This window comes from Phalacrocorax aristotelis, chromosome 5, assembly GCF_949628215.1.
Source record: "Phalacrocorax aristotelis chromosome 5, bGulAri2.1, whole genome shotgun sequence".
In the NCBI taxonomy this organism is placed as follows: domain Eukaryota; kingdom Metazoa; phylum Chordata; class Aves; order Suliformes; family Phalacrocoracidae; genus Phalacrocorax; species Phalacrocorax aristotelis.
In genome coordinates, this window is record NC_134280.1 from 69,040,785 (window position 1) to 69,320,466 (window position 279,682).

The following is a 279,682-nucleotide window of genomic DNA, read 5'->3' on the forward strand; positions in this document are numbered from 1 at the left end:
CTTACCTCACTTGCCACAATCTGTCCAGTAAGTACTTTCAAAGCTTCATGAACTGAGCTGAAGTCTAGCTGTTTTCCTTCAAAACATGCTGGAAGTACTTGCACTTTTATAGTATCTTCATGACCAGAGCACTAGTCTCCAGCAACCAGAGAAGCTTAGGCTGCTCCCTCTTTTATCAGAGGTGATTGAAAACCTGTCCTGACAGGAGTACCACCTTTCTTGCCTGTTGAAACCATTCTACTCGCATGTCCAAATTAAAGGTTCACCAGGCCACAGACAGAGAGGACTTTATACTCAAATCTTGCAGCTATGGCCAAAATGGGAGATGGAAGCATTCTTGCTACCAGGACTGTCTGCGTGGTTTTATCCAAGGGACAAAATTCAGCATTGTGAAACTTGAGTTAGGAAGATGGAATGGCTGTAGAGGATTTTTGAAGCTTCATTGTCTTCAGTGTTTTCTCTTGCCTAGCTTAGGCAGCTCCCCACTTGTCCAGCTTTCTCTGTACATATGAAGAGCCTAGCCTGGGGGATTGGAGCTCCTTATGGAGCTGAGATGTTAAATAGCTCTCCTGACAGCATAAGAAGGCTTCTGGCCCTTTGTGGCTTAGGGTCAACACTCCTAGGTCAGAGGGGACTTTTGGCAGTGCCACTGAAGTTCCATCCTAGAGCTGATTGCCTGTTGAACTTAAGTCCTTACAGAACAGCTCTTGATTTCATCAGACACACTCACCTTCCTACCTATAAAGTAATGCAACTTCCAGAACTCAGGGGTAGATCTTTCTTCCTTTCCTCCTCATTCTGGAGGAAGAACTGGTATAGGGGTTTGCTTTGGTAGGATTAATACTGGTTACTTGTTTCTACTGCATACTTCACACAAGCTGATCCCCTTCCTCTGAAACACAAGTGCTGAGGTTTATGACAGTTCTCTCTCTGCAGCTGTGGACAGGCATTTGTTCCACGTTTTAGAGGGTGCAGACTCTTGCGCAGATGTATTTTACTCTGATGACAACAATAATTGGTAAGATAAGGAATTTTATTATTAGACTTTCCTCCATCAACAGTTCTAATAGTAAGAGGGAAAGAAACAGAGCAGGAAAAAAGAAGGTAAAAAGAGTAACTAAGGCCCATTTTCTTTATGGTCTTTATCAACAGGTATCAATAATCTAATTATTATTTTATTATTTCCATTACAATTTAGTTCTGTACTTAACAACACTCTTGGCCTGGGAAGATGCATTTCTTCCATTCCCTCACAAGCCGTCCTCTTTTCGGATGTTGATCAGAAAAAGCACCACATCTTCCTCAAAATCAACCCATCCCTTCTGGAAACTAAGCCACCTGTCACCGAGGTAACAGGGTGATGGAGCCACCTTCATTAGTGCTATAACCTGGTTTGGCATCTGTAATGTTGGTGTAGTAAATGAAAAGACACCCAGAAATGCAGTAAGGCTAATTCACATTCCAATAAATCACATAGCACATGCCCTCTTGGAGTGTGCTTTGAAGGCACATCATCCAATAAAGACCAGCAATATATTAGCTGATGTGTGCCCGTGGGTACGCAGCCTGCTGACTTCTGCCAACTGAAAAGTTAAACGCATTTGAACAGTACTCCAACCCGTAACACTTTTACAACCTCACTAAATTTGTCTGCGGCTCAGACAGGAACACCTCGTGCTCCACGGGCCAGAAGTCCGGAGTTCTCTCCGCTTAACAAATCACTCATCAGTTCAGAGGTTCAAAAAAGAGCGAAGCTTCAGGTGACCACGGACCCACAGACCAATTACCCTTTTGCTTTCTCAGTCATCCTTGCAGGGATCCCAAGTATGGACACGCCATATTTCTGTCTCTTCTGACTTTGGGTAACGGGTTCAATAACACTCAGAAACCACTTGCAGAGGCTCCACGGGAGGTTACAAATGGGCAAATAACCCAGAGGCCTTCACGACAGAAGAGATGTGGAGGGCAGCATTGCCACAGAATATGTCACGCCAAGCTCTCACACCTACATGCCTGGGGAATAATCTCTGCTTTCCTGTTTCTCTACCTCAGTTAGGGCTCTAATTAGATCTTTTTCCTCATGCTTACCCCTACAGAACTGCTCCCTGCACCTGCTCCGCCTCACCTGCATACATACAAGTTGGTTTGGGCTCTCGTGTGCTGCCCACTGCCCCTTGGTTTGGGCACTTCTATTGCCAATGTTAATTACATAGAGGTATTTGAAAATACTGTACCTACACAATTCGTTATCGCTTCCACATTGCACTAACTCCAGTGTTCTTTGATTTCATACTGTCTCAACTTTCTTACTACCTCCATAATGAGAGCCAGCTCACAAAGCCTATGTTAGGTAAGAGACTTCCCTCCTATATACTCAGCAAATGAAGTATCAGCAGACAGAAAAGAATCTGTTCCCAGCCCCAAAGCTGCCTTGGTGGAACATAACCTCCTCCATTCAGCCTTTCCCCATAACTCAGCACCAGAGAAGAGGAATGAAAAGAAGCACAAGAAGAATTAAGAAAACATCTTTTAAAAAAAATAATATTAATCACATTCATCGACGGAATTAAGCTGCGCCACCTCCCCTCCTCTGGCTTAGCCAGCTGTCTCTCCCCTGTGCAGTATCTTCATGGTGACCACCACAGGAGGCAACAAGGGCGGGAAATTCCTCTGTAGGATCCACTGCTGCTTATTTATGTAGAAAGGCATCAAGCCAGAGCTCCCCTGAATCTTTCAAAGAGCTGCCAAGAAAGAACAACATTTCATTACAAACGAGGTAATGAAATACAGCGTCCAGGGAACAGCCTTGTGGGAAGAATTCCCATCTACAGGTTAAGCAAAGGAGATCATAGAAGGGGTTGGGTTGGAAGGGACCTTTACAGGTCATCTAGTCCAACCCCTCTGCAATGAGCAGGGACATCTTCAACTCCATCAGGTTGCCCAGAGATCTTCAGAGGCAAGGCAATGCAGACTACAGCTCCTTGGAAAGATGAAGAACCAAACCACTGGGGCTATATCAGACAAAGACTGGAAGAAGGCTAAAGCAAACACCTTAATTAAAATGAAAACAAAAGGAGCAAGCATGGCAGAAGAGCCACATGACTTTTCAATGGAATATGAAATATCTGGGAGGCAAGGAGGGGAAGAAAGGAAGAAAAAAAGAAAGAATGAATGACAGTTCTAACTCATCTTTATGAAAACACCTCTTTCCCTGGAGCGTACTCGGGGACAGAGGTGCCAGACCTGGCACCCTACTGACCTCTGACTCTTCAGAGCTGAAGAAAAGGAGCTCTGCAGGAGGTCATTCCTACTGACACCTTCTGTCTGCTGCTACTGAAACCAGCACCATGGCTGAAGTTTTCCAACCCCTTTCATAGTCATCTATACTATCTACAGCTATTCACAGAACTCCTGTGATCCAAGCTGGCTGCCTCTCCCCTTCCCACCATCCCTCACTTATTCACACTGTAATATGGGAAAACCCTTCGCTTAGGGAATGCAGCGGGTTGATACATACTGCACTATGTCCGCAAAGGCGGTGAGCAATGGCTTGCACTGATACTCAATACCGTGTTTGGCACACAGGGACTTCACCAAAGGGGCCACCTTCCAGTAGTTGTGTCGAGGCATTGTAGGAAAAAGGCTGTGGAAAAAGAATATGGTGATTCAATGGCATCCATCATCACCCCACAGAATTCCTGCCCCTCTTCTGTGCCTAAGCCTGGGAGTGCCTCAACCTCCCCTTGTGCCCTTCAGAGCCACCAGTGCTCCGTATGGTCACTCCCACGTCACTTCAGTCAGTATCTGTACTAACCAGGAGACAGGGAATTCCCACTCCTGTGCCACGCTACTCATCTGAAGTGCTCACCGGTGCTCCAAAAAGTTTCTTGGAGTTCCCATTCCATCCCCATATAAAGAGCACAAAATTTACCCACATTACCTTTTGTTCTTGTACTAGCTGATAGAGACACAGGGACCTTGTAGGGCTCTTCTAGACCTAGTGTGACTAACACTGCTTGGAATTCCCCCACATCCCCAACCCATGCTTCAACTCACTGGTGCTCAATTTGGAAGTTCAGATGTCCACTAAACCAGTCATTGAATAAGGACTGATGAACGTTACAGGTTGCCTGGAGCTGAGAGGAAAAATGGTAACATTTAAGTGTTGTTTTAGGAATGCCCCCCCCCGCCCTTACATGTGCCAAACACAACAGTCAGCAGGTACAAGTTCCTTATCATCACAGCTGCTGAGTACAGCAACTCCAGGAGCTACTTCCAGACAACACGAGATGGCCGTGCTGTGGTATACGATCACTAGGAGAATAAACTGACAGTGAGATAGGCCATAACAACCATGGCTTTCACCACCCTCACTTAAAAAACTTTGTAATGGCTTCAGAACTAAAATAAGACAGAGCACGCAAGAGAGATCTGCATCCCCCATGCACAGAAAGCTCTCTGTCTGAAAAGCACTGTAACATCTCTAATTATTTTCCCTGAGGCATCTGTGCTCAGCATTTGAAGCCTCTATTCCACTTCTGCACCTTCTTCCTTTGCACTTATCACTCACTTCACACAGCGAGGACAAGCCGCTTACGTTCTCAGTTCCCATCACTTCTGTGATCGTCTCTCTTGGGCATTGCACACCCACAACTATAAACGTCTCACCTTCTAAGTCACAGCTCTCTGGAAAGAAGGTCATACCTGGGTAGAGAACCAGTCCACATTCTTATCATAATCGATGTGCATCGGGATGTGATTCATTTGTGTAATCCAGACAAACCAGTTACTCTCTATAAACCTGCACATAAAAACACATGCAAAACCATTACTGATCTCACGCCTGTGCCATAACAAGTCTGCAGACCAGACCTACACACACCTTCTACCTTCCACACAGACACTTTCTACCTTCTAAAGACACTTGCCTGACAGACAACAACCTCTGTCTTGCTGAAAGGCATAAGGAGACAGAATAGGGAGCCAATGAGAAAGATAACCAGGAGGCTGAAGAGAAGCTGACATGAAGGATCGGTAGGAACTGGGTAAAGAAAATGGAGGAATTAGAAGTTGGATGATACCTGACTAACAGATGAAGACCCAGGATACCCTTCACCCCCAGTAAGGGCAAGTAGGTGAGAAAGAATCGGATGTAGAAGGTCAGCATCCAGGCCAGGTCCTGTAGGATAGGGAACAGATAAAACTTCATTAAGAGGAAAAAATACTGGCTTCTGAGTTTACCAGCCACTCTATGTGGCACTCCCTTTAAAACCTCCCATAGCATCTCCTACTGACAGATTTTTCCTCCCCGGCCCCATCACAAAGCAATCTGACATGGAGCCACTCCTGTGCTTGGGAATTAGCCTGGTCTTACAAGCCCAGCACAGAGGAAACACCAGAGGACATGCGCCAAAGCATCACATTTTCCTCTGGTTCTAAAGAGAAAGCAAACAGTGAGAAAACAAAAAACGTGGCCAATTAAAAGAATAAAGAGCTCTGGTTTAGCTCCACCTCATCCTTTTTTGTTCCTCTTCACATGTCTTGCAATCCGTTATTTCCCTCATGTTCATTTTCTCCTGACTGTCCCACCTCCCAGGCAAGAAAAAGCAGCAAGATGCCTTGTCTCTAACCCCCACATCTCAGAGAAGAAGCCTCTTTTTTTCTGCATTGTTTTCTAAAGTCTGTAAAAGCCATGCTGTTCCTCAAAGTACCAGATTTTCCCCAATGAACTGTCTTCCTAACAGCTCTGAAATTCTACTACACACCCCTATTTCACTTCACACTGAACTGCCAGGATTCAGTTTTAGGCTACCTGAAAGCGACTTGATTTTTAATGTCATTTTGCAAAATGGAGGCGCACGGAGTCCTCCTCCTCCAAACCCCCCTGCTTTCTGCTACTTTCTCCCTTTTTTCTGTGCCTATTAAGTTTTTATTGTATTGGTTTGGGAAAACAAAAAAGAGTGGTCAGAATGACCGCTTCCTACCTTAAACTAGGCTCTCAAGCTACCTGACAGACAAGTTCTGTATGAACACCGACTCTGCAGAAGAAGGAATGCTTCCAGACACTCACACACCCCGGACCGAGCCGGAACATCAGAGAACGTCTTTCGTTATCCAACCCTGAATGGACCTTTTACAGAGGAGAAGGGCTGTGTGGAAGGTACCCTCTTTCCCCCAGCAAGCATTATTTCCCAGATCGTATACCCACAACCCTTGCCACAGAGATGAACCGCTCAGACTTCCTCCCAGTAACTTCTTGCACTGAAATGTATCCGTAAAACAAGGAGAAGCCACCATTGGCAAAGCGGAGCTGACTTACCACCCACTGTTTCCGCTGTACCACAAAGTAGAATATGTACCACTGGAAGTAAAGAGGCACCAGAGCTGGGGGACCGACTAGAGTGGAGAAATAGATTGCAGAGACATTAACTCTGCCCTTTTATCCCAGTGAGATGGACTGGAAAAGGAAGGGGTTGAGTGGATGCTGTCCATACAACTGCAAAGGGTAGGGTTACTCACTGATGAAGAAGTACTTGTGCTGGTGGTTATAAGGCATGAATTTCTTCTTCTGTACACCAAGCTGTTAAAATAAGCAAATTACTCAGGCCGTGAAGACAGGTAAAGACACGTGTGCATACACTCCTGCCTATGCTTTCAAAGAAATGCATACTTAGATAACTCCTAACCTTTGAAAGAGATGTCCTATCAAACCACGCCAGCATCCACCGTGCCATTGGCTTCATCATCCCCTGCAACTTCAGTCTATAACGACTATTTTCATCCCTGCCTTCGGAGAGCAAGAGGCTGGGTAGTCCCTTGCACCACAGCCAGCAGTGCACTGGCAGCTCTTTCCCTACAGAGGGCACAGTTGCCTAACAACACTTAAACCAAAAACCGCATGAGGGACTGAGAAGGGTTTGTTGCCAATATAGAGCTTCATGGGAAAAAAAGAAAAACCTATGATGCTATTAACAAAGGTGACAGTGTGTAGAACTCCCACCTACTTGCAATTAGTCTCCAAAGCAGAGAAATGAGCATCTAGACATTAAACTGTGTCCACAGGAACAGGGGTGAATAGATTATCCTCCCTCCGAGACCGCTAATTTTTCAGTTTTCACTGTATAAACATAACAAATCACATCACTGACTTCCCTGAGGAACTCCATTACATCCCTGTACATGTACAAACCGACTCTGAATACCAGCCCTCCCTTCATTTCAGTGTAAATCAGAGCATTTAAGCCAGGTGACACTATGCATTTATGTAACTTTTTTTTTAAAGGACCAGCAAATGCTAAAGCCATTCAATTAATTTCAGAGTTGTACCAGAAATAAAGCTGGACTCCAGATGGGACCAGGTCTGACACCCACTGTCAGACTGAGACCACTGAAACAGCTCCTTTGACCAATAATTGTAAAACTTCCTTGCTTGTCATCTGCTGCTTCATTTTCCAAAACCCTACAATTAGTCGAAACTGATCTTGGTAAAGAGAACAACTTGCAATCTTCTCTTCATACAACTGCAAGTCTCTCATTAGAGAAATATAGGCTTGTAATTTTGACAAATATTTCATTCTTATTTTAAAACGTAGCAAAAATAACCTTAAGAAAAAATCTAAGAATATAAAAATCTCAGAAGTACTGAAGTATTACTAAGGAATATTAGGGACCAGTGGAAGGCAAAGTAGCATTGTATAAAATAGCAGGTCAACTCAAACCATCTTCTGGATGCACTTCTCATTTTACAGAAGCATTTTTGGGATTTTTTTTTTAAATATTCAGAATAAATTTGGAAAATTTCAACCCACAGCAAGATTGTATTAGGGAAAAAAAAACAAAAAAAACCCAGTTGCAACATTAAGTATTCGGAAGCTAGTGATGCATCAGGATCTTTTTTCTTCTTGTTTTTCAAAGGCCATTAATGCCAAGCCGTGCCTTCTCCAAACTTCTGAAATACTGAGACAGCTCACTGACCAAACCAACTGGCCACTGGTCTCCAAGCCCTGCGCAGCTTTCCAGATTTGAATCCTAATACTGTAACCTCCCAGCCTTCACCAGGTCTCACCTCTACAGAGAGTGTTTTTCCCAAAGCAAAAAATAAGGGGTGCATATTAACGTCAGGGTCCTTTCGGAAGCAGTTGGGTTTAGCGTGGTGTTGGAAGTGGAGGTGATTCCACCAGCTGGCTGGGGCTCCCTGTGGGAAGGGATGAGAAGAGAGTGCCGTAAAGAGGTTGTATCTTCTGCCCTTAGTCCTCCCACCCCAGCACTTCCTTGCATTTGCTTTCTTCTTATACCGAGATTGGTTTCGACTGCAGAGCACCCCGGCCAAGGCTCTAGCAGTCCCTCTCAGCACTGAATGCCCACCTTCAGATGGCCGATCACAAACTTGTGCACCCAGTGGTTCCACCTGGACTTGCTAAAGACTGAAAGGTGTCCAAAATCGTGCTGGAGCCAGCCAGCCTGGGCCTGGAATTAAAAAAAAAAAAGAAAAACCACTAAAAAAAACCCCAACCAACCAACAGTACTGCTGGGGAAAAAAAAGAGTCAGGCGTCTCTGCGTCAGAAAAGGGCTTTCTCTTCTCCCAGTCTCACGCTCCTTACAACATACCCCTGGATAGCAAGAGAATTTCCACTACTAAGACCCAATCCAAACACTTCGCTTTTACTATATACCAGTGCAGTCCAGACTTTGCCTAATGAGTTTTAGTCCCAGATAGTTGTTTTCATGAGGAAGGAAAAAAAATAATGGAAAAAAAAAAGTCACGGAGCTCAGAAACAGCTTTTATTCTCTTACAAAACTGCACTGAAATCGGCAACAAAGTCTCCTTTAAGGAACAGCTTGCTGCTGCCTCCTCCGAGTACTTGTAATTCCAAGGGGATCAGCTGGCCACAGGAGGAATAGCTGGGGCTTTGAGAGCTGCTCTGCCCTCTCCTCTAACTCCCTGCAAGTTCCCATGGGAACACGGTGGCTTGGCCCTGCACAGCGCCTCGCAGTTCTGGCACAAGGGACCTCAGAAGTGCAGCGTGGCCTTCATTGTGTGAAGAAGGCTGGGAATAAGGAGCGCTTTGACGGACTATGGGAAGGGAAAAGCAGGGCAAAGCCTGCTCTACCAAAGCAGCATGTCGCAGCACTGTAATTTTGCCCCTTCGGTGGAACCCAGGGAGAAGCAGGAACTTGGGATGTCCATGAAGACAAGATTCCGCCTGTGCTTATGGCAGTGAGAGCCTAAGACTCAAAAGGGTTGGCTTTTGGTGTTTCTGGGGCTTCTTTTTGCCTAGCTGCTTACCTGGACAGTGCCTAGAAGCACTGCAGAGCAGAGGAAAGGCACTGTGGATGCTCCAAAATACCAGATGGTGAGCCACGCTGCGACATCCAACACCAAGATGTGACAGAGATACAGGAGGAAAAAGGCGCAGCTGGGTTTCAGAAGCCCCATCTTCTCAACGGCTGCACGGAGTTCACGGAAATCTTCTACCAGCTTTTTCTGTGGGGAGAGCCAAGAGTGTCTGCTGGCGTGAAAATGCCTTGGGAACTCAAAGAAGAGCTCAGTTTCCCCTCTCAAGGAGCTACTGTGGCAATGGGGAAAAGCTGAGGGTCACCTGGAGACAAGTCTTCACTAAGACTACTAAGACTTGACATGAAGTCAAGGGGAAGTTTCAGACCAACACAGTGATTCCAGGAGATACTATCATTTTACGTACAGGGAATGCTGGCTGCCCGCAAGAGATGTTAAATAGCACTATTTCAACCCAAATACCAAGTTTTTAAGATACTTACGTTCTTGCTGGGCTCAAAGCTGGGTTGATCCGGTGCCAGTTCCCCAATTAAGAGTGGGCTCATGTACTTTCTCACTAGTGCCTTGTCAAGATGAAAAGCTATGAAAGGATCCTGAAATACAGATACAGGAGCAGGATGAGAAAAACAACCTTTCAGGTGGCAGTAGCAGAAATGCATTTCATGACATCCTGGACTCAGCAGAAAGCACCCAACTAACAGAGCTGGCTGAACTAGATTTTACTGCCTCAAATCTTACTGCTTTCTTCGCAGCATAAATGATCATTTGAAGCTGAATCCTCTGTATCATTTTCTATCTGGACGCTGTTAAGTGCAGGTAGCCAAGAAATACAGGCTTACTCCTCTCTTACTTCTGAATCTGAAAATTTCATACCCTGTTGAACCTCGAGACTCTCCTCTGTCTCTGTTTTGTCTTTAGCTTCCATCTTATTTCTCCTCAGGCCCCACATCCAGAAATGAAAGTCTGACTAGGGAGAAGGGCAAGATGTCAGCACAAAAACTGAATCAGCTAACTGGACTGGGAAAAGGGATGCGACAAGCAGGACACAGACAGGTGATGGCAACTTCTGGTGACCCACAGCAATCTTTCAAAAGCCCCACGTTGTTCCAAACGTGCTTCCTTGGCAATCTCCAGTGCCCACCCTGCCATGTCTTCCTAGAAAAGTTTTGTTTTCTTGCTACCTGCCTCCTGTTCCTCTTCTGGTTCCCCTCCACATTTCCAGAGTCCCACAAAAAGGGTTTTCTTTTCCTCCTTACCATTCAAAAAGATCCCTATTAGGGAAACCAGTTACTTTTATCATTTAAATGTAGTGTCTATCTCCATGACAACCAGGCAGCCAGGTGAAAAAAAATCACTAGTGATTATCATCACTATAGATTCTACCGCTATATTTAGGTGACTAAATCCCCTGAGCCCACATGGCATTTTGACATTTATTTCCTACTGAAGATCTCCTATTTACCTCCTTTTTGCATATTTCTCTCCCTGTGTCCAAATTAGCATATACTTTACAATCTCCCTCAGCCTAGGGCTGCTTTTTCTTTCCTGAGACAATATTTGCCCACTGAGCATCAGTTTGGAAGCTTCCTGCACCATGCACTCTTCAGCACTATAATTACTAGCTCATCATTGCACACTTTTAAAATAGAGTATCCTTTTAAAAGATCTCTAGTCAAGAAAGGGGTTAAAAAAACCAGCTGATTTTGCCAGCTCTGGGTCAACCCTGTTGTACTTAAGCCTGAGCAGAGAGGATGCTACATCTGATGTGAATAAAGGAAGGAAAGAGGAGAGGGGAACATACATTTGCATTTTCTCATTGGAAGAGGAAAAAAGTGGGGAGGAGTATGTGGGCAGATCAGAGGAGGATGGTACCACACAGTTTAGACCAATCCTTGCCATGGAGGCTGTAAAACCTGGCAGTGCAACCCTAAGAGGAGGTTAAGGGACTGCTGATTGCACCTTCTAGAAATCAGAACACTCTAGAGGCATTCAGCAAACTAAAAGTGTTACTTTTTCGCTTTCCTCTTTTTTTTTTTTTTTTTTCCTGTTTTCGAGGAGCCCGATTCTTTTCATTTCCAGGACAAAACCATCAGAAAAAATGGAATTTACTTGGCTCGAGTTCCTGAGCCGTCAGCAGTTCTGTTGCACCCAGCAGTGGCACAGATGATAACGCCTAAAGAATGCGGCTGGCTGCAATCAGACCATCTAGCTGCGTTCAGCCCCATGTGCTGGCCACTGTGACCGACCCATTTCTGATCGCACAATGCCAACGGGGCTCCGAAAAACACGTGTGCGCACCCTGACCTCATGAATTATGTGCAAATTCACATATTATCTTCAGCTTTCCATTATATGCATATGACGAAGTGAAGAAAAGCACTAGTTTTCAAGTTCCATCCTTTCTGGTGAGGGACAAAACCGGACTGAAACATAGTCCGTCAAAAACACTCCACAGGCAGCTTCAACAGCCCATACCTGCCCTTGGGTCTAAATACTTAAATTTGGAGAAATGCATTATCTCCATATAAATGGAGATATTTTATTTATAGAGATAAAAGTCTTCGACATATGCTGACGAAGGAAGGAAATACACCGAGAAAATTCCCCACACCCTGCTGCCAATTCGAACAAAGTTTATTCTCCTTTGTGATAGTCATTGGCATTCAGACAGTATTTTTTCTTTTAAAGACTGAAACACGACTTTCAGTGATATTTTGCACTAGTGGCACTCTTGGAAACATGGGGCTGGGTTTTTAAAGTTAGCGGAGGCTGAATGCATTCACATATATGCAATAAATAAGCCTATCTGTGCACGCACCGGTGTCACTATCAATACCTTGGGTGTTTCTGTTCGGTTCTGACGTGTAGAACAGGAGTATTCTTATTTACTGCATGGGTGCTAAAATTCCTGGGGTTTCCCCCCAGATTTATGGCTGGTTGCGGACACCCTATTTGCGCAAATTTTAATGATTCCTTCAAAAATGTCACTTTGTGACAAGAGTCATCCAGGACCCCGAAACAGCTTGCGTTCAGGCTGTGTCTCTGCACACAGGGGCTAACGCCGCCTATGTGCATCAGGCAGCCGAGCAGCTGGTTCTTCATCCAGCAGCGCCCTCCTCGCTCGCCCCCGCCCCGCCGCCGTGTTTCTGCCCCGAGTGACCCTCCTCCACGCGTGTCACCCCTCGGCAGCCGCCTGCAGCGCGGGGGGAGCCCCCGCCCCGGGCATCCCCCCGCTCCAGCCCTCCCCGGGGTGCCCGGCGAGAGCCGGGGACGGCCACGCCGCCGCTCACCGTGGCGTCCTGCCCGGCGTAGTGGCTGATGACCCGGGAGCCTCCCGGGTGCCTCCGGTGGAAGTGGCTGATGTCGTACACCTTCCTCTCGATCACCAGCCAGCGCTCCTGGGGCGGCGGCCCCCGCCCGCTCCGCTGCCCGATCTCCTCCCAGGTGAAGCGCCGCAGCGGCCGCCCCGCCTCGGAACCCTCCATGCTTAGGCTCGGGCTCGGCTCCGTTAGGCTCGGTTCGGCTCGGCTCGACCCGCTGCTCCGCCTCCCATTGGCTCCCGGCGCCCTCAAGCCCCGCCTCCCCTGGATTCCCCCACACCCATTGGGCCCCGCCCGCCTTGCGCCCGCCCCCTCGCGGGGAGCGCTGGCAGCCGGGGCGGCGGGCGAGGGTCTGGGGGTGCGAGTCACGGGGGAGGCGGGAGCTGCGGCCCCGCGACAGGCCGCGGCCTGGCAGCCTCGGCTGTTGTGAGCTGTAACATCCCGCTGGTGCAGCCGTAGGCGCGGGACGAAATTATTTTGAACGTGTTTCAAAACAGGTGCTGGAGCGTGTCCAGAGAAGGGCAGCGGGGCTGGAGCAGGGTCTGGGGCACAAGTGTGCTGGGGGGCGGCTGAGGGGGCTGGGGGGGTTTAGCCTGGAGAAGAGGGGGCTGAGGGGAGCCCTTCTCGCTCTCTGCAGCTGCCTGAGAGGGGCCGGAGTGAGGGGGGGGTCGGTCTCTGCTCCCAAGTCACCAGTGACAGGACGAGAGGGAACGGCCTCAAGCTGCGTCAGGGGAGGGTTAGGTTGGAGATGAGGGAAAATGTCTTTATTGCAAGAGCGGTCAGGCCCTGGCACAGGCTGCCCAGAGAGGTGGGGGAGTCACCGTCCCTGGGGGTGTTCAAAAAACATGTAGACGTGCCACTTGGGGCCATGGTTTAGGAGGCCTGGGGGTGTTCGGTTGGTGGTTGGACTTGATGGTCTTAGAGGTCTTTTCCAACCTTAATGATTCTGTGATTCTATATTTGAGGGCACCCTATAGTCATCATCTTGGCTTGCCAAAAAAATAGCTGGTTACAAGATGCATTCCTAAAGGTGTCGATACTGGTGCCAGAGCCTTTTAAAAACCTTCACTTCCAACAAGGGAAATCTTATCAAATTGGGGGGAACAGCTGATACACTGGAGGGCAAGAAGGATGAGCAGGCTGACATGAACATCATGTAGTTCAGCATGAGCAAATGACAAGTCCTGCACTGAGAATGTTAAGAAACGTGGGAAAGGGATCAACACCCCAAGTGGCTGGTCCTAGGTGTCCTGCTAGTTGGAAAGGACAGAGCCTTGGGGGTCAGTGGTATGTGCCAGGTGATGACACAGCCTGGAAAATTATATCATGGACCATCATCAAGCAGGACTTGGGGAAAGCAGAAAAGGCCAAGGACTCACGCCATCCACAGAGGAACGATGCGCAGGCTCTGCAGTGCAATTCGCACCCACGTTGCTTCTTTTTAGACCACTTTTACAACCTGTCTGTCCTCACTTCTGGGCTGAGGATGCCTCATCTTCCCTGCCCTTGTTTTCGATTCCCCTTTTCAGCAAATCTCTCCCGCTCGTCTGTCTGTCCTGCCTCTCCCTTCCAGCTGCCACGGCCTCTTCTCTTCCTTCGGCCGCGCTTGGCTGCTGCTGCCTGGATACACAGCCGAGGGAGGAAAGGTGTTGCCGCGGGTGTAGCACAGAATATGCCTGCTTGGTGGTGGTCTGTGGGTGATTCTCCATACAATAGACTGCTGAATAATGATAGAAGAGCGAATGATGCTAAAATGGACAGATCCATCTGCATGGGACTTCATACATAGGCATTACAAATGTACATTAAAATGCCTGGTTCCACATCCAGCTCCCTTCTTGCTATCCCTAGCAGCATCAGTCTTCTCTGAGCTCTCCTTACCAATTCCGAATTTCTTTGTTTTCATTCACACCTTCCAATCTGACCTAGTTACAGCAATTCCAGTTGAATGTAACCATAGAAACAAAGACCCACCAGACTGCGTCCCTTCTTGTTCTGAACATCACCTGATTGCTACATCACGTCTTTGTAGCTGGGAATTCTATGCCCGCAAAACACTGGAGCGAACATCTTTTATTTCTCTCCCTGTAGTGATGCCACGGCTAATGCATCGAGTAAGGCACCCCTGCCTCTACATGTTTGTACTGTTGTCCATGAAAGAAAAGGTTCTCTCCTCATCTCAGCAAAAATTAAGTTGCTTTGTATGTTGACTGCTGACCATCTCACAAACATGACCATAAAAGGTGTTAATAAATGTTTAGCATCTTTTAAAATTTAACCATTACATTCAGAATGGTGCAGTGATTATCTCAATTTCTATTTTTTCTGATTATCTATGGCACAAAAGAATAATTGTCCTAAATTTAATTGGTATGTTCAGTTTGACTTTTCATAATGAACATGGAGGGGGCACTGGTTAGTTTTCTTTTTCCTATACACCACATTTTTAAAAAAAGTCTATCTTCCTACACAAGTTAAGCCTCTGGAAACTTGTTTTAAGGGATCTTAACAACAGCCAAAAAGCACCACAGAGCTTGATAAATGATCAGAGGCCTGGGAAGCTGCCATACGAGGCTAGGCTGGGAGAGCTGGGTTTGTTCAGCCTTGAGAAAAGGAGGCTCAGAGGGGATCTCATCCCCACGTACCAGTACTTAAGGGGTGGCTGCAAAGAAGACGGAGACCCCCTTTTTACAAGGAGTCCCATGGAGAGGACAAGGGGGAACGGACACAAGTTGCTCTTTGGGGAGATTCTGATGGGACACGAGAGGGAAACTTTTCACAGTGAGGACAGTCACCACTGGAATAATCTCCCCAGGGAAGGGGTTGACTCGGCCACGTTGGGCACCTTCAAGATTTGGCTGGACAGGGTGCTGGGCCATCTTGTCTAGACTGTGCCCTGCCTAGAAAGGTTGGGCTAGATGGTCCCTGAGGTCCCTTCCAACCTGGGATTCTGGGATTCTGTGATAAACTCCAGTCTTGTTCCCCTCATATGCCTCCTCTGATTTCAGCAGGACCAGAAGCTGTAAGGGGTGTTAACACCTTACCAACAGATTTTCCCAGACAAATTATACAACAGTCCTTGGAAATACCTTCAAAGCTTCTTCTGACAAAAAATCTGTGGCTGTTTCTTTTCCCCTCAGAAGGTGATTCAGCCCAAGATAAGACATCATGGAGGCTATGTGAATCACCCAACTCTCAGCAGTGAAGGTTTTCGTGTCCTGCTACAAGCTGCCAGTTGTCAACAGTGGTTGGTTCTCCTGCATTTGGTGTACTCAGGGTCTCAGTGGGGCTCACAGAGGCAAGAATGAGATCTTTGTAATAAGGGCTGCAAGGGAAAATCGGCTGCCGTTATACACTCTCTAGCATCCTGCCTCCAGCTGCGACTGTTGGCATTAACAGAGTCAATCTTTGCTGGAAGACAATTAACTAGGTAAAAGCAGGCCTGGCCGCTCTGCTCTTCCAACAGCATTTCTTCTTTTCAGTGTTCTGACTCCTTGTTTCACTACTCCCATCTCCATTTCTCCTTACTGTCTAGCTGTGGCCCAGATTCCCAGGTTATCAAGGGTCACTGAAAATCCAAGGGGAGATAAGAGATGCTCTTTGATTCGGTGTTCTGATCCGGCTGCAATTCATTCTTAACAGCCTAGGTGACTGGAGATCACCAAAAGTCAGAGAAAATATATTAAAAGTCCTTATGTCACTACCATGATTTGGCTGTAACATGCTTTCAAATACCTAAGTGACCTGGGTGATGAAGGACTACTACGTGCCCGGGCAGCTGCTGACCAAGCCGGTAATATAGCTAAGTAGAGGAAACGGACGGAAAGGATGGCAGCCTTTATAGCCTCACCTTGAAGCAGGGGAAAATGAGTTAGTGGATGGTGGGGTCTGAACCCACAGAAGAGAGGAGATTTTAAAGGAAAAATAACAAATGCTGAAAACCAGTTTAAAATAGTAAAGTCTAAAAGAAGAATCGGTTCTTGGCTTTTGTTCAGCCTAAGAAAAGCATAAGATGCAGAGTACATGGGAACTGTGGTGTGCAGGTTCACAAGATGCAGGCTGTTACCAGTGCAATTAAAACTGCTAGGCTGATGAGGAAGCGCAGGAGGAAACCACCAATTTTAGCATCATAATCCTCGCGGGGAAGAGCTTGAAGCTCACTGTAACACCACTCCCACACCAGACTTAGGATCCACAGGTGAGCTGGAAGGATTAGTGTAACACCAGCAGAAGGGGTAGATAGTAGAAATATTCCTTTTGTTCTTGTCAACTGATGCATTATTGGGAACAAGCTGTAATAGTTGAATAATTTGGGCTAACTAAGTTTGTATTGTACCCGGAACTATTTGTTTGGATTGCTAAAGCTTTATACTATTGATAAATCCTTGGTTTTGCATATAAACGGTGTTTCTTCAGCCCATATTATCTGCATGGAGTACTTGCTGTGGTACTCTGCCCTAACAACTGACTCTTGAAATTTAGATGCAAAAATTATACATGACAGGGAATATATATACATGACAGGGAACGAATATATTATAGTGGGGAATACTGGAGGAAGACTGTGATTTGGGAGTTTGCATCTTGCCAGAAAAAGCAACGAGGAATGCCTAGACATAAGGGATGGCGTGGTCGAGATAAAAATCAGTGTATTTTTTGGCCTCCAGAAGTTGTAAATTAAGAATAGTAACTGAGGGAGTAGGCCATAATTGTTTAGAGTTTTTCACATTTGAAAGGAAAGTCTGAGTCAAGAGAAAAGGAAAGAATCTGATGATAACAGGAGGACATCAGTAGGATGGACTTTTCATTGCAAAATATTAAAAATGAGATTAAACTGACAAGGCAGGGTTAAGAACAGAGCCTTTCCCTCCTTGTTCTTGTCCTAATGGGTACTTGCAACATCTGTTGCTTTCTCCACTAAACAAGTGCAATTATGTGCTCTGCTTCCTTGGCATCCAGACCAGTTTGTGCCCTGACCCTGGTAATCCCACACGGCCAACCCAAGATCCACTGCAGAATGTGAAATTCATGCCATCAATGGCAGTACAATGGGAGTTTCTGTTGCTTTGTTGGTTGTTTGCCTTGTAAAGCTAGACAGCTCTCAGCCACTGCCCCATGACTAGAAGAAGTGTCGCCAACTCAAGATGCTAGAATATGTCGGAGGAAAATAATATCAAACACATCTTTGATAACGTTTTGTCTTCATTTTAAATATATCAACTTAATTAGCCAGCTCTAGCAGCACATGATTACGAGCTATGTTAGAGAGCAGAGGAGGCAAAATGACCAATACTATACAGCATAACTGAACAAAATTATATTGAAAACTACGTTTTCCAAAGACATTTTTCTGATTAAAATAACACTCAAATGCAATGGAAATATAAAGAAGATTTAACAGGCTCACTAAGACATTCACGTTTCTTTTCATGGATTTTTAAAGGTCAGGGGGCTTTTAATGGTCTCTTGTTCTATATGACAAGGAACAGGAAAGAATTTATTTACCATAGTAAGCAGCATTTGATTAAAACATATGCTTCAGAAAAGCATGTAGCCTTTAAGATAATGCATTATTATTCTTAGCATATATTCTGCTTAACTATTCACATTTTGAGCCTTAAAAGTTTAATTTGCCTGGGTTTGACTTAGAAAATATTTATTGGCTTTTGTTTTACGGGTCCCTCCTAGACTAGAAACGAAGTGGTTCTGGTATTTCCTCTCTACAGGGGCACTTCCACTCCATGAGCAAGTAATTTCCTGATTTTTATTTCTTCTTTTTGTATCTTAAAAAAATTGCAGATAGACTCAGAACATGTTAATCAACAGTGGAAACCTTCCTGAGGGCTTCCTTGTACTTTTATGCACCGTTGCATATTCTATACCCATGTTTCATCCCGAAACTCCCACATCCCCGGTCCTCATGCAACTGTAACTGAACATGCAAGTTAACAAAAACATTTATCAAACAACGTTTTGTCCAGTAAGGAGCCTCAAGGACCCGGGTGGCAATAAAATGACTTTACCAGCACTGATGTGGAAGCACAGCAGGACTCCAAAGGTGGTAAGAGACTGTTAGGTTTGGTATGAAACTACCGCTCTCCTTTGTAATTGTTATTTATTCATTTCATATTTTAATGCCTAAAAGCCTTGGTCACAGCCCCATTTTATGAAGTGCTGTATAAGTATCTGCTCTTAAAAAACTTTCTTGGTGGCTGGCAGAAGAACAAAAGGCAATGAGGAGATGATAGCAGATGTATTAGTAAGGGACATTTAAACTCTGAAGTGGGAACACTGTCACTCAGAAACAACAATATTAACAAGCCAACCTTCCTGAGGGCTTCATATTGACCTAAGAACAACACAGTTTAAGATGCCTAAATGGTTTTGAAAATGGAAGCACTATTCCCAAGCTACTTTCCAGACAGAAAGGAGGTTGAGAGATTTTATTGTAGCCTGGGATCCCATGTTTAAATATTAACATGAGGGAAAAGGTCTTTCCCTTCTCTTGAAAAAGGCAAATGGTGTTTTCCTTGTGGGTACACGTAAGTTTTGAGATGCTCAAATAAGGTGAAGTTTCTTCTTCTTTTGAAGAGCCATGATATCCTCATGGAACTGATTATTACTTTTCTTTCTTCAGGGGAAGAAAACTCCATCCTGAAAGCCCAAGCCAAGGAGCCAGTCTTCATCCAGTGAAATATACAGTAGTTATTGCTTACCTTTGGATAAATTACTGCTCATTACTTCGGCAGCTTGCGTGTCTTTCTGCTTGAATCAGCTTCCTTTGGTGCAGAATCCTGTGTCTTGATATGCAGGTCCACATCATGCTTCATGCACCCGCCTGTTTTGTACAGTGGTGGACAAGGACGTTTCCTCCCCAGAGCCATTAGCTGATTGCTTCTCAAGCACCAGAAATTAGTTTCGGGGAAGAGACAGAAAGAAGGAAGAGTTTGCGTCTGCCCTCAAGGGATGGAGAACTTTGCTTTTGTTGTTGAAGCGATGCTGCAATGCCATCCCTACCTAACCGCTGGGTTCCCTCGGCTCAGGCTCCCTGCTCCGACACCGCTTTCCCCAGCCCAGTCAGGATGTCATTTAGTTGTTTCCCACTATGTTTGAATTTATTATTCACCCGTCTCACCCCAGGTTCAGAGCGCCTCAGCCTTTTCTTCTAGCGGAAGGGAGGGAACGCCTGGGGTCTTTTCTCTCCTTACAGGTATTTTTCCTTGGCAGGGTAACTAAAGGTAGCTAAAAGCCTAAAGATGCAGCTAAATCTGATCTTCACTCTATTTTTCTCCCACTATCCTCAGCTGCCGGTTTCTGCCTTGGCCTATCCCCTTTTTCCCCTTCACCTCCCTGCTCCCTGTCCCTCCCGTGTGCCCCTTGCTCACTGCTCTCTCCTGCTGCCTCCTTTTCCCACCACTTGCCACGGAGCCGTCCGGCCTTACCAAATGGCCAGTGATGGATCCCCTGCTTTTTAAACTGGGGAAAAAGGAGGATTTTCCCCGTGTCCAGGACTACTGCGCAGCTGCAGGGCATTTCCATGTGCTGGTGCCAGGCTGGGTGCTGCTGTCAAAGTCATCCTCCAGGTGTTAAGGGAGTCCCTAATCCTTTCTAAAAGGCAGAATGAAAGAATCTTATCTGATCTTGCCAACTTCTACATAATACACAATAAAGGGATGAGACGACAAACACAAAATTTGTGATTTCTACTATATTTTATAACGCTTTCCTCCAAGTCTCTGTTTCTTCTACATTAACAGATCAATGCGTGACGCAGTGCAAAGGTAACTGGACTACCAATTTGCCCTGCTTTTTCTCCCCATTCCAGACTAATCCAGCAAGATGTCCGTCACTTACTCTCTGGCCTACATATTTCTACATCACCCTGAAGAGCAGACATGCCCCTTCTGTGTGTGCCACCTGCAAAAACACTTCTGCCTTGCACTTCTCTATATCCCCTTTTCCATGCTTTTCTGTCGTGTTTTTCACCTTTTTTTCCCTACCGATTAAACTCAGGGCTTTCACGTCCCTTACACAAGCTCTTTGTGCCATTAAAGCTACACCGTGCAACAAATGCAGCCTTTCACCTACTTGGCCACAGAAGAGAGTCTGTTCTGCTCTCGTTGCCGTGGCTGGTTTGTGCCCTGGGAGCCAAACGAAACCTAGAACAAGTGCCGCATCAAGCCTTGGACAGCATTACAGGCTGTGCTGCGAGATGATAGGCACCTTTCAGTGACCTGTCATTAAGTTATTACACAATTATCGATGTGAAATATCTATGTGAGGAGTTCTGTGAGCAGACTTGGTGTCTGTGTCTGGATAACAGGTACAAGAGCCGATTCCAAACCGTACCCACCTCCTTTCCAGTTCATTTCACAGGAGGGAGGGCATGCTCAGGCAAATACACCTTTCAAGCCCAGCGTTTGCATACGTGGCCAGCCCTGTGTAGATTATCCACTGCTTGAAGTTGTCAGCTCTGAAGTGTGGACTTCCATGGACTAAGGGGTAAAGCTTTTTGTGTGCAAAATAACCACCAATTTCAATAACACTGATCCGTTCCTTTTGTGGAGCAGCCACTTGATGGACTACGACCATCAGATAATACTGTGAGTTACCAAAAATATGTATCTCCATCTCTCCAAGTCAAAAGAAGTCATGGCTTTGAATCACATTTTGGACACAGAGGACACGAGCGTCAGTTAGGACACTGAAAAGGCAAAAATATTTCATGAACTTACAAATTAAATTCCTTGCAAAAAAATATCTGGCTTTGTGGTGGATCCCTCCTACTTTCTAACAGTAAAATATCATTAGCGAAGCTTGAAGAAATACACCCTAAAATAATCAATTGTATGTTCTCTTATTCCTTTCTCTGAGTTGCCCAGTGGCCTTCTCCATCTTCTGAGACGTCTCTACGTTCTGCAGCATTGCAATCTTCTTCTATAGAATTATAAAGTAAAACAGTTCGCAAAGAACCTCTGGAGGGCTACGGTACAACCCCCAGACTCGAAGCGGAGCTAGTGTCCCTCTGAGCACAGTCACTGAATCTAGAGAACCAGATCTTCAGCTGCTATTAAGAGGAAAACCATCAGGATTCACCAATTCACAGTTGTACACGGTTTTACTCTGCAAAAGCAACAGAGCAAGAGGCGCTGCTGGGTCTTTGTTCTGAACTGCTACCAGAAGTGGAAATGTTGAAGTAACTCACATAATCCAACAGATACGCTATAAATTACAGCTGAAAAGCAATAATAGATCGTTATATGCAACGATTTTCAAACTGAGGTCTGCAGACTGCCTGTCTGACTGACGTGAGCCAAGGTCTGGTGTGGGGACAGTACTACAGCATTTCTTAACAAATAAAAGCTTAGAAGAGCCTGACTTTCATAGTCCGAGCCCTTGCTTCAGATCTGTAGCCTGAAAATTCAAACAATGCATAGCGAAATGACGCTACTGAGACACAGGAAAGCAGAGTATCAACAGACACATCATGCAACAGGATCAAAGAGAAAATAAATTAGATGTGTCTCAGAACTGCACCTAAATTAAACATATCCTGACATGTTATCCAACCTACCTCCTTCTGGTCACCTTCTTTGATTGTGCTTTCTTATAAAAATATCTACAGAATGCCAAAGGTGGAGAAGCGATGATCTGAAAAGAAAAAACCAGGGATGTATGTTCAATACAAGGGTCCGTGACTTTCGCTGCCGCTAAGAGTTCATGTTTCTTCAGCTGTAATTTCTCACTTCATTGCATTTGGAGTTCTTTAAGTACAACTTTACCACTAAATTCCTGTATCCTCTTTCTATCAGGAGCTCTTACATACGCTTCCCTTTCGGGATGCCGTAATTGGTACAGAAGCTGTTACTGCACCGCTCACTCAGTGAGGCTGCTCAACATTTCACATCACCAAGCCCCAAACCCTCCAGACCGAACAGATAAATGATCTGCTGCCAAGGTTGCTTCCTGTAAACCAGCATGGATTCATTTTGCTCACAGGATGATTTTGCAAAGGATGGTGCACAAAGAAAGCTGAGACAGGCTTATACGCACATATTTCTCTTTTTAGCTGAATCCACAATTTATTGCATACATAAAAGCTATTTTGGGGGGGGGGAAACAACCAAAAACCAAACCAAAAAAACCCAAACAAATAAAACCAAACCAAACCACGCACAATCAAAACAAGGAGAGAAAGAAAGAATAAAAGAGAGAAGGAAAACCATCTTCCTGATGACCAGCCCAGGAACAGAAACAATGGGGTCTTCCAGATAACTGTCCTCTTCTGGACGTCCTCTTCAGTGGAGCAGGGAGTCCACGGAGCAGTTTTCCAACAGGAACAATAGAGTTTTCATCAAAACCCGCTTAAACTCATTACTGGTTGCTCCTGCCTGAGATGATTTAGCACTGACCGGAGCACACGTGCTGAGGTGCAGGAATTGCTCCTTCATGCACGTGTAATGTACAAGTGATATTTATTGGAGACGTAAATAATTTATCTACTGTATTATCCAGTAGGCTCTGAAGTTGTAAACCAAACGCTACAAGGCAAAGGGTAAAAAAAAAAAAATAGGGTAAGAAAGGATGATTCACTTACCCATGGTTATCAATTTTTAGGAGAAACCAGCCGTAACAGACAGGAAAACTCATCAGAATGTATCTGTACGAGGCCCTGAGGATAAGGGCGCTTGGATACCACAGCAAAAGCACCGCGACAGCAGCCTCCAGGTGTGTGGTTACAAGGGAAAGGCAGGCTACAGAGGGAACACCCTTAGCGTTACAAAGGTTAAAGCAGCCAACGTGCTGTACAGCCACCCTACAGGATTAAAATCCTGAAATTCAAGGAACTCCACACAGAAAGTGCCACGGTAAACTTTTCCTACATCACAAGCAATGAGCTTCAGGCCCTCCTTAATGTAGTGCCTTGCTGACATCTATTATTATCCTTGTCAGAGGTCTATTTTGAACCGAACTAATGAAAATAGCAAGTCTTAGGAAAACATTCCTTTCATTTCTGACTTTCATCACCCCCACACCACAGGAAAAGACTGTTTAATAGGCTGAAGTCCTTGCGCAGCAATAAGACCAGGCAGAAACAGAGGAAACCTGTAGCACACCTTGGCACAAAGTGCTTCTCACTGGTAGAGAAGTGACGCACGTTCTTTCACCTCAGTCTCCGGTTCTGCTGCCTATGAGGGGAGCACGGCTGGAGGAAAGGAGAGGAGCAAGAGTTTTTGAGGTGTTCACTGTTGTCAGCTCCTTTGGGCTAACAGCAGCAGGCAAAACCAGAGCACCCTTGGCTGAGCCTGCTCCGAACGGTGGCTGGGGCTGGACAGAAGCACAACAGCACCAGGATGGGAGGGACGTCTTATGTTCACCGAAGGAGGTGGTCTCTTAGCCTGTGCTAGCCTTCAGCAACAAGATACGATAGTTGCCGAGAGAGCAAATACGAATTATGAATTAAAAAATGTAATGGTTAACCATGTGGGTGGCTTCCCCTGCCTTTCCAGGCCAGGTCAGAACACAGTGCTATTGAAAGATGAGATAAATAAAGGTCTGAGCTACTGGAAGCTGATGTTGCTCCAATCCTAAGATTTGATCATGCAACGGAATGCTGTAACTTAGGGAGCGCAATCCGTACCCTAAGGCATTTGTATATGAAATCTGCTTAGAATCAGCCGGTGCCACTACAGAAAGGATTAGCAAGCCTTCCATTTATTAATGCAAAATGGTCGCAAGAAAAGATATCTGTCACCGGGAGGGCTGTGGATCACAACTGCCTTGCCTTGGAGAGCGGCCAGACACCTTCAGACGTGAGAAAGACAGCCGTGAAAATGCTCTTCCATTGTTTTTCCCCTTGCACCGCAACACCTTGCACAACCTAGTGACGGGGATTATTTTATTATAAGGTGCCCCGCAGCGAAGAAAAGATGGCACAGCCCCTCCTGTTCATAAAAACGTCGCCCCAAGCAGGAGGTGGCTGGCTGAGCCGGCTGTCAAACAGCTCTCCTCCTGACAAAAGGAAACTGTTAAGTCTGACAAGCTGTTGAGTCGGTAATTCAGCATGACAAAATAGAGCAAAACAGTGCTAATTTCAGGCAGAGTACCAAAAGCGCCTTTCTAAGGCCGCCACAAGAAGTAAGGTCAAAATTCGGGGAAAAAAAAAGGGGGGGGGGGGGAAGGGGGAGGAAGGAAAAAAGGAAAAACAAGAAAAAAGGGGGGAAAGAAAGGGGAGGAGGAAAGAAAAAGGGGGGAGTGGGAAAATGGGGGAGGGAAAAAAGGGAGGGAAAAAGGGGGGAAAACGGGAGAGGAAGGAAAACAGGAAAAGGAGAAAAGAAGGGGGAGAAAAAAGGGAAGAAAAAAGGGAGGAGGAAGAAAAAAGTAAAAAGGAGGAGATGAAAAAGTAAAAAGGGAGGAGATGAAAGGAGGGGAGGAAAAAGAGAAGGAAAAAGGGGAAAGGGGGGTGGAAGAAAAAAGGAAAAAGGGGGAAAGAAGGAGGGGAAGGGAGAGAAAAAAAGGGCAAAAAACGGGGAAGAAAAAAGGGAAAAGGGGAAGGAAAAAAGGGAGGGGAAAAGGGAGAAAAAAGGGGGGAGGAAGGAAAAAGGAAAAAACAGGGGGAGGGGAAGGGGGAAGAAAAAAAAAAGAAAGGGGGGCGGGAGTTTTTTAAAGCAGGAGCCAAGATCCCGAGGAAAGGAAAATAAGGAGCCGGCGGAGGGGAGGGGGACGCCGGCACCTCCCGCCCCACGGCCCCGCGCGTCCGCGCCGGGCTCGGCCTTCGAAAGATCGGGCAGGGCCAATGGCGGGGAGCAGCTCGGCGGCGGGAGAGCCGGGATTGGAGCAGGAGCTCTGCTGATCCCTGTGGCAACCTCACCGGGACCGAATGGAGGAGGATGCGGGGGGGGGGAGGGATGCTGGGGGCGGGGGCGGGAGGGATGCTGGGGGGTGCGGGGGGGGTGCGGGGGGTGGAAGGGGCCGAGCTTCCCACAGAACAGGGCTGTGTGCGAGGGAAAAGTGCATCAGTGCGGGGAAAACCAGCCTAGGGGGCACTTCCGAGCAAGCGAGGGAGCGGAGAGCTTGCGAGGGCCAGGCAGGGAGAGACAAAGAGAGGGGAGGACATGAGCCAAGGGAAAGGCAGACAACAGGGGATCAGCTGAGTTAAATCACGCAAGAAAAGCTCTTCCCCTCCGACACATCCCTAAGAAGCGCAGGGACAGGTTACCCCCCCCCCCCTTTTTCTTTTTTTTTTTTTTTGGCAAGAAGACAAAGCAGCAAGTGGCCCCATGGGGAAAGGGGGCGAGAAAGGAGGGGAGTCGGGGAGCCGGAGGCGCAGATCCGCTTCTACACCTGGGAGGAGATCCAGAAGCACAATCTGAAGACGGACAAGTGGCTGGTGATAGAACGAAAGGTTTATAATGTCACCAAGTGGGCAAACAGACACCCGGGGGGTCAACGAGTGATCAGCCACTGCGCCGGCGAAGATGCCACGGTAAGGACCCACGCACGGACAGACAGACGGCTGCCTCCCAGCTGCCATCAGCAACCTACCTCTGACAGGTCGTTGCCTTCCTGGTGGTGACTGAGAAGTGAGCCAGCTTTTGTGCAGCCCAGCTGTCTGCCTCCCCCCCCCACCCCCTTTTCTCTCTAACACCTGCTGTACACCCAGCTCATCTCTTTCGCCGCTTTCAGAAGCGAAAAGGTTGGGCCAAATTGGTGCAGCTCCTTGGCAATCAACTCCGTTGAGCATGGCAAATCGCAGCATCTGGAAGATCGGTTGGTAGAAATTGCTGGGCTCTGCTTAAGTCCTGCTGTTTTGTCTTTGTCTCTTGTCTGTGCTGTGCCTGGAGGTCTGAATCCGTGAGCAAAGTGTCCCCCAAGTGTCCCCCATGTAGCTTAATGACATGCAGGGTCACAGCACCAAGCACAAGAAAGGGTTAATGAGAGGCCAGTCTGTGTTTCCAAAGTTGCTTCTGTGAGGAAGGTGAGCTTGAGGCTTTAAAACAAGGAGCTTTTTAGCTTTTTCCCCAGGAGAGAATTCTCTAGGGAATTTAGTTACAGGTTTCTACAGAAGGGGGGGGGGGGGGAGGAAGAAAGAAAACCATTTGCTGCTGCTACAGCTGCTCCTGCACTTCAGAGCTGGTTTCAGCTACCTCTGTGTTTCAGCAACTTAAAAAAAAACCCTAAAAAACAACAAAACAAAACAAAACAAAAACCTGACCAAAAATACGAACCAAAAAAAAAAAACCTGAAAAAGGAACAAATTGCCTCAGAGACTGTTGTCTGCAGTTTCCCTCAAAGCCACCTTCTTCAGAAGTGCATCCAGAGAGCCTGTTCTCTCCTCGGGGGCATTAGCCCATAGTTAATAAAATTTAAACTGCCTCAGAGCTTTTCCGAATATTTGCATGGTAAGCGGCAGAGAGACCAAGCTGGAACATTAACTGTTCGTCTCCCACGGCTCTTTAACACCTTAGCGAGAAGGCGGCTCTGTGTCTGGCAGGATTAACCGGCAAGAATTGCTAACACTTTCCTTTCCGTCGCTCTCCATTTGCCTGCGGTCTGTGGTTATTTTCCATTCTTTTCCGTAAAGCACCGAGATGTGCTTTGGTGTCCCCTGTCCCCTTCCAGTAAATCCTCTGAATGAATAATGTTCTAGTCAAAAAGATGGGCCAGGTTTTACTTTCAGCTGCTTAAACACAGGCCTGCTAAAACCAGAGGAGTTTGACTCGTATCCCCAAGAATTTAACTGCAGTGTCTCCACTAGAAACAAAAAGCATCTGCTATTGCAATTGCCTCGAATCTTTGCAGGGGAGACTGAAACCCAGGTTTGGGATTCCGCTACTGCTGGTCCTCCTCCCACCTCCCCAGGGTACGTTGCGTCCCACTACACTCACAGCACGCTCCATGAAGGCATGGTCTTAAGAATGCTCTGAAATTGTTCATCACTGCTCTGAGCACTAAATCGGAATTGGCATCTGATTTCCAGCTTCCCTGTGGTGAATAACGGTTTACTGCCAAAAAATCTCTCATTCAGGGGGAAAAGGCCTTGGCCTTGACCCTGACGAGGCTTACCTAACAAGTTTCAGTCTGTGTTGCAAGATATCACAACTGGAAGAGTTCAGGAGGAAAAAGCAATGATAAGGATTCAGTGTAACATTCTTATGTTCCTAACTCTTATGTGGCTTCCACCTTTCTCAGGTTCCCCATAGCACCACGTGTAGTTAGGACCTGCAGCCCCGCAAGCGTGCACCAAAGGCACCTCAGCATCTTGTCCATTTATCTTGGACCAATCCTCTAGAGGAGCCCATGTATCCATCTGCCCGCTGACAGACTCGCTGAATCCCACGTCTCTGCTGGTGATGTGTGACCTAATTCATCTCAGGATGCTCACAAGGCAGCTAACTGAGAAGCTTCCATGACATTCATATGCTCAGCTCATGCCAGCCAGGTTAGGAGTGCCCAGGGTAGCTTACGCACGAATTTCCCCTACAGGTACTAACAACTCTGAGCGTTCATTCATTTTAGGCCATACTTTAACATGCTGAGGCAGCGTACTAGTCTGGGACAACCTGTTCTGGTATCACATCGTGCACAGCTGCCTTCAGAAAATGAAGGCAAGAGTATGCAAGGGCACCTTGCAGTCTCTGTTTCAGAGATGTTCAAGGATGTGAAAGAACATCCTCATTGTGACTGCACTAACCGCTTCAAATGCTCAGGTACAGTCCAAACCTCAATAATATGAAGCGCTTTTTCACCAAAAGAACACTTTGTAGCAGTAGACCACAAAGTTGGGAGGTCGGGTATAAATATCCCATGGCACTTCCCAGAGACTCTTTTGCCTTTTGCTTTTTATCTCCTCTAGTACAGAACTGAGGACAACTCCAAAATTCAGGTAGTATCTTACATTTGGGACCTATTAGTAAAGGAGATGCATGAGATCTAGCTAATAAAAAATCAGTCCTTCCATCACTGTAGCTTTCCGTCTGCTGATACGAGATGTTATTCTCTCTCCTGCTTGGAGGCTATACTGGAAAAGCCCATTCCTACATATGCCAGTGGCATACAGGTGTATTATATGTGTATTATTTCTCAGTAAGGGTAAAACATTCCTGCTGCCTTCATGTATTTCCTTCATGGCATAGGGTTGCGATAGCGAAGTGGAAGGTAGGTAGTGTAGTTTTGAGTAACGCCTGTGTTTTGACATGCATGATTGCATTCCTCACCAGTTCCAGTTTTCATCCCATCCAGAAAGAAGTGAGTCTATTGAGTGCAGAGGCAGGGGAGAACTCCCCCTGGGAAAATCATGGCAGAGCATTAGAAGGACTTTTAGAAAACAGATAGGCTACTGGCAGGGAAGCCCCAGGTAGACAAAAATACCTTCTAGGTGGTCCAGCAGAAGCTGCTGTTCGGAGCCACCCCCCAATTCATACAACACAGATTGGCGAGAGCTCCAGCACGGCGATCAGGCGGTGCCCGGTCAGACCTCCAAAGACATTTTCCCCCATTAATTTAAATAATATTGAGTCATCATTCTTTAATGCTTCTTATGTGCTCACCCTCTCTATCTCTTTCCCCTTCTTCCCCGTTTTTCACCCAAAATTGCAAAACCTTGCAGCAGGTACAGCCAGCTCTCCACTTCCCCACTCATTCTGCTCTTCCCTCCTCTTTCACATCATCTGCTGACTGTACCAGGGAAGGAAGCTAGCAACCACACTGAACATTTCAGTGACACACTTACGGGTCCAAGAACTGAATATGCTACAACTGAAGCACTACTGAAAAAGGCTTAAGCCTGGTCTGCCACCAGTTGTAACCCTGGGCAAGTCAGTCCTCCAGTGTATCATCCCCTCTGCAGGAGGGAAAGGACGGTGTTTCTTAACCTCAGATGGGCTGTGAGGATAACCCAGAGAGGGTGAAGTATGCCTAAATGATGGTAAAGCAAATTAAATTCCTTAAAGTAGAGAAGGAAGCTGATGACTCAGGAAAAGGATTTCTTTGCATGGGAAACTCCAAACTGTCTGCAGTACAGGGTGGTACGAAAAGCTTCTCTGGTCCTAGAATTTTACCTTCATTTTGGCACAAATAAAGCAACACCAGCGGTTAACCCATTGCAGTCAAAAAGGCACTGGTCTCACTCGTGCTGGGATAAGTTTTGCCAGCGATGCAGTCTTCATGAGTGGACCTGGACAAGTTGATCCCAGCTTCTTCCCTGTGGTAACAGGGATCACTTTGTCCCTGAAATTGGTTACAACAGAGGATAGTTCGGGCACTTTGGTGCTGGCGTGAGAGCTGAGCTGAGAGTAACCAGGGAGTTCTGTTGCTTTACAGAAGTGCACCTCAGTTTCATTTCTGGCATTTTGGTTTGCCTCCCCCATTGAAATGACTTTTTTTCCCCCTCCTCCTTACTTCTTCCCCCATAGTCTCTGGCATTTTATGGCTTTTATAGTCTTTAAATTATTCCAGAGTTGTATTTCTCTCCTGCACCTCTAGCTAGCTTGTCTCTCCTCCCCGCCCCCCCCCCCAAGTGCTGCATCTCTAACTTCTCGTATGTCATTTCTTTAACTTCAAGTTAAATGGCTCAGGTCAGCTTTCACTCTCCTTTCTTCTATGCCTCCCAGAGCAAAACTTCTACAGTCAGAGTGTTATTCTGAGGGTCAGTGCAAAGTCTTGGAATGAGATGAAAGTTTCTGTTGATTTTGGTGGACTTTGGAACCACGGCTGCTGGCTGATAATTTTGAACACCAGAGCTAGACTTTTGATGGAGGTCAGCTCCCAGTAGGGTCAGCTGGATGCAGGGAGCTCTTTCCAGTCTGCCCTTTCTGTTTAGAGCCAGAAGTGAAATCTTCAGTTTCTCCCTACTCTCACTAGGCAATGGGACAAAGGTGGAAAGGCTGGTACTCCTGACTTCACTTTTTGACTGTTTTTTCTGTACCGGTCTTAGCACTTCAAGTAATTACATCTTTACAGCTCTCCTACGTGATTTTCTAGACTTAACTCCAGTTCTGTGCAGTAAGAAAAGGGCAAGGACAGAGTAAGAGTTTCTGACCTTCATCAACTTTCTGTCCCTACCACTGTCTTTAGGGTTGAAAGTCAAGCCATGCCATGTGAAAGGAAGGGTGTGCTAGATCTCACTAGTAGCAGCAGATGCATCAAATATATGCTCCCATCAGGCATCTGTAGGACACAGGTAGACAAAAACATGCGGAAGGGGGAAGGAGTACAGAAAAAGAAGAGCCAGGCAAACTCAAGAATGCCAGGATCAGAAAGGCTGTACAAACAAGGCATTGTATTTCCATATTAGAAGTCTTGAAAATATGTAAGAAAAATATTATTCCAGCTGGATTTCCTGCTTTCCCAGCCTCAGGAGTATATGGGATAGGATTTATTTCACAAGTTTCATCCCTCACTTAGATTCTGCTGCTGAAACTTCACAAGCTATTTAGGTCTATTATCACATGTTTGAGAAACTTCAGTAAAATGCACCCAACGTTCAAAGCACGTACTGAATAGAAAATATGCAAGCAGTCTGGCAAAAGGTTAATGGGCCTCTTATAGGGACAAGCAGCTGTATATCACAGCACAGTAGAAATGACAAGAAGTCTGATCACAGGTATTGATAACCAGCAGCTCTTCAAGACTGTTAAACTCCTTAGCATGTATCAGAGTAATCAATAAAATTGCTTTTTGGTGTAAGTGCTTTTTTCAACGGGGTCCTAGCCACTGCAGAGTTTGGTAGCAGGCACTTTAAAGCAATTGCTTCAAGCTCTGGTATACAACGAAGGTTTCAGTTTGGCTCCTTTCTAAGACATTTTACTTAGACTTTCACGGAGATAGAATTGCCTATATATCTAGAATATGGTTCTTGAATAAGGAAGAGTTAAGGTAGCATTCAGTCACTCATCTTAAAGAAGAAAAAGGGAAAGGCAGTCTCCGTAATGAAGAGTCACCACTTTTTACTCAGCTGTGTTAGTGCTGGGATCTACAGGTCAGTCCAAAACGTCCAGTTTTCTACCTGCGGCCCTGCCCAGGTTCAGTCACCACAGTCGCCTCCTCTCCTGAATTGCCTCTAGGCAGCAGACGTTCAAAGGGTATTTATATCCTAGTGGGGATTTGCACAAATTCCTCTCTGCCTACCTTCCAAGGGAATTAACAGGATTTAGGTATTTAGTTGCTTAGAAAAAATTTCTTGAGGTGCCTTTCACCATATGTCTAGGTAGCATCCCAGAGCTCTCCATTCACTTCCTACTAGATAAGCAAATTCATCAGCTTCTATTAGAAGTACTGCACTGAACAGCAATCACAGAGATGGAAGTCAGTCTGGCACCCCTCTTTCGCAGTAGCATGGGGGAAAAACTGCAGAGAAAGATGGGAGTGCCACCATGAGTAGAAAGCAACAGCTTACTCCTGAATCTCACACAGTGACTTGTATTTCCACTCCAGGATGCGTTCCAGGCCTTCCATATCAACCCCACCTTGGTGCAAAAGTTTCTCAAGCCATTACTTATTGGAGAGCTTTCTCCAGGTGAACCGAGCCAGGACCGAGGTAAAAACGTGAGTATTTGTTTCTGAACTGGGGTTTATGCTGATTATGTTCCACCATTTTTTGCCTCTCGGGATGTCCTCCAGGTCAGAGGCAGGCAGGTTATAAAGGTCTCTTCAATACAGGCATCTTCAGAGAGGGAGGAAGGTGCTCAGCGACTGAACATCTCCGTGTAGCAATGTGCGCATCCCAGTATAGACTAAAATGTGTTGGGAGGGAGGCGACACATTCAGGCTGGCTGTACAAGCCTTTCCTCTCCCACAGAGCCACCAACAGCTGATTTCTAGCAGCCCATTCCAGGTGCCCAGGCTGGATTGATCCCATACTGAAGGGAAATGGGAACTGAGACACGTGGACTGGGAAATGGGCACCAGCTCCTGTGACTGGTGTCCCTTCTGCTGCTCCTTCTCCAAGTTCTAAAACATGTCACCACTTGCCTGTAATGGAGGAAGGAGAGGAGTAGGCAAAGAAGTCCGAAAAGACTTCCAAAGAAGCTGCTCACCTCCTCAACAAGACTTGAATCTCTTTCACTGTTTGCTCTGCAGCTCCCATTGACAGGTTACCTTCCAGGGAAATACCTCTTTGAGACTCAGACTGGCTTATCCTGCTGAGCCCAGTACCAGCAAAGCCATATCTGTGCCATGCATGGCACGAGCAGGAGGCACCTATGGGTGAGGGGAACCCGATGCCTCACTTCGGTGGCTGTGCTTAAGGAGTAGCGACCCGGCAAGTACCTTTTCCACCCACTCCGCCTCCTCAGGGCAGCTCTGTGTCCCTCCCAGACAGTCCGGTCATGCATTATTCAGGCACAGCGCATGGCATGACTAGCTCTTGCCACGAAACTCAATCCTGTCCTGTTGTTTGTGGCTGGCCATGATTATGATATATCTGTATCACAATAGAAGAGACGACGCTAACCCGCAGTAACCCGGGAATGCTCTTCATGAATGATTGCACGGTAGCTGACCCACATATTAAATAGACGACGGGTGTTCTGATATTGGGTGCTCAACATCAGAGCTCTGGAATTATGCATAAGTAATAGGACTGAGTTATCTCCTTCTCCAGCTGCCTCTTTAACGCTTGTAAAGCTCATTCAGATGAGAGTCATCAGCTGATGTAACTCTCATCAGAAGCAGGTAGTGCCGCTGATTCACAGCAGCAGGCTTGAATTACTCTCCTAGCTCAGGGTGCAGAAGGTCAGGACGTGGGCTCGGACCAGCCAGGATGTTTATTCATAGGCCAGTGCTGTGAAAAGCTAGAATACAGGGTGAATGTGGAAGCAGGTCCTTCCTTACTTCTGGAGTAGCCAACCAATGCAAGAAACAGCCAGGGTCCTTACTATGGAGCTTAGCCTTCCTTCCTTAGGCTCATTCAGACTGACTTACACGCTTCATACTCTCTTGCATGTCTGTTTTGCAGTCCCAGCTGGTGGAGGATTTCCGGACCCTGAGGAAGACAGCAGAGGAGATGAACTTGTTCAGGGCAAATCCTTTGTTCTTCTCTCTCTACTTGGCCCATATTATTGCAATGGAAGTTTTGGCTTGGTTAATGGTTTCATACTTCGGCACTGGCTGGATCACAACTCTCATCCTCACCTGCATCCTTACAACTTCCCAGGTGAGAAGTAGTAGGCACAGAGTATACTGGCTACTCAGATCACTCAGGAGAAGGCCAGTGTGAGCTGAACTTTTCATATTAGATTAATTACCAGTGCAAAACGTTCACGCCAGTGAAAAATATTCACAGCTTACCTGCCACTGTGGTGCCTTCTGGCCACCCCTACCACTGCTGATTGTGGCTCACATATTTTTCTCACCTCTCTGGTCTTTCCTTCCACATGTTGGTGGACTTGGTAGTGTTAGGTTTACAGCTGGACTTGATGATCTTAAGGGTTTTTTCCAACCTCAGTGATTCCCCTGCAGAATGAAAACAGAGATCTTCACCTTCTCATCTAAATGAATTCCCTCTCTTCCTCACACTCACAACTTTCCTGCTTTCTCCATTTCCTTTTGGCCTTAACTCTGATTTCAAACAGCCTCCTAATTACTTTATTTGCCTTCATCCCAGGCCCAGGCAGGGTGGCTGCAACATGATTTTGGACACCTGTCCGTCTTTAAGAAGTCTTCCTGGAACCACATCATCCACAAGTTTGTCATTGGACACCTGAAGGTAAAGGACATTCCAGACCCAGGGCACTGTGGAAACAGCTGCAGCCACTTTGGCTATGTCGAAGTAGGGAACTGCAGCTCTAAGCCTTTCCACAGCGAGCAGATGCACAGAGAAGGTAGTGACCATTGCACATGGAGCTGTTGTGCAAAACAGATAAGAGAGCACAACCATAGCTGTTAGAGAACACAGTAGCTCCCCAAGCTTCACTGCAGCTGCACCAATTTATTGCAGCTGAGGACAAAGCTTATTAAATTGCATAAAACCCTATTTTAACATCATATTTTTGCCACGCCTTCCACCTCCTTCACACTAAAGAATAGTGTTTTTCAAAAGTCCCATCCTGCTACATCCAATCCAGTCAAGACGCCTTCAGAACTTCTACCCTGGGCAAGGTCCAGTGCAACCCAGGCATTTCAGCATCCACCTGCAGTAGTCACTTATAGGGGGTGGGGCACAGCTTTGCCCGTTCCCCCAGACCCACTTTGGCTTGTCCGGTTCCTCACAGGCACAGGCAGTAGAGGGAGAGCAGTATAACAACCAGTAAGGTATCAAGGGGGTTTAGTGATGGACTTGGTAGCGTTAGGTTAGTGGTTGGACTCGATAAATGATGCTATGATTCAGCTGCTAAGAACAACTTCACATGTGGGAAGACATGATGACATGCGACGCGCTCAAAGTATATTTATTCCCTGTTCTTTCAGTATGGATGGTCCTCAGTGAGGGCAAACCAGGCCTCCGAAACCAGCAGTCTCAGGGCAGCTGGCAGCGTAGCCACTTCACTGCTTATTGCTATTTCAAAAGCAAATAACAGTTTGTCCATAATCAGGGTTGCACTGTTCTAGTTTATATAAATGAATGGGTAATCCTACCATTAGAGGAGCTGTACTTTTCCATGGATTAACTCCTTATTCGTGTATCTGCCCAGGGTGCCTCTGCAAACTGGTGGAACCATCGTCACTTCCAACACCATGCCAAGCCCAACATATTCAAGAAGGACCCAGATGTGAACATGCTGCATATTTTTGTCCTTGGAGATACACAGCCTGTTGAGGTAAGGCAAAGTGGGTAGAATGTGGAAAACCATTGTCCTAAAGGCCTTCAGAGAATCCTTGTGCAAAACCGAGAGTTGGCTAGGATTGGTAGGCATGACTTACACAGTCAAGACTTCCACGAGTGCTAAAAAAGGAAACGCTTCATCCAGAGATTTCATCTGTCTGTGTTGTCTGACAGGAGTTTGGCCATCACACCCTCCCAAACCTTGGGCTGAAAGGCAAGACTGAGGGTATAATTCCCTCTCTGTTTCCTATATTGACCACAGGAAAAAGTGCTTTGGGGTAGCTTGGGAAAAGCAATCAAGATAGGACTTGGAAAAAAAGTAGGAAGTCATTAAAGAAAATGTCATCCTGCTGGCTTGAAATATCAACGTGGGGGAAGAATCTGGTGTTCCTCAGTACTCCATCAAGAACGTTTCAAAACTGATCTTCACTTTCCACAGAAAATATCTTCCAATATTAGCCCAGCTGTGCTCCAGACAACCTGTACAAGGTCCTCTCCACTGGAGCCTTTTCCCATGCAGTTGAGGGGATATCGCTTGGATAAGCAACACTTGCTTACCTTAACTATGTGCTGTTACGCTGCACATGAAATAACAGGCTATGTTAAGGTATTTTAATTCAACCTGTCCTTCATGAGCCAAAATATTTACTGTCTCTTGTACAGAAACCTACACAAAAGACATAAACCATGTACCATCCGTGGTCTTTTTTACAATGGAACAAGGATTTCTATTTTTAAAAACAGAAAACAAACCAAAGAAAACAAATACCTGCAGCAAGTCCAACACAGGGGAATATAACATTAAGACATTAATAGTTTCTCAGCCAGCTTTTATACTACTGAGAAAGTAACTCCAGACGCATGTAGGGGACATACATGCTGGTATATGGGCATGTAGAGAGAATGTCTTGCACACACACAATTTTCATGAGGCAGAAGGGCTCTTATATACGACTAAAATGAAAGCCTTCTCCTGCAGTATAAAAAAGCCAGTATCTAGAAGATGTAAATCAGTATCACGCTCTTAAATGTGTGGGTACCACCCATTGGAAAATCTTGTGCCCAGTAACTGGGTTTAAAAGCAGACCATGGTTCTTCCACTTAAAGGGAAAAGCGAGAACGTAAGCATTTATGACAACAAGGAAAACTGGATCTCCATCCTACAATATATCTGAAATGTTAGGCCAGCATCAGTCTATCCCAATAGTCTTTTGCACTTGTATATAATCCTCTTCCAGGTGATGCTAAGCACACCGCCTTTCAGAGCTCAGACCAGAGTGAATGATGTGGCCTGATTTATTGGTGCTACAGGACTTACCTTCACCGGGAAGTTGCTATGCTGAAAGCAAAAAATCCAAGTTCACAGCAATCCAGATTCTCCATGCAATAACTCCTTGTGTGAACACCCCTGGAGCTCAAAAACAACACTTCTGCATAGCTCCAGATACTTCACTAGGAGATGAGGTTAGGAGACCAGGTGCTCTTGGCTTCTTCTTTTCACTGAAAAGAAATGGGCACCTGCAAAAATGCAACAACCCAAAGTCTGAACCTGTGTTTGGAGAAACTTCTCAGCATCTGCTCTTTGTAGGTGGACCGTAGTAACACAGGAATCAGTGCAGAATAGCTCTCAATGACAGCACTCTATCTCCTGTCACATGTCCAACTAGTGCCACGACATTATAGATGTAAGCACACCTGTGTGACTTGCTGTAGCAACAGCTGAGGACCGTGCTAGTTTTCCCACTGTTGGCAAAGTAAACTCTTACAAAACCTGGCTAATGGCAGGAGTTCGTGGGGGCTGATGGCTGCAGAAGTCAAAAAGGACCAATGGTTGCGATATCTTGCATGGAAGACTACCCAAGGATCATTGTCTTGCACTGGCATCCTGTGCAGTGACTTACCCAAAGTCAGACCGTACGCCTATCACATTTGTATTGGTAACGATGGAGATGACAGCAGCTCTTAGCACAGCCACAGGCATGGCAGAAGGTGGAGAAATACACTGAAATGCCATCAGGCTCTCAGGTAAAAAGACATTATCTGAATACCAAGCCAGAAGACTTTAAACAGGGCTGTATGCCTAGCACAATTTAACCCTCCCTAAACACTTTTTAACTTTACTGGTGTGGGAATTTGGTCAAAACTCCCCAGTCAATGCATAAAGAAGTATTGCAGAGCATCTCCTCCTACATGAGTGTCATAATCCAAGCCTGAGCTCTCTCCTCTGTGTCCTGCAGTATGGCAAGAAGAAGCTGAAGTACCTGCCTTACAACCACCAGCACGAGTACTTCTTCCTCAGTGAGTATCTGCCCTGCACTCTTCCTTTTTCCCTGAATGCCCGTTGACCTTTCCAGCCCCTACTGTGTTAGCAGAGCAACCCCTTAGGTCTCAACTCATCCTTCCCTTCCTCAGGACCACCATCCCCTGTGCAGGTCCCAAAATCAGTTCAGTATATTCTCAGTGGTATCTAATCATCTTGAACATTGCCAGCATGGTTGTGTAAAGCAAGGCAAACGACTGAGACTGGGAAATAACTTCTGTGTGAGAGGCTCCATGGAAAAAATGCATGTTGCCAGTCAATGCTTTTTGATAAGTCAAGCTGAATGGCCCTGAAGCAGAGCCTATTTTCTTCACAGAAAGGCAACCACCCCCCATCACCAGCACCTCACCCCTCTCACCAGTGCTAGGCAAACTTTCCCTAAAACCAGTCCTAAATCACTGGCTCGCTCTCATGTCACACGCCTTTCCACCCCTCTGATGGCCAAAACATTTCCCTTTGCTTTGCAGTCTTCCCGCCTCTGCTCATCCCTGTGTATTTCCAAATCCAAATCATCTCGACCATGATCAGGCGCAGGTTCTGGGCGGTGAGTGAAACGTTCCCTCAGTCTTTATGGGGTCCAGCTGGCTTGTAAGAAATCACACTTAGGTAGGGAGGGAGGCCAGTGGGCAGGCACTTTGCTGTATTAATTACCCAGCGTCCCTAACATAACCAGCAAGGACACGTTATATGAGAAAGGCAAAGTGATGCCTAATGTCTCCTCTCTTCCCCTAGGACCTAGCCTGGGCCATCAGCTACTACATGCGCTACTTCATCACATACATCCCATTCTATGGCGTTCTGGGATCCCTGTCTCTCCTCACTTTTGTCAGGTAGGAGATAAAGGGTCTCCCTGCTGCTCTCCCCTCCCACCAGTGCCAGATGAACCAAGTCTCAGCTCTGCTGTGCCCCACAGGTCTTCACTATTTAGGTTCTCTGCAGTCATTGACCTCACCGTGTGTTATCTTCGGTATTCCCACTGCTTCACTTACCCTTTATCGTCTCCCAGTCCTACCTGCCCTCAGCAGAGGTGGTTCTGGTGCTCAGCATCTTCCCCTGCCCTTGTGACGGTCCAGCCAGGACGCTCCTTCCTTGCCTCCTTCCCCGCTCTCACATGCTGCTGATCCCAACACATTTATGCATTTTTTCCACTTTGTTCACTCACTTCCAGAGCACCTCAGGCTATCCTCTTCCCAGCTTACTGGCAAGGTAATTCATGAGCCCTCCTGAGCACTGTACGTGCTTCCCCTGTAGGTGAAATGCTCACCGCTTCTCCCAGCGTGGAAGACGCATGGCCGGTACACTACGTGCATGTGTCATTCCTTCTACATAGCGGTTTGGACCTCAGAAAGCTGTTTCGCACCATAAATCAATGTGTTCCTACCCCTACCCTCCACCCTGACCCTTCCAAAGCCACCTCCTTCAGTCTATGGAGAAGTGCTTCTTGTGCCTCTTGATTTTGACTGGTCTTCTGGCCCCTTATCATTACCAGGCTCCATGATTTGCTGCTCCTAGTACAGAAACAGTGTTCGTCAGCCAACTGCTGTTTGACTGACGCAGGGAGCATTTAGTGAGAGACCTAAAAATATGAACTACAAGCATGGGCTGCCCGAATGAATCAGGCCTGTCGAGGCTTGAGATGCTTACGCACTGAATTACAATGCTGGTTGTGGTATTCCAGATGGCAGCACTAAATTTTTTTTTATTTGTTTATGGGGAATTTCTATCCATGATAGAAATTTGTGAATTTCTATCCTGCAGGCAACAGCTGCAACAATTCTGGCTAATACCAAAGGGTGGCATTTAGTCCCACAGTCAGCATTAGCTTTAGGAACACATTTCACCACGGTGAAAAAAAAACATTTTCGAAAAAAACTTCATTTTTTTAGTAAAAAGAAATGGCAACAGGTGTACAAAGACCTTAATGACTTAAATTTTCATAGTTTCAAAACACTACGAACCAAAGGAAAACAGGAGATTCAAAAGACATACATTTGTGTGTCTAACCAACCATTTCGGTCTGAAATCAAGCTGAAAAACTTATGACCGACTGATGTATTATTTCCAACTATTTCATCTTTTGATTAAGCTAAAAGTGCAAGAAGAAAGGCAAAATTGCAAATTCAGATCATTTGCTCTTTCAGAAAACAGGCCTAAAGCCTAGAACAAAGATGCTTTTGGGTATCTACCTTAACATACATCTAACTCTCAGCATAGAGAAACTACTTTGGGTAAACAGAGAGAAGAAAGTGCACTTCTGTATTGTACAGGTGCTAAAAATGTGGTTATATAAATGCAATTAAAAAGCCCCTCTAAAGCAATACCCAGCGCAGAGCTGAGAATGACAGTAAAGGTACTGAGCGAGCGCAAAGGGAAGCTGGGCCCTCCAGTGACACCCAGACAGCTAACGCCAACGGGCAGGTGGGTTTTGAAAGTGATATAAATCCAGCAAGCAGTGGGAAAGCTGAGACCAGTTCTGCGAATTTCTAAATGGAGGCTTGGTTTTTTTTCAGGGAGTTGGATCATCTTCATTTACCGAAAGGCAAGAGTAGCACGAGAGATCAGTCCAGTTCTAAGGAAGAAGGAGAGGGACAGCCCAGTAGGATATCCTCCTTGTATTTAATCATAATTGCCTTAGTCCCAGCGCTATAAAGAGGGGGCAGGGAATTCATCACAGAAGTGATTCTCTCTGGTGTCCATACAAAGAGAGGTGTTTCTTTCCATACCTCGGCGAAACACTCTCTTTGCACGTTGTGTCTCCTGCTGCTCCCTCTACAGCCCGCTCTATTTTCCTCATATCCTGTTCCGCAATATAAATTGTCGTGCTTTTTGCCTGTTTGTTTTTGAAGGTTTCTGGAGAGTCATTGGTTTGTGTGGGTCACCCAGATGAATCACATTCCAATGGAAATTGATTGTGAGAAGCACAGAGACTGGCTTAGCTCGCAGGTAACCGGGCGGGGAAAGAATACTCCTACTCACCCCAAAGCAGATCAGAAACTTAGTCAAAGAGCGGATGGGTTACCATTAGCCCCAGGTACTAGTATACTGTCTGTGTCCATGATTTCTCCCATAAAGATGTTCTCCCCGGAGCCAGTAGTGCTGAGTCAATTCACGGAAGTCCAAACTTCTGTAATTAACTTGACAATCAATAGGTTAAATTGTCTTCTTTTAGATCTGAGGCAGTATCAGGTTCAAGAAGCATGATTTGGCTTTCCTGTGTGCTGTATGCTGGCATACGCATATCAGCAAACAGAAGACACCCAATGAAAATCAAAGCTCAATATATTTCTAAAGTTTGTATTTCAGCAACAAGGACTGAAAACGAGATGCTTTCTACAGCTTTTCAATGCCTGGTTGGGCAAATCCACCCTGCTGAAAGGCTACCTCTTATTTACAGCGGTCCACGTCCTCTTCAGCCCTAGAGGATGATGAGGGCAACTTCGACACTGGGGATATGAATTTGGTATAACTGAGCTGAGAGAAGAAATTGTCTCATGTTAATTAGTGTAATTAGTATTTGTAGTTGTTAATGGGGCCTTGAAGGTGAGCTTTCAAAGCCTGACAGTCGATTTCTCTCCCTTGTGCTAAAAACAGTAAAGCACTAAAAAAAAAATGCTAAAAGCGCTATTCAGGAAAGCACCTAAGCATTTGTTTTAAATTAAGCACGTGAATAGACTCACTGAAGTCACAGGAGTATTCAGATGTTCACCTTACGCTTTTGCTTAAGCACTTCATGCAACTGGACTTTGTAGATGGAGAGAAAGGTGGTGAGAGTGAAGAGATTTGGGGAGGGCGATAAGAGGGAGAGAGATGGAGGTGAGAGAGAGAAAATGTGCGTACAGTAGAGGGAGATAAGCCTCTCTGACACCATCTTGGGGGGTGAGGAGACCATGTCTCCTATGGTTACTACATAGAAATCGCAGCGCAGCCAGTTCAGAGTGTAACAGGATTTTACAAAAGACTACCTAATTTTACAGTCATTAATACCAAGAGCAGCTAAGAAATATTTCCAGAACATTCAGATCCTGCACGTAAGGCAAACTGGGCAATAACTACACGGGATGGGGAAAGCAGGCTTTCTGCGTCCATGCATTTTTCTTCCCGTTTTCCACCTTGGTCCTGTTGTTAGTCATCTGCTCTTCAGTGGGAAAGGCTGCGATTTAGGAGTCTATACTTGGACTGCTATGTGCCTCGTCACCAAACATCCACAAACTGCCTCCTTATAGTGCCCCCTTTACCGCTGGTCAAACCCACAGAGACACAGTCAGCGCAACGGTAAGCCCTGAAGGAGGATGAAAGCTCCCCTTGCTGCAACCAGCTATCTCAGCTCAGCAGCCTTCGGCACTCTGACAGCTCAGTAGTGCTGTAAGACACGTACCAGTCCCTGCCACGGGCAAGAGGAGTTTTGGTCTGATTTTAGGGTGAGACTTCACTAATCTTCACGGGTCCTTCCTTGTCTTCACAGGTGGCAGCCACCTGCAATATTGAGCAGTCCTTTTTCAACGACTGGTTCACCGGACACCTGAATTTTCAAATCGAGCACCAGTGAGTATAGGCACAGACTCGTTTGGCCATTACCGGGGTGTCCCAACACTGGACTTGAGGCGAGGGAAAGTCTGCTAAAGGCGCTTGTGGGATGGGACAGGATCTTTGGAGCACTACCAGGAAAGAGAGTCCCAGACCACTGGGGTTCATAGTCTGCTTCTACTACAGGCATGGCATCTTTCTTGCTACCAAATACGTCAGCTTTCACTCTCACAATTTTAATCTGGGGTTTAATTAGGAGTCAGTGGTACAAATCTAGCTGTTACAATGCCTATGGACTCATATCCTAAGCTGACTACTTGAACTTGAGCATCTGTTTCAGAAATTTCCTCTCCCTGACCAAAAGCACTTCAGTGGTCTATAGCACGGGACAGCTGTCCGGGACTGTATGTGCTGCTGGGTACCAGATTCCAGGAAAGATATTAAAACCAAGGCCATATAGACAGCCTGTTGTCAGGGACAACACAAAATGTAAGAGAGACGGCATTTAGGGTAAGGCTGAACCGTTTGGAAGTCAGCTTAGGAAATCTCCACTGAACAGCACAGGGCAAGGTGTTCCCGAGTTCCTCTTTACCTGCTTCTCTGTTCCATGAGCTTCCAGAGATGGCAAATCAATGCATTCAGCTTTCACAAGCTGCCCTGAGACAGAGGATGCAAAGCATAGATACCTCTCTGTGCCTCTCTTTCTTCCCCCTGCTCGTACAGCTTGAGGAGAAGGCGTTGCTAATTAGCCCCAGCGAGGAGGCAGGCAGAGATGCCCATCCCTCGGGGTTAGCCTCTAGAGTTTTCTCAGGTTTGTTTTCTCTTTCTCTATTCAAGCCTGTTTCCAACAATGCCACGGCACAATTTCTGGAAGGTGAAACCTTTGGTGAAGTCATTATGTGCTAAGTATGGGGTCCAATATGAAGAGAAACCTCTTGGAAAAGCATTTGTAGACATCGTTGGGTAAGATCCTTCTAGTATCACCTGCACCTTGCAATTCATGGTTACATGAACACCCTAAACATTCTAGTACAGAGAATTTGGGACGCTATAGACCTGTCAGAAATACCGTGTCGATATGTTGTAATCTGGTGTCGCTAGGTTAATAATCTTCATATCGCAGTCCAAGGAACACCTGCAGCAATGTTGACCCACAGCAGAAATGACACAGCTCCACTGAACTAGTGGACTAACACCAGATGGGAAGCTGCTTCGCTGCATCATGGGGGAAGAAGCAACTGACCCCCAGAGCAGCTTCTGCAACCAGAGCGCTGCCACCAAAGTACTGAATACTTAGCATTTAGATGGCTGCTAACCTGAACTAAGAGGCACCTTTTTTTGTGATACCTTTTAAAATGTTATTCTGGCAGCTGATGATTCTTGCTTTCGGGAGTTGGCAGCGTATCTTCAGGCTGCAAACTGAGATGAATCAAAGGGGAATGAGTCAGGTTACAGCCCGTGCTGTTTCCCGTTTGTGCCTTGCCAGCAGCCAGTGGCTATCCCCTATAGGCGTAGCTGCAGAGTGGTCTAATAGCCCTTACCCGGCAGGCTGTTAGTGTTTCTGTCTCAGTTACTCCAAGGGGAATAATTCATGACGGGGAACATGAGAAAGTATTCTGCAGTCCAGGGATCTCCACTCTCAAAGCATTCTAAGCAAATGCAAATTAAAACAGATTGTCCCCAACATGCAGAAGGGCTGAAAAGTGGTTCAACACCTCCTTTGGTTCTCTCATCCAGTTAGCACAGGGAAACGCACTCAGCACTGAGACCCGGCGGGGTTACGCCCAGCATCCCACCACGTAGCACCCATGTCTCTAGACGAGTTATCAGAAACCATCTCAGCAATTACTTGCCCTCTCGATAGAAGGATCATCTCCCGTAAACCCTATAAAACCACATTTCCAGCCTCCAGCCCACATTGTTGGAGGACATTTGGGCCCAAACCAGCTCAGAGCTATCACATAATATTTGCAGAGCTGATGCAGATGGGAAATTATATGTGAGAATTCCTGGGGGGAAGCAGGGAGACCCAGGCCAGAGGGACTACAGATAACACAGTGGGCATCAGGTGAAATTCTTGCTCACTGAGTCTCAAACTGGTCACTTTGGGGGTCTAAAGAGCAAAATACATAGCTCTTGTTGCTATATCTGCTCTACTGGGGAAAGACATTTGGTGTCCTGAGGATTCATGTTCACATTCAGTAACAGGCATTCTTGTAGGCTACAAAACGACAGAGGGAAGATTCACAGGACAAACAAACTTCTTTTCATTTTCTTTCCACAGGTCCCTAAAGAAATCTGGAGATCTGTGGCTGGATGCTTACCTCCATAAATGAACATGACTCTTAATGGGGAGGTGTGAGTGACAGGGAGGGATGGGGGGGTTTGCACGGGGGAGGGGAATCACACATGTGTCTTTTACTCTCAGATTTCAGTCTATACCTGCATACACAGTTGGAGGGGAGTTTCCTGTCTTGTGAACTGGCACGGGCTCAGGCACCCTGTTTAATCCAGACAGATTTAAGATGTGTTTCAGAGGATGAAAAGCAATACCAGTATGGCACAAAACAGAAGGTTGGGAGAGGATGGAGAGGAGTAGTGTTTAAAACAGGGGCATTAATATCTGACCTTGACCTTCTCTTCACAAGACTAATACTCGTTCTACCTAAACCACAAAGCCCCTGATTCACAGATACATAAGACTTGTTAGACGTCAGCGAGTATTTACAATCCAGGGACACCCCAGTCAGCTTATGCCTCTTTCCCATGTTTGCATAAATGAGGAACTTAGCACAGCGTTTCATTTTGTTCTCAAGCACAAAAGTACCGCCGCCTCTGATGCCCATCCCAACAGGGAGCTCAGGTGGGCTGCGATGCCCAGCAGCTCTGCCTGCGGGAATCACACCCCACGGGGACCAGCAGCTGCCGTACCATGACGGAGCTTTCAGCCCTGGCTGTATCGGGGCTCTCCCCTTTCCCTCCGTTCTTTCTCTAATCATAGCATCACCTCAGTAAAAGCTGACCCTGCACAACTAATGTCTAACCACCTCTCAGCAGGGTTAAAATAGCTGTATTTTTATGACCAGCCCCTATTTCCAGGGGTTCGTGAAAAATCTTTGGGCTTAAACAGCAAAATGCCTCCTTTAGGAGAGGGTCTATTTTCTCTTTAACAAGCAACAGGTCTGGCATAGCGTTATGGCTGTCAGTAAATTACACAAAAGACCAAAATAAGTCACATAAGCAAAACGTACTAATTGCTCGCGAGTGCTCCAGTGTAACCACGAACGGCCTTTTCAGCAGCGCAGTTAGGCAGTGTGCTGCAAAACCACGCGGTTCCGCCTGTCTGCACACGCCTGGCAGAAACCAAGCCTCCTCCCGCTTGTCACAGGCAGGAGCAATGGCACTGTTTACCCTTCTCTTGGGTACAAACAGCAAAGAAAACGAGCTCTCCCTGCAAAAGCAGGAGCTGCCCAACCATTCGGCTCTGCTCCCAGTTCCTTCAGGGAGGCAGCTGCCCACAGAACTACTAGGCTGTGCTGGGGGTAAGAAACCTCCTGTAGAACCCTCTCACAAGTTGTCTAAAACTCTATTTTCCACCCAACACCTAATTCCCCAAATCCACGACTGGCTTACCGGGAGGTACGGTTGAATAGCTTCCAGGTGCTTCTCTAACAGGCAGCCTGACCCAAAACAAATCAAGGGCTTAAAGTCAGTTGTAACACAACAGAAGAGACGTACTCTTTAGTTTATGATAAAGGGCCGTGGTTTCAAAAGCAGCCTCCAGTTCCAAGGGCTGTGTGGTTGCTCACTCAAAACCCCCAGTACTCTAGTTATTAGGCAATGACTTCGCACGCCTCATTACTTTGCTCAGCTCTGAAACTGGATCCTCTCTATCAAATCCTTGAATGCTAACACAGTCCCACAAAATCAGCAAAGTTCTTTGTGAACAAAGACAACGCCAGGACTGTGGCCAGCCACTTAAAAAAAAAAAAAAAAAGTATTCCCACCCCCCTCTGGAGAATAAAATGAGATTATTTCTTTGCTTACGGACAAGAAATTCATAGGCAGGACTGCAGCTTAACCTAGCTAGTAATACTTAAGGTTTTTACGGGCTTATTTTGGTGTTCTTGCCCACCCCTAAGCTGGCAGTACCTGAATAGCGCTATGAATGGTTAGGATGAAAACCTGCTGTCTCCGGGTTGTCTGACGCTCAAACTGACTTTGAGTAATTTTCACAGCTGATTTCTAATCACACAAACAATAAAGTCCTCCTGGATGCTGTGATTTCCCAGACAGGTAGTAAAAGGCTAGCCCGGGATCGTGGCTATCATTGTAGGTTGCCTTCGTATGTGCATCTCCTTCTGACTCCTTGAATGTACCTCACTGTCTCTGCGCCAGCAAGGATGACCGCAAGCCCACAGTAGCATCAGCGATGCGATCTTTTAAAAACTCAGCTCATTTTTCTGACAGTTCATATTTTTTCACCCCTCCAGTTCTTATTTCCAGAGCAAATGGTTTCTCAATACAAACACCTCTTCCTCCCTAGCACCGTCCCCTTTTCTCTCTCCTACCTTTCTTCTTTGGAAACTGCTTTCTAACACCGAGAGAAAACACAGAAAACTGGTAGCTCGGCCTCAGTAAATAGTTCTGCTTTAGCAGCTTGGTTTCCTTCTTGCCACTGACCAGTCTAGGAAGGACTGTTTTTCTGCTAAAAACCCAAAGTCCTGCCAACAACAGCCTGGCCTGACAGCACCTAGGAGACAGCAGCTACTGCTGATGGTTGAAAGAACTCGAAACGTTCGAGGAGCGCGACGACGCTGCAACGATCTGCAGAAGGAGAGACCAGCTCTTAGGCAAATGGGCAGGTTTTTTGCCCAAGACCTTAGCACAACATAGCAAAGGGAAGAAAGGAGGGGACAGGAAAGGTCTTGATATTAACTCTTCCCCAGCTACTTGCTTCTTTCAGACTCTCGAAAAATTCCCTTTCCATGAAAAATATTCAGTTGCTGAAATCCAGAAATAAAAAAACTGTGCAATGTTACAGTCAGAACTGATTTCCAAGCATCATGCATCGTCCTTGGTATGGCAAGAGCAAAAGGTCTGTTCTGCAAGGCACTGGTCACCAGCCCTTTGTAACTAGCTGCGTATCTTCCTTATTCATCGAACCTAGACCTGCAAAAAGTTTGTCTGCTGAAAATGTAAAATGCTGGTTACTTTTTCAGGCAAAGCCTCTCTGGCTTGTACAGTTTCTTCCCCTCCCTCCAAAAAAATCCCAGCCCTCTATTTTGGAATACAAGCTCATATGTGCCTTGATGTATAAGCTCTCCATCCTTTAACTGGAGCAGGTCAAACAGATCCCTGACAAAGAGCCCTGCAAGTCTGGAGCAATCTGCTTCGCTATAATTTTAAATAGCACCAAACTGTAATCAGGTTTACAGGAGGTGTTCTAGAAGTTTCAGTAAGACTGCGAACTTAGGTGGAAATAAAGTTCACCTGACCTTGCTTGGCTTTGCCTCCAACCTGGGCAAAATGCAGCAATCGATGACAGATGAGCCTCCCTTCGCAGGTTACAATTAGCCACCAAAATGGTTCAAACACAGAAATTTAAGTACAGTTTTGTCTGGCTTTGTGAGGACTGTAACTAACTAGTTTCTCTGAAAATAATGAGGTGAAACCTTGTACACTTTCTCTTTTAGTAAAGGTCATTCAGTTGCACTGTAATGAGACAAACACACACAAAAAAAATCTGTAAAACACGCTGGGAGCCTGCCAGGGTTTATTTAACCCAGCTAAACCCCATCATTGGCTACACGAGCACTTGGCAACGGAGAGAGGCCGTGAGCTGGAAACACAGAGTTTGTTTCAGGGCAGATAATAAAACAATAGGCAGGAAAGGACTGGCTTTGATTCTCTCCAGTCACTTGTTAGCAGGGACTGGAGGACCGGGATGGTCAAAGGCAGTTGGCAGAGAAAGGCATTAACTGAAGCAAGTGCAGCAAGAGAAGCCTCTGGGCAGGAGAGAGATGAGCATGTGTTTTGGGAGAAGTACAGAGCTCGGAGAAATGTGGGATGGGAACTGGCTGCGGAGGGTTATATGACAGAGAGAAAAAATACCGAGGGGGTGGAGAGAGAAGAAAAGGCAACTTGAAATCAGGTGCCCCATATTCTCCCATTCATCGCTGGTACCTGCCTGGACAAGAGCTTATGCTGGAGACAGGAGGCAAGAGAGGGCAGTACAGGGGTAGCACACACAGTGCCCTTCAATAGTGTGTGTTGGTCCCCCAAGAGGTACATCCTTCTCCTGCACTCTCGCTAAAATAGGTTAAAGCCGTAGCTTAGACCTTCAGCCCCAAAAATTAACTCCACTGAAGGCCACGGGTCTGTGCCAGCCGTGTGAACTCACATGAAGCCTAGTCCCAGGTTTCCAGGCAGAGGCACAATGGGAATTAGGGGATTTGCACTGAGATTTTTTTCCTTTAAGCATGGATTTGAGGAGTCTAAGATCCCAGCTGACTCTGATACAGGGCTTGGGAGGCTCAAAGCACCAGCACAACCTCATCAGGACATATCTCCAGTCACCATCACTCCTTGTGACAGGGGCTGATCACACTGGCTGGATTTTAGTGTTCATTAGGGCAAAGACATCCCTTTCTTTCTGTAACAAGCTGCCATGTCCCAGCCATGGCCTCTTCTAAATAGATGCTTTCCTAAGAAAGCCTTCCTAACAGAGCCCTAACATTTCAAGTGTTTTCTAGGCATTTTTAAACATCAAAACCACATTCCTTACAAGACAGTTCCTGATTATTTCATTCTTAAAAAAAACATTTCGGTAACTCAGAACAATTTTTTTCTTGTGTATTCTACCGCTCAATAAAATCATAACTATTTGTTGACCATAAAATGCTTTACGTGGTTTGTTTTGTTTTGGGTTTTTTTTTTCAGTCACATCCAGAGCCACTGCAGTGCTCAAAGGATCTGCTTCCTCTCGGAGCACCTTCCCCAACACCAACCCGCTAGCAGGAAGCATGGAAAAGCCAGCTAAGCTAGCTAGGCCATTCCTAGGGCCTGAATGTCTCCATCCAGGTCCAGCACTGGGATCAAGAACATATGTTCCAATTCAAAAGTCTTAAAGGGTCAGGGTAGGGTTTGGCATAAAGGGTGATTCAAGTTTGAATTTCAGCTTTAGTCTTGCAGTTGCTGGTCTTACCAGTTCAAAATGAGATCCCAGACCAAGAACTAGAAGAACACTGTGGAAACAAACTCTAGAAGAAGATTTGGGATCAGATTTGCTGATTATGGCTTCCCTTGTTTTTCCTATATTTTTTTAATAGAGTGATTAGCTAGTGATTGTGAAAGGTCCTTTTTCCAGTCCACAGGGTGAAATTAGTGAAATTACTTTCATAGCATTCAATTTTTATAGTATAGATAGACGGATTTCTTATCGGCCTTCACAAAGCCCAGGAACAGTGGCACTGCTTACCCTCATCTTAGCAACAAACACCAAAGCAAAGGTGCAAAAAGATTTGCCCAGCCATTCGGGAGGCATCTGACAACAAAACTGATGTGAAAACTTCCACAAAAGTGTCTTACAATTTGTCTAGACCTCAATTTTTTGCCCGTTCATGGCTTATCCAAAGGTGTGGTAAGCAGCTTACAGCAGTCTCTAACCAATAACTTGATCCAGCGCATCGGAGGGCTTTAGGTCAACACCATCAGCGGGCTTTAGGTCAGCCCAGAGGCCTTAACAGAACCGTGACACTGTTAGTTCTTGCAGATACTGTTAGTTCTTGCAAAATACATTTGAAGCGTATCTCCGGGTAGAGGAGCACACAACAACGACGGGCAGTAAGAAGCGCATAGGCTGTCCTAGGCAAGGTGACAAAATGATAGTCAGGGAAGGCCGGTCTATGCTTATCTGTTACCTTAAATCAATACTAGAGTTTTCCAGAGTACACGTTAATTGCTTCATAGGTAAACTCATTCTGCACAAAGTACTCTGAGAAGTCACAGAATTCAAAACAGAAAATGAACCTACCTTGCCCCATTATTAGGGCTTTTGTTTGATCCTAGAGTAAACACATTCCCCTAATACAAACACAGGGAGCTCTTACACAAAAATAAACTATTACAAATTGATGTATCGCCTGGCTTTCTTCCCTGGGAGTACAACTCTTCCCAGAACCTCCGAGCATCCCAACGCAACGTGGCTCAAACCTCTGAGCATCCCAATGCAACATGGCTTGAAGGAGAACAAGGACCTGATAGTTCTGAGTTGACGTTCTGGATTAAGATGCCTACGCTCCAGCCACATCTCTCAGCCATACCTAAACACCCTCTGGTTTTTACACAGGGCTTGTACCTCTCCTGGGAATCCACAGGCGTTAGTTGAAATGTGGCAAGCTAGCCAGTTTTTCAAGTCTTATCTTCCACAAGCTTAGGCTTATCTTAGCTAAAGTTCAGCTCAACCCTCAGTTGGGAACTTGGGAAACATACTGGCCCTGTGAACCCAGTAGTACACGTGGCTGGGGTGTCTTTTTGTTTTTTAATTTATCTGACTTTAGGTGCCAGTAAATTGTGACAGACTAAACTTTGCATGGGCTGGTTGAAATTAAGCCTTTTCAATTCCCTCCCTCCCTTGAAATTAGCACAGGGATGGTGAGGAATCTAAGGCATGAAATCAACAAAGACAGTGCCTGATAGTCTTATGTTAAATACTCTCATGCCAGCCATCAGGCTCATCAGTTCCAATTCTATTTTAAGCTACTTAATGGCCTAAAAGAAATAGAGATTTATGATTTGCAAGGTCTGTAAAGAAGCCTTAACCCACAAGCAATATTGTTTTTTTTAAAAAAAACTCTTTTACTTACTCTGCAATAGCCCAATTCCAGACCTCTCGGGAAACTGTATGTTTCACAACATACCAAGTATGTGGCATCAACACGACAAGGAAGGTGTTCGTGGTGCTCATACGTGCAGTTTTTGCCCAGATAGGGCAAGAAGGTACGTTGTCACACAGCTCCCTCCTTGCAACAGGTTTTTTTAAATTCTGTTCAGAAAAGTCAATTACAAGTTCAGCCTCTGAAGGAACTCAATTTTTAGTTCAGCATTTGTGCTGAGCTTATATCATATTATCATATATTTTATTGGCAGCTTGAAAAATCTGTCTGAATTCATCAAACATAATACAGAAACAGTTCCATAGCGTGTCCTGCTTATACTGGCCCTCTCTCCTGGCTGTTCTGCAGTTTCTACAGAATAGGATATAGGTGAAGTTTCTAGCCCCTTGTAAGGCAAATATCCCATTCACATTTCCAGACAGAGAATCATGATTTGTTTGAAAACCATGTTATAAATAGTATTAAGGGAATAATACAGAATTCAAAAAGCAAGGTGAATCACTGCCCCATGGCAACCCTAACGCTGTCCTGGGACGGATCTATTTCACACAACATGATTTTGCTTTCCATAGCACGGAGCGCAACACTCCCAGCATCCCAGAGGTTTCACCATTCAGGCATACTAAGGTGTGAATCAAGATGTCATTCCTCCTCTTCAGGAGGAGGTTAAGGTCCTCCAAGATCCCCAGGCACGTCGGTTATTTAACAGTTTGAAGTCGCTTTCTACCGTGTGTGTTTTTAGAAGCACCGCGATCCCCAGCCACCGCAGGAATCCAGTGATTCAGCTGGAGGGAGTCACCACGTGAGCCAGGAGCTGAGCCAGGAAGGTCAGGGAAGACACACGAGGAACATTTTGCAGAATTCTGGCTGGACAGAGACGACAAGAGTGTCCTTTCAGAAAGGTGGTAAGAAGCCTTTCGGAGAGGACGAAGTTTATGATGCTGCTCAGCCTCTTGCTGATGGATGAGACAGGGAGGAAGAGTTAATTATAAAAAGGTCTCACTTGTTTACAGAAGTTATTATTTTCACATTTTGCATGTTGACAGAATTAGGATGGGTGTGGACTTTGTTTCCTAAACACTGACCAGAAAACATGAAAACAATTACTCCGGTAAGAGCTGCAGGATAAGCTCATTTATCTCCCATTTCAGAGTCAGAAATCTACTGGGTCTGAATGCTGCTACTGAGGCTGCAGGGTAGGTGACTTCGCTTTCCTACATGGATTACGGACTGGTCCATGAGTTGTCCAAATTCGCCTTGTTCTGTTGAGCACCAGCAGTGTCCTCAAGCTGAGAGCCTGAGTCATATAAAAGGCTTAATTTAACAACAGTCTTCCATAGTCCTAAATAAAGATATGTAGCAGAAAACCACTTTGATGTGGGTTTATAGGAAAATAGAGTGATAGTAGCCCAAAAGTTCACAGGTCCAGAAGAACAGCTTCGATGTATTTATCATCTATTTCTCTTTTCCCTATAAATATAATGCAAAATGACCAAAGTGTCAGTGCAATCATATCTTTAGCACCAGTTACATGAACACTCAGATCTGAACAGTGCATTATCAAACAGCGCCTTTTTTGAGAGGATTTTTTTCTATAAAGTCATTCCAGTTCCTCAGAGAAGAACATTCAGTCCTGTGCTAAGAACGGGTGTTAGAAATATTGGTGCTGAACAGTAAAATTAACTCCTGGAAATGGGAACAGAGGCGGAAATCCTGTTGGCAAGGGAAAAAAATACTAAAACGCGTTCCAGCAAAAACAAACCACAAACACCCACCTGTAACCAGCAAGACGAAATGCAGAGACGTCCTCGTATCTGGGATCCTGTTCCATGATATGCAGGCCAACTCATGATGTATATGGAAAGTTAAGGTTGTTTCCTGAAATATCGTGGTGCAAGTTTGATGATTATGGGTTGTGGATTATGGATTACTGATGATAAGTTGACTTCCATGGTAATGAGTGCTGCGCGTTGACAGATACGCAAAATTGAACCATAAAATTAAGATGTTCCAACTTGTTACCTTCAGTCAATGTTTTTTCTAGACTCGGTGAGAGAATGGGCTCCCTGTCAATCAGGCATTAGATTCAAAGCCGCCTCTAGTTGCTGAACAAGTCCTGGATTACGGCTTTTCTCCGCACTGAAATGCCTTTCCTAGCACCCCAGGGAGACAAACCGTCCATCAGCCTGCTGCAGAATTAGCATGTGTGTCCAGTGCCAGACGCCTGGTGAGAAGCCCAGTTTTGCTGGAGAAATACTTGCAGGAGCTTTGCTGCATTTCTTGATCAGAATTAGCCAGTCAGTTTGGGGGACGGGTTTTTAGCCTGGGGTTAATTGTGAGCTACCAAAAGATAAGGGCATCCAGTACTCAAGACGCCAACACAAATGACAATATTCTGCTACAACTGTGCATGGTACTGAACCTGAGACAAAGATATTATTCTTAGGCTACACCTACACTTGGGGACCTCACCCAAGTCAGCAAGCTGCGTAACAACAAAGGTGCTATCTAACCCCTGCGGAGGGTGCTTGGCTGCAAATACAAGGAGCTCCACTGGTCTGAACGATGAAGGTCATCTTAAATACCCTAGGTTTCTTTAACAGAGCTCTACCACCCTCCCCAAACAACTGTTTGAATCTCAGGCACAGACTACTCAGGTCAAGGCAGAGAAAGCTCAGCAGAAATCCAAGACTGGCAGGGAACAAGCGGGAAAGAGGTCAATGAGAAGGATCCTCACCACCCTTGCCCGAAGCCTCGTTCTTAGCGCAATTAGACAACTATGCAACTAATTGGCCAGGTGCTGGATTTGTATACAACAATGAGAAGATTAATCACAGTAATTGCTTGTGATTGCACACCTCCTAGTTGAAATGGGTGCGGCTGGTTTACTTGTCTGATTCGTTTAATTGACTTCAATTCCCTTGCACTCAGATCTGCACCCTTTCATTAAGCAGTGACTGGGTTTATGTAAAACATAGGAACCATGTTGCACTTTCTCTTCTGTGGTTTTTTTCCCCTTATTTTTGTAGTGACCAGCACAAAGCCAGAGCCCGCGTGCATGGGTCTAATTACAAAGAATGCCCGACAGTCTTTGGGACCAGCACAAATCAACCTATTTCACTAGGAGTCTTCATGGGTTTCATGTCAGCCCTGTCTGTGCCATTCCACCACCCTTCTACCAGAAATCTATACAGCAGCCTCAGAAATTGTTTCAGGTCCTGTCTGTGCCAAACAACATCCCGGCTCAGGAAAGCACCACTGGTGAAGAGATCTGCAGGTGATTTCGGGAATCACTGCTTATGGGGATGTGAAAGTGTCAACTGAGAGAAGAACATGCTTAGCAGAGTAATTAGGTTGATATTACCATTCGAATTAGTCCAGAAAAACTGTATTTAAAAAAATAATCCTTGCTTATATATGCCTGATAAAGCCTTAAAATTTGGCTTCTGAATCTGCAGCAGATGCCGTTGGTTTCTCAGCTGGATCCAGTTCCTTCTTCTGCCTGGTCCTGTCTCCAGATAAATCACTCTGAGTTGAAATTATCGCCTTTTGCAAGTCAGCAGACCTTTAGGCCATACTCGTGACCCCAAAGGGACCTAAGCAGCAAAGCCTGCTCTTCACCATCACCCGGGGTGGAAATGAAGTGTGAACGTAAAGGAAAGTGCTGCTGCCAATACCAATTTCAATCCCTTGCTCATTCTTGTCTCCCGATCATGCTGAAGCTCACAAAACGCTAAAATTAAACATCTGATCTGGTAAAGGTATGTAACTGAAATGCAATCCAACATCACTAGGCAAGGCATCATCTGGATGAGTTTAAAACTACAGTGTTCATCGCAGCATTCCAGTATCATGACTCCTTTCACGTCCCTGGAAAAAAAAAAAAAATTCAACAATTTGCCTCATAACCAGATGTCTGGGCTTGAATGTTGCAGCATGAGATTCTGCCTCTCGCCTTGGAAAAGTCAGGAACTAGATGATCTTTCAAGGTCCCTTCCAACCCAAACCATTCTATGACTCTGAACGCTTCTGCCTGCACTACTGAAAACCCATAAATGAAAAGCAAAGCGATGTTGCATCAGTCTGATCTGTGATGCGCAAATGAATCACACACAAAACAGGGGATAGAGATTAAGAAGCAATTTCCTTTCCGCAAAGTCTCTGCAACCACCTCTACACAGAAAGGGACAATTTTCAAGGTCTCTATTGAAATATTTTGTAAATGTACCTGAGTTGGAGAAAGGCTCTCACAGATGTGGTGTCGTTAAGGCAATGACAAGTCACAGTGCGCTAGCACACATGCTGCAGTAAGAGGGTTTAAGATATTTGTGCATTTTGAATGCGTAAAGCCAAGCTGTTAAAATCAGCGTAATGGAGAGAAGCTGGTGACGCTACTGCTGACAACAGCAAAATTACTTCCGAGTTTTCATAACGCAGTTGGATAAGGCACTGACAGGCCTGAGCTAACTCAGACATAACCCAGCTACGAGCAGGGATTAGGACTAAATTACCTCCAGAGTTTTCTTCCCTCTGTGCAAATATCCTGTGAAATGAAAGAACCGTCTGCTGCAAAGGGGGTGAGTTTTATCCCGTCGCTCAGTCATGGACCCAGTAACACCAGCTCAAGCCAAAACAACTGGAGGACTATAAACCACAGGGAAACTCTCAAACCTTCACAGAACCACTGAGGATTTTAAAAAGCTTGTTGTAGTGTCTGATGTGTCTAAATTAGTTGTCACACCAGGAGCCCCTTTGCAAACCAGGAGCGAAGTATCACTAAACCCATGGATGCGCAACGGTCTGGTCAGAAGAATGGGGGGCTGCAAAGCCAACCTAAACTGGTGGTTGAACATGAGGTCTTCTCTTGGGCACATGCGTATCATTTCAGTGCTAGATGAACAAGATTTGGTCCTCCTGTTCCCACTGTTAGTGTTCCTAGTGTAGAACTAGAAGACTCTTTAGGCTTAATGCAAGCCAGAGCTGTCAGGCTTTTTGGGTGGTCCCAACACTTCACCTGCCCAAAAACACTCTTGTCACCCACTCAGTCATTAGCCACTGTTGCAATTCCCACCGAAACGTTATTTGTCAAGCCCACAGCACTGCAGTCAGTGTGACCGAAAGTTGGCTTAGTGCTTCATTCCTCATCATTTTTGCCAGCTGGCATTCAGCAGGTGGCCTGGCAAAGGGGAAGGTCACCAAAGGCAGTGGACAAGACACCTCTTCCAGCCCCAGCTGCAATTCTGATGCAGAAAGAGCAAAGGTGTTTTTCAACTGTGACTGACATACCTGTCCATTGGCATGAGGCATCTTCAATTGACTCTAAGGTGATTAACAGAGCAGAATTAGCACAATGAGCCAGGGGAACTAAGGGCAAAGAGCTGTACTCAAGCCAATACCATGCCTACATCTGCCAGAGGAAAACCTGCAGTCCCAGAACTCAATTGGGAGCATACATAGGAAACATTGACAAAGTCTCTGGTATTTATTGTACGTTGAGTTAAAAAGCTCACGAGGTTCTGCGTGCCCACATGAATGTCACTGAAAGCTCTCTAAGTAGCACAGGAATGAGTGCTAGAGTTTTCACTGCAAAGCTTCCTAGGGACCACCTCTACCTTCTCTTTCAGCTTCCTTTTCACAGCTTCCCTCTCTGAGGCAGTCTCATGGGGAGCTGTTTTGGGGCTTACTACTGCTCCTGCACAAATTGCTGTGAACTGCGTTGCTGTCACTGAAGTTACTTGTAAGTAACCAGACATGTACCAATGGCTCAACTTCTGTTCAGCTAACCCTGTCTGACATCTTCTCCTACAAGGGGAATCATTTCAAGTTCAACCTGGCCAAAACAAAGCTAAGAATTACCTTTTCCTTTGCAAACTCCCTGCTGTCTCTCTGCTCCAACATACTAGCAAGTACTATCATATCTCCTGAGCCAAGGCATCACTGTCAACCCAGATTTGCCCTTCTTCCCCTCACATCCAGCCCACAACTAGACCCAGCCTCATTTCTCTACATTCCCTTTCTCTTCTAATTGGCCTCCAAATGAGCTCCTTCACTTCTCTCTTCTTCAGGCTGTCCACTGCATACCTGCCATCCCAACAGTGAAATCGTACCGAGCTATGAGTTCTCCCACCACCTCCCATCACAACAGCAATTGAGCACAAGTTCCCCTCCAAGGGTATGTACCTCTTGGCCTCGCTTCTCCTCTCTGATTTCATCTCCTTTCACGTTCCCTCTCTTACCTCCTGACACTCCCCACTAAACACCCTACTTAAAGCTCTTCCTGTTCTCCACCTCAACGCCTTCCGCCACACTGTGTGTCCAGATCCCCTGCGATGGAAGGACCCACAGAATTACTTCATGAGTAGGGAGGGGTTGGTCTCTTTGGACACTTGCTGTGAAGGGGATGCTGAAGATCCTCGGTTGCTTAGCCAAGCTCCATGGTGCACAGGCTTTGCAGCCGCTTCACCGCAGTTCCCTGTGGCACGCATCAGCCCTCAGAGAAGGAACCTCACTGCCTGCTGCGCTCTGTCCACTTGACCTCAGCATAAAAGTATATAACAGCACTCTTTAGCCTTCTGCTCAACCTAGTCCCCAGCAACAGGCGTGCAACTGCAGCATTTCACTGGCCACCAAAATCTGTATCATTGCAGACACAGAGTAAGCAGGGCTAGAAGGCACCTTGCTGTCTGTCCAACTCATCTCTTGCAAATGGGAATTGCCCACCTGGGGTCTGTTCTGGCTTCTGACCATCCTGCGAACGTTACGTAAACCACCACAAAGTCCATCTGCCTTAACAGGCTGGCTAAAGTCAACCTTTCAGCTCAGCTCAATAACCCTCGTGCAAACATGGAAATATTGACATGATAAATAGCAAAACCAACCTCTTGGCTTCCAGCGGTGGTGGCACCACAGGGACTGCTCCTATAAGGAGCATGTTGCCTTGGCAGAGCTGACCAGCCCCAGCCCTCAGTGCCACGTGTGCACCTAGATTCGTGCCAGGACATTGACTTCTTCCTGGCAGGGCCACACTCCCTAGGTTTCTGAAATGACTGGAATTTTCCCACGGCTGGTATAGTGTTGTCTCTTCTGCAGTAATCCTCACTCGTTAAATACATGTCATGAAAGAAGGTTATTAGTCATTACTAAAGCTTTGAAATAGCTGACTTTGAGGCCACCTGCTTACCTCCTCGCTTCTTGTCTGCACCTGAAGTAAACAAACAAAAAAATCTTTCATTTGTTGGTTCCTGGAAACATGCATCTCTCTGTGCGTGTCAGGACAGCCTGATCAGCCGTACAAAGCCAGCCTGATCTACAGCCCTGTGCAAACGTTGAGTAACTTTGAAGGCAGGGTAAAGGACAGGACCAGCAGACCCAGGGAATTGCCAAGAGCAACCAAATCTCTAGGTCCCTTTCTTGCTTCCTCTCTTCTTGCCATTCAAAGCCTGCACTTAAACACGTATTAACATATAAGTACCTAAAAGCACCACACTGTGCACAAAACTAACATCCATCAGAGAGGTAAGATATTCCTGTTCTGTCCCAGACCCAAGCTCCTTTGCAGCCCAGGTTAAGATCCCTCATTCTGGACCTGCAGATCCTTACCCCTCCCAACCATGAACAGGTTGACAAATGCTCAGAGCCCCACATACCAGTAGACCAAATATATCACACCTATCACCTCATCACTCCTACTAGAGCTCTAGACAGAAGCTGTGCCCCAAATATCCACCTCATGGTGGAAACTAATCATCTCTCAGTTTGGCAGATGGGGAAAGTGAAGCTCCAAGGCAGGTGGCTGAACTGATAATCTACACTAGAACTGGTGTAGGCAGAAACCACGGGAAGATCTTTGGTCCCTTTTGCTATAACTGCCAGACTGTGTTTCGGTGCCACGCCAAAACGTCTCACGTCCTGGCATCTGCAAGTCAAATAGATCTACAAAGGCAGATGTTTGAACTACCATCCCTTTGAAGCTCTCTTTTGGCCCAGGACAGGCTAGCAAGCCCTATGTTGTGGAGCAAATGGGCGCAAGGAGAAATGCTATTCATAGAGCAGCATGTACAAGAGGACCCAGAGGCCCTGTTCAAAGGACACGGAGAGGGTCTGGCAACTGCACCGTGGTTTATTTCTGAGAGGGAAAACGGCAGGAAAGCTCTGGTGGAAGAGGTGGGCAGATGGGGATAAGGGACAGGGCTGATGTCTTCTCACACCACAGAAGCTTTGGAGCCAACCTCATGGCTCAGCTCCCAGTCACAGAGGTTTCTGAAGCAATGCCTACTGGCTGTAGCGAGGTCATTACACCTGAAGACCCAGACAGAGCAAAACATTCACAGCGTCTCGCCTGGCCATCCTCATCGCTTTGCAACTCTCCTCAGGCTTAACCGAGAATCCCTGTAAAAAAATCCAAATCCTTTCCTTTGCGCATCACGGACTTTCCCTCCAGCCTAAGGAGAGCGGGACCCATCTAACACCGATTCCCACGGCCAGGAGCGGAGGAAGGCTGCAGAAAACAGGTCAGCCAGGTGTGATGCCTTCACAGAGGCAGGAGCAGAAGCGAGGTAGGACCTTGGAGATGCCCCGACCTCGCAGGGTGGACAGCAAAGGACAGTCCCTGCCTGGTCTGCCTGTGCCCTCTTGTGGCTGCCTGACTATGCTGCACCGGGTAGGACCAAACCTCCGGGGAGAGAGAGGAGAGGCTACTTTCCCTTGCAAAGAACGAAGAGCCTCGTATTACTTTTTCATACAGACCCTGCAGGATCCTTAAAAAAAAAAAACAACAACCACAAGAAGAAACCCAAAAAAACCAAAAACACAAAATAAACAAAAAAAACATCACCAGACAAAAAAAGTTGATATCCCACTCTGCAGGCAGCTCTTAATTCAAAATTTAGCTGCTTAACACAGGACAGCTGAGGAGCTGAAAAGCACAAAGCAACTTTACAGTCATCTAAGCGCAGACAACAGCCAGCACCAGACCCACCAGGGAGGGAATACGCAGACACGGCTTTGGGTTTGGCAGGAGGAGAGCCCTTCTCATTACTCCATCGTACCTGCTGTTGGCCCTGGTGCCTGCCTGCCATCTCCTCCTTGAAGTCCTCATCCATCCAGGGGAGTTTGTCCTGGCTCTCGTGGCGGCTCCCCTCTTCTCACATCCCTGCTCTACTCCCGCACTGGCGCTGACGGCGCAAGCAGGACAGAAAGACACCGCCAGCCCTGCTCCTGCTTTGCGATAGCCTGTTGGTTTCCTTCTCCACGTCCAGATGACTTGTCCTATAAAATAGTAACGCCATTTGAAAAATGGTAACATCGTTTTAGGAAAAGGCATAGGACCTTTGGGTAAGCGTCGCTGCTGTCTGTTGGGGCTCTCCACATCCCAGAGGGGGCAGCCCCTTCCTCTGGGCACTTGTTAAAACTGAGCTGCCTCCGGTGCCCTTCCCTCCCTCCCACGACGTCGGATGCCAACGAGCACGAATCCAGACGGGGAGAAAAATGACCTTACGCACCCTCACCGACCTGAACAGACCAGGGAAATCTCAGAGCAGCAGCGAGGGACCGCTCAGCCCATCAGAGGGTGGTAATTTACACAGGAATGGAAAGGGAAAAGGATGGCAGGGAGATTTAGGGGCCTGGCTAAGAGTGGCTCTGGGTAGGGAGGACACGGGAACACAGCTCCTGGCTTTAAACACAGCGTGGAGAAGGTCGTGGTGATGTTTCTGTCGCAGTGTCGTAGCAAGCACCAGTAGTGGGTCTCAGGGTTGCACCCAAACAGGAAAAATGGCGAAGGGCCGACCACCCTTGCACTGAGCACATGCCCAGAGGAAGCCCGGGGGGGTTCAGTGGTTCGTTGCCCCATGCTGGGGAGAACCTCAGCACCGCACACAGCCCCTGCCTCACCCAGAGGCACAACGTTCCCTGGGGCCAGTCCTTCTCTTATTCATCCTCACGCAAGTTCACTTTCACTGTAGGAACAGCCCCAGGATACAGAACCCCTCCTACCACAAGGTCTAAAGCTGTTCTCTGCTCTGGCTGTACCTGTTTCATTTCCCAAAGGCCTTTAATGTTTTGCTTTTTCCTTCCACTGCCATCACCGAGAGAGGATGACAAGATCTTCCACGTTAATGTCCACAGCTAAACGCAGGAGGAAAGCGGATGATTTGAGTGTAGCCAAACTGATGCAACTTCCCAACCTGGAGTCTGAGAGCTGCTGCTGCAGGGCAGGCGCCCGCAACCAGTTGGCATCTCTCGCTTGTGCTTGCCTCTGCTGCGGCGTGGAGAGCTGCCCACGGGCTGGGACCAGGGGAACCCAGCCACAGCCCCCCTTCTCCTTCTATAGGGGAGAAGAAAGGGGCTGCAGGAGCTGGATCTACCTTTCAAATCAAGTTGCAGCGAAAAGCAGGGTGAATTACCTGAACGGCAGGAGCAAGTTCAGCCCCCGAGTGCTGCTACAACTCACGCTTGCCAGCTCCTGCCTTTGCGTCCAAAGCCCCAGGCCCCCGTGCAGCCACTGGAAGACCCATCAAAGAAGAGTCCGTGATCCAAAAAGATGAGAAACATTTACTCTATAGCATTAAGGGACCATCAGTAATGGCACCTTCTGAGATTCCCACCACAGTTCTGCCTCCACCTGCTGACAGGAGGAGACTGCTCAGCCCTGCAAGGACAGAACGAGGAAGATCCTTGCATTAACCAGCCTTTCCAAGCACCAGCATATCCCCTGCGACGCTTCAAGCCAGTAACTGACCCAGACCTCAGCCTTGCTCATGAGGAACCACCCAGGCCTGCTTTATCACAAGACATACCTGTGATAGAGCTCTGTTTGCTACCAAAACACCGTCACTTGGTGAAGTCAGGGAGCAGCCAGCTACAGGAGGGGCAGACTGATGAGGAAAAGCATTAAACCCCCAGTCCCTCAGGACAGGCAGCGACAAGAGAAGGACAGAGCACAACACCCGCCAAACTCGATCGTTCTCTTGGCTTCCGAGCACGCATGCCCCAACCAACCCAACCCTAGAACTGCAGGCAGACCTTTAAAGAGGTTAATAACAAATGTTTATTCTTTATTAAAGAGCAGGGTGCAACCATCCCGCTGTTAACGGAGTGACCTCATATTAATTTACAGATTGTTCTCTCTGCTTTGTTTTAAATGTAAGACAACCTTATACAATGCGTTTCTCTAATTCCTTTCGTCTCAAAGTGCTTTACAAAGTGACACTGAGGGGGGAAAAAAGGAATCCCACAAACCAAAATGTCTCCTACAGAGAGATCATCTCATTCCCAGTGCTGCAAAGCAGCCACAACTGTTGTGCAACGTAGCAGCTAATGGCACAGGATGACAGGTAGAGATCAAAGGGTCAGGGGGAACAAATACAAGGAGAAACTGCCAGGGAGAGAATTTATCTGCAGCTGGGAAGACATTTCTATTTTCTCCTCTAGAAAAGCTGATGTCAGATTGCCACAAGTCTGCAGACACCACCAAGAGAGATGCGGGTTTATCACTAGCTCAAGACCCAGCCAGACTCTTACCCAAAGATGTATTCTTCCAGGCTTTTACTCCACATTTGAAACATATTCCTTTGGTGAAGAGTAGCCGATGTAGGCACTCAGCTAGCTAGGGCGAGCAGCACGAGTTGGGGCACTCAGCTGTGGGAGGCAAAAGCAGAACTGGGGTGTCAACAACTCAGACTCGGAGGTCAGCCCTTTCTGAGCTGAAGGAGGTGGATTCAAAGCTCGTACGTACTGTCAGGAATGTGTCCTCCCAGCTCTGGGGATGACAACTCAGGTTTCACACTGCTACTAAACCTTGGCAAACGATACCATATGCCAGTATAGCTAAAAGGGAAGGAGTCCCCTGAGGAGCAACTCCGCAGCATACTGTGAGTGTGCTCTGTGACAGGAAAGCTTGTGCTCATAGAGGGTCTTCTACTGGAAGGTTTTCTCAGACCTGCTGTGAAGTGGTCCTTTTATTAGGTTCCAAACCAAAACTTTTGCCTTCCCTGTCTATTCCTCCCTCCCCTGGACAAAACCACAGCAGCTCAGGTTTTTTTTCCACTGAAGATAGAGTATTCCTACTGTAGCATCTCTCAGGAGTGGCTGAAACTTAACAGAGCTGAGGATGGTGATCCCGTTCTGGGCACCAACTTGCTAAGATGGGAGTTATGATGGTGGCAGAGGGACGGGGTGGTGTGTCAGTCGAGTGCAGAAATGCCATGTGAGAGGAACGCCCCCAGGGTGGGTGGTGGCTGAGCTGATTCCAGTCACTGAAAAAAAAAGCTATAGGCCTTCTAAAATGCTTTTAAAAGCTAAATTGGCTACAAAACACTGTCATGGATTTAACACAGTTCTGTACAGGCAAACCTGGGCATGAGCTCAAGCTCTAGAGAGCCTCCCCTTTACAATAGCTTTAGTGATTTCTTTCCCAGCACATTTGAGGCATACAGGAACGGCACGACATCCCTCATGTGCACATAAAGATGTCTCAAATCTCCTCACCGGGGAATGAGGGCCCAGAAGCAGCTGGGTTTCCCAGTGGCCATCCATCTCTAGGTCTGATGCAATACTGGGGAGGAAATGGCAGGGCCTCAAGCCTGTACCCAGCCTAAGCATGCTGTTTCTGGAGACAAACAACCCAGCCTGGGACCACGGTTTCTATCTAAACAGTGGGGCCAATACTGCCCAAAGCTACCCTGAGAGCAGGAACAGCTCAAAGGCATCTGTCTGGGGGTAAGGTTTGTATCTAAGAGCACCACGGCAGACTTCTGCACTGAGGACTGTCACAAGGCACCACCCATCAAGGTCTGCATCTGCTTGTGACAACTGCAGCAGACTCTCTAGACCAGGAGAAAACATCCTGCAGATTGCAGCCAAGCTGCAGCCAGCTGCGAGTTACGCAGTTTCCCTGCTTGCTTTCTTCTGCCGAAGGCCCCAGGTGCACAGCTCCGGCCTCTAGTCCAGCTATTCCCCCAGCCTGGATTACCTAGTGCCAAATCGCAAGCACAAACACAAATCCCTCTTTGTGACTCAGTTGGCAGAAAGCTTCTCTTGCAGGCTCCTTTAAAAGGAGCAAGGAAGTACTTGGAAACAGGCTGTTCATGGCTCTCCGTAAGGTTATTGTGTGCTGCTGGCATTTACAGGGCCATCAGGGGAGTAAGTGGTCAGCAGGACCTAGGTGTACGGCTGGACACAGCACCCTCCACCCCAAAGAATGAGTGGAACAGATGGACAGACAGCCAGCATCTGTCCTGAGAGAGTTGCTTACGAAGAAGGTCCAGAACTCCTGCCTTGCACAGGGCTGGCCTCAGACTATGCCAAAGCAGACTGCATATAAAAACAGAATTAAAAAAAAATGGATATACACTGCATATAGGAGACTCCAAAGAGGACAGTCTGTAGACGGCCACCCCACAGCAGCCGGGGCCAGCCCAGCTCTGTGGGGGTAGCTTGGCAGCCGCATTCCAGTCACAGTTGGAGAAGTGGGATAGCTGAAGGTGGAACTTGTGCTTCTTGCTCCTTGATCAGCTTCAGGCAGAGGGAAGGTGAGGAGGGAGTAAGGCCTGCTGCAGGAGAGGCACTGCGTTCATCTGTTTGGCAGGCTACATTTGACAAGCCGTTCATACGTGAGCATTTTCCTTCCACGCTCAGGCCTCTGCTTACATCTCGCTGGGATAAAACCCCAGTTTGGCCAGAGACATCTCCCTCCGGAGCCGCATGACCTCCCAGTACATCAGCTCCACTGCAAAGCAAAATGGGTTTGGGGAAGAGAAGAAAAAAGAAAAACCACCAAAAATCAGTAAGCAAGGCACAGATGGACAGCACCATGCCGTGCTCTCAGTGCAGCCCAGCCAGGCTCACCCCAAAGGGAGGGAAGCAGACATGCTGGAGAGTCCAGCAGGTCACCCCTTACCAGCTCCACCCCAGGGCAAAGCTCCCAACAGGCTGATGAGCAAGGAGTAGGCGCATCTATTCCTCCCGCTCACGCCTTTTTTCATTTAGCTGTTTCTCAAAGACACGGGGAGTTCAGGATGCCCCAAGCTGGCCCCATTCCTGCCACGCTGAGTAGGACCTCTTAATTCCTCCCAATGGCCCACGGAAGGCACCCCCACCACAGCCAGCTATTACCCCCTCTTACCATCCTGTCTCACCAAGCCCTGCTGGATATAGCGAATGTATGTGAAAAAGTTGCACACCGCTGTGATCTGAGGGAGAGAGGGGGGGGAAAGAAAAAAAGTCAGCTACAGAACTGCTTTGCCTGTCAAGAGGCTTGCACAGCACCTAGCAGGAGAGCTCTTAGTCTTCAGCACCTGAGAAATAGTATGACATACCACCAGATGGAAAGAGATAGAAAGAAAATTGGTTAAAAAAAAGGAATATATCAAAGTTCTGGGCATCTGCAATCCCATCCCAGGGTATTACACTATCCATGAGACACGCTGTGGAAAAACTCCAATCTACTGCAGATATGAGACATAAGTACTACTTAACATGGCAGCAAAGTCCATGATCTTCCTTCAAAAAGCACTGTTTTCTGACTGAATGAAAATCGTTGGAGTTAAAGCTTTGTGCAGAAAGCACGTGTGTGCAGGGAGGTAATGGTGTTGTTCATGGCACGTTAGAGTATTTCGGTGCAAGTGACAAAAATCAGTCAACCTAAGTCCATGCACAAAACCATCTTTTTGCCTCAGAAACAGTCACATATTGCAGGATCAGCTCTTCTGATATGCAACTCCGGAAAAAATAAACTTCTAAAATGCTCTATTGAATCATAGCCCCAAAAGCAACATTAATAAATCGTTCACCTTCTCCCTTCCCTCCAAAGAAAGGACAGCTTGTTCTCATACCCGTTTGAGTCACTGATCTGTACTGGAACTGTGACAAGAGCCAGCATTTGAAGAGCAGAAAATTACTGTGTTTTACGAAGGAGGATTTAAAAATAATAATAAAGCAAAACAATCAAAGCCCTGTATTAAATCAAACCATGGAAAACAAACACACTGAAGACAGGTTGTCTGCAGGAATATAAGGCAGACCACCAGAGCATGAGGCAGGGCTGGAAACCTGCACCCTAGTCATCGACCAAAAACCACCAAGAACAAACTCGAGCCCTGCAGGTCTCTGTCAGTTTGAGGGCTGCCCCAAAAGCTCCTCCATCTCTGGGCCTAGAACAATTTTGGAGGGTCAAGGCACCCTGGGAAGGTGGAATGCTCACCCTGGCCCTGCAGGACGGTGAAATGTAGTAGTAATTCCCAGAATCCCCCAGCATGATGCGGTGCTTGCAGGTCCTGGGGAGGCCACTCAGAGCACATTTCCTGCAGACAAAGGAAAAACACTTCAGTCTTCAGCCGTCTAGTGGCACGGCAGAGCACAGCAATTCAACAACCTCAGGACTATTCCCAAGAGATGAAAGTGGGAGCTCAGAAGCCAGATGCTGTGTCAGTTCAGCATGAAGAAGAAAAAAAAGCCTTGGCGGATATGAGCCTTTTGCTCCTTGAAAGATTCCATAAACAGCAAGTTTAGGAGACCTTAGGCTAAATATCTGGAACCATGAATTATTCCATGCCCAAGCAAACCAAGGCTGTACCCTTTCCCTGGCAGACAGCCCAAGACAACACCACAGGAAATATTAAAGAGGTGGAGGCTGGAGCAGAGTCATCTGGTGTCAGCACATGTCCTCCGTGTTCCAGGCAAGCCTTTTACTGAAGGAGTTCTGCTCAGGTGTATCAGCTTTCCCACTGAGCTGCAAGCATGCTGGCTGGGGACCAAACCCGGTCTCAAAAGAGGTAAATCCAGCATTTGAGCAGAATTTGCTCACGCTGAGAACTCAGAACAAGCCACACCACAACCTTTACGCTAGGCTCCTATTAATTTGGGCCTGATTCAAAGCTACTCTAGTTGAAGCCACATGGTTTGTACTGACTTTGCAGTACAAAGGCTTGCAGTTCCTGAGAACAAGCCAATCCCTTCTTGTGCAGACAGGGAAGATGCTTGGCTTCACAATTTTAAGGAGATTTCAGACTGAGTGAAGAAAACAGTCTTTTCAAGACAGCTCAGCTCCCACCACTTTTTGGGGAGACCCCAAAAAACGTCATCAGCATGGGTGCAGCATGCCTCTCTTCTTGCCATTTCCGCCCACTATTTGCAAGATGAATGGTTCCAGCACCAGCCAGTTGCCCTTTCTTCATCACCACTTAAAGCAGTAAAGCAGAATTTTCTGCTGCATAGTCATCACCACGTTTCCTGGAAACTTACTGCCTGCATGGTGGGAAGGGGGACATCAGTCCCTGGCTGCAAAAAATTGCTCTGTGGGCCATGGAAGATGACAACACATGGGAGCAGATGTTTCAGAGAGCTTCTGAGCGTGTCTCTGTGCTTGCTTTCCACCACTATCAAGGCAAATATTAGCTAAGAGTGGCAGCATGGGCTGTAGGTGCTCAGATGCAATGAGAAGTAATCATTGCCCAAATATTAACACAACTTATGGGCATCAAATCCTCAGAAGGTGCAGGATGACTGATACCTTTGTAAATGAGATACCTTTAAGAGGACCTAAATCTGAGCAGTGGAAAAAGAAGAGACTCCTACTGGTCTCTCTTGGCTTCGTTGATACCACTTGGTGTAACCTCAGCTGTCACAACTGTAGCTAGAAGTAACCTAAAGCACAGCGGTTGGACACGTGCCCTTCAGCACTCCGCACACCCCAGGGCACTTTGCTGGGCATGCCACCGCGAAAGCCAGTTGTCCTCAGCACCTCCTCGCCAGCATTTTGCTCTGATGCTATACAGGGGATGTCGCATAGTGGCCAACTCAGTCCCTGCCTGTCCAGACTCCTCAAACTGTTGCACTGAGGTCTGTCCATTAGGGTACAGACAAGTAGGTCTGGTAGGTCCCAGCTTGGGCAGGCACCCCAGCTTTCTCCTTTCCAGTCCACAGCATGCCCAAAGTTGCCATAAAAACCAGCGGTTTGCATCTGGGAAATAAAGGGGAATAAATTCCTTTTGGGTCCTTTATTGCCAATGGCAAGATTCCTTACCATCCTGTCTGGGTGGAAATTAAACAGGGTTAAAAAGTTAGCTTAGTTCAGCTCTAGCCTCAAAGCTGCTAAATTGCAGTAAGTTAGTAACTTGTTAATGGATTAGAGATCTTTGATCACTGACTAAAAAAATAAACACTTCACTTACGTTACAATTTGTGACCGGAACCCACTGTGAAGACACACACACAAAAATAAAGGAAAAAAAAAAAAAAAGAGGAAACCGGTAAGGATAAACACAGGATGGGTTGTTCTTGGAACAGGCTTGACATACTCATGGAACAATTTGTTTAGAGATAACAGAAAACACAGAAGAGAGTGGCAGGAAACCTGCATGCAAGCAGCATTCCCTGTTAGTGGAACACCTTCACTTAGAAGGTGCCCTGCTTGAAGGTAAAGGAGGGAAGAACAAACAGAGAGCCCTGACTGAAATTAAGTTCAATAGCGGAATAAAATGTCCTATGTTTGTCTGGAATGTCATGTCACTCCTGCTAGTGCTCCCCTTCTCTGAGAGAATCTCGAGTTGCCTCTCACATCAGATACAGTCACACAAGCTCTGGGGCAGCCATAGCCCCAGTTCTCATGGCAAGGTGACTGCATCAGGTGGGGAAGATGATATGCAGCAAGAGGAGATCTCTCCTGAGCTAGGCTCAAACCTACCTGGCGCACCAGCAAGGTCAGGAGTGCAAGGTGAGCTCAAACCTCACAAGATGCAAGAACATGAGATAAAGCAGCTCTGGCTTAATCCTTTCACGCTAGGTTATGCACAAACACAGCTTCAGAGAACATTAAACAAGTTGCTACCTTAAGGAGGGGGGCAGGGAAACCCTCTCCCAAGCCAAGGGCACTAACACATCACTAGGTTATCCCCCAAAACAGTCAACTACAGTACATGAGCTGAGCCAAGGTAATTCCCCTTCTCACGTGAAGAGCTGAGCTGAACCACCACTGCTCATAGGCTGGGAGAACGCTCAGCTGAGCCCTTTGAACTGTTCAACTCGACTGACTGAGCAAGGCCTGGCCAAACTCCACTAGGTAGTACAAAAAGACCAGTAGCAAGGAGAGGACAAGAGAGCATAAGCACGGTTCCTTACTTTGGCCCACCGCACTCTTCCGCTGACACCTTCACCACAGGCAGTGTCTGGGAAGCAACCGGCTCAATGGTGAGTGTATTCTGCTCCACAGCCACTCGCACCAGCTCCGACAGCTGCGGCAAAGAGGAAGGAGTTCAGATACGAACGTTGCAAAGGTCACCTCCAGAAAGGCGCTGCCAGACTGCACCGTTTTTGTCCTCCTTTTCCAGCACTCACCTCCTGCTTAGTGAAGTCCAGACAAGGTCCTACATCTTCTCGGTAAATTCTGTCCAGGAAGGAGCAGGATTTATCCAAAGTTGGAGATTCCTTCCAGGCCTGGAACTCAGCAAATAAGATGGAGTCGACCTGCAGCAAGTGTCCAAGAAGAGCAGGAAAAGGGAAGGGGGGGTGGAAGGAGAAATACCATATCAGAAGGTATCTGTTTCTATGCAGGTAACCTAACTACGGAACATATGCTTTGGCATCTAGAAACGCTCAGACATCACAGAAATGTCTGGGTGAAGCTGGCTTGCGCCAAGGATCTTTCATCTCCCACTCATCAGCAGTTCTGTGCCAGACTGACACAGCCATACTGGGCTTATTCTGCCAGAAACCTCCAGGCACCTCTATCCCATCCTCCCCCAGGACAGGGCAGCACCTCTGCTGCAGGAAAGCCACCACACAACCACTGAACAGACCAAGTGTCCGCTCAGCCCATGGCAGGAATGATGAGAGCAGCTGAATGGCAAAGCACGGTGGTAACGGCACTCAGGACACAGGAGGTAGAACCCTTCCATAAGGAAAGGACTGCTACAGAAAAGGATGGATTGGAAAAAAGCCATTAATAAACAGCCATCAGCAGGATTACATTGAGTGAGCCCAATTTTGAGCTCACAGGGAATGCCAGCCCTTTAAAGACCACTCCAAGCCCAAAAACTCCAGTGTTTGGGGAGTCACAGAAGTAATGGGAACACTGAGCAGCCACACAGGCTTGCAGGGGGAAGCTGATTGTAGGGAAGGAGGTCTCAAAAGGAACTCAAAGAGTAGGAACAGTTTTCCCCATTCTAATGTCTGCTCATTGCCTTTTACAGGTGAGCCTGCAACGTGATCACTGCTCAGCAGAAAGGCACCCAGGACAGAGCTTGCTCCTGTCCCCTGAGCCAGCAGCAAGGTTGCTCCCTCCATGCCTGTCTGGCTGTAAATAGTTCCAACCCGGAGACTCTCTGGGATCTGACATTTAAACATTATCATTAGCAGAACCACCAACCTGACTGATAGGGCATCCCCTTAAAAGGCCAGCAAATCCTGTTAAAGCTACTGAAAGGGAAAACAAAACTAAAGAAAGCCTGCTGAGCAGCACAAAGAACAAAAGTGAACAAAGCTGGAAAAGGTCTGGGTTCTAGCACGCTCGCTCAATGCTGTGGAGACCGCTCACCTGGTACCAGGAGACGGCTTCAGAGCCACAAGATGGAAAAACAAATTGAGAAAGACACACACACACACACAAAAAAACACCCAACCCAAAACAACAAAAAAATGGAGGTTAGCATAAAAGGAAGCTAGAACTGAAAGGCTAGAAGTGTGAGAGGCAGACAGGTCCCACCCCTCCCCAGGGCTGTCCGGAAAGGTTACCTGCTGCAAAGATGAGGACGCATCTGCCCCCAAGGTTTGCCAGCCTGGTTCATAGGTGATGTGGATAGCCTTCCCAGGGATGATACAAAGGAGCAGAGAGAGGAGAGCGGGTAACCCAGACTTTGAGGGCAGAGGAAGAGACAGACAGTGAAGGAAAAGGTTTAGAGAGACAAGCAAGAAAGGGAGGTAAAAAACATGAGACAAAACAGAAGATACAAAGAAAGGCTCAAGTCCTCCCTTCTAGGGAACTAAGAGTGCTGCTCAAGACTTCGCAGGGCCACAAGCCACACCTTTTGGCTTCAGCTTGAGGTGCAAAAAGGGAACAGAAATTCTGTAATTTTTAGGCTCAGTTTAAGATGGGGCATGTTTTTTCCATGGAGCACCAAGCACCCACTCTCTGAATGCCAGGTTCCCTTTCATCACCCCTCACATATGCCACTAAGGAATGTAAGAGACAGAACTTAATAAGTTAACAAAAAACCACCCCACCCTTGATATATGAAATTAATAGTCACTTTGGAAGCTGCAGCCCTGGGATTTTAAGCCCCAGGACATTTGTACCGTGTGGAAGTTCCCTACATATCGAAATGACAGGTCCAGATCTTTAACAGGCAAGTCACAAGAGAGAGCGTTTCTCTAAAGATCATCAACACGAGCTTGGCTGAGACTGGGCCAAGGACAGTAAAATGAACTACCCAGTAGGCAACAGTTATCTCTGTTTATTGTAGGCAGAAGACAAATTCTACAGGGTAGTCAGTGGTTCACCAAACTGGGCTCTCATTTTAGAGCTCCTCTGTTCTGACTGGAGGAATGGTTAGCACAGGGAGAGGTCACAGGACATTAAAAAAATTAAAACCTTTTTCTTCCTGACCCTCAAAGCAGCTTCTGGCTGACTGCATTTGACTCCAGCTTCCAGCATATCTGGACTGTTCCCCGCTTGACCAAGGGAAACCAGCTCATCAGGCCTTCACAGCTACTCAAGTGAAGTTTAACTTTGGCTTTCTTTCTGACACAGCCGTTGTTCCTCTCTGCCTGTGAGCAGAGTTAAAGATCTTCACCTCTTATATTGCTGTCTGGGGACAATAGCTATAGCCAACTCTAGCAACAAGAGCACTGCAGAGAAGCTGACAAGGCACATTCATTGAAACCACTGCCAAAAGCAGACGTTACCAGTGTCGCCAGCACGGTCCTGTTTGGTGAGACTATTAATTTCACAAGCGGCCCTTCTGTATACATTCTCACACAAGCCAAGTGACCAGGTGCCTTCGTGTTCCCTCAACAATTCTTTGTGACAGAGGCCGCAGCTCTCAAGAAATCACTAGGGGGACTATATTTCCCTCACCACATTCTCACTCATTTTCATTCTTCCTGACCAAGTGCCATAAGCTGCCTCCTTTTTGCTCCCCAGGACAGCTGTGTACACATCTGGCTAGTAGAAAGGCTCCCAGATGGAAAAGTCCTGCTAGCAGGAAGAAGCGTTACAACAGGTAATGCTGTAACGCTGGTCACAGCGGGTGGAGGACTATCAAAGGATCACCAAAAGGAATTAAACAGGGTTTGTTTGAAAGATATTCAGAAATGCTTTGTATGCTTCTCTGCCCAGTTCCTTCCAGAGAGGAAGGAATTAAATATAATTAATTAAATAAATGCTCTGCAAAGAAGAGGAAGAACAGTGCCATGCCCAAGAATGCAGAACGAGTGACAGAGTACAAGTTGATGGACGCATCCTGGTGTCCAAGCCAAACCAGGTATGGAGAAACAACGGCAAATCATGCCAGAACAGGCAGTGGACTCAACTGCCAAGATGCAGCAAACAACTGGCTTCTGCTCAGCGACTCCTGACATAGCCACTCTCAGCACCGGTACCTCCTGGATCCATGCATGCCCTCCAGATATCCCTCAGCTGCTTCCTCTAGCAGTTCTCCTCACGCAGCCTTCAACACGCTTCCCAGAAGAGGAAACCTCCGCAAATGGAAACCCTCCAGAGCCTGCCTCAGCATAAATTTAGGGAACAAGCCACGTTACTGCACAAACAGCTTCTCCCAACACTGAAGTCAGAGGTCTCCAGGAAGCCAAAGTCAGAAGCCTCACAAGCTCACGAGCATAGTGACAACAGCGGCTCCGAGGCCGATGCAGTGAATGGCCCTCACTCACCTCTTTGCACTCATGACTGACTGGTTCTGGAGTCACATTCTGGCTGGCAGCTGAGACCATTGCACTGCTGGTGCTTTTGTTTCGCCCATGGCCCTTCCTGAAAACAGCTTTAGAAGGGCTCTGGAGCTGAGGGTGCAGCTCCCGGTTTGGAGAGGAAGGTGTGGATGTAATCACTAGTGTCTTCAGAGCTGTTACCTCTGCCTGCAGCATGTCGATCTGAGGAGACAAGGCAAGAGTCAACAGCACCTTCAGCACCCCCGAGCTCGAGCTTGCTGCACCCCACCAAACACTAAAGTCACAGGGAACCAGCTGCAAGCCCAGTCATGAAGCCTCCTTCCTATTCTCCCAAATGCCCACCACCCCCCAGAATTTCAAACAGGGCTACACAGCAGCTATTTGGGAATCCATCCCTCAGCTCCTCAGTCAGAGCACATTTTGCCCCAGGCTCTTTTTAAACCCAATAACCCAGATGAAATTTCTCTCTCCTCAAGAAGGAACCAGTTGAACAGCCTTGTGATGCAGCCTTGTCAGGAAATTCCAACTCCCCAGCTCCCTGCTCTATCCATCCCCACAGCTGTGCAAATTAAACAGCGTATCACTTCTCTGTGGTTCCCCTGGCATCCACTTCTCAAAGGGGAGCTGGATCAGCAGACTGCGAGAATGCCTTTTTCCCCTCACTCAGTGTCTGCTGGAGAGGGAACAGAGCAAATGCAGCACCTCAGAAAGACCGAGCTGCAGGCACTTTACTCTCTTCCAGCCAACAAACAGCACCATGGCTGGGCTGAGCAGGGATGGCACCAACTTAGCACAGAGACCAAGTCACAGAGAGAGGAGTTCTTACCTTGCCCCGTGCCTCCCTCAGCTGTTTCTCTGACGCCGCCTGTTTAGTGTTTGCTTCTCTCACCATCTTGTGTGCTTCCTGGACCAGAGAGAGTTTTAGTCTGCCTGTTGCAGCCCCAACTCATAAAGCCACCAGGGCGGGCCAAAGCTCTGCCATACCAGACGCTCTGGGCAAGCAAACAGGGGGACAGGCATCACTGCCACATCCAAGGGTTTTACTCTGTAAGCTGTGAAAAGCCTTCCCCCAGAATTTCCCAGAGAAGGCACTCAGTGCCAGAGCCTGGAGTGCATCCCCCTTCTAGGAGTGTAGTTGGCTACATTAAAGAGTTTAGCTGGCTGAGTGCAAGGTCATCTCTTTCACCGATATGTGCTGCTGTGAAAAAAGCTAGAAGCAAGGGCCTGCCCCTCCTTGCCCTTGGAACTGGCTTTAAAGCCGAGGCTTTAACATTAGCACCCACCTGTGCTACACCACAGCTGTGTCTGTGCCCAGTCCAACATCTGTGTGGCTGACCTTGACGCAGACTCACTAGCCTGGCTTCCTGACTTGACCTCAGGCCTGCATTGTCACTGCAGACTTGCTGGTTGATCACCAGGCTGTTTTCTAACCCTGATTGTTGTCAGTAGCGCAGATCCTGATCCAGACTTGCTACTCCATGGGTTGGCTCCTCACTGGTGAGGTCCCTGCTCTTGCCTGACTTGTTATTGCACTTTGCTCCCACTTCCCTTGCGGAGCAGCCAGCCCTCACTGCTCTGGACATGGCTGCACACAGCAGGAGCTGGAGCTCAGGTTGGGGCCAAATGGTAGAGGCCAGCTTTAAAGCATCTCCCACAGGAAGAGGGGAGCAGCATGAGTCCCTGCTGGAGCCTTCCCACAGCACTGTCTGGAAGCAGTCTGTCCAGGGCCACCAAAGGAAGGGGACAGCTCTCAGCTATGCTATCTCAAAGCTCACTCTGAGCCCAGGCAGCCAAATCTCCAGGAGAGGGATGCTCTCTTGGCCCTCACACTCAGCACCAGCCTGTGTTTCAAAGGTACCAATGAGCTCTGGCTTTCCTCACCGCCCAGTCAGATCCAGATATTAGAGCTGGTGGTAAATGGGATTTTGGCAGGATAGAGCTTGGCAAGAATCGTGTTAAAAAAAAACCAAAACAACAAACCCAAACCAACGAACAGGCCTTCTGAACATTCACTGGAGCAGAGTATATGAGGACATCCAGCCTGTTCCCACTCCAAGCAAGGGCTGACACAAGCCAGGGAATCATCTCTAATACACAGCAGCTGCTGTCCGGATTACAGAGCAGGCATGGGAGAGGGACCAAGAGCTACGCTTCGCTCCAGCTACAGGCATCCCCACGTCTGTTTTTCTACCAGATGTGCAGACCCATAACTACTGTGCTCTTTATGCCACCCCACAGCTGCTGAAAGGGGAAAGGAATGCATGCAAATGCTCTCCAGGAGCAAGTACAAGCAGGGGCTCTGAGGCTCTGCCTGCAGTGCTGCCCAGCTCTGCTTCTCCAAGTGGGAAAGAACAAAGCAGGAAGGAGGAAACTGTGGGAGGAGATGGCTGGAAGTTCAGGGAAAGCCTGTGCTAAAGGAGTTGGATGTAAGCTTAACTTTAGAAATTATGAAAAAGGAAGAGGGTGGTACCTCAAATAGGCTAGCTGTTAACTCCTCTAGTTCCTGCTCCAGCTGTTCTCTGACTTTTGACAATCTCTCACATTCTTTGTCCTTCAGCTTCAGCTCCTGTTGCGCAAAGAGAGAGGGACGTGTGAGCTCACAGCAGGTGCCAGTAGCGTTGATGCCTACCTGCCCCCACCTGTCAATCACACCCTTCCTCCCCACCACACTATGGATCCCCAGCCCAAGACTCCTGTCACTAAACTCTGTACCACGCTCCGTGTCACCAAAGGCATCCCTCCACAAGCTGCGGCAGGCTTTTCAGGCTGGAATTGCTCCCTTGGCATGAGCAAGGAGGCTCCATAACAAGCACTGCCTGCCTCAAGCTGCTTTCTGCAGAAGGTTTCCAGGACTAATTTGGATGTTGGCATGGAGTCTTTGGGTCAACCTAGCAACTGATGTCCTGCTGCAAAGCACCTTATGGCCACCCCAGCAAAATCTCTCTCCTCTTCTGCCTGCTCCAGACTGCAGCACAACCCCATTCAGACCCTGCTCCCCTCAGCATCACCTCTAGGAAAACCCTCACCGCTCAAATCCGTGCCGCCATGCTCAGGTGTTCTCACAAACTCTGGGCCTTACCTTTTGTGCTTTGTGCAACTCTTCCTTCAGGAATTCAGACCCCTTTTCACGGATCTCCACTGAAGAGCTGCGGAGACGTGACACGTTGAGCTGCTCTGTGGACTGGGTCTCATCCACACCTCCGGCATCCTGGCACCCAGTCTCTGGCTCCTCCTTGCTGCCTTTGGATGGCATTAGTGGCTTCCAGTGTCCCACAGCTGGTTGCTTCTGGCTGTCTTCCTCAAAACTGGCCTGGCTGTGGGGTACCAGCACAGTGAAATTTTATATGGGAGCGATTCACAGCCTTCCTCTAACACCCTCAACACATCCACCTCCAGCCTCTGGCAGGCAGTGAAGTGAGGCCGGGAGGGTGATGGTATACGAAGAGGGCAGGATTGGCTTAGAGGACCTGCTTTGTGCCCAGCAGCACCAGTTCATTTACCCTGCAGGCAGTGCCCCCCCATTGAAGGGCTTCACCCTTTTGGCACTGATTGCTTCCAGACCAGCAACAGAAAGGGAGATGACAGTCTAAAATAAAGAATTTTGGGGAAATCTCCACTCTTATCCGGGGATCTTTAAGAATCACACCAAGTCTGGTTTAAGAGTGCAGCTTGCATTCCTTTTAAGAAGGGTTGGTTACTCAACAGTGAGTATTCCCTCAGTTAGCCAATTCTGGCCACACAAAACTCAGTAGGCAAAGCAAAGCCATTAGTAACTCCTGGTTGTGCCCTTCTCAACCAGCATGTCCCAGATACCATTAACTCAAGATAAAGCAGGAGAACTAAAGACTTGACCTGCTCCAGGAATCCCATTCTCACCTGCCTTCAGAGATAAACAAACTGCAACTGGCATGTTCAGGACTCCAGTAAACCTAAGTGCAGAGACACTGCTTCCGCAACCGAAGGGAAATAGCAAATAGCAAGAAAAAGACAGTAAAGCACTCTCCTTCCCTAGCAATATACAGGCCCTAATCCCCTCCACTGCCAACCCAGCTTTCCTCTCCCCCCAACCCCTGTTCAGAGGGGAAAACTCCACTTTTAACCTACCGGTTTCCCACCAAAGCCCAGAGACAGAGCTGTCTAAAACACTGTATCCCCACTGAGTTGAGACAAAGCCCTATTTCTTAGTTTTGATGGCTGTCAAGTAAAGGTGTAACAGATGAAACCAGAAGAGTCACCCAGGACACTGTTCCCCAGTGCTCAGAACTTTATCAACTGTGAACAGCCTAACACAGACCCTGGAAGAGGCTGATTAATTTAGTAGGCTTTGCAGCTGCTGGCACCTTGCGAGAGGAAAACACGGGCTTGAGTGCCTGTGCAAGAGGGCATTGCAACCATAGCGTTGCCTAGAGCATGTGCATCATCCCTTCTTCATGCGCTGAGCTGTCCTCACGCGGTCGCTTGCCATTTGAAGTGATCAGGAGCACGATCAAGCCTTGCACACATGGGAGGTTTCTATCACGTCCAGCCACTCAGCAGGACACACACACACACTACGCTACAGGTTAACCTGCTGCCTGTTATCTCTGGGTCACAAGCCTTAGCTGAGCTGTGGCACTATCCTCTTCCATGCACAGCACCAACCCCTCCTCCCACGTGCTCCTTCTGGCTGCTGCTTCTTGCCCACCACCTTCTCCTGCAAAGAAGCTGTCACCTCCTCTTGGTTAGGTTCACTTTCTCTCCTTCCTTTTCTCTGTGTTTTCCTCTGCTGAATTTGCCCTATGTCCCATATTCCAGCCAGGTCACACTCTTACTCCAGCCCCCTACCACATGACAGAGCACAGACTGGGCTTATCTCCAGGTGCAGCTCAAACGAGCCTTGTTCTCTCCCATCACTCCCAAACACAAAAGGCCGTCAAACAATGAGGCCCCCAACTACTGCCTCCCACAAAGCCATCCATGAGCAACAGCTGTCCACAGCCATCTTCCAAAGAGGGAAAGTAGCAGCAGCTACCAGCTAATTCAGCTCAGGTACCACAGGAAGGCATGTGGAAAAGCACATGCGGAAAACTCTCTGAACCCTTGGAAGACGAAGAGCACAGGATCCTCCCGGCTGCCATGCCGTGCCATTCAGGAGGTATCATAGATTTTGCTGACCACTCTGTTGAGGAAGAACAAGGGAAAGCACCAGGATGGTCAAACAGCAGTGCTAAGGTAGGAAAGGATAGAAACTAACAAGCACCCCAATGACTTCACCTGGTTTTACTGAACATTCACTGGGAAGATCTAGAAAAGGAGGCTCATCCTGGTGATACTACTAAATTTGGAAGCACGGAAAATAAAATAAAAATGTGCCTGGGGAAAAGGGCAAGAAAACAAAACTAGTTTTGGCCAGAGTAAAAAGGGCAGACAGTGCCTCCAAGCAAAGATAATTCATCTTGAGCTATTCAGCATGCTGAGACTGCCTGATAAAAAGCGATATGCACAAACACGGAGGGCTATGCCTGACTGAGCGAGCGACGTCCAAGGGGAACTCCCAGACTGGGCAGGCGTCTATAGTTTGAGGTGCAAGAGAGCTCACAAGCGTGAACTGCAGGGTGTCCAGAGCATGCATTGCCTGCTCCAGCCAGATAGGCTGCTCTGTTAGCACATTTGGTTCATCAGAGGAAAGGCAGAACTGCACAGAAGAAATAAAATGGTTCAGAAAGGTCAAGATTAGCTAGTGTGGGTCACTTACCTAAACAGGGACATCGCTAATGGAATGAGGAGGTCTCTAAAGAAGGGGAGGGATTGAGCAAGAGAATGACCCAAAGGAAGGAATTACATCCATTACAGGAGGGTGGGGATGTAATGAGACCAATTCACCCCAGAGATCAGGTTCTCTGCAATGGATTTGCCACAGAGCAGGGGAAGCATGCCAAACAGAGAGGTCTGTTCAACAGTGAAACCATTTCTCAGGTGACATAGTAGAAGCCCTCTCTACTAGGGACTTTTGAGGTTAGACAGGGTAAGTTGCAGAGAACACATCTCTACAGGTTTTCCTGCATTAGAGATGAAACACACCAGAAGGGCTGCAGCCAGTCCAGGCACCTCCAGCTTCTGTGATCAGACATTTAAAAAAACCACCAGAGCACAGAGCAACAGCTAGATCCAAAACCAAGCAGCTAGCAAAAAAAAAAGATAAAGAAGCAGCAAGGAAAAGGGACATTTCAACAGTCCACTAAACTACTAAGACAGCCAAATCTAACCCATACATAACAGGATGAAGAAAAAAAAGGAGTTGTTTCTTTATGACTCTCAAGTTCTCAGATCAAAGTTGTTTGTCTTGGGAGACAGGTATTCCAGTGTATTTCCACGCGCTATGGAAGAAAACTGGAGGACACGGAGGAATGGAACAGTCCCACCCACACTCCGTAATGCCAAGGAACCTAAAAACCTATCCTGAAAAAAAATCACCCCATCCTCTGTGACAGAAGAGCGCGTCCTCTGCACCGCGCACACAGAATGCCCGCAAAAGCCTTGGCTGTGCTCGCTTCTGCCCAGCCGAGCCCCAGCCTCCAGCTGGGGCTTTGAAATACAGCCCCCCAGAGACCAAAGGACCACCGCGTACAGCCGCGCTCCCGTCCTACTGCTGGTCTGACTGGCGGCTATCTTTCTTGGAAAGATGTATTGTATCCTGAAGGTCTGGCATGGATAGAAGAAATGCAAACTTACACAAAAAAAAAAACCACAAAGGCAACCAAACACCCCACAACATTCTAAAGTTGGATTCTGTAGAAAAAGCAAAAAAAATGTGCAGGATCCGCACTTTTTCCAACGGGCCCCACATGTTTCCGGCAATGCTGATCCGACAGAGTTATTTCCCATACGCCACAGCATGTGGGTCTCTCCAGGTTAAACTCTTGCCCTCAGCCTTCGAAGAGGACCTGACTTTCCCATCCCGGTCCATCCAAACGCCCGGCCGGTGCCGTTCTGCGCCGCCATGAAGCAGCATCGGCGCCCGCAGCCCGCTCGCCGCCCCAGCTCGGTAACGCGCCCCTCGACGGCTTTTGGCAAAGCAGATGGGAGTGTTTTATTCTAGCGTAACAGGCAATTCGTATTTCTTGTATTTGCCTGGGCGGACAGCAACGGCCCATCGTGCCCTTACGGCCACAGGTCGCTGGTGGACACGGTATCTCCTCGTTCTGCCTCTTTGCTCGGCTGCCACACGACCGCATGCACAGACACACGCCTGCTGGGCTGCGAGAGCGGCCCGAGCCGCGAGGCTTTCGGCTGCAAGGGCAAAACAAGCAAACCCAGTGGAAGCCCAAGGGGAAACTCAGCCCGGCTTCTCCCGCCGAGACTCCCCCACCGCAGCCCGCGCCGGCGGGGAGCCCCGGGGGCGGCCCGACCCCGGGTGGGGGGGGAGCCGCCGGTTCCCACCCCTGCCCGCTCCGGGGGGGGGGGGGCCCGGCCGCCTCCTCCCAGCCGTTCAACGGTTTCCCCTCCGTTTGAGGCCGTGTTCGCGGACCTACCCCCGCCACATAGCTGGGACCCGCTGCCGCCCTGCTGTCTCCTCACGGCGGAGGCGGAGGAGCGCTCGCCGCCGACCCCATCCCCGCGGCCGTGCCGGGCGCCGCGGCACCGCCTGAAGGACGCGCTCCCGCCGGGGGCACCACGTGACCCCGCCGCCGCGGGAGGCGGGGCGAGGGGGCGTGAACACACGGGGACGCGCCTGCGCGCTGCCGCCCCGCCCGCTCCCGCTCTGAGGGGAGGCTCTGCCACGCGAGTACCCCAGCCGCCGCCGCGTCCCGGGGCGGGGAGCAGAGCCAAGCCCGGCCCCGATGGCGGCCCTGCGGACCGGCGCTGCGCCGGGGCCGGCGTCCCGTCCCCCTCAGCGCGTCGCCAGGTGTACTTGTTTTATCAACTTCGCGGTGTTTTTGTGTTTTCCTCAGAGCTGCGGTTGCCCGAGCTGGAAATCGCACCACCGCACCCCTCAGCGATAAAGCCTGGCGCGTCTCCAAGCCTGTGATTCCGTGGAAGAGTTTGCACGCCCTGTGAAAGTCCTGGGGATAGACATCAGAAACGCAAACCTCAGAATTACTATCAGAATCCCAGGCTGGCGGGGGTTGGCAGGGCCCTCTGGAGCTCACCCCGTCCCACCCCCTGCGTGAGCAGGCACCCCCAGAGCAGGGGCACAGGGCCGCGTCCAGGTGGGGGGTGAATGTCTCCAGGGAAGGGACCCCACAGCCTCTCTGGGCAGCCTGTGCCCCTGCTCTGGCACCCGCACAGGGAAGGGGTTTGTCCTCATGTTCAGGTGGAACTTCCCGTGTTCCAGCTTGTGCCCGTGGCCCCTTGGCCTGGCGTTGGGCACCACTGAAAAGAGCCCAGCCCCATCCCCCTGACACCCACCCTTCAGATATTTATAAGCATTAACAAGATCCCCCTCAGCCTTCTCCAGGCTGAACAGACCCAGGTCTCTCAACCTTTCCTCACAAGGGAGATGCTCCAGGCCCCTGAGCACCTTCTAGCTCTCTGCTGGACTATCTCTAGTAGTTCCCTGTCCTTGACCTGGGGGGCCCAGAACTGGCTGCAGCCCTGCAGGTGTGGCCTCACTGGGGCAGAGCAGAGGGGGAGGAGAACCTCCCTCTCCCTGCTGGCCACGCTCCTTTTCATGCACCCCAGGATACTGTTGGCTTCTTGGCCCCAAGGGCCTGGTGCTGGCTCATGATTTCCAGCTCCTGACTCACGATGCCTGAGATGTGCGCTGCTGGGAAGAGTAAAAAGCCTTCCTATGAAGCTGAAGTTGTGGATAGACAACCCCTGCCGTGATGTTGGTAGAGGGGAAGCAGTTTTATGCAAGGAGATGTCACTACGATTTACAGCCTGAACAGCTGTGGGGGCCCTGGGAGGTGTGAGCTCAGCCAGGGCTTCAAACTGGTACCAGCAACTTTGAAAACACCCTTATGCTGTCTGTTAACACGTCATCCCTCCCTGGCATGGAGCATGCCCTCAGACTCCTGCTGAAACAGCTCCGTGGGAAGCCTGGGATGTAAAGAAGTGATATCATACAGGAAAGTGAAAGGATGAGGGAAATCTGCCTGGTGGGAGAAATAACTATGCTTGTTAGTGGTGGGCAACAGTGGGACCAGACCAGGATTTTAAACTCAGCATTCAGGGAAGGCACTGGGCTTTCCGTACCCTTACATGAATGAGACAAGTCAGTCTTGTTGTGACTGAGCTTTGGACTTTGGATCCGTGACTCCGATTTTTAGCTAGCTCATCCGTGCCCTCGCTGTCTCCAGGAGGCTGAGGGAGCAGGGCGGCTCTCAGGGCAGTCATGTGGCCGCACTCATTTACATCCTCTCTGCAAAGCAGCAGGAGCACACTATCCTCTGTCCACCCATTCTCCTCCCCCCTGCATCACCACCCATGCATGGAGGAGCCCCTTTGCCCAGGGCATACTCATCCTGAAAGCTTTTTCCTCTCTTGCTCTGCTCTGCTAGCACAGAGCAGCAAAAAGGTCCAGCCCCAGATGGTTCCTGGGGCATTTGGAAATGACCGATCCACTCCACAGCCTGCCACTGAAATCAAGAGGAGCTATGGTTCTGGGGAGTTCATCCTCTCGCTGGGGTGTTACAGGCAGAGAGAAAACTGCCACTCACAGCACTGTGGGGTTCCCACCTCCCCAGAAAGTGCTCCAGGGAATGCACAGACCCTTTTCCCTGTCCCTGTGGCATGTCCACCACTGGGACAAAAAGAGGAAAGCACTCCTGCTGTTACCCCAGTCCCACGGCGGATCCCACAACCACCTCTGGACTGACAGCACTGCAGTTTTGGCGACAGTGCCTCCATTGGACCAAAAACTGCTCCTGCCCTCGCAGGCTGCCCTCAGAGTACGTTTCCCAGATCAGTCCTTCCCTCGTGTTTCCCACCGGGCCTTACCTTGCCATTGCCCTGGGCTTTCCTCCAGGTGGTGGTATCCCCGCAGAGCCTTCGCACACAGGGGCAGCTGCCCCCCGGGTCTCAGCTTCCCCATCCTCTGCCTCGCTGCCAGACACAACACCAAAGGCAGGCAAGTTAGACATGGTGATCCTTGTATCCATCGCAGAGCGCCGCTATAGGTACTATGCAGGGAGCAATTCCCTGTCCCAGCTTCTCCTGGGTGTCCATGTCATCTACAGCCCTGCCCTGCCTCATGGCCGGGACGCATGGTGGCACCAGAGGCCAACCCCATGCTCTGAAGTCTCAGAGAGAACTGTCCGAGAGGTTTGTGTCGATGGCTGTAACCTTTGCTATCTTCAGGGAACTTTTGGGAGGAGGGGAAAGATCTTAGCTTTGCAAGGAAGCACCAGAAGTAATTAGTCTTTGTAATTATTAACTCCCAAGGCCTGGCTGGAATGGACGGAGGGTCCTCAGATTAGAAAGGTAGAAGTGCTTCCAGCATCCAACAAAGGCAGGAAGAACGAGAACTGATAGTGCAGACAGGAAGCATTAAGAGGGGATGTGCTAGAGATACTGAATCCCAACCACTTGCAAAAATAACTTGTCACAAGGTGAGAGTGGCATGTGCTCTCCCTCGCTCCCAGCCCCAAAGGACAGGCAGAGCTCTCGAGGAAGCCTGGACAGACCCTGAGATCTCTCCATAATCAGCTGAATGGGCTGGCCCAGCAGAGGAAAACTCAGCATGTATCACTCCCAAGCCAAAGGTTATCACGCAAGCTGCCCTGAGGCAGGAAAAGCTGCTGCCTTCTGCACGGCCTCTGCACAAGGCTAGCTGTCCCCCTCAGGCCCAAAAGTGTCCAACCCAGCAGCTGGTGAGACACAGACTCAGCTCCCACCTCTGGTTTAAAGAGGAGCCAACAAATCACCAGACAACCTTAAAGCCTCAGTGCAGCTGGAAGCTCTAGCCCAGCACCCTCGTCTCACACCGTGGAAGTACCTTGCTCTCTCCCATGTTATTTCCCATTTACATTTCACGGAAATCACCGACTGCTGGGATTGAAGTGTCATAAAATTCACTTTGCCTCCTGCAAATCTCCCAGCAAGGCACATAATGTGTTGTGAAGGCCCTGACATGGTACCTCCCCACCCTTTTTTTCCCCTCATATCTTCTCCGCTTCCGCTGCCATTGCTCCCTCACTTGTATCCACTTGCCCCAATTCCTCTTGCATCCCTCCTGCAGATCCACCTTGCCAAGCTACTGACCTTCCTGACTCTTCATCTTAGGTTTCTCATCCTCCCACCTCCGCCAGGCAAAGAAACATCTTGCTAATGCTTTCTGTGTCTTCTTGAGAGTGAGGTCCAGTCAGGTCCCTTGCCCCCCACAGCTCTTTCTCAAAGGAAAGGACCCCCTCAGTCCTTCCTCTGCATTTCTTGGATGCACAGATACACTTGTGGCACCCCATTGGGCCCCTACAGAAGGAATCCTCTGACCCAGCTCTGCATCTCCAGTCTGAACACCTCCTCCAGCACCCCAAGCAGACCCCTGTCACTTCTGGAACCCCTCCACACCATTCCCCAGTGATCTCCCCTCAGCCCAGGCGATGCAGAATATGCAGATCCTTCATATTCCCTCCCAGAGTGCCCACATCTTCCTCTGAATGGGTCATAAATGAAGAGCAGGACTCAAAATCCCAAGTTTGGTTCAAAGAAAGTGCAAGACCGACCTCCAGAGCAAAAGCAGCTCTCATGGGAGAGGGCTTAAGCCTCCTCCGGGTTGCCTTGTCCGCTCATGGATTCAGATCCTCCTACAATTTAAAAAAAAAAAAAAAAGAAAAAAAGAAAAAAACAGACACAGGCTGGGAAGGGAAGGAGAAACGGAGATTATCGTAGAGCTTGGAAAGCAGGACTACACCCCTGACCCAGCAAACCCAGACCAGATGTTATTGCCATGAAAATGAGAATGAAAACAAATGGCCTAAAACTCCAGGCTTCATCCACCCACTCGCTCCCCTCCCTCTCGCCTCTCTCGGCCAGCTGTGCAGCATGTTTGCACAACTGGCTGGAAGGGCTTCAGCAAGGGTCCGCTGGGATCTCTGGGTCTAAGATCTCCAGTTTCATGGAGGGGATCTGCCTTGATCACCCAACAAAGTGCAGCCCCTGTTCCAGGGCAACAGGGTGAAAAGAAAAGACTGAAAAAGCGAAGAGCGTAATGCTTGGCTCCTGCCTGAGAGCCAGAAGGGCGCAGCGGGGGCTAGCCTGGGGCAGCAGTGCTGTATTGCTCAGACAGATGCTGCTAAGAGCAGTCACACCATGGCAATGAGCAGAGACCCACCAGAGACACTGCTCTTCCTGCTGGTTCACAGCTGCAGACAGCTGAGAGAGAGCAACCTCACGCTCAGCAGCATCCTTTGAAGGAAGGGGAAGAGGCACCAGACGGAAAACGAAGAAGAGCAGCTGGGAAACTCGGAGCAAAAGGAGGACCGTCCCTCAGCTTTTTAGGAAGGTCTTCCTTTCTCTTGGCTGATTTGGTCACTGTTTATCCAACCAGAAACTCCTCAGTCCTGCATCCTTCCTGCAACATCTGCAAGGAGGTAGCAGGCAGACCCTAGAAGTGATGTCCAGGACCGACACATTTGGTCCTCTGGAAGCTAATCCCTACCATGGTGGCTAAGGCAAGAAAAGGGGGACCTCGCTAAAGACTCTTCCCTCCTTTTCATGTCTGTACAAGCTGAACTTGTACAGAGGAAGAGGGAGAGATTTGTCACCCTCCAGGCACTTGAAAAATGCAGAGGGTCAGACAGAGATTGGCACTCAGATTTGTAGGGAGATACAGAGCTTGGCACTGAAACCTCAAAGCAATAGAGAGCTGTTGTGCTCATATACTGATCTCTCCTGGGCAAAGTCATATCTAGATGTGTCAGGGAGTGATGGCAAAAAAAATAAAAAGGCTATGAGGTACAGTCAGTCTGTCTGTGTACTGAGCTGTTTGTCCAGGATTCCCAGGCATCCTGCAGCTCGGTCCGTGCCATCCCAAATGGCTGCTTATACACACACACGCCAACTCCACCTCACAGAAGCAGGGAGCCTAGTGCTACCAGATGGTTCTTGATTTGCCACAGAGCTGGGAAAAAATACAAAGACACTTGTAAAAAGCAGTAGAGCTGGCAGGGACATGGCTTCTTCCACTTGAGCAGCAAGTTACCCCCTCCCTAAGTCAGAACAGCACATAGTCCACGAGAAGGAAATCACCACTCTGAGCCGAGTGCTACGCGGGGGGCAGGCAGCACCCTTAGCGTGCCCCCAGCTCTCAGGGCCTCCCCGGCACGGTGCAGAATAAGTGATGAAGTCTGCACCGTAAGGGGAAGAAGTCTGGGGGTCCTCAGAAAAGCGCTGAGGGTCACTGCTATCTCCTCAAACATTCATGGCCAGCTCAAACCTCAGAGTAAATCCTGTCTGTGCAAAACAGCACCTCCTCTCATACTTTCCACTTTTTTTGATTTTTTTCTTTTAATTACATCAGATTCCAGGGAAGAATGTCAGTTTGAGAGGCACGCCTGATGCCAGCTGCCTCTGTGTCTATCTCAGCAGTGTAACTGGAGAAGGGAAAGGGATTTCACCGAGCTCTAAGACCCACAACATCCTTCTGAGAAAAGCGCTTGTTATTCTCTGGGAGACAGCAAGGAGGGCACCGAGCCTTTCCCAGACAGCTGGAGCTAACTCAGCACAGAGAGTGGGTGGCCCTTTGGGGTTCCAGAAGCGGGGATTCACTTCCTGTCACAATAACTCAATCTCTCCATCTGTAAAATGGAGAAAATGAGAATGATTCCAGGGCTGTGAGGCTAAGGATGGATGTCAGTACCTCCTTGCTTCCTCCTCTGCTCCCAAGCAAGGCAGGCTTTCAGACTGGTATCTTCCTCAAGGCCTGCAAGGACCGAGGCCACAGGGGACGTGAAACGAGATCCAAGCAGCGCCGCCACGCTGGTAGCCCCAGAGTTATTTACTTTCATATTAAATTCCACAGATACTTCACGCTGTCCTAACAGCAGCTCTGAACCACAGGAGCAGTCAGCTGAGCTACTCCCGGAGGAGGGCAGCAGAGTTCCCCAGATGCCAGCACATCCCTCCACAAAGAGCGGAGCACTTGAGGTCTTGCTGTTTCCTGTTAGTCCCCAGGGGCACCTGAACAGCTCCAGCAAATGTCTCACTCGAACCATTTTTGTCCCCCTACCACATATGAGTATGAGGGCTTAGAACCTGAGACCCTCAAGAACTGTCTCAGCCTGCCTGTCTACTAATTCCTTCTCTCCGGATACCTCCCCCAAAGGGGAGGACCAAGGAGCAGGGCCCTCGTGTGGACCACCTCGGCATCAGAAGAGGTCCATCCCTGTGCTCTCCCAGCTCTTACGCCCGTTCAAAGAGCTCTTTGGTGTTTCAAGACGTTGTCGTGGTCCTGAGCTACACGGAGACCCTGTCCCAACGCTGTGATCCTGGCATAAAAGGGCCCTTTGGGAGAAGCTGCAACCTAAGAGCAAAGTTTCCAGGACCTCATAGCAAGCCCAGCCCCAGAACAGAGCAGATCACACAGTAAGTACACCTCTGAGGGACGAGACTGTCCCAGGACCTCAGCAAAACCAGGGACCCCAGCTCCTGCCCTAGACAGATGCTACCCAGACAGGGGTAGCCACATCAGGGTCTGAAACAGCACCCATGCCTCGCTGCTCGCCCAGAGCAAGGCTTCAGAAAGGGAGGACAGCTGGGGTGTTTTGGTGCTGGTGGATCCTTCTCTTCCTCTTCGAGCTGGCAGGTGCTGCTTGTGAGAGTAGGTGCAAAGCTCCGCGCTCCTTCAGTCAGCATATGAGTTTGCTGTGGTTAGGCCAGTGAGGCAACTCTGTATTCACTAGTCTCTGGCCACTGATAAAAGCCCTTATCTAGTTCCACACCTTAATTGTGAGGCTCTCCCAGTGGCCCTCCATGTGCCCCTGCTTCTCCTGCAACGTCTGTATCTCACACTGCAGAAGCATCATGCTGCCTTTTCTCTCCTGCACTGCCCTACCCAGAACAAGTCATCCCTGGCAGGGGCAGGCTCCACGGAGCTCCAGGGAGCTCCAGCCCACCCAGGGATGCAGAGTGTTCATGCGGGAAGGATCCTGGTAAGGCCAAGTGCTCCAGGTCCCACCCTTCCCCCTGCAATTATACACGTTCTCCTAACGCACAATGTGGCAGCCCCCCAGTCACATGGCCAGATGTGGTAACTTACTCCCACCAGATGTGTGCCCATGTCTGTTATCATGCAATCCAATATGGAGCAGCTTCCACCCAGAGACTAACAGAAGTCATGAGACCTCCGTGGTTTTGGTGCCAGGTGGAAGAAGCAAGCACGGTTCCCTCCATTTTTGTTGAAAAGGAATCAGGACCAGAGGTAATCCAACACAGTACAGCCCACACCAGAATTAAAACCTCAGATGCTGGTACCAAGTCCCATGCTTTAAACTGCCATCTCCCCACCATTGGCAGCAATTCCCAGGGCTGCACCAGAAACCCCGCGTTAGACAAACGCCACGCAGCAGCTGCTTCAGAGAGGCAGTGACACAATACCCTCCCCTTATCTAGGCTCAGCCACACAGAAAGGAGAAACCTACAGTTTGGACAAATTAATCCCCACTGATGATGCTAAACAAATACCAAAGGCACAGGCACATAGACCAGCACAAGAGAAATTTGGTTATTACCAGAACTAGCTCTTAATTTGATTTCACTGAAGACTTTGCTGCCTCCTCACTTGGAAAGACCAGCGAAAAACCACATGTGGCAATGCTACAGATCGTCAGCAGGGAGCCTGGGTCTCCAGCTGCTCTTACCTGCAGGGATCAGGTAGATCCTGATCCTGATCCTCTTCCACAGACACCCAGAGCTGGCTAAATGATGGAGGCCAGGAGGGTCAGAGCACACTTATGAAGTTGGGCCCAGGTGAGACAGGGCCATGGCTTGGCTTAAGGCTCAGAGCAGCTCCTTGTCCCCAGGACACTGAGTGTAGTAGCGGCTCGGCAAAAGCTGACTGGAGGAAATATTGGTGTCCAGGGGACAGATGCTGTTACCTTGGACAACAGAAAGAACTTTCCAAAGGAGTGAGCAGAAAGGGGATGGAAAGACAGGGAGGTCTTGTGAAAAGCTATCCAAAGTCCTGTGCCTATGGGCACAGGGTTGCAGCCCAGGAGCCTGCTGACAGTGGAGGGTGCATGCCACACCAAGCTGATTTGGTAAGAAAGGATCTTGATTCAGAGGCTCTTGGAAGGGGAATGTCTTAAAGACTTAACAGGAGAGATTGCAGGAGATGGTGGAAGAAAAGGATGGACACAATCGTGAGGGACAGCTTGGGAGCAGAAAAGGGACTGAAGACCCTGGAGAGACAGAGGCAAGTTCTCCGGCTTGGTGGAGGCTTGAGGATCAAGGCAAGGAGCTGTGTTTCCCAGGGTGGCATGCAAGAAAGAGCAGTGGCAGCCCCCAAGTGCTGCTGGAGAAGCAAGTGGAAAAGAAGGTGGACACATGGAAAGAGTCTTGGGAAGCTAGCGGCAGGGTGGAAGCCCCAGCATCAAAACCACAGCTGGAGACAGCAAACCCATCCAGGGACAGCAGAGACAGTGAAGTGAAACATCCTCCAAGATCCAGGCAGAGCATGGGCCAGGTGTTTGACCGACCTAAGGAGCTAGGAGTTCCCCAAGGAAGAGGGGGCTGCGCAGCCCCAAGGGTGACACGTTTCATAGCCTTTGTGGAAAATTCCAGCCCTACTTAATCTCCTGGGGCTCCTGTAAGATTGTGACACAGAGAAAGGGACCAAACAGGAAAGAATTAGAGGAAAAATGCCTCTCTTCTGGCAGCCACCATGGCTGTGCCAGGAGTTAGCAGCAGCAGCTGTGGAGCAGCCAGCCCTGCCTCCCCCTCCTCCGGCTGCCTCTATAAACACGCAGGGCTTACTCAGAAGATTAGAAAGAAACAGGGCAAAAGACAACAGAGTCTCTTTTGTAATGAGGAAGGATTATGGCATCAAGTGACCGGCTGCAGCTCCCAACTGGGTTTCAGGCTCCTTAGCACACCGTGTCTGTCAGGTTCAATCCCCCCCATGAGCCAAGAGGCGCGAGGAGGCGGGCCGTGGTGTGGGCCACAAAGGACCCAGCAAGGACACGTGCGGGACCAAACCTCCACAGCCTCCAGCACAGCTCAGGAGTCCATGACTGTAAGTATCTCATCCTCCCAAGAGCAGATAGATTCCTTCAAAGATCTCTCTTCCTTCCTGCCTATCTGAGACCTCCTCTCACTCCATCTGCCCACTCTGTCTGCTTGTTCTGTCTCTGCAATAGCTGGTCGTGTCTGTCTGCCATCTCACACGGTGGGTAACGCACCTGACGGAGGCTTGCTGTGGCGGGATCTTGGTCGCTGTCGACTCCTACAGTCTGATTAGTGTCAGTCAACCTGCAGGTGGACTAACCTCCATGGTTAGTCCGGACAGATCAGGCAGGCAGATGCAGGCAGCGGCAGGCAGTGGCTCCCTGGGGAGTGGGCTGTGCGGGCGCCGCACAGGGGGTGGCTCTTCCTCCGCATACTCACTCCGGTGTCCCAGTGCCGGTGTTGTGGTGAGTCACCTTCCGCCACGTACCTCAACTCCAAATGGTACTTTCAGTGTGCCAGCTGCTGAGTGGCACCCCAGGGCCACCCCAGGGCAGTCCCGCGCAGGCTGGCAGGCGGGCAGGGAAGTGCCTTAACCATTCAGGGCTGGAGGAAAAAGCACTGGGAAAAGCCCCATTATCCGTGCTGCAGCAGAACTGCATAGAGGTGAGTGACATCCATTATTTACATGGACAAGAGCTGAAGTTTTCCATGTTTGGTAAAAAAGTGAATCTGTGTTTGAATTACGCAACAAATAGTCTCCCTGAGCACTTTCGAGACCCAAAGCGTAGAGAAAGCAGCCAGCTTTCTGTAAGCAGCCCCCAACAAATTTGTGGGTGTTTACATACATTTCTCATTGTATAGCCCACGTGTGTGCAGTCCCTAGGGCAGTTAAAAAAAACCACTCTTCTAATCCTGTGCACCGGCCAGAAATACATATGGAAACGGCAGGAATGTACACGAGGCTCTAGCGAAAGGTGCAGCTGGGGAGCCCTTGGCAGGGCAGGTGCCAGCTCTGTTCCTCCGATATAACCCATGAGAGAGGACTCAGGGAGAGTTAGAACAGGGAAACCCAAAGGAAGAGCAGCACCAAAAAGCCAAAGCCAGGACCAAGATGCTATTTGGTTGAGGTAGCCCACAAACCAGACTTCGCTGTTTTTCTTCACAGCACCAGCTCCCTGGGAGCTGAGTTGTCCCCACACTGAGATGCTTAAATGAGGAGCATGGTCACAGTTACCTGCCTTCAGCTGCTACAGAGCAGGAAGGTCTGAATTGTCCCCTGACGTGCTTCTTTGTCTCCATCATTCAGGGAAGAGCCCAAGGCCCCATAACTATTAATGCCTCTGTTAGATAGCAACGTCTGTGTAACATCCTGGTAACATGTTTTGATACAGAAATACCAATAGTTTCATGTTGGATAACTATTTGTAAACCAAGAGATCACTCACCTGTCTGGCTGGCATAGCTTACACTGGTCTGGTTTGCTGGCTCTTTTTTTTTACAAATTCAGGTTTATATGAATGTGAGTCTGATTATTAATTGGTGATAAAGAATTATTTATCTAGGGTTAGATTAGAAGAAGTGCAATGGGGATGCTGCATAATTGGGAAGCATTTCATGAGCCCAAATGCCTTTTTTTATCCAGGATGATTTATTGTGCAACGTATGGTTGAAGGAGAGGGGAGGTGGAGCTGCTGGAATTTGTGCTCTGTGAGCCTGGCCAAACTCCATCCCTCAGTTCCCTAACAGGGAGGGCTGTTCTGCCTGCGAGACTAGGACCAGCATAGTCCAGATATGGCCCTCAGCCCAAATTTAAAGACAGCTATACTTGTTGGGCAAGTGCTACCCTAACTGTCAAATCTCCAGGGGTACCTTCATCTGGAGCAGTATCAAGAAATGTCTCCTTTCTGGCATTTTTGCTTTCCTTTAGGGTTTTTTTTTTCATCAGTATTCCAGGAAGACACTTCATGGAATTTACAGAAGCAACATATTTGAAGCAAACACTACCCAAAAAAAAAAGGGGGGGGGGGGGGAGGGGGACTAAGCAACTTTGGAGTTTGTGACCCTGAGAATTAATCTTAAAAAATTGTTTTGTGGGAGGGAGTGGCACGTGGGCTCCGACCTCTCCGACCAACCAGCCCCACTTGAATGCTGACAATCAACCACTAGAAACCAGGGGCTCCACCAGAAATTAAATTCTCTGTCATTGTATTCAGCTCATATGCAGCTCAAAGACAGGAAAAGATGACAAGCTCATCGAATTAATTGCCTATCATAAACTTCTTCCTGGTTCTCTATGTCAGTGGCTTCATCCTACCTGTCTTTTGGTCTCAGTGCATTGTTTCTTTCTCACTTCCTTCCTTCCATCTTGCTTGCTTGCTAGGGCACTTGTGGTGTCCCTGTCTCCTCCCTCTGCACAAGTTTGCTGGCAGCTTCAACATCTGCTCATTTTGTGTCTCCACTAGGATCTGTGATGACAGTGACATACACCAACCGTGTGGCTGACGCCCGCCTAGGCACCTTCTCACAGCTCCTGCTCCAATGGAAAGGAAGTATCTACAAACTTCTCTACTCCGAGTTCCTTATTTTCATCTTTCTCTACTTCACCATCAGTCTTGTCTACAGGTAAGCATCCTTATACCCCGACACTAACACAGCCCCTCACTTTCAGCCTGGAGCTGTCAGGACAGCTGAGCAACACAGGACTGGGACAGTGATCCATGTGAAGAAGCACTGGCCAGTCACTCACCAGCCTCTCTTCACAGGAGGAAAGGAACGGTCCTTCCTCACTGCTCCAATATGGCTTAGCGGCTGACAAATCTCCTTTTTCTGTCCTGAGAAGTAACACAGTTTCTCTTCCCTGGGATGAACGGTTGCATCTGATGATTACCTACAGAATAGTGTGTAGGTCAGTGGAGATCAAGGCTGAACTAGCACTGGAGACATCCCACCGCGAGAAGCTTTAGGAGAGTTTCCCTTGTTACACAACAGGCGATACCCTGGGTACGTTTCTGAGAGCAGACATCAGCTCTGGGACCACAGATCTTTGATTAGGCAACAGTGCTCTGTGCCTGGTCTGGTTTTGGTGAGGAAAGACGGGGAGCTCCCCAAGCTGGTTCAATCACAGATGCAGCACGGAGGTAGGAAAGCAGCTCTACGGAAGAGGCAGGAACTCAGATAAGAGCAGAGCTTGGACTGACATTTTGCAGGATATTAAGTGAACTGTGGTGCACATCCAAGCTCTGTGGCAAACCCTTGATACGACACAGCACTCTCTTGAGGGAGAAAAATAGGGGTGGTTGCTGACATCGCATTGCATCACTTACCACACACTCTCTGTCAGGGACCACTTCTGACACCTTTGGACTGGTCAGCAGGGTATTTTGGGGAGGTGGGCTGATGTCCCCAGCTCACGACGGCTGTTCACTCACACCATACCCAGACCCACAGCGTGGCCCTGTCTTGACCCATCCTTGGCTTCCCTTGCCAGACTCCTATCCCAGCAGGCCCGACAAGGCACAGACTCTTCTTTGAGACTGATGCCTCTGTTTCTCCCTTTTAGGCTGATCCTGAGTGAGAGCCAAAGGCTGATGTTTGAGAAGCTGGCGCTCTACTGCAACAGCTATGCTGAGCTAATCCCTGTGTCCTTTGTGCTGGGTAAGGAGCTCTGTCTGGGAACACACAGGGAGGGGAAAGGGAGAGCATTTCTTCTCCCTGGTTTGATATAGCTCTGAAGGCAGGCAAGATTCACTGAGCAGATCCCTCCTTCTGCCTTTGTGTCACTCCTCAAGCAGAATACGTCACTCCACGTTGCAGCTGTGAGGTAAGCCCCCAGCACACAGCTTGCACTGGCCAGATGTACTAGCATGTTCTGGGTTCTGCCAGGAGGGCAGGCACCAAATAAACTGTGAAACCCAGACTCTAGCATGGAGATCAGAATTGTCCTCCAGGCATGACTGCGCCCATACCCGTATGAGGAGTTCCAGCCTTCCTACGCATGAGCATTTACCTTTCCAACTCCTTTAGGATGGCTAATTTGCTCAGCTCACCTCTAGGTTTCTACGTGGCTCTGGTGGTGTCCCGCTGGTGGGCTCAGTACGAGAGCATCCCATGGCCTGACCGGATCATGAACTTGGTCTCCTGCAACGTGGATGGGGAGGACGAGTATGGGCGGCTCCTGCGTCGCACCCTCATGCGCTACAGCAACCTGTGCAGCGTGCTGATCTTGCGCTCGGTCAGCACTGCTGTCTACAAGCGCTTCCCCAGCATGGAGCATGTCGTGAGGGCAGGTCAGTACTGGTACTGCCTTCTGCACAGCTCTGGCACCAAGCAGAGAGCAGCATCTTGCTGCTGTTTTTGGGGCAAAGAGCACTGGAAATGGCCACATGACTTCCAGACTGGAGATGAGATAGTGCTGCCATGTGCTCAGCTGACATCTGCAGCGGGTGCTAAGCATCTGCTCATGCCCTAGCTCTGCTCTTCTGAAATAATCAACCCTTTATGTTTTCCTATCACACAGCATGCTTGGTCCTGCTAGTGGCTGGAAGGCTTGTTTGAAAGATGAAGGGTCTCTGCCCAAATTTTTAATGTTAGGAGAGTGTTGACATCTGGTTTGTGAATGCAGATATGCTGCAGGTCACAGGGCAGCCCTGGCTGATCAGATCAGGGTAACTGTGGTGCAGCGACTTCGCTGGGAGCTGCTCGCCCTGCACTGAAAGTGTGCATGGGAAGAGAAGAGCTCTCTGTAGTAAATGACCCTGTGCACGTATCTACGGCAGAGCACAAGCAGACCCCTGCCAAGTGGTATGTTTGTCCTCCCTCAGGGCACCAGTTTTCCACTGGGCAGGTGGGAATTGGAGCCTCAGACCTCCGACCTTAACCGCTGGGCTCCCTGAATCCTCTCTGAAGATGCTCCTCAAGGTACACCATTTCCCAGTCTGCCCAAAGGAGATGACTGCACCTGCCCTAGTCAACTGGGTTCCCTTTGCAATCCAGAGAAAGAAACAGGCACTTCTAGGACACAAGTTATCCTGTTCTCAACAAACGTCTAAGTACTCCAGGCAACTGCACCCTCAGCAGTAATTTATCTCCCTGCTGGCTGCGATCTGCTCAGATATGCTGCAGATGTCCAAAGTGAAATGAGATAAAGCCTGCCTCTCACACTTCTGTAACTCAATGTTTTAACGAGAAGACTTGCCCTCCTTCTATGTGTCTTTCAAAGGCTGAGTGCCTGAGTCTTTCCTGTGATTTTTAAGGAGAGCTAAGGTGACCACCTGAGATTTAGATGGTTTCATTTCAGACCAGCTCAATTTCTTTCTGCGCTCTATGGCCATCCCTCTCCCACCTACTCTTTTCCACCTAGGCCTCATGACACCAGAAGAGCACAAGAAGTTTGAAAGCTTGAATTCCCCCCACAACAAGTTTTGGATCCCATGTGTGTGGTTCTCCAATCTGGCTGTGAAGGCAAGGAATGAGGGGAGGATCCGGGACAGCGTGCTGCTCCAAGGCATCCTGAATGTGAGTGACAGAGGCAATAGGCAACTGTTTGAGATCCTTGTCCAGTCCTCTGCGTGGAACTACAGGGGTTTCCAGAGGTCAGGCACAGAATAGGAATGGTGACGTAGGACAGTGAGCCAAGCCTGTCTCTGGGGATATTACATTCACTTTGATGGGAAATACCCCTGCTGCCACTCTCCAGCTTGTGACAGAACAGAGCTTTTCATGTCCTGCTGATGTGGTAGCAATGTCACATGTATTAGAGGCGAGGGGAAAGTGACATTTTTCTCAAATTTGGGATTGGGAGGAACCATGGAACTCACATCTAGGTGTGGTAACGGGAGACCCCTGTGTAGCAGGTCCTTGATCAGCCTTCCTCTAGCCTTCATGCACTCAAGAGCAGCCAACAACAGTGGCCAGCGGAGGTCCCTAGGATACTTATCAAGAGCCGCAAGGGAGCACAAGGAAGCATGTTTCTGGAAGAGACCAGGAGAGGCCAAAAGCCTCCCCAACAACCAAGGTCCCTGTAGAAAACTTCACTGTTGAAAACTCTTAGACAGCCCAGGGAATCAGGCCATGCTCCACAGGCAAGACCTGGCAACGATCCCTGCGCAGCTGCAGAGAAAAAAGGTCCAGAGCAGCTCATCCTTCCTGGTGTTCATGTGCAGAGAAAGTCACATTGTTTCTGTTGCCTGGAGTGAGACTCATCTGCCCAGAGAGACAGATTCTCCCTCTGGGCTATTTATCTAGACTCACTATATAGGCAGGAGACAGAAATGGATGCTCCTGAGACATTCTTTACCTAACCTGTTGGCTGCTCATTTCTGCGAGGAGAAAAACTCTGCTATGAAGTGAGCTAGGAAGGGATTGTGGGCTCAGATGGAGACACCCAGGCAGCAAGGAGTTCCTCCAGGGCAAGCGTGAGACCCTGCTGGTGGTCTGCTGGGGTGAGGCTGGGCACCAAGGGAGCAGGAGTCCTGGCTGAGCCCTGTCTTCCAGAGGAGATGAGAGCAGGAATGGACCGGAGCAATGAAGGGCAACAGGGCCAGAGAGGCTCGGTGTCCCCAGAAAGGAGATGCAAAATTATGCTGACAAGCCATTCCTTTTCCCCACTGCAGGAGCTCAACACCTTGCGCAGCCAGTGCGGGCGACTCTATGGGTATGACTGGATCAGCATCCCCCTGGTCTACACTCAGGTGAGAAGGGATCCCCCACACCTACTGCTCCGCTGCCTGCCAGCGCAAGCTGCCCCACGCTACAAGGGGCACCCCTATTTACACCCACACATTGATCACGCTGACGCGAGATACGTTGGGAACCCTCATCCCCACCTATACACGTCGGCTCTCTCACATACGTAGCTCAGCAGCGCAGGCCCAGCCCAGCCTTATTTCCATAACTCAGGCACAGCCACCTCTACGGAAGGTAGACACAGATAACTAACCGTGGTGTGGGCCACAGGGGTACACGAAAAACACAGATAGACATGGACCCACTCCCTGTGCTGCCTTGCATGGATCATATCCCTGAAGCAGATCTCAGCAGAGCTGACATCTGTTTTCCAGCAGAGCTGCTCCAGCAGGCAGGGCAGCCCTGATGGAGCTGCGCCATGTGTGTGAAAAAGCACTGTGTGCGTGTACTCAGCTATTCTCTTGCTGCAAACCCAGACAGATGCTTCGGCACCAACTTCCTCCTTTGTCTCATACAATCCAGCTGCTCAGATAACAGTAACGCACGCCGCCGTGAAACGGGAACTGCCTCTGTTCATGCAGTGCTGAAGGTTAATGGGGAACATTTTGGGAGACTATATTCCCACAGAGACCAGCGCCCTGCACAGTCGGAGCAAAAGCAATATCACAGCATGTCTTTGCCCACCCTGCAGTACACCATCCATTTTTTTATAGGTGCCCATCCACAATGCTAAGTCTGTCATTCCAGGCACTCTGTATCCTGCCCATCGTGAAACAGCCCGGCGCTGTTCACTGGAAGGAACTGCATGGTTAGCTCAAAAGTCTTGTGATGCTGGGTGTTTGTTTTTGAACCCCTTGCTTGTTGCATCAAAAGACCACACAAAAGTCTCAGCTGCTTTTAATTTTGGGAAGGGGAAGTTTCCTGTCCCATGATTACAGAGAAAAGCACAAAGCTCACTGTAGCCAGAAATCTGAGCAAGGAAGCAGACCAATATAAAAAAGGCCCAGCATGAGGACCAGGAAGGAAGGAGCTAGCAGCACTGCCATGGTTCCCCTCCCTGACTTGGAAGCGGCCTGCCAGTGTGGACTGAGCCACGAGGGGCTCGAGACAGCTTTCAGGAGAGGCAAGGGCAGGAATGAAAAGAGCCCACAGCACCCCTTACTTCAGCAGCAGAACAACCATGCAGCCATGTGTCAGTTGTTTAAGCTCTTTCCATCCAGGATGCCACATGCTTTCTTCCACCCCTATCTTTCTGTGACACCTACACACATGTCATTCCAGGGACAGCATGGAATGAAATACAGGGTACGTAACAGCTAATGGGCAAAGGGCACATTTAAAGCTTTCTGCAGTGGACATGCATCTACCTGCAAAAAGCAGGAACTGAATCCAAGGCTTGCAAAAGGCTACAGAGCCAGCAGCTCTGCAGCAGCTCACCACTCTTTGGAGTTGTGTGGGATGGAACTGAAGAGAGATGCTGGGAAAGCAAGCTGGGAACTCAAGCTCCTCTGGTGTGTTCCCTGGCATCTTTCCCAGGTGGTGACCGTGGCTGTTTACAGCTTCTTCCTGGCCTGTCTGATCGGGCGGCAGTTCCTGGATCCAGAAAAAGCATATCCTGGCCATGAACTAGATCTCTTCGTACCTGTCTTTACGTTTTTGCAGTTCTTCTTCTATGCTGGCTGGTTAAAGGTAAGTCCAAGAAAATATGTCTGGAGCTGGAATCTGACCCAGCCAAGGGTTTTTTCCCAGTCTGTGCTCACCAGGGACCCAACCATCTTCTTTGCTCGATGGGCAACACGCCAGGTGTTGGTAGACAAATGGGAAGCCAACAGGGGCTGAGGGTATTGCCAAAACCACCTTAGTTTCCAAAGATCAGCTCCACCTTTCCTACGCTTTGGTCCTGACTAGTTTGGGGAAATAGAGAGGCAGTAGGCTACACTACCTGCAGTGATAATCTGCAGCTGCAGGAGGGCTGTGTGAGCCAGGGGCTCACAGTTATCTGTGTGTACCAGTGTTGCCCAGCCACTGGCAAGCCTCCATTTTTATCCCACTCCTTTCTGGGAGGACAGCATTGCTCCAAATTCAAGGGATGTCACGCTTGACCCTGCCTCACAGGCCTTCTCCCTGCAGGGAAAGGGGCAGGTATGACCATGATGACCTTTGCTATATGCTCTCCACATGCAGGTGGCCGAGCAACTCATCAATCCTTTTGGGGAGGACGATGACGACTTTGAAACCAACTGGCTCATCGACAGGAACCTACAGGTAAAGTGGAGGCAGGATCCTCCAGATAAGCCTGACCTGCAGAAGAAAACTGAGGCAGGATTCCTCTGGAGGGCTTAGCAAGCCCTGTCAGTGCAGTGATGAAGTTATCCTGCGACACCTCTGCCACCCCCTGCCTGTGCCTGCAACGGGGCAGAGAAGCAGTCCCTGTTACCCTTGCGCCTTCCTGCGGTGTCGGTGGCTGCATGTTAAGAGGCAGCCCAGGATCTCCAGAGACAGATGGCTAGGAGAGCCGGAGGAGAGCACAAGGCTTCCCAACAAATCTGAAGGTGGCCAGCTCAAGCATTCCCCCTCAGCAGCCAAGGAGAGATCCCAGGCTCCAGGAAGAGTGTGGGGCAAGACCTGTGCCAGGAAGAATCCCCCACTCCAGGGAAGACAGGGCTTTTGGCGTATCTTTGTACACAGAGACTGACGGCAGCTTTAGTCCATGCTCTGGCACATGTGATGGATCCAGACCGTTCATTTCACACCCTCGCTACCTTTGAATGACAGATCATTCCTGCCTCTCCCTAGTTTTTTCACCCGGTGTACCTAAAACTGCCTCGTCTGCTTTCTTCCATGAGATAACTCTCCACCTTCAGCCCTTTCTAAAACTGAGCCCTTCTGTCCTAGCGAGCATATTGCTTTGCTGTCTCCTTCAGCACCACTTTCCTTCCAATTAATCTAATCTCTCTGTGTGAGAAACAACCCAAGTGACAGGAAACCATACAGCAAACGCAGCCACTTGCCACTCTTCCACGCTACATTGCTTCCTCACGCCCTGCATTTCTTTGTCCACCAATAATAGGCACACGCAATGCTCCTCAGCCCATATGGCATTTCTGCTGTCCCCTGCAGGTCTCCCTTATGGCGGTGGATGAGATGCATCAGGATTTACCCATTCTGGAGAAGGATCTATACTGGAACGAGCCTGATCCCCAGCCACCCTACACCGCAGCCACTGCTGAGTACAAGCGCCCATCGTTCCTTGGCTCAACTTTTGATATCAGGTGAGTGCAACCACAGGGTGTCGGAACAGTCCACATTCCCACCTTGGATCGGGTGTTGTACAGGGTATTATACTTGAGGAAGAGCAAGCAGTAGTATCTTTCTCCATAGTCTGTGATATCTTGCTCTACAATACTTCTAGGCTCATCCAAAGACAATAACCAACATCCTCCGCAGGAAAGGATGCCTCTGGCTCCTTCCCCTGCTCCCCTCTATTATAAGCATCCCTATAGTGGAGGTCATAACACGTATCTAATGGCAATACAGAAAGAGAGGCTTGCCACTGGCAGCCTCCCCAGAAACCACCTTCTTTTGTGACCCTGTAACAGCCCATTCTGCCTTTCCCCAGCATGCAGAAAGAAGAGATGGAGTTCCAGCCCCTGGAGCAAATTAAAGAGAACGAGGAGGCAAACCACTCCACACCATTACTGGGACACCTGGGCCGCCTCCTCAGCGTCCAGTCACCAAGCTTCTCCAGGTCCTCTTCCCGAATGAACCTGCTCCGCAGGCGAGGAGACCCTGCATCCCCCTTCCCCCATTATACATACCAAGACACGGGCAAGTGTGGAAGCCCTTGCAGCATCAATCAGCCAAGGGGAGACTCCATCTCACAGGAGCAGTGGGACAGTGAAGATGGAAAACTAAGGGAGTTTGATGCCTTCACGTCAACTCCATTTTATGAGAGACCTGGTTTCTACAGTGCTCCACAGACACCAATCAGCTCTATCCCCATGATTTTCCCTTCTAGACGCCAAGGCCGCAAGAAGCCTCCCGCACTCTCCAGTATCACTGCATGCTCGACTTTTCTTAGGGATGACACTGTCAACTCCTCACCTTCCAGAGTCAGTGATATGTATAAGAGCCAGAGCTCCCTTGGCTCAGGTGCAAAGGAAACATTTATTTGGCCAACAGATCGGAGCAGAGGTCCTGACTCGCTGGTTCTAACAGTAGAAGAGAAGGGCAACTCTATCAGTAAAAGCAGAGGAGATGCTACCACAGGAAGCCCAGGAGCTCAGTCCACAGCATCAGAGAGCCCTAAATTCCCCTTCTTAGCAGAGTCCCCAGACCACGAGAAGCAAGGTAGCTTTAAGAGTCTGAAGAGCTTGAAAGGTTCCCACCCACCCTGGCTAACCTTGGAGAACACAGCATCCACCACTCCCAATTCTGAACATTCAGGTGCCTTTCACACCCCCAGTAACAAAACCCCTGCGGGCAGTGCCTCCCTCTGCTTCTCCTTCACTCCTGTAACATCTCCAGTGCTGGAGAGATCCTCCCTGGGAAACACGGGCCCTGATGCTCGCAGCCTAAGTTTAGAAGATACAGCCAGCACTCCTGACCAGCATTCAGCAGAGGTTTCCAGGACCACGAGAGATACTGGAAATGGAAACACTAATACTCCCCCTACAAAAGAGCCAAGACGAGCAGAGAGTCCATCCCCCAATGACTCTGGCATCTCTCTAGCCGAAGGTGACTACGTTGGGCTGATGGAGGTGATCATGGAGACCAGTGAAAGTACATGTGAAGAGCAGATAGGTCAGTACAGCTAGGGGAGACCGAGAGGCACACAGTTCTGTTGAGATGCCTGCTGTATTAGTGATATTGCAGTATCTTTACACACTGGCACTCATCCAAACAGAAGGGCAGCGCAGCCAAACCACCTACTGCTGGAAGATGCAGCTAATGCCCAGCCTAGGCTAAAGCCAGCACTAATGACACACTGCTACTGGCCTCAGGTACAGTAGCAGGCACAACTTCAGTGTTGCAACAATAAAAAAAAAAAAACAAAAAACAAAAAACCAGAAAATCCTCTACATTGGTAGCCAAAGGATAAGTAAAACTGAGTGTTAGGTATTGCAGGTACCCAACAGCAGAGCAATAGCTCAGCAGGTACCAGCCTGAAGAACCTGGAGTGCAGGTACCTAGCCCAAACTAGAAGAGGAATACAGTTAATAAGCATACCTCCCCCCTCCTCATCACAGCAAGAATTGGAACTCGAGTTTTCTGTTAACATTTATCACAATACCCATTGCAAGTCTCAGGCAGGACTTGTGCTTCTGACAAGGTCCCCCAGGGAAATGAAGGGACTGAAGCAAGTCACATCATTTGTGATGCAGACCCGTGGTGCTTCACAAAGTCATGGCCAGCTGGTGTTTTCCAGTAATGGACAAGTAACAGAATAAGACAGGGCAAGTCTCTACTGGAGGAGGTGGCTGCAGTCAATGCTATTTGCCCAGCACATTGCTTTAAGTTCCACATCACGTGGGCCACTGACAGGACAGTGCTCAGAACTCATCTGGATGGTAGCAGACTCCATACAGCAATGAGTTTTTACTGTCTTCTCTAAGAAAATAAAAGCAAGGCTGAAGTCCAGGACCATCTGCTTCATTTCCTCATTTTAGTTTCCACCCAATGATAGGAATTTAGGGAAACCACAGTAGTTCTCCTGTTCTAAGGAAACAGCTGCAAATCTCTCACATCACAGGGGGCATGTGACAAGTTTACTCCCACATCCTTTCCAACGCTTTCACAACAGCTGCCTACCCTCTCTGCCTTCCAAGGTCAGCTGCCAGACCCAGGCAGGTGTCACCACAACCTGCTACAACTCCCAAAACATCGCCATTGAGGCCATTCCTACAGTGCTGCTGTTTCAGTCTAGCCTGATCACAGCACACAGCTCTGAGGTCTTGATTCACACTATGTTTTCTCTCTACACAAGTGCAGTACCATTTGTTAAGAGAGGTGTGATGCCTAGCGAGGCACTAAGCACACCCCCACCTTCAGTTGCTTCATATAAATTCACACAGACCAGTTCAGGAAGCCCAGATATCAAGCCTTCCCTTCCTTGAGCATTCATTATAGCAACAGCTTTGGTGGCAAAGGCATTTAAAACACAACTTTAGTCACTGAGCAACTCCTGCAATGGATTCCACTGGATTAGAAGAAAGTCATTTTTATAAAAAAGCACCAAGTAAAATCTGATCCCTCTAACATAACCTTCATCGTGCCCAATGTAAGATGGCTGTCACAGCAGAGGCTCTGGAGCACAATCCTGTAAGTACAGGCCTCTTGCTCCTGAGAGAAACAGAAAAAGCCAACTTGAACCAAGTCACTTTATTAGATGGAGGGCAATACGCAAAACACAAGAGAAAAGAGGGATGATATTTGGTACAGAGTATGAGAACTGTTTATCTAGATAGCCAAAGATGCATGCATGGCTGGACAGTAGAGTAGGAGTCCCACTGAAACCCACAGGGTGGCTCTTGGCAAGACTTCAGCTCTCATTGTCACTGTCCCCTAGGGTGTGCTTGTCAAAGAGGTACTCTGCCATGCCATATTTTGGTGCCCCCATCTTCCGCAGGTTGGTCACATGGTCACCCAGCTCTTTGATGGATTTCACCTGTTCATCCAGGTAGTGAGTCTCAATGAAGTCACACAACTGAAAGGGAGACAAAAGAGTTTAAATGTAGGCCTGAACAGAGCTTATCCTGCTAAAGCAGCATCTGAAATTCTACCAGTCCTCTCTAGGGAAAAGGAGAAGATGCAGAATGACAATTTTGAAGCAGAAGATACCCAAGATGGAGAAGCCTTTAGTTTTGCCTCAGCAATGCTAGAACAAGACCAGAGTGAGGCAGGCTTATGGAGGCACGCTTGCTCCAGAACTACAGTACAGTGTCAGCTCACAACATCCCCTCTCTTCTGCATTACAAGAAGAGACAGGCAAGTTTCTGAACATATTTAGAAGCCCCCACTGCACAGCACTTGAGTTCCATGAGGATTTACACCTGTAGAATGGTCCAGCTATGTTGTTTCTTTTAAAAAAAGTCCCTCTAACTTAGGCATGACACTCCCAAGAGTACTTTGATTCAGACACAGGCTAATTTCTTCCTGTTGCTAAGAAGCCTCAATCCAGCCTTGCCAATAACTTCCATCTGTGATGAAACCTGTGTTTTCAGACACTGTTCTGAAGTGTCAGGGCTTTTAACATTTGGAAGAAGCAGCTCCAAAATTTTACGACAAAAAGCCTTACAGGCATCCATCGCTTTAAAGGAAGAACTCATCCCCCACAGAAACAAGCCTTCTCCATAGAGCTTAATACACTCCTTCTCTTCAAAATGCTGTTCCCGAGAGCAACAGAAGGGTTTGAACAAAGCATCACACCTGCTGTTCTGGAAGGCAGGCCTCAGCCACCCTAACATGCTGCGTGACAACCCTACTGAACAGCTAGGGTACAGGCTGAGACCTGGGCCCTTCCCTTTGGAAGGGCTGTACCTCAGGGACACACGACTCACCCCCAAACCCACAATTAGGCACATACAAGTCCCCCCATCGCACAGCCGCATTCTCGGCTTCGGCATGTACTTACGTGTGGGTCATTCTTTTCAGTTGCCAGTTTGTGCAGTTCTAACAGTGACTGGTTCACATTCTTCTCCAGGTGCAGGGCACACTCCATTGCAGTCAGTCCATTCTCCCAGTCATCCCGATCTGGCTTCTAGAAGGGGAAGACACATGACCATATTTTCTGTAAGTATGCACACACCATTAGTGAGCAAAGTCTTTTTAGATCGATCTCAAAAGCCTGTTTAGACCAAGTTCAGGCATTTTGGTATCTTCAGAAGTTTGGTGGACACCCTGAACAGAAGTGAATACGTGCTCTAAGTCCCAGACCTGTCCTGTTCCCTAGATTCTCCTCATATTATAGTCTCCAAGCTCTTGTAGGCAAGACAGCTAACAGAGCTATCACCTTCCTCCCCCCATTATAATCTAATGGCTTAAACAAAGAAGGTAATGGGCACATTCTCAGAAATGAAGCAGTTAAGACACCGGTACAGGCAGATCCAGCCTTCAGCTCAGAACTGCTTAGTACAGTCTGGTGTTTACAAGAACTCAGACTTGCTAGTAAGCAAGGGAAGTCTTCTCCAGTGCCCATCACTTACTTTGTTAGCTATTTTCCCCATGAAGAGTTTCTTGCATTAAACTGGCCATATGACATTGCTTGTTATGGCTCACTGCAAGACTTCATAGCACTGTTTTCTTGAAGTCACTTCAGTTAGGTTATTTGGAAGAGCAGAAAGTAAGCAATCAGAAACTTTAGATTTCACATTTCCATGGCAAACAAGTCAACAGTTCTCTATGAAACAGTGTAGAGAACAGAGCAGGCTCTTGACATTAAGTTTAAGGCAGATGTACCAGTCATGTTCTAGTTAATCCTAAACCACAGGAAAGCACCTAAGGCTAGGCCTCCTCTTCTTACGCAGGAAGAACCTGTTATTACTACACATCTCTAGATTTTGGGCTGAGTGCCACGCACTGATTGCGGCAATGCAGCATGCTGATCTACTGTCAGCTGCTGCTCCTTCTGGGAAAGGACCCAGACTTCCAGCCTTTTTGCTGGAAAACATCAATGGTTCAGCCTGGGACCATTTCTGGCAAATTCCTCCCATTCCAGCCTGGAGACAGACCACAAGACTAGTTCTGCATTAGAGAGAACAACCCACAGCTCCACTCCTCACCTTGATGTCCTGCAAGAAGATGCGTCCACCCCTCTGATTTTGTAGCTTCATCAGTTTCTCAGCATGCTCACGTTCCTCATGGGACTGATGCAGGAAGTACTTGGCAAAGTTTTTCAGAGCCACATCATCCCGGTCAAAATAGTAGGACTGAAAAATAAGAATTCATACGCTCAGAACCACAGGCGTCACTCCAGCAGCCACACAAAGCCAAGTCCATGCTGTGACTTCAGATATGTCCTCTATCAGCCCTACTTTAAGATGGCTGGAGTCCAAGCTAAGGGTAGCAGTAGCACTGATGACAGCAAGGCAGCGTGGCAAAACTCTTCCCTTAGTAGCAAGTTATATTTTCCTGACTAGGATTAATTTTTAACCTGTGTCCCTACTGTGGACACCAGGGACACAAGTAAGTGGTATTTGTAGTTCAGTTGTGAGGATACAAATAAACCCCACAACCCACAAAGATACCTGTTCTTTGGAGCAGCATTCAAATGCCTTAAACACAGCAGACTTGAAAAGCCTTTTTCAAGAAGAAGAAATCTTCCCTGTTCCATTTGTTTGCCTGAGTTTGTTTACCAGTGATCACAAGTCACGGTTCTGACTTGCAATACCAGTTAAGGGCGGCCAAGAACTTCAAGTACTTTTGCAGTAAAGCTCCCATGCTTCACTGGGCTTACCAGGGATTAGGCTAGGAAGCACACTTTCTACTTCTGGTGAAAAAAAATTTAAGTCACATTTAAAAGACAAAAGATAAATTGAATAAAATACATATTCAACTGCAAACACAAGACCATCTTTCTTGAAAGCCCAAAAAACTGTAAGAGCAGTTAGAAGCCATCACACAGTTTGTTTGTTCTTTGGTCAGAGCCATTAGACAGGGTTCAATGGAAAGCTTTGTATCAACTGCCAGTTATTTACTAAACTACTACAGAATTCTCTGACCAGTAGCCTGGAGGTTCAAGGCAAGATGCTGGTGCCCGTGTACCACTGTCATCCACCAACATAATTACATTTAGCTTGTAGCTGAGGTTCAGACCTTCATAACACCACCGAAGCAAGCTGTACACCTACACGCCACAACATACTACAGTGTTGTTATGAAGTCTCAGGTTACCTGCGTGTCTAAAGCACCAAGATCGCTGCACAGAGGTCAGAGTTGCTGCTTGGACCAAAGTTATTCATCTCATCTATGGCTAAAATAGGAGCCACATGCCAAGCGAGACATGTAAGCACAGCGCCAAGGAAACCACGGATTCCTACACATTCACTCCAAAAACTACCAAGGAAAAACCTTGCCTCAGAGACAAGAACGCCTGTGGGAAAGGTGCCAATCGCTTCGTTAGTGAAACTCCTGCTATCCAGCCCAGCCCCGAGGGCAGAGCCGCTCGGAGGCTGCTGAGCTGTGCTGATAACGAGCCCGCCAAGGGCGACGGGCCGAGAGCGGTTAACGTGTAACTTCAGTCCGCCACCCAGATAAAGGTCTCACCTACAGAAAACAAGCGGCCGCCCCACCCCCCGGGGAAGGCTGAGAACGCCCCAGAGGAGGAGGAGGAGACGGCGCCTGCAGTTACCGCCCAGCACCCAGGAACCCCCCCCCGCAAGCCGGTGAGGAAGCCGAGCCACCCTGACTGGACCCTCGTCCAGAGCTCGTACCGGAGAGCGAGCAGGGCCAGCAACCGCCGCCGCCCCGCCCCAGCCAGCACCCCCAGCGCCTCTATCCCTTGCAAAGGCCTTCCCTCGTACCGCTATAACACACCCCCAGCCCCCGTGCCTTCCCTCCCCCTCCCCCAGGCCGCCTCACACACAAGCTACGACCCTTCCTCTTCCCCCCACCGCAGCAGCGCCCAGCTCCCTCCCAGGGGAGAGGTAGGTCCGCCCAAACCCCCTAGGCCGGCCTAACTGCCCCCTTAGCCGCCCGCCGCCCCCCCAACCCTGGCATTCCTGTGTAGGCCCGAAGCGCCTCTCCTCCCCACCCCGGAGGAGCCCCCCGCCAGGCCGCTCACCATGCTGAGGTACACGTAGGAGGCGTAGAGCTCCAGGTTGATCTGGCGGTTGATGGCGGCTTCGCAGTCCTGGTGGTAGTTCTGGCGCACCTGGGAAAGGGGCGCTGCCATGGCGGATGCCTGAAGGGATGAGCCGGTGGGTGAATCAGGTGGGTACAACGGTGGCGGGTGGTGGTGGTGGTGGGCCCGAGCGCGGCCGGTTCCGTCCAAGCACTGTTGACGCAGGAACCCGCTTCGCTCCGCCTCACCGACACGCTCTGCCCGGCGCCTGCCCCGCGCCCGCCTTTTTATAGTGCCGCAGCGTCACCGTGCCCCGCCCCCGCCGCGCGCGCCGAGGGGCGGTACCTCCTCCACCCCTTCCCCGCCCTTCTGCTTAGACCAGCGTGACTCAGCACCTCCTCCGCCGGCGCGTGCCTCGGGCCCCGCCCCTCTGTGGGCAGGCTCCGCGCGCGCGCGCCTGTTTCTTAAGGGCGGCGGACTCCATCATGGCCGCCCAGCCGCCCTCGTGGTACCGGCCGGCGGGCCCGGCTCTCCTCAGCCTTCCACCCCGCCACCCTCCCGCCTCCCGCCACAGCCTAAACCCGCCAAGCCGGGGGCGTCCCTCGGCCGGAGCGCGGGGCTCCCCACCCCACAGGGAGCGAGCGGGCCTGGGGCAAAGGCCCAGCCAGCACCGAGGCAGAAACGCGCTTGTTCGCCGATGACAAACAACGTAGAGCCTTTAAACCTTACGAGTAAACGCTCAAGCTGCTCAATTAATACAGTGTTGAGAAGTGAGAAATTTGTGGCGTGGTGGATGGGGTTCTTTCACCTTTTATATATTATGAAAGCGCTAACTGGGATGCGAAACCAGTATAAAAACCCAGCTGGGTGTTAGCGGCAGCTGCCGGCTCCGGCTTGCCACCCCAGCAAAACAGCTGGTAACTCTGTGGCGAGACCTGGTGCGTGTTCAGACTTCCTCCTTTCAGTGACCAGACTCTCCTTTGGATCCTGCTCAAAAATGCTTCTAAGAAGTGTGAGAAACAATTAAATAAAGGTGAAAATCCTCGGTTAGCCTGGTGAGCCAACCAAGCAAGAACGAACACGTGCAGCTACCATCACTCTTCAACGTTTTTCCAAGTTATTAACAGGCACCTGCAGCTCTTGCTGTTTGCTGATGACCTGGGGAAGAAAGCACGCCGGACGTTAGCACCAGTGATGACTAAAAGCACCGCACACCAGAAAGCTGGTGAGAAACTAACATTTCTTGCCCTCAGATGTTCGATTTGCTTGATGGTGAGATTTAGGATAGGAGCCTACAGTCAGTTCAAACATAATGCTGCATAACAAAGAGGTAATTCAGAAATCAAAGGTCAAACAGAAAAAACAGCCTTCTGATAACGAGATCGTTATTTCAGCTGCTTTTAGTACTACCATAGGCATTCAGTTTGTGTGGTCATTTATTTTCAATAAACATTGGATTCTTTTACTTTCTAGTTTCTGAGATTTTAAGCAGATTACAATTTCAACCTTGAGGGCTAGAAACGTCCTACTTAAACTGAGATCATCCCGTAGCACCGGGCTCCCAAAATCTCGGCTTTTACTAAGACAATGTTAATGTTGAAATGCATCAGAAATATTAGAAGTTATTGAGCCCGCAAACTCAGATTAAATCAATTTTCCTCTAACCAGTTCTTTCTACAAAGTTTTATTCAGTCTTTCAGCCTTCCTGGTAATGTGTGATTTCCCATGCGTGACACATAGGTGTGTGTCTGTCTGCGTGTAAAGGGCAGCGCAAGGCTCGTGTCAGCACAACGGCACGTTTAGAGGCGCTCTGAACACCTGAAGGAAATGGGCAGCCTATGGCTTCCTTTGTTTTACTGTTTTCTGTTGCTTCTGTCGGTTAACCATCAGAAGTAATTAAGATCTGTAAGTTAACGTGGGTCATACCCACTTCAGCAGCCTGCCAGGTACATTTGAAATCCCGTGTTCCCCTCCCACACAAATGCTTATGTAAGGAGAAAAAAAAAGTTGTAACTGCTGGGTGGACTTGCATTGCTGTTCTCACACTGCAGTGTTTTCACCAGCATTTGGCTGAAGAGGCTTGCCAAAAGTTGGGAGCTGTCCTCCTGAAGTCCAGACTCACGCATAACTTGACACTCTACACTGGCAGTTTGTTGCCGAGCGTGTTTCAGTATTCCACAAAGACTAACCTTGAGCCTACAAAACACTAAACCGCTTCTTTCACGTTATGTTTGCTGTTCATGCTCTTTCCACCTCACCTTTTTGCCTGTGACTGACAAAGGCGCACTCGGAACCATGAGAAGAAAGTTGCCCAGCGGCTTACAGATTGCAAGCTATAACTGTTTTGTTTTTTCCAGTCTCATCCTGACCAAACCTGCACAAATCCTCGTTGCATTGCTTCGTGCAGCAGCACAGTTTGCAAGCAACTGAGCACAGAGTCCGTTAAGAATAGGAATATTTCCTCTGGAGTTGGACAGTCTGTGTCACCCACGATTAAATGTCATTAAGACAAGGGAAATCCTACGTTTTGCTTTCTGGATCAATTGCAAGTTGCACAAACATACTCATTATCTTTGATGACGGCAGATTTACGTGGCCAGAATAGGATACACTGGGTCGTACAGCCTTGTGTCACGATATCATGGTGACTAAGTGTTTAGCACTCTGGTCTTACGGGAGTTTAGGTTTAGCTATACCCAGACCTCTTCTGCTGATTGTGCAATTGCCTCTCAAACTACTGTCACATTATCGTTTAATTTTGACTTCATACTGATTTTAATTTCATACTCTTATCTTGTGCCTTTCTTCCTGAAGAATGCATTCACAAGCATTCCTGGGAAGAAGCCTGCTAACACATGACCATCCTCAGGCTGGACTTCCTATCAAATGACATTCACATTCAGTAACAATAAGCTCATTTTTTGCATCTGATGATGTTTCACACACTCCTTTCCATCATATTATTTTCAGTAGCTAATAGTTAATTGCACGCCTGACTATTATTCATTAAACTGTTCAGATTAGAGGGGAGGCCCTGGCCTTTCTCATTCAAATCCAGTGGATCAAAGATGCCGGTGTATGCAGGAAAAAGAGCCTGGTAATCCAAATTACTTCTTTCAGTACGCTTTTACACACAGACATCACAGCTGCCCAGGGACTGATCCATCCTCTCAGCAGAGCGCATGCGCAGCATTACTTTGAATTCACGTCGGCTCTCAGCTGCTTCGTTGGCCTGAAGGAGAGGCATGCTTCATGCTGCCCACAGGCAAAAGTCAATGTATTGTCTGCCTGCAAAAGCTTCAAATTGTTGAAGACAATCTCTGTTTTCCCTTGGACAAGATCCCATCAGAAACAATGGAGCAATCTCTCTTGTTTACAGCTTAGCTATTACACACAGACCACAGGCCCGAACACCAGCCAGTTTAGGGACAGTAACGCTCAGCTTCCTCACGTGACAGCTAGAGAGGACAATTTAAGTGTGCAAAAAATAACCTAAGCTTTTTTGATGGACGTTTCCGCATATATACAGGAGATGATTCAGTCAGGGAACTGGCGGACCTAGATGTACAAAAAATCCACCAAGCCTCTGTCTGCACACACCTCAGCGCAGAGTATCGCAGCACGGCGGCACCCATCGCCTGTGTGCGTCTGTGCGCACGCATGCCTGCGTCTGTCTGTCTGTCTGCCTGCCTGAGGCAGTCCCAGCCTGGGCCGAGGGTACGTAGTCGTTAGTTTGGGAACCCAGAGGAGGGTTTTAAGAGGGTATGACACATGGTATGCTACTGAAAAAAGGGAAAGTTTCTGTAACTCTTACACCCACTGTAATCATACTGACTCTACCTGTGCCCTTCTTGAGCATGATCTTCCCAAATGATGGCAGTGATCTTACTGTGGGCTGATTTGACTGTTTAACTGTTTAAAACACAACTTTTAAACAGATACTGGACAATATTTGCACAAAGGAAATTCTGACCTTGTCAAAAAAGAAGCCAAGTCTTTGCTGATATAGTCCCTGAGCAAAAACTTAGCATGTGGCTTAGGCATCCAGGTGGCCCTTTGACGAGAGGGCTCCCTTAACGTGAGCACAGGGCTCACTGTGGCTGAACAAGCCAGAACGTTCAGGAATACACAATTCCAACAATACAAATTCATTTATCACGTGTAAAAATGGTTCCTCTCTAGATTTAAAATGCTCGCTTTTTGCCATGCTACTTCAATGGCTAGAAGATCTGAGTTAAAAAGCAACAACTGTTCCAAATCCAGTAAGAGAGAGAGAGCTGAATATGCCTCAAGTATTACATCAACAAAAATAGAGTAACCTTTTTTCAAAGCACAAAGTCCTGTAACTAAGATAAACTGTGCATCCAGTTAAATATTTGTTGTGGAGAACTTCCACCCACAAGCTTCAGTGTAATTCAGCTCACAGGCTTTATGTAAACACAAAAGCAATCCTAAACTTGGCTCCAAGGTTGATCATGTGTCTGGAAATCTGACACCGGTCTCAACCATGAGTTTTGAAAGCCATTTACTAAAAACATCTGGGCTCCACTTGTTCTGTAAGAGATCCCAAAAATGGAATCGCCATTAACTGCAAACTCCTCCTCTAGCTCCTTGGGCAAAACACTGTGCTTTTTCAGTCATTTCTTTCAGGTGCCCAAATTTCTACGTGTGGGAAACCCGGGTTTTAGGCAATGGGTTTTCACTGAATACTTAAGACACAGAATGCAAATGACTGGGTTACACGGAACAGCTAGTTCCTGGAAACACAGTCCTAAGACAGAAAGACATAGCATATTTGAAGTTACTCTGGGAAATTTGCTTAGGAGATGACTGAACGCTAAGCTGTTCTGTAGGAGAAAAGTCCCAAAGACAAAATTATCTGTAACAGCCTGTAACTACAGAATTTTGTAGACAAGTAATATAAAACCTGTTTTAGACAAACATTTTCTAAGTTGTGTTACCGTTTTTTTTTTTTCCTCTGGAACATTTTTGCGCACAGTCAGTCAAAATGAAATGCCCCAAGAGAATACAGTTCTCTGATTTCTTCAGAATACCCTTTTCATCTACTTTTTCTTCTTTGACATGCCTCTAAAAATGTGCTTTGAGGCAAGAGAGTGAGGAAGAACAATGTTAATAATACAATAATTCTGCCTACCCGGCATGGCCAGCAGCAGAATGTGGTGAATTTACTAGCATGTATCAGCCCCACTTAACCTAACTTCAAGGGTGACTCCACTACCTGTGGCTGATAATTTCTAGGTCTCATCCCAACGGCAGCCTGTGCACTGGGCGGACATACCGTAGCTTTCACAAGACACATTCGCCAAGCTGCCAAAGCCACGATTAGTTTAATGTTGGCATTCCACCACAGGCCACAATCCGCAGCATTTGCTATACTGTCATCATCCTCCTGTAGTGTGATCCACTGTTTTCCTCTCTCAGATTTACAAAGTCTTAAAGACAAGGGAGTGGGTATCGTTGTTCCCTCTTTCTGTTGTTCTTAGCTTTTTCCTCAAACGCTGAAAGGCTGGGAAAAAAACACGCTTGCAAATAGAACCACCCAGCTAAAGTCAACAACTGTGGGGAAGTTTCTCACCACACCAAAAATCACCTCCTTCCTACTGTGAATTCCCCTGCAAAACACTGCTAAGCATTCAAGCCTTCATGAATGATCGGGCAGCTTTTGTTCCGAGCAGGATACACAGGCGAAACATTGTTTTTTAAAGATGAGGTTTCATTTGGTGATCTGTCAAAGAGACAAACTTTAAACAGATGTCTCTCCCCTCCTCTATCCCTCAGGCTGTCAGCTGAGGCCATCGATTAATTTTGTGAGGATGCACAACAGTACGTCTTAGGCACACGCGCTGGAGTTGGCACACAAACAGCCCTGCGCCTGGCCCCACATGCGGCACAGGGAGCCCACATGCTCCCAGCACAGTGCCATGGCGCCTTGTAGGGTTCTCAAGCCAAAATAAGTGGTGGCACTGTACTTGGTCAGCGGGAGACAGAGGCTGGTGGGGGAAGTAAGGCAGCAGTAGAGCAGCCCTTAAAAGCTTCCCTATCCCACGACTGTGCCCAGAACCAGGCTATCCATCTGTCAGTGCATGCTCATATTTGTAATTATTGCTCATCCCTGACATGCCATTTTGACAGTCCGTGTAGCATCAAGTTTGAACAGACCCTATACAGCATTAAGCCTCCCAGAGTAGGTGGTGTTTGCTTTTATATTTAGCCACCCAAAAAAGGGGCGGGTGGACAAATGCTTTCAAGCATGATGAGAAGAAACAAGCTTTTACAGGGAACTGGCGGTTAAACACCAGCTTAAAGAATATGCACGGGCCCGATAAAGCACCACCACAAAAACCAGCAGTGGCCCATGTCATGATCTCTCTCGGGCAGGACGTGTTGATGGGGATGACACCTTCGAACTAATTTTGTTGAGCAGGTCCCTCCAGGAACTCATTTCATGACTTATTTAGAGGAAATAAAGAAATTAGATCATCTTAGTGGCTTAGAACTGGAGGGATTTTCTCTGTTGAGGCAAGGGATAGGTTGGTGGGAGCAAGTAGAAAGCGGAAGGAGTTTTCTGAGAGTCTGTGGGAAAAGCTGCTTCCTGCTATGCTGTAAAGGGACTCTGAAAACACCCATGCGGTTTACGCAGCTGAGATGCAGCCACAGCTCCACAGGCCCCACACGCACACCCACCTGCACACCTTTCCTGCTGGGTGTTATTTCCTCCTAAGCCGTGTCCAGCCCCTCGCCGTCAAGGTAAAACTATTTAAAAACAGTTCAAGGGGCTCAAGTTGGATCTGCTCCTACATGTGCTACCTGTGGAGCAGCCAGCCAGTGTTGAAGACCGGAGTATTTGCCCCCACAAAGTCACCACCGGATGAGCCGGACACAGCTCCTTCCCCAAGCAGCTGGTGGGAAGTGACCCGCTGCTCCTTTGCCTGTGCCATAACTGCTCCTGCCCCACATGCTGAACAAACGGGGCAAAAGGAGAGCCAGACCTTGGAACCTGGTTCACCCTTTTCAAACTTAATCCACGACAGCATTTGTGGAAAAAAAGGCAACAAAACTGGACAGAGAGAGAAATAAAATGGGGAAAATAGTCAGCAGGCTCTACTGGGGCAAGACCTGACCTGGATATTAATGCACAGGATTGGATATGAGGACGACATATAAGTCGTCATCTTCAACTCAACAGATGTTGGACCATGCCCACAGATAGCAACATTTCAGCAACCACTAGAACAGTTAGAGAACAGGCCACCAGCTCCGTGCAGTCGGCTAGATAACACGAAGGGCAGCTACAGGAGTACGCGCTGCTGTAGAAAGGAGTACATAAAGTCCTTAGCAATCACACCTGGCTACTTCAGACTGTAGCACTAGCTGTGTTGGCAGATGCTCTGCTGAACAGACCAGGAAGAATCATTAAACCCAGGCAGGCCACTAGCCTCTTAAATCATGGCCATCAGCTAACGTTGCCCTGTGGTTTTGGTCAGCATGGTGGAAAGATATTCCCACTAAAAGCTGTGGTTATCGGTCTCATGTGGTAGCAAATGATGGCAGTCTGCGAGGCTCTCAGACGCTTCTAGGGTAGCAGCCAGCTTCAGGTCAGGTTTAAGACAGCCAGAAGAATGCTCTGCCTGGTCCAAGGAATCAGTCCCTCCCCTCAGTTGCTCTGCCTTATGAGTCGTCCTGCTCAGTCATGCATGGCCACACTGCCCAAAACCTGTCTAAAGAGACAGTGATGACAAAGACTGAAACCAGTCAAATCAGGAACTTTCCAGTCAGACAAGAGGAAAAAAGATTTCCACTCCAGACTTATTTAGCCCAGGCTGGACTCCTTGCCTTTCGTTTGATGCTCTTGGTTCCTTCTAAAAGCCACTCTGAAAGGGACACAACCCACAGGACAGCAGTAGGCTCGGAGTAAAGCTACACCATGCAGCTGAAACACAGCTTGAGGCTGTCGAAAAGGGGAGACTGCATTCCTCACACACACACACATACCTTATTTGCCTCTTTTCCCTGTCTCCAGCCGCCCTGCTTACCCCACGTTAGCCTCAGCGTTCATCAGGGCCTCTACGGGCCAGTTCAGCTCACGAACCTAGCAGAAAAGAGAAGAGGAAAAATGAACCCATTTTGGCCAGTTTTCAGGGTTGGCTTGGCCGATGGATGGGTGTGACAAGCTCCAGAATCGGGTGAGAGCAGGACAGCAGGTTGCTAGATCCCCTCAAGCATTCAGGTTATGCTTTCATGCTGAGGGGGATGAGGGGTGCTGGCCAAGCTCCGCAGCAACAGGAAGGAGAAGGTAGGGAGACATAAGTGAATTGTTTCAGATACCACAGCCAGATCCCTGAGAGCTGGTATACACCCTTCCTGAAAGCAGAGGGTGCTTTGTCACACCTGCCGTGGCCAAGACATGCGCTGCCAAAAACTGCATGGGATATAAATCCTGTGCCTAATTTGACCAACGTACCTTCCTGTTTGGCCAAGCCATCTGAATTTCTGCCGGCTGTCACGATCCCACCAGCACACCTCCACAAATGAAATTAAAGTTTCTGTTTTGTGTGTGTACAAGCCAAGAAATGAAAAAAAGCAACAACAAAACGGGAGGCAAACACAGCCTGGCTCATAGGGGTCAGTCGGTGCTGGCCTGCGATACGCTCCGATGGCAGCGAGGCGCTGAGCACGCTGCGGTAGGACCTTCAGCGTTGCAGGGCAGGTGGAGATGAGACACACCGAGGAGACAGCTCACAGCCAGCCATTCCTCAGACAGGGACTCCTGCTGAAATGGCAAAGGCTGAACACCTAGGATTTGGCCAAGACGCCAGGATGCTAAGCAGTGAAGATGTTAAATCAGGCCCAAAAGGGAAGCACTGTAATGAGGTCTCTTACAAAGCATTTCTCCAGGCAGGAGGTGCGGATTGAGCAACAGGCTGACATCAGCTAAAACAACAGGATGGTGGAGGGAGTGGCTCAGATGCTAAACCATGCGGATGTTACTTAGGATACCGTGTAAAACGTCATTTCTGACTGGGAAGAAATATAGACCAGAATTGCAGCGTTGTTACTTAATCCAGGAAACTTTGTCAGTGAAGTTCAGCTGTATGAAGTGGCTCAGCATGACCATGCAAAAAACTACCAGCCTTTTACTGGAATTCAGAAGCAACTGCATCCCCAGCCTTAACAGCAAGGCTTAACTAGCTGTGAAGGCTGCCTGGCTTAGGCAATTCCTGCTTCTTTCCCTGCCCTTTTAGCCTCACTATAGCAGAGCTTCCCTGGAAGAAGATGCTGTGCCAAGTCCAGGCCCTTGCCCAGCATGCGCTCCAGCCCTTGCTCACTCATCCCGAGTGCCTCACTTTCGGAAGCAAGGGTCAAACGGATTTGCCATCAAACCTCGTGCTTATTTAACTCCCACTCTCATCACACACCTCTTTGATCAGTCAGTTCAGATCTGCAGATAAGGCAAAGGCTGTCTCACTGTGCCGTTAAAAAACAATTTGGGATTTAAGATACACAATGAGCCAGAACTGCCCATATATACTTTGCCAGCGGTTATGGCTGGTCTAAACAGCAGACAAGTGACATTTGCTGATCCTGCTGTTGAGCCAGAGTTAGCATTAGGGCAGCACAAGTCCCTGCAAAAGATCTCCACTATTTCTCTACCTTTGTTATTTGCCCAGAAGCTCACTTGTTAAGAAAAGCCTGTGTTTACTCTCCACTTTCTTCATGACTTATATACTTTGGAGTCACTAGGGTCTACCCCCCTCCCTGTAAATGTGAACATTTCAAGACGAACAGGGTGCACCGCAGGGTGGTTGTCAGCCTAGTAAACAACATCCAGTTCCAGTCTTTTCTACTGAAAACCCTTCTCCTTTGCATCGTTAGCTTAGTGCTGCCTGCAAGGCCCTGTATCATCACAAACTCCAACAGGTGGGAAGGGTTCAATGCTGCCTTGCTCTACTCTAGAGGCCAGAAAAGCAGCTCGATCCAGAAGTGGCTCAGTACAGGAGAAAGGAGTACTGCCTAAACTACTTCAGCCTAAGCCGGCCCATCACCTTAACACAACCACACAGAGGTCTACGACAACAAAGCTGAAAAACTAGGAAAAGAGCTGGAAATTGAGGGGACTGAAAAGTAAGAAGGGGACTGAGAATCTATCTCCTTTTACAGCCACATCCAGCACAAGAAACACCAGCGCATGGAGAGACTGAGGAACAGGAAGAGCCAAGTGACACCATCATTACTTTAGACCAACTGGAGACCTTCTCTTCTTGTACTAGGTCCTTCAGAAGTGCCAGAAATAATTGGTAGGAGGCTGTTCTACCCCTTCCCCTGTATCACTCCCAACCCTAATCAGACAGACCTCTCTCTGTTCAGTCAGTTTCTGCTTCCCTCTTAGGTGGGAGTATCAGGATTGAGCAACAGCACCTACAAAAGCAACCAAAGCCTAAGGGCTAGGAACTGGGAAGCAGGCACAATCTCTTCCTGACCAGCACATGACATTTATTCATTCTCCTTCTTGAGAACAAGATAGCATTTCATTTTCAGGCAATGTGTTTTGTGTGACGTCTGCAATAACCAAACTAAGAAAGGCACTATTTATTTGCCAAGAGCAAAGTGTAAAAAGCGTCGTTTTCCACCTTTGAAAACTAGCGGATTGTCCCCACGTTATACCGCAAGTCAGGGGATATGGGAACGGATGCAGCACTTAGCTTGAATTTCAGAGGCCAGTTGTCTTGTGAAGAATGCTGTCCTTTGCAACTCCTAGGAAGATTTCAGAAACTCTGTTAACATTCCCATCTTGCTTACGGCACCAGCTAGCACACCGAGAGGTTGGTCAGGACTCCCAGCACCCCTCCTCCTCCCATTTCAACCCCTTCCCCCCAAAACACAGAGGTTTAATAGAATCTGGGGGAGGGAGGAAGGACAGCAGAAAGCTGCCAACTGCCAGCGGTGCCTTCCAGTATCATTTCCATTTGCAGCGCTAACACACCTGCCTAATCCTGTCATCGTAAAGCAAGAAAGCTGATTTTCCTATAAGTGCTTTCCACTTTGTTGGTCTTCATATACATTAGCTCTGCTTCCTCAAGCTGTACAGCTGTGTCATAACTCATCTGAGTCCTCTTTCCCTTAGCAGAACCAATCTGAGTGACACTTCCACCTCATCTGACTGCCTAAGGCTGCCTGTTAACACCAGGACATCTCCCTGCTCTCAAGCCTACACCAGCCTGGACCCAGAGCTCCTCCAACCCGGCGGCGTCCGAATCTTGCCATTACAGCAAGCCAGCGCACCCTGCCAGCCAGCGGGGCCAAAGCAAGCCACTAAGCAAACGCTCGGCTGTCAGAACCAGGCAGCCACGTAAGTTTCAGGCCCCTGGTGTCTCCGTCAGTGCACCTCAGGGGAGGAAGGAAACAATCCTAAACACGAGAGACAGGCTGCGTATAGCACTGAACTGCCCTTCCCCTCCTTCCAGCCCTGCTGCTCACCCCGCTCACCCCCATGAGCAGCGGGGACCAGCACCCACCCTGCAGGCACCCCCTCACCCAACAGGACTTGGAGTGAGAGGGGCTGGGACAGCTGGGCTGAGGCAAGCAGGGACCACCCCAGCACCAGGCTGTGTCCTACCCCTGCAGCACCCAGCCCTGGGACCAGCCCAGCCGCCAGGCCCGGCCCTGCCTGGCCTCCCTCCAGGCACCAGCGGGGTAGAATCATAGAAGAATCAATGTCCTAAGCTGGGAGGGACCACAAGGACCATCAAGTCCAGCTCCTGTCCCTGCACAGGACACCCCAAATTCACACCGTGGCTCTGAGGGCCTCGGCCAAGTGCTTCTGGAACATCGCCAGGCTGGTGCCGTGATGCCTCCCTGGGGAGCCTGTGCCAGGGCTCCGCCACCCTCGGGGGGAAGGACCTTCTCCTAATGCCCAGCTTAACCGTCCCCTGGCACATCTCCCTGCTGTTCCCTCGGGGCCTGGCGTTGGTCACCAGAGAGCAGAGACCAGCCCTGCCCCTCCTCCTCCCCTCGGGAGGGAGCTGCAGAGCGCCATGAGGCTGCCCTCGGCCTCCTCTGCTCCAGCTAAACAACCCCAGGGACTCCAGCCGCTCCTCATACAGTTTCCCCTCTAAACCCTTCCCCAGCTCCGTGGCCTCCTCTGGACACTCTCCCGTACCTTTATACCCTCAGTGTCCTGCGGCGCCCAACGCTGCCCACAGCACTCGGGGTGAGGCCGCCCCAGCGCGGGGCAGAGCGGGACAATCCCCCCCCTCGCCCGGCTGCGATGCAGGGCTCGGTGCCCCCCAGGGCACGGCTGGCCCCCTGGGCTGCCAGGGCACGCTGGGGGCTCGTGTTCAGCCTGCCATCGAGCAGAGCCCCCAGGTCCCTGCAGAGCTGCTCCCCAGCCCCTCGTTCCCCGGTCTGTCTGTGCAGCCAGGGCTGCCCTGCCCCAGGGGCAAAATCCGGCTCTCGCCCTTGTTAAACTTGACCCGGTCCGTGCCCGCCCGGCTCTCCAGCGGCTCCCCGGGGTGGCTCAGGCCGGGCCTGGCGCCCAGGACGGAGCTCACGGGGCCGCGCGGAGCCCCGGGGACGATGCCCAGCCGCGCCGCAGGGGGGCGCTGCCGACGGAGGGGGGGGTGCCTATCTGAGCCAATCAGGGCGCTCCTTGGGCGCATGCGCATCCGCCCCGCAGCATGCTGGGATATGTAGTCCCTGGGGCGTGACGGGAGCGCCAAGCGGCGCCCCCGACCTCCCACTACCGCCCTCAGCGGGGCCTGGAGGCAGCCCTCCGCGGTTCGGTGGGGTGCTGCCGACTAGCAGGGCCGGCTTGCCTGTAGTCTTCCCCCCGGAGTCACTTGGCAGAGGCCGGTATTTTCCGGCATACCCAGCGCTGCCTCAGGCCGTCGCGGAGTGATGGCGTCACACGGCGCCAAAGGGCAGCGCACGGCATGCTGGGAAGTGTAGTCCGGGGGGGGCGCGGGCAGGGAGCCCCTCGGAGGGGAGCGGGGCTTGTGGGTGCTCTGGTGCCCCACAAACCCCGCCCGGGGCCGGGGGCAGCCGGCAGCTCCTGGGCTGGGGTGCCCAGGTGCTCTGGGGTGCGGAGGAGCCAGCGCGGGGGATGCCTCCAGGGACTGGTACCTTCCTACAAAGACTTCTCAGAACTGCACTGGCCAACTTAAATGTCATCCTTAGTAGCTGGGAGCAATTTATTACTCCATTATTTAATAACAACAGAGCAGATAACCACAATCATCCTGTTATTCCTCCTAGGCACGCAGATAAGCAGTTTAGAAAATTTAACAGAACTAAGCAGGAAATATTAAAAAAAATATTGGAATGAATAACAAGTTGCTCCTCTTTCCTGGAACAAGCTCAGCAATGGAACAAAAGTAATCCTTCTTTGAGACTGTCATTACAGAAGCGTTAAATGGATAACAGCAAGCTTGTCAAGAGAACTGAGTTAAGCATCTAGTTCTTGCATGCTAACAGGCAGTCTGGTTTCCATTAAAGTATCATCCAATTTTCCTCTACTACATTCCTGCCCAATGTTCCCAGCATCATTATAACTTATTCTTCTGCCCATAGTTGTAACTTCTGTTCTTTGATTTTCCTCTCTCTTTAAGATTCAGGTTCGTTCAGAGAATGGTCAGAAGAAACATGACAACTGCTGATGAGTTCATCCTCTTGGCAATCACGAGTATTTTGGAGCTATAGGCCATTCTCTTTGTGCTGTTCCTTCTGATCTGTGTCGCCTCGTTGGTGGGGAATCTCAGCATGATTGAATTAGGCTCAGCTCTCAACTATGCCCCCCCACCTACTTCTTTCTCTGCCACCTCTCCCTGGTAGACCTAGGTAATTCCTCAGCAGTTGTTCCCAAATTGCTTTCTGTTCCTCTCTGAGGAACAGAAAGCCGACTCTCTGCCAGGGCGTGCAGCCTAGGTGCGCTTTTGCGGGGTCTGCGTAATCACTGAGGGTTACCTGCTGGCAGCGATGACCTATGACCGGTACGTGGCCACCTGTCACCCTCTGCCACCATGTCTCAGAAGGTTTGTGTCCAACTGGCTGTAGGATGCTACGTAGTAGCTCCTGTGAATGAAGTAGCGCTAGTCAGCTCAGTGTTCAGTCTTGCATTTCTGTGGCCCTAACGTCCTCAGTCACTTCTTCTGTGACATTCCTCCACTCCTGAAACTTTCCTGTTCCAGTTCGACTGTCACGGAACACGTGCTTTTTACCATTGCTACTTTTATTGCATTCAGCACTTTAGTAGCCATTGTTGTCTCTTACGGTTATATCCTTACCGCTGTCCTGAGGATCCACTCCTCAGGGGCAGGCACAAAGCTTTCTCCACCTGTGCCTCATGTCTGACATCAGTCTGTTTTTTACAGGACTATGACCTTCATGTACCTCCAACCCCAGCTCTAGCTACACCAGGACAAAGCGGTGTCCGTTGTCTACACCCTGGTGACTCCCGTGCTGAACCCCTGATCTACAGCCTGAGGAACATGGAGGTGAAGGACATTCTCAGGAGGCTCCTAGAAAAAGTTCTTGATTCCTTTAGAAATCAAACAGTTAAAGAGGTGTCAAACTAAACAGAATAAACTTGGAATTTCAGCCTCCATTTGGCTCCTGACCATTTAAACTAAAAGTGAAGAGATGACAGCCATCACAAGGACCCAAGTGCTCGTGCATGTCATTGCTTCAAGGTCTAGTGAGCCCCTGCTTTCTTTCTCCTCTGTCAGGGTGTAGCTATACCGCCTGATTTGACCCTTAAACCCACTAATTATTCTCAAAGCCTCAATTGCACTCCTTTCCCACATGCCACCCCCTACTTTAAAGGCTTGGAGTTTTGCGTCACCCCATAAGGAGCTGTATTTTTCAGCTTGAGAAGCATCGCTCAGATAATTTAGTTGTTCTGGCAGATCTCCAAGAGGGAATGATGGGGCAAAGAGGAGATCCAGGTCCTCAAGGATGTTTGCTAAGAATTAATCTGAATGTTTGAAACCAGGAACCTTTCCAATTGGCAGCGTGGTCTGAGTTTGCAGAAGCCAGGTCTAACGTTACTAACGAGCAGTGCTGTTTTAAGATCAAATAAATGAATGCTACATACGTGCGTTCCCCAGATAAGGTTCAGCAATCAGACACAGCTTGATGCAATTCTATGTGACATCTTTATAGGACCCTTTGCTGATACAGAAAACCCATCTATTTTTAAAAGACAAAAAAAAAAAAAATTGCAAGTCCCAGCTGTGGATTTAAATAGAAAATGTCATTTAAGATGACGGATCACCACTCTCAGACATTTATTCATTAGCGGAACCAATGCCAGACCACACCACACCACATCACTGCCCTTTGGAGCAACGGAGAAAAGGAGAGCTTTTGTCTCAGAAATACTTGTGGGGAAGCTCTTTCTACATGCCAACACTTAGGAAAAATTCTCTTAGGAGGTACATATTTCACTATTTTGATAATGAAGTGGTCAGAGACCAGGAAATATGAATTGCCTGTTTACCTGTTGGATACACAAAATTGGAGAGATGAATCTCAGCCGTGCAGAAGCAGAGTGATTCCAACACGCTTGTGACATGCTGTTCAGCAAAATCAGGTGTGAATGTAACAAAACTGGAACGAACTGGCAGTGATCAGGCTGGGTCATTTATTTGGGAGGAGGCAATGGTGGAGAAACTGAGGTATTGTGGCTGACGAGGGAAGAACAAGAAGGGGACAAGGAGAGAAGGGAGGTACTAAAAGGGGCTGGTGGGCTCTAGGCAGGCTGCTGGGCAGTCTGTTTGTCCGGCCAAGCCCTGCGCTCAACCGCCGCAGCTGGTCCCATCCTCTTATTAAATCATATTTACGATAACAAGCTATGTATTTATGACTACTTCTGCCAACAACTGGGTTTTAGGGCTCAGAAATTCTTTTAGGGAAAAGATGCCACTACATGCCAGGTATAAGCAATGTAATTATTGCACCATAGTCAGGTGGGACATCAAACTGAATGATGATCTTCTATCCACATGGCCATGCAGAGACAGCAGAAAATGCACACACCTGGTAGAGTGAGAGCTCCTAGTTCTGCTGTAGGCGATAGGTTGGGGACAGAAAGAAAATAACTTTAAGGAGAGATGGAGCAGGAGATCAGCATCTAGCCCTAAAACTGAGCAGTTTTGTGAAGAAGGAGGAAAGGGGATTAAGATTGAAGACATTTAGGGATATTTCATACCTGGACTCGGTGAACTGAGTAGTGATTTCTCTCAGAGTCCATGGAATTTTTGAAGTAGAGGTGTGTTCCTGCAACGTATCTGCATGGCTACTGTCAGGGAGCTGCAAGGGCCAGCTGGTCCCCAAGGCACTGGGAGCACGGAGCTAAGGAGGAGCCCAGGGCAGGCAGCGCCTCACTCCTGGAGGACGGCCCTGCAGGGGCTGAACACAGCAGGCAGAGCCAGGGGCTGGCAACAGGGTCCATCAACCGCCACAGCAAGCGGTGCAATAGGTTCAGGGTTCATCCCCAGCACGTCATCAGGAGCAAAGGACCAGGAAAAGGTTTGGAGGCAGAGCTGCGATGTTGATCTGGGGTCCATCCAGGAGGCAGAAACACAGCTGCAGCCAGACACACCTACTGTGCAGTCAAGGAAGGACTGATGGCCCTGGACTGAGCTTAAAGGGGGCTCCTGGGCCATGGGCGGGGGCATGTGTGTGGAGTGGTCCAGGTCCAGGCCCTTAATGGTCAGGGCCATTAAGTCCTGTTAGTGCCCTCAAGGCCCTGGCAGCTTCTAGGCGGAGTTGGGAAGTAGTAGCAGGAAGGCTGAGGTTTGGCTATGAATTAGCAGAATAGTACAGTGAGAGGGTTAATTTCTTTAAGAGGAGTGATTCTTTTGGAGAAGCTGAGGAACTGCTTAAGAATCCACCGATAAGGGCTGTCCTATGCCATTCAACCCCTCCTTTTGCTTTCCAAATTGGAAGAACTAAACACAAACCTCACTTTCTGAATCAGCTGAAATACCCACTTTACATGAAATACCCACTTTACATGACAGTAAGTTTTCAAGGATCCACAGGATCCCAAGTAGAAATAGAGTTTTAAATATATGAAGACACAGAGTACTTAAAGGGCAGCTACAAAGAGGACGGAGGCTCCCTCTTCACAAGGACCCATATGGAGAAGACAAGGGGCAACAAGTACAGGTTGCACTTGGAGAGATTTCATCTCAAAATAAGAAAAACATTTTTTAGAGTGAGAACAATCATTCCCTGAAACAACCTCCCCAGGGGCGTGGTGGAGTCCCCATCGCTGGAGGTTTTCAGGGTATGATTGGACAGGGTGCTCGATAATCTCATCTCGGTTCCCTTTCCCATGGAAAGTTGGACCAGACGAGCTTTCCAGGTCCCTTCCAACCTGGGCTGTTCTGTGACGATTGTATGAAGTGCTACCAAAGTACTGAACACTGCTCTGTGCGTGTGTACGTAGGCATGTGCCGTCCCAGGTGAAGGATAGTTGTGTGTTTGTCTTTAACCTCCTTGAGCTGCGTGTTTATGTTGGCTCTGTGGATCGCACTGCGCCTAAGCAGCTCGGCTCACATGTTGTGTGCACATAAGGCTTTAAGAGAGCAAAAAAGACTTTCAAGGGAAAACAGCCTGCTTAGAGGAAACAAGGTATCTTAGCAAAACATCATTAGATTTACTCAGCTGCTTTCTGCAGTAGGAGTCACAGAATTGATGTTTTAAAAGCCCTTGATTCCAAATTTATAACGCTCCCTGGGTGTAAGGAAGGCGGCCATGGCAGATACATGCATCTTTGCACATAACTTTGGGCCACCTGATCTAGCAAGAGATGTCCCTGCCCATGGCAGGGGCGTAGGCTAGATGGTCTTTAAAGGCTCCTTCTAACCCAAACCATTCTACAATTCTGCCTTTTGTATGTGGAATTTTAAAAAATACAAAGGAAAGGGGGGAGAAAATGGCACTGAAACACTGAATGCTGACTTTTTTTGATCCCCAAATCTTGGGAATTTTAAAGCCAGAACTCTAGGCCAACACAAATTTCATGACTGGCTTGTATTTTTAAAGGCAAAACAATCATTCACAACCTCTTTCATATTGTACATTTTCATATCTGACAGCACCATACAAAAGACAGGTAGGAAAATCTGCCCTGGTTGCATTGCAAACAAACGAAAAAAAAACCCAGGCATTAATAATATATTTGAATTTTGCTTAAGGAAGACCCTCCTTTTTTTTCTTAAGAAACGCCTTCTCCTCAGCAAACATGGAGAAGTGAGAAAACAGGTGAATATTCACAACTTCTCTGTGTTCTTGTGCACTGGTTCTACATTTTGGCTAACGTACGCTTTGCAAGAATACAAGGTCTGAATAACAGGATAACGGGATCTGGATAACGGGATCGAGTGTAGCCTGATGAAGTTTGCAGGTGACACCAAATCGAGTGGGGAAGCAGACACTCCAGAAGGGAGAGCTGCTCTGCAGGAGGATCTGGATGGGCTGGAGGAGTGGGCCAGCAAGAACCTTTTGAAGTTCAACAAGGACAAGTGCAAGGTCATGCACCTGGGAAAACATAATCTGGGGGTGCAGCACAGACTGGGATCCCCCTGGCTGGAGAGCAGCTCTGTGGAAAGGGACCTGGGGGTCCTGGTGGGCAGGAAGCTCAGCATGAGCGAACAGTGGCTGCTGCGGCCAAGAAGGCCAACAGGATGCTGGGTTGCATCAAAAAGGGCATCGCCAGCAGAGATGAAGTCATCATCCTGCTCTACTCAGCACTTTTCAGGACACACCTGGAGCGCTGTGTGCAGTTCTGGTCCCCGCTGTACAAAAAGGATGTGGCCAGGCTGGAAGGGGCCCAGAGAAGGGCCACCAAGATGATCAAAGGACTGGGAAGCTGCCATACGAGGGTAGGCTGGGAGAGCTGGGTTTGTTCAGCCTTGAGAAAAGGAGGCTCAGAGGGGATCTCATCCCCACGTACCAGTACTTAAGGGGCAGCTGCGAAGAAGACGGAGACCCCCTTTTTACAAGGAGTCCCATGGAGAGGACAAGGGGGGATGGACACAAGTTGCTCTTTGGGGAGATTCCGACTGGACACGAGAGGGAAATTTTTCACAGTGAGGACAGTCACCATTGGAATAATCTCCCCAGGGAAGGGGTTGGCTCGGCCACGTTGGACACCTTCAAGGTTAGGCTGGACAGGGTGCTGGGCCACCTTGTCTAGGCTGTGCCCTGCCTAGAAAGGTTATATATGGCAATGGTTGTCGGAGTGGCTCAGGAGGCATATTAAACCACCTACAACTGGTCTATATGATTATATTAAGCAGTAAAAGTCAATGACTTTGTTGAGGTTTCAACTGAAGTTCAATAGCAATAGGCATATGAAATTTTTTTGAAGGCACATCAAGAATTTCAGGATTCCTTTATCTTTAGGAACAGATAGATGAAAACGGTTCATTTTCATCCCTCACTGGTTACAGGAGATTAGCCAGATATGCAAATAGGCAAAGTCTGATTTTCAGTAGCAAATGTGAGGTGCAAATGCACAGACGATGATTTGTATGGGGATTTCATTGGTACAGGGTATTTTTCTTCACTTTATTTGGACTCCAAATTCATTTACAGGGATAACTTTATACAATTAGAGGGGAACTCATTCCAGAATTCAGCTTCCCCTCCCAGCATCCTGGTGCAAAAGAACATGTCAGAGAAGACTGTATTTGTAGGGGAGTGAGCAATTGCAGGGAAAGACTGGAGGTTGTCCTGAAGCAGCAGTATAAAAAAAGATCACCAGACAGAGCCTTCCAACATTTTTCTGCCTGTTCCAGCTGGCCGTTCGGTGACGGCGCTGTCTGTACTCCCACTCTGCTGTTCCAACAGGGCAGCCCCACTGGTAAGAATATGAGAACAGCTCCGCGGTGGGAGACAAGTCAGCCCAGGGGTATCGATTTCTGACGGCAGCCAAAAATAGACATTCAGAGAAAGAGTATCAGAAGTTGGATGAGTGTATTATGATCCTTCCCTGTTAAAATTTTTCCAGCTCTGGCAAACTGAAATCACAGCTGTGTGACCCAGCTCCCTCTTTCTAGTGTTGTAGGTTATTGGACACAAGAGGAAAAAAGAGCATGTCTTGTTTTTGAGGAACACTTATGGATGAGCACCTAGCTCCAGGAGGGGGTTACAGCTCCTCAGAGATGAGCGCACCTCTTTATCCTGGCTGAAGATGTTTATATTCCTAAGGGAAGCAGGTCCAAAGTGAGGTCTTGCTTCCCCTCAGGCCACCAAAAGTTTGAGTGAACCTTTGGCGCACCTCATCCAGCACTGATACCTCATCAAAAACGCATCATGCAACAAACCCAGTCACTGAGCCCAAATTTTTGCAGTTCAAACAGCTGAGGTAAAATAAAACCAACCCAAACATATTGGCTGAATCCTGTGTAGTTCCCTCAGAAGCTCTTCTGGCTTCTCGAGGTGTCCATCTTGGGTCCAGGCAGATGGGAGAGAGACGAACACCTGGTTTAGGGGAAATTATCTAGACTATCCATTCCACCACTGCCTTCCCTCTCCACCAGCCCTTGGGAAGTAATTTTGCCTATTTATCTTCTTACGGGTATTTATCTTCCTCTTTCCAGAGAGATCAATCGCCCTCTAGAAATGCTGATTCCTCTGAGCTGAATATGGAGGAAGCGTTGTTTCCCTTGTGCTCTGAAAATGGCTATTTTCCACTGTTATCTATACAGAAAGTTAGTAGCTTAGACCTAGATAACTAACTTCTGGGTTTCTGAGGAGGATTTCGCCCTATTACATGTATCAGATTCTGCACCTCCTGATGAAATCAGACCAGAATTGGGGTATTAGTGTGTTTCACTCTCACAAAAGTCATTTGGCTCAAAATAGGAGTAACTAGATAAAATTCCCTGTTTAGACAATCCTCTAAAAATCCCACAAATCCATTAAAATATTAGCTCTCTTAAGATTTGAAGTGTAACGTACAGTTCACCAAGTCTTGAACAGGCAATTTCAAAAACTTTTACCCAAACCACAATTGTTTATGACATAAATACTTAAAATTATACTTGGTCTTGCGCTTATGAGAAGTAGTTGCAATGCTACCTCTGGGACCACGTCCCTTTGGCATTTAAAATTGGTTATGGTGTCTCAAAAGGGAAATTTTGAAACGTGATTTCAATTCTTCCACTACTTCGCTATCGCTTTGAATGAGTTAAATCTTTGTAACGGACTAAGCTACTTTGCATTTATTTCCTACCTACAAACATCTAACATTTCTGGAGGTCGGGCAAGGGGTGTCTGCAGTTTTCTTTCGTGTATTCCGCTGTCAGTATTCCTGCTATCGGAGGAGTTGCAGCCTTCTTGCAGACTGGAGACTGTCAGGTACAGAAAAAGCATTCTTTAATTTTACAAATCTTGAACAAGAGATACGTCAGGATGATTTCAAGGTATTTAATCTATATGAGAATTTATATAGGGCCAAGACACGTCTGTCACTGCTGATAGATATGCCATGATAAGATATTTGTTTCTCTAAGAAACCTCTTTTAACCTTAGGCAAAGCAGTTACCTTATTGTTGTCTACTTTTTCTCTCCTCTAAAACATAAATGACTCTCATCCTTCAAATTGCTTTGAAATCAAAAGATGTAAAGTTCAGAGCTTGTGCTGTCTGCTAGTTTCAATAATAGGAGGAGACGATTTTCAGAAGCAGGTAACTGATCTAGAAGCACAGATCTTGAGTCCGTGCATCTTCTCATGAGCCACTTGGTCTCAGATACTCCGAAGTATTTAGAAAACCAAATCCTAAGGAGAATCCCACTCTAGTTATTTGCACTAGTGCCGTGGTTTAACCTCAGCCGGCAACAAAACCCCACACAGCTGCTCACTCGCTCCCCCCGGGTGGGACGGGGGAGAGAATTGGAAGAGTGAATATGAGAAAATTCATGGGCCAAGATAAAGACAGTTTAACAGGTAAAGCAGAAGCCGCGCACAAGCAAAGCAACCCAGGGAATCCATCCCCTCCTCCCCACGGGCAGGCGGGGGCTCAGCCATCCCCAGGAGAGCAGGGCTCCATCACGCCTAACGGTGACTTGGGAAGACAAACGCCATCGCTCCCAACGTCCCCCCCTTCCTCCTCCTCCCCCCAGCTCTATGTGCTGAGCATGACCCCACGTGGTGTGGGACATCCCTGGGGTCAGCTGGGGTCACTGTCCCGGCCGTGTCCCCCCTAGCTCCTCGTGCCCCCCCAGCCCCTCGCGGGTGGGGTGGGGTGAGGGGCAGAGCAGCCCTTGGCTCTGCGCAAGCCCTGCTCAGCAGGGACGGAGACACCCCTGTGTTGTCAACACGGCTTCCAGCACAAATCCAAAACGCGGCCCCGTACCGGCTACTGTGAAGAAAGTGAACTCTCTCCCAGCCCAAGCCAGCACAACTATAGCTAGATTAAATTTCCCTTCTCGCTCCAGAGGCTTACAGTTTTCAGATCCCGAAAGATGTTTTTTAATGTGGTACGATATTCATCAAAACCGTTACCACAACGGGTTTATTGAAGGCAAAATTTAGTTGTTCTTTGCCCTCGCAGTGTAGTTACGTAAATTATAAATGCCTGAGCAGAATCAGGAGTTGAATGTAGCTGTTTATGTTGGCACAGGCTTTAAATGATTGTGCATATATGTGCTTAAATGAGAGAAAGATGTCTCTCAAGTTCCACATCCATCTTAAGAATGATGCTGAATCTCATATTATTCAGGTTCTTATAGTTGAGGTCATAACTGATAGAGCCCACCTAGCCTAGAGAGTTCGTATCTTGAATAAGAATTGGATTAATCTCATTAAACACCAGGGATCAGATCCACCTCACCGAAATTCAGGTGTTTACACGTGAGCTGATTGCCACTTTGGCCCAGGGGTCAGCGAAAAGCTAGCTGGTAGGGCTGATACAAGTCTTCTGCAGCTCTTTTGTCACAGCTGTTTATCCCACACAGATGTCTAGGATACCACAGCGTACCTAAAGTGGCAGGAGGCATAGATGATTCAGCACCTTAATCCTTCCTTTCCGTTCGGGAGGGATGCAGCTGCCTTCGCTGACGAGGAGCTTCGTGCAGAGCAGTCTGGCTCCCTGGGCTGCAGTGGGGACTGGGTATCGACTGCAGTGGGTATCGACTGGGCTCAGCCATCTCACCTACCTGAGACGGTAATCTTGGGCTGAGGCAAACTGCCTCCTTGAATTGAGCTTTTTAGGGTTATTTCTTAACCTCCCTTCCAGGACAGTTTCTGTTTTGGCACGATGCTTCGTCTTGCGATACATTCCCTTGAGAGCATAATTGCTAATTCAGGTTGTGAGAGTCTGCTTGGTCTTCAAACACAGGTCAGGATTCAGTTTCAGGTTAAGGCATCAGTTTTAGGCACCTACATATAAACACTTACATGTAAGTTATACATCTAAATTTGTGTCATGAGTGAGGAATAAACCAGGTGTCAAGGTTAAGTCCAGAAGGCTACTCGGGTTCTCAGGAACAGCTGAGAAGCTGAGATAGCTAAAGTTATCACCTTCTGCCGATCATCTGAATTGCCTTTTGGAGTCCATTGACAGTATCAATTAGGCATCCAAATAATTTGTTCGGTCGTAGTGGTCCGGTACCACTTGAGACATGCCGGCATGACCTGTCATTTGTCCAATTTTCATTCCAGAGCAGCACAAGCCCTCCAACATCCCTGCATCAAATGTGACGGCCGCCTTCAGATGACTCAGATGCCCTGCAGCATATCCAGTGACATTTATTAGTGGCTTCCACAGCATTATTAATGTAGGCAATCTGCTACTCTCTTTTACTGCACAAAGACTCAGGTTCCAGGAACTGTGTCCATGTGCTACTCAGAAACTTTCTTGTCATAGCAAGAAAACTGAGAAAGAAAACTCCAAACACCTTGGACAATACTGTGTAAAGACAGAACATGAACAGTACGAGCCCTAGTGATGAGAATGCTGAAAGATCCTAGATGTATGTTAAGGTGGTTGGGCATATTTAATGTTAGATGTGGTCTGTGTGCTGAATTTTGGCTTTATTGCAGGAAAAGGGTACAGGACTATGGATATTTGTCCAAAAGAGTAGATCAGTGTCATACTGAGAGTGTCTGAAGAATTGTTTCACTCCAGAAGTCTGTTTCATGTTTCTTCCCATATTAAGAAAGGATACAAAAATCTGGGATTTTAACACATAATCTTTTGATCTAACATGGAATTTTGATTTTCTAAAGAGGATAGTAACTCTGTTAGGCATTAAAATGTGTATAAATTAGGCATTCTTCTGTTAAATCTGTGTAATTAGACCACAATCAACATGGACGGGGGTTCAGCTAAATGTACCATGAGAAAACTTCCTCAACGTTTTCTCATTTCTCTGGTCACCACAATAGATAATATTAAATGGATGGGATGTTGTGTCTGGTCCATTATTTTCCACAGCAGATTCTCTCCCCTTCAGAGAAAAATATAAGCTCTTGTTACACTTATCTTGCAACAGATTTGAGTGAGTTTGTTACTATTTCTTATCTTGACAGTTAAACCACTGGAATAATAATGGCCAGGGAAAACCAAAGCATAGTGACAGAATTCATCTTTCAAGGCCTTTCCTCCCAGCCAAGGACACAGACTGTTCTTTTCATAGTATTCCTGGGTTTTTATCTGTTCACAGTTGCTGGGAACATCATGATCATAACGGTGATCAGAGCTGATTGCCAGCTGCAGTCACCCATGTACTTTTTCCTTGCCAACTTGTCCTTCTTAGATATCGCCTACGTCTCCAGCAACATCCCCCAGATGCTGGTGAACCTCTTGACCAAGAAGAGGACCATCTCCTTCTCTGGATGTGCCGCTCAGATGTATTTCTCTCTAGCTTTTGGCATGACAGAGTGTGTTCTGCTCGGAGTCATGGCCTACGACCGATATATGGCAATATGTCACCCCTTGCTCTACACCACCATCATGAACAGGAAGGTTTGCATTCATGTGGTCGTGGCTTCCTGGACCAGCAGCCTACTGAGCTCCATGGTCATCAACAGCCTCACCTTGCGGCTGCCCCTCTGCGGGCCTGGCATCTTGAACCATTACTTCTGCGAAGTGCCAGCAGTGCTGGCCTTGGCCTGCACCGACACTGCCCTCATGAAATTGGTCATCTTCATCTTCAGCATCCTCATAGTCTTCGTCCCCTTTCTTCTGATCATCACCTCCTATGCCCGTATCCTTTCTGTCATCTTGAAGATTCAATCTGCACATGCACAATCCAAGGCCTTCTCCACCTGTGGATCCCACCTGACGGTGGTAACCGTATTCTATGGGACAGCCATCTGCATGTACATGAACCCTAAGACAAGGCCTCCACAGGATGGGGACAAGGTGATTGCAGTGTTTTACACCGTTGTAGTCCCAATGCTGAACCCCCTCATCTACGGCCTCAGGAACAAAGAAATGAAGCGTGCCCTGAGAAGGGCAATAAATAGACCCAAATCCCTGTTTATTTAAAGGGTTTTCAGGGATCGGTAGTATTGCATTTTGTTCTATGACTTAAAAAAATACTTAAATGTGATTATTTCTCTACCTGCAATTGTCCTAGACTTATTTTTACAAAGACTGAGAGGAAATCATAAATGTGATGAATTCAACAGCACCTAAACAAAAAGACCTTGCATACAAATAACTTTCTAAATAATGTTTGGGATTTGGCCTAAAACCCAGAAGCTAAATAAAGACATTGCGACTTCAGCCTGCCTCACCCTGGCAATTCATTTAAAACAGAAGTGGAGAATGCCACGAGCATCGTGGCAAGAAAGAAAAAAAAAGAAGAAAAACGAAAAAATAAAGAATGGTGAGAAAAATTAAGTGCTTTATATAAAGCTTAAAATGTATTTTGCTTCTGAAGTGTTTTGTAATTAACTTCAGAGCATACAAACGTTTAAGTTACGTTGCAAACATGAGCTGCTACTGGTATTTCTCTTCAGACCTGAAGACTTCTCCATGCCCGTTATGTTGGTGAGCAAAGTTGCCATCCTCTCCAATAAAGGGTGCAGCTGTTTGCAGCTAATAATTATCCCCTTGTGCTGTGAGCGTTTTCTCAACCCTGTTTCCATAACCGGCTTTGCTTCCTCTGCAGCTGATTTCTGCCCCTCTTAATTCCTGCTGCATTTCAGTCCAACTCTGGGTCCCCGTGGGCCAGGATCCTTCAACTTTATTTTGGCGTGTGGACAGCTGATTGTAGATTATTTTGTTTTCTGATTTGAGCAGGGCATAATCAGACATCGCTATCAGAGAGGGCTTTTCTTTCTGTCACTCGAAGACAGATCCTTAGGTTTTAAGTAATCCAGGCAAGATGAAGAGCATTTCAGACTTCCGGAACTTACTGGCAATTAAACTAACTTTTTAAAAGATGTGCCTTGTACTCACATTCATGCAACACAGGTGGTTTTGCTCCCCACCCACTAGTTTTCTCAGACATGGATGACTGCGCATCCTCCCTTTCTGTGGTGTGGGTTTATTTGTTACTCGGTGATGTTACAGCCAAAATGTGGGTGCCGTTGGGTGCACTGGAATTCCAATGTTGTATCAGAATCCCCAACCGACCACAGAGGGAGAACACCCCTCCACAGACTGATCAACCTTCCTTATGTAGACCTATTTTGTTGACTAAAGTTAGACGGAATAATTCAAGCCTAGAGAAACCCATAGAAAATCCTTCCCCAATGGGCTTCAAAGTCCAAATAAACCAATGCTTGAAAAGAAAGCAAGAACAATCCCCTATGACACCTAAGACAAGTATAGCCAAAGCAGATAGGGCATCTTTAAAGGCAAAATCTTGTCTTTCCCCTTTCATTTTGTGGTCCGAACTGTTCTGTTCTCAGAAATATCCTCCAGCCTTTTCTCTTTTTCCTTCTGCCTGTCAAATAACCGTCACCAGAAGCACCTGAGGAATGTACCAGGAAAATGAGATCAAGTGTATGGAAAGTTATAACAAAACACGGTGGGACACGGCCAACTTTCTGATCTCTAAAGACGAGAGTCATCTCAGGTGTTCTTAAAAATCTGTAGTGAAGCATCTACGTCTAAGCCAGCTCCCAAAGCTCTGGGCTCCTGCTACAGTGGGCAGAGAAACTCATCCCGTGCTACGGTAAGTGTCTGGGAAAGGACCAGTGAATTACCTAGAAAGGAGAGAAGAAGAATCACATTCAGGAAGTCAGAGAGCTAGGCATACATTTGTTTGCTTGATATCAAGCAGCAGTGCAGAAAGTTCCTTAACCAGGCTGAAGCAGAGGTAGAAAGGCTTCAGAAGGGTATAGAGAGGACACACCGGTGGAGAGTGCAAGGGACACCCCCAGCTGGTTTGCCAGGTGCAAGTCTGGAAAGGATACCTCATCGGTTTCTGAACTGCTGGACAAAACTACTCGTTCCCAGCCAGCGGTAGCCTGAGGGAAAGCTCTCCAAATTTGACGCCCATAGTAAAGAAAGGCATACCAAATCCAAACTGTTGCCAGGACCATACGCTGTCTGACTGATTCATGTGTGAATGGAAGACTAAGAAAGCAATTCTCACCTTAATATATCAGGGTTTTTTCAGAAAAGGGAAGTAATGAAATTAATATACTTGAATAATGTGCTTGGAAAAAAGTAAAATACAAATAAGCTGCTACAGGCATCTGTGACCTGGTGTTTGTTTCTGTGTTTCTGCCTGTCTATCCATTCAGAAAAACTGGCTTTTACACACCTGTTTTAAGATGAACAATCAGTTTTTAGACTACCAGGCTGAGGCAGGATGAATTTCAGCTTTTATAGACGCAAGCATGCCTGTAACCTTACAGATACTTGAACACTCTCTGCCCACCCCACCCAGCATGGCTGAGGTTTAACACCACACCTAAAAGTAACAGTTGTCCCAGATACGCAAATTTGTAATTATAATTTCATGGTGCCCATGCTTTTTTTAACGTTTGCCAACACAAAACAACCAACCTTAATAGGCAGGATTTGTACCGATGTGGTTTCCTCTGCAAAGTAGCAGAAAGTGGAGTTCCAAGAGAAAGTAAAGGACATTTTTCTGAGCAAGATTAGTACTTCTTGTCCCTGCCTAAGATCACAGCAGCAACTAGAAAGGTGTTTTGAAGGAGATCAGTGCATCCTGACCCTGCCTGGAGGTTGAAATGTGGAAAATGCAATTAGTCACTCATTAGCCAGTATCCTACGCACCAGAAAAGGGCTTACACCCATCCTGCTCAGGGAAGAACCGAACTAAGGGACAGTTGCAGCTCTGGCTCTTTACACTGCTATCAAACACCAACATCTGGAGGTGGCATTCATGGGTCTGAGCCCAGAAACCCACCCCAGAGAGACAGGTCTGGGCTCTCCTGCAGCTCAGATCAGGGCACATGGCCCCAGCTGTGGCTCTCGCCTTCCTAGCAAGGGCAGGGAAAGGAGAAAGCTTATTTAGTGTTGTGCTTCAACTACTCCCCGACTCTTACGCCATGTAAGATAGAAAACACATGAGGACAAACGCCTTGCTTGGGTTTTTGGGCAGATCGTTGTCTCCTGGGGGAAAATCACATGCCAGATGTCTGCCCCTGCTGCTAGATGCCACCTTTGAGGGTGGCCAGGGGAAAGGTTTGGGTCTGACACGTGGCACAGGTCCTTGCTGGGGTAGGATGTATTGCCACTTTGGTGAACGACTCACTCCTCACAGCCCCAGCAGAGACGTGCTACGCTGGCAGAGATTCCTGCTGCTCAGCGCCATCCCAGACCACGACCCTCCAGCCACCTACCAGGAGCATTAGTTAGCCTTGAATTTTGTCAGCTGAGCAAGTCCAGAACTGAGCTGGACTGGTGGGCTCTGTACCGGAGAAGTCTGCATCTCCTACAGAACCTCCTGGGATAGCATAAGTGAGCCCTTGGATAGATGAAGCCTTTAGCAGGTAAATACAAAGATAAATGCAAAGATATTTAGTGCAGAGTATGCCAGAAAAGGGGAAGTGTAGCCAGAGCCAGACACCAGCCTCTTCCTAGACCAGCCCAGGCTCCCACAGTACCTAAAGGACTCTTTCCTTTTTTAAAAATATTCTTCCAATGAGTGAAAGATGGGGAAGATAAGGCAAAGATAAAGTATCTGATTAGTGAAGGCACACAAATGCGTACGAACTGCACACACAGGGGGAACAGGAGATTTCTTAACACTTATCTAATATGGGCTAAGAATAAGACTAAATAAGAGGCCTGGTCTAGCAGTGGGTGGAGGCAACAGTCATAGCATGACCCACTGGAAGCCTCTCCCAGGCCTGAACTCCAACAGCACCTAAGTTGTTAAATCTATTTCCGTCACAAATTACACTTCTCCCCTTCCAAAAACAAGGAACTCCCCCTGGGAGCCAGCCACCCAAGAGCCATCAGCTTAACAAACCCTTCTGGGCATCATGAAGAAGCCTCTAATGATCTTGAAACCTTCTTAGACAGCTCCTAGTAAAAGTTCCTCATTCTTCCTAACAAGCCCCTAGGGACAAATTCACAGAGTCTAAGGAGAAGGAAACTTTCCTCGTCATTAAAGGCAATGAGCACTTCTAAAGCAGTTTAGTTTGTCCCAACTACTCCACACCCCGAAGCTGGTGGTTGGAGAGTTAATGGGTTGCCGTACACCCTTCCAGTCCTCCATTCCGTTAGTACAGAAGTTACCATTGGAGTTTGAAGGATGACAGATCTGTGATTCACACCACCAGCAGCTGAGAAAGCAGCTGCCCCTGGCCAACAACTTCTGGTTGGCAGAAATCACTCAGCGCCTTGCAACAAGTGCTTGGGACACCACGAGGGTCCATCAACAGCCACAACCAAGGCAGATGATGAACCAGATTCAGGGTTCATCCAGGGCGTTCAGCCAGAAGCAAAAGGAGATGTGGCTGGAGACAAAATACGATGCACATACAATTGCCCATCCAGGAATAAAACTACAGCACAGGTCTGAGGTCCATCCAGGAGATGCAGCCAGGCACACCTACAATGCAGTGTATGGAAGGCCTGAAGGCCCCCTAAAATAGGGGGGGCCTAGTCCATGGGAGGGCGTGTGTGTGGGGCGGGGTGGACAAGAAAACACCAGGTGAGGTTGATCAGGGCCACGATGACCTACTGTTGCCATCAGAGCCCTGACACACATGAACTACCCCAGTTCACAGACGCTGTGCTGGTGGTTCTCAGCTGCTTTCAGCCGCCTGAGGGGCCAAAGTCCGGGAGGTGGCCTCCTCCATAGCCAGCTCTATCAGTAGAAGCACGGTTTGATCTGCAGCCATCCAAGGCTCATCCTGACACTTACCCTCCACCTCCTTCCCCTGCACAAGTCAAAACACAGTCCTGCCCACTGCTGCATTGCAGTCTTACGTCTCCCTGGGACATGCTGCTGCTTAAAAACCAAGTCACCCTGATAGGGTATTGAATAACATTAATATGTTAGAAATGCTAAGTGTTGTGAAAAGTGCTCTTGGTCTTAGTGAATTCACTGTTCATGCCTACTAACGTCGTGGCAGGCTTGGGGGAGTTCGTAACCTCTCACTTCAGGCTGGGGAAGGGGACGTTAGCACCTTATTTCTCTTAAGAGAACCTCCTGGAATCGTGAGCTTGCCTGGATCGCCAGCGGGGTGGTGCACGGCGTGAGCTCCTCGATGCAGCCTGGAGAGAGCCCGTGTGAGCACAGGGAGAGTCGGGAAACACCGAGGTGCTCTCAGGGGAGTCAGGCGTGAGGAGAGGCTGAGCGATAGCACGGCTGATGAAATTCAGCCTATCTCTATATAAAGCAACGCACGGGGGGAAATAAAAAGCATTAACTTCAGCTCAGAGCCCCAGGCTTTTTACTTGATCGCTGTTTCATATTCTGCACTGGACTAAGCAAATGGGAAAAGTGCCTCTGGCTCTTAATATAGTCTAGAGAAGAAAACTTATTTTAAGGAAAGACTCAGAAAATGAATTTGAATAGGTCATTTGATGTGTTCTTTATATATACAGAAAAGTATATTCATTTCAAGGATATGAAGTTATACAGTTACTATCCCAGAGGCTAGCAGTGATCAACAAATCAGTTAATGCAACATTTTATCATTCAGCCTAAAAATATTCAGATATATTACATACGGTTGTTCAGAATTAATAAAACTTTATATTTTATCATAGCTTTAAAAGTATTCTCCATATAGTCCTGCACGTTAAAATTCATGCTCACGAAGCATTCTGGAAATACAGCTTGCAGTCAGACTGCTTAGCAAAAATGGAAAATAGAAACAAAACTTTCTGATTAATCAAAAGGGAGTGATGGTTTTAAGTAGCTGCAAATATTTTAATGGGAATTCCAGCTACTACACGCTCAGCAAGGTCACAGATGACAGAGAGCTGGGAGGAGCGGCTGGTACAGCAAACGGGTGTGCTGCCATTCGGAGAGACCTGGAAAGGCGGGAGAGATGGGTCCAGAGGAACCTCATGGAGTTCAACAAAGAGAAATGCCAAGCCCTGTGCCCCTGGGGAGGAGTAACCCCAGGCACCAGTAAAGGCTGGAGCGTGACCAGCTGGAAAGCAGCTTGGCAGAGGAGGACCTGGGTGTCCAGTGGGACACCAGGCTGACCATGAGCCAGCTCTTGCGGCAAAGAAGGTCAAAAGCCTTCTAGGCTGCTTTCGGAAAAACATTGCCAGCAGGTCAAGGCAGTGAGAACACAAGTGGGGTGCGATGTTCAGGTCTCAGCTTCTCAGTGCAAGAGGGACAAGGAGATGCTGGAACAGGACTAGTGAAGGGGATTAAGGGACTAGAACTTCTAAGACACTTCAGCCTGGAGAAGAGAAGGCTCAGGGTGGGAATCTTATCACCATGTGTAAATACCTGCTGGCGGGGAGTAAAGAAAACCGAACCAGACTTTTCTCAGTGGTGCCCAGTGAGAAGATAAATTGAAATACAGGGAATTCCATGTAAGCATAAGAAAAAGCTTTATTCCTGTAAGGATGGCCAAGCACTGAAAGACCAGAAAGGTTGTGGGATCTCCATCCCTAAAGATATTCAAAACCTGATTGGACTCGTTCCTCAGCAGCCTCTCTGGTTGACCTGGCTTTGAGGAGGCGGTTGGACTAGGCGATCTCCAGAGGTCCCGTCAAACTTCCACTCTCCTATGATTCTGTGTGAAGATCCAGATCGTCACCGTCTCTGGCTCATAGACTTACCTTGTACCTTGCTTTGCACAGTGGCATCATCACGATTATTGCATGGGAGGTAGAGCAGGAAGCTCATCCTTGAGACGAGACTGATATAGGCTGTGTTAGTGGGCACAGTTTGAGACTAATAACTTTCTTAATCCTTAAAAGAGGTGTCAAATGGTTTTGAAGGCAACAGAGACCTGCCTGAAACATTCTCCTTAGAGGAAAAAGAGGAAAGTAATATAACATGGGATTGTCTGTCAGAAGTACATTTTCCTCCTGATAAAACTGGTTAGGGCATGCTTCACCTCCTTGTTTCTCAGGCTGTAAATTATGGGGTTCAGCATGGGGACTATAATGGTGTAGAAGATGGATGCGATTTTCTTGCTCCCCAGCGAGTTTGATGAACTGGGTTGCATGTAATTAAAAGTAGCAGACACACAGGAAATGATGACGGCCTCCAGGTGGGAGGCGCTGGTGGAGCAGGCTTTGCACCTGCTTGCAGCAGAGCCCATCCTGCCCACGGCCACCACAATGCAGGCGTAGGAGGCGAGGATGAGCAGGTTGGTGGTCATCATGTTGAAACCCACTAACACAAACATTAACCCTTCATTGAGGCGCGTGTCGGTGGAGGCAACGACAAACAGCGGCGGCCCGTCGCAGTAGAAGTTGTTGATGGCCGGGGGACTGCAGAAGGACAGCCGGAGCAGGGCGCTCGTGTGCACAACGGCATTCAGCAACCCTGCAAGGTAGGACACAGCGACCAGGCTCATGCAGACACCGGGAGACATGACAACCTTGTAGAGCAGGGGCTTGACAATGGCCACATACCGGTCATAGGCCATGACAGCCAGCAGGTAAATCTCAGCTGTGGCAAAAACAGCATAGAAATAAAACTGCGTGAGGCAGCCAGCAAAGGAAATTGCTTTGGTTTTTGTTGGAAGGTCCAGCAGCATTTTGGGGCTGATGGTGGAAGAGTAGCAAATATCTAAGAAGGACAAGTTACCGAGGAAAAAATACATGGGGGTGTGAAGCTGGGGGCTGACCCTGATCAGGGCAATCAGGGCGAGGTTTCCCACTAGTGTCAGCACATAGGTGCCCAGGAAGAGCGTGAAGAGGACAGTCTTCAGTTGTGGGTGCTCTGTGAGTCCCGAGAAGGTGAACTGGGTCACCTTGGTGCAGTTCTCATCAGCCATATTTACATCACTGCAGAGAGACGTGGAGGGAAGAGGCTGAAAAAATTCCTGGCGCAATTTCCACTTCAGAAATATCAATGCAAAAAGTTGACACCGTTACTGAATTTAAATGGAAAATAAAAGTAAGAACTGCTGATTTTTTTCTTGCCATGACAGTGCCACCTCTGGAAGAACCATCAGCAGTTCTTAGAAGCTTTTTTTTTTTCCTTAAGTCCTTAACAGAAAGCAGATTGGCACAACCTCTCCTCTGACCTATGGTTCCCTTCCAGTTTCAAGTCCCGTATCTGCACAGGGATTATTTTGGGAACATGAAGTGTTTCAGAAGTATCCTGTCCACAGTTGCAACCATGTAACATTTTTCACACTGACAATTTTTCCTGTATTTCAAACATCTAGTTCATTTCAAACATCTTAAGGCTACAGTTAATACAAGGTCCCGTCACAAAGAGGAAACATAACTTGGAATTTAACATCCAATTTAACAGGGGTAGAGCAGCTGGGCTTTTTAGTCTAGGAACTGGTATCTTTTTGTCTATCCACAGGCTAGGTGTAGTCCTTCTTTCTGGCACTGATTGCTTGGTCATTAGAAGTAAGATCCACCATGTATCTACTGTGATACTCAAATTCCTTATAAATTCATGTGTAAAAGTGTTATTCGATGTTCATTGTAATTTTCCTCCTCTTCTTCTGAGTCTTTGCTGCATTCTTCATCACTAGGTTCTTAATAAGATCCTTAATTTTCCTACCTTGCACCAGAGCTTCTGCAGTTTTTCATAGTTCTCCTCCATCCCAGTGAAACTACAGGCAGGTAGGATCATCAATCAGGTGTTGATGGGAGATTTTGTCCACGCACAAAATTACTTAACAGACTCATGAGGACAGTCAACGCCTTGCCCTACAGCATGACTTTGTGTTAGAAATTCACCCACCCTCCCTCACTTCAAAGGTCTCCCATGTTATTTGCAGACCCACACTCAGCCATTATTACACTGAAGACAAAAACCAGGCTCCATTTGCCTTTATGAAACCAGAACAATGTCGCATTGGTCCCATGCTCATCAGATAAACCATCATAGCCCCTCTAGGGCACCTGGAAGACAGAGTGAGATTTCCCCAAGGGAAGCCTCACAGGGAAATCCCGCAGGGATTTCTCTCTGAAGCTTATGTTTGGGGAATTTGTCAAAACATCAGAAATAACATGTGGAAGATAAGTAATTCTACTTGCGTACTTAGCTTGGCAAGAAAAAAAATAAGCACAAGACAATACTTTTTGTAGAAGGATTTGAATGGGAAGAACTTCTTCCTGTGTTTCCAGAGAATAAACTACAGTAACTGCTTATTAATGGGTCAATTTAGAGAAATCAGTGTCCATCTTTGCAGTGGCCAGTTAGGTTAAATGTACTTTTGTTTGCATTGCTTTTTTTTTTTTTGTTAAAGTGAATGTATATATATTAAAGAAAAAAGCAAATCAAAATACAGAAACCAATTTGCTATTATATTCTCACTTTTCTGGTTTTGCAGTTGTTAGAGGGAAATATACCATGTGTGATCCAACAGCCCAGGAGAGGTGAGGCTGCTGCCTCTGCATGTCCCCAGGTCCAACCTGTAGCGAGGCTGAAGATGTATTTGCAGCAGACACGTGCACACAGAGCATGCATACGCACATGTGTACACGTGTACAGGTGCGTGTATACATACGTGTATACGTGGCTGGCCACACAGATCACAGACAGACACTCAGAGCTCCCACATGAACACAGAGCACCGATGGCCTCGTCCTGTTCCCTTCTCTGCCAGAGCACAATGGAAGTCCACTAGTGAGAATATATATATACATACACACATATGGTAAAAGGTGGATCTTCCAGCAGCTAGGCTCAGTCACACAGTCTGCCCAGTAGCTGCCCCTGGATCCCAGTCTCCCCAGTTGCTGACACCTGGACATACGGGCTCCCGAGGCTGCAGCCCTGCTCCAGTTGCTGGTACAGACCATCACACTGGCCAGGACCTTCCAGGTCCCAACAGCTGACCCACCTGATCCGAAAAGCTGCTCCCAATGGCTCATGGTGGTGGGTTTCACAACTGGACACTGGAGCTGATGGCTCTGCTGGGACAGCTCTGGGAGGGGCCTGGACAGGGTGGGTATTCCTTGCAAGTCCTTGGTTTAGGTTCCCACCTGCCACCATGCATCCCTGTGCTCCTCTGGCTTGTGCAGGTGGGCTTGTGATGGGCTTACTTGGTACACTCTGCTCACAGCTGTGCTCATTTCTATGAAGATCAAACTCTGTTTTCACAGCAGCATCCTGCTCTCCACATTTTACCCAGTTCTGTGGCGGTAACTCAAGTGTGAAGAGCATCGAGGGCAAAATAGAGATAGTTGTTCCCTGCAGAAATGTAACAGCCAAAACCAGCTTATTTTGGGGATTCCTTTACCCCATCATTTCCAGCCGGTTTCCTACCTGACTCCAGTGGGAGGCCACTCCTTGAAGGTGCTGGAAACTAAAGGTGGATGCACACTCAGGAAATAAGCTCTCGTAGCAATGCTACGAGATGCAACAGGTGTGTTTTATTTCCCTTAGCACTTGCTCATAAAATCAACACATCCTCTTTAGTGCTTCTGAGGGCCTCCTCCAGCGGTGGAAGCCACTTCTTGAAGGTGATTCATCCCATCATAACAGGTCTGGTTGAAACATTTGGGATCTTAGAGTTAGGTGCCCAAATCTAAGTGCGATGAGCCCCAGTATTTGCCTGTGAGGAGACACTTGGCTGTAGACTGGCCTGAGGTTGCTGGAGGAGCTGCGGAGCCAGCCCTGTCCCTGAGAGCTCTCTTGGGGGGACTGAAAGGGCTGCCCATTAGCTCTGATCCACACAACTCACAGCTCTTGCGGCTTCACCTCCTGCCAGGCCCCTGCAGAATAAGCAGCAGTTTGGGGGGCTGTGGATTTGCCTCTATGACACTGAAGTGAGCACCCAGGGACAGCCCCCCGCCAGACCCCAATGACACCACACCAGCTGGGGAAAAGGCTGGGACTAGCACCAAGCCCTTTTTGTCCTGCAGGTCCACTCCACCCACGATGCTGTCATCTGGGGATGACCATTTTCCTTCTGTGGAGGACATCACTGGCTTGCACAGCCTTATGGTAGGCACCAGCTTATGCCAACACAGAGTCAGCCAGAGAACAAGTGGCAATTCAGCCAGGGCTTCTGTGGCATTTCTTCCTTCCCCTTCTGCCTGCCTGGGGCCATGGCATGGGAAGGGGAGCACTTAACTGGCCCTCAGCTCCACTGGGAAGGGCTCCTGGTGCTGCTGCACTCTTCAGCTCCCTGGCAGCAGCGATACAATTGCTGCTCATAGCAAGAGAGGGGATGCACAGGAGTCACCTGAGAGCATCTATTAAAGCCAAGAGGCACGGTAAGTGGAAAACAGTCCAACAGCCGTAAAGACGATGCGCCCAGGAGCACACCTCATCCAACATGCTGGCTAATTTAGCCTTACTCTTTCCACATGACACATTATGCATGGAGCTCTGTGCAAAGGTCCTGGCTCTTCAGCACGGTCAGAACCGATCACAAAATCAGGCTGGTCACAGACACTCAGATTGGAAAGTTTGGATGCCTCTGCCTCCACACTCCTGCTTAATACAGTTTCAACATGGAATTCAAATTATATTTGACTTTGTTGGATGATGTCTATGGTGTTCAGGAGACCAGTAATGGATTAAAGATAAAGATGACATAAGAGCAATGCATTTGGAGGCTAAATGACCTAGCAGATTACAGTTTTCAGGAGGTACTTAAACCAAGCCTGAAAATGGACTTAAACATCTTAGGATGATGCATACAAATGGCATTGCTGAGCAAGAGATGTGAACTGGTGTTTCCTTATCTTCTTGGTACTAGCAATGCCTCACCTGAAGTGTGGTGTCTGGCACTACACACAAAGATGGCTTCCAAAAAGATTCCAAAAAGATGAGCACCATAGAAAGCGACAGGAATGATCAAGGTCTAGAAAATCTCACCAACAGGCAAAGGAATAAAGACATGAGGCTGCAAACTTCTGTGGAAGAGAAGTTGAAGGGGAAAATACATAAGAGTTCCCAAGTGCATAAAAGGGACCTGAAAAAAGGAGGGAATAAATAAGTCTTTTTTGTTTGTGAAGAGAAGAAATAACTGCTAAATTGCCCAAGAATAATCCTATTTGATAGAAACAACTGGTTTTTCAGGGTAGAATAATCTCTCGGGCAGGTTGCAGGAGAGGCTGACAGTGTCCATCACAGGCGGATATGCTCCTGCAGAGGGCTGGAGGGACTGGCTGAGTGACCTCTTGCCCAGCCACTCTGATTTCATAGAATATCTCAGTTTGGAAGAGACTCATAAGGATCATCAAGTCCAATTCCCTGCTCCTCGCAGGACTACCTAAAACTAAACCATACAACTAAGAACATCATCCAGATGCTCCTTGAGATCTGTCAGCCTTAGTGCCATGACCACTTCCCTGGAGAGGCTGTTCCAATGACCACCCTCTCTGTGAAGAGCCTTTTCCTAATGTCCCATCTGAACTTCCCCGATGCAGCTTCATTCCTTTTCCTCTTGTCCTGTCACTGGTCACCAGAGGAGATCAGCACCTCCTCCACTGCCCCTCTTTGAGGAGGTTGTAGACTGCGATGAGGGCACCCCTCAGCCTTCTCTTCTCCAAGCTGAACAAACCAATCGACACGGTTGGCCCTCTTGGCTGCCAGGGCACACTGTTGACTCGTATTCAACTTGCCATCAACCCAAACTCCCAGATCTCTTTCTGCAGGGCTGCTTTCCAGCCTCTCGACACCCGGTTTGTACGTATAACCAGGATTACCCCCTCCCAGACGCAGAATGCGGCACTTGCTCTTGTTAAATTTCATACAGTTGGCTCTTCTAGCTTGAGCTCTTATGTGTTTGGCTGCCCTTGTGTGCAGCCTCCATCTGAGCTTGGAAAGGCTGATTACCCTCTTCCAGCGTGCTCTCAGTCCCTGCTGGCACGTTCAGTTATGCTAACAAGATAAATTAGTATTAGAAATGGGCCCAAGTTGCAACGATCCAAGTTATGGTGTGAAACAGTGGATTGGGACATTGGGTATGTGAGGGCTTGGGCAGTTGGTACGAACCTGTTGTGGAGAAAGAGTCCTGGACACACATTAAGCTGGGCGTAGGGATGTGAACGTTGGGTAAACTCAGACTTGGGAAAATCAGTTCACGGTTTCTGTTAATCTGAGGTATTATTCCAACACAAGAGCCATCCTGCAGGCATAAGGGAGTACTGGGACTCATTCAGGTCCTATGAAAGCATGGCACACTCTAGTTTGCCCAGGAGTTTCCGTCATCCTAAAGATCTGTAATGTACAATTTTTGCCCTTGAAATCTGCCCCTGGTGTTTCATGAGTCTCCAGAGATATCTCATGCCCAGAAGAAGCAATTACCAACTACTCTGCTGCTTTGTTTTTCTTCTTTTTCTTTTTTTTTTTTTTTGTCCAGAGGAAAGTTAATTACACCCCAGCGTACTGTCATATAAAATGACCTAAATTAAGTGCAACAACCTTTGGGGAAAAAAATAATGGAGCCATAATGCAAATGGAGGAAACTCTGCTCTTGAGCAAAACAAGAGGGATTTGTCTCACCTGCATGTTGACATCAAAAGTGTCCCCAGAAGCCACCTGATCCTAAAGTAGAAAGTACTAGCTAAGGAGTGAAGTTAAGTGAGATGATCCCCACCTGTGGTGCCAACGCCAGAGTAATTTCCCATGTTTTCTAGCTGCATTCTCCAGGGTCAGAGAACTCTTGGACAATCAAGAGGAAGAGTTATGCATGAACCCTTCAAGAAGCCGTGTACCTCTGAGACCTTATCTCACACCAAGCTGGACTGAAATAGGCTGCTAGGTTTTACTGTCACAAAAATACATGCGCATATGTGCACATGTACAGCATAAGGAATAGTATTATGTCCCAAAGAAGACAAGCTAATAATTATTGCATCAGGTGATAAAGGAATTTGAAGAGTCAACTTTATTTTGCCACTGCTGTTTGGCCATAAAGTTAGAGGGCGTATTTCACATGAAGTGTGAATTCATAATTCTGAACAAGAGTCACATAAAGTTCATATCCGTTCTATGAAATGCCATAGAAATAGCAAGTTCCTCCCGGTGTACCAGAGTGATCACCCTTCTACAAAGCAAGCAAGCCCAGTGAGGCCACAAAATAAGGCCTATTGTGGATCTCAGTTATATTTTTTTAATTTAAGGGTCTTAGTTGCAAGTGAAGAACAACCAGTAAATCAGGCAGCTTTGGAAATGTATGTGGGTTTTCATATAGGGCAGTATGGACCTGTTTTGAGGTAAGGACCACTCCCGCGGGACATGCTGGAGATGGTCAGGAAGAGCATGTGCAACTGAAGCTGTCCACGGCTTTGCCCAGGAAACACTCAGGACTCTGCAAGTTGAGAAGATTTGGTTGCACGTGATTTGTCTCTGTGGAAGAAACTGCTTTATCCAAGGTGCTTCCAGCTACCTTGGAAGAGCAGGGAGCTGCGCTAGGACTTGGCAGAAGCCGTGTGGTGGGGAGCATAGGGTTGCTGCCATCACGATGTGCAGGTAATGGAGGCTCTCATAAGTACGAAGGAGACACATTTGAGGCCATTTCTGTGATTGGCACTGTACTCACCACAGTGCCTCGTTTGTACAACTCTGTTCCTTGTCCTCCTGCCCTGATGGATTTGGTGAAAACATGCCATTTTCTACAGTCACTGCCTGTGTGAGCACAACCTGCTTCTGTCACTGCTTATCACTTCTGCTAATAATTTCTATCGTACCATGTCTTCCTGATACTGAACATCGGCTCACACCCTATGAGAAAGAATACAGACAGTGCTATGTCTTATGGTGCTCCATTAAAGAGGCTGGCATACTTTAAGATACAACATTAATTTTTCTGCAAACAGAACATAAAGGCAGAATAAAATTACACCTTGTGCAGCTGTGAGGAGCTGCCCTTCAGTCAAGCTGCCCTGTGTCAAGGTTTTGCTTGTTTCGGTTGGAAGGGACCTACAACTAGTATTTAGTCCAACTGCCCAACCACTTCAAGGCTGACCAAAAGTTAAAGCATGTTATTAAGGGCACTGTCCAAATGCCTCAAACACTGATAGGCTTGGGGCATGGACCACCTCGCCCAGAAGCCTGTTCCAGTGTTTGACCACCCTTTTGGTAAAGAAATGCTTCTTAATGTCCAGTCCAAACCTCCCATGATGTGGCTTGGAGCCATTCCCATGAGCCCTATCACTTGATCTCAGGGAGAAGAGCTCAGCACCTCCCTCTCCGTTTCCCCTCCTCAGGAGGCTGTCGAGCACAATGAAGTCACCCCTCAGCCTCCTCTTCTCCAAACTAGACAAGCCCAGAGCCTTTAGCTGCTCCTCATAGGACATTCCTTCCAGCCCTTCCACCAGCTTTGTTGCCCTCCTCTGGATGCATTGAAGGACCTTTACATCCTTCTTGAATGCTGGGGCCCAGAACTGCACACAGCACTCAAGGTGAGGCCACACCAACGCTGAATGCAGTGGGATAATCCCCTCTCTTGACCAGCTGAGCTGGTCATGCAGTGTTTGATGCACCCCAGGACAGTTTGTCCTCTTGGCTGCCAGGGCACGCTGCTGGCTCCCGTTGAGCCTGGAGCTGGCCAGCATCCCCAGATCCCTTTCTGCAGGGCTGATCTACAACCCCTCCTCTCCCAGTTTATACTTGTGCCCAGCATTACTCTGTCCTAGGTGCAGAATCCAGCATTTTGACTTGTTAAATTAATCATACCCCAATGCTTCAATCTACCTAGATCCCTCTGCAAGGCCCCTTGTCCCTCAGCCCAGTTTGGTATCATCAGCAAACTTGCTAATAGTGCATTCAACTCCTGCATCCAGATAACTGATAAATGTGTTGAACAGGACTGGCCCTAGAATTGAACCCTGAGGAAGACCACTGGTGACCAGGCACCAGCCAGATGTAGCCCTCTTCACTACAACCCTTGGAGCTCTGCCCTTCAGCCAGTTCCTCACCCAAAACACCATGAACCTGCTCATCTCCCAGTTGGACAACTTGCCCAGAAGGATGCTGTGAGGGACAGGTTCCAAAGCCTTACTAAAATCCAGAAAAACAGCATCCACCACCTTCCCTTCATCCATGAGGATATAAAATCAGTTAAACAGGACTTTCCCTTTACAAACCCATGTTGACTGTGCCTGATGACTGCATAATTTTTAAATGCCTCTCAACAGCACTCATATCTTCTCCACAATTTTTCCAGGAACTGAGGTTAGACTCCAGAGCTGTAGTTCCCTGGATCTTCCCTCACACCCTTCCAGTAAATAGGAATAACAGCCAGCTTCCAGTCAGCATAGACCTCCCCAGACCTTTGGTAGAAGATCGAGAAGGGTCCTGCCATAATATCCACCAGCTCCTTCAGTATTCTGGGGTGAATCCCATGAGGCCCCAGCGACTTGTGAACATTCAGCTCGTACAGCTGGTCCCTGACAATTTCAGCATCCACAAATGGAAAGTCACTGTTCCCACACTCATGGTCCTCCAACTCAGGGGACCAGCAGCCCAAGGTCTATCAGTATTATTAAAGACTGGGGCAAAAAAAAGCATTGAATGCCTCTGCTTTTTCCTTCATCCCTGTTAGTCAGATGGCCACCTTCAACAAGTATCTGCCCAATGTTTTTTTTAGACCACCTCTTGCTATTAAAGTACTTAAAAGAGGCCTTTGTGTTATCTGACACAACACTGGCCAGTTTCAACTCTGAGCTGTGGCCTTTTGTGTCTTCTCCCTGGATAAACAAACCACAGCTCTGTATTCCTCCTGCGAAGCCTGACCTCGCTTCCAGAGATCCTATAACTTATTTCTCCATTCTATGAAAAAGGAACAGGGAGCAGGACAGAGGCATAGAAAGAGGAGACAGGAGACAGCCAGCTGGCCAGGGGATATAGTGCAAAACAGTGGGACAGGGAATGGCATATAGAGAGAAAGACAGAAAGGATTGGGTTTTCCCTCAGCTCCTCTGATATAGGGGAATTAAGATTGAATTCAGAGCAGGAACATAGGTCTCACAAGGTCTTTCCTCAAATCCAAAAGGAACAGACAGCAGAAGGCTGCCCTGACTCCCACATCTGCAGCTAGTGCTCTGTTCCACGATGAGGGAAAGGTCTGACAAAACATCCAGGGGTGGGTTAGAAGGGCAATGTAGGAAAGTGGAGCCTCCCATTTCTCCTGCCCTGCCTATCTAGTTAGGATGCACTGAATTAAATGAAGTCTGTGTGTGTAGGTGGCAAAGCAGAAAGGCTTAGCACTGGGGCAGTGGGTCATCGTCGTCTTCTCTTTCCCACGTGAATCCACCTCTCCCTGCCTTGGTTTTTCCTGCTTCCCCATCATCCCTGCTTTGTCCTAGAAGTGACTCTAGACCCTCAGACAGCTGACCCCAACCTGGTGCTTTCAGAGAGCCTCAGGGGTATCTATTTTACCATCACCCCCTAGGAGCTGCCATAGAGCTCCTGGCATTTCACTGCCTACCCCTGCACACGGGGATCATCCGTCTGTGCCTCCAGCCACCACTGCTGCGAGGTTGAAGCAGGGACAAAACCCACGGGGCTGTGGGTGTCTGCTGTCAGTCACACAGCCACCAGGCAGAGTGCCCCATGCAGGGCTTCTGGACAGTGCAGCTGTGGCACAAAAAACACGGCCACGACCACGACCACCCCCCCTACCCCACCGCTGCTCATGGCCAAAGCCATGCAGGCTGGGGTCTTCCTCAGCTACAAAGCTAGGAAAGTCTCCTTTTCTAAACATGACGAGTTGCTCTCACATCTACACTCCTCAAGTTGTCTCTGCTGAACTCGTCTGTCCCCTGTTCCATCCAGGCATACGCATGGGCCACATTAACGCTGACCTACTCAGCACACATCAGCCCTCATGCAGGTGCTCACGGCTGATCGCTACTCTCCTGTCCAACAGGTACGATACCAAACATCCAAAAAGCTAGTGAGGTCTAAAAGGGAAATGCTTCCTGAACAAGCCTGATTCCATAGTCCCAGGGTGAGCAACCAGAACCTTTAGATTTACAAGGAAACTGAGCACAGCTGCTCCTTCCCCATCCCTGCAGTGATTTCTGGGACCCTGCAGAGTGGTTAACTGACCTCAGAAGCAGAATGGTGCTCCAGCCTAGACCGAGTTTTCTGTGTGCATTTCTTGAAGTGCAGGCTGTCACTTTGTCCACATTGATGCATGTCTTGTGATGTGTCAGATGGCTTTGGAATAAATGGCTTTTGTGTTTTTTTTGAAAAATGGTTTCCACCATCATAGTTCAGGAATCACAGGAAACCCCATACAAACATCTGCTGCTCATAATATGTAAATAACCCCTATTTGGCAGTAGAGGACTTCTGAGCTTTCCACCCAGTTGGCAGAAACGTGACTAAGTATTCTGTACTTTTTATGGAGCAGGAAGTATGGACCAGAAAAAGATACCTTGGGTCATTTTGCCTGCCATTAAAATTTTGTTTTTAGAAAACTGAGTCCCAACCTTACTGTAGGCCAGGACATTGAACTCTGTAGGAAGCTCTGTAGCATTACAGCGACATGGGTGGCCTTACCAACTTCTTAATGCTTGACTTTGAAATGTAAGTGGTCTTGGGTGGACTTACATGCATTTTCTTAAGTTGGTGAAATATAACTAAGAAAAAGAAAGCCACAGAAAATCCAGAATATATTACCATAGAGAAAAGCTCCTTGGTCATCACAGTTGGCTTTTGAACCCATTGTCAACATGGCTGAAGCTTAAATTATTTCCACTGGTTTAATATTAAGAATGTACATTTGCTACCACTAAGATCAAGTTCCTGCAGGGAAGTCATTAGCTTATCCTTTATACCAAGACAGCAACCACAAAAAAAAGGCACTAAGACATCCTTGACATCTGGTTTCAGTAGGGAGTAGTGTGCAAAGTCACCTCAGTTATTTAACACCGGGCACAACAGCTGGAATGAGATGCCACAGGGCTTTAACACAGCCCGAGGTCCATCTCAAGCTGTAAGAGTTTATCATCCCAACACAGAACCTCGTAGCTAAGATATATACAGATTTATAGCCACAACACACAGAGGAGACTGCACAACGCTCACTCTCTCTGCACATCCATTTCCACCTTTTTATTGGCCACACCTTCATTTTTTGGCTGGAATGAAGCACTGTTCTTAGTTATGGGCTCACACAGACCTAAGGCATGCTCTGTAAGCCTTCCTTCAGTCTGCCAACACTGAGAAAAGGCAGGGCGTGCCTGTGCAGTGGTCACAAAGCCCATGACTGCGAAGCCTCCCTCTCCCCTGCTGGCCATAGTCTTAGAAAGCTATCTAATCTGTGGAGGTCAGCATAGTTGACATCTCTAGTTTATGGGAGTTGATTTGGCAGACTGATTTTGAGATACATGGTGCAAACAATGGCCAGGTTGTGCCTGCTGGCATTGCAGGTCTTGCAGTTGGATTCTTGGCACGCTGGTTGAAAACACACCCAGACTGATGACCTTAAATGATGGCAAAGGAGCCTTCCTTCAAGACAACCTCCCACAAGGGATGTGCTTATGTTTTCCGCAGGAGCAATGTGGTCAATAAGAGGCACCAGTCCTATAAACTGCTTTAGTACAGAAGAATGTATATCCAAGTGTGCCTACAGTACAAACTCTCAGCACTTATGCTCTAAGATATGCAACCAACACCTGTGTCTAAGGCTGAGGCCTTCATCTAAGCTGCTTCTGTGCTCAGTGGAGAAAAACGTTACCAGCTGAAGTCATCTCCTCCTGTGACAGTGACCTAAAGCTGTGCCATCCAGTTGGCCTTCTGGACCTCTCCCTTTTAACTGTAAATGGAGCTCAGAGAAGGAGTTTTGATTCCAGCATCTAACTTTTAGATAGATGAAGTTAGAGAAGATCATACTGCAGTGACTATCCAGTCGCTAAGGCTCCAGAGGGCAGCAGCAACTGAGATATTCTTGTCTTGTTACAGCAGTTCTTACCTGGCTGATCACTCTTCTTAGGGCACATTTTATTTCTTTGTTCCTCAGACTGTAGATTATGGGGTTTAGCAGAGGAGTGAGGATTCCATAGAGCATAGAAACTATCCTATCCTGATCAGGTGAGTAGGTGGAGGAAGGCCGTACATACGTGCAAATGGTGGTCCCATAGAAAAGGCATACTACTGTCAAGTGAGAACCACAGGTGGAGAAGGCTTTGTGCCTGCTCTCGGAAGTGCTCGTGTACAGGATAGCCAAGAGGATATAGATATATGAGATCAGAGTGACCACAAAGGCGCTGCTTCCAAGGACCCCAGAAACGGTGAGAATTACCAGTTCCCTACTGTAATGAGGCGAGCAGGAGAGGGCCAGCATAGGAGGAATATCACAGTAATATTGGTGAACTTCATTAGAATCGCAAAAAAAGAGCGTAAAAATCAAAGATGTGTGCAACAGAGAATTAAAAAAATCCTACTACCCAGGTGCCAAAGGCTAGGTGAGCACACAGCTTCATATTCATAATATTCATGGACTGCAGCGGGTGACATATTGCAACATAACGGTCATATGCCATCACAGCCAAGAGAAAAATCTCTGTGCCTACAACATCAATGAGGAAGAACAGCTGGAGCATGCAGCCGGTGAATGAAATCACCTTGTTCTCAAGCAACAAGGCCCCCAGCATCTTCGGCACAGTGACAGTGGGACATAAGATATCCAGTAAGGATAAGTTGCTAAGGAAGAAGTACATGGGGTTGTGCAGACGAGCGTCTGTGCTAGTGACAACAAGGATTGCGATGTTGCCTGCCATGGTGGCCAAATAAATGATCAACACCAGCACAAGGAGAAGAAAACGGACTTCCGGAGCATCAGAAAGGCCTACGAGAACAAATTCAGATACCATTGATAGGTTGGTCCTCTGCATCTTATCTTTCCTTGTGGAAATTATTGCAGAGGTTTACCTGGAAGAAAGAAGAAGTAACAGTCAAAATTGCATCTCCCTGCTAAAGAGCGAGATTATTCTGGTCTGTTTTGCAGTTCAAACACGTTTGCATTGCCACCCTGAAAGTCTAAATTTTACTCATGTATACCTAATGTAAAAAGCAAAATATAGGTACTAAGCTTAACAGTGATTGAGCAAGAATTTAGTTCTTGCAATCTATCTTCTCAGACTGAAAAGCTGAAAGTTGAAGACAAAGATACCTCCTCTGTGGTGGATAGCTTGGTCAGACACAACCCTGAGCAACATGACTGGGCTTTGAAGGTAGCTGTGCTCTGAGCAAGGAGGGTGGAGTACAGATCTCTAGAAATCCTTTCAGCACAAATTATTTAGTGATAATATCACCAAAGGGGTCTAGATTACTAGCTGAAGCTAAAGATCTATTTTCTGAGTGAGTAATGCTATCTCAGAAGAATTAAATCCCTGGTATTCAACAGACAGGTAGCATACCCAGATGCATTTGGTTTTTTTCAGCTTCATCCAGTGTGATATAAAAGGAGATATGAGCTAGTATCCAATTAAAGACCTTCCTCTTTTCTATAAGTTTTACCCTATAGACTTCTGTAACAGATTTACATAGTAGCCCTGTAAAGAGATAAAGCAAAGTTCAACACAAGCACCTCCTTATTTGCAGACTAGGGCATGGTTATGAGCTGGTGTGAATATTATAACACATTCTCATCTGTAAGAGATGCAGAGAATAAATTAAATAGGTGACTATGACATCCCATCTGAGAGAGGCTCATCTATTGTCTTGTGTTCTCACAGAAGCTTGCTTCCAGCTTGAAAAGGACCAAAATCAGAGCTTAATCTACCCATAAGAAATATTTTAGTCAGCAGAAATAAGACACATGGTGCTTTAAATCACAGCATCACTTGTTCTTAAAATAGGGAACTTATTCTGGTGAAATACAACAGAAATTTAACACAGAAATACTCGCTGCTACAAAGAATTAATTACTGGTACTATAGAGTCATCTGTATCTCCAGGAAACAGGACTATCCTTTTTCTTCTTTCTAAATTTAATTAGAATATCTACATATGACAGAAGAATGATTTCACTGTAGACTCAGGAGCACCAATCTATTGAGGAAGTGATGGGTCCAGATTTAGCAGCCTAGGAGTATTCAGACAGACATCTGCAAGCACGGGCAAAAATGCTGGCTTGACTGCAAGGGTAAGCCCTTTTCTTTAATGAGCTTTTATAAACACGTGAAGATGTATCTGGGGAGGGTGTCTCTGAAGGTTTTTGGATGTTACCTTCATTGCATATGTGAGGCTTTTTCGGAATATTGACAAAGGGGACTAGAAATGTGATAAACTATTTCTTCAGCCCAAATCCTTTGATTTGTGAGACTTTCATGTTGTAGGACCTTTTTAAAGGGCTGTGGTTTGATATTTGATATTTGAGTGTACTCCCAGCTGACCTCAGGTGCCATTCTGGTTACTGAAGTTTTACATCTCGCTCGAGTCCAGTGTTCTAATTTCTTTAAAATAAACTACAGCCTTAAAATTACTTGATCAAATTGTTTTCAAACCAATTTGTCTTGCTCTGGAGCCTGAAGTCTATTGTTTACACATATGGGACAAAAATTAATTTGGCAACAGCTAGTCTGCAAAAGAACATGCCTTAGATGAGGGTGGTGGTGACAGTGTCTTACAGGGTAAAGAGCAGAACCCAAGTGACTGCTGTGGAGCCATTATACTGGTGTTGCACAGCATCATGTGCCAGTGTAAATGCCTTCTGTGTTGATTGTATGGGTAATCTCTGATTCTTGTACAGGAGCAATCTTTCAATTTTGTATAGCCCTTACAGAAATGACAGAAGACAAACCACTTGTGCTTGAAGCAGCTGTGTACCCTGGAAAAGGAAGGAATTTAAGTTGCCAACAGTACTTTGAAGAGCTAACAAAAATTCCCCTCTGGTTCTAGAAAGCATTCATGCATTATGCATTCATTTATGGGAGCGCCACTTTCCATCTGATGTACAGGAATAGGAACAGACCTGTTCCTATTCCAGTATTAGCTGCCCATAACTTCTGCGCTGTTAACATGAATGATACTGCTTGTCAATCATTCTTACAGCCCATTTGCAGCATGCAACTCTTACAAAATTAAGACTTCTGCGTATATGTTGGAAGATAAGTTGGAGTTCCCCAAGGGTTACAAAGCACAGGCCTATCCTGCCGTGGCTGTATGGACCTGTGGCTGGAATAAATCCATGGGGTCCAGATCTTTGTGTGTACTGCAGCTAGCCCTAGGACCATCAGGCGTCATACGCCCCATGATGTTCTGCAACAAAGAATGGAGCTAACCATTTTGTAATAAACCCAGATGCCAGAAAGAGATACAATAAAGAGATCAAGGTCATCCATAGCTTTGAGAACTGGGACTGCACCCCTCCGTCTTCCCAAACTGGCTTCGTGCCCCTTCCACTGACTGACAGTTACCCATCTTTTCGCTGAACATCCACAAGAGGGCAATACCTCACGCGAAATCTCTATGTGGTACAAGGCTTCAAAAGACATTGCTGTACCAATAGTCAAGAGAAGATGTGCTAATGCTGGCCACAGAAAGGGGCCTCCTACTATTTGCTTTCAGTATTTTTAATCTGAGACATTATGTCTAAAGCCTGGTGCTGATAATCCCAGAATCCCAGGTGGGAAGGGACCTCAGGGACCGTCTAGTCCAACCTTTCTGGGAAGAGCACAGTCTAGACAAGATGGCCCAGCACTCCGTTCAGATGACTCTTAAAGGTGTCCAATGTGGCCAAGTCAACCACTTCTCTGGGGAGATTATAATCCAACCTTAGTACAACACAAGGCCTGACATTCTGCTAAACTATTCATTGCTAGCTGACAGCGTGGTATACATGTGGTAGGTAGTTCTCTCACCAAAATGCAAACTTCTGAACAGTGGTTGTGTGGGAAGGTGTGCGGGTATAAACACATTCAAGGGGAGATTTGCGTCCTAAATCTTAAATGCTTCTTTCAGGGCAGGATGCGTTGGCCCCATCAAGGTGGCTGTCACCCAGGACTATGGGGAGCCCTTTGGGCTGCTGGCTCGACTCTACATCCAGTGCTCAGTCTTGTACTTGCAGGCATATTCTGAGCTGCATTATTAGAAGTAGAAACACAGGACAGTATACGAGATGCTTTTAGCCTAACGTAATCAGGCTTTCCATTTAACAAGGTTATTTGTGACATTGTTAGCCCAACACTACAAAGGTCCAACCCCCAGGATTATAACACCTGACCTATACATGCCACATGCAAACACAGCCTTCAAGCTATCATGAAAATTGACAGTTACCAAAAACTTCCTCAACTGCACCTGTCACACCGTTATTTTAATCGGTTTTATTTACCGTATGCTTGCCGAGGCCTAGTGAATTCTACATTAAAAAATGCTTCATAGGAATATCTTTACTAGCCTCTGCATACACTAGATACTGAAATATTAAGTCCACAGGCAGTAATTGTAGCCATCCTGAAACATTGCTTAGGAAAAAAATTAGGCCTTAAGCACAAATGCCTGCAGACATGACATATTGCTAGTAAAAAGGGTATTCTGCCTCAAGGCAAAATATAAAAAAACCTAAATTTCCCAGGTAGTGTTCCTCATCTAATACCTCAAAGCAGTCTGGAGATACTCAGATGGTATAAATGTTCCCATACCCCTAAGCTACTAGTATATGTAGTACAGTGGAAACTCATTATGTATGTTATTCACCCAAAGAGCTCAGTCACCCAAAGTCACTTGCTACAACTCAGTTTGCTCATTTTGCCATGGCCTCCACAAGAAATCCATAGCTGAGGATGCGCACTTTAAAGTTACAGCCCTTACATTATATTTTACAATAAAACAGTCATTTCCCCCCCCAAAAAAACCGAACAAAACCCCAAAACAAATCCAAAACTACAAAAAAAAATCTCAGCAACCTACTTGCAGAACACATACCTGCACCAGGTGATGATATGCTGGATTAGAGCTATCCCAGGCCTGCCAGTCCCTGCCAGTTTAAACCAGAAGTATTGACCACATCTGAATTCGGAGAGACAGCATAGGGGCAGCTGTTGGGGAGGGGCTTTGTTGCCCACCCCTCCTGCCATGCCAGGACCATCCCCAGCATAACACAACCACGATGATTTGTTTTTGACCAATTGTGGGATTACCAAGATTTGTCAAGTCTTGAGCACTCCAGCTAGGAACGCTTATTGGGAGCCGAAACTGATTACAGACTTGGCTGCTGAAAGTGCTCCTTTCTCTCTAATGATCATTTGTGTTTCAGACACAGGGATAAGTTTGAGATAATTCTGCTGTCTTCATGCTTAACAAGGTAATAATCCCACACAGCAACTCGCACTGCAGATGGGTTCTGTACTCACTGTCAGATTCCCCGACAATGTCCTCTCTAAAATTAAATTTGGAATTTTACTTAAAATTTTGTCCCCTATTCACCAGGTTCTGGCAAGAAGGAGCAGCCAGAAGAGGTCTGCAGAGCTGGAGCCCTGGGCCAGCTCTGGATTAGCCTTATCTTGGCCAAGAACCATTTCCAAGTTTAGTTTTTGCTGAGAAGACCAAATTCGTTACTCTGCAATGTGCCACTGGACAGAAGGGAGAGATTTGAAGCCAGCCCAATCCAAGCAGTTTTAAAGCTGTGCCCCCCAAACAGCACAGTGCTGATAGCTCTGCTTGGCCCATACTCTTCAAATAAAATTGATTAGACCAGGATCCCTTTGGTTATCTTGGGATTTAACAAAAGCATCGTAGATATCCTGCCAGTTTTCAAATTACGTTTTTCTCCTTTGAGGCAGTCTTTCACTGCCCTCTAGATTAGGGCAATAATCAAACCTGAGCATAAGCTTAGAGAGCTGCTAATTTCCAGGAGAGAAAGAACTTGAGATTTTAATGACGCACAGTGGAGCCAATTTATACGTACTTATAAACTCACCTGCCAAGTTGCACCACTGCAATTTGTCAGGCACCAACTTTTTAACAGCATCTACTGAGGCCTTATTAAAATCACCCCAATCCATTTCCTGGAGACACAAATCAATTATATTAAACTGCTTGTCTTGAGACACAGGCTCCTGTAAAACATATGGAATTTGCATTTGGTTTCCCTGTCAAAATCAGAGTGACTATTTCAAATCAATACATGCAGTGATCTGCATAGTGTTTCCTCATAGAAAAGCAAAGAAAATAGCAGGCACTTCCCCTAGAACATGTGGAACTTAAAAAAAAAGAATAGTAGGAAAATACAGTTTTGCGATTACAGCCAGAACTGGTAAAGAAACAGCTGAAATTCAGCACTGGTTCTGATGGGGACTTTATCATCAGCCAAAAATTGTTAGTCATCTACTAATAGTTATCAGCCTGGCATGCCTGTTTTGCAGTCATCCCCTCCTGCCTCCCCAGCACATACATTTCTTCTTAATGAGACATACCGTAATGCTGAGAGAAAAAAATGGCAATTGAGAAATTTTGTGTTGAACAAAAGTGGCCATCACTGTCACAGATTATGAAACAGATTGCGTCATATGACACAAGTTTTCTCAACAAAACAGTTGAGGTGTGACAGTATACATCCCACAGGAGGCCCAGACCCCACAGCTTCCACAAACAGCAAGGTCCTTACTAGTTTTAAGATCCATGGGTTTTGCCCCGCAGCCTCGTGCCATGGAGCGTGACTGAGAGGCAAGACTGAGTCCTGAATTCTCAATGGTCTCAGATATCAAAACTAAAACAAAGACTGAAACACTGTCAAAAAAAGTAGTCACTCAGCTTGGACACACGCTTTTCAAAAATCCACCCACTCGGCACCCAAAGGGTCTCTCATTGTGCCCAGCACATTAATCCTGCCCACTTTTGGACTCTCTTTGTCACCCCTTCTGGTGTGTTAGAGCAGACAGGTTGCCTTGGACAGCAGATTACCGATGGCAGCAAAATGGCCACGACCCCAACACAGCACGATCCCAGTAAAGGCAGTGGGTGGCAGAGGAAGGTGGTTACTGAAGGGATGAGGAGGGGAAGGAAGAGCCCCCTCCAAAAACTGGCAACTGTGTCCTGTCTCCTTGGTGGTAAGCAGTACATTTCAGCTCTTCAGGCCTGTCTCTGAACACAAGTTACAGAGTTACTACATCATTGAGCTTGGAAGGGACCTCTTGACATCATCCAGTCCAACACACCTTCTCAAGTAGGATCAGCTATAGCAGGCTGTCCAGGACTGTGTCCAGCCAGGCTTTGAATATCTTCAAGGACGGCGACTCCACAGCCTCTCTGGGCAACCTCTTCCAGTATTTGGCCACCCTCAAGATGCTCCTTCACGCCACTCTCCTTTCAGGTTGGCAGCCTGTTGAGAAGCCTGTCAGCCAACCCCTGCAGCTCTGCCAGCACAGCTCACATCTCAAACCCTGCCCCACAAGCACCCCATAGCTCAATCAAGGCTCCCAAATCCTCATTTCCTCTGCCATTTTCCCTACTATATCAATGACCAAGGGCATCTCCATCCCACGTCCCAACATGTACCAACCCACAGACACTAATGAAGGCTGCTAATTAGATACTTGGAAATGCGGAGTTCAGTCTCCTGTTCCAAAAAGACCTTTGGCACCCCACAATATATTCACACAACAACAGACCACACAGAGACACCGCTTGACCCCACCAGTGAACATCAGCTCTGCCTTATTATATTGCAGTGCTCTTCAGAGCCAAGGAATACCTGAGCGTTGGTGTGAGGCCAGCTCCAGAGCCTGGAGGTGAGGGAACCTACATGTCTGGGTGGCTGAAGCAGCTGCAGCCAACACCAGTGCAGTCTGTGGAGTATGTGCCAAGACAGGGCTGAACGGGCAGAGCGAGAGACTCAGTTGAGGAAGGCTCTGGGCTGTTTGGGGAAGAACACAAACCACAGCGGTGGGGTGGGTTTGGCTGTGTGGGGAGGATCCTGGCCTGGGATGGAGAACAGGTAGAGGAAGGGAAAGGGGGAGTAAAGAGAGGCCTGAGAACACAGGGGAGGAGAAGGCACAAGCCTGATTAAGTGAGTCCCCAAAGAGAGCAAGATGTGGAGCTGAGGGCAGGTTGTGGTCAAGCAGCTGGAAGATGGCCTGGCCTCTGCAGGCACCCAGTGCTGGCAATGGCACAAAGCACTACCCCGACCTGGCATTAGGGCATACCTCATTTCAGGCAATAACAGTGAGGTGATCAGAAATTGCCAGGATAAATTCATCTGCATGTGCTTGGTTTGCAGAGGGACGGTTCTGCTCCCAGACTCACCACCATTGCAATCCTGTGCCTTCTTTCTAAAGTCCAGCTGAGCCACTTCAGTTTTACAGCACAGCCACCTCTGCTATTTCAGTCTGCCCTCAGCTCCATGCGGATACATGGGGATGTCTTTCCCATAAGCTGTTGCTGGGAAATAATTACATTCCCAATTATTTTCAGTTGATAAATCTCACATGCTTGAAGATCAGCACGACAGGCATAGGCACAGAATTATTTATAGATCAACCACTTAAATTTCACTTCCCCCCCCCCCCCCCCTTTTGCATTTGCCATGGTTCTTCCTCTTAAAAAACATTCCTGGATTTACTGCTACTACTGTAGCATCCAGTGGCAAGTTCAGCACAAAACAATACTAGCACTGAGAAACAGTTTAGAGGGGATACACCAAGTTTCTATGTCTTTGAGGAGGCCAATGAACACTTTGCAGGCCAATTTCACTGTGAGGATACAAGTAATAGGGGCTGATGCTACAGTAGAAAAGCTTAAAACTAATTAAATAGTCCATAAATATCTAAACCTGGATTTGTGAATAAGTTCATAAATAACAGTAAGTAACAGTGAAGCTAGCTGGTTACACCCCTTCCACCTCTCTGAGCAGGAGAAGTATGTCTCCCATCCCAGCCTCCTCTGATCCCACTGCCCAGCCGATTTCCTTACACCTGGAAAAGCACACAGGATCTGCCCCATTCAAAAATCTACAGATCCTGAAGCAACAGTTTTAACTTAACACAGGCTTCTAAAACCCACAGACTTCTCAAGGTCCTGAATGACGATAGGAGCAATCTGGGTGTTGGGTTTTTTTTTTAGTTACATAGACCCATTGCAGATCAGAAGACAGGTCCCTTAGCTGCCAAAGGAGCCTCTGCCAGTCTGCATTAGCTGCACACAAGCAGCTACAGCAGCATTCCTAGGGTACAGAGGCCCCCCCCCCAAGCTGTGGGATACTTGGCCAAGGGCCGTCACTATGACATTGCTCACTTACCCTCTGACCACAACGATCTACTAGCAGAAGCTCTGACCTTTTTGTGGAGACAGCTGCTGGTTACCTCAGCCATGAACTTACCCCAGCAGCTTCTACAAGCTCTGACCTGTTGATGCCCCTGATTTATACCTTCTGAACAAATGAAGCAAAGCAAATTAACATCAGCTGAATAACTGAGCCACAGGCTCTGATTAGACTTGCATTGATTTATAACAGCTGAAGACTTTTCCACCTGCTTCCCATAACTGTGCTTACACTGGTTTGAGGGTTTGGTTTACAGGCTTCAGTGGTGCAAAAGTTATTTTTACCACAAATGTTTTAACCTGGTATCTACAGTGGAGGTGTTGATACTCTACAACACAAGAAGTTCTGCAAAATTGACTGTAACTGAGTACTATTTAGCCCAGAGATTTTATGTGAGGTTGTGGTGATTCACCAGGGCTGGGAAATGGCACTGGAATATGGCACGTTTAGCGCGATGCTGGGTGACCAGCCTCTGGGTGCTACGGGGTGATTTCCTCTAACCTACATGTTGGCTCCACGGTCTTCGCCAGAGCTACGCTCACGCATGTCAGCTGGAGACCTGGTTGTTTATCCTCGGTTTAGGTACAGCGTTTTGCACCAGAGGAGACATTTCTCCCAATGACTTCAGTGATCCTGATCTGTGAATATTTTAAACTATTTTTACTTCTTTTAAGCCAGCCGCCTAGCCAGTAGGCTGGCATGGTTTGATCCATTGTTACATTTTAGATTATGAAGTTTCAAAATGCCAGATAAGTTTGGGGAGTTGGTACCTCATTACATTGAAGCATTTGCCCCAGTAAGATAAAACATGGTTCATGCCTATTTTCCTGTCTGGTTTTATCTATTTAAAAATAGGCTGTTATTAAATATATGATCGTGTATGACTTCTAGAACATACATTCTGAAGCGTCTAATAAAAACTTTTCTGTACTGAAATAATTCTAAATTACAAAAAATATACAGTTTTATTTTTCTCAATTGAAATTTACCCTAATTGACCCAGAGGACATTTTAATATTTCAATATTTCTCTCTAATACAAAGGAAGATTACAGAAGTAGGAATTCACCATTAAAAAGGAATATCGTTTGCACAAAGATGGGAGATATGTGGAAATCTGGCTTGACCAGGAGGATCAGTGACTCATCAATGCTTCTGATATTCCTCCTCTTTCTGCCGGTGTGGGAGTGAGGGGCTAATTTAAGACAGCGCTCTACCAGTGGGGAGAGAGAGAAAGTGGAAAGCTTCCCACTTCCTTGCAGCAATTCACCTGCTCAGAAAACACGGCACAAGTTTGTCCTCAGTCTGGTCTCCCCCACATATCCATCCTGGGGACATAACAAATGGACAGGTATCCGTGTGCTTCTGAGCGACAAGGCTGAAAGTCTGGACAATCTGTGATGGAAAACTGTTAGTCTTCTGTGTTGCTATTGTCCAAGTCTCAAACTGGAATTAGATACTGCTGTGACAGCTCCAAAAGACAGACACGTAGCTGGTGCTGCGGCCACTCAGCTCTCTCCGCACAGCATTTCCAGAGTTTTCCCTGTGTCCTGGGCAGACAAAATATCTCATACCACCGCTGCAGCACAGACAAAGTGTTTCAATGCAACTAAGATGCAGGAGATGTGGGATGCAAAAAAACTCACCGAACAGTAACTAGGTTATCAGCTCGCTCTGTAGCAAAAGGCTATATACAAGCAGATCCAGAGGACAGTTTATGACCCCTAAGAAGAGTTTTTAAGAGGGATATGATTATTTATCTTCTGAAAGGGTCTATTTCTTCCCTCTATTACCCTCTGGACAACAAGATTAGGTCAAGTCACATAATATTTAAATGGCTTAACTTCAGAAAGAATAATCCTACTTGTTTTATAGACATGTTCATAGAATCATAGAATGGTTTAGGTTGGAAGGAACCTTAAAGATCATCTAGTTTAACCCCCTGCCACGAGCAGGGACACCTTCCACTAGACCAGGTTGCTCAAAGCCCCGTCCAACCTGGCCTTGAACACTGCCAGGGATGGGGCAGCCACAGCTGCTCTGGGCAACCTGTTCCAGTGCCTCACCGCCCTCATAGTGAAGTATTTCTTCCTTATATCTAACCAGTTTGAAGCCATTGCCCCTTGTCCTATCACTACATGCCGTTGTAAAAAGTCCCTCTCCAGCTTTCTTGTAGGCCACCTTCAGGTACCGAAAGGCCGCAATAAGGTCTCCCCGGAGCCTTTTCTTCTCCAGGCTGAAGAATACCAGCTCTCTCAACCCATCTACATAGGAGAGGTGCTCCAGCCCTCAGATCATCTTTGTGGCCCTCCTCTGGACTTGTTCCAACAGGTCCATGCCCCTCTTATGCTGGGGGCCCCACAGCTGGACGCAGGACTCCAGGTGAGGTCTCACAAGAGCAAAATAGAGGGGTAGATGACCTCCCTCGACCTGCTGGCCACCCTTCTTTTGATGCAGCCCAGTATACAGTTGGTTTTCTGGGCTGCAAGCGCACATTACCTGGTGATGTTCAGCTTCTATCAACAAACACCCCCAAGTCCTCCTCCTCAGGGTTGCTCTCAATCCATTCTCCATCCAGCCTGTATTTGTGCTTGGGATTGCCCCAGGCCCAGGCAGGACCTTGCACTTGGCCTTGTTGAACTTCGTGAGGTTCACATGGGCCCACCTCTCAAGCCTGTCAAGGTCCCTCTGGATGACATCTCTTCCCGGGATGAGTTGTATACACTCAGTAAGCCAGATGTTTCCAGATCCACAGCACAGCTGTGCCCAGGAGATGCATTCTTTATGATTCTTTAGTCTTCTTCCCAAAACACTGTTGCTGTCTCCTCAGCTATAATGCTGGATTGTGTCACTTCTTTCTCTAGATATTGTCCCTTGTATGATTTTACTAATTCACTTGTGAGAAAGGATTATGACTCTGTCTGAAAGGTTAAAAAAAATTCACCTCCTTATATGTCTAAAGAAAATCCTACAAACAAAACTTCCACCATCTTTAACTCACCTGGAAACATCAGTATCAGTCTATGCATTTAGATACTCTTGGCGTATGTGTGGCTCTGCCATCTGGCGGCAAAGCACAGTAATAGCATGTCAGAGGGGTAGAAAATTCTCGTATTGGATTTGTTTCTTTGAAAATTATGATCCCACACAAGTGAAACTGTTTAGAAAGTTTCCATTTTTCAACATTTATTTTTAATATTACCAGTTATATGTATATCCATAATGTGAAAAGCTTATATTTTTTAGATACTTGACTTTATGGTATTTATTTTTAACTGCTGCTAGTCATTGATAATATATTATCTTGTGTTACGTTGCGTTGAACACTATACCTTTGCATCGTGTATCAATGGGTGACAGCAAGACGTAAGACACACCCTGTTCAAACAGCTGAGCATGATTCTAGCTATAAGCTTCAACGACAAGCTGTCCCAAGTTATTCCAAATATGGATAAGCACTTTGATTTATCTCACCCAAATCTGCATGAGAAGAGACTCCACCTGATCTTATCAGTCTAAGCTTCCTTCATGGTAAAGAAACAAAAAGCACTTCTTGGACACTGTTCGTCTTTCCTTAGAATAGACATGTTCATAGCCTAGGATCCACAGATCTTCGTTGCTAACTAAAAAGAAGATCAGAGGAGCAACACAAGTGAAGCTGTTTAATTCTGAGATCACATACCTTACATCACAGACAGCTGAAGCGTAGAAATCAGAATCTCACACCTTGCCCTTCAAATTGGGGGATCCAAGGGACTGAATGTAAACATAACCCCATTACTCTCTCATGTATCCTGAAATATTGATTGTGTCAGGTATAGCCACGCTACCCTGTCGGGCTAAGGTAAGAAAGGTCTTTGATACATAATACCTACTAAGATAAATAAAAAGACTAATTGTTGCTTTCGGTGGCGGGGAATTCAGCAGTTACGCTGGTTAGTATGAAACTTGTGCTCTTCAGGTCTTAGAACTCAGTGGTGAAAGACCTGTTTCCCATTTCAGGTTCTTTAGGACGGATGGCCAATCGCTCTGTCATAGCTACTGTCCCGTTCTGCTAGAACAGCGGATTTCAACACAGGCAGAGTTGCTTGTTTGCCGAATTGGGAAATAACCCCGGCGTGCGTTTCAGCAGTTCTTGTACGACCCAAGCAGAAGCTGCTGTGTAACCGCTTGTAAAGTCTCTCTGGTAAGGACTGGGTTACTTGCCAGATTTCCCTGTAGACCTTTGATCTCCTGATGTCCGTACATCCACATAAAAGGTCCATTGTTAACCTGATGCAAGCCTTTTTGGAGCTGCTTTTTATTTTTACAGTGCTGGGAGTTACCAAAACTGGAACAAGACTATTCTGGGATTCCTAGACTGTAATATTCTAGTTCCACATTGTCCTGAAATGATGTTCTGCTAAACTTCAGCCCAATTTTAAATATAAACTGACTTTATTATTTCGGATCATTCAGAAAATGCCTGTAAGGAGCAGTCCAAAACCCAAGAAGCCATCTAAAAACTAAGAGGCCTAAAGCCAGCCGCTGTGGACAGCAGGTTTTTTTCCACACACCTAATGGTTTCAAAGCTGAATTAGAGGAAATTTTTTTCTTTCACCAACAGTGTGGAAGCAGGAGTCACTCAGGCTCCAGAACTCCTTTCAAACCAGATTTTTGCGGTAACCGTAGGTAATATCTTAAGAAGGGATCTGAAATGTTTTTGAACAGGTTGTAATCACTTGCCATGGCAGAGAAATGGCTGTGGTGATGGGAAGAGACCATCCATTTTTACGAGAAACAAAGGAACATCATGGAAAAAAACACAGAAAAGCAAAGACAAGACAACAGGGGGTAAGAGATGCTGACAAAGATCACAGTTGTTTGGATCCTTCTGGTTTGTAGTTCAGGGAAACCAATTATCTATGCCTTAAAAATTTCTCCATCTTTCTTAATAAACACTAACAATGTTAGCGCAATTTTTATTGTGTAATGGTGGTTTATTCTTTCCAAGCAATGTTCAGAGGCTGCTCAACGCTTCCCACGCATGCAGATCCAGTGCTCAAATGGTTGTTATTTAGACTCTACTATATTCTGCAGCATAAGTCCTTTTCCCTTAGAATTACATCCCAAACATCTGAGCTCTGCCCAAGCAAAACTTCTACTTCACTCACTGCATCACAAGGCTCACTGTATAACGCTGTCACTCTGCCCTCAGGAGTCTGGTCCTCCTGACTTCTCTTTGAGGGTGCAGAGAAGGATGTTCTGATTGTCATCAGAAACTGCAATTATAATTGCAAAGCTATGTGAATAGTAAAAACCTCAAAAAGGTCTCATCTGTCCTGCAGCAGTGAAACATCCATAGGTGGACTAAGGGGACCTAAAGCCCACAAACCAGATAAGATCGCCAACGAAATCTACGCCTCTGAAGAAACCAAGGTCAGGTAAATGCCTTAACTGGAACTAAACATCCTTTGGATTTCAGATATTGCCCTACATGTTCCCATGCCCCCATCTGCCACCAGTCTGCAGGAAAGTAACTCCAGGTTTGCTGCAAACCTAGCTTGAATCAGAAGACTCTGCAGCGCTGCCACAATTTCCACATGGATGCCTTCACCTCGTTATTCCTCAGGGTATAGACGAGGGGGTTCATCACTGGGGACAAGACAGTGGAGATCACACAGATGTGCTTGTCAAAGGAGAAGGTAGAAAAGGGCCGGAAGTAGATGAAGATGCAGGGTAGGAAGAAGAAGGTGACGACCATCACATGTGAGGCACAGGTAGAGAGCGCCTTCCAGCGCCCCTCGGTGAAGCGGACCCTGATTGTGACCAGGATGTAGGTGTAGGATGTGACCAGCACCAGGAAGCAAACCAGGGATATTAAGCCGCTGTTGGAAGCCATAAGCCACTCAGTGACATAGATGTCTGTGCAGGCAAGGCGAATGACAAGAGGCATGTCACAGAAGTAGTTGTCGATTGTGTTAGGGCCACAGAAGGGCAGCTGGACTGTGAGCAGCGTCTGGACAATGGAGTGGAGGAAGCCCCCTGCCCAGCAGGCAGACACCAGGACCCAGCACACCTGCCGGCTCATGATGGCTGTGTAGTGCAGGGGCTTGCAGATGGCAGTGTAGCGATCGTATGCCATCACAGTCAGGAGGAACATCTCTGATGCCCCAGTAAAGTGCAGAAAAAACAGCTGGGCTATGCAGTCTTCAAACGCAATGGTCTTCCTCTGGGAGAGCAGGTCCACCAGCATCCTGGGAGAGGTGACAGAGGTGCAGCAGATATCTATGAAGGACAAATTGCAGAGGAGAAGGTACATGGGTGAGGACAGCTTGGGGTCAGTCCAGACTGCCACAATGATGAGAAGGTTCCCCAGCAGAACCATGGCATAGGCTGGGAAGAAGAAGGTGAAGAAGAGGACTTGCAGCTCCCTTGTATCGGAAAGCCCCAATAGGATGAATTCAGTCACCTGGGAGAAGTTTCCCAGTGCCATCACTTCAGCTCAGGCTCCCAAAGCACAGGTGTGGGGGTGAAGTCATGGGCTGACCAGGAAGAGGAGGGGATGTGCTACAGCTCCAAGGTTCATGGATGATGAGAGCAGGATGCATCTACTGCTGTTCTGCCTGCTACAGAAAGCACAGCATCACATCATAAATCATGGCGAGCACTGTCCGCTTCTCTTCTCCTGCCTTCCCACTCTCTTTTCAGGTTTCTGGCCCCTCCACGCCGAGCCTCACCCCTGAACTCACTCCAACCACTATTTCTCCGCATTGTAATTGGTGTGACAAAGTGTGTGCTCCCATTCTGTCAGGGAGGAATCACATCCTACTCTCAGAGGACAAGAGCCACAAATGCTGGGAAAATGCCACACCGTCCTTTTACCTGCTGGGAGTTTAAAGTGCCACGGTGGAAAGCGAACGCTTGCCATGCTCAAGCATCATGTCTATGATATATGGCTCAACCATGAGCTGTTCCATGTTCTACCCCTAAATGCATTCCTCTAAATTGAAAAAAGGGCTCTCCAGTTAGCTTGTCCACTCTGAAACTAGAAATACATGCACAGAAACCAGGTCTGGGAGGTCCTCACTGGCATTCCTCTCCATCAAGCTAGCAGCTGTTCAGTAGCTTGAGTGGTCCCTTGGGCCTGCTGTTAACAGAACATACTCCCCTGAAGAAATTGTTTTCTAACATAGCAGAAGCTGTAAAACTCCACACAGTTTTGCTACTTCTTTGTCGCTCAGAGTACTTTTCAAGTTCTTCAGTAAACAATACACTCACTATCTTGCAGAGGTTAAAATGGGACCAGCAGACAAATGCTCATCTTCATTTACAGCGACACCAGGAAATTCTTCAGCTGCTCATTTCTGCCTAGGAGTTTATAAGTCAGCAAGCAGGAGATTACTACTAAGAAAGCAGTGTCTGTTTTTCCTATATACCTCTTGCCTTTTGCTAATACCTGAGCACTTTCCTCAGGTCCCGCTCTGTTCTCTACCACTTTCGGGCAGTTGTCAAAGACTGTTTTTCTTTCCCATCAAACAGGTTTGCTTCATGTATATCTCAGAGTATATGTCTGCAAATCACAGCACTTGTTCAGAAATGATCCCACTTTTTCTTCTCTGCCTCTCCCAAGGGCTCGGTACCTTCCAGAGCTAGCAGAGCTGCAGAGAGGATGAACTGTCTGTAGCAGTCCCTGACATTGTACTAGACAGAGACCTGCAGAACAGGCATCACAGTTTGAGCATAACATCTCTGGCTGCCTGTACAGTCAATGAAGTGGAATAAACACCTTAAAGGCATGACACGGTTCATCTTGTTTAGATCATTAGGCTCCAGTGACATGACTCACACCATAGAAGGTAGTACATCTATCCTTGAGTATAAGTGGAGAGCAAATACCTGCCCGATGCTAGATGTCTACGATGCAATCAACATTAAAGGAAGCTGAATGAAAAGGATCCAAATGACCAAAACACCACAGTAGTATTTCAATTTTTCTGTATATTTTTCAACAGATTACCAAGCGTTTCTCTCTGCCTTTCACATAAACAAACACAACCACATACATGTGCTTTAATATGCCATGGCTGATACGAAGAACATAAGCAAAGGAGAGGAAAAAATGGTTACTACTGTACCCAGTTACTAAATGTTGATACAACATGAACTTTCAAGTCTGAGCTCCACAGCATTTGTTGTCTGAAAACATTTTAAATCATTCACTCCAAATCTGTTTCAAGTTATTCATCCGACAGGTCGGGGCGTTGTTCCACTCTTCTTCCTCGTGCTTGTAATCACCATATCCTTGCTTTTGTTTAAGTTTCTTGTTGCATAGAAATTCATTTCGGGAGGTTTTCAAGCTATTTTTCATTTCCTGACAGGTTACAGGCAAATTTTACTGTGAAGGGGTCAATGTCCCGTTTTCCATCTATCATTTAGACAGAAAGATCCGATGAGGCAACACCTCCGAGGCTTTCTGAACTGACCTCTGTATTTCCCACATCTTCCTTCTCCCTGAAGTCATCCCATCCCAGCACAACATATAAATACTCCTGTAACATACCGGATACTAAACATAGGCAAATGATAGTTTTCTACTAGTGGAGTAGGACCCATGAGAACTGTGTCATTATCAAACTCCAAGCGGCTACCCGAGGGCCTTATTAAACAGTTTTGATGGCTGGGTCCCTTGGTGTGCTGTTGCACACCAATTTGCTCAATGACCTTCTGTGCTTGGAGTCCTGAAGGCTGATAAAGAGAGGATAAGACACCATGTACTTCTAAGCACTCAGGAGCCCTTTGTACAAAAAAAATAAATTCTCCAGTAATAAAAACATAAACGTAGGGTTGTACTGCCAATCCCCACATTGAGACAGTGTCAGGCACCAGGAAATGTTGCTTGACATCAAAGAAGCTGCAGAGCTAGGGCCGGTAGCACTGGTGGGAAACTACAGTCACCCAAGGATAGACTGGATCAATGCCTCATCAGGAGGAGATATAAAGATAAACTAATATAAATAATTTCCCAAGACAAAGGAAGGTCCGGGCAAACCAAACATATCAGCAGTGATAGGCCACTGAGAACTCTGGCTCAAGTTCAAATCAGCTTGAACTGATTGTTATGCCCATGATGTTCTGTCTTCACCTCAACCCACATGCTTTTTTATCTCATTTTCTCCCCCTGTCCTGTTGACGAGGGTGAGTGAGAGAAAGGCTGGGTGAGCGTCCAGCAGCTAGCCACGGTAAAACAAATGCCTAGCGTGAACTTTAAAAATTGGAAACTAGTCTCTGAAAGCATGCAATCTAGAGAAAGAAGAATGAGGTTACTGGTTTTTATGGCCATTTCTGCTACATCTTCAGGAGGTGAAGGTAGAAGCCTCTTCCAGTGAGGAAGAACCTGGAAATCTAGAAAGGAAATCTTGGTGACTACATACCTGGTTTTACGCCCTAACCACAGGGAAAATAAACCTTCCTCTTCTGTCAGTCATTGCTACCTCTTTCTCTTCCTATTATGTCTGGAAATATGGATAAATTATAAAAATTCTTTGTGAGTAGTAATGTTTTACTTCTATTTTTACTACCATCACAAAATAACAAGGACATTTTGCTGTATTTCCTCTCCCCGTGTCACCAGTTACATTGAGGCAAGTGAGGGAGTTGTCAGCTATTTTAAGGACATTCTGTTCCTCTGCTTGCCTTCCCAAAATATTAGTGCCAATAGAAGCTTTTAGAAAATTCATGGCTTGACTGCAGTCAGCCAATTTGCAGTAGAAAAGCACTGCCCAGAGTCATGGGATTCCAGGGGCATTTCTACATTTCCGCACTGGAAATGGCTGAGGAAAATGCCAACCAAACAATAAGATTCGTATTAAGAAGATGAGGAATGTTTTCCATGCTCAACTAGGAACTTGGTTGTGTTTCAGTATCGAGAAATATTTAATTCTCATATTTCTGCTGAGATACCTATCCCTTAGATAACACTAGTGTAATAGCTCCAGAGTACTGGCCAAAACATGAAATTTTATCCAGTGTCCGAATAAAACTATGAAAACTATCCAGATAATTCCACTGGGCTGTGGATCAGTCAGTGTCTATATGGCATTTAACTGCTTGGATTGCTGCCCTCATAGATTTTAAAGGTCATGTATGACATAAACTCAGGGTCTCGGAAAGGTGTTAGACAGCAGGGATCCTTTAAATGACATTGATCCAAGCAAGAAGAGCCATAATTTTAGGTTTACAGTACAAGAGGTGGTTTCAGACCTGGGCATTAATTTGCATATCTTACATTTATTGTTACTGGACAGCTTAGATTATGGGTGTTTGAGGAACCAGGGGCAGGAGGGAGAACAAAGCAGAAGTAGATAGCACATTCACCAGAAAGTGCCAAATGCATAAAAATGGGAACATTCAGACTCACCACTGAGGGAAGGTTTTTAGCTGTTAGCCCGGTGAGCTTTTGAATCATCGTACTGACATTGAGCTGTAATAATATAAATTATTATTACTGGAAACTGCATTGTCAGGGGAAGGAGAGAAGATTTCCCTCCTGTTATCAGCATCAGCAAATGACCAAACTTGCACCTAGTACCAGCTTTTTAATAGCTAATTCATGGATTCAGCATATGACAATGTAGTATTCATAACAAGGCATTTACCGTAAGCAGAAAGGGGACAACAGTGGAATGATTGCTTCCAGCAGCAGGCAACAATCAATTTTGCAAACACCTTGGGCCACTATTTCCTGGCTGAATGGGGTACAGAGCAGCTGCAGGCTGTCTGACCGAAAGTTCACACTCTAGCTAATAGGATGCGCTGCCTGGAAAACATTTTTAATACTTATATATTGCTCTTTATTTATTTGCTGGTATTTCAGTACAATCTGCCATCTCTCCCTGTCATGCAGAGACCTAATATAACCTCCTGCTTCCCTCATGGTCCTATTTACCACTAAATGAGTCCCACCTGCCCAAAGGCTGCTGACTTTCCTCAGCAGCTTGCTCAGTTGTAGACACCTCATGTTAGCACATCAAAATATGTTAGATAAAAGCTGCCAATGCTGTGCCCTACTGACTACTTCTGATAACTTCCTTTTCCCCTACATGCCTAGAGATGACCTCCAGAATGAACCGTTCCATCACTTTCCGGGGATGGAGGTGAGGCTGACCCTATAGTTTCCCAGGTCCTCCTTCTTGCCCTTTTGAAGACTGGAGTGACTTTGGCTTCCCTCCAGCCCTTGGGCACATCTCCTGTCCTCCACGACCTTTCAAAGATGATGGAGAGTAGCTTAGGAACAGCAACTGCCAGCTCCCTCAGCACTAATGGGTGCATCCCATCCGGGCCCATGGATTTGTGAGGATCCAGTTTGCCTAGGTGATCTCTGACCCAATCCTCCTCAACCAAGGGTAAGTCCTCCTTTCTCCAGATTTTCTCTCTCACCTCTGGGGGCTGGGATGCCTGAGGTCAGCCTTAGCAGTGAAGACTGAAGCAAAGAAGGCATTCAGTAACTCTGCCTTCTCTGCATCCTGCATCACCAGGGCACCCACCTCATTCAGCAGCGGGCCTACACTTTCCCCAGTTTTTCTTTTACTGCTGATGTATTTGAAGAAGCCCTTCTTGTTATCCCTGACATCTCTTGACAGGTTTAGTTCCAAGAGGGCCTTTGCCTTCCTTGTCACATCTCTGCATACCCTGACAACATTCCTATATTCCTCCCAAGTGGCCAGTCCCTTTTTCCACATACTGTAAACATCCTTCTTCCATTTGAGTTTTTCTAGAAGCTCTTTGCTTACGCATGCAGGTCTCCTGGCTCCTTTGCTTGACTTCTTCCTCCTAGGGATGCACAGATACTGAGCTTGGAGGAAGCAGTACCCGAATATTGACCAACACTCTTGAACTCCACTACCTTCTAGAGCCCTAACCCATGGGATTCCTCCAAGTAGGTCTTTGAAGAGGCCAAAGTTAGCTCTCCTGGGTTGTAATCCTCCTTGTTACCCTGCTTCTACCACACAGGACCCTGAACTCCACCATCTTGTGGTCACTGCAGCCAAGGCAAACCCCAACCGTCACATCCCCAACCAGACCTTCTCTGTTTTTTAGTATAAGCCCCAGCAGCGCATCTTGCCTCGTTGGCTTCTCCACCACCTGTGTCAAAAAGTTATCCCTGATGCTCTTCAGGAACCTCCTGGATTGCACGCACCTTGCCGTGTTGCTTTGCCAGCAAATATCAGGGTGGTTGAAGTCCCCCATGAGAACCAGGGCCTGCGATTGCGAGGCTACTTCCAGCTGTCTGTAGAAGGCCTCATTGCCTCCCTTTTCCTGATCAGGTGGCCTGTAGCAAACACCCACAACAGTGTCACCCATATTTACCTGCCCCTTGATTTTTACCCATCAGTTCTCGACTTGTTCTTCTACCACCCCTAGGTAGGGCTTGATACATTCCAGTTGCTCCCTCACATAAAAAGCAACTCCCCCACCTCACCTTGCTGCCTGTGTTTCCTAAGAAGTATGTAGCCGTCCATGACAGCACTCCATTCATGCGAGCTACCCCACCGTGTCTCTGTGATTACAGACAGATCGTGGCCCGGCGGCTGCACACAGATCTCTAGTTCCTCCTGTTTATTCCCCACGCTGTGTGCGTTGGTGTACAGGCATTTCAAAGAGGCAACTGAGCACTCAGGTTTCCCTGGAGGGGTGCACGAGGATCGGCTGTAGCCATACCCACCCTTGAAGATTGCAACAGAACTACTCCGTATTATCTCTCTGACTGTGATAGACCTGAATAAGTTCAGTCCCAGAAAGAGCTGGCCATTGTTTTCTTGGGCCACCTTTCTTACAGTACACGAATGAACTAATCTGGAGATAATATGCATTAATGGTGCATTAGCAGGGGTTCGTATACCTCACCCAGGTCCTGAACTTAGTGTGGAACACCTCATAAATACACCTATAGTGACACTGCAGTAATGAATGCGCCGCTGGTGACCCTCCTTTACTCACAAATACCCATCAATTCACCTTTGCAGCATTCACATGCAGTGCACAACTATCACTAGTGTTCAATTTCTATATGAAGATAGAAGCGGCAAACGTGTAATAACCTTGTCTGTGACACCAGCAAGCCCTTTGGGGTCTGAATTCTATTTGACCATCACAGGACACTCAGTTCTTTCTCCTGAGGTCTCTGCCCCTCCTCCTGCCTTCCCCCTAAGTAGGGCAGCAGAGGAAGGGCTCTTTAGTGGCTCCATCCCCACCTCTATGCCCTTCCCTGAGCAGAGGGAAAGCACTGTGGGGAAGATCAAAGTATGTGTGTCGTGGTTATTGTTGCCTGATACGCTCAGACAATGTAAGACAGAGCACACAAGAAGTGCTGTCATCAGCCTCCAAGTCCTCTCTCTAACACTGACAACATCCTTTTGACAGGTCTTTCTGGAAATGGCATATAACTAGGGGAAAAAAGCAAATAAGACACCAACGAAAACAAAGGCTGGAAAGTCTGTAATTGATTTTTTTTCTAATTCATAAAATGGACTTCACAAAAGCCACTCACCAGAAATGCCTATTTTCAAAGGTAGGATTTGAGTCATGCCTGAATAAAGCAAAGGAACAATATCAGAAAACTTACACAGTTCATATTTGCCAGCCTCTTTGCTATTGCTCCTCTGATGACCTCCTCTGACCACCTTAGGTGGTTTCATCAGAATGCCTCAGCTGCAAGTTGCTGCTTAGCTGTTGTGAAAGCAGTCCATGTATCTGCCAATTCTGAAACCTCCAGTGGCTCAAAAGAACAGCCTGACTCTATCTGCGTTTCTCATTCTGCAAAAAACAACTTCCAAGAGCATCTACAAGAACAATTATCTTTCACAAGAGGGGGAAATCGTAGCAGAAATATTTAAAGTAAATCACACAACAGAAGCACAAGACTATCGGGGTAATGAGATCCCAGAGGCATATGAAGTTTTGTCAGAAACTGTCAGTAGACAAGGAGCTAAAACTCGGATAGCTCTTAGGGTGGTCTCCGGAGAGTGGTGTTGGAGTGTGGTCATCTAGACTGTTCCATTGCACATGGGTTTGCTTGCTTCCTTGTTTGTTTGCCTGCTGGCCTTTTAATGCTGTCCAGATAAATAGATTTTATTTAGTATTGGACATGTATTTCCTCTGGAAGCATTTCTGGTTGAAATAAACATCACACCCAGCCATTGGCAAGATCTATATTCACTTTACCTTTGCAGTCAAACATTCTTGGAGTAAAGATGTCTCTTACACAAAACATTTATATAAATTCTGCTTTCTGTCCTAAGCTAATATTACTTATATGCATTCTTATTTTTTATTAACTTGTTCTTACCATTGCATGTTGACAGCACAAAAAAAATCACAACTGCGCTATAGCCTGTTATCCCTTAGACATCTGCTGTACAAATTTGAAACAAGAAGTAAAACAGGAAATTACTTCAAAAATTTAGACAGGTTTGTGGTCCTCACCACTTACCAGGTATTTTTACTGAGATGATGCAAAACACAGAAGCAACTCTTTAGCCCAAGTGTTAAGTTCTTATAGGAATTCTCACTGAAGTGTAGAGGAGCCTGCTGTTGTTTTCAGTGACACCTTCCATAAGCTATGGTCGAATATTTGCCCAGCAGCACCCAGAAGTAAGATCTGCAGAAAAAAAAACCTGGTGTTCACCCCCAAAGTTCTAAAAAACGCCCTATTTTATATATATATATATATACACATACATATATATATATAAAAAATTCTGTATATATATATATATAAAAAATTCTGTATATATATATAAAGTTAAAAGCCCTAGCTTGGGCTGGGAACACCTTGTAACCTTGAATTCTACTTAAGTCACATTAAGGTGTAACAGAGGTGCAGGGGTTTAGAGGAAATGTAAGTGAAGAAATAAAAGTGCTTCGATTACTTTTGGATGGCACCAAGCAGGTCTTTTCCTTCCTCACTCAGCTGATTTGGTGGTTTTCTGCTGGCAGTGTAGGGGCTAGGGCCTCTTGTCTCATTGTGGCTCCTCAGGTGGAGACCTTGAGCTGTGGCACCCTGTGACAGCTTTGACTGGCACTGAACTGCTTTGGTCTTTCATCTTTTCTTCCCTCCTGTAATAGTAAGCGTACTGGCTGTTCCCATGGAAAACATGCTTCGCCCTTGTGTGTGTGTGTAAACATGCTCCTCTGTTGGGCTAAGAGTTGTCCTGGATACTAGAAGAGTTCCTAACAATTCTTTTTTTTCCATTGGTACATGGAATTGTGCCCTCAGACACCTTCTCTGGCCAATCCTTCATTTCTTACAGTCAGCAAGATGTCTTTCATAAGATCTATGATTCTGTATTAGTCTAAACATTAAAATAAAAAACCTGTATCAGAGCTGAAGGATAGAGGGGATGATTGGAAGGATGGCATCAGTGATAGGTGAAGTAGGTAGAATTATAGAATTATAGAACTGTTCGGGTTGGAAGAAACCTTTGAAGATCATCTAGTGCAAACGCCCCTGCTGCAGGCAGGGACATCTTTCACTAGATCAGGTTGCTCAAAGCCCCGTCGAACCTGACCCTAAACACTGCAGAAAGGGTTTGTTACACTGGCAGGGGAAAGGGAGAAACTTCCCCTCCTGTTACATGCATCAGCAAATGACCCAACTAGCACCTAACATCAGGTTTTTAACTGCTAACCCATGGATTCAGGATACCACAATGTGATTCTCACCAAAAGGCGTTTATCGCAAGCAGAAAGGGGCCTCATTCAGTATGGCTGTCTCCAGCAGCAGGTGACCATAGTCCTCTCTTTCCCAGCTGAATGAATTACAGAACAGATGGAGTTCATCTGAAGGTTTATACCTGAGTAATGGGATGCTCTACCTGGACAACGTATTCAATATTTTTCATAGTATTTATTTAAACACTGGTGTTTCAGTTAGTGCTCAGGAGCCCCAGGCCTGGGCCTGCACTAGTTCACAAGAGAATGGAAGGGTAACGCCTGCTTGTCACAGAGTTCACAATGTCTTTCAAATGAAAAGATGAACCTTCAGTGTCTTCCTAATTACAACAGGAGCTAACAGCAAGCTTTTCTTTGAAAGGCATTTCTTGGGGAATTGTCACAAAAGAAATTATAGTGAAAGACGCTTGATTTTCTCCGATCCACTGGAAACGTTACCACAGTTATACACCTTTCCATTTTCACTTCCCACCTTTCTGCTCCACAGATTTCTCATGGCACTCTTCACCTCCTCATTTCTTAGCGTGTAGATGAGTGGGTTCAGCATGGGCGTGATGACAGTGTAAAACAGCGCCGCGCTCTTGTCCTCCGACAGATTGCTGGATGGACGTATGTAGACGAATGTGCACGGCCCGAAGAACAGAATCACCACAGTGATGTGGGACCCACAGGTGGAGAGGGCCTTGTGCCACCCTTCGGATGTTTGACTTTTCAAGGAAACCAGGATGACAACGTAGGACATGACCAGGATAAAGAAACAGCTCAACGTTATCATTCCGCTGTTGGCAACAACAATGATACCTACAGCATAGGTGTCGGTACAGGCCAGTTGTAGTAGGGGGTGGACATCACAGAAGTAGTGGTCAATTTTGTTAGGGCCACAGAAGGGGAGCTGAGTGGTTAGAAGAGTCTGCACTATGGAGTGCACGAAGCCTCCTACCCATGAGCCGATCACCATCCGGCCACACACCCGCCTGGTCATGAGGGTGGTGTAGTGGAGAGGTCTGCAGATGGCAATGTAGCGATCGTAGGCCATCACTGTGAGGATGAAGATCTCTGTGCAGCCAAAGAAATGTACCCCAAACAGCTGTGCTATGCAACCCACAAAGGAGATGGTTTTATTTTCAACAAGGGAGTCGGCAATCATTTTGGGAACTGTGACAGAAGAGTAACAGATATCTACAAAGGACAAGTAGCAGAGGAAGAAATACATGGGAGAGTTCAGGCGTTGGCTGCTAATTACAGTGATAACAATGAGCAGATTTCCTGCTACAATAATCATATAGAAGAACAGAGACATCACAAAAAATATTTTCTGCACCCCTTGGTTCTCTGAGAGTCCCAGAAGAACAAATTCCTTCACGCTGCTTGCATTCTCCATGTTAATCAGTTGGGCAGCAATAGGCAATGTACAGCCTAGGCACATGGAATAATAAAGACAAATGATTCATCAGGTGTGTTTGTTATTAATAATGAATTATTTATCAGAAGTGCATACAGACTAAGAAATATATAGGATTAGTATTAAGTTTATGAAGTGGGTTTTTTGTTGGTTTTTTTCTTCCCCCGCCCCCATGTCATTTAATTCTCCTTTCATGAGATTTCAGCCATGGCTGTTACTGCACTGAGGCAGGTGCACTTTGTGATACATTCCTCCGTCCTGGTCCTCCAGGATTTTGAAGGACTGGATCTATGGCTGGTGTGCTACAGACAAGGCCAGAGTGTTCACCTTGAGTGCTACAGTGGCTACAGGTGTTTAATAGCATGTTGCCCTCAGTGTAGACCAAGTCCATGAAAACAATCTTTCTAAAAACAGTGCCTTTAAGAACACCTGGAAATATTCCTTTGAATGCTTATTTATTTTCTAAGTAAAAATGATCTTTGATTTGTTTTTCGGAGGGGAAATGAAACCACCCAGAGACAAAAAAAATCTCTTGTGTATATACATTTTGAAACATAGATTTGCAGCTTCCTGGGCTGAACAATGAGTTCTGGGGAAGTTATCTATCATGGTGTAAACAGCAAACAATTTCACATGTGACTTGCTCTAGCATTTAGCTTATAGAAGATAAAAAAGCGCTAAATGTCAGCAGTGTTCTTTTGAGAGGAAGGAAGAATGAAGGGATGTTTTCAGATCATCTTCCCCAGCATTGTAGGAATTTTACTTTATTCTGATTTGTGATACACTCCAGGGGATATTCTCAAGGGTTAATTTCTGTTTAGTGACGGCAGCCTAGCTGGTGGTTAAAGTCTCTCTCTAGGCAGAACAGCTAAACTAAGGTCCTTTACAGAACTTTTTCCATTGACTAGGAGGAGCCCAAGTAAATTAACATCATCAGGGTAAAGTTATCTTCAGAGAATAATCCTTTTTGTCCCCTGAAAGTAGCTCAGGGCTTTCCATAACGCCATCCCCACCCCCCTACCACCACACCACCACCCCCTGTTTTGGCTGGGGGGGTTTGTGCCGTGCCTGAACTCCTTATCTCTAGGCATTTCTACACCTCTACAGTTTCTCTTTCCAGACCTGGTCATGTTCCAGTGTGAATGTGGGGCTTCTTTGCTTTGGCCTGTTCCAGCTATAGCACCCAAGGCAGTACGTGTCACTAGTAAATAAATAACCTACATCTTTAAAAAGACTCAGTCCTTAACAGTACTAACTTGCCATTATGCACCCAGATATCAGAGTTCCTTTGGTCAAAGAAGCCTGGAAACCACTAGATTAAACTCTTTACAGAGTTTAACCAAAAATAGGCATCTCTTGGAAACAAATTATCAGCTGTATGGGATTCATCCTAGTACCAAAACATCCCCAGTCAACCGCTTTTAAAAATCACCATCACAAGTCCTGCCCAATGAAAACAGAAACATTTCTCCCTGTTCGTGCAGGTGATCAGAGCAGATCTGTGAAATATTTCAGTTAATTCAAACTATCTGGCACCTATCTAAAATTACAGCAAAATCAGGAACTCTTGTGCAGGCAAAAGCTGATCAAGCATCCACAGGAAACACTGAAACGGAGAAAAACCAAAATTGCTCTCAAACCCACAAAGTAAAGCCTAGAGAGGAAGTTGGGAAAGTTGGGGACTTCTCCTGAGCTTACAACTGTACTAACAGTAGGTAAAAGATATTCAAGGAGGGTAAAATTTACATGGATAATTTCTTTTCTGATATATCTCCAAGGAAAAAAGATCAATAAGAAAATTGTGATACCGATTTCCACCTAGTCTTACCAAGTTGTGATCCTTTCCACCCCTCCTCTTACCATTGAGCACTGACACAGTTTTCTGCGGGGAAAAAAAAAGGACAAAATGGGTAAGTATTTATGGCTGTGGGGAAGCCAGTGGAAGAGAAACTGCCAGGCTCCATCTAGACCAGAGCAGAACTGGAAGGAAGCCCCACCAGTCTCCGTGTCATGTTTAGGCAATCAGTGCTTCAGAAATGAATGACCGAGAGATAAAGGATCAAGGAAACTATACTCCTGAATAACGGGGGCTGGGAAACTCCTAAGCTAAAACAAAGTGTATATTTGTGAAAGGATTATAAAGATATGACCCATTCACAGCAGGCAGCTTTACTGGCTTTACTGTGCGTCCCTCTTGGTAAGGCCCCTGTCGCCACCACCAAATTGCATTTTACAATATATTCATCTGCCTCATTCCATCTCATTCACTTACGTCACGTAAGCACCTATATCCGAGCCAGTCATATGCACTATTTTTCTGCCTTTGCAGGGCAATTCGTGACGAGCCTAAGGTGTCTGCTTAAAGATGTGATGAGTTACATCTGGAGGTGCCTATTACTTTCTGTTGACTCTGAGAGGGTGACTGGAACGACTAATTTGGTTGAAGATTCCCACAAGTTACTTCTTACCTCTAAAAGTATCATTGCAGGGAGAGACTAGACATATATGGTATAATGCAATCGACTGCAAAATAAAATAAATACAATGCGGACAGCTTCAAAAAGGATGAGGAATTGCACAATCTCCTTATTGCAAGCATTTTTCCCTAAACTCTCAGGTGGTTAATAGGAAACAAAATAACCTGCTCTGGGACTACAGAACTAGCTCTGTGCATGGTTTCAGCCAAAGATAGCCACAGACAGGTGATCACTTGAATGAAAAATTCTTTTTGCATTTTCACATTTGTTCAAGAAGAAGGGAAGCAAAAGAGCAAGGGAAATCAGAAGAAAAGAAGAAAGGAAACAAAAAAAAAAAAAGAAAAAAAAATCCAGAGAACCTGGAAAACTTACCTCCTCTGTGTTTGGGGATTTAATTTTTTGTGTGAGGGCTGTATGATTTTATCTCCTCAACACCTGCCTTCCCTGGTAGGAATGTGTTAGAGCACAGACTCTTTAAGGAACATAGAACGGCTTCTGGAAAGCTTCCAACACTTGCTTAGGAGGTGCCTTTTACTGTATAATGCCATCTAATTTGATTTCTTGCTTTTCTGTATCTTGGTATCTTCTGCCTGTGTGAGAACTGCTTTGATGGGCTGTCTGGATAGCGTGGCCGGGCCTGCGTGCACTGAATGATGCATTCACAACCCAGCAGCAGAAAGAAGGCTGAGAAGAAAACAGTTTAAGTAGCAGTCTTTAACCCTCTCCAAGGAAATCTCCCACCTGAAGGGCTCTTGGGGCTGGAAGCGGGAGGCGTGGAGGCTTAGCAAAGGGAAGGTGTGAAAAGAAGGAGCAAAGGAGGAGAACTTAATTCTGTTCTGACTGAAAAGTTTAAGCAAACACAGTTTAAAGAAATAGCCATCAGTCAGTGATAACAATATTATGGAGGCATTTCAGGATTTCTCCAGTAGAAATAACAGCCAATGGATTACCTGAATATCAAACTGGACAAGCATGTGCAGTGACATAGTCCTGTTAACACTTTCCAGAGTCCTTCATTAAGCCATGCTTTATGGTTTTCCCAAGTGTAGGGGCCTATTAGATCCACTGCTTTGGCTTTGTAGCATTGTGAGTAATAAAACAGTGCTTTTAAATCTTTGTGTATTCCAAAAAGAAAACACATGGAACACAAATTTTGGTTAAAAAAAAAGATCAGAGAGTTTTCTAGTAGTAAGGAGAGAGGTGCCATGCTCTGGGGATTGTAAAGAGTTACCTGTCACAATAGTCTTTTAAAGGACAGGTTAGGCACGCTTCTTTCAGTAGTGGTTTTGATTAAGTTAAGTTTTCACAGAGACAGAAGACGGCCTCCAGGGTTACCCCTGATGACCCTTCAATTTCTATTTTGCATGAAATTTCATCACTGGCAACCCAGTGAGTAAGGCCTCTTGCAAGAAGTTGCATGTTTTAGCAAAGGTCAGCGAGTTACAAAGTAGAAAAAATCCTTTTACAAATGGGGAAAGCAAGAGTGGAAGTCAGCTCTTTTTTGCTTATGAAAGTCAGCTGGGTTGAGTTTTTGTCACTCTAGGCTTTCCTATGGAAAGAAATACATCTCTCCAGAAACTGATTCACCTAATCTTCCTCAGACCTGATTTTAGGATGGCATTAGATCTGAAATAGATGTCTAGATTTTGAACAAAATTACTTAGGGCAGGCAAAGGCTGCATCCAAAGAGTAACAGTCAATGGCTTAATGTCCAATTAGAAACCAGCAACAAGTGGTGTCCCTCAAGGTCCATACTGGGACCAGTACTGTTTAATGTCTTCATCGATGACATAGACAGTGGGATCAAGTGCACCCTCTGCAAGTTTGCCAATGACACCAAGCTGAGTGGTGCGGTTGATAAGCTTGAGGGAAGGGATGCCATCCAGAGGGACCTCGACAGGCTCGAGGAGTAGGCCCATGAGAACCTCACAAAGTTCAGCAAGGCCAAGTGCAAGGTCCTGCGCCTGGGTTAGGGAAATCCCCAGTATCAGTAGAGACTGGAGGATGAAGGGAATGACAGCAGCCCGGCAGACAAGGACCTGGGGGTACTGGTGGATGAAAAATTAAACATGAGCTGGCAATGTGTGCTTGCAGCCCAGAAGGCCAATCATATCCCAGGCTCCATAAAAAGAAGTGTGGCCAGCAGGTCGAGGGAGGTGATTCTCCCCCTCTGCTCCACTCTCGTGAGACCCCACCTGGAGTACCGCATCCAGCTCTGGGGTCCTCAGTACGAGACAGGTATGGACCTGTTGGAGCAGGTCCAGAGGAGGGACATGAAAACAATCTAAGGGCTGCTTTGAAGAAAGGCTGAGAGACTTCAGCCTGAAGAAGAGAAAATTCCTCAAGACCTTCTCATGGCCTTTCAATATATAAAGAGGGCTCATAAGAGAGAGACAGGCTTTTCAACAAGGCTTGTAGTGACAGGACAAGGGGCAACAATTTTAAACTGAAAGAGAGTAGATCTAGATTGTAGACGAGGAAGGCCGTTGAGGGTGGTGAGGCACTGGAACAAGTTGCTCAGAGAAGCTGTGGATGCCACATCATTGGCAGTGTTCAAGGCCAGGTTGGACTGGGCTTTGAGCAACCTGGTCTAATGAAAGGTGGATGTCCCTTTCCATGACAGGGCGGTTGGACTAGATGATCTTTAAGGGTTCCTTCCGACTCAAACCACGCTATGATTCTGTGCAATCTTGCTGTGAAGAAGAGCTTCATCTTTCTTAACTTAAAACTTCTGCAGCCAAAGGTGAACCTATGAAATGAAATGCTATAAAGCAAACAGATATGCCAATTCATGCATCAGTTCAACTCAAATTCATCACTGCTCTGGAGTCTACTGTGTATTTTTAGCTTCTGACTTTTGGGTGTTAAGAAATAGTTTCAGCCACTGCCCATTACTTTATTTTGTTGACATTTCTTGATATTTAGAACAACCCAATAACAATCAAGGTTATGTAACCATCTCCCAACACAGAATGCCAGAGATCCATGCAGTGAAAATGGAAATCCTCAAGTTAATGAGGAGGTTAAATGCTGCTCTGAGTGCAAATAGTCCTCCTACTTAACTATAATCTTACACTGTAGCCTGGAGTCCTGGCCAGGTTAATAGGGGTTAACAATAGTCACTATAGGAAACATAGTATTGGGTAAGAAAGTAAAAAGAGTCTTACAGTCTTTGGGAAAGGAAGAGGAACAACAAATGACAGAAGAAGCTCAAGATGAACCATCGGCTATCTGGCCTGCTAACATAATTTGGGCCAAATCTGGCAGTTCCCGGACCCACTGACACACATGGCAGCAATTCAGCTAGCATCATACTCACTGCTTTTGTTTCCCTAGCCAAATGGACTAGCAGAAGTGACTTAATGCACAAGCCCATATCAAGAGTTGCTGGTACCTCCTGTTGCAAAATAATTCCCTTTAAGGATGTGCTTACTCACAGGAAAGGAGAGATGTGTTTTCTCTGTTTTCACTCCACTTACTTTGGCACGTGGATCTGGACACCACGGTGGTGGTAGCTCATGCACATGGAGGGACTGTGCATGGTGAGAAGATGAGTGAGGTGGTGTGGGTGGGTAGTGAATGCTGGCAGGGGGCTGTCGTGATAGAGACATGAGGTGGTGCAGATGTGTGAATCTGAGGGTGGGCAGGGTGGGACTGAGGCACTGTTTGGGGGGAAGTTGTGAAACTGGAAGTGGAAAGCATGAGGCTGGAGGCTGTCTTGAGGGATTTTGTGAAATCGGAAGTACCTGAGGTGTGGTGAAGGACTGCGCTGAGCGATGGTATGAAGTGGCAGGTAATACTGTGGGGTGTAAAGGTGCATTAACAGAGCTCAGGACATCAGAAGCAGGCATTGTGTATTGAAGGCAGCACAAACAGGTTGTGCAATTGTAGCTGCTGAGGTGTGGTAAGGCTATGGTGTTTGGGTGGGCCTTCCTCCAGGAGCAGCTGCGTGGAGCGGTAGGGACTACGTAGGGAAGTAACTTGTGTTGGGAGAGACTACAGGTCAGAAGAGGACACTCTGTGGTGGTGAGTGTGTTAAGGCCAGTTTGGCAGGGACAATAGGCCCTTGGGGAATGAGAAGTTGTACTGAGGGAGGTTGTGAAACCATCAGCAGGCGTTGTGGATGAGGACTGACAATTTCTCAATCTATATGACCCTGAGCAGCAGTGAGGCATCTTGTTCAAGGACCATGAAACTAGAGCATCTCAGGGACACGAGTAGGAAACAAAGCATCAGTGCAAGAGGCAAGGTATAATTTTGGACAGACAGTTCTTGCTTTCTTTGTAATGTAAGACTGGCTGAAAAAGGCAGAGGTAGTAAAAAACCATTTCTAGAGCTATGACTGTGACAGATTTTGTACAAAGAGGGAAGGGGGAAGTGGTTACAATCTAAGTGACCACACACAACAAACTATATATTTCCCCAAGGCAGTGTTTGGTTGGCTGTCAGATGTCACGTTGAAAAGATCGTGGCTTTCAAAATAGTGTCTAACTAGCCCAGCAATGCAGTATGACACAAGGATTTTATCTCGACCATATGCCACAGAATTCAGGTGACAGTTTTACCCAGCAGATCCATACCAGGCAGCTGCTGCAAATCAATCACTGAAATTCCAAGGAACCCACAAAAAGGTAAGAAATTCCTAGAAGGTATCTTTGCTATTGCACTCTGTCTAATGCTTCCTGTCATGCTTTTGGAGACATGGTGAGGGGAAGGGAGGAGGAAAAAAATGGAGGAAAGGAGATCAAACGTTTTCCTTTCCTGGTGGTTAGAAATTGGCTATAGGTAAGCAATTGTCCTGATTATTTTCAAAATAAGGAGAGCTTCGTTCTGGGGACCCTTTTCCACGAACAAGTGCTATTGAATTGCTCTAAATACACCTCTGTAATACAAGACACCATTATTCAGAGACCTAGCATTAGCAGTTTTGGTCTTAAACGATCGCTTAAGATTAGCCAAGAAAATACAACATCATAACTTTGTGTCCATAGTCTAAAATATCTTCGTGGTGTCAAGGTTGTTCAGACTGACATCTGCCACAAGAACTACATGATATTCAGCATGCAAACCATGGGAAGGATATTTAATCTCAAGAGAGAAAAAAAACCACCTAGGCTCAGTCTGCTGCTGTTTGATGCAAGCTTTCATTAACTGGTTTCGTTAAGGAAGTAAACTCACATCTTGAATGTATCATGGAGACAACAAATCAGTCTTTCCAAGGTCATACAATAAATATATGAGAACTGTGAGTGACTTTTTCAGTATTCTTTTCCATGGATAGAAGTCAGAGAAGGATTCCTTCACTTCCACCTCAGTGGAAGGCAAAATTATTGATGTTTTGCCATTTATCCACAGGGCTTCCATTACAGCCGTATCTGTACCTGGCAGTCTTTATGCATAAATAACCAAAGGCACAGGGCCATGTCATGTATGACTAGGAAATACATGGGACAAGCTTAAGGCAGACAGCTAATCACCTGGCATTCCCTGAAAGTCCAGTAGAGGGAGACACAATTCTGTAGGGTGGCGTCAATTGCCTTCTGGAGATGACTGCAGCAGGGAGGTAGAATAGTCGCTTTCCTAAAATGGGCACTGGGTCAGAAGGCTGGAATGGGCTTAGACGGAGCTTAAGCAACACTCATTGTTGCTCAAACATTCATCTTCAGCGAGGAGGTAGCCTTGCTAGTGATGTTGGTCAACATGCTGCTCTCCTCAGATAAGGAAAGAAGGTGAGATTGAACTCAGGGATGTTCCTGTTGTGAAACTGTGCTACAACAGAGATTCTGTGCATTCTGAAGGAGGTGATGGTTATTGTTTTCTGTAGTCTCTTTCAGTATGTGTTAAAATTCTTTCTTCAGAGGCCACTGGTCTCTAAAGTCTTAATTTTAGAAGGACTTGTGGTCCCATAACAGCTGAGAGTGGAATCACCCAGCTTCCTACGTAAGAGAATGGTGAAGTGCCAGAAGTTCCCTGGCTTCAGTCAACCCTAAAGATTTCATATCCAACAAGCCCTGGTGAAATTAAGGGTGGAATTCAACTCAGCAAACTTCAGCTGTCCACACACTAATCCCCTCTCTGAAGCTGGCACTTTGCAATGTATCTGCAGTCAGCAAAGTCAGGCAGGTGACCGCAGACCTACCTAAGACAGCTATCTTAGGATAAAATACATTGCCGTTGGAGGTGCTCATAAATCTCCCTTAATTCAAATGGCAGCTTTAAAGGCAATGTTAAATGAGATGTTTGCATTTTTAATGGTGAAAGGCAGGTTTAATGGTCCCAGCTGGATTCCCAACCGAGCACTGCTGGCGTACGTGCCTTCCATGGACTAAAGCGGCAAGATTGTCTCCGCTGCTCCAGGCCATCAGGCAGGCAAGGAAATAACCTGCATCATGCATTTCTCTTGCCTATCTCCATGCAGCACTGAAGACAGTGTGTCTGGGGTGCTGAGATGAAACAATAATGATTCAAGCTGTCACATTTTCTGTGTTTATGGAAGTCTGTCTCCATGTATGCTGCAGCATTTTACAAAGACAGAACAGAATATTCACACTGGTTAGACTGTTCAATGATTCATATCTTCCTAGATCTCCCCGTTTTGACTTGTTCCTCTCTTCTTTTTGACTATCTCCTGCTATCTTTCAAGACACTTCTCAGCCTTCCCACGTCAAGATTAATAGCTGGTAGGGAGAGAGGGAAAGTGTGTCGCTGTTTGCCAGATTAAAAAAAAAGGTATGAAATCTGTTTTTTGACTGGTTTTTTTTTTTTTCCAAGATTCTCATTTGGATCACAAGATCATGGGGGAAGAAGCACGGTGAACTGCCTCAGGGAACGGGGTGAAATAATTATTTGAGCCGTAATTCCAATGTCCTGTGCGGGTCAGACATTGTGTCCCAAATACGGTCCTTAAAGTTTCTCTCCACAAAGGAAGTTATTAAGGGCTGACTCTGTCCAACTGAAATGTTTATTGTCTGCACATAGGGCTCAGGAGAACAACCCAACAACATTAAACTGCAGTTTATTAAAATAGAAATCAGTCATCAACGTAAAAAACTACCAGCTGTTTTGTGTAATCTCTACCATGTTTTCTGGGCATATACATAGGACAAAACCCAATCAGCTTTCATGCTGATCAAACTTGTATGCTGATTGCCTAGAACTTTCACACACTTTTGACAAGATTTGTATCATCTAATGCCAGCCACATGAAGCACAATTATACCAGAGTTGATAACACTGGGTTCTCTTTTTATTCCCACAAGAAAAAGTGGTACTTGTCAGACATGATTAACCTGAGCTATTGTTGCTTTTTTAAGATATTTGTTTCTGAAAACTGACTGCAAAAAGGACCCCCAAGAAATGAATTTTTAAAAGGGAGAAATACACTGCCATCTAACTTCTCCTACATGTCGTGTAGAATTTAGCCTTAGGTACAGTGCTTTGAACAACACTCTGTGCTGAGTCCAAACATAGCAATCCCTCCATAAATCAAGCTCTGGCTACAAAGAGCTGGAACAAATCCAGAAAAACCACCAGGTCACTAAGAGGGAGAGTCACGCTGCAGTTACCACCTCTCTCCTTTCTGCTTACAGGTCTGTCTGAAATCACTCATTATGAGCATTTCAGCTACATCAACCTTCCTTCCAACTGCAACCAGTCACACTCATGGGACTAATCAGAGTGGGACTGTGGGAAAGATAGAGCCATCGTATGGCGTCCTCAAGTTCATGGAGAGCTTCTGCCTCATCAGCGCTGCCTGTGGCATGGTGGGAAACGGCATGGTCCTATGGTACCTTGGCTTCCGCATCCGGAGAAACCACTTCACCGTCTACATCCTGAACCTGGCTGCTGCCGACTTTGGCTATCTCCTCTGCATCGCCATTGAGACGATTCAGTACCTGATGCAGTTCAACGTGGGCGTGCAGTTTGGGATATTCCTCTTCCTGGACCTTTTCATGTATGGGACCGGCTTGTACCTCCTGACAGCCATCAGCATTGAGAGGTGCCTGTCCGTCCTGTGTCCAGTCTGGTGCCGAAGCCACCGCCCAAAGCTCCTGTCTGGCACCATCTCTGGCCTGCTCTGGGGTCTCTCCCTGCTGCTGAACTCACTCGGGTACTTTTTATGTACCGTCCGTCCCTCTGCCAGGAACTGCCAGGCCCTGCTCATCACCATTGGAGCCTTGGACTTCATCTTCTGCACGCCCCTCATGCTGCTCTTCAGCCTAACCCTCTTCCTGAGAGTCAAGTGCGGCTCCCAACACCTCCGAACAGGCAGGCTCTTCACCGTCATCATGCTCACCGTCCTCTTCTTCCTCATTTTCGCTGTGCCTCTCAGCATCCTGATCCTCCTTGACTTCTTGGGCTACAAGTTTCTCTACTCCCCGGAGATCGGCTTTGTGCTGTCCTGTGTGAACAGCAGTCTCAACCCTGTCATTTACTTCCTTGTGGGCAGCTACAGGGATCGGAGAATCAAGTTCACCCTCAGGCTGGCATTCCAGAGGGCCTTTGAAGATTCGGCAGATGACAAAGATGAACGCGAAACCCGTGACACCACAATAACTATGTCCTCCTAATACCCTGCTGTTCCTAACATAGTAACATTGGTCTGGAACTGGGGGCCAATAGTTTATAGAATGGAAGAACTCTGAGGTATTGGGGAATGTTCATCTCACCTCACCTCCAGTATCTTCATTGTAGATCTCTAGCTAGTTATTTTAAGCTCCACCTGTTGTTAGTGGAACCACACAAGCATCTTGACCACAGAATTTATGTGACCTTTATTAGGAAGACGTTGAAAGTGCCTATTTCTTTTCAGTGGCCATTAAATGATTTCAATTTGATAAGGTGAAATGTCTTTGTGTCTGCATTTCAGCAAAGGAATCCCACTCAGAATTTGCAGCTCGCTCAATAAATCTCGGTCTTTCAGAGCATGAATTCATAAATTCTCAGTCACTTCAGGTCTCTGAAGATGAGATGGGCACCAATCCTCCTCCTGTTGAAATCAGCCACAAAATTCCTGGAAGGAGAGTCTAGCTATCTCACTTAATTTTAAATACCTGTATCTCAGCAACTCATGCAACCTTTTGCGGCTCACAGAGTGCACAATCCTTTGCTTCCTAATGTGAGCATTTCAAACAGTGAAATCATTCATGCCCCAGAAGTCCCTTTCTTCTATCAACTCGGGAGGTTTCCATACCATAGAGTTGTGATGTAGTAGAAGAGGGCTCCAACCCCTACCAACTTGCCTTACAACTTTACGCACTGAGTTGGATGCTCCTTTTCCTGTGTTTCAAAGAAACACAGGGCTGGAGTTGCATATTATTTTAGCTTCTTCCAGCCCAGGACAGAGTATCTGCATCTATCTACAGCACGCATTGGGTTGTTATTTCTTCCTTTGAGAAAGACGGATGAGAAGAACCCATGGCTTCCAACATCTCCTCTACCAACAAAAATAAATTCAAGGATAGGGAAAAAATAGGAAACAGAAGAAAGGAAAAGATATATAATTTACAAAAAATAATTCTCTAGACCCAATCCTTGAGGTAGATGATGTTATTATTTGAAGTGTTGTACTATCAGACTACATAACATTTGCTCTTTTAACCTAAATTGATAGAAAAGGGCAACACAGGTAATTTTGTTTGAGAAACCTTACAGATTTCCTCTTCGTGCCTTCATCTGCAAATATTTTCCTAAAGGGAAGCTCCATTCTTCTATTGTCTGTCATGTTTTTAGTGTTCATTTGTCTTTTTATTAATTTTGAAATGCACCACTTAAAAAAATAGTGGTTCACCTTAATGTCTGTAGTTGCTTTTTGCTTCCTGTTTACAGCTTCTGAAAGCTGAAATTTGAGTTCCATTTCTACTATTCTTTAATTTTTAATGCTGTCGTTCTGCAACATACATATAGTTGATCCAGATTAGATCTATGTAAACAATTACTTTCAGTAAGGTTTTTTTTTTCTTCTAACTTCTACTGCTGAGGGGAAGAGAGCATCCATTTATCAGAAAACATGTTAAAAATGTTTTCCTTTTAATATCTGTAATGATTTTATCATTGGGAGAACCGAAACATTTCCATTATTACTGAAAAAGTCAAAAGCTTTTTTTAAAAGGAAAACAAATTGCATTTAAAAACATTATTGTGCTCAGAAGCAGCTGTCAGCTGATAAAAACATACAGAATATAAACCATTAAAACTTTCCATCCTGACAGTTTGCCCTTAAACATACCCGTCATGAAGACACGCGGCATTTCATGTGAATGCATTTTACACGTCACATTAATGTGAATACTTTACATCCAACCTCAGACATTTAAAAGGTGAAGCCTGCATATAAACCACCATCATAGATGACCTCAATCATTCATGGTAAAAGACAAACGTTCTCAGGGGTGGCATCTGCCAGATATTTGCAATGTATCTCCTGTGGTCCAAAAGAAGCCTGTGACCGGATCTGCAAAGAGATGGGGTTCATTTGCAGGCTTTTCCACCCTGAACTAACACCAAGATAGTCAGCCCAGCCTGCCATGGAGAAAGTCCTCAGCTTCTGAACTAAGTTTGTCCTCTGAATTGCTTGGTATCTCTCTGGAAGGATGTCAGGACATCCCAAAGATCAGCGGTCACACATGAGAAGGGTACATTCCTCAGGGGCCACCAGCACCCTGAAAAAAACGGCTTTTCTGCTTCCCTGAGGAGAGCTGGAAGGAGACAAGCAGCCCAGGCTGTAGGTGTTGGGTGTGCTCCTCAACATGGTCCATGTGCCAGCGGCATGCATTGCCCACGAGGGCTGGTGTCACCTATTCCCCAAGGACAGCACACCTAACTCCACTCCTCTAAGGAGTCCCTGGACACCAGAGCCTGCAACAATCATTATTTTCTCATTGATTTGAGCAGAAGGCACACATGTTACAGTTGGAGTTTCTGTGGTGCAGTTAAGGCCTGGAGGAAGGGATCTGTATGGGCATGTGGACACTTCAGAGTGGCCCAGTTTCCACCACATGCAGGAGAGTGAAAGGCTTGCCAGTGTCTTGATTTGGTTCCCTTTCCCAAGCCTCTGTCCCCCAGTAGTGATCCCTACCCTCCCCTTCAAGCAGCTGCCCCATTCTCTGTTCCAAGGGCTTCTACAACAACCAGCCCACTTCTCTCCCTCACCCCAGCCTATCTCACACGCACCTCAAAGGAGCAGCCTTCCCCCTGCAGCCCTCCCCAGCATCATCTGCCAAATTCCTTCTTTTGCACCTTTCAGGGACATGTGGTTTCTTTGCCACCGGAAGGAAGGGGCTGGAGCTAGTAAGCAAAGGCTGCATCCTCTTTGAAAGGGGAGAGTCAGGGTCAGCTAACTGGGGGCAGAAGGAGGGGAAAGCACCCCTGGACAGCTATTTTTGGTGGTGTTAGGTGTTGCACCAGCTCATAGCCGGGTGGTGCCTTACAACCCACAGAGTAACTTGGGATCAGGCACAAAGAAGAGCAGAGGAGGTACAACAGTGCAAACAGGCTTTGGCAGGCCTTGCTGGTGAGAGCTGGGAGACATTAGAGAAAGCCCACTTTAGGCTCTGAAGGTTGTCTGCTTTAAAAAACTTAACTGTCGGAAACATAGTCACCTGTTCCCACCCAGGCCAGAAAAAGACAATGCGTCAAAGCAAGCGTCCATAGGCACGGAACTGTAGATAAAAGACTCTGTCTGATCCTAAGCTCTGTTTAATTTGAACTAAGAGAGGTGACAAACTCAGGTAATCGCAGCATCACTAAATTTTTTAAGGTCTGCTCAAAGGCAACTCCTGACTGCAGAGGCGGAGAAGGATCCTTGCTTCTTCACAGCGTGACACCTGAAGACCGAGGGATGTCTGTCCTCCTGGAGCCAACACCAGTTCATTTCAAAATTTGCACAGCCGTGTTATTGAAAGTCCTTTCCTCCTGTCCATTCTATGAGTGGCACACGGCAAGTTTAATTTGCTGTTTGCAGTATTTCTGTTAATTGCTATGAATAAATTGCTGTGTTTACTATCCTTCTAAAGTCCTCTTTAGCTCAGTCTTTTAAAATACTCTGTTCCTCTGGGGTCAGGGGTCAGCAATGAGTCACCAAGGAGCTGTAAGAGTCCTGTGCACTTTAGAGAGGCTCCACCTACCAGTGGAAGAAATAGGCATCTTTTTACACATACTGTGAAAGAAAGGCTCAGAAGCATTCTGGGGCGGAAAGTAAGGGCTGATCATGCCCAGAAAAGACTACTGATGCCTAGCACTCAGGGGATGAAGGCCTCATTGTCTGGTCTGTCTCCCTCACCCCTGGCACATTGGACAAGCCATTTTGCTTCTTGGGGTCTTGGCAGGATTTGGGATATGACATTGCACAGGAAGTGAATTTTGAAGGAAACATTGGGAAAAGGGGTACTGTCCCTCAGACTGATCCAATCCAAACCAAGTCTGATTTTCCAGGAAAGACAAAATGAAGTAGAATACCATTCCTCTGAGAACTTTCCACAATCTCTACTAACCACTCATTCCTACATCCCTAGCATAACAGCATTTGGCCCCAGTACAAATGCACAAAGAGCCTTTCACAGATGCAATATCCCAGACTGTTGCCAGCAGTAGAAACCCTGGCAGGTAATTTTCTCCCCACCTACTGCAGAGGCAACTAGAGAAGTGGAGCAGAAATGTGAAATTGCCTCACAACATAAAAGAAACCCATTCTCATCTCCTGCTGGCTTCACCCCGTCCTCTGCACAGCGAAAACGCTCCTTCCTGACAGCACCTGCTTCGTTACATCACAGAAGACACAGACAGAATCTGCAGGCTGAAACATCTTCCCCATCTTTTCCACAGAAAGTGTTAACCAGAAGATCTGATGGGTTAAACTAGAAACCAAGAGAAAAGCACTCTAGAGCTACTGCCAGATCCCAGCTTCTCCGAGAGCTCAGTTCCGCTGCACAGGGGCAGAAGGTAAGCATTTGAGGACTGGGTTCAGAAATACCTCACCATCCACACATTTTGCAGTGTTCTTTGGCTCTGCTGTGCCATTTTCCTGTTGTCTCTCATAGGCACACACTCACACATGGTCACTGTGTAGTGTCATGCCCTCCAAATCTCCTACTGCTCTGTAAGTAGCAATGTTTTCCTCTGCTTTTTCTTTATTCTGTTGAAGGGTCTCATTCTCTCCTCTTCTGCATGGATGCCAATCCCCATTTCTCCAAATTCCTGCATGATTTTGCCCTCTTCTCTACATTTTGCATCTTGCTAGCTGTTATCTACATAAATAGTAACCATGCTCCTTGGAAGCTGTCTGTCCCTGAGCCACAAAGCTGTGAGAATTAAAGCAATGTGTCAGTCACTAAGTGCCCTCTGTCTCTTATATGACCCCAGAGAAACAGAAAGGAGAGATGTGTTTGATTTGGGGTATTTCATCATGACTGAGAAGCTCATAACGCTCTTTCCCCAAAGCAACGCAAGTCACACTCATGGGACTAATCAGAGTGGGACTGTGGGAAAGATAGAGCCATCGTATGGTGTCCTCAAGTTCATGGAGAGCTTCTGCCTCATCAGCGCTGCCTGTGGCATGGTGGGAAACGGCATGGTCCTATGGTACCTTGGCTTCCGCATCCGGAGAAACCACTTCACCGTCTACATCCTGAACCTGGCTGCTGCCGACTTTGGCTATCTCCTCTGCATCGCCATTGAGACGATTCAGTACCTGATGCAGTTCAACGTGGGCGTGCAGTTTGGGATATTCCTCTTCCTGGACCTTTTCATGTATGGGACCGGCTTGTACCTCCTGACAGCCATCAGCATTGAGAGGTGCCTGTCCATCCTGTGTCCAGTCTGGTGCCGAAGCCACCGCCCAAAGCTCCTGTCCGGCACCATCTCTGGCCTGCTCTGGGGTCTCTCCCTGCTGCTGAACTCGCTCGGGTACTTTTTATGTACCGTCCGTCCCTCTGCCAGGAACTGCCAGGCCCTGCTCATCACCATTGGAGCCTTGGACTTCATCTTCTGCACGCCCCTCATGCTGCTCTTCAGCCTAACCCTCTTCCTGAGAGTCAAGTGCGGCTCCCAACACCTCCGAACAGGCAGGCTCTTCACCGTCATCATGCTCACCGTCCTCTTCTTCCTCATTTTCGCTGTGCCTCTCAGCATCCTGATCCTCCTTGACTTCTTGGGCTACAAGTTTCTCTACTCCCCGGAGATCGGCTTTGTGCTGTCCTGTGTGAACAGCAGTCTCAACCCTGTCATTTACTTCCTTGTGGGCAGCTACAGGGATCGGAGAATCAAGTTCACCCTCAGGCTGGCATTCCAGAGGGCCTTTGAAGATTCGGCAGATGACAAAGGTGAAGGTGAAACCCACAACACAATAACTATGTCCTCTTAAATTTCTCCCCCTTTTTTTGCCCTATCACCCTTTAAAATGGAGAGAGAAGGAAAAAGAGAGGAAAAACATAAAGGTTCCTTTGAACTGTTGGCCCCTAGGTCCTGGGAGCGGTGGAAAAAGTGAATATATGAGTATAATTCAGGGCTATACCAAGCCATGTTGCTTGCCCCATATGTTATCTCAAATTCAAATGCACTTTTATTTATTTAGACTTCTCCGTGGTAAAGCATGAGAACTGTCTTTGTGGCTAACTTACTTTGCTTACTGTTACTCTCTGGGTGCTGAGTTTAATAAACAGCCATTTAAAATGGCTTTCCCTGATCTTTGTTTCCTTTTTTTCTCTCAGCTGTCACCCTAGAGCTGACATTTCAGCTCCTTTTCCATCATCTTTCTCACTTCTAAAGCCATTCCATAGCTCACATATTGTCAAGAATGCCTTCTCAAAACCAATTTCAAAACCAATTATTTTTGGCAGTAAAGCAGAAAAGTGATCTCCCTTCACCCCTTAACATTTATTCTTAAAAAAATAAACATAAATCAGTTGTTCAAAAAGAAACATGAAGCAAGCATGCCCACAACGTGTTGGAAGCCCAGAGTTCTATGTGGGAGCTATGCTCCTCTGCTCATGTCCGCCTCCCTGGATACTGTCCCTAGGGGCTCACCAGAAGGACCCTGCCAAAACCATCCCGGCCACAAACTGAAAACCTTCTCATAAAAAAAGGGAGGGACACAGAAGTATGGGGTAGATTTCTTTTTTTGGGGGGGGGGAAATCAACAAAGGGATGAGCTTCTGGGGGGGATGGTGGTGCAGAAGAGCTTCAGAAGCAGCTGAGAAGGACACACCTGCACAGTCCTGCACAGCAGAGGAGGCTCTGAAAGGCTTGGCAGCAAAAGGTGTTACCTGGCTGCAGGCGCAGATGAGACTTTTCAGTTCCTCTCTCCTGGCATCTGCTTCAAATCCCTGGGGGGGGCCCATGAAGCCCTGGCTGGAAGAAATGTAGAATAACTTTTTGGGGGATCACAGGGGGAGTCACAAGGTGTTGGAGAACACAGACAAAATTAGTGCTATTCAAGGACATTCTGTTTCCTGGATGTACCGTTATGGCAGAATTCACTTCTCAATTTTACTCCTTTCATGCACCTTCAAAACTCACTTGCATAGCAACAAAGGGTCCTTTTCTCCCTTCTTCACCCCCAGCTCAGGCAACTGGGCATGCTCCCTGCATGAGTACATCTCAAATAGCATGGCACACCCCTGCAGTAAAGCTGACTGGTCACAGAAATTCGAGTGGGGTGAATTCAAGGAATACAGCCAAGGAAAGAGCTGGGCCAAGGCTGTTGCATGGGCTCTTGGACACTCTACATGGCATCTGCCGTGTCAGACTCAGTCCTCAATATGCCGTTCACCTTGTTTTTCCTGAAGAGAATGGATGTCATCTGAGACTAGAATTAAAATTCTAGTACTGTTTAAGATGTCAAAATTACCCCAATCTTCAAAGTACAGATACTATTATTCTGCTTTTTCTATTCAGGTTAGTAAAGTACCGCTACATCTCCCCTGGAAATGAACTGGACAAGAAATGTGAAGGTTTAGAAAACAAGGCAGAAACGTTATGGCATCCAAACAGAACGCGTACCTTTGTCAAGATGAGCCAAGGACAGAAGTGAAGCAGTCGTGGTAGGGAGAGGTGATTTTTTATTATATCAAACTAACTAAACTTAGCAAACTTCAGGTTAAATACATTCTGAGAACAGTTCCTCTGAGCTCAACCTGGTGACACTATTCAGTGAGGTGACTCCTCCACCATCTCCCTGCAGGAGCTGTCTCCTACCTTCCATCTTTGTTTTGTTCTTCAGAGGCTCTTCATAGCACAACAAAACTCTTGACCCTCTTGGGCTATTCTCTGTAGGGTAGTAGAGAAAAAAAATGCTGCTGCTGTTTGCAGAAAGAAAACCTTTGTGTGTAACATGTTAACCAGCTGAAAATGTGATGGGTTTGATACATGCCCTGAAGAGAACATCAAGGCAGGAAGGTAGTGCTAAGAATGTCGATCTGTCCTAGCTGATACTCCTCTGTGAATGCTTTAGGTGCTAATGAGGAAGGGAAGATGGAGAAAAAACAGGAGCAAAAATCAACAAATCAGGAAATCTGATATGAAGATGGACTTACATGTATCTTCATGGGTAAAAGACATTGCTCCACACAACATTAGACAACAGGCTCTTGGGTTGGTGGGCTCAACACTGGACCAAAGAGGGGAATTATTGATTCCAAGATGCCAGTTCCCCTCAGGTCTGATGGGTGACTGCTGTTGCACATAACTTTGTAGCACTGTTGATTTCACAGTTGAAATGAGAGGAGAAGCAGCCGATTGCACTAACCAGCAAGAGGAAGCAGGTGTGCACAAGTGCAAACCAACAGCCAAAAAGGCTGGGCTGGGGGGAGGCTTGAAACCTCATCCTTTCAAAGATGGCAAAGAAAAGAGGAATGGGAGGATGGAAATCAGCCCAAAAAGAAAAATGGTGATGGTACCTAACGACAAGGGCACAGCCTACCTGGGTTTTTGGCTGTGGACAGAGAGGGAACATGCAGGGATCTGGCTGACCTTAAGTAAAGGTGCGGGGGAAGGGTAAGAACTGAGAAGTGAAAGAATTAACAGCAATATGTCAATTAAAATGTGTGAAAATCAGCTCAAGAAACCGGCTGTCCTTCCTTCCAGACTGGTACCTCACAAGTTTCTGAAATTCAGTGTCTTGCCTCCTCCATTCTCTCCTGACAGACAAATGCAGGCTGCGGCAGAGGCGACGCTGGAGATGCCAGACCCTGCGTGTGTCCCACGGGAGAGGGACCAGAGCAGGGAACACCCAAAGTCTGCTAAGTACTAAAAATTACGTGTATACGTGTGTGTACCGGCTGTCTGTGGCAAGCTGCTGGCAGTGCGGGCTGCCGGGTGCTCTGTGAGGGGAGCTGAGGGGCTGCTCTGCGCTGGGTGCAGCCAGTTCCAGCCGGTTCCAGCCGGTTCTGTGGCGGCTGCGCTGCAGGCCGCAGCTGAACCCCTCAGGGGAGTCTGTGGTGCCGCTGTGAAAACGTGTTCGAGAACAGGCAGAAAACACCAGAGAGGCAGAGGGGGAGGGAAAAGAGGGAGGACAGCGAGGGCGGAGAAGGGGAAGGCGACGTGGGTGCCATGCTGCAGCTGGGGAGGACCCTGCGCCAGAGCAGGTGGGTATGAGCTGACGGGAGCTGCTGCCTGACGAGGACCCACGCTGGGAGTGGGAGAGGGATGGAGAGAAACCGCGATGTACGAACTTGCAACCCCCCCAGGCACCCCTGTGCATCTTTGCGGGTAGAGGAGTCTGGAGGGAAGGAGTGAAGCTGAGCTGGGGTGGTGGGGGAAAGTTGTATTTTAATTGTCTTTCACTACCCAAATCTATTTTAATTGACAATAAATTAATTTTCCCCAAGTCGAGCCTGTGCTGCCCGTGACAGTAATTGGTAAGGGATCTCCTGTGCAAAGGGGAACTTGGGACACGTTTCTCCACCAGTTTTAAAGAGAACTGAGGACTTTGGCCATGTTCTGAGGGTCTGCCATAACACATCAACCCCTGTACCTCAAACCTGTATCTGTCAGAGGAAAGGACTCATCACAAAGCTTTTGTTGCCGGTGTTTGTCTCCCTGTTTCTCCCCTTTCTCTCCCAGCCTTTAAGAGGCAAAAGGAAATAGGAACTTTACTATGCCCAGCTCTGTACTTTTCTGGAAATGTCTGTCTCTGTCCAGGTCCTGGCTTGGAGCTGCCGCATCCCAGAGCATGTGGGAAAAGCAGAGAGTGAGACCGTGACCAAGGGGGCTTCTGGTGAAGGGTATGGAAACAGAATGGGTGGGAACCGGATCTGGAAAAAGAATAAGCTGAGGTATCACTAGTATTTAAAAAAATAATAATAAACTTTCCTCTCAGCGCCTGGGCCTGAACCAAGTACTGTATGGAGTCTGGCATCAAGTTAAGGCAGATCGACTCCACAACCCCAGTGGCTTTTCACCGGTGATTTTCCCCACGGTTTCCATGAGAATGTTTTCTGATTTTCAACAAGTCATTTGGAAGTCTAATATTTCGAAGCTGCACCATGGGTGGAATTTGCTCCCTTGGGATCTCTTTGAACAAAGAGGCTGCCTTTGCATCACCTCAAACCAAGGGAGGAACGAGCTTACAAAGTCCAATTTCTTCTAACGCAGACCAAGTTTTAGGGTACTCAGCAATGCTCATGACTTCTAATCTTCTCTGAGTAGAGGAAATGACTAATGGAAAGAAATTTTGAAAGATAACCAGTACAGAAAACATCGTTTTTTGCTGACAGATATTCCTATTTTATAAAGATTGTTTCTGTCCTGGTAATTATATGTAAATTAACACCTACTTAATTGTTTTGGGTTTATTGTTCTTTGGTTTTAATTGATTAATTTAATGGATATTTGACAATATGATTTTCTCCATCTTCAAATGCATCTTGTTATCCCAGTCCATTATGCCTATTCCGGATCTCCCTTAGGATGTGTTTCCATCATACCTGTGCTTTGCATTAGAGCAACAATATACGTGTGACCCATTTTATGGGAAGTTCCTGACAAAAAGGAGGCATCTGAGAAGAACCAGGAATACTCACGCAATGTGTGGCAGAGGAAGTAATACTTGAAATAGTGTCAAAGACAGCACCAAGTATAAGGCAAACCATAATTAAAATAAACAAAGGGGGAAATGAAGATGGAAAATGAGGACAGAAAATGGGGACTGCACCAGGTAAATAATTTTTTATTTAAGACACAGGAAGAACCTTCAAGTCAGCATGGGCTGAAAGAACAGAAAAGCCAAGTTTATTTTAGAACAGATAATTCCAGCTGTTAGTCCGGTATTTCACAGCTGTACTTGCTCTTTGGCAAGTGAATAACTCTTCCAGAGGGAGTAGGACCAGCCCCTGTGTGACTCACCCAACTACACATGAGGACTTAACATTCTGGGGCTGTTCTTCATCTGTCCTGTCCAAGCAAGTCCTTTGTCTTGTACCCTACACTATTCCTGTTCCCCAGCTCCACCTGTACCTCTAGCCATGCCGACCCCACCATGAACACAGAGAACCCGTAAACACAATCAGTGGAGCTGAGAATATAACTAGGTAAGGGACAGTAGAGAGGCATCATGGTTTCTAGTGAGATATCTGCTAAAACAATAATGTAACCAATCACCAAAGGTTCTCCAAACCTGTTAACTAGTATGAAATGGCACCAGTGAAAGTGCTGCCCTGTAAAAAGAAAACCACAAAGAAAGGCTGTGACCCCCTGTCATTTCTTCAAATGTTCTGATCAGAATATTTCCCCTTCTTTCTCTGATTTAGACCTAGCTTCCAAAAAGCAGATTTAGATCCCCCAAAAGGCCACAAAGACTCATTCACTGACCAAAGGAGCAAGCGTTTATTAGGTTGGGTCCAGGGCATGGGGGCCCTTTTTCCCCCCAGGCTCCCTGTGGGGCTCAGCACCTTCAGCCCCTTCCGACTCGCTGCGTTCCCCTGCCTGGGCACTCCCCAGTCCCACCAGCACATGGCGTTTGCACCATTGGATGTCTCTGATTGAGCCCGAGGTAGCTGCAACAAAACCCATCTCCACTGGGAGCGGCCTCATCACCACATTGCACCGGAACCCTCCAGGCAGCTCCCCTCCTTGCATGCTATTTTCTCTTTGAACACTCGGTGAAGAATGGCTTTCACCGAGCCCTGGAACCAACGCTGCCGGTAGCTCCCCACCAGGAAGTAAATTAATGGGTTAATGCTGCTTTTTGCGACCACATGCAGGGATGATGAACTTAGGATCCGTTCGTCATGTTCAACAAATAAGCCTTGCAAAACTCGCTCAATAGTTGACAGTTAAAGGAACAGCAAAGATGAAGAAGAGGCTGGTGAGGAGAAGCACTATGTACAGCCATCATTTTGTGGGGTACATAGTGCTGCTAATGAGCTTTTATCTACAAGTGGTTCCCGTCACATTATCTCAGCCTTTAGCATCACATTTTCATTGCTTATTTTCTCTCCCTCTTTCATGTGTTTTCCCTCTTTTGAATATTTCTTGGGAGTTACCACCTATGCTTGTCACCCCCAAGACTGGTGTTCTCCAAGGACGTCCCTTGATTTCACGTGGTGAACAAATGATAATGAACAAGGTCCACAGTCTTTCCAGGGAGCCAGCCTGGAGCTGCAGGAGTTGGGGCCAGAAATAAGGCCTGCTGCTGCCTTCAGGACCCTGGAAGAGAATCAGGGTGCCTCACATGGACAGTTTAGAGTGCTATGTTGTTCGCTCATGCTTCATGAGATTAAGTCTTTTTATTCCCCTTTCCTACAATTTTGGGCTGATAAAAATCAGCTTATCATTGTCATCCACCATGAAAAACACTTCCCTTTATTGATTTCCTCTATGGCTTTGTAACATCAAATTTCTCACAAGTACTATGTTCCATGCTTTGATACATGAAAGCAAAGCCTTTATCTGATGGCAATGTAGCCCAGAAGAAAGTTGGGCGAAGTCTTCAAGCACCAGTTTACAAGTCATTAGAGACACTGAGCAAAGCCCTCGTGCTGTTGCACATCTGCACGTCAGTGATTTCCCACTGTTGAGGGTCCCCGGCTCATCTCTCTCTCTCTCACCTTTCTGCTTGTCCCTGAGAATGATTTATGTACCCCTCTGTGTTCAGACAGAGCTTTCCCCATGCAGTCAAGCGGTGCTGCCAGGAAGTAACAGGAGAGCACGTTACTTTGCAAAACTGTCCCCAAAGCCTCCTGGTCTGGGACAATACGCCCTTCGTGCACCTCCCGCTTTGTACACGAACCATCCAGCCAGCATCGTCCCTTTTTGGCACAGTTCTCCTCCATTTTCCTTCACCTCCAAGAAGATTGTGCTTGCCCTTGGGTCTGCGGGGGTTGTCTCCTATGGTATTGGGCTATAGCTAAGTTACTTGCAGTATGTTCCAGGTTTTGCCACACATTATGGCAAAGCCCCTCTATGAGGGAAAAGTGCCCACAGGGAAAGAAGGGGGAGGTCTTGGAACACCAGATACACACAGTGAAAGCCAGAAGCCCCTCTCATGATGGGACAACACTGGAGGACAGTAGGAGGAGAGGGAGGAGTTGATGTGACCAACTCATACTGACAAGAGTGCCGTCCATGGGCCATGGAGGGGAAGCTGTCACTGATGTGATCAGATTGTGCACTGAGTCTCCTGACCACGGGGCACGATCTCTGGGCAAAGGACTGCTCATCAGGCACGAGGGATGAGGTCAAATCAGAGCGGGGTGGCCACAGCAGCCATCACCAGAGCCTTTCTCCTGGCGAGACTGGAGGCCCCGTGTGCTGGGGATCCCACAGCAGGAGCTGGTGTACCCAGAAGCACCGGGAGGTAGGAGGTGGGGACAGGCAGGTGGGAGATGCCTCCTGTCCAGAGGCAGGGCTGGAGGGGTGGGAGCCTGTCCTGGGCACAGCAGGGGATGGGGTCCTTCCTGGTTCAGCCTGGGGCTGGTATGGGGCTGTGGGGGAAGATGGCGAGTGCTGGGGGTGCCGATGCCCCTCATTTCCTTCTCCTTCTTCGTCTCTCCTAGGAGGTGGTGGGAGAAGGAGAAGGCGGCCACCCAGAGCAGGGTCATTTGCCATGGAGGAGGCCATCACAACAGACCTGTGTCTCTGTTCAATGATTCCTTGTATGATGGAGCACATGGGAGAGTCAGTCGGTCTTGTGAATCACAGACTTTTCCGGGTGACTTTTTTTGCACTGTTTTGTTGGGCTGTTTGGCTCTGTGGGATGCTGGAAAATGTGGTGGTTGTGCGGTTCCTGGGCTTCCGCATGAGGAAAAGCCCCTTCACTGTCTGCATCCTGAACCTGTCCATTACTGACTTCTCTCTGTTCCTGTTCCTTCTTGTTAAACTTACATAACACATTACTGTAACGGCCTATTGTATTTTCTCATTTCAATATCATTTGACCAATTACATCCTGATGGATCTGTTTCTGTTTTGGCACTTTGCCAGTGTGTATCTCCTGACAGTGATAAGCATGGAGAGGTGCCTGTCTGTTTTGTTCCCAAACTGGTACCAGCGCCGCCACCCAAAGCACTTGTAGGCATCATGTGTGGGATGCTCTGGGCTCTCCCCTGAAGTTTTGTTTCCTTGGCTTTGATTAGTTGTTATTTGAACATAAACTGTGAACAACTATTACACAATTTAAGTACTGCGAATTCTCTCATTTACTCTTTATTCCCATTCCTTTCCAACCATTCCCTTTTCAGCAAACTCCAATGGGGCTCACAGACAACACCCAGGAAAACTCTGTTGCTGTCTTGCTCGGTGTTATCTTCTTGTTCATCTTCAGGTTTCCTTTCAGTGTGGTGATTTTCCTTAATCCTATTTATTTAAACCTGTTTTACCTTCATATTTCTTACCTGCTGGCGCTGCTGAACAGCAGCATCAACCCATTCATTTACTTCCTGGTGGGGAGCTGCTGGCAGCAGCAGTTCCAGGGCCCTCTGAAAGTCATCCTCCACCAATTGTTTGAAGAGAAAGCCACGAGCAAGGAGGAGAGCCACATGCCAGAGGGCACTGCAGCAGAGACCACTCTGTAAGGCACTGCTGGCGAGGAGGCCTGGAGATATGGAGCCTCGCAGACTGCCTGGGGGATGGAGGCACAGGGGCTCATAGCACAGACCCAGCACAGCACTGCTCAGCCAGGCTCGGTCCCAGCACACAGACTGTATTCTCCATTGCAATGACCCTCCCTGATCTTGCCCCACCCAGTGAATAAATTCTGGCTCCCTTGGCTCAGCAGATGATTTTTGTGGTGTTTGGGGGGATTTCTTGCCTGGGAAGTCTAATGTATTAGGCCCTGGGGGAGCTCTGGCCATTTCTGCTGGCCAAGCAAGGCAGGGCTCTTCAAAAAGGATTGGAAAAATGGGCAAGCCAGGGGAGTCATGCAGGCATTTCATCAGCACCGGTGCAGCGGTGCTGAAGTGAACAGCTGAGCAAGGAGTAGAGGCAATTGCTACCATGGGAAGCAGCTGTGCGGCTTGTCCATGGGGTAACGCAGCTCCCTCCTAACCCTGGTTCCCTTGGCATGGAGACATTGCAATGGCAGTGCTGGCCATGCCTCGAGCCTCTACATCTGCTGCCGCTCTGATGGGAGGTGGAGGGTGGGGACTCCTGGGAGAGCCACTAGCTCCTGGATACCCTTATGAAGAGAAGCTAGCCCACAACTCCACCAACCCCACCAAAATCCCCTCCCAGCCCAGCTGAACTCGTCTGCCTCTTCCAAACAGGGGCAGGAGCCCTGGGCCCCACTGCTCACCCACACCATGGGCTCAGAGGGCTGTGGGGACACATCCAGCACGGGGCCAGTGGCAATTTCACAAATATCTGCGGGGTTGATGCCTCTAGATGGCAGGAGAGGGGTATGGATCACACAGAGCAACCTTGCTGTTCCATCTAAAGAGCCAGACAGCAAAGTCAGCCCTGCACTCCCAGCTGATGGAAAGACAAACAAACCAACATCAGGTAGGGCTGCAGGGCTGGGGAAGAAACAAGAGCATTCTCTTGTACTCTAAGTGGGAATTTGTCACGCTGTTTAATTCCAGGGTTTAATCATTCTGAGAAAAGTGTGGGTTCAACAGCACTGGGGGATTACAAGTGGCGTGTTCCCAGCACTCACGTTCATGCCAAGAAGTTCACACAAGGTCCCGCCTTCCATCTGTCCTCTGGGGCAACATGGCTTTTTGCAACAGACTACGGCTGGCTGACAAGACTTTGTATCCTGGAGGTTGTCACCTCCCTGCTGGGGTCTCTCAGGGACCAGACAGCACAGTAAGCATCCTTGCAAAGGGGCAGGAAATCTGCTCCAGCCCTGCTCCTATCAGTCCCTGCAGGAAAACCAAGAGAGGATTTCAAGACATGTTTCACTTTTCAATATTTCCACAGAAGTTTTGTCCACAGGGACAAAAGCAACCCAAAGGAGGCTTCAGCCTCTGTTGCTTTACTTTAGCCAACGCTATGATACCCTGTCCTCCAGATTAGGAAGGGGAGATGGGGGGAGCTATGTCTCCAGAAAAGGCACTGATTTTGGAAAGAAAATATTTTAAGGCAAAGAGTGAGATGACACTGTGCAACTCGGGATGCCTGATGCCGAAAGTCACATCTCTGATGCCAGAGAGAAACACAGCGAGCAAACGCCAGCTGCAGGAACTGCAGTGGGAACTTGCTCTGGCACAGCTCACCAAACGCTCCCCAGACACGCCCCAAGCCATGCCGTGAAGCAAGACAGGGGATTACCAGATCAGATGTTCTTGGCAAGTCAGAGACACTAATTCCTGTATTCTCTTTGCTCACAGCAAAGATTTCATTGTAACTCTGCTGAACACACTCTGTGTCCATGACCAAAAAGAGCCTGAAATAGGAAAATTAACATAACCAGGTGTAGGGACCACTTAATTTTATGGAAGTTAGGATCATCACACTGCTCATCTGCCTGTGCAGGCTGGCAGGGAGTGGGGCCATCCTTTGGTTCCCCAAATTCAGCATCAAGAGGAAGCCCTTCACTGCCTCCATTCTGAACCTGGCCATCCTCCGGAGGAGGTGAGCAGCTCCTCTTCACAGCTGTTGCAATGACTGACTGTACTCTCCAAAGTCCTGATGATACTGATCTTCTTCTAGTTACCTACCTAAGGCTTCGTTTTGTTATTACTCCTAAATTATATTTGGATTTCTTGTTTTTTTGTTTCCAACATGGTAACTGTGAGCCTGAAGTTTGTTGAAGACACAGCAACTGCACGGCTTGTCACTGGTGAACAGAGCAAGGCTGACTCGACTGTCAGAGAATGGCTCATTTCCTCTCATTCTAAAGCCTCTGTCTTGTCTATGAGGAGGACAGGTACCTCCAGAGCATGATGCAGCTCACCCTAAGGTAGGCACCTGCAATAGCTGGGATGAGCCATTTGATGACAGTGCCAAGACCTCGTTCATTCTGGGAGGGACCTGGCAGCAGATGACCTCTGCTGAGAGACCTGGGTTTGTTCAGCCTGGAGAAGGGAAGGCTGAGGGGGGATCTTATCAGTGCTTAGAAATATCTGAAGGGTGGATGTCATGAGGATGGGGCCGGGCTCTTTTCAGTGGTGCCCAACACCAGGCCAAGGGGCAACGGGCACAAGTTGGAACACGAGAAGTTCCAGCTAAACATGAGAAAAAATTCTTTACTGTTTTGGTTCCAGAGCAGTGGCACAGGCTGCCCAGGGAGGCTGTGGGGTCCCTTCCCTGGAGACATTCACCCCCTGCCTGGACGCGACCCTGTGCCCCTGCTCTGGGGGTGCCTGCTCACGCAGGGGGTGGGACGGGGTGAGCTCCAGAGGGCCCTTCCAGCCCCTGCCATTCTGGGATCCTGTGATCTGTCTGGGATCTTTACAGTTAGCAGAGATGTATCTCACTGTAAGAACGCTCCAGCTGAGCCAAACCACAGCAGTGGAGCTGCCCACACGTGCTGAAAGCTTTCCTCGGGAACAGCTGAGCACACCAGCAGAGCACCTCCTTGTAGGGTGGAGAGCTGAGGCAGGCAGAGGTAGAAAGGCAGAGTTAAGACCAGAAGGAAAGGACCTTGCAGCATCCCAGCAACTAGGAGACTGCTGGGAAAAGTGGGGAGGAGGCACACAGCCTGACAAGGGACATCATCCCTTTTGCAGGAGGCAGGGATGCCTGTATTCACCCGCCCATTTCCCTGCCTCATACACAGTGGGAGGTAGTCTGTCCTTTCCCACTGCCTTAAATCCAAAGGTAACTAACATGCCACTGCTTTTAGAAAGAGAAGCTAAGTATACCCAGTGGGTGGAGACTCATGCTCTGAAGACAACATGATGATATTAAACATCTAAGAAGAATTTATTAACAGAGTCATTTTACAGAACAGGGCAGGAGTCTCCCATAATTGAGAGGGGTTTATTTCTCCCTCTCTCACTTTCCTGTCCTTTGGAAATTAAAAACTTTCTGAGTTACAATCTGTTGTCCAGGAAAAGGATCCCATCATCCAGGAGTGTCTCCCAAGGCAGGTGCAGAAGGACCACGATCCTCCTGCGTGCTTTTCCTGCTTCCCAGGATCTCCCTTGCCTGCAGAGTCACCCAGGTCATTACCTATCTGAGCTTCTTGTTGTAAAACCAAGAGTTTTATAGGTTTAGTTATCATGGCTCTGTACCTGTACTGTGACAAGTTATTGATTTACATTCCAGCCTGTCTGGTGACATGTAGCTCTGGGCTGAGGGACGAGTCAAAGGGCAGAGAAACTTCTGTCACCATCCAGGTCCCAGAGGCCATGGCATCAGTAGCTCCTAGGTCTGCTCTGCTGATGCCTTTTCTCCCTCCACACGTCTCTGCCAGCTGCATCTTCCCAACCTTTCCCTTGCGCTCATACTAAAGTTAGTGCAGCCTGGTGGGGAGTCGTACCAGGAAACAAAACCAACTTGAAAGCAATGGTTTGTTGGTGGCTTTGTCCACGGGCAAATGAGAGCTGGTCTATCCCCCAGCTTCTTGATAGCAAGGGCTGACACAGGGGGGAGAGAGAAGCAGAGAAAGCACTGCCACTACCCCTTTTAGCCAGGGAGTGCCTGAGCCAGGCTGCAGGGATTCAGCCCTCATGGCCTCAACAGGGTCCTTTCCATTGTTTTCCTTCTCTCTCCTTGTATCCTCTTTCACATGAAAAATCTTGTATTTAAGAGTCTTCAGGCAGAGCTGTCCTTTTTGGATTGTTTCATTTTAACCCCACTTCTGTTGTTTATCTAGATGAGGAACAGACGCACCAGAAGTGCATACAGACCTCAGGTCACGGTTGCGAAATAGCATTTGCTCATCCAGAAAGCCCGAAGAAAAGTGGGAGGAACCACAAAAGGCACTTCCAGTCATAAACCTTTGCATGCAGATGACCCGTGTGATGTGCAAACAAAACTCAATTTACAGCAGAAGCAATGCATTTTGGGGAAAGCCTTCCAGGGGCAATCCCAAACACATGCCTACTTGCCCAGTAACAAAGCTGAAGGTGAAGCCTCCACATATTCTTACACGTGTCAGCACCCGCTGGAGATGCACACACAAGGGTTTGCCCAGGAACTGTTCTGCCCTGCTGTGCCAAGCTTTCTTATCCACCCGCACTCTGCTTTTAAGTAGACACACCAAAAAAACCCCACTGGCAGGAGCAAAGACCATCCATGGTTCTGTCTTAATAGTGCACAGGGTAGAGCAAGCTCACTTTTGAGACAGGGGAAGCTCAGAACCGTTGGATAGGACAGATTCAAAGCAAAGGTTTCAAAGCAGAAGGTTTTGATGGGTATTTCATCACACTGCCCAGTGTCCAGCCCAGGCAGGAGTTCCCGTGCCACCCAGCACGCTTCCTTGTGCTGCAGCTAATTCTGATCAGCTGCAGCCAGACCCACACCAAAGCCATCTTCCTCGGCTCACCTCGGCTCACAGGACACCTCCAACCCTAGAGCATCTTCTCTCAGGGAGAGGCTGCAGAGGTTTAAGCAACTGTTTCTAATGTGTTTTCCCTGGGAGTTTCACCTCTGTTTTGGGGCTCTGTTACATCTTCAAAAGCCCCCTGGAAAGCAACCCTAAGAGAGAACGTGAACTTGTTTGCACAGCTCCCAGCCAGGATGTAAATAACAGGCCTGATGCTGCTGTTCACACAGGCGAACGGGAGAGAGGCACCAAAGACAAAAACAGAAAATTCAAACAGCCTTAGCAAGAGCCAGTAACCAAAATCAGCAGTGAAGAAGGGGAAGAAGAAGACAGCTAGCAGGACCACAACACAGAGCTTCTTTGAGGGATATTGCGACGAACAGCACAAGACCCTGGCAAGCAGGGTTAGACCAGAAAAAATCAAGATAAGCACTGATAAGAGGTAGCTCAAGATGAAGGCTGTGAGCGCTGCAGGGTGGAAGTAGATGGTCATGGTGAGCAGGAAGGAGAGGGCCCAGAGCAGGGCACACACGAGCACTGGCAAGTGCTGGCTGCGCTGGCAGGGGCAGCGAGCCTGGGGGAGGATGGACAGAGATGTCATGGCACTGAAGGCTACCAGGAGGTAGACGCTGGCGGTGAAAGTGAAGAGGATGGTGATGTTCAGCACAGTTGTCACGTCCTGCGAGCCCAGCCGGTGACAAAGGCTCTCTGGGCCGTAAAATATCACAAGGGCGATGGCGATGGCGAGGAGGAAGGTGAAGTCGGCGATGGCCAGGTTTAGGACATAGATGGTGACGGGGTTCCTGCGGATGTGGGAGCCAAGGAACCAGAAGACAGCCCCGTTCCCCAGCAGCCCACAGAAGCAGATGAGCAGCGTGCCAAGGACTTTGCCAAAGTGACCAGCTTCACAGTCGGTCCAGTTGTAGTGATTGTCCTCACACCTCAGCAGCCTGTGATGCCAACTGCCGTTATATGCTGTCCCACCGGGCTGGCTCCAGCAAGCAGGGCCGGCTCTTTCTGTGGCAGGGAACAACGTGCTCATTACGAAACCTCTGCTGCTTCTCCTTCCCCCTCACACAGCTGGAAGGACAAGATGAAACAGAGACATGTTAGCAACTCTGCTGTCCCCCCACACTAGGCTTTTCAGACCTTTGCAGCCATGCCCCAGCTCCCCTGTGGAGGAGCACAGAGTAAAACGAGGGACAGGAGAGGTGGGAGGCAGGGTGTGGGGAGATGGATATGAAACACCTGGCACAAGAGCATATACAGAGGTGGAGTAAAAGCTAGGGAGGTGCCTCCTTCCCGGCTTTGGACAGGATGGACCTGGAGGAGGGAAATAATAAGATGGAAGGATTGACCCTGAAGATGTCAAAGAGCAAGTGGGTTTGAGGGTGGATCTGATATGGATTCTCAGGTGTCTAATATTACAACTGATATTACTAAGCCGCTGGGATCCTTCAGTGGGACACTCATTTCATTATTCCCCTACGACATTTCCACAATATTTATAGGTCTTAATATCCCAGAGACCACTATTCCCCAATCACGTTTGGTGCAAATTGACCAATAGGTTCAAAACCAATATGGGGAGGCACTGATTAGGCTGGGAAAAAAAAAAAAAACCCACCCAAAAAAGTCTGACCTTCTTTCTTCTCGCAACCTGGAGAACTTCACTGGAGCAGACGCGCTGCAAACTCACACCACCTCGCGCTTGCCAGCTGCCGCCTTTATGATGGGATCTCCATGAAGTTTCCTGGAATCACTACTTGGAAAACTGGACTGAAGCCTGCCTTGGTGAGCCCGTGCAGCATCCAGCATGAGGTCTTTCTCAAGTCCTTTCACAAACCATTTTGATCTGTGTTAGCCAAGCAGGTCATGTTCTCAAAGGTCCTTGCAAACAGGGAACTGTTTCATTGCGTTTAACAGTATCAGTCTTCTGGTTATAATCTATTCTTGGCTTTGTACAGGAAATGACTAACAAAAAAGAGTCTCGGAAAACAGACCTATGGGAAAGGCAGATTGTCTCTGCCAGGTTCCTCTTTCATTTCATTTTAAAGGAACCCAATCCCAAAATATTTGTATATTTGAGCTGGCTGAACTTTTCTCCTGTATTTCCAGGGATGTATCTTTAGGACCCTGTGCTACCAGGTTGGTGTTGCTGCAAAACTTCTCCTTCTGATTCAGACCTAGATTTGCCACTTGTATATAACAGTATCACAGTGATACTTCACCTTCAAATACACAGTTTCCAAGAACGTGCCTCCTCTCTCCCTCGCTGACACTGCGCTTGTGTCCCCACCTACAGAATCACACCCCCCCTCCCCAAGTCAACCCTTTCAAGCGCAAACAGGTCATGATAAGGAAAGCATCAAGGTACACCCGCATGATGCCGTGCAACACAACGCTCACTGCCCGATCTAACCGTGCCCTCGACGAAAGAGCGGAATCACCCAGGGTTGCTCAGCTTCTGCTTTCATGGACAATATTCTGAGCATGTTTGCCTAAAATTTTCATTTCCAACATGAGATTTACAGGTTATTTGTTTGTATCGGGGCCAGGTTTGTATGTGTTCAAAGCAGCTACATTCTGTAAATATTATGGCTCTGGTAGCAGTTGTTTCTGTGTGTCAGGAAAGCTAATAAAACCACCTGGCAGGCAGAGCTCAACCTCCTCGAACTATCGCCTGCGAGACCCTTCCCATCTTCTGTTTCTCTCTCTTTTCTTGGGTCTGCCCTGGCAGTTCGCTCCATGGGCTTCTCCACCCGGCGCATAGAATTGCACTTTCCAACTGCCATCAGCCCCTCGCCGTCTGTCTGTCCCTCCTCTGTCCAAACTGGCACAGTGCTGTCACTGGGGGCACTTGCCTCTTCGCCTCTCCCTTCCTGCCTCCCAGGTTAAACCCCCTTGGCAGGGTAGAGGTTCGGCTGCTGCCTGATGCTGCCGGCTCCGTCAGCCAGGCTGAGATGGATTTTCTCTGTCAGACTGCGGCACAGGAGGATGTCAAGCCAGAAGGAGCTGAAAACATTATTTGTGTCCCTCACCATCACCTCCTCTGGTCTGGGGACTTTTGAGGATCAAGGTAGTGAGTGGTCAGTGCTTTAGCATCAGGCACCAAGGTCCCAGAAGAGGACAGAGACAAGAAGAGTTGGGACTCTCCATGCTGGGAAGCAGAAAAGGTACAGACCAGGGCCCAGGAACGTGGCCGTGTTAACCCTGGAGAACATAACAGATGAGCAGGACTTTCTGGGCCACATCACTTCAGCATTACAGACTAGCAGGCAGCATGAGGGGAGTCACAACTGTAATTTTGAGAACGAGCAAGGGCACCCCATGGAGCCAGCAAGGGAAGAAATTGCAATCACCAGTAAGATACATAAAACACACTTTTATTAAAATAACTTAAAAATAAGTTTGAGATGGGAACCAGCCCTGCCCTTGGAAATCTCATCGAGCATCGCCATGTCCTGCGGGATGCACAACTGTCTATTGCGCCCTACTCACCCCGTCGGGCAAGGGCCCTGCTCCCGTGGCTGCTGGCCCGGCGTGCAAAGGCAGGGCTGCCCCTCTCCCGGTGCCAGCCTGCAGCCATAGGGGTTTAGGCAGCAATTCCCATCACAGGGGTCTCCCCCACCTCTTGGGAATCTGCCCTCTCTTCAAAGACCCTCTGAAGTACCACTTTGACAGATCCTCTGAACCTGGACTTTCCATAGCTCCCAACCAAGACGTAAATAACAGGATTGCTGCTGCTGTTGACAGAAGCCAGCAGCAGGCAAATCTCAAAGACAAAATTAGTGTAGACAAAGAAGTTGAGGAAGATCTGGACACTGAGTGGGATGCCGAAGAGGAGGTAGAAGAAAACAGTGAGGAAGATGACAGTGTACAGCCTCGCTGGGTGGTGCTGCCAAGAGCTACGCTTAAGCTTGATGAAGAGAATCACATTGGAAAGAATCATAAAGGGTGTGAAAAAACAGAAATTGAGAAAGCACAAGGTTTCAAGAACGATCCTGCAGTGTCCAGGCTTACCCCGGTCACACACAAAGTACACCAGCCCCGCAAAGACGCAGGCAAGGCCCCACAGCAGGCTGCACATGACGGCTGACAGGAGCTTCGGGCGGTGGCATCGGCACCAGAAGGGCCAGAGGACACCCACACACCTCTCCACGCTGATGGCCGTGAGGAGATAGAGGCTGGTGCTGTACATGAGCAGAACCATGGAGTGAAATAGTGGCAGCAGCTGCAAAATCTGTGACTGAAAACAGCTGAGCATCGGCATATGATATATTACAAGGAAAGCCGATGTGCAGAGGAGAAAGCAGGTGTCCGCGACGGCCAGGTTCAGGAGGTAAGCAGTGAAGGGGTTTCTTCTGATGCGGAAACCAAGGAGCCAGAGGATCGACCCATTCCCCACCAGCCCACACAGGCAAATCAGCAGCGTGATGCTACCGGTGATGATTTCAGGCGTGTGTTGTGCCAAGCACCAGGTTGAATTGTGTCCATCCCCATAGGCTGTGCTCTCCATAGGTGCTGAGGACACTGTACACCAGTCATGGGTCATGTTGTTGGGATGTCGGTCCATCTTCCTCCTGTCTCTCTCGTGCTCGCCTGGAGAAAGGCAAGAGAAGGTGGCAAAATTAGTGACTCTCAGGTCCGCAGTACTGTGAATGCCCCCTGGTCATTCAGTCTTCCCCCTCTCCTCCACAAGCTGCAACCCAAAGAACATCAGAACTGAGCAGAGAAAATAAAAAGAAGTGAAGCAAAGAGAGGAGCGGAAGAGGTCAAGAGAAATAGGAATAGGAGAGAAAAGCTTGCGCCCAGGGTGGCAGGAGACAGTCAGAGAGCTGGAAGAGGCGTGGAGGGAGAACGAAAAGACATGAAGAGTCATCTGCCCTTTAAGGACTGAAAAGGCGAATGGAAAGACTGAGGAAGAGCAGAGCTGTGTGCCCCAGCAGCAGGATCAGAGGCGAGCCCCAGACCCCTCTCACCAGGCACGGGGCGGGGGGTCTAGTGAAGGCAGAGTCCTTGCACAGCCTTGGTATCCCAAATTTGCAAATGCCAGTCCTCTCTGACAGGCTTGCAGGTGAAATTTTACAGAGCTGCCATGCCAAAATCCTCCCAGACAAGATCCAGCCACCAGGAACAAGGTAACTCCATGATGAGGTTCCTCCGAGGGTCTACGTGCAGGCTCTGGTACCCTGTCTCTTCCGCAGCTCAAGACCAAATGGGCCCTGGGGCCACGGTCCCGGGTTTCTGCTGAGGGCTGGGTGGCTGCTGGCACACAGGCGTGCCGGCGTTTGGTCATCACTTTTGAGAGCAGCGGAAGTTGCTTGCTAAAGTGTCACCCACACAGGATGGGTGTTGCAGATCAATCTGCTGGTTCCTTCAAGTGCTTCCTCCTTGCAAACCTGCTGCCATGTTGGGTATGAAACAATATTCTTCTCTCTCAGCCACTTCTCTTCTGCACCCAGCCACAACGGCCCTGAGATGTGTCACGGTTCCCATCCGTGTGAATGTCCACTCTTTGCTGTCACACAGAAGCCACCAGCTCCCCATCAACGGCAGGGAACCGATGGTCGACACAGCACCTGCTGACTGTCACTTCCCGGCTTGCAAGAGCTGAGCTGGATGCCTCCATCACCCCTTGTTGTGGGGAGAGTGGGAGGGAAGTGGGACAGTGTGACGCACCCAGCCGCCGGGCACTGGGGACAGCACGGACCGCTGGGTCTGCCCTCCTCTGATGCCAGCGAGTGGGTGGCTGCTCTGTGCCCCATCCTCAGCCCTCACCTCTGCTGAGGCTGCAGGATGGAGGGGGCTTCTGCCCACAAGTGATCTCTGCGGGGCAGGAGCCTCCTCACAGCCCCATCCCCTTGCCCTGCTCCAAGCATCTTTTTCAGGGCCAGGGAGATCTGTCCCGCTTCCTTGTCTGCTGTGCAGCAATTCTAAACAAATACCTCAGAAGAAATCGTTGGAGGCACCCAGAGCAAGGGGAAGCAAATGCAAATGGCTGGGAGAGCATCCCGTCCAGCCCCAGGCTGCAGTCCTGCCTGCACCTCCACCCTAAATCCTGCCTGCCTGCAGGCAGAGGGGTGGAGGGGGTGCGGCGTGCTGGTGGGGTACTCTGCTTCCCCCAAGACTTTGATCAAGTGGAAAGCGAAACACTCCTGACGTTAGTTAACAGCCCTGATTTGGCATGCATGAAACGCAGGCTCCTTCAAACCCCTCAAAAAATAATGTTTATTTAAATGCTAACAAAGCTGGACCAAAGGAGCGCTTCGATGCCATGATCTGCCCCGCCTGCACCTCCGAAGGGCCCGAGCTGCTCCAGCCGCCAGCTGGTTTCAGGAGCACCTTCAGCTCCGCCGCGGGATCACGGGCTCCCTCCGACACCAGGAATGGGGCCGCACCATCACACTTTTTACATTCAAAGGATGGGTTCAACAGAAAATCAGATTGAAGGAGGGAGTAATAGGACCCGTTAGCAGGACAGTGAGAGCCCAGCCAAGGCAAGGCAGAGGCTGCTGTGGGTCGGTTCCTCCTGGGGACTCTTTTTCAGTCGGTGGCCCCGGGGGCACTGGAGAAACGCACCCAGCATCTATTTGGCTAGGTTTCCCAATCGTTTGCAAATGTTAAATATTTGTTAAATATTAAATGATGTTAATGTGATATAAGTAATTAACAAATGGTAACTAATAAATAATACTAATAGTAGATAGTAAATAAACTGCAGATAGTAAATAATATACTGTAGATGGTAGATAATAAACAGCAAATAGTAAATTAGTGAATAAATAGTAAACAAATGGTAAACAATAAATAACAATCAATAAGTAACAAATAAATAGCAAATAACAAATAAAATAGATAAAGCTATAAATAAATAATAAATATAATTGTTGTTATTATTATTAATGTCGTTAATAATGTTGGCAGCTGCTGCCTGGGGAAGGTCCCTCCTGCCGAGCTGGGTGGGCGCTGGGCAGGGGCGTGCACGAGGCCGGGGGACGTGGCTCCTGACGGCAGGCCCTGACCCCGGCGGTCCTGGCGCACCCGAGGACAACCAGCGCAGTGACCATGACGGTTATTGGACTGAGCGCCCATGTATTTCACCTTGTGGCAGCCACTTAGGCATCAACATCCCTGATTCTTCACCGGGGTGGAAGTTAATAACTCCCACTGGTGACAGCAGTGCTGGGGACAAGGGTGACAAGTTCCCTCATGCCGTTGTCCCTAATGGCATGTTTTGGCATCGTTTTAAATGTTCACGTTTCTTCTCTCTGTGGTAAAAAATGGGGAGAAAGGGGCAATATTAAGAAAGAATGAGCCCCTCTCATAAACACTTGGGTTTTGCCTGGCTGCTGTCACAGGGAACTGATGCGTTTCTTATGGGCTGGGTTTCACCGGACAGCACGGGCTATCGCCTCCATCGTCTCCTCTGCGCATGGCCCTTTCCTTCCCAGGACCACCATGGAAAAGACTTGATCAGCTTTTCCCTGGAAGACTCCCTGGTTTGTTTTCTATCACTATGATTCCAGGAAAAAAAGAAAAAAAAAAAACCAAACAAACAAATAAAAAAAGCAGAAAGCAGAGTTGGAAGCAGACTTTTACCATCTCTGCCATATCGAGGGCCAGCTGGACAAAACGCCAAACCACAGGAACATATGTGTGAACTGAGCTTAATTAATTGGCATTCCTCTGCCTTCAGCTCACGCCGCGCCGCTGGGGAGGGCTTGAGCAAAGTCACTCATTTCCCAACAGAAACGTCTTCTTACCACCCACCCAGCCAACAAAGACAACCCATACAATTATAAGAAATCACAACAAAATTATAAACAATTCTGACAGGGCAGTAACAAAAATATATGACTGATAACAAAGGAAAATCCTTTCACCCAGGATTATTTAAACAGCCTAAGAAAAATTCAAATATGTCAGTGATGAACTTTCAAGCGTCCCAGTGAATAAGGACGCTGCCAAAGCTTGCAATAATTATTGCTGCCATCTCCAGCTCTCCCTGTCTTTGCCCCAAATGTCCTTCCAACCACAAGTCATTTGGGCCGTCTTGCTCCAAATTCACCCTGAGCACACTCCCAGCATCTGCTCTGGCCGCGGAGGAGTGGGCTGGGTGTCCTGGCGCAGCATCCTTCGGGAAGCCCCCACCCACAGGAGAAATGTGCTGGGCTGGCTGGGAACAGTCACCCACCGCAGGACCACGGGCAGTACACCCTGCCAGCTCCGAACCAGCGCTGCTGCGGGGCTTCTCCTTCAGCCACTGCAAAAATCAACCCAAAGGTAGTCTTTCATGCTAAAACCATGTTAGGATTAGCTAAAAATGTCCTGCCACGGTGATAACAGGCTGGGTTAAATGCCGTGCAGCTGGATTGCAGCTCCGCCTCCCTGTTGCGCCCAAACCTTCTGTCCAGTCAGATTTCCATGAGCCAGAAGAAGAGCATGACCCTGTACTTTCTTAATCCATCTTTAGCCAGCATGAATCGGTGCAGGCCTGCAGACTGGTACCTACCGGCTTTTGCAGTTGCAGGGTATGCTTTACCGTCGTCCATCCTCCTCCTCGCAGAAGGCAGAGCCCGCAGGCACCGGAGCTGTGCCCAGCCCTGGGTGAGACCCATCGCAGCATCCATAGCCATGAATGACACGCCAGCATCCCAACAGCTCTCACTTCCCAGGCATTTTTCTCACTGAAACTTGTCCAAACAGGGTTCTGCTTTTGTTTTGGCTTTCCACAGGCTATAAATCTTGCAGGGGTGACCATGTGAACCCTCTGCCCTGAGGAGCCCCCGGTGCTGGGAGTCGTGGAAGCAGCTGGGGAGATGTGAGCTGTGCCCGCACTCGGGGGCTGAGAAATCCCTGGTGTGCTGCACTCCTGAAGCCCGTTTGCAGAGATGTAGCGTGAACCGATTTCGCCAAAGGCTGACCGAGGGGTGATGCTGCCTCATTAAGGTGTGTTTTCTTAGGATAACAACAGTCGTGTGGAGAAAAACTCGACTTCAGCTGCAAAATCTTACCAATCAGTGTTAGTGAGCCATCTCTGCCCCTGCAAACACTGCTGCCTGCGCTCATGGGAGAGAAGCTGCCTACTGATATGAGAGCAATAAGGAGGATGACTCCTCCCCTGAGTTTTATTACTAGTAATACTTTGTAGTTCGCACACATGGTACAGACTTGATGGTGAAGAAACAGCACAGGGCCTTAAGCTTTTGAACAGGGAGAAAAGACAAACCCAAAGCCACTACGTCCCGAGGGAAGGGAGCCGTTCCCTCGAGCTCCGAGGATGTAACACTGGCAATCAAGAAGTGGCTTGAATGGCACAAAATGGGAGGATTTGTTGTTTTATGTACAGGATTGTTCCCTGAGGTGTACGAGCATGTTAAATGCAGTCACAGGTTATGATATGCAGATGTAATGTTGCTGTCTTTTCGAAACTTTGTAAAAGGCTAGTTACAGTACGTGCTCTTCTGCGCCAGGCTGCCTTCGTGACAAGAAGTTTATGACAAGGAGAATTCCCCTTTCTGAAAGAAGTGGCTGTGAGGACGGGACAGAGACCCGTGACCTCTCGCCGGAGCTGTCCCGCCTTCAGATGAATCACCCGTCCCACCACCAGCAGCAACAGAGCAGATAGTGGCACTGATAGCGCCGTTTCTGTGGAAAAGGTTACGTGAGTAACATGCTTATTTACTTTTCTCTATACCAAAAAAAACCCCAGCCCCCCCCCCCCGTTGTGGTTGAGCCCCAGTCAGCAGCTCAGCCCCACAAGCCGCCCGTTCGCTCCCCCCAGGTCGGATGGGGGAGAGAAACGGAAGAGTGAAAATGAGAAAATTCATGGGTTGAGATAAAGACAGTTTAATAAATAAAGCAAAAGCCACAAGCAAAACCAACCAAGGAGTACATTCACTGCTTCCCACGGGCAGGCGGGGGCTCAGCCATCCCCAGGAGAGCAGGGCTCCATCACGCCTAACGGTGACTTGGGAAGGCAAACGCCATCGCTCCCAACGTCCCCCCCTTCCTCCTCCTCCCCCCAGCTCTATGTGCTGAGCATGACCCCACGTGGTGTGGGACATCCCTGGGGTCAGTTGGGGTCACTGTCCCGGCCGTGTCCCACCCCGCACCTCATGCACTCAGCAGAGCATGGGGAGCTGAAAGAACCCATCCTTTTGCAGCGTAAGCACTGCTTGGCGAAAGCTACACCACCTCCACATTAAAAAAACTGTTTACAGCACAAATCTAAAACACAGCCCCGTACAGGCTACTATGAAGAAAACTCTCTGCCAGCTTAAACCAGGACACCTTGGCAAAGCCGCAGGGAGGCGAGTGATGCCCCACGGAGCCCGTGGTGACCCACAGACGTGGCACCCTGCCCCTGGAAGGGGGTGGCTGGGCTGGGGACCACGGACTCCCCCTCCCCTTGCTGCTGCACCGTCCTGGCCAGCTGAAGAAGGGGGAATGCTCCAGCCTGCCGAAGCCAGGGGAGAGGAAGCATTCCAGAAGGAAAAGAAGACTCCTTTACACTTGGACCTGGCTTACAAAATAAAAAAAACCCCAACTCTTTGGGGGATGTTGGCTGTGACACTAATGAAACAGGCCGGGGGCACTGCCGTACCCCTGGTCCCATCCTGCCTCACTGGCTGTGCCGGCGCAGTCCCAGCTGCGGGCAGTTGGCATCATTTTTCCTCCGGGGAGCACAAATGGCGTGTGCATCTCCCCTGCCTCCCCCCGCACCCCCCAGGCGGCAGCAGGACCCAGCCGAAGGCAGTAAGCGCAGGGACCAAGGCAGCTCAGGCTGCACCGTGCTGTTTATTGTCACCAGGCAGCGGGGAGGTACAGGAACCGGGGACCGGCGGGAGGCGAGGGCGGCGGGGCCTGGGCAGAGCCTGCCGAGGGGCAGCGGTCCCCCCGCCGGCATTGCAGGGGGCGGGAGGGGAGCAGAGCTCAGAGGAGCTGCGCAGGCTGGGGTGCGGGATGGGGAGAGGGGCTTAGGCCACCAAATGCTTTTACCTCCCTTCCGTACATAGAATCAGAGAATCATAGAATCGTTAAGGTTGGAAAAGGCCCTTAAGATCATCGAGTCCAACCGCTAACCCAGCACTGCCAAAAAGCCGACAGCGTGTGAGATGGGACCGGGGTCCTCTGGGGCACGACCCCCTCGGGGGAACAGTGCCCTCGGGGCTGGGCTGGGCAGGCGGGGCGGAGGAGAGCCGTGCTCCAACACGCTCCTCGCAGGGCAGCCCTCCCCACCCCAACCTTGGCCGTGCCCCTGCTCTCCTCTTCTGCAGGTGGCAGAGTTGCACCGCGAGAGGGTGACGTCGGGGGAAAGACTGCAAACATTTATTAATCCGGTTACCCAAGGAAACCCTCAGCCCCATGCCAGGGGCGTTAAGCAGAGCGGTGGGAAGGCTTCAAGAGGCCGGGGCCAGCGTTTCCATCACAGTATCATTGCTGCATGCTGCGTCGTATTCTGGCTCCTCAAAGACCCTCCTGAAGGCGACCCGGAGGGACGCCAAGGAGCAGTGTCTCTGGCAGCTCCCAACCAAAAAGTAGATGAAGGGCTTGATGCTGCTGTTGATGCAGGCGAGCAGGAAAATTATCTGGGATGGCATGATGGCGATGTAGCTGACCTGCTTCAGGAAATGCCAGATGCTGAGGGGAAGAGCAAAGAGGAGGAAGAACAGGACAATGAGGAAGATAACGATGTAGAGCCTCTTGTATTGGCGCCGCTGGGAGCCACACAGGACCTTAATGAAGAGGATTGTGCTGGAAATGACCATGGGTGGTGCAAAGATAAGGAAGTTGAGGACGTACATGGAGATGAGAGCCTTCTGGCAGTGCTCGTGCTCATGCAACAGGCACAGAGTAGTCACTGTAGCAATGACAGTGATGGAGAGGGCCCAGAGCAGGGCACACACCATGACCGACAAGTGCTGGGGGCGGCAGGTGCTGGAGCAGAGGACGGACACACACCTCTCGATGCTGATGGCCGTCAGGAGGTATAGGCCCATGTTGTAGGAGAAGAGTGAGGAGAGGAGAAGCAACCTCTGGTACTTCAGGACATCAGTGGAGCAGAAGACGTTCTCCACGATGTAGAGAAGTGCAGAGGTGGCTATGAAGAGGAGGAAGGTGAAGTCAGCGATGGCCAGGTTAAGGATGTAGACGGTGATGGGATTCCTGCGGATGCGGAAGCCGAGGAGCCATCTCTGCCCCTGCAAACACTGCTGCCTGCGCTCATGGGAGAGAAGCTGCCTACTGATATGAGAACGAAGGGTGTCAGCAGGGGACCTTGTCAAAGGCCCTACAGAAGACCACATAGATGACATCCATAGCTCTTCCCTTGTCCAATGGTGCAATCACTCCATCACAGAAAGCCACCAGGTTGGTCAGGCAGGACTTGCCCTTGGTGGAGCTGTGCTGGCTGCTTCGAATCACCTCCCTGTCCTCCATCTGCCTTAGCACGGCTTCTAGTGTACTAGTCAAGGGCTCTTCAGCTCCCCATGCTCTGCCGGGGGCACAAGAAGCCGGAGGGCAGGGGGCATAGCCAGGAGAGCGGATCCAAACTGGCCAAAGGGATATTCCATATCATGTGATGTTACACCCAGTATGTTAACGGGGAGGAGCTGGCCGGGGGAGGGAGGCAGCTATTGTGGCTGGGGGACCGGCAGTGTTGGTTGGCAGGTGGTGAGCGGTTGCATCACTTCTTGTGTGGATTTTTTCCCTCCTGCTGAGGGTACATCTCTCCCTCTCTGTTATTATTTTCTTTTTCATTATATTATTATTATTATTATTGTTGTTATTACTCTTTTATTTTAATTATTAAACTGTTCTTACCTCAACTCACGAGTTTTCTTACTTCGGACCTTCCAATTCTCTCCCCCATCCCACAGGGGTGGGGGGAGTGAGCGAGTGGTTGCATGGCGTTTAGTTGCTGGCTGGGGATAAACCACAAGACCCGGGTCCTCCTTTCTACCCTTTTTAAAGATGGGCACAATGTTTCCCTTCCTCCAGTCCCAGGGACTTCACCTGACTGTTCACCTGACTGCTGTGACTTCTCCATTATCATGGAGAGTGGCCGGGCGACCGCATCAGCCAATTCCCTCCAGACTCTGGGATGCATCTCATCACGTCCCATAGTCTTCTGTGTGTCCAGGTTCCTCAGAGGTTTGTGACAGGGAGGTTTATGACAAGGAGAATTCCCCTTTCCAAAAGAAGTGGCTGTGAGGATGGTGCAGAGCCCCGTGACCTCTCGCCAGAGCTGTCCCACCTTCAGACGGATCATCCCTCCCACCGCCAGCAGCGACGGTGCAGGTAGTGGGGCTGAGAGTGCCGACAAGCGAAGAGACTCAGCAAAAAGCAAAAGGCAGAACACAGACTCCTACCATCCCCAGACCAGTGTCTCCATCTGCTTCACTGAACTGCATCAGAAAAAAATGGTCACTTCATGAACTCTGTGTACTGATTTGAAGAGAGAGTGATGTTCTCAGCTGCCCTCCACATGTGTAAGCAGGGAATTCCCAGTCTCTCCGGCCAGCTGTGATATGTTTATCTATATTTCCCAACTGAGTGGCTGGAGGGAGGTGGACGGAAGCACTGCTGAGCTGAAAGTGGGGTTGAGGGCAGCTCGGTTGCAGCCAGCCTGCCGAGGTAATTAGCAGCCCAGAACAGAGGGCTTCCTCCCCTCTCCTGGAGGTCGGTATTGTGAAATACTCCAGGGCAACTCACCATGACTCAGAGTGCTATATTTAGCCTTAAAAACAAAAGAAACAAACAGATAAAACCCTGAGAAAAGAACCTTGAAGCCAGCACACAATAATCTCTTTGGGAACAAATACGTAACTTCTAAGAAACCAGATAGACGTGCACACAACAATTTGTAAGACAGCTGGAGCAGTTCATTTCTGGATGCTTAAGACACCTGAAGAAAGAGTGGGAGGTTTCATTCACAAATCCTCTGGGCGCTGCTGATGCACAGTGCTACAGACACACACGCGTCTGTCCCTGCTCCCAGACTGTCCCCGTCCATCCCACCCCGAGTCCAAAGCCCAGGAGTGCTGCAGTGAAGGTGCTTATACCCTTCTGACTCCGCAAACTGGAAAGCAGCCCCATCAAAGGCTAACGGGGGCGGCTGCGGGGACCGTGGTGGTTTTGCCTGCCTTCTGGGACCTAGGATGTGGCTCAGGAATTTAGCTGGGGGATGCAGGAGGGAAAAGGCGCGGGGAGAATCCCGCAGCTCCCGCCAGCATCCCCAGGGCTCGGGGCTCAGCGATGGGCTCTGTCCATGCAGCTGGGTCCAGCTTCTCTCTCAAAACGCAGGTGACAGGGTCAGCTTTTGGAATACAGCCCTGCTGAAGGAAGGGGCTTTGATATGAAACCCTTGGAAACAACTCTGTCCTTACCAAAAGTGCTGAAACTGGTATTGTTAGTAGGATAAATCTGGTGTCTTTGAGAGCCAATTTTAAGTATTCGCAGTATGTTTTAGAGCACCCAAAAGCTACTGCAGCAAAGAACCAGGCAGGCAGCCGGCGGGGAAGCCAAAAGTGCCTCCCGACTGCAAGGGCACCGTGGCATGGGAGAGGCAGGGCACTCCTTGGGGCGGTGGATCCCGCCAGAGAAGCTCTTCCACAGCCGAGACAACCACGAGACTTGCTTTATGATCCAGTGTTGTCATTTTAATCATCACGGCAAGGATGTTAATTGTGCAAAACATCTTGGCTGCACCTTTAAGCCGTGGACCTGCCCCGGGGACCGTGTGGCCTGACCAGGTGTGGGGGGTGAGTGCTTCCAAGGACATGCTCTCCTCAGCCCTGAGCAGGACCCGTGAGCAACAGGAGGGTTTAGCAACATCCAGGCCGAGCTCAGGAGGGGCAGCCCCAGGCTGTGTGGGCTACCAAAGGCATGAGGTCATGTAAAAACAACCACAAGTGCTCCCAAGGCTGAGGAGGACGATGTGCTGGTCATGAAGATATGGGAGGGCTGCAGCTCACTATAAGAGCCACCTGGGAGGGGGAGCACAGCACCCCAAAAGCTCCTCTCCAATAGATTTCATTGCATTGCTAAGGATAATTAGCAACTATTAATCTGGACTATAAGTTCTAGTATTGTTGTAACCTGGCTGAAAAGCGCTGGTTGTTGTCTTTCAACCAGCTTGTCAGAGCCCGCAGTAGACTAACAAGAAATGCTAATTCTTAGCTCCAGTTGGAAGGTGTGCTCCCCTGGGCCCAGGGAGGTTTTGGCAACCATCGCCATACTCCTCCCAGAATGGGAGTCACTTCTGAGAAGCACCCAGCTTCTGCCAGCACTGCCAGTATTGCCAGCACCGCCGGCATCACCAACACCACCAGCACCATCAGCATCGCCAATACCACCACCACCAGCAGCACCTCCAGCACTGCATTCTGCTGCTGGTGGGGCGATGTCCCCCGGGGATGCTGAGGTCCAGGGAGCCCTGCCACAGGCAGGGGAGAAACAAAGAATGGCAGAAACGTGCCAGGAGAGGGAAGGCAGTCAGTGAGCAGGTTGTTGTCCAGGGAGGAGTGTTTCTAATTAGGAGAGCATGAGGATCCATCCATAAAATTCTGCTTGCAAAGCTTCTGGCAAAAGCCACTTCCTTTATGGCAAAAAAAAAAAAAAAACAACAGCATAAATAAAAGCAGGGAAGAAAGCTCTGACGTAGACGCAGTTACAAAACCATTCCCGACTCCCCCACGACCCCACTGCGGCCGGGGGAGCGGCGCGCGCTGCCGAGGGGCACACCGGGGACAGGGCACGGAGAGCAGCCCGCGGGACGAGAGGGGACTTCCTGGTGACCAGGGGACTTTCTTCTTCCTGCAACTGTCCTGGGAGGGTCCGCTTCAGGATACGGATCCGAAGGGAACGTGAGATGCCAAGATATTGATACTGATCTGCCCAAGCCCAGCTGGAAAGACAGCCCTTGCCTGCTGCTTCACCAAAGCTAACAGTTAAGAGCAATGTTTTCCTTCATCCCTACCCCACCTTCCTTTCCTCCAGCATCCACTGCCAGCAGCTACGTCCCTCCCACCCTCTCCCGATGACCGGCAGCACCCTCCCCAGGTCCTCTCCCCACTGCCCTGCGCTTGCCTTATGCATCTCCTGGTGACCTTCCCCCTCCCTCCCTTCCGTCTCCCTCTCCCACCACATGATGCCCACCACTCCCCTCCCCAGCACATCCCGCTTGCCCTCCACGGATGCCTTCCCGGCACAAGGAGCTGGCAAGGGGCTGCGTGCCTCAGCCCCACTTCTCCGAGCCGCTAACTCCCTGTCCGCTCTGACCACAGCCGGGAACCACGTCCCACCACCTGCCCGGCGTCCAGCCATGGAGCTGAACCACGTGTCCCCACCTCCTACAACACCCACGCCAACCCCCTACGGAGACGACCCGTGCAGGATAGACATCACCGACGTGGCCGTAGACAGTGTCACGCTGATCATCTGCCTCTGTGGGCTGCTGGGGAACGGCGCCGTCCTCTGGCTCCTCGGCTTCCGCATCCGCAGGAATCCCATCACCGTCTACATCCTTAACCTGGCCGTCGCTGACTTCACCTTCCTCCTCTTCATAGCCACCTCGGCACTTCTCTACATCGTGGAGAACGTCTTCTGCTCCACTGATGTCCTGAAGTACCAGAGGTTGCTTCTCCTCTCCTCACTCTTCTCCTACAACATGGGCCTATACCTCCTGACGGCCATCAGCATCGAGAGGTGTGTGTCCGTCCTCTGCTCCAGCACCTGCCGCCCCCAGCACTTGTCGGTCATGGTGTGTGCCCTGCTCTGGGCCCTCTCCATCACTGTCATTGCTACAGTGACTACTCTGTGCCTGTTGCATGAGCACGAGCACTGCCAGAAGGCTCTCATCTCCATGTACGTCCTCAACTTCCTTATCTTTGCACCACCCATGGTCATTTCCAGCACAATCCTCTTCATTAAGGTCCTGTGTGGCTCCCAGCGGCGCCAATACAAGAGGCTCTACATCGTTATCTTCCTCATTGTCCTGTTCTTCCTCCTCTTTGCTCTTCCCCTCAGCATCTGGCATTTCCTGAAGCAGGTCAGCTACATCGCCATCATGCCATCCCAGATAATTTTCCTGCTCGCCTGCATCAACAGCAGCATCAAGCCCTTCATCTACTTTTTGGTTGGGAGCTGCCAGAGACACTGCTCCTTGGCGTCCCTCCGGGTCGCCTTCAGGAGGGTCTTTGAGGAGCCAGAATACGACGCAGCATGCAGCAATGATACTGTGATGGAAACGCTGGCCCCGGCCTCTTGAAGCCTTCCCACCGCTCTGCTTAACGCCCCTGGCATGGGGCTGAGGGTTTCCTTGGGTAACCGGATTAATAAATGTTTGCAGTCTTTCCCCCGACGTCACCCTCTCGCGGTGCAACTCTGCCACCTGCAGAAGAGGAGAGCAGGGGCACGGCCAAGGTTGGGGTGGGGAGGGCTGCCCTGCGAGGAGCGTGTTGGAGCACGGCTCTCCTCCGCCCCGCCTGCCCAGCCCAGCCCCGAGGGCACTGTTCCCCCGAGGGGGTCGTGCCCCAGAGGACCCCGGTCCCATCTCACACGCTGTCGGCTTTTTGGCAGTGCTGGGTTAGCGGTTGGACTCGATGATCTTAAGGGCCTTTTCCAACCTTAACGATTCTATGATTCTCTGATTCTATGTACGGAAGGGAGGTAAAAGCATTTGGTGGCCTAAGCCCCTCTCCCCATCCCGCACCCCAGCCTGCGCAGCTCCTCTGAGCTCTGCTCCCCTCCCGCCCCCTGCAATGCCGGCGGGGGGACCGCTGCCCCTCGGCAGGCTCTGCCCAGGCCCCGCCGCCCTCGCCTCCCGCCGGTCCCCGGTTCCTGTACCTCCCCGCTGCCTGGTGACAATAAACAGCACGGTGCAGCCTGAGCTGCCTTGGTCCCTGCGCTTACTGCCTTCGGCTGGGTCCTGCTGCCGCCTGGGGGGTGCGGGGGGAGGCAGGGGAGATGCACACGCCATTTGTGCTCCCCGGAGGAAAAAGTGATGCCAACCGCCCGCAGCTGGGACTGCGCCGGCACAGCCAGTGAGGCAGGATGGGACCAGGGGTACGGCAGTGCCCCCGGCCTGTTTCATTAGTGTCACAGCCAACATCCCCCAAAGAGTTGGGGTTTTTTTTATTTTGTAAGCCAGGTCCAAGTGTAAAGGAGTCTTCTTTTCCTTCTGGAATGCTTCCTCTCCCCTGGCTTCGGCAGGCTGGAGCATTCCCCCTTCTTCAGCTGGCCAGGACGGTGCAGCAGCAAGGGGAGGGGGAGTCCGTGGTCCCCAGCCCAGCCACCCCCTTCCAGGGGCAGGGTGCCACGTCTGTGGGTCACCACGGGCTCCGTGGGGCATCACTCGCCTCCCTGCGGCTTTGCCAAAGTCTCAGCCAGTCGCGAAGCCTCCCGTCACAGCAGTGGGGAGAGCTGCGGGTGTGCACAGCGATCGTGCTGGAGCCAGCAGTGGTGTCACAGACTGCTCCAGACCAAACGCCATCGTGCCGGGACTCAGTTTTTCCCAGCGCCGTTGCAGAGGCAGAAGGAAGGAACACTGTGCATCCTCGGGCTGCCCGGGGACACGCCAGGCTTCCCGGTGCAGCCTTCTCCTGCACCACCCCGCTGGCATGTCTGGGGCTGGCATGTGCAGACCCCCACCACGTCCCACACCCTCCATTCAGTCCCACCATGTCCTGCACTCTTTCCCACCAACCCCACCACTCCTCCCATTCCAAACCCACTGCATCCCACACCTCCCATGCCAACCCCACCACATCTCACCTCCCTGCGCAGCTCGCCCGCTTTCTGCCCCGCCCTGGGCAGGCCCACCATGTCCTGCACTCCTTCCCACCAACCCCACCAAATATCCCACACCTCCCATGCAAAACCTACCACAACCCATACCTCCCACACCAACCCCACCACATCCCACACCTCCCACGCTTCCCACACCAACTCTACTACCTCCCACATCCCTGTGCAGCCCCACCGCTTCCCACCCCACCCCCGGCTGCCCCACCATGTCCTGCCTCCTTCCCACCAACCCCACCATGCTTCCCACACCTCCCATGCCAACCCCACCAGCTCCCACACCAATCCCACCACATCCCACACCTCCCACATCAACCCCACCACATCCCACCCACCCTTGCAGCCCCACCGCTTCCCACCCCCGGCCAGCCCCATGCCTGAGGCTCCGATGCCTCCCTATGGGCTGCTCCCCCTATAAGGTTTTCTGGGGGGTGTTTCTCGGTGCCCCGGCCCCCCGCAACCCCCACCCCCCTCCGCGAGCGGCCGGAGAGGAACGAGAGGTGGCGGATGGAGCCAGCATCGTTTATTGGGGCGGGAGGAGGGGGCCGGGGCCGGGAGGGCAGCGCAGCCCCGCGGCAGGAGCAGAGGCTTTGCCGGGGTTTCCCGCAGGCGATGCCCGAACCGGGGCGGGGGGAGCGGGGCCGGCTGGGACCGTTTGCCGGAGCCCCCGCACCGAGCCCCGCAGAGCCCCTTCCCCTGGGGCAGGAGGGGCAGGAGGGGCAGGAGGGGCAGGAGGGGCGGGCGGGCCCCGGGGAGGGGGTTTCTGGAGGTCTCCCATCTCCTCTTCCCTCGCTGGAGGGCAGCAAAGCCCAGCGCTCCGAGCTCGGAGCCGGGGAGAGGCCGCCCGGGCGGGCGCCCTGCGGGAGAGAGCGGGACGGGGTGCGGGCGGGGCTGGGCTGGGCTGCGCTGGACTGGGATGGGATGGGATGGGGATGAGACGGGGATGGGGATAGGGATGGAACAGGGATGGGATGGGGATGGGATGAGACAGGGGTGGGGATGGGGCAGGGATGGGGATGGGATGAGGATGAGACGGGGTGGGGATGGGACAGGGATGGGGATGGGATGAGGATGAGACGGGGTGGGGATGGGACAGGGATGGGGATGGGATGAGGATGAGACGGGGTGGGGATGGGACAGGGATGGGGATGGGATGAGGATGAGACAGGGGTGGGGATGGGATTCATCCCAGAACACAGCCACAGGTCATCCTGCAGGCCCAGCTAGGGGCAAGGGTGGGCAGCTGAGCATGAAGCCAGGGTGGGCAGCACGGCCAGTGTGACCAAAGTGGCCTCTTAGCTGGAGATCGTGGTGACCCCCGTCTCTTCAAAGACCCTCCTGAAGGCGACCTGGAGGGGCACCAAGGAGCAGTGCCTCCGGCAGCTCCCAACCAAAAAGTAGATGAAGGGGTTGATGCTGCTGTTGATGCAGGCGAGCAGGAAAAATATCTGGGATGGCATGATGGTGTTGTAGTTGACCTGCTTCAGGAAATGCCAGATGCTGAGGGGAACCCCAAACATGAGAAAGAAGAGGACGGTGAGGAAGATAACGATGTAGAGCCTCAATGGTTGACGTTGCTGGGAGCCACACAGGACCTTAATGAAAAGGATCACGTTGGAAATGACCATGGGTGGTGCAAAGATAAGGAAGTTGAGGACGTACATGGAGATGAGAGCCTTCTGGCAGTGCTCGTGCTCATGCAACAGGCACAGAGTAGTCACTGTAGCAATGACAGTGATGGAGAGGGCCCAGAGCAGGGCACACACCATGACCGACAAGTGCTGGGGGCGGCGGCAGCGGTACCAGAGCGGACAGAGGACGGACACACACCTCTCGATGCTGATGGCCGTCAGGAGGTATAGGCCCATGTTGTAGGAGAAGAGTGAGGAGAGGAGAAGCAACCTCTGGTACTTCAGGACATCAGTGGAGCAGAAGACATTCTCCACGATGTAGAGGAGGGCCAAGGCAGCTAAGAAGAGGAGGAAGGTGAAGTCAGCGACGGCCAGGTTAAGGATGTAGACGGTGATGGGATTCCTGCGGATGCGGAAGCCGAGGAGCCAGAGGACGGCGCCGTTCCCCAGCAGCCCACAGAGGCAGATGATCAGCGTGACACTGTCTACGGCCACGTCGGTGACATCTATCCTGCATGGGTCGTCTCCGTAGGGGGTTGGCGTGGGTGTTGTAGGAGGTGGGGACACGTGGTTCAGCTCCATGGCTGGAGGTGGGTTGTGGTCCCCAGATGCAGTTCGAGCAGACGGGGAGTTAGTGGGACCCCAAAGGATGTGTCAGGGAGAGGGGTCCTGGTGATGCGGCACAGCAGGGATGGGGACAGGGGGGCGATTGGAGGGCTGGGGGTGCAGCTGCCTCCCCAGTGATGGGCTTGGGGGGTGCGTGCAGAGGAGAGGTTGGAGGGGCTCCAGGCACACCGAGGAAGGATGTCCGTGGGAGCGGTGAGAGGGGCTGCAGGGAGCTCAGGGGAGACGCGAGCAGCTCCCTGGACGGGGGTCCGGTCCCGATCTCCTACCTTTCCAGGCAGTGGCCTGGGGCTGACGTGCCCACACGTCCAAGTTGGGCACACTCCCTCCCTCCGGCTCTCCTTGCCACGATTTTCTCAAATATGGACAACTGGAGTCTCTGTGTCCTCAGAAGACCCAAGCAGCCCGTTCATCCTCCAAATAAAGCTGCTTTTTGGGGCGTTTCTGCAAGATCACGGGTCAGGTGATAAGAGCACTGGGCAGTTTCAAAGACACAGGCTGCACCACTCAGCCTCTTTTCCTGTCAAATTTCCGTAGGTCTTGCGGGAAAGGAAATGTTTTGTCCACGAGAATACCCCAGAGGATGAATACTGCAGCAGCTACATCTTGCTATGAAAGAATCTTGGTGCTTTTAGGATTCAACCTGATATCTCATTAGACTGGTAATTACCACCTTCCTAATTGTTTTATTTTGCTTCATTCTCCCACCCCCACCCTGCCCAGTTGCTGGCATCCTTCTGAGATTGTTCATTACTGCTCCAGCCTCCTGGCATGTGAATCGTCGCTGTCTCTCCTCCATCTTTGTCGTGCATCAGGCCTGGGTGGGAATTTGGTGTTTGTGTTCGAGCCTTCGTTTCAGACTTGCCCCGGCTGGTCTGGGGGCTGCAGTGCCCTCCCAGTCAGGTTGGTACCCACTGAGGGAGCTGGAGGGGCTGGTGGCAGGAGAGCAGGGGATGAGCAAAGCCATAGGGCTGGGGAAAACAGCAGGGAACGGCACACATCATCCCCCCCTGACCCACCCCGTGCGCCCAAAGTGCCCCTTCACCCCCACCAGAGCCCCAGGCTGGCAGAGGAGGGCACCGACCGGAGGAGAGAGGGTCTTGGGGACCTCCAAGCTGGGATGTGGGGGACATGGTCTCTCCTTCCTCCCCAGAGCAGTACTGGCTGCCTTCCTCATCCCATCCAGCCACTGGGCTCCCATGTGCTGGTGGGGGGACACAGCCGGATGGCAGGCAAAGCACACCCCCAGCGCCGGGTGCCCTCTGCTCCTCCAGCAAGGGCAGAAAGCTGCTTCTTTGGCTCGTTAAACTGGCTAATTGCTACCTAGGACTGCTAAAACCCCTGCCTGGCTCACCTGGGCAGCTGGTGCACCCACAGCAGGGCTGGGGAAGCTGGTGGGAGGGGGTACCCCGTCACAGGGCTCCCTGAGCCCCAGCCACCACCTAGAGGCACCCCATGTCCCAGATCCCTATGTCTGAGCATCCTCTCAGCTCCCACCTCCGAGAGCGGAGTCATGGGGGTCCCCATCCCAGGGAAGGTTGGCAAGGATCGCTGTGGGCAATACGGGGTGGTCATTGCGGGGTCCACGCACGGCACCATCTGGGCCCCCCAGGAACAGCACTGAGTTGGCGTGTCCCCGAGCAACACCAGGCATTGCAGCCCATCACCAGGAAAAGATCGTGGGCCGGAGGCTGCCCATGCCAGCCGGGTCCGGCTGGGCCAGGTGCCAGGGCTAGGACTTCCCGGCAGGGCATGGCTCGGCACGGCACAGCAGGGCTGGGCACGGCACATCACCTGGTGTGACGGAAGGGGTGGCACTGGCGGGGGGGCCAGAGCTGTGAGTCACCCCTATACCTCCCTCCGCCCTGGACTTTGTCTCCCGTGGCAATAAAACCCGGGTTCCAGGGGGGGCTGGGGTGTTGGGGAGGGCCCCCACTCACAGCAGGCACTCAGCAGTCGGGGGGCACACACGTGTGTTTGCACACACAAGCACGGGAGCGTGCAGGTGTGTGCAGGAGGGAGCTGGGTGCGTGCAAGAGGGAGCTGTGCAACCGTGCGTGTGTGCATGTGTGCGAGAGAAGCTGCATGGATGTGTGCAAGGAGCCGGGCGTGCGAGCAGGTGCGTGTGTGCAAAGGAGCTGCACGTCTGGGATGGAGGCGTCTGCGTGTGTGTGTGTGCAACAGGCAGCTGTGCATGCATGCGGGCAGGTGTGAGGGGAGCGTTGCACACGCAGGCGGGGAGGCAGAGGCGAGCGGCGCGTGCCACGCGTGCAACAGGGTCCCGGGCACGCGCAGGGAGCGACCCCCACGCGTGTGCAAGGCGCTGTGTGCGTGTAGGGACACCCATACGTGCGTGGGCAGGAGGGACCCTGCCCACCTGCCAGCGGTGTGTCAGCCCCGGCCGCCACCACCGGCATGACCCCAGCCCTGCACGGTGCCACGGGCGGGCCCGGCGGGCGGGTGGTGGCCGCACCCTGGGTCGGGCGGGTGCCTCCTGCCACCCTGTCCCCATCCTCATCCTCGCCGAGGCCGGGCAGGCTCCGTGGCCCCACCGGCCGCCCCCATGCAGCAGGAGCAGGGGGTGCGGAGCCCCGGCACCCCCGAGGCCGAGGTCAAGGCTGTCGTCGTGGGGGACGGGGCCTGCGGGAAGACGTCTCTGCTGGTGGCCTTTGCCAGGGGGGACTTCCCCAAGGTACCAACCTCCCTGTCCCCTGGGACCTCAGCCCCGGTGGGACCCGGTGGCGTGGGTGGGGTCCCCACACAGACCTGCTGCGGCCGGGGGAGGCTCCCGGGGAGCGGCGGCGCAAGTGATGGGCGTCGGATGCGGGACGGGACGGGCACGGTGGCGGCAGCGGGGCTGTTTGCAGCAGGACGTGGGGCTGGGGGGGCTGGGGCTGGGGGTGGCCCAGCCTGGGGCTGACAGGGGTACGGCGTGGCCCCCCTTGGAGGGCGAACAGGCACCTCTGCCTCACCGGGGGGTCACGGGATGGGGAGCGGGGTCTGTCCCGCAGCAAGAGCACATACGGGACCCGGGGACTGTGGGGAGGGGGGGCAGCGCAGAGACACCCCAGCATCTCTCTCCCGGGCCCCCCAGGTCCCACCAGGGCTTCCCACCTGCCTGAGGCTCAGTGCCGCTTGGGGCTGGGAGGGACAAGGACCGTCCCCACCCCAACCACCCTGCAGGAGGCACAACCACCTCCTGCCCCCCCATTTCCCTCTCCCGTCCCTGGGTACCTCCTTTGCACCCATCCCAGCGGGGGTCCCAAGGGCCAGAGGGACGTGTCTCACGCCCTCCCCCCCCCGCCCTTTTCCCCTGCCAGGTCTACGTCCCCACCGTGTTTGAGAAGTACACGGCCTCCCTCCAGGTTGGCGACAAGCCCGTGAAGATCCACCTCTGGGACACAGCAGGTGGGGCAGGAGGGGACGGGGCAGGCAATCTTGTGTCATCCTCCCCCAACCCGTGGGTTTCGGGGTGTCCCACACGCATGTGTCATGCCTTGGAGGGGTGTCCCCACACACTGACCGTGGGAGATGGGGGAGGGGGGGGTGAACCCGTAGCTGGTGCCTAAGGATGTCACTCTCAGCAGTGCTGCCTTTCTGTCCCCAGAGCCCCACATTGCCCCCAGGCTGGAGGGGCAGACGTCCCCCCAGGCTGGGGGGGGACCCAGCCCAGTAGGGAACTGGTGCATAACGGTCTGCTTCTCCACCCGGCAGGACAGGAAGACTATGACAGGCTTCGCCCGCTGTCCTACTCAGATGCCAACGTTGTCCTCATCTGCTTCGACGTCACCAACCCCAACAGCTACGACAACATCCTAATAAAGGTAATGCAGCGCCCAGGGGGGCTGCCCCTGCCCCACGCGTCCTCCCTGGGGGATGGAAGCTGCTGCCCGTCCCGTGTCCCCATCCCCCAGGTGACACGTGTGTGTCGTGTCCCCCCCTCCCGGGCAGTGGTACCCGGAGGTGAACCACTTCTGCAAGGGCGTCCCGGTGCTGCTGGTGGGCTGCAAAACCGACCTGCGGCAGGACATGGCGGTGCTGCACAAGCTGCGGGAGGGACACATGGAACCCATCTCCCACCAGCAGGCAAGTGCCACCCCGCCACCGATGGGCCAGGGATGCCCCCCAGTATGGGGCGGTTGGGGTGCCGGGGCCCATGGCGGGGGGGGATCTGACCCCACGGGTCCCCGCAGGGGGAGGCCATGGCCCGGCAGATCCACGCCGTGTCCTACTTGGAGTGCTCGGCCAGGTACCAGGAGAACATCGGGGACATCTTCGTGGAGGCCTGCGGTGCCGCCCTCAGCGCCGCTCGCCAAAGCCGGCGCAGGAGGGGACCCAGGAGGGGCTGCGTGCTCTGCTGAGCCCCCCACCCCCGCCGTAGCTCCTGGGACCTGCCACTGGCCCCACAACGCCGGCTCGGGACGGCGCCTCGGCTCCCCACCGCCACCACCAGACCTCCGCCGCCACGCTCCGGTCGCCCCCCCCGCCCCCCGCAAGCCGGCCCTGTGGGGCTGGTGCTACCGTGGGGTGCCAGCGGGACGGCACCCCACGCCCGGCACGAAGAAACCGGTGCCGCCAAGGAACCCAGGGTCCGAGCGTCCTCCGCCGGCCTGCCCGCACCGAGCCCCACGGGCTGGGGGGCTCCGGCGGTGGAGAACTGATTTTGGGGGGCAGCAGAGGGGGTTCCCCTTCCCGCTGGCAGGCCAGCGACGGAGGGGGGACGCGGGGTGATTTCGGTGTGGTGCTGCCATTAAAGTTCAACCCTTGTCAGTGCAGCGCGGTCCCTGCGGGCGAGGGCACCGGGCGGCCTCTGGGCACCGGCCCCCTCCCACCTTCCAGCTGCAGCACACGTATGCACGCGTGTAGGGGTGTGTGTGCGTGTGCTGCATGGTATAACGCACGTATGTGCATGCTACAGGTATATAGGTGTGCCCGTGTGCTGCACGCATATAGGTTTGTGTGCGCGTGCTGCATGTATATAGGTGTGTATGTGTGCGTGCTGCATGTGTATACACGTATACGTGCCTGTGCTACATGTACATAGGTGTGCCTGTGCTTGTGCGGCATGTATGTACACGTGTGTGTGTGCGTTTCATGTATGTGGCTGTGCCGTCACGTGTGCTGCATGTATATGTGTATGCACATGCTGCACGCATGCACGCGCGTATCTGCATGTGCTGCACGTATGTACACATGTACGTGCGCCACACTTATGTACATGTTTATGTGCGCGTGCTGCACGCACGCAGGTGTGCCTGTGCGCGCGTACGGGCCGTGCACACGCACCCCTGCCCACGCGTCCGCACTCACGCACACGCCCGTGCATGTTTACGTACGCAGGTGTCGGCGCGGGCGTGCCCACGCGTGTACAGCCGCGCGCCCACCCGTGCGCACGCACGGAGGCGCGCTCCCCTGCACGTGCCCCACGCCTGCAGGGGTCCGCGCGCGCCCGCCCGGCCGCACGCCCGCCCGGGCGCGAGCGCGGGGCCGAATCCCGCGCGGACGCTGCCGCCGTCACGCGTGTGCGGGCGGCGCGCGCCGCCCCACCCGCCGCGGCCCGTGAAGGGGGCTCCCCCTCCCCGCGAGCATGCGTGGGTGGGCGGGGCCAAGCGGGGAGGGAGGGCGGGGCTAGCCCGGGGGCGGGGCCCACCCCCAGGCCGCGCGTGCACGCTCGCTCCCGCGCCAGCGGGGCGGGGCCGCTGAGGTGCGTGCGCGCTCCCGCGCGGTGCCCCGGCGCCGAGGCAGGCCGGGCGGAGGGGGGGGGGGGGGGGGCGGGGGGAGCGAGGCGCACGCGCACGGCGGGCGGCGGGGGAGGCGGCGGGGGGGGTCAGGGGAGGTTGCGGGCGGCGCAGGCGCAGTGCGGCGGCCGAGTCAGTGTGTATGTGAGACTCTGACGGGTTCAAAATGGCGGCGGCGGCTCCTGTGTGAGGAGGGGAACCGCGTCCCGGCCGGGGGGCGGCGGGTCGGCGGCGGCGGGGCACGGCGCAGCACTGCCCGGCGGGGGGGGGTGGCGGGCGGCGAGGCCGGCGGCGGCCCGGCACCCGGCGGCGGGGGGGGGTGGGGGGTGGGGGTGCGGCGGCGGCGGCGGCGGAGGGGGGACGCGGCGCCGGGCGGACGCGGCGCCGGGCCGGGGGAGCGGGGCCCGCGGGAGCGGGCAGCGGCCCGGGGCCGCCGGCGGGACTGTCAGCACCCGCTGGGGGCGGCGGGGGCGGCGCGGGGAGGGGGGGGGGAGCGGCGGCGGGGCCGGGGGGGACGCGGAGCGGCGGGCCCGGTCCGGGCCCGGGGCGCGATCGTTGCCTGACCCGGGGGTTCCTCCTCCGTCTCTTCTGTTTCTCCCCGTCTCGGCGCTAGAAGAGGACAAAGGCGCAGGAGGGACCTGGTGAGCCACTCGCTGGGGGCGGCGGGGCGAGGGAGGGGGTGTCCCGGCTCCGGCCCGCAGCCCCCGGCCGACCCCTAAGTTTCCCCGAGTCCTCAGAGCGGCGGCGGGGCCGGTGCCCCGGGCCGGGCGGGGGCGGGCGGGTCTCCCGGTTCCTCACGGCCCCCGGGAGGCCGGGCCGGGAAGTTGGTGGGCAGGGGTCGGCGGGGCGGGAGGGTACCGGCTGACAGCTCCCCTGGGACTGCCGTCCTCGGCGCTGTCCCGGGGCTTCACCCACCGCCGCTTTGTTCTGCCGGACCGCCCGGCCGTGCCGGAGCTGCCTCCCTCCCCGGGGACCCGGGACGGGGGGCGGGGGGGTGAGGGAGGCGGCGGGCCCGGCCCGGGACGGGCCTCCACGGCGGGGCCGGGATGGGGCCGGGGGCTGGGCGAGCCGCGCCGGGCTGGGGGTTTGCACGGCGCTGTGGCAGCGGGTGTTGCGAGCGGGCTGGCTTGGCTGGTGTGTTGTCCGGTTGTTTTATCAACAGAGTTTAGAGAGTGTAGTGAAACTACCCGGGGCTGACTTAGCCGAGGTGGGAAGCCCGGTCCCGAGCGGTTAACGGGGAGCGGGGAGGTGCTGGCGGGACTTGAAATGCTCCGCTGTCAAACTGTGCTCAGAGGGTCAGGGAAGAGCAGGATGAAACAAGTTCTCTCCACGCTATGGTAGCGGTTCTGTAACACTACACGGGGTGGCGGATTCCTTCCCCCGAAGGTCTGGCATAGGCACAGTCATGGGGCTTAAGAGCTGCAATATACCTAGGCTTTGGTTTCGTTCGGTTCCTTTAAAAAAAAAAAAGTTCAGGTGCCATCTGACGCCTTGGGAGGTTTTCCCATGTTATTATGTGGTGTCACGAGGTGGCGGATTTTGAGATCTGAGCATGTAGGTCTTCTGAAGACAGGAGTTAGTCCCCTACCTGCAGCTGTGCTGAAGCGCTGTCCATAGGGGAGATCCCGTATGCCGTCCCTGTTCGTGGGAGATATCCTGTACCTGTGTAGCTTCTCCCAAGCGCCGTGGTACAGGGTATCCAGAGGACGGCAATCGTGGTGTTTGGAGGAGTTGGTTCTCTAATGTGTAATCTTGTGCTCTGGGGAAACTAGCCTGCTCCTGACTGTCGTCGAGCCTTTGACAGCAGGTCTCCTGTTCTGTATCCCAGCGTAGGCCAGCTGAGCTGCCGCTTGTGCTGGTGGTAGTACGGAGCAGAGGCCTTCTCCTGATCTGAGACCTGCAGCTCATGTCATGTTACAGAACAGCTGGTAAAGTCATTTGCCCTAGGTCATGCCTAAAGTTAGAATGGGAGCATTAAAAGTTGAGGTGGGCTCGTCCGCTGTGTTTGCTTAGTCCTGCACAGGGGTATGGAATCGGCCTCAAAATGAGCAAAGAAGTGAGGGATGTAGGCGTCTCATGTCTGTGTGCCCTGCTTCACTATTTCCTTCTGACTTCAAAGGAGGAAGAGGAGGAAGACAGCAGTCCTGGAGTGTCCTTCTCACTCTCCTCAGAAGAGTCGGAAATGGAGCCTGAGGAAGAAAGGATCCGTTACAGCCAAAGACTGGTCAGTATTGGCCCTTAACGATCATGTTCTGTTCTTGGTTCCATTGCAACCGAAGAAAGAAAAGGCTTTTCCTGGCAACAGGTTTAGGCATCCTATAAAAGTGTTGTGGTGGATCACTGCAGCCTGCCCAGAGGTATTATCTCAGCTGGCGGTGGGTTAGATGGCTTCATGGGTCCCATTTGTGTCACAGAGTTTGCCCTAATGATGGGTGCTTGGATACTGAACTCTTGTCTGGGAGAGGGGAGGGTTGGGGGCTGCGTCTGGGTAAAATACTTTGCGGAGCTGCTGGATGGAAATACGAAATGAGTGTTGATGTAGCTTGTGGCACAGCAGGTTTTCTCTATGTGATTATAAAAGCCGAGAAAATACTGTGAAAACACAGTGTATTACCATTGCGTCGGCCTGGACTTGATTTGAGCGTGCTGCAAAATCTGAGAAAACCAGCTTCAGCTTCAAGCTCAAATTTACTTGTGCCTGTGCACATGTCTTCTCCTGGTGTTTTCTTTCGGAGGGAGCTGTTCCAAAAGTCGGGTCCTAGTTAGGCCCCATCAGGAGCTCTGGTTTGTCTGATGTTTGTGCTGCTGTTCAGTGGGCTGCGCGAAGCCGCTGCACTGAGAGTTGGGCCATAACTGTGAGCGGTTTGGGAGCAGCTGCTCTGAGAGTCGGAGATGATACTCCCAGGGAAGGAGGGAAGCTGCTGTGTCTCCTGCAGGTCTGCTTCACGTTGTGTTGTGGCAGTTGTAAAACCCCTGGGAAGGGCGAGCATCAGCGCTGTGATAGCTGAAGCTGTGATGGAGTTCCTGTCTGAGTCACAGCAGTGAAGGTACCCTCGCCTTCAAGGTGCTGTCTGGAAAGGTAAATCCTTATCCTTTAATACTCTGAAATCATTTGGTGTGAGGCAGCATGGTACTCGGCATTAAGCTTTGCCCTCAAGAGCGAGCAGTTCTTGCTGCTGGGTGCCTGGCCGTAGAAGGGGTGCTGGGGGGTTGCAGCCAACATGTGCCTTGTAGGCGGCCTAGGCAAGGAAACCCTCTTGTGAGGGTGGAAACGGTTACTCCAGCACTGGTCCCTGTGGAGCGGAGGATACTGCATAGGCCATGGTTTGTCCAAACACCTGGTTTACTGAAGGTGTGCTCCTTTTCTGGTGCGGCTTGGTGGCTATTGTGTGTTTACTCTTTGCAGAGAGGATTCTTGTACTAGATGATTTGGTGACGTGCATCTAGACTTTTATAGTCAGGCGCCTTAGCCTGCTTTGGGAACCTGAAGTGACTCTGACTTGAAGTGGTTTTTAATCTTCTCTTTTGAGAAGGTGCTTGGGGTAAAAAAAAACAAAAAACAAACACCCAAACTGTAACACATCTGTGGGCCCTTCAAGCTGGCTTGTTTTCCCCAAGTGCTTTGGTGGATGCTTTAATTTGGCAATGCTGCCAAAAGCAGCAATCTCACCTCCTCCCTTGTCCTGACGTACTTGTTCCCACAACTGTGCGGCACACAGCTCGGGGTGCTGGTTTGACTGGGAAGTGACCATTTCTGTGGCCAGCAGTCAGGCTGGCAGGATAGTGTCTCTTGGAGGCAATGCCAACTTCAGGTTTTGGTTAAACTATGGTCGTAGCTACGCTTTGACTGGCTGAAGTAACCCAAAATGGTTGGACAAAGAGAGGGCAGATTAAGGGGACTGGTGGCCAGGAATTTACCAGTTTAAAAATGCTTATAATCTCACAAATAAAAATCATGAGGAAGGGTTGCTGTCCTAGTGTAGGTGGCCTGTACTCCCAACAGAATGTGCTAAGCTGGATAAATGGCTGCACACTGATGAGCTGCGTGCTTAAGGGGCTTGGGAGGGCACATGGGCAGCAAGCAGGGGATGAGGCTCACCTAGGCTGCTGTGGCCCCGTGCATGTTGTCTCTGCTGGCCTGTAGCCGAGAGGAGGAGGAGGCGTGACCCCTGTGTGGTAGGTAATGCTTGGTTCATGCCTCCTGCTTGGCTTTTCCTGGGAACTTCCAGCTTGTTACACACTCTTGCTGTGTCAGTGATGCTCCCTTCTTGAAGGACCTTTGAGAGATTTTTTTTTTTTTTTGAGACGCATGCTTTGAAATGTGGGGAGCTGTTCTCTTCACTAGTGTTTCTGGCCCTTGCAGAACAAGGTATCGTGGGTGAATTATCCAGGAAAACAAAAGTGCTGCATATTACTTATTTGAATATCATACTCCTACATATGCCTTGGTCTTGGGAGTTGGTTTTAATATGTGCACATTAAAAGTTCTAGGTGGGAAAATGGGTAGTTGGTAGTACAGTATGTTTCTGCTGCTGTAAGCTCTGTTTCTTCTGTGTGACTGGGTATCAGTGTGGGTGATAGCAAAAGAGTAAATATATTTTTAAAAAAACCCAAATACGATAGTATTCTTATGAGCCAAACAACCTTGGCCAGAATAGTTCATAGTGATGAAAGAGTTGAATTAATTGCATGGGCGAGTAGCGTGGTTTGAAGGTACCGCTGATACGAACAACCAGGTACCAGTGGCCTAAGATGGCGAAAGAAGCTTGGTATCTGGTGTGTCCAGGTAATCACCCCAACAGCATCTTTTGACCTTTGGTTTCCATCAGGGTGTGGAAGAAGTCTTGAGTGTTTTCTGTGACTTTTAGTGAGCAATATTGTTACCTTCTTCTGATTCCACAAAAATCAGATCTATGTATATTTTATGAACGGGTTTGTCAGTCTTGGTGAAAGATGGGGGTTTTCAGGAGAAATTCACCTCTGCTTCAGGCACAGTCACACTCCTACAAGGATTCTCTGCCATGTCACCCATCCCTGTGTAGTATAATGACACTTACGTTAGGTGGGTCACACTGCTCTAACTGTCTTGTTTCCTAGTTCAGGCTCTACGTCCACGACTCCCAAGATTATAAAGGCCTGGGTGAGGTGGTCTGGACTCAGGGGTATCGTTGGGAGGATCTGAAACAATTAAACTGTGGAAGATGATGTGCCCTGGTGAGCTCTGGGAGGCTGACGCAGGTAGGGGAAGGCAGCCTGTGGACGATGCTGTGTGAGCGGGGAGAGCGTGCACAGCAGCGGGTTCAGGGATATCTGTGCTCCTCACCCAGAGATCCAGCTGGGCCTCCCTGCACTGGCAGTAGCAGAGGACAGGACTTGTCAGGCGCTGCGGAGTGGTTTTCTACTAAGCCTGCATATATGTGTCTGCTCCTCATCTCTATAATGAGGCAGTACTTTGGGGATTTGTTTTGAGGTGCCGGCTTTATAAGCTGTAGATGCATGTTTTGCAGGCCCTTAATCGAGGAGCTGAAATGCTCTATTGTATCCTGCGGCCTAAGTGACAGAGTCCGGCCCTGGCACTAACAATGTGATGGTCCCACTCTGAGACTCAGGAGTCTTCCCGCTGACTGTCGCTGGGTGGTCTCACCCAGCCTGTGTCACACCGAGCTGTTCAGCTCCCAACAAAGAGGCCAAGGGCATGCTGGCGCCTGGAGCTGGAGCCTGGACTTCGTGAAGGCAGGGACAGCAACACGAGCAGCTCCGGCTGTGGACTAACAGCTCTGGAGAAAAAGAAGTTCAGCCGGTCTGGTGCTGTGGTGCTCAGGTACTCTGCCTGGTTCAGGCTGTCCGGACAGTTTCCTCACAGAGTGCATTGCCGTGCACCACCTTGGCACTCACCAGGTTCTCCGTGAGGTGGTCTGAGACTGAGGAGAAACTGTTGCACATATGTAACTTCATTTTTTGGTGAGGCTAAATCTGTGTTAGGTCATCGAGCATGAGGAGGGGCAGCAGGAAAGGAATCTCCTGGTGGTGCTTGGGAGCTGTTCAGTCAACTGACCAGTACATCTCTGGAAACAGCTGCCAGAGGGGCTGTGTGACCCAACGCTTTTTAAAGAAACGCTTGCCGTGCTCGAGGCGAGACGTGCCTGCCTCGCTGCCGCAGCAATGATTGTGTGCGTGGTGCTCCGCTGAGGAGGGGTTTCTCTCTTACTCCAGCCTTCACCACCCACAAAGCCACTTCACCCATCCACATCTGTGTGAATCTGTGGAGCTGCCGAAGGGTTCTTCAGTGGGAAGCAGGGCTGGTGTCTGCCCGCCCTTCTGCAGCAGAGTCACTGAGTGTTCCTGGGTGCTAGAAGTGTGAGGAAATCTCTCGCCTTTTGTCTGCTCCAGGGCTAATTCTGCCAGGCCTTTACTGTGAGCTAAGACTAGCAAGGCTCCATGAATTATGAGTTGGGATTAGCGCATCACTGAAGCGGTGCTGTACCCTTTCAGTGACAGTATTTGGGGTGAGGAGCAAAGGGCAGCAGCGTTGGATCACTTCAGGACGGCTTTGGAGGAGCACAGCGGGAGGGTGCCATTACCCCAGTGACAAATCCTACCCGGCGTGGTCTCTCTGCTGCTGTCAAGTCAGCAGTCTATATCTCAGGGTGTGGTTCCCAGTTAGGATTGCTGGTGTGGCAGAGCTGGTTTAAGAAGTTCTTGCCCTCCCTCTGTTAGTGTCTCAGAAGCTGATGCCCCTGAGCTGAATGCTGCTTCGGGGTCTTGTGGATCATGCCCTAGATGAAAGCTGGCAGGGGAGGGCATCTAATCCAAATTGTTGTCTGCGCTGGGCTAGCGAGCTGGCTGCCCCGCCAGCAAATCTGTCAAGACCGGAGAGGTGTCAGTCTGAGATGAGGAGACAGGGTGGGGTAGGAACCTCTTAAACTGGCTCTGCTGCTGGAGAGAGCCTGCGGTTGAGCTGCACCCTCCCTCGGGGCTGCGGGGGCTCTCCGGGGCTCAGGCGCGGCTCCTGCTGAAGGTGTTGCGGTGCCTGGGCCCTGAGTGACCGTCCCTGGCTGGGTACAGTGGCACCCTTGGTTTGGCTGTTGGAGATTATTGTGATGCCTATGGAGGGAAATGGGCCTGTGGAGGAGGCGGGAGACCCAGCTGCCGATAAGTGCTCTGGGTGCTCAAGCATATGGGAGATGAGGGGGGAGCCAAGTTGTGAAATGCTGTCTCTCCCATCGCTTGGGGCAGTCTGTGTCCTGCCTTAGCACTGCCCTGCCCTCTGGTCAGATCCTTACATGAAATTTGAGAGGAGGTCTCTGCCTGTCCCTACCAGCCAAAAACTGAGGCCTCTCCTGTAAACAGCAGTTAGTAAACCTGTCCTTACATGTTGGTGTCCACGCTACCCCCCAGGCAAGAGTTCATGTGAGCTTTTACAGTATGTGGAGTCATCAGCTGAGGGGTGAAGCTTGGGTAGTGTGGAGGAAAGGGTTTCTCTTGCCGCTGTGTGGAGTGGCACCAGCACGCTCTGGTGTGCCGTGCTGCCTGTGCCTGAGGGATGGCAAGGCTGGCTCTGACGGGTGCCCAGAGTCACAGTGGCTCTAATCTTTGGGTTTCCAAGTTGTTCGTATCCGTGGTACCAAACCCCTTCTACAGGATGGGTCATGTCAAATGCAGGATGCAACCCCATAGGGCCAGGAAGGCCCACGCGTGTTAGCGTTCAAGTTGTGCTTGTGACAAAGTTCCAGCCCTTGTCCTCACACTGCCAAGGGGATAGATGCTCTCAAAGCTGAGAGAGGGAGGTCAGCGGGGAGCAGGCTGTGGGCTGGCAGGACACCGCTTGTGTCTGATAAGGTAGCAAGGAGGAGGACGCAGCTGCCTGCCCTCCCTGTGTTGGTCAGCCTTGCTCTGCCTTGAATGGCTCTCGTTGTCCCAACAGTGGGGTGCAAGGAGCAATGCCCCCCCGTCACGTTCAGCCCGACTTCTTGTTTGTATTCCTTGTAGTGCTGCCCACTACCAGGTAATGATCCCTTGCCCTTGCTGGTGTTTGTCACCCTCAGATCGTGGTGTGCTTGACAGAGGCCAGTCCTGCTGGTTACTGGCTTTCCAGAGCTGGTTCCGTGGACGTGGGATGCATACATGTGTGCTGGGGTGAGGCTACCAGCGTAGCTCCCACAGGTACTGAAGCATGGGACTAGCCACGTGCACTGGGGTGAGAATCTGGGTGGTTGTACATCAGCCCCCCACTTGAAATCTGACACTGGCGATCCCTTACCCTGTCGAGCGATGCTCCCTCCTGTTGCCTGAGAGGGCTCAGAGTGTGTCTGCTGTGTGCCCTACGCGAAACCCTGTCTGGCCAAATATGGCTGGTCTGCTGGATGCACCTCAATTTCCTAGTCTAGACAGGACCTGTGCAAGTAGGGTAATTAATCTTTCCCACATGCCTCTGCCTCCAACTGAAGGCACTATAAATGAGTCATTCCAAATGACCCAGGTGTAATAATTGAGATCTAAATAATTTAGGGACTGTTCGGATTTGATCTGGGGAGCTCTTTGGTGGAAGCTAGCAGCAACTGCAGGGTATCTGTGGAAAGCTTTCAAAATCCCTGTGAGCATCTAGATCCTGAAAGATGCAAGAGTGTGCTGATGCCTGGGAGAATACGTCCCTGAAACCAACGGGATGGTGCTCTGTGTCAGCAGAGAGGAACGTGGGAGGTAAATATCTCTGCTGGTTTCTTACTGTCCCAAGCCTGGCTGTGCCTTGAGCGTGTCCTGGAAGCTGCAGCGAGCGAGCGGCCAGATGGTGCAGGAGCACTTGAAGTTACTTGTGAGTTACCAAACAATAGTTGCAAGTCACGTCTATGTCTTCTGTTAATAAGTAGGAGTAGGTTTTCACAGGGTTATCCCACCTGGAGGTGACACTAACAAGTTAGGAGAGCAGTTGCCATGCCCCCAGTATCTTTATATTGTTGGTTAATTATGTCAGGAGCCACAGAGACAGGGGTCTACAGGTCATTGGCTGGGTTTTGGGGAGAGGTGGCACACGTGGGGGAAGTGGTGGTATGCTCAGAAGGTGGAGAAACAAGGTGGTGTACTAACACTGTCCTCTGAAAACATGTGAGGGAAAGCAATTACTTGTTTTAAGGGTGAGATGTCTGGCGCTGCCGATGACAGGAGTGCTGCTGATTCCAGAGGAGGAAACGATGGGTGAGCTCTGAGTGGGCAGCCTGAGCTCTGGAAAGCTCAGTTTGCTGCCAGAGTTAACTTGTTAGTTCACAGGCTTTCTTACACAATGCTTGATCTGCTTTTATTTGGGTTGAAGAGGTTAAAGGCAAGCGGAAGAGGTAGAAGGTGAGGAGGAACATGGCATATCACGCTGAATCACTGCACGTTGTCGTGCAGCTGTGGCAGTGGATGGTGCATCCGCAGTGCAATCCTGTGGCAGGAGCTGGTTGGCGGCAGCTGCTGCACCGAAGCATGTACCGGTGTGCTCAGAGAGCAGGAGTTGTCGTAGCTGAGCAGATCTGCCTTACCAGACATCCTGCCTATTCTTGGTCCTCATGGAGAGGGAGCCGAGAGCAGAGAAGGATCTTGCTTGGTTGCCTTGGGAAAAGCAAAAGAGCCAAGTGGAAGAGCAAACCCCATGGTAGGAATATGGGGCCCGTAAATAGATACCAAAGGTACAAAGCTGTCAAAAGCACTGGGAGGCAAGGAGGGTGGGGAGCATGTGTCTCAACTGTAAGTGTCTCCAGTTGTTTTGGAGAACCTGGGACCTCGGTTAAGTTTGTTCTCATGGTGGGGGTCAGACGGAGCAAATCTGTGCAGAGCCCTCCCGCCGGGAGGGAGCAGGCATAAGCCCCTGTTTGGAAAAGGGGATGCGACCATTTCAGCTGAAGCTAAGAAGCTATCTGTGACTGCAGTTGTACAAATACATCGTCAAAAAGCCTGTCAATAAAAACTGAAGTCAGTGTCACAGCTGTCTTCTGTCTTGGATGGTCTCAAGCTAGTTGAGCTGCAGACTGAGCTCTTTGAGGTATAAGTGCTGGTCCAGGCTTGATTCCTTTTCTGGAGGGCTTTACAGTAGGGTGTCAGCCTCTTGGGGGCTGTAGGGAACTTTGGTGTTCTTCTTCCCTTTCCGCAGTGGTCTGAACTCCCTGTGATGCTCACCTTCAGGTACCTGCAGATCTCCCTTGTCAAGGACAGTCATGACTTCTGGTTCTTGAGAGCCAAGGAGCAGCGAGAGCGTGTTTCTACTGCTCGCTCTCCAACCCGCTACCTCTCAGGTCCTGTCAGTGCTGCCGTGTAGCAGCTCTAGGAGCAAAAGCTCTGTCACCGTCATGTTGCATCCTGGGCAGTTAGGAAACACTATGTCGCGTGTCCCCCACCCATCTAGGGGTAGCCTGTGTGCTAACGGTTGGACTGTGCTGGCTCTAATTTTGACTTGTCCTTGCTCATCTGATGGGGAAATCACAGGTTGCAGGATGGCGTAACGAGAATGAGCGCGAGCTGCTGTAGGTCACTGATGCTAGAAGAGCTCTGCTTATATAGCCTGGAGCTTAGTCTGGAGAGACCAGAAGGGATGTGCTAAGCTGGAAGTTTTCTGTTTGCTGATCTTCCCTGTTTACCTCTTTTTTCCCAGCTCCTGGGAACCAGGTGAGGAAGATGCATAGCTGTCTGCAGGTGCTGCTTGCCAGCACTTGAGGTGGTTCAGATAAACCTGGTGACAAAGTGTAGCCTGTGAAGCCGTGATGGGCGAGAGGAGATGGATCTGTTTGACAGGGTTTCTCTATGTTCTGTTTCTGCACGTCCATCCTTGTGCATCTCTGTTGCTGTAGAAACAGTACCAGTAGTAAACAGCATGAGCCGGCTGTCCAGGGACTGTGAATCCCTGTGGAAGTCCCAGGAACTTGGACCGGGGGAGGTTTTGGGCTGGGATCTGGCTGGATTAGCAAGGTGGTAAGAAAGGGTAGGTGGGTTTGTGCTTGTGTGGTAGTCTGATGGGGAGGCACTCTCTGTAGTGCTTCCAACCAGGTTGGCTGCCTGGGAGGGTGCAAATCCGCATGGCATCCTTGCTGCCAGAAGAGCTGAGGTGTGGTTCATGGTGCTGTGTGTGATGTGTTTGTGTATGAGCAAGCCATTGTGGGCAGGGACTGGCAGCTTTTACTGCTGTCAACTAGAAAAGTTCATATAGATGGTGAGGTCGTGAGTAGAGGGGTAAACTTTCCTCCCTACAGTACACTGAACACTGGGTGCTCTTCATCCTTCCCTGGGTCTTACATGTTTTAGGCATCACACTGCACACAAACGAGTTTTAATAAAGCCACCCCACACACACCCCACGCCCTTTTATGTCAAGGAAGAGGCTCCAGGATGTGATCATCATCTGTGGTTTTTGTTAGCGCTGGTCCTCAGGGTCGGGAACTGACTGCAGAATCGTGCTGTCGTGTCTTAGCCAGTCCTGACAGAGTTTGGGAGAAGGGGTCACTCGGTGAAAGGATCAGGATGTTGCTTGATAGAACTGTTTCCTAGAGAAGCAGGTCCCGGTGAGGTGCATTCTCATTACAGGTGAGCTATGCAGAAGGAATGGTCGTTTTGATGTTGCCTAACTTTTCATGAGGCAGCAGTGAAAGTCTGCAGGGTGAGAGAAAAGAAAGGCAGTGCTACAGGACTTGGAGAGACAGTGAAGCGAATGCTGGAGGAACAATCAAAGTGTAAAAGCAGAAAAGCCTGTACTTAAAAATACGAAGAGGCTGGCCTGTGCTGTCCAGTCCAAGAGTGCCCTGCTTCCCCCCCACTTGCTCTCCTGTGTTCCCCTGGCTCTCAGGAGCTGTAATCTTGGGATTGATGTGGAATGGAGGAAGTGGAAAGGAGAGGGCCAGCAACGTATGCTCCTTTACGGTTAGACTGCCTCAGTGTCTCTGATTCACTGTGTAACAATATTGCTGCGTGTCACTGAGCTCCTAAACCCCTTTGCCCCATTTGGAGTAAGGAAGGGGCAAGTACTGGGCTTCTTGTGGAGCAAAGAGGGAGGGAGTGTGTACAGTGATGGTGTAACAGTGCAGAGCAAGGAGGAAGGCTCCTTCCTAGTAATGGTTTCACACACTGTCCACATTCTTCCCAATGGCCCTGGGTTGTTTCCTTTCTTCATAAGCATCCTAGGCCCTATAGCCTGCAATTCAGGTGACCTGTTGCTGTTTTTTTAAAGGACAGCATCAGCTTAGCAGGAATTGCAGTGCAAACCCCAAAGCTTCCTGTGCTTTTGGGACCCAAGTACTCCTGTGGTCCGCCCTTGTTCAGTTTGTGTGGTGGGACAGAACTGGCAACAGGTTTCTCCAGAGCTGGGCTGGGGCATTGGGAAGTTTGGAGGGTGAGCTCTTCCCTGATGAAAAATCCGAGCTAGTCCTCTGAACCCCCACTGTGTTGTGGGCAGAGAGGAGCTCTGCCTGTCCCAGCAAGGAGTGGAGTTGCATAGTGGTGACCTGCTAACGCTAGATCAGCTGCGCCTCTCTCCCCAAATGGATGTGGCTCCGTCTGTCCCTTGTGCCGGCTCTGCTGGGTCTCTGCCCGCTGGTCTGTGAGGGCTCAGGAGCCTGGAGGTGAACAGTCCACTCTTTCCCCAGCGGGAAAATGGGCTCAGTGCATGTAATTTTCAAACCTGCCTTTTTGGAAAAGTTTTGTCTACTTTGTTCCCTTTTGGGGGTGCTCTGTTGCCTTTGTATACAAAGCAAAAAGACTAGCAGAGCTGGTAATGCTCATCTACCTGTCTGCGGAGCACATGGGCTGTGGACACCCTGTCAGGGAAAGGACTCTACACAGCAGGTTTTTTTTCCTTGGATTTCTTCTGGTTTGGAAGGGGTGGGAGGTAAAGGGGTTTGCTCAGTCTACTTGAGAAATAACAAGGCTGAACATCAGAGTGGCTTTTAACACAGTCTGCGTGGCTCAGAGGGTCAGTGTTCAGTCCTGGAATGTGGCGTGGTGGAGGATTTGATGGTCCTTCGTGAGCTGCTTCAAGCTGTCATAGAATCCAGGCAGGATTTATCCAGGCACCGGGGTGTTACGGCTGGTGGTGGGTATGGGCAACCCGAGGGTCAGTAGTGCCATAAAAGCTAGCTGGGACAGTGGCTGCATGTGAAATTTGCTGCAGGTGACTGGAGTGAGAAGCTATATCTTTTTGTAGGAGCAGTGTTTCTTTATTGGGACTGTTGCCAGACTTGCCCGTCTGCGATGTGGTCTAGCACATTCCTCTGTCTCGTGGTTTTGCTGCTGCGCCTGGTCAGTGTGTGGTTTGGTGGCAGCTGCTGGCCGTCCTGCTTGGCCCGTTGGTGCTGTCTCTCCCCACCTGCCTCTTTCAGCTTTGCTCCAATTCCCCAATTACTCCTTGTGCACATCCAATTTCGTAACCCAAAAGTGCAAACCAAAGCGTTCTCCCTGCTCATTCTGAAACGCTGCCAGCCCTGCTCGTGATAGGAATCCCTCCTAGAGCCGTGAAGCCTGGAAGGACTCCAGTTCTGCGGAGGTTCCTGTTCACTCCTCAGCCTGGTGCTTTGAGTCTGTCTTTGTCCAGGAAAGTGCAACCTGGAATATGCCAGTTCTGCTCTCCAGGTCTTGAGAGACAGGAGATGATGAGGGACACTTAACCTGGATTAAGCCTGCTGGGTTAGTTCTTGAGTTTCTGTTATGAAATCAGGCAGAAAAAGAGTTAGGTTAGTTTATCTTATCTAGAGAGTCATTGTTGGTGGATAGGGCATGCAGAGCTGCTAAGGTTAGCCCCCTGCTAATGTATGGACCAGAGCTTAGAGCCTAGACCCAGAGCTGAAGTGGGAGGTGTAGGCTTGGAGGAGAGAAGTACAGAAAGGAAAAGCTCTTGTGCTTAAGATAAGCAGTAACCTGGCAGACTGCTGATTGGATGTCATAATCTTTGTGCCTTGGTTCTTCGCGCTGTGTCTGAAAATACTTGCAAGGGAGTGTCTTCCCTGCATAGTCACTTCTGGCACTGGCACCTGCTCTGCCCTGCATCTGCCTTGCTGCTTCCGTGTTTGGCCGTCCTCCTGCCAGGGATTGCCTTTGCCTTGTGCCTCCCCAGAGAAATGGAGCCCTTTCCCACTGATATAACAGATCTCATGTGACCTTTGGGGGTTGGTTGTTAATTTCTGGCAGATTTCAGCATGTTGTCTTGAAGGCTGAATTCTGGGCAATGCTCTTTGCCACAGGTACTCACTCAAGATTAAAACACCCATCAACAACTTTGGATGTTGAAGGTCTGGACTTACCTAGAGAAGAGCCATAGCCAATTGCTGTAAAAGTATGCGAGAAGTTAAATCCATAAACTGGGGAGAGTTGAGCTTGTTGGTTTATTACCGATTTGGTGGCATTTCAGCAAAGTAAAACCTACAAAGGGATGGGTGGCTAGGAGGCACCTGGTGAGGAAGCGCAGTGGTGAGTGCATGAGGTCCACTGGTAAGTCACGCTGCTCCATTACGTGTGCTGGGAGCCAAGTGGAAGTTATAATGCCTGCAGCAAGGGGAGTTTGCAATAAGGGAGTTCAGAAACAGGAGCGAAACATGACTGCATTCTTCCCATCAAGATCTTTCCTCCAAAGGAATAAGGGAGGGTTGTGGGAGGCTTCAAACCAGGCAAGCTGCACTGGAAAAGCAAAGAGGAGGAGGCACAGGGTGAGGAGAAGTGAGGGGTGCTCTGGTCTCCTGAAGTGGAAGGAGCTGTGGCACAGCAAGAGGAGGCTTCCTGGGGACCGGGAGATCAGGGAGGGAATGGCAGCAGACAGGACAGGACGTGACTAAAATGCTGTGGTGTTTGTTGGTTACACTCTGTAAATATGTGAGGCTCTTCCAGTGAAAGGACGGTTTGTTCTTTTATTTTTCAAATGTGACCTTGTACTAGTTCTTCTCAAAAATACAAAAAAAACCCCACCCCACAGGAGAGTAGTCTTCTGGTTCTCTTCAGCCAACTGTCAGCTCCTTTGCCGTTAGAGGTAGCTGTGCTCCATAAAGGCAGCGCTTGCTGATGCAGAGAGGTGTCCAAGGAAGGGTTTTGAAGAGTCCCACCACGGAGCTGCATGAGGCACTTCCCCTGGCATCCCTGGGAGAAGGAGACTGCAGGTGAAAGGATCAGCATAGGAGGGATAGAACTGGAGCTGTCTGCAGGATTAATATTCATGCTTCCGATTTCCTACACTAAGTGAATGGTACCCAAGAGGGCCAGAAAGAAATGGTGAAGGACAGCTATCTTAGATGAGAATTGCTGGCTGTCTGGTGTTGGAGGATGTATTAAACTGCCTTTATCTTGACCCTGCCTGACACAGAGAGGAAGGCTTTGGACTGCTTGTCAGTTTTTCCTTAGTAAAACTTCTCATCAGGGTGAAAAATGCCTGGATCTTAACACAGCTCACAAAGCTGAAAAGAAAAAAAAAGGTAATATTCAAATATCGCTGCTTAATGCTGAACATCAAGGTTGTCCGACAGAGCCGTGTACTCTTATCCCTTGCTTCACTGGGGCTGAGCTTCATCTGGGATGTTCTCACGGAATGGCAGTTTTGGGGGCGTCTGCTGATCTCCTTTTTGGAAGTCGCGTGTCCCTGGTTGAACTGACAGTTGACACTGGAAAAGCTCCCGGTAGCTGAGCCGCCCCCGGGAAGAAGCAGTCTTAGTCTAAGAGCCCAGGACTGTGACTTGCTGGTGTGCTCCAGCAATGCCTGCCTGCCTGGATGAGGTCACACCAGGAAGCAGAAAGAAGAGTTAGGAGGGCTGTAGCAATCTGCTGGGCACGGGGTCCTCAGCCAAGACCCCCCTGGCACAGGCTGTGGGACAAAAGTAGCTGTTTCCTCCTGGGAAGAGATCAAACTTTGTGCTGTAGGATTTGTGCAGCGCTCATGAAGTGTGGGCTAGTGGAAAAGTGAGATTGGCGTTAGCGTGTCATGGCTTCGCATGTCTCTTGCCCTTTGCAGGTGTCACCTGTAGCCAGTTATTTAACCAGGTACCAATTCCCTGCATGGTAGGTGGGGATCAAAGCTCATCAGAGAAGAAAGGGACCTCGGAGTTACCCTACACAAGCCCTAGGCTCGTACACTGACCGCATCTGTCCGTGTATGCAGATCCAATTTGGGAAACTGTGGTTTGTGAGCTGCCGTGAGGAAGCCCCAGGCTCCAGGAGGGGAAAACTCTGCTGCAGAGGTTTGCCCAAAGTCCCAGCAGATGCTGTCTCTCCCAAAGCACACACTTGGAAGTGCAGAAGCCTTTCCTCCCTCCTGTCTGCTCTGCGTGTGCTGAAATGTTGTTTTTCCCCACCCTCCCAAGACAACAATGACATGAAAGCACTGTGGCCCTGGCTGAGTACACGAGAGGCGTTGTATAACCGATGGGAGCTATTTGTATTGTGGCAGCAAATTTGGGTCCTCAGCCATGACTGGGATCCTATTCTCCTACAGTAGTGCAGATTAGGAGGCCATACCCTTCCCTACCCACAGGAACACGCGAAGCTGATCTGGCTGGGAGTGTGGAGTGGGTTTTGTGTCTGATGCTGTGCTGATGACAAGGACATTAGACTTTGGAATTTGCTCGGCTGGAGGAGACGACCCTTTCCTTCCACGTTCTGCATCCCTGTTTCCCTGTTGCGAAGGGATTAGAGTTTAAGGTGCTTCTGCCCATTTCCTTGTGTTTGCACCTTTGTGGTGTGGCTGCCTTCCATTTGCCTCGGAGGCTGTGCTGTGAATGAGATCAGGGAAAGGAGTCTGAACGGCTCCCTGATCCCACAGTGCAGATCCACGGGTGGATCTTGCTGGAGTAACGTGAAGACTGTAGTTCTGCTGTTCCATGTAACGTGAGTCCACGGTGGGTTGGGCTGGTGGAGTGGCATCCTCTGAAATGTGTTGTGTTTCTTTGGTCATAAAGCCTCCGAGTTTATTAGCGAGTGACCAGATTGCTTGCTGTGCGTTCGTGTAGGGTGGGAGAGGGATCTGTCCTCAAAGCTGTAATTTGGGCCCAGGATTAACCAACACAAAGAGGTCTTGTGGCCCAGATGCCAAACTGAAGCGACCGAGTGCTAGAGGTAGCGCCACATGGGCGGCAGCAGCGATGGGGCGCAGGGAGGGAGCAGTGGATGGGGAAGGGAGCAGGAGCTCCTCTGCGTAGCGTCTCTGGCAGTTTACCCCTTGCTCAGCCTTGGTGGGACTGCACCCCCAACACAAGCACAGCATCCACCTGTGGCACCAGTGGGATCTGCATCAGGCCTGGCCATGTGGTCGCATTTCTGTTCAATTAGCTGGCCTGCACAATCCAGAGCCCGTGCTGGCTTGGTGCCGCTTCCAGAAGGACAGACAATGCCTGATGTGGCGTGCAGTCTAGCAGGGCAGTAACTGTGTCCGCTCCAGAAGGAAATCTTAAAGGGAGCTGTCAGCCCGAGCTTGCACTGGATTAGCACTCAGCTGTGTGGCTGCAGCGGTCGTGGTCTGGGGGAGGCTTCTAAGGATGCTTATTCAGCCACTCTGTAGTTACATTTAAACTATGTAAAACTTCTGCGTGTCGCCCTGTCTTGCCCTTCCTGGCAGTAGCTGTAGAAGAGCGCCTAGGAGCAACCCAGCTAATGCCATCTGACGTTCCACCGGGATAAAGGAAATCTGAGCACGTCAGCCAGACACAGGGTCTCCGCGAGGTGACAGCAGAGGGTTTTCCCATGTGTTGGTTATCTACCTGCATGGTGAGCTTGTGCCGTACCTTGCTGCTACCTAGTTTTCCAGGCTGCTGGTGTCCTTGAGCAAGTTCTGTCAGCTGGCCTGTGCCGTTTTTTACTGTGACAGATGTCTGCTTGAAATGGGGCTGCAGCCGTTTCTCACACCCATAGCTGGAGCTGTGTTCTAGCCTGAGTCTCCTGAGGTGAGAAGTTTGTGGTCTAATGGGGCACACCTGAGTTTCAGCCCAGTGCAGTAACCTGTGTTGTGTAGCTTAACTAGGAGCCCTGAAATACTGTTCAGGCTTCCCACCTGTGAGCCAAATATAAGTTATTAAGAGACTAGTTTGGATATAGCTGCCTCTTCCCAGCATTTAGCATGCCAAACCTTTTTCATCTTGTAAGGTTTTGTACCCAGCAAAGGCAAGAGAGCTGCTTTTCCCAAAACCTGCCAGCTAGAAGTGAGTGTCCGGAGTAAGGGAGCAGGTCAAAATGCAGACCACAGCCTAGTCCTGCAGTGTCCCACCACCCACCTGATTCCAAAGCAGGTGAGATCTGCAGACTACAGGGCCCGGCATCCTCTGCTTCATTATGCACATCCTCTAATCAACTCACTGACAGAGAACTGCCTGCTGGGGCCAGTAGTCCTAGGCCGTGTTTCCTAGTCTTGCCTGGGAGTGGGGGTAAGTGAAAAGCTAGTCATGCTGGAAGGTTATTAGCATGCTTGCCTGGACTAGGTGTGCTTTGAACTTCCCTGGTGTGATTTAGTAAGGAGTAAGATACCTGCAAAATAATCTTAAGTCTCCTGTAGCTGCTGTCCTTATAAGAGTAAGAGCAGTCGAAGGTGTCCCAGCAGGAATTGCAACAGGCAGCTGATGTCTGACAGCATCATGGGGTAGGATTTGAGACATATTTCAGCTGGACAGGGCTGGCACAGCTAAGGGTCCAAACAAGCTGGGGAAAGCACTGTGACTTCCACTTCTTTCTCTGAAAGCCACAAATACAAAGGGGAAGCTACAAATCTGGTTTCCTTGGCGTGTTTGCCCATACGACCTAAGCCTTCCACACCCTCGTGCAGTGCTCTTCAGGGCAGAAGTGATTTCAAAATGGTTCTGGGGAGGGAATCGTGGTTGTCCAGCAAATGGGGCTGTTTGGGCTTCCCCCTTACCTCCAGTGGGGGTGAGGAAAGGGTCTGGGAGTGTATGATGTGGGACTGGAATCGGCTGGGCCCATTTCTTCTGTTGGACTTGCACACTGACCAGCCAGGAAAGCCCTGTGTTTGCATCCTGCTTGTCAGAACTCTCGAGCGTGCTTTGTCAGGGCTCTCCCTCCCTGGCTCAGGCAAACGCAGCAGCAAGTGGTGCTTCCTGAAGCAGGCGCTGAGCTTGGCCGATTGGCGAACGGGAGAAGAACGGGTGCTCTGGCACCCAGAGGTGAGTGCCTCGCTGCTGTTTGTGTGTGCTGTGCTGCCTGTGGGAGTTCAGCAAGCTCTCCCATGGGTTAACAGGAGCTGGGACCTATGGAAGCTGGTTGTGCAGCTTCCTGCCCCCTAAAGGTGGGGTCAGCATGGCTATGCCTGTCCATGCTGAGAGCCTGAGGCACCCAAACAAGGTCCTTGGCCAGCAGTAGCATACCAGCTCCATCATTTCTCACCATGGGCATCTTGCAGCACAGCCGTGCCAGGGCCATCTGGCTCCATCCCTCCCAAGCAGCTCTTTTGCACTGATTCCGACCACCAGCACGGAGGTGAGACATGAGGCTTTGCGGTGGGAAGAGGGTTGCAGGTGTGGGGAGAGGCTACGCTCCCCCCAGGAGCCGGCAGCCTGGCCTGGCCCCGGTTAGCTGTTGGGTTTCAGTGGAAGCGCAGGGTGCTGGGGTGATGCTCACAGAAGCCCGCTGAGCCGGTGTTGGGGCTGACCTGCCGGGATGTGTGTCTGCTTGGGGGGACTGCGCTTGAAACGCTGGGGCTTTTCAGCAAATGCTGAGCATGAGGCTGTCTTGTGTGGCTGCATCCCTAAATCCTGCACGGGGCAGGCCCCCTCTCCCCTCACTGAGCCCTCAGGTTAAAACTGAGCATCATGCAGTGTCAGCTGATTCCGTGATTTTTTTTTTTTTTTTATTTAAGGGAAAGTGCTTTACTGAGGTGGGCTTACCCTCCGATATTACACAACCAGGTACTCTTCTCCCAGTAATACCTCTGCATCTCTAACTTCAAGCTCTGGTGCATCCACTTGAAAGAGCCAGTCTGGGTTTAAAGGCAGACTGAGTGAGGGTTTGGGATTTGTGCTGGGAGCAGTAGGCTGCGTGGCCCTAGCACCCCACAGATCTTCCCAGCCAGCGCACTGGTGTGCAGCGCCCGGCCCTAGCAGCGTGAAATTCAAGTGTTCCACAGGAATATGTTGCTTGGCTTTCATATTTTTTTCTTAATCCATCGTCTCACGTTTATGCGAATGTTTCCATAAAAGCCTGTAAGTAAGATGAGTTTTATCGTTAAAAACAGTGAAAGAAAGTACTCCTGCCTGTGCTTCCTGGGTGGTGCATGGCTTAGGGCAAAGGACAGCAAACCCAAAACCCGTTTCCAGATTGTTTTAATCGTTGGAGTCATTTGAACAGGCCCTTGGAAAGCACTGGTTTCAGGCTGTTTGAGATGCCCCATTCGGGAGCAGCCTGTTGTTCCTGCCTTGCAGATGAGGTGTTTGCGCCCCTATTGTGTCGGGGGGGTTGGGAAACCAAGCAAAGTTAATGATGTGTTAAGAGCAAGAAGAGGTGAGCTTCTCTGTCTTGGTGGCAGGGAGAGGACTTGTGAATTGATCGGCCTTCTTGAAAGTGTGAGGCTAAAAAGTCCCTTTTCCAAAGGAGTGTCTCCACATGCTCCTGTACTGGTTGAACTAAGTAGTTTAAAAAGCATCTTGTAAGCAGCGCATCTGTCTGAGGGAGTCCTTTCTCTTCTGCCAGCGCTGTTTAAATAGATAACGCCAAAAAGAAGAGAGGGACAAGCAAAGCAATGTAGTGATCACACTGATGGATGTTTAATACCAGGCTGTAACTCACTGGAAAATACAGCGGGTGTGTTTGATCCAGCTTTGTGGGGGAGCAGGCAGGCTGGGGTTAATGGGAAGGGGAGAGAGGCCAGGCAGGACTGGGGCTGGCTGCTCTGGGCAAAATAAACCGTCGTCCACTCAAGGGTTTTCACCATCACCAAAAGGTGGGCTTCTACCTCCTGGGACTTGGTGTGGTTGGAGCAAGCCCTGCCTGGCTGGGTGAGGAAGACAGAGGTGAGTGGAGAGTGGCTTTGGGTGAAGATTGGTGCTGAACTTCAGGGAGATCTGCAGCACAGGGAGGGGAGTGTGAGGTGTGTGTCCTCACTCAGGAAAGGGCACTTTTGTCTTTTCCAGGAGATCCTAAAAGGAGGAAATAAGCTATGAAATGTGCTCCACTGCCAGCAGCAGGAGGTGTGCCATGGCGGGAGGTGGTGCAAGGACTGTGACAAGCAGACGGGTGCGCCCGTCACCTCACCAGTAGTGATGAATTCCAGCACCACAGTCCATGGCTGGGACTGGCATTGTTGCTGTGGATGAGACCCCGCTACCAGTGCTGCGATGATACTGTGCCTCCCTGCTGCAGGCAGAGCTTCCAGGCCCAGATGTGACAGTAGCTGCTGTGCCACCTCCTGCCCCATCCTGTCGCTGTCTGCTGGCACAACAACTGGTGTGAATGCTTTATAATGGCAGCATCCCTAATTGGGGGAAGTCAGCTTGGCTAATTCAGACCAGGTTGACTATTATCTGAGGGGATTTAGGGAGCATTCCCATGAACGGCTCTGCCAGAGCACGGCCGGTCTCTGGAGGGGTGGCTAACAGCTGGGGACAGTAATTCCTTCCAGATCCAGCAGTGCTAGAAGAGGATGTCTGTCAGGAATCCCAGTACAGATGTACTTACGAGATCCTCTAAGAAAAGGGTCACTTCCCCCTGCTACTCCCACACAGACACACAAACAAGGGAATCAATCAACTTTTGTGTACAAGCATCACCAAAGACGAAAACTTGAGAACTGTCTTCAGCGTAAACCCCTTTCTTTATCAGCTGGCGTTCTAGCAGGGATTTAAATTCACAAGTGCCTTTACCTCCAGCGCAGTGAAATAGTGATGCCCCTGTAAAAATGGGAAGCTGTTTCTTTTTCCTTTGCCCCAGTTATAATGAACTATCTCCCCTTCTCCCGTGTTTCTGTGCTAGCGCTCATTAGGAGTGAATTATCTGTCTCCCATACAGCCCAACTTGCACAAATCTGTTGGTTGTAGGAGGAGCAGATCTGATGTTTCAGTGGTGTGGTTTTGGATCCAGGACAGACGTTGCCTAAACAGATCTTCTCTGGCATGTCTGTCTTGAAAACTGATACCAACAGTGCTTTTTGAGCAAGAGACCTAGTGGATAATATAACTCGGTAATTTAGGGTCTCCTCTCGCCGGGAGTAGAAGCACATAGGCTTCCCAGGGACTGCCTGCTGCAGGGCAAGGTCTCCCCCAGAGGCCCTGGCCGAGCTTGGCTAGGTTGAGGTGAGGCTCTGGGGAGGGAGCTGGTAGTTCCTCCTGGTCCATAACTCTCACCTTCCCTGTCCGTTCTCTCCTCAGCGTGGCACGATGAGGCGGCGTTATGAGGACGATGGCATCTCCGATGATGAAATTGAAGGGAAGAGGACATTTGACCTCGAGGAAAAGCTGTCCACCAACAAGTTTAACTCCACCTTCGTGGTCTTCATGGAAGGCAAAGGTTTGTGTTGGGACTGCTGTGCTGCAGCGTGTGCTGTGCTGCAGCGTGTGCTGTGCTGCAGCGTGTGCTGTGCTGCAGCGTGTGCTGCCGCTGGCAGTGACCAGACAGCTGCAGCGGTTGGCCGCTTCCCCAGCGAGCCATGGTGCGTGAGACAATCTTTCCCCGAGCCTTTCGTAGAAAGCTAACGGTTTTCGTGGAAAGCTAAAGATCACGGTTGGATGTGCTATTGTGCATCTGACTACACCCAAAGCCTCCCTGGCTGCCAACTTGAAGGGCGGTTACAAGGCAATTGTGATGTTAATGAAATCCTTTCCCACTGTCCTGCCTCTTGCTGCCCTTTACTTTCCATCCTTCTCTAAAGTTGGGAAAACTGTCTGCTGTTCACACTGGTTCTGTGCTTCCCTCTGCTGTGAACAGCTTTACTTGCATAACCCAAGTGGTGCAGAGCAGGGGGACGTTTCTGCCTGCTCCCCTCCAAGTCCTGCAGCAGTCCCCGAGCAGTTTGAAGGCAATGTGAGGCATATTGGTGGAGGATTGGCTCGAGGCTGCTAAGCCCTTAGGCCAGGGGAGCTAGTAACAGGGAGCGCTTGTGGGAAACGGCATGGAAGCTGCTCAGTCTGGAGAGTGATGAGCCAGTGTGCAGCGCTGCAGGCCTGCTGGGACACATGGCAGCCAGGAACAAGAGGGTTTGCCTGGGTCAGCACCTGTAATTGCAGCCACATGTCTACTAGATGCTTAATTCAAAGACTATGTGGGATCTCTCCCCTTTCTTTCACCACACATATGGCTCAGTGGGATGTCTTTTCATCACGCAGCCAGTGCAAGCCTCATGAGGATTTACCATGAGGGAGGAGCATTTCTTCAAGGCGTCTCTTGCTTGGCTGTGAGCTTCTTAGGGAAGTGAGGACCAAAAACCATGCTGTTCCGCTGCCTGGTGCAGCCTGTTGGAGCAAAATCCCCCCTCCCTGGGGGGGCCTGTCTGAGGCTTGTCAGCAGCACACGTCATGCTGCTTGCAGAACTGCTGCAAAGGAGTTCCAGGATCTCCAAAGGGGTGTAGAAATAGCAAGGAACAGGGCTTTCTTTTGCTGGTTAGCCTTGCCACAGGCATATGAGGAGGTTCTCGGTTCTCAGCTGCACAGGGCCCAGAACAACCTGATCTGAGTGTGAAGTCAGTTTGCTGGGCACAGGGTTGGACTAAAGATCTCAAGAGATCCTTTCTAACATCAGTTTGTCTATAGTCCTTTGAAGGAGTCTCCCCTAACACCTTCCCTCTTCTTGTCTCCCACACCAGACTTCACAGTTGAATACATCCAGCGGGGCGGCCTGAGAGACCCTCTCATCTTCAGGAGCTCTGACGGCCTGGGAATAAAGTAAGTGTCAGGGGCAAAGGGGTGGATGACACTGGCCCAAGTTCTTACCTCTCCCCACAGCATGTGGGATCTGATCCTGGTAGCTGGATCCGTGCCCTGCCAAGCTGGTATGGCTGTGTCCTGCCCGCCCTGTTCTTTACATGCAGTGAGCAGAGAGAAGTATCTTCCACCTCAGTTATCCTGTTCTTACTAGTTTGGACTTAAAATGAGAGAACTGAATTGTCTGTAGGTGATCACAATTCAACCAAATGTCTGGAAAGTCCCGCTGCTGCTCTGATGCAACATCTGGCTGGGTTTCTTTCCTAGTAATATAGGCACCTATTGCCAGCAAGTCAAGCAATCTATAGTATTTCTGGCATTTTCCAGAATTCCAACCCAATTTGCCCAACACGGTTACTTCTAAGCTGCCATCGTTCTCTTTTGCTACATTAAGTCATGGTTTACAGCTTTGAGTGTAAAGCTGTACTGATGCACAACTTTGTGCTGTTTTGTGATGTTCATACAAATATGCTATGGGATGGTAGATGTAGTGTTAAGGCAAGTAACACTACATTAAATCATTATAGCTGCCTATTACGAAATAAAAAAAAAAACTGATCTGATTCAGTGTTTCTGCTGGGTCAGTCTCTTTTTGGTTTTGATTAATATGAAAGTTAGAGGAATAAATTAGCCCTAGTAAACTTTGTCAGAGCCCGTATCGGCAACACTGCTCTAAACTTCCTCAGCTGGTTGTGGAGGGATGGGCAACGCCACCTCCAGTGCATGATGTGCTGTCCTGTGGTGAATTAGATAGGAAATTGTGCCAAGCTCAGTTTTAACTGCTGGGTGACTTGGGAGGGCACAGATTTGATACCAAGGATTTACAGTGCGGGTAAAACTGGATTGCTCCATAGCTTTTCGTTATTTCTCTGGGTCCAGAGCTGCTTGAATGGCTGCCCACCCATTCTACCTGTGACAGCGGTGTTTGTGCAATAAGTATGCCAGTACAAACAGTTAGAATAGTTATGCTGTGTCAGTGAAATATACTGCTTGTACTGGTCTGGCTATGCCCTTTATATTGGGGTAACTCATATGAGCAGTCTTTAAAATGAGAGCTAGGTTTGCTTAGCTCAAGGCCTGCTTGTACAGTGGCTTCTGGCAAATGAGCCTGTGCTCTAGAGGTGGTATATCCTGTTCCCAAATCTGCTTCCCTAGCCTGAAGTTGGGCCCAGTGTTTCAGCCCAGCACTCAGCCAGACCTGTGCCCCCAGAGATCTAGTTGCCTGGTCTTCACCCACATCTGGGAGGCAAAAAGCAGCACAGTCGTATCTTCCGGGTGGAAATACTGGGGTTACAAGTGGGAAGGGTCTGCAACCAGAAGCACTTCATGAGTTTTTTTAGCAAGGTGTTTGTCCTGCAGGATGCCAGATCCGGACTTCAGCGTGAATGATGTGCGGCTGTGTGTTGGTAAGTGTCCGGGGACCACAGCGTGCCCCTGCTGCGCCCTGGGCAGATCGGGAGGAATGGGGAGAATCATCGGGTTTATCAAAGCTAGAGGTCTGGTTTTGTGGCTCCCCCAGTGTGCAGCTGGTTGAACCTGAGCTGTCCTTTGCCAGTGGATCACAACTCTTACCTGCTTGAGGAGTCTAGTTTGACCTGAAGCAGCTTCTGTGGGTATGGAAGAAGATGAAGTTATGGGAGAGGCCAAGATGTCGCACATGTGTGTGGGTGGGTTCTTTGAGGAAGGGTCCCGTGTTTCGTGGAATGTCTCTTCTGGGTGGTCTGCTGTGCACAGGGATGGTTCCAGTGATGTCTGTCTGTCCTAACAGGGAGCCGACGGATGGTGGATGTCATGGACGTGAACACGCAGAGAGATATTGAGATGTCCATGGCACAGTGGGCACGCTACTATGAAACGCCGGAGGCTGAGCGGGAGAAACTTTACAATGTCATCAGCCTGGAATTCAGCCACACCAAACTGGAGAACCTGGTGCAGAGACCCGCTACGGTGAGCGTGGCTCTTCCTTCTGTAGGAATGTCATTCCCCTTGTGCTCGTGGTCCTCTGTAGGCAAGGTGCAGCCTGGCACTTGAATGCGGGAGGAGAGGGGCTGCTCGTAACATGCATGGGCTCAGCCAAGGGTGTCACTGCTGTGCTCTGGAAGCTGCTGGAGCTGATCCGTTGTCTGACTCGGACCTCATCTGCTACAGCTGATCTCACCGGCAGGCTGGGGCTGCCCAGCCTGTGCATCCCTCAGCCTTGGTGACCGCGGTCAAGTCCCTGGCGTGTCATTCTGCAGAGAGCTGACTTGTTCGGTAGCTGTCAGCAATTAGAGAAATGGAAGCGATTGGCTGAGGAGTAATTAGAGTGAAGTAACCTGCTCCTGCTGGCTGGTGGTCAAGAACAAGCACTGGAGTTTGAATAGAGGGGTCAGATTTGTGCTCAGCCATAGTGAGTGTTGGGAACAGCATGGGGACGCTGGCTTCCAGCCTCTCCCAGTTAGCTGATTCCCCTGCCTGCCAAGAGCTTGGCTGTTGTTCAGTCTTGGGCCTGCCTTCCCTCTGTGCTGTGCACTGCACTGCTCTGATGCTTGGTGCAGAGCCCTCTCTCGCATCCTGCAGCAGCAGTCAGCTCCGTTGTAGCCAAAGGAGAGGGCCAGCAGGGCCTAAATCGGTCAGCAGAGTTCAGCAATGCTTGCTGCACTTTGAAAGAGTAGCTAAAGCCTGGCTGCTGGCTGGGCTTTGTGGCTTCCTTGGTGTTTGGAAACCATGGTCCTGTTAGGACAGCAACCCTGCATTCAGCTGGGATTCCAGGAGGTTGTGCATCGTGGCAGGGAGGGTTTCTGATGCAAAGTGCTGAAATATCTGAGGGCAGAGGAGGCCAAGACCAGAGGTGTGCTGGAAGTGGGACAGGAGGCTCTTTGAGCAGGGTGGAAAACAAGTTGCCCTTACTGAAGCATTGGAAGGTGGGATGGATAGGATGGACATCCCAAACTCCCTCTGTGGTCGGTGGAGGGGAAGGGGCAGCCCTGTCCGGCCACTCACTTCTCTCTGTTAACTGTAGAGGGAGCCTGGATGTCAATGCCTGCTCTGGCTGTCCTGAAGCTTAGCAAGTTGATGCTGCCCAGCATATTTTTTATGTAAGCCCAGCACACAGCGGTTCCAGCCTAGCCCCTAGAGTAGAAGAGGAGCATCCCAGTACCGTGCTTGCAATCTTGCTGTGGTATTTGCTGCTTGTGTGAATTCAGAGGCTCACTGTACAGCAATCAGCATCAGAACAGCTAGTCCTGAGTGCTTTGTCTGGGATTGCACCAGTGGCGTTCAAAAGGTTGCTGGGTGTGTGGGGACCAAAAAAGGGAGTATCATGGCCATTCAGCTAACACCAGGTCTTCCTTCCCTTCCTTGGTCCCGTTGTTTTTTGTGGGTGTGCTCTGGGCTGGCTGGCAGTCTGCGCGCCGCGCCGCAGTGGCTTCGGTGGACCCGGTGCAACCCTGCATCCCACAGGTGCCCAGCCACATGTGAGCTGTGTGCTTACCAGGCAGGCAATAGGTATTTGGGCTTCCAGGACAGCCTGGGGGGTAGCAAAAGGGGTAACTACGCCCCTTTCATTTCTACTTATGTCTCCCACCTTTCTGCTGTAGGTGGATTTGATTGACTGGGTTGATAACATGTGGCCCAGACACCTGAAGGAGAGTCAGACAGAGTCTACGAATGCTATCCTGGAGATGCAGTATCCAAAGGTGCAGAAGTAAGTGACCTCCTGAGCTGTTCCAGTGGTGGCAGGCAGCAAAGCATCTCTTGCAGGAAAACTGCCCAAGGGAGAAGCAGTTTGTACCGAGGGGAAGCGGGAGCAACAGCCTCCCTGTTTATTTCAGCGGGCGATGCTTGCAAGGACGCTGCAGTTAGCTGTTTAAGCCCCTGCCAAATGCTGTGTGGAAGGGTAGTCGTGTGGCTTCTAGGAGCTCGCTGCACTTTGGGGAAACTCTAGGTGCTCACCACCTTGAGACACCTGGAGTCAGTTGAGCTGCTGGGCGCTGCCCATCCGGCCCTGTAGGCCAGACCTGTGACGGGGGTGTTTCTAGAGCTGCTGGGTGTGTGAGGATTGAAGTTCTCCTCTTGCCTGGACTAGATCTTTTTGTGGGGGTGTGATATAAATTCAAAATGAGCTTTCCTGCAAACCACCACCTCCCTGCAGCTGAAGTGCTTACCACTGCCGTAGTTGGCTTCTGGCACTGCTCTGAGCCATTGGCCTGGGTTTGGGCAGCCTGTTCCCTTTAAGTACATTGTATCTGCTCTGAAATGTGGATCATCACTAATTTTTACCTTATCATCATCTTGTTTTCTGCCAGATACTGTCTGATGAGTGTCAAGGGCTGCTACACAGATTTCCACGTGGACTTCGGTGGCACTTCTGTGTGGTACCACATCCACCGAGGGGGAAAGGTAGGAGGACAGTCCCTGTTGCGAAAGTTAGAGGTGCTTTAGGAGAGTGGTTTTTAGTCTGTTCTCTTGCCGATCGTTGAAGGTCCAAGTCCCAGGCAGTGAATTGATGTCTTTCCACCCTAAACTTGTTTATTTGTTGTTCTTGGAAGTAGTTCAGGCCCTCAGGTCCACCAGGCACAGGCTGAAAACCCATGCTGTAGAGGTGATGCTGAGACAACCTTATAAAAGGTTAAGTGACATAGAGTAGAATAACCCAATTCATCCAGTGCCTTGGGCTTCCGAGAGATTGTCCGGCTACATGGCTGATCACCTCTTGGTGTGGCACAAATAGCACGCTGGGAGCAGCAGCAAATGGAAGATAGGTAATTAAAGATGAATGGGAGGCTCTCCTAAAGCTAAGCTGTCCAGGGGCTTTAAATAGCCAACAGATGTGCGAGGGGTCACTGTAAAATATCAAGTGACTTCAAAAGCAGAAGCATTTGAACTTAAGGTTAGTGAGAGGTCTTCACTGCGGAACCCTTGCATGGTTTCTGGTGAAAAGTAGCTCTCAAACAGTGCCAGGTTTGAGCTGCTTGTCTGGAGTCACTTCCTGTAGCTGAGCTCAGCCCAGGATATGAAAACCGAACCCCAGGCTCCATCGAGTTTTGAGTTTGTCAAAATTCATCTGAGTGCAATGTCTGTTCCCTGATGGGTGCCTTCTAGTTAAATTGTTCAGGGATTTCCCTGTGCCACACATCCGTCACCCAGCTGTGAGTGGTACTGGGGCCTGGCTTGGAAGGAAACTGGAAGGGGATCTGGGAAGGTGCCAGTCTCCCACTCTTAGGCAGGATGACTTGCACCTTAAGCTCCCCTTACAGCTAGGGATGTTGTATTTGTTCTGTTTTCTGAAAGTTAAGAGATTTGTAGTAGTTTTGGGTACTGTATCACTGAAGGGACTCGAACAATTAAGTCAGACACCCTAGCGAGCACTTCTGCTGCCCCAGAGAGCACAGTCACGTCCAGAGCATGACACTTAGTCAATGTGAAGTCCTTGCTGGCAAAACCTACCCTCCGTCTGCCGTTGGGTGGATGTGGCTACTGTCACAGGGTTCGGTATATGCTTTAGCATTACCACTATAACAGCATGGAAGAGCCTGTGTTCAAGTTTTTGCTAGCTGCAGTTGTCAGCTCTACTGTAGTCAAGGAAACTTTGCACTGCTGTTCAGGGAGGGTGGCAATGCAGACAGACTCGTTGTAGTACATTTGAATCAATGTAGTCGGGGCAGCAGAATCTGGTGGTAGCTCAGCATATTTATTAGGAAAATAAATATGTAGTAATTCTTTTCAGTATTATTAGGAAAAGATAATGTGGAGGAAAGTGTCCTCTAGTGCAGAATTTACCAAAGGCAGGTCCCAGTGAAATGCACCTAGCTCCAAACTTAATCCTTGTGAGCACTTAAAAGAGACTTCACCGCTTCCAATAAAATCCATCAGCTGTCCAGGGCTGAATTCATCAAGAAGCCAGGAGGTAAAAAAAAAAGCTGTTTGTGGTAGCTGGACATCTCCTGAGAAGAGAGCCTTGGACAGCCTTAGGACAGGGAGTCCTTCCGCTTGTAACTGCTGCAAAGGCACTGTCCAGCTGAAGGCAGCTGGGTGGGTTCCCTCCACAGTCCGTAAAGGCAGATCTCTAGGAAAAACACTCTTTAGGACATGTCCTGAGCAATTATTCCATCCTGTCTTTCTCCACTGACTTAGACTAGTTTCAGGGAAGGCAGTAAACTCTGCCCCACCTGAAGAATCTGGGCTTTTCACCCACCTTTCCTTGCAAAGGAGATGTAGCTGCCAGCCTTCCCCAGCGATTCTGATGGTTTGTGGCTCCAGTGCTTTCCCCCAAAGGATGAGCTAACAGTCTCTGAAGAGCCTAGTTGGGGATGGATATCTGTCTGCCACCTGTACTGCGTGATGTCAGACAGATGCAAATCTCTAGTTCAATTATAGCTTTTACTGACATAACAGAAATACGCAGGTAAGTATCTCCTGTGTCTCTAATACTCTGTCTTCAGTGGGCTCTACTTCTTGTGACACTGGTCTTGTAAACATTGCCGTACAAAGCATCCCAAGCTCAGCCTGCCTGTGGTGCTCCACGCATCGGGTCGGGAACGACCTCGTTCAGTGGCTTGCCCTCTTAAATGGGACAGCTGTTTAGGTTGCTTTACTAGGAATTTCTGCGGATTTGCATCCTCTGTGGGTGGGGAGAGGAAAAGATTAGATGTCTGGAGGGGGAGCAGGGCAGGTTTGGAAGAAGCAGGGGGTGGTCAGTTGTGGTTAATTAAGTGATGACTTACATACACGTGTTGTCTTTACTTGCAGATCTTCTGGCTGATCCCTCCTACACCCCAGAACCTGGAGCTCTATGAAAACTGGCTTCTCTCAGGGAAGCAGGGAGACATTTTTCTTGGGGACAGAGTGTCAGAGTGCCAGCGCATCGAGCTCAAGCAGGGCTACACGTTTGTCATCCCCTCAGGTACTGTAGAGTGGGCAGGCGCATCCTGGCCTTTGCCAGGGTTGTGGCAAGAGGCTGAATCTCCTGGGACAAAGGCAAAATCAGAACAGGCAGGATTTAGCTTCCTCCCTCATGAGTAACTGGAAGAGGGAGATGTGATGTGGCTCCATCCTCTTGCTTGCCAGCTCCCAAAAACATGCCTGTTGTGGCACTGTGGATTCAGCCCAAGCAACAGGAAAGCTGTGGCTGGCTCACAATCACGCTTGCTCCATTATTAAAGGAGGCTTTCCCGGAGCCCGTCACGCAGACTTGTGGAGCAGCGCACGTTGAGGACAGAGGCTGGCCCAAGGCAGTGCAGCTCCTCAGCTTCCTGGGTCTCTTGTGAAATCTCTGCGGTGTTATGTTCAAATTGTGAAGCGAGGAAGGGAGCCAGTGTGTGAGTTTAAGGAACAAGGTGACCGCTCTGGATGTGAGGAAGGACAGTCGAAGTCTGCATATGCTGGAGATAGGAGAACTGGAAAGCATATAGCTAGAAGTAGATGTTAGAAACCACTGAAACCCAGTAGGGAACTGGGAAGCAGTAACGTGGGGAGACTTGTAGGGATCTGCTTTGCAGAGGGCTTGGGCGAGGCTCACAGCCCTTTAGGCTGTGATGCAGACCTGGGATGTCTGCAAAATGTTGTGCTTGCGCTAGGGAGTACTCTCTTGTGAGGAGACAGATTGTTGGACCCCTTTCGAGGCTTCTGATAAAACTGTTGTGTAAAAATTTTGTCCATAAGACTGTCTCGGATGGCAATGGATGCTGTAGCCTGCTGTCTCATCTCCAACAGCCGTGCAGGAATAAGCTGTGTTGTACACACATACCCCTGCAACTTAGAGCAAGACCAGGAACAAAAAGTACCAGGAACTGCACAAGTTACTCATCTATATCCTAGTACCACGACTGACACTTTTGAACTGAGTGGCCTTGCCCTAAGGAAACTCATGCTGGAATTCCCAAAATGTTGGGCTTGGCTGGATTGCCTTGGAGATAACAAGGTTGAGACCAGAGTTGCTTTGGGGGGTCCTTTAATTGTTGAACAGACTTTGGAAGGCTGTTCACCAGCAGCAAGGAATTCTTAGACCTAGTGCAGCAAGGAAGCAACCTGACAGAGACACCAGGATGACAAAAGGCTGTGGACAGGAGGTGGACGCTGGCACATGCGCCATCATGGGAGGATGTGAGGCCAGATCCGCAGGTGTATTTAAGTGGCAAAGTACAAGTCTGTCTCTAGCTCATAGATGGGTCAAGTGAGCTGGGCATTGAGTAATTTAGTAGAGACGCTTCAGGAGGGGTGGATGTTGTTCCTATAACACAGCAATGTCCGCCCTCCTCAAAGAGCTGGAGTCTATGTGGTCCCATCTTAGCCATCTGGCTCATGTGACGGGGGGTCAGTAGCTAGGCTGTGTGTCTGCAGCTAACCTGGATGCAGGTTAAGGGCGCAACTGTCAGGGTGGACTTAGCTGAGCAGGGTGAAGGTTGTGTAGGTTTGACAGCCCTGCTCATAAGAGATTGCAAAGGAATTGGAATTAGTAGGGACTGTCAGTTGAGACCTTGATCTCGCCTCAGAAGGATTCTTCAAACCCTGCTTTCTCTCCAAGGTTGGATCCATGCTGTGTACACTCCCATGGACACACTGGTTTTTGGAGGCAACTTCTTACACAGCTTCAACATCCCTATGCAGCTCCGCATCTACAGCATCGAAGACCGCACGCGGGTAAGGATCTGCGGGAGAGCTGGGAGGACGTGGCTGGGGTGGTGGGGAGGGCGCAGCCAAGAGTGGTGGCATGCAGGCAGGCAAGGTGAGTCTTACCCTGTGACAGATTGCTCCAACTCCAGCTATCTGTAAGCGAGATGTCGTAGCCTGCTGAACGTACGGGAAGGAACTTGGGCAGAGGGACAGCCTGCAGTGTGCACTGAGGCTTGCTGTGTTCCTTCGGACTGCCCCTGGTCTGACGCCGGGCTTCCAAGGGGTCTGGAAACCTTGCTGTGAGTGTGATGGGCACCTCCCCTGGCCACCAGCCTCACAGGGAAGAGGAAGGCAGCAACCTGGCCATGGGAGTACATCCAGTGTGTTGCCTCTTCCCTTACTAGGCTCCCTTCTGGTGTTGATATTAAACCCTGATGTGGTCTAAGATGACTAAAAGTAAAGGCTTCCTGAGGTCTGGAGCAGACAATGCTGTTGGCAAGTGGGTTTTCTTGCTTGTTCCTTGCAGAGACATGGGTTCCTCAGTGCTCAGCACCTGCAGGGAAGCCTCAAGACATGCCTGGGCTGTGACGCACAGACCATTGGCCTCTCCAAAGCAGTTCAGGGTGCTGCAGCAGGCAGGACCTGTGGGTTAGCACTCAGGTGTCACACTGTCATCCAGAGCAGATGAGGCATGGATGATGGAGCACGTGCCTGCTGCACCCTGGGCAGCGTAGCCTCAGGAAGGTGCGAGGCAGGCAGCAGGGTCAGGGGCATCTTCTGTCTGCGCGTGAATTGCCAGCGCTGACATGGCAGAGCCCTGGTAGCACTCTGTTAAATAGCTGAGCTGGCAAACGCCTCTTTTAATAGACCAACCCTTTCCCTCTGCCTGTACAAATACTGTTAGATGCTGTGCTGGGGCTTTGGGAAGAGGGTTTGAACCAACGGAAACCTGTTGTGGCATCTGCCACTAGTTCTTGTACTAATGAGGTCTGTGGGGGAAGAGCTGCAACTCTAACAAAGAAAAGTGAAATGTTAATGGCTTGCAAGTGAGTAGTGCCTGGTGTCTCCTCTGCCTGGTGATAATGTCCTTCTGCAAGGAGAATTACATCAGGCTGCCAGAAGCATGAATGATGCTGTTATCCATGTACATGCATTTCCTGTCTGTGAGGAGGGTATCAGCCTGTACTGAGGCCGCAGTAACAAGAGCTATCTCTGCAGCTCTGGTGAAGGGAGGCCTGAGCTGATCCCCTTCCCCTTGCCTCTCTCGCAGGTCCCAAATAAGTTTCGTTACCCCTTCTATTACGAGATGTGTTGGTACGTGCTGGAGCGCTATGTCTACTGCATCACCAGCCGCTCGCATCTGACCAAGGACTTCCAGAAGGAATCGCTCAGTATGGGTAAGTCTGCTGCATTGGCCGTCCAGCCCTTAGTCTTTCCTCGCCCGTATCGAAGCGGTTTCTGGCACCCTCCTGCTAGAGTACTGTCTGGCTCGGCGTGTGGTGGGCAGAGGAGGGCTGTGCGGGAAGCATTTGGGACCATCACTTCCTCAATTTTACAAGGTGGTTTCTTTGGGTATTTCCTCCCTTTTCCCTGTTTGCTGTACTGTGCAGTCGGAGGGCGTTGCAGGCTGGCTGAAGGAGGTGCAATTTATTAATTTTCCTTTGAGAAAGAAGTCAAAACTAGCCAGACTTTTGCTTCCTCCTTTACCCCTGCAACAAGCCAGGTTCCTTGCAGCTGCAAGACCAGCATGTAAGTTCCTGGCCTTGCTGGTACACGCAAAGCCTTTAACAGAAGAGGCAGAGGGAAGTTGCAGTAACCACCGCTGTGCTGTGGGCTGCAGAGCAGTAATACTTTCTTGCTAATCAGGGCCTTCCTGCACGCAGAGTTTAAAGTGCTGTCAAAGTTGTGTGCAAGGGAGTGCAGGGAGTCTCTCGCAAAAGGTATGTTTGGCCTCCTTACAGCCGAGCCATGTGGGGCATGAGGTGATTTCTCACAGAGACCCTTCTTCAGAGTGGGAGAGAACTGGACAGCCTCCACCCAAGGCCCTTGAAGTTCTCTGTTCTCTTTCCCCTAAAAGGCTGTAAAATACTGCCCATGGCAGGGGGGTTGGACTAGATGATCTTTAAAGGTCCCTTCCAACCCAAACCATTCTACAATTCTATGAAATACAGTCTAGGGCTTTGCTCTCTCTTTCTCTGGGAGGTTTTCACGTGTCCTGTGCCTTGCCTTGCCTTCCCACAAAACAAGCCAGGAACGGGAAAGGGTGTTAGCTGTTCTTTCCTTGCTGCTACGTGCCCCATCCTTTCCTCTCACCTCTCCCCGTATGTATCTGTTGCTCCAGCATCTCTGATGACTGGGGCATTCTTCTAGAAACTGAATGCCTCCTTTGAGTGATTGTCTGGCCACTGTGCTCTTCTCTTACTCTTTCTCCATCATGGCAGATATGGAGTTGAGCTCCTCAGACTCAGTAAACATGGAAGAGGAGGAGGAGGAAGAGGAGGAGGAAGATGCAGCAGGGAAGGAACCCAGGCGACCAGTCACAAGGCGGTCCATTCTCACCAGCCCCATAGCCAACGGTGCCAATGTGGACTATGATGAACTGGGCAGGAGCTGCCGGAGCAGCCTGCCGGGTCTGAAGAAGACCCCATCTATAGACTCTTCCGACTCCAGCCGGGGCTCCCAAAATGGCCAGGCCTGGGACCCGAACGGCGGCAGCCCACGCAAGAGCAGGAAGGTGCACCTGACGCAGTTTGAGCTGGAGGGACTGCGCTGCCTTGTGGACAAACTGGAGTCGCTCCCTCTGCACAAGAAGTGCGTTCCCACCGGCATCGAGGATGAGGATGCCCTCATCGCTGACGTCAAGGTATGTAGGCATGAGGGAGCCGGGAGTGCTGCCGTTCCTCGGGGCTGCTGGGGCGTATCCGTTTTCTTGCGGCATCAGAGGTGGAAATACATTTCCCCACAGGAAAACTGTGCTTGACCATGACCTTACCCCCATCCTGGGACAAGGGGGTGATGTCTCTCCTGGCTTGGTGTCCTCCTCTTCCCCTACATGAGGCTAATGTTACCCCAGTTGATGCTGAGGGACACCCCTGGCTGGGATTTTGGGTCTGAGCTAGTGAAAGCAGTAACTGCTCCCAGCCAGTGTGGCTGAGACTCCTCCTGGGGACCCTCTGAGCCCTGTCTGAGTCCTTTTAGGTGTTGATGCAAGAGCGCTCGTTTTGCAATGCAGTTCATTTCCAGTTCTGGCTGTGGTGGACTCCTTGGGCTGCTGGACACTGGTAGTTGGAGCCCTTTCCTTGCGGGCAGGTGGATTCGGCCTCATTTCTTTGGGCTGTTTGCACAGGATGTGACCTTAGGTTACACAAGTCTTTTTGTTCCCCCCTTGCCCTGCTTTACACCCTGAGCTGTATTGGCCAGACCTGTTGTGCCAACTCCATGAGCTGTGAGCTTGTTCACTTCCACAAGCAAGTGTTCTAGCCCTTTCAGCACTGAAGTGACAATGTCAGCCTCACTCTATTCCCCAGAAGTCCATTTTAGTCCCTAAAATCACAGTTAACTTTGGTTCCCTTCCTTGCTGGTGGTGATCTCTTCAGCTGCTTGCCTGTACCGAAGCTGATGTCCAGACTCAGCCGTGGGTGTATCTTGGTCTTTGCCATCGTGTTTCTTTTCCAAACGCTGTCTCCTGAGGGGGATTTTTTTTTTGTGGATCATTTGGTACATCCAGTGCTCTGCTGTGTTTGGAGCAGAGGGCGCAGCTCTGGGGTCCCAGGGTGGGCTGTAGTTTGCAAGCCAAGCTCTGGTGGAGCTTGGCTGCAGGAGTGGGAGTACGTGCTGTTAGACAGCTGCACTTCTAGTTTCCTGTGGCTTTTTCAAGTGCGCTGTGTGTGCCGTGGCCTCTGAGTATGCAACGCGTGTGTTTCTGAGCCACGGCGGTGGGGTGACCTTGGCCCTGCCACGAACTATGTGATGCTGTGGAGAAACTCCCACTCTGAGCTGTGAGCGCAGCATCTCACCCTTGGACTGAGACAGGGACCCTGGTATCCTGTGTTGGGTGTTTGAAAGGCAGAGCATTCAATATTGTCAGTGTTCAGCTGGGTTTTGAGCCCTGTTCAAAGGATTTGTTATGTTCTGGAGCTAATGGACATGTGCCTGTGGTTTTGATGTGACCCGCCAGCCCCTGTGTCCAGTTGTACCTGGCAGGTGAGCTGTGGGCATAAGTCACTGCAGTCCGGTCAGAGCAAACAGCTTCCGTGAAGGACCTGTTCCTTAAAGCTGGCTGTCCTCTGAGGCTCAGAAGTATCCTGAGCTGCAAGACACTGTCCCTCAGGACTAGCAGCATCTTAAGCTACAGGGCATCCTCAAGGCCTGAAGATCCTTAGCCATCAGCCTGCAATGGCTGGAGAAAATAGGACAAGTTTGTTAAACTATAGCAAACCTCTACTTTCAAAACTTGAATTTTCCTTGGAGATGATGGAACTGGCAAATGTAGGTTGGCTTATCAGTCCTGAAAAGGGGTAAGACATGTCTGGCTAAACCTTTTAACTGATCGGGTCACTGAAAAGCCCAATGAGCGAAGATCTATTTTCATTATCACCAGCTTGTAGGGAGAACACCTTTTTATAAGGCAGGGTAAGCTGTTACCAAGCTAGAGGCATGAAGTGGCCATCCCTGCGTCTGTAACTCATGATGTGGGATACAGATCCTATTTCAGTCATGTTTCCTTTGTAAGCTTCGGTATAACTCCCTCCTCTAATAGCTTTTGTGTTCTTGCGCAACTGTAGCTGGCTCCCAGAACACGGCCCTGCTGTAGCTGCGTGTAAGCACAGCCCTTCCCTTCGCCGGTCCTGTTTTGATACCCCCACCTTCCCTTGCAGCTCTGAGGCGTGATCCACGTGGGATCCCTCGTGCTGCTCCCCAGACCTCGCTGCCTTCTGTTCATATGCTATTTCTCTTTATGCGCCAGTGGAGAACTAGAGCTTAATCCTTTTGCAGTGACTTAAGCTAAACAGAAAGCTGTCCTCCACAGCACGTTAGCCTGACGCTGGGGCTATCGATCTGCGGCACGTCACCAGCTGAGGCCATTAACAGACCTGGGATCTGGCCAACAGGACTGGTGGGACAGACCCGCTTTAGAGAAGCACAGAACCAACGTGTTTCCAGCACTCGCCAACTTCGCTGCCATCACTATATAGCTGTCTTCCAGTTAGGCAGGTGCTGCGTTGTGGAAGGCTTTTGTGGCTGTGGCCTGCGTGTTTGTGGTCTGCCTGCTACCCAGGATCAGAACATGGGATTTTTCTCATCGCAGAGCCCAGACATGCAGGTAGTGACCTGGCACCTCGATCTGCCCATCACATCAAACATCCTCCAATGCTTTCTGCTGAGCAGAGTCCCTAGGCCCAGACCAGGAAAATGCTGCCTTTCCCCACAGCCTGTTGTCTGGTGACTGTGACTTCAGGATGTCTGTATGTTGGGTCACACGAAGAAATATGCTTCTGTATCCTGTCATGAGTTGAGCCTGGAGCAGTCACATGGTGGGATGTGGTGGGATGTGACACTCTGGATGTGACAAAGATGTGCTTCCAGCTCCATGGCAGGAGGGATTGATTGACTGTCCGCTGAGACACTGTAATCCCATCCTAGACAAGGCTGCATCAGCCATCTTGAATAGGAAGAGCATGTTGCCAACTCTGCCTCTCCTTCACCTTTCTAGCTTTGCTTCTCTCCCTTGGAAAGCTCCTGGTGACACCAAGTCGCTGCCTTCTGAACCAGTGACTGAGAGCTGCTCTCCAGCGGCTTAAATGGGAGGACTGCAGCAATCAAAACTGATTCTAGCACTGCCTCTAGATCTGCCTTTGCGAAATGAGGTTGCGAACGTGTTGCCTTGTAGCACTGATGTTTTGCTGAAAAATCTCCGTGTGTTTGGCGATGCCTCTGTGCATGGCCTGGACTGGAGTCATTGGAAAGATCATTGGCAAAGAAAGAACGTACAAGAGGTCCTGTTGTCTTTTGACTGCTTCTGTCCATCACTCTGCCCTTCTACCCCCCTTGGGGTGTGCTGGTTTCCCTCATTTAGGCTTCAGAGGAGCAGGATGGTCCATGGGGCTCTGGCTTTAGAGCCGTCAGACCTGCTGTTGGCTGACTTGCGGGGAGCTGAGCCCACGCACGAGCCGTTTGCTTGCCGCAGTGCCACCGAGCCGTGCGGCCTCAGTAGCTGGCACAAACGGGTTATATTCGGGCTCTGCCTGGAGGTGCTGGAGCACCAAGCGTTGTAGAAACAAGAGCAGCCTTTCCCAGAAGTATAATCCTGTCTCCAGGGTCTCATCTCAAAGCCTCTAGTGTGGCTTTAGCGTGGCTCCGTGTTGTGGTGAGTCTCCCATGATCAGACATCTCCTCGCTCCTCTACAAATGCATGTTACTCTCCTTGTCTGCCTGGTCTGCTCCTCCTGTGCATTACATCTGCCTGAAACATTCCCCGTGCCTCGTGCTCTCCTTTCCCTGCCCCAGTAAATCTGCCAGCTGGAATCTGCTTTCCCAAGACAGTTTGTTTCTCCAGGTGCTCGTGTCCGAGAGAAGCAGCAAACGTGTCAGCTTACTGAAGCCCAGGGGACGTAAAAGCACCGATGAGTTGACTTTGGGAGGAGAGAGTGGTCTCAGGGCACTCCACTCCCTCTCCATGGCTGTGGGGAGAGTCTGCACAATACCCCATTTGCCACAGGATAATGGGACACAGAGAGGACTTGGTGAGGAACGGGGGCTGCTGCCATCAGGGATGGATGAGGAAGGCCGGAGTGGCCCTTGAGCTGTGCCGAAAAGGTCCCGCCCTTGGTGGGACAGCAGCACTGGCCGTGCTCCTGCCTGTGGGTCAGGTGAGACTAAACCGCAGCGTGAGGTGCTGAACTCCCCTCCCCGTGAGAAGTCTGACACTTCCATGGTCACTGTCCAAACAGACCCAATGGGAGCGCTGCAGCCTGGAGCACATGGGTCAAAGACCCCTCTGCCATCCTACCTGACCCGGCGTCACCTCAACACACCATCTCAGGTGCTTGACCTGGGCGGCGTGACGGAGGAGCCACCCCGCACATCCTCCATGCCGGGCCAAACCACGCTGCAGGGCTGGGCATCCTCAGCACAATGCTGACAGCAAGATCCATGGAGAGCCTGTGCTGGGGGCCCGAGGGGATCGTTAGTGGTTCAGGTGGTGACAGTCTGGACCCAGGTGTCTGGTCAGTGTGGCCCAGTGGCTTCCTGCGCTCTCCAGGGTCAGGAAAGACAAGCTGAGGTTGCCTGCAGATGCTTTGGCTGCATCAGGAATGGGAACAGTCGCTGTTCTCCAGTGCTGCTTTGGGGAGCTTGCTTTATTTCAAGAGTTTCCTCCATTTTAATTGCAGATCCAGAGCGGGGAAGGTCTCCGGGAGCTGGGACTGGCTGGGGAGACCTTGCTTCACCCACTATGGGTTTGTCCCCCTCTAGTGGTTAGGTCACCGGTGGCTTTGGGACTAGAGCTTCTCCCAAACTTGCCTGATGGGATGTTTATCAGGGAGGTTTTGTGCATCCAGGTTGGGAAGGTCCGGGTGCAGTCCCTGCAGCCCCCACATTTCAAGGTGCTCATCCCCCATGCCTTGATTTAAAAGCCCTTTCTCCCTGCTCACGCCAATGGTGTCTCCTAGATCCAGGTGGGTTTGGCTTCCGGCAGGAACCCCAAAAAACTGCCTCGGAGAAGACAAAAGAAAGGCATCAAGGAGGCTGGGCAGGAGCGGGGCCGGTGGGCCGGGGCTGGGGCTCTCTGCCACGCTCTTCCCAGCCTGGCCGGGCCCTGGGGAGCCTGGCCCCGGCATCTCCGATTGCAGTGGCGAAGGGAGGGAGGAAGGTGGGCCGCGCTGCCTGGGCCCCTGCGCCAATCCGTGCGGCGCCAGCCGCCCGTCCCGGCCCCTCCCGGCTCTGCAGCAGAACAGCTCTGCCCTCTGCTCGTTCGCTCGCTTTTTCTCTTCTGCCATCTTCCCGTTGCAAAGCATTGCTGGGAACCGCATGTGGGTGACGCAGCAGCATTGTTTCAGGCTCAGGAAGCTGCTGCTGCTGCCCAAGGGCTCGGGAGGAGCACGCGGCTGCCAGTGCGGCTGCCGGAGCCGGGGAGGAGCCAGGGGCGCTCGGGGCAGGGGGTGCAGCTGCTCCCCCAGCCATGTCCCCGAAGACCGGGGGTCCAGCTTGGGTCCGCTCAGACTGAGCCAGTCCCTGGAGGTGTCTGGGGAGAGGGGGGGGCCCCAGCCCTCGCAGTGCGGGCACCGAAACAAAGAGGGCTCGGCAAACTTCACCCCAGAGTCTCGTCAGCTCCAGAGGCGCAAGGTCAGGCAGCTGGCAACGCTCGCGGGATGGGGAGGGGACGCGGGAACGCTCCGGACCCAGCCAGGGTGGGAGGGGACCGCGGGGGGACCCCTGCTTCCCTGGAGGGGTCCCTGGCTGGTGCTTGGGCTTGCCTCTTCCCTCCCCTTCACTGGGGCGCGCTCACCGGTGCCGAGTTCCTGCCGGCTACAGGGAGCCATGCGGTGTGCTTGTAGGGTCCCCTCTACCTTGCCCCCCCTAGCCAGAGCATGAGGGGTCAGAAAGGACAAGGGGGCTCTTGCCTACCCTGGCTCCAAGCTAGATGCAACCCCAGGACATGGGTCCGTTCCCCCCCCACCCCCCCCCACCCCTAGTCCCTTGGCTAGGAGCATGCCTGAGCCACCGCCACCCTCCATGGTGCCCTGGGCAGGGGGACGCTGTGGTTCCTGCCCACGTGTGTGTGTGTGTGTGAGCCCCCAGCCCCTGACCTTTCCTTTCAGCGTGCACTCATGGGAAGGTTGGTGGGGAGGCATAAAGTCTGTAGGCAGCACGCTGTGCTGCCGGGGAGCCGAGGGGAGGCTGCGGCTTCCTGCCTCCCACAGCCGCCCAAGAAGGGCGGAGGAGTGCTGGGAAGCCGTGCCAGGCTGGGGAGCTTGACCGGGGAGTGGGTACCCCCACTGGAGACACCGGCCCACCCCTGCCCTGGCCTTGCCTGGCAGTGGGAAGCACCCGTGCGCGTGGGGATGCCGGCAGCAGGCTCCTGCCGGCGTAGCCATGGCAACGCCAAGTAAATAAAGCACCTTTTGCAACGGGTGAATTTGGTGGGGAATGACTGTGGGGAGGGGGCTGCGATGGAGGGGAGCGAGAGGGCCAAAACAGCCAGGGTTGAGTGCGAGGAGCCCCCATCCACCGAGAGCGAGGGTGCCTGTCGTGCTGCAGGGCAGCGTGCCCATCCGGTTGGTGCCGAGGGATCTCTCATGTCAAAGCCAAACCCTGAGGCGGTGCAGGGGAACAGCTCTTGGCTACCCAGCAGCTTGCGCCAGGCTATGGAGGGGATGGTGCCACCGCTGCACCCTCCAGCTACCTCGTGCCCAGGGACTATTGGGGTGGCAGATGGGGGACCCTTGTGCTTCCTCCCCCGTAAATCCCCCCTGGATTGCAAAAGCTTGGCTTTCTCCCCCTGCCACCACACAGAGCGGGGCCTCAGGGCTGAAATGCAGTTGATGAAAGCGCTCGTGCAGATCGACTCGACAGAGCTTGTCTGTCTAATGTGGGGAGGGATTGTTGCTCGCGGGCGTGGGTAGAGGAGGGCTCCTTCCCAGCCGCGTTTGAAGCATGCTGGCCTTGGCATCTGGTCGGAGCCTTCCTCCCTGGTGGGAGCCTTGTTTAGCTCTGCTCACACCTGTGCTTTTTGTCTCTCTTTCCCACCCCCACCTCTCCATTAGCTGCTGCTAGAAGAATACGCGAACAGCGACCCCAAACTGGCACTTACAGGCATCCCCATCGTCCAGTGGCCCAAGAGAGATAAGGTAGGAGCTGCAAGGTGGGGACCTGGGCGGGTGTTCCGTGTGATTGAGCTGATGACCTGCCCTTGGCTGAGTTGCTGCCTGCGACTCGGGTGCTGTGGTACTGCTTCCGTACCTGCCTCGGGAGCCCGAGCCAGCGGGCAGAAAGGGAGCAGTGTGGAGGCAGGCCGTGGGGTGCAACAACCGCCTCCACAGCACTGTGGGCAAACCTATTGCTGGCAGTGGCGGAGGCCTCCCACCGTGCCGGTTACCCCAGCTCAGCCGACGGGTGGTAACTGGGTCAGCCCCAGCTGCTCCATGTTCTCCATCCCCTCAGTCATGCTCAGAGGAGCTGGAGCCCTGCTGTTGCTGGAAGGGTTGATGCTCTAAAGGGTGCTCTCCCGGCAGCAATCTGGCTTGATAAGGGGGTCTGGGGTGGCATGAGTAATGTTGCGTGTCAGGGGAACGTATTGCTATTGCGTTCCCCAAGAGATGAAGGGCGAGGTGTGGAGGTTGATCAGCAGCATCAGCTCTGCCCATTCGGTGGGCAGGCTGGCCCCTCACCGCTAGGTGAGTGTGCCCCTTCAGTCCCTGCTAGCACACTGCCCATGCTTGTAGCATTGGCTTTTGCAACCCTAAGGAAGGCAGCCTGGGGAGGCTGCAGGTAGCAGCCAGCTTCTTGGGAAAGGCACCTTTCCATGTGCCCCTGCCCTTCCCTCTCCAGCTGTGCTCATAACCCAGGGTCCAAAGCTGGACCATGGCCCAGGCTAAGCTCATTGGGTAGATGGAGGTGAGGAGCAGCCTGCCGCTGGCTGGCCGGACTTCCCCTCTGCAGGCTGCCTTCCCGCAGCC

The 279,682-nt window shown here is 49.3% G+C and overlaps 19 protein-coding genes, 1 long non-coding RNA gene and 2 pseudogenes across 25 annotated transcripts in view; 10 read left to right on the plus strand and 12 right to left on the minus strand.

The window, feature by feature from the left end:
• Positions 1 to 1,015: 1,015 nt before the first annotated feature.
• LOC142058010 (acyl-CoA (8-3)-desaturase-like) lies at positions 1,016 to 12,865 on the minus strand. Its single transcript, XM_075095040.1, has 12 exons — positions 12,587 to 12,865; positions 9,779 to 9,889; positions 9,288 to 9,485; positions 8,365 to 8,466; positions 8,066 to 8,194; positions 6,520 to 6,580; positions 6,320 to 6,396; positions 5,082 to 5,179; positions 4,705 to 4,801; positions 4,057 to 4,136; positions 3,518 to 3,643; positions 1,016 to 2,741 (listed from the first exon to the last, which is right to left on the minus strand). Exons 1-12 carry the CDS (start codon positions 12,779 to 12,781, stop codon positions 2,690 to 2,692), a joined length of 1,326 nt encoding a protein of 441 aa, XP_074951141.1. The 5' UTR covers positions 12,782 to 12,865; the 3' UTR covers positions 1,016 to 2,689.
• Positions 12,866 to 25,753: 12,888 nt separating this feature from the next.
• LOC142058008 (acyl-CoA 6-desaturase-like) lies at positions 25,754 to 47,270 on the plus strand. The gene is given in 13 exon segments (XM_075095035.1): positions 25,754 to 25,924; positions 25,927 to 26,102; positions 32,051 to 32,161; positions 33,573 to 33,770; positions 34,221 to 34,322; positions 35,248 to 35,373; positions 37,616 to 37,676; positions 38,166 to 38,242; positions 38,431 to 38,528; positions 40,545 to 40,641; positions 42,161 to 42,240; positions 43,060 to 43,185; positions 44,507 to 47,270. Coding segments are annotated over 13 exon segments (1,332 nt in total). The 5' UTR covers positions 25,754 to 25,896; the 3' UTR covers positions 44,559 to 47,270.
• A 14,878-nt stretch (positions 47,271 to 62,148) lies between these two features.
• Positions 62,149 to 83,180, minus strand: RAB3IL1 (RAB3A interacting protein like 1). Of its 4 annotated transcripts, none has more exons than XM_075095036.1 (11): positions 82,935 to 83,179; positions 76,093 to 76,327; positions 75,484 to 75,579; positions 73,840 to 73,917; positions 72,999 to 73,214; positions 69,450 to 69,578; positions 69,234 to 69,346; positions 68,288 to 68,311; positions 66,319 to 66,418; positions 65,242 to 65,308; positions 62,149 to 64,845 (listed from the first exon to the last, which is right to left on the minus strand). In XM_075095036.1, exons 1-11 carry the CDS (start codon positions 83,093 to 83,095, stop codon positions 64,763 to 64,765), a joined length of 1,302 nt encoding a protein of 433 aa, XP_074951137.1. In that variant the 5' UTR covers positions 83,096 to 83,179; the 3' UTR covers positions 62,149 to 64,762. The 4 variants fall into 4 exon arrangements, with proteins under 4 accessions (XP_074951137.1, XP_074951139.1, XP_074951138.1 ...); XM_075095038.1 differs by lacking the exon at positions 82,935 to 83,179 and adding an exon at positions 80,525 to 80,670; XM_075095037.1 differs by lacking the exon at positions 68,288 to 68,311 and having other exon boundaries at positions 82,935 to 83,180.
• A 6,736-nt stretch (positions 83,181 to 89,916) lies between these two features.
• Positions 89,917 to 102,566, plus strand: BEST1 (bestrophin 1). Its single transcript, XM_075095042.1, has 10 exons — positions 89,917 to 90,165; positions 92,561 to 92,720; positions 93,658 to 93,752; positions 94,151 to 94,384; positions 95,458 to 95,612; positions 96,710 to 96,787; positions 98,319 to 98,471; positions 98,967 to 99,047; positions 99,903 to 100,054; positions 100,402 to 102,566. The coding sequence occupies exons 2-10, from the start codon at positions 92,569 to 92,571 to the stop codon at positions 101,597 to 101,599; spliced, it is 2,298 nt and encodes a 765-aa protein (XP_074951143.1). The 5' UTR covers positions 89,917 to 90,165; positions 92,561 to 92,568; the 3' UTR covers positions 101,600 to 102,566.
• Positions 102,567 to 103,148: 582 nt separating this feature from the next.
• On the minus strand, positions 103,149 to 108,390 carry FTH1 (ferritin heavy chain 1). The gene is made up of 4 exons (XM_075095043.1): positions 107,563 to 108,390; positions 105,563 to 105,709; positions 104,416 to 104,541; positions 103,149 to 103,488 (listed from the first exon to the last, which is right to left on the minus strand). Exons 1-4 carry the CDS (start codon positions 107,671 to 107,673, stop codon positions 103,324 to 103,326), a joined length of 549 nt encoding a protein of 182 aa, XP_074951144.1. The 5' UTR covers positions 107,674 to 108,390; the 3' UTR covers positions 103,149 to 103,323.
• Positions 108,391 to 108,652: 262 nt separating this feature from the next.
• Positions 108,653 to 116,140, minus strand: LOC142058013 (uncharacterized). Its single transcript, XR_012660839.1, has 3 exons — positions 116,045 to 116,140; positions 115,617 to 115,672; positions 108,653 to 108,720 (listed from the first exon to the last, which is right to left on the minus strand). It is a non-coding gene; the product is annotated as an uncharacterized LOC142058013 (long non-coding RNA).
• A 5,081-nt stretch (positions 116,141 to 121,221) lies between these two features.
• LOC142057046 (olfactory receptor 5AR1-like) lies at positions 121,222 to 122,153 on the plus strand (annotated as a pseudogene).
• A 9,993-nt stretch (positions 122,154 to 132,146) lies between these two features.
• On the plus strand, positions 132,147 to 133,686 carry LOC142057139 (olfactory receptor 2D2-like). The gene has a single exon (XM_075092607.1). The coding sequence runs from the start codon at positions 132,147 to 132,149 to the stop codon at positions 133,086 to 133,088; it is 942 nt and encodes a 313-aa protein (XP_074948708.1). The 3' UTR covers positions 133,089 to 133,686.
• Positions 133,687 to 140,017: 6,331 nt separating this feature from the next.
• Positions 140,018 to 140,953, minus strand: LOC142057047 (olfactory receptor 5J3-like). The gene has a single exon (XM_075092527.1). The coding sequence runs from the start codon at positions 140,951 to 140,953 to the stop codon at positions 140,018 to 140,020; it is 936 nt and encodes a 311-aa protein (XP_074948628.1).
• Positions 140,954 to 152,965: 12,012 nt separating this feature from the next.
• Positions 152,966 to 153,947, minus strand: LOC142057048 (olfactory receptor 1f45-like). The gene is given in 2 exon segments (XM_075092529.1): positions 152,966 to 153,490; positions 153,492 to 153,947. Coding segments are annotated over 2 exon segments (981 nt in total).
• A 13,916-nt stretch (positions 153,948 to 167,863) lies between these two features.
• On the minus strand, positions 167,864 to 168,805 carry LOC142057140 (olfactory receptor 4E2-like). The gene has a single exon (XM_075092608.1). It carries the CDS (start codon positions 168,788 to 168,790, stop codon positions 167,864 to 167,866), a length of 927 nt encoding a protein of 308 aa, XP_074948709.1. The 5' UTR covers positions 168,791 to 168,805.
• Positions 168,806 to 178,417: 9,612 nt separating this feature from the next.
• LOC142057049 (olfactory receptor 4S2-like) lies at positions 178,418 to 179,428 on the minus strand. Its single transcript, XM_075092530.1, has one exon. It carries the CDS (start codon positions 179,405 to 179,407, stop codon positions 178,418 to 178,420), a length of 990 nt encoding a protein of 329 aa, XP_074948631.1. The 5' UTR covers positions 179,408 to 179,428.
• A 6,945-nt stretch (positions 179,429 to 186,373) lies between these two features.
• LOC142057141 (proto-oncogene Mas-like) lies at positions 186,374 to 190,905 on the plus strand. Its single transcript, XM_075092609.1, has 2 exons — positions 186,374 to 186,536; positions 189,495 to 190,905. Exon 2 carries the CDS (start codon positions 189,516 to 189,518, stop codon positions 190,473 to 190,475), a length of 960 nt encoding a protein of 319 aa, XP_074948710.1. The 5' UTR covers positions 186,374 to 186,536; positions 189,495 to 189,515; the 3' UTR covers positions 190,476 to 190,905.
• A 4,402-nt stretch (positions 190,906 to 195,307) lies between these two features.
• Positions 195,308 to 196,264, plus strand: LOC142057050 (proto-oncogene Mas-like). The gene has a single exon (XM_075092531.1). It carries the CDS (start codon positions 195,308 to 195,310, stop codon positions 196,262 to 196,264), a length of 957 nt encoding a protein of 318 aa, XP_074948632.1.
• Positions 196,265 to 203,944: 7,680 nt separating this feature from the next.
• Positions 203,945 to 204,911, plus strand: LOC142057051 (proto-oncogene Mas-like; annotated as a pseudogene).
• A 3,269-nt stretch (positions 204,912 to 208,180) lies between these two features.
• On the minus strand, positions 208,181 to 211,719 carry LOC142058014 (mas-related G-protein coupled receptor member B4-like). Its single transcript, XM_075095044.1, has 2 exons — positions 211,413 to 211,719; positions 208,181 to 210,850 (listed from the first exon to the last, which is right to left on the minus strand). Exon 2 carries the CDS (start codon positions 210,810 to 210,812, stop codon positions 209,832 to 209,834), a length of 981 nt encoding a protein of 326 aa, XP_074951145.1. The 5' UTR covers positions 210,813 to 210,850; positions 211,413 to 211,719; the 3' UTR covers positions 208,181 to 209,831.
• A 1,418-nt stretch (positions 211,720 to 213,137) lies between these two features.
• Positions 213,138 to 215,416, minus strand: LOC142057142 (proto-oncogene Mas-like). The gene is made up of 2 exons (XM_075092610.1): positions 214,753 to 215,416; positions 213,138 to 214,372 (listed from the first exon to the last, which is right to left on the minus strand). Exon 2 carries the CDS (start codon positions 214,344 to 214,346, stop codon positions 213,366 to 213,368), a length of 981 nt encoding a protein of 326 aa, XP_074948711.1. The 5' UTR covers positions 214,347 to 214,372; positions 214,753 to 215,416; the 3' UTR covers positions 213,138 to 213,365.
• Positions 215,417 to 218,207: 2,791 nt separating this feature from the next.
• On the plus strand, positions 218,208 to 227,707 carry LOC142058015 (mas-related G-protein coupled receptor member H-like). 3 transcript variants are annotated; one of them, XM_075095047.1, is made up of 3 exons: positions 218,208 to 219,437; positions 222,776 to 225,725; positions 226,063 to 227,707. In XM_075095047.1, the coding sequence occupies exon 3, from the start codon at positions 226,101 to 226,103 to the stop codon at positions 227,043 to 227,045; it is 945 nt and encodes a 314-aa protein (XP_074951148.1). In that variant the 5' UTR covers positions 218,208 to 219,437; positions 222,776 to 225,725; positions 226,063 to 226,100; the 3' UTR covers positions 227,046 to 227,707. The 3 variants fall into 3 exon arrangements, with proteins under 3 accessions (XP_074951148.1, XP_074951147.1, XP_074951146.1); XM_075095046.1 differs by having other exon boundaries at positions 218,208 to 218,722; positions 219,247 to 219,437; positions 222,776 to 227,707; XM_075095045.1 differs by having other exon boundaries at positions 222,918 to 227,707.
• LOC142058016 (proto-oncogene Mas-like) lies at positions 221,141 to 222,766 on the minus strand. Its single transcript, XM_075095048.1, has one exon. It carries the CDS (start codon positions 222,088 to 222,090, stop codon positions 221,176 to 221,178), a length of 915 nt encoding a protein of 304 aa, XP_074951149.1. The 5' UTR covers positions 222,091 to 222,766; the 3' UTR covers positions 221,141 to 221,175.
• A 1,391-nt stretch (positions 227,708 to 229,098) lies between the features above and the next one.
• GPR152 (G protein-coupled receptor 152) lies at positions 229,099 to 230,890 on the minus strand. The gene has a single exon (XM_075095051.1). It carries the CDS (start codon positions 230,791 to 230,793, stop codon positions 229,876 to 229,878), a length of 918 nt encoding a protein of 305 aa, XP_074951152.1. The 5' UTR covers positions 230,794 to 230,890; the 3' UTR covers positions 229,099 to 229,875.
• Positions 230,891 to 232,869: 1,979 nt separating this feature from the next.
• RHOD (ras homolog family member D) lies at positions 232,870 to 236,248 on the plus strand. Its single transcript, XM_075095052.1, has 5 exons — positions 232,870 to 233,527; positions 234,156 to 234,243; positions 234,550 to 234,659; positions 234,787 to 234,921; positions 235,029 to 236,248. Exons 1-5 carry the CDS (start codon positions 233,399 to 233,401, stop codon positions 235,194 to 235,196), a joined length of 630 nt encoding a protein of 209 aa, XP_074951153.1. The 5' UTR covers positions 232,870 to 233,398; the 3' UTR covers positions 235,197 to 236,248.
• Positions 236,249 to 236,655: 407 nt separating this feature from the next.
• The window catches only part of KDM2A (lysine demethylase 2A), a 50,124-nt gene continuing 7,097 nt past the window's right edge, over positions 236,656 to 279,682 (plus strand). Inside the window, exons 1-14 of the mRNA XM_075095050.1 lie at positions 236,656 to 236,759; positions 237,187 to 237,214; positions 238,693 to 238,797; positions 258,866 to 259,004; positions 260,297 to 260,375; positions 261,774 to 261,820; positions 262,183 to 262,361; positions 263,993 to 264,099; positions 264,701 to 264,794; positions 267,144 to 267,297; positions 268,918 to 269,033; positions 270,277 to 270,403; positions 271,448 to 271,869; positions 278,771 to 278,854. Coding sequence (XP_074951151.1) covers positions 236,740 to 236,759; positions 237,187 to 237,214; positions 238,693 to 238,797; positions 258,866 to 259,004; positions 260,297 to 260,375; positions 261,774 to 261,820; positions 262,183 to 262,361; positions 263,993 to 264,099; positions 264,701 to 264,794; positions 267,144 to 267,297; positions 268,918 to 269,033; positions 270,277 to 270,403; positions 271,448 to 271,869; positions 278,771 to 278,854 — 1,701 coding nt within the window. The 5' untranslated portion in view covers positions 236,656 to 236,739. The remainder of the gene's footprint in view (positions 236,760 to 237,186; positions 237,215 to 238,692; positions 238,798 to 258,865; positions 259,005 to 260,296; positions 260,376 to 261,773; positions 261,821 to 262,182; positions 262,362 to 263,992; positions 264,100 to 264,700; positions 264,795 to 267,143; positions 267,298 to 268,917; positions 269,034 to 270,276; positions 270,404 to 271,447; positions 271,870 to 278,770; positions 278,855 to 279,682) is intronic.

Bases quoted from the DNA above. Each gene is read 5' to 3' on its own strand.
- LOC142057142 (XM_075092610.1), bottom strand. From the start codon at position 214,346: ATGGACCGACATCCCAACAACATGACCCATGACTGGTGTACAGTGTCC.
- LOC142058014 (XM_075095044.1), bottom strand. From the start codon at position 210,812: ATGAGCACGTTGTTCCCTGCCACAGAAAGAGCCGGCCCTGCTTGCTGG.
- RAB3IL1 (XM_075095036.1), bottom strand. From the start codon at position 83,095: ATGGATACAAGGATCACCATGTCTAACTTGCCTGCCTTTGGTGTTGTG. The intron at 75,580-76,092 runs GTAAGGCCCAGA...TTTGCGCAACAG, and splicing joins AGTTGCACAAAGCACAAAAG to GAGCTGAAGCTGAAGGACAA. The intron at 69,347-69,449 runs GTGAGTGCTGGA...TCTTTGCCGCAG, and splicing joins TGGACTTCACTAAGCAGGAG to CTGTCGGAGCTGGTGCGAGT.
- LOC142057139 (XM_075092607.1), top strand. From the start codon at position 132,147: ATGGCCAGGGAAAACCAAAGCATAGTGACAGAATTCATCTTTCAAGGC.
- LOC142058015 (XM_075095045.1), top strand. From the start codon at position 225,924: ATGATGCCCACCACTCCCCTCCCCAGCACATCCCGCTTGCCCTCCACG.
- LOC142058016 (XM_075095048.1), bottom strand. From the start codon at position 222,090: ATGTCATCTATGTGGTCTTCTGTAGGGCCTTTGACAAGGTCCCCTGCT.
- LOC142057141 (XM_075092609.1), top strand. From the start codon at position 189,516: ATGAGCATTTCAGCTACATCAACCTTCCTTCCAACTGCAACCAGTCAC.
- LOC142057050 (XM_075092531.1), top strand. From the start codon at position 195,308: ATGACTGAGAAGCTCATAACGCTCTTTCCCCAAAGCAACGCAAGTCAC.
- RHOD (XM_075095052.1), top strand. From the start codon at position 233,399: ATGCAGCAGGAGCAGGGGGTGCGGAGCCCCGGCACCCCCGAGGCCGAG. The intron at 234,244-234,549 runs GTGGGGCAGGAG...TCCACCCGGCAG, and splicing joins CCACCTCTGGGACACAGCAG to GACAGGAAGACTATGACAGG. The intron at 234,922-235,028 runs GCAAGTGCCACC...GGGTCCCCGCAG, and splicing joins AACCCATCTCCCACCAGCAG to GGGGAGGCCATGGCCCGGCA.
- LOC142058010 (XM_075095040.1), bottom strand. From the start codon at position 12,781: ATGGAGGGTTCCGAGGCGGGGCGGCCGCTGCGGCGCTTCACCTGGGAG. The intron at 8,467-9,287 runs GTAAGCAGCTAG...TTTTAATTCCAG, and splicing joins TGCTTCTAGGCACTGTCCAG to GCCCAGGCTGGCTGGCTCCA. The intron at 3,644-4,056 runs GTGAGTTGAAGC...CTTTTTCCACAG, and splicing joins AACTTCCAAATTGAGCACCA to CCTTTTTCCTACAATGCCTC.
- LOC142057049 (XM_075092530.1), bottom strand. From the start codon at position 179,407: ATGGAGAATGCAAGCAGCGTGAAGGAATTTGTTCTTCTGGGACTCTCA.
- BEST1 (XM_075095042.1), top strand. From the start codon at position 92,569: ATGACAGTGACATACACCAACCGTGTGGCTGACGCCCGCCTAGGCACC. The intron at 95,613-96,709 runs GTGAGTGACAGA...TCCCCACTGCAG, and splicing joins TGCTCCAAGGCATCCTGAAT to GAGCTCAACACCTTGCGCAG. The intron at 96,788-98,318 runs GTGAGAAGGGAT...CATCTTTCCCAG, and splicing joins TCCCCCTGGTCTACACTCAG to GTGGTGACCGTGGCTGTTTA.
- LOC142057047 (XM_075092527.1), bottom strand. From the start codon at position 140,953: ATGGCTGATGAGAACTGCACCAAGGTGACCCAGTTCACCTTCTCGGGA.
- LOC142057140 (XM_075092608.1), bottom strand. From the start codon at position 168,790: ATGGCACTGGGAAACTTCTCCCAGGTGACTGAATTCATCCTATTGGGG.
- FTH1 (XM_075095043.1), bottom strand. From the start codon at position 107,673: ATGGCAGCGCCCCTTTCCCAGGTGCGCCAGAACTACCACCAGGACTGC. The intron at 105,710-107,562 runs GTGAGCGGCCTG...CTTATTTTTCAG, and splicing joins CCTACGTGTACCTCAGCATG to TCCTACTATTTTGACCGGGA. The intron at 103,489-104,415 runs GTAAGTACATGC...TCTCCCTTTCAG, and splicing joins CTGAAAAGAATGACCCACAC to TTGTGTGACTTCATTGAGAC.
- GPR152 (XM_075095051.1), bottom strand. From the start codon at position 230,793: ATGGAGCTGAACCACGTGTCCCCACCTCCTACAACACCCACGCCAACC.